Source organism: Hemiscyllium ocellatum, chromosome 7, assembly GCF_020745735.1.
Source record: "Hemiscyllium ocellatum isolate sHemOce1 chromosome 7, sHemOce1.pat.X.cur, whole genome shotgun sequence".
NCBI lineage: Eukaryota > Metazoa > Chordata > Chondrichthyes > Orectolobiformes > Hemiscylliidae > Hemiscyllium > Hemiscyllium ocellatum.
The window spans coordinates 104,593,071-104,881,428 of NC_083407.1; the positions used below are offsets into that span (position 1 = coordinate 104,593,071).

At 44.8% G+C, this 288,358-nt stretch overlaps 2 protein-coding genes across 3 annotated transcripts; both read left to right on the forward strand.

Moving 5' to 3' along the window:
* Positions 1–29,705: 29,705 nt before the first annotated feature.
* On the forward strand, positions 29,706–213,370 carry plekhm3 (pleckstrin homology domain containing, family M, member 3). 2 transcript variants are annotated; one of them, XM_060827616.1, is made up of 8 exons: positions 29,706–29,746; positions 116,697–118,101; positions 129,029–129,934; positions 164,947–165,092; positions 170,366–170,559; positions 184,356–184,419; positions 198,006–198,163; positions 210,843–213,370. In XM_060827616.1, the coding sequence occupies exons 2-8, from the start codon at positions 117,531–117,533 to the stop codon at positions 211,015–211,017; spliced, it is 2,214 nt and encodes a 737-aa protein (XP_060683599.1). In that variant the 5' UTR covers positions 29,706–29,746; positions 116,697–117,530; the 3' UTR covers positions 211,018–213,370. The 2 variants fall into 2 exon arrangements, with proteins under 2 accessions (XP_060683599.1, XP_060683598.1); XM_060827615.1 differs by lacking the exon at positions 29,706–29,746 and adding an exon at positions 100,291–100,379.
* Positions 213,371–266,577: 53,207 nt separating this feature from the next.
* On the forward strand, positions 266,578–269,580 carry fzd5 (frizzled class receptor 5). Its single transcript, XM_060828094.1, has one exon. The coding sequence runs from the start codon at positions 267,489–267,491 to the stop codon at positions 269,181–269,183; it is 1,695 nt and encodes a 564-aa protein (XP_060684077.1). The 5' UTR covers positions 266,578–267,488; the 3' UTR covers positions 269,184–269,580.
* The last annotated feature ends 18,778 nt before the right edge of the window (positions 269,581–288,358 follow it).

A 288,358-nucleotide genomic window follows, 5' to 3' on the forward strand; every position in this document is an offset into this window, starting at 1 on the left:
TTAATTATGCTACATTCTTTTGGAGGGTTACGTACTTCTGGATGCAGTAGAAAAGCAAGGACGTGTATTTGTACAGCGCGTTGCTGGCAATTGTGTGGTTTGGAAGTGCAGTTAAAGTAGATTTTTCAGTCAATTCCTAAATATTCTGCAGTGCCCCTTGACAGTCATAAATATTCCCAGCTCTCCACCCCGATAGCAGAATGGTACCCATTTCGCCCTGGAGTAACACTGGTTTGAACATGCTCTCTCATCAGATAGGCACCACCAGGAGTTTCAGCATTTATTAACCATTGCTTGATGGCCCTTTGAGGAGAGGTTGGTGGGCTGTCTTGAATGGCTGTCTTCTCTATGAAGGAGCTTCGACAGAGCAGCGACTAGGGACATTCATGACCCATTAACTGTGAAGGTGTGTCTGGTATGTTTCCAAGTCAGGGTGGTTTGTGACTCAGAACAAATGATGATCCCATACACCTCCTGCCCTCGATCTTGGTCGTGGCTGGTTTGGCTGACAGTGTAAGGGAAAGCTTGAAGAGCATCCTGTAGACAGCACGCCAAATCATTGAATCCCTACAGTGTGGAAACAGGCCATTTGGTCCATTGAGTCCACACTAACCCCTCAAGAGTATCCCAACCAGATCCACACCCCCTGCCAATCTCTGCAACCCTGCATTTCCCATGACGAATCCACCTAACCTGCACATCCCTAGACACTCACGGGCAATTTAGCATGGCCAAACCACTTAACCTGAACATCTTTGGACTGTGAGGGGAAACTGGAGCTCAGCCACATATATTTGGGAGAATGTGCAAACTCCACACAGACAATCGCCCAAGGGTGGAATCAAATCTGGGTCCCTGGTGCTTTGAGACAGCAGTCCTAACCATTGTATCACCCCAACTGTACAGGAACCAATTATAATCAAGGAAGCTGCTTTGTTCTACATGATCTTAATGCAACTGTATTTACCTAGTCAAGTGTACTCAATTACATGTGATTTGTATTTGGTAAAGACTTTGGTAAGGCAGGGGGTAAGCTACCCACATGGTATATCTAGCCTCTGACCTATTCTCACAGGCAAAACATCCATGCAGCAGGTCCAGTTCAGTTTCTGACCACGATATAGATCAGCGATGATGGTGTCATTTAATGCCGCAGGGAGCTAGCTATGCTCTCTCTCTCACTCTCACTCTCTCTCTGCTGTTGGAAATGCTCATTGCTTGATGTTTGCAAATGTTACTTAATACATCGGGTCAAGTTTTCTCAATTGATTGCAATAGAGATAGTTCGGTACTGTATTTATTTGGTCAAATGCCACGCTGTATTGACTAAAGGTGGCAACAACAACAACGTGCTTTTATGTATCCACCTTTATTGTGCTAAAATCTCCGAAGTCACTTCAGAGGAACGTCATAAAACAAAATTGACTTGCAGACATATAAGGCAAGAGGAGGGCGGATGGTCAAAAAAATGATTAAGGAATAAGATTTTAAGGGAAAATTGAGAGGTGCAGAGATTTTGAGGTGGCATTCCAAAGATAGGGGCATGCCATTAGAATCATTCATGGTAGAGAATCTAAAATCGAGGATACTCCAGAACTCAGAATTAGAGGTACACGCCGATGTTGGAGGGTGGTAGGGCTTGAGGAGGGGGATGGTGAGGAGAGAAGATTGTAAAGGAGCAGGGCCACGGAGGGATTTCAAAAAAGGATGAGAATTTTAACAAGGCATTGTCTGGTCATGTCCGCAGGCAGACGGATGGTGGGTGAGTGACACATCAAGTGTAGAAGGAAAGAGACAGCAGAGTTTTGGATGACTTGCTGTTTATGGAGGATAGAATGTGGCAGACCAGCCAGAGGGCAATTAAGGGAACACGGGCCCCAGTTCTCAGCTTTCCATCATTTTCATTTTTCAACCTATCCGTTAACAACAATTGATCAACTGAAATGTCCTCGGTATTCAGCTCAGTTTGAATCATAGAGTCCCTACAATGTGGAAACAGACCCTTCAGCCCAATAAGTTCTTACCGACCCTCTAAAGAGTAACTCACCCAGATCTGTATTTATTCCTGACTAACCCACTTAGCCAATGCATCCTTGGACACTATGAGCAATGTAGCATGGCCAGCTCACCTGACCTGCACATATTTGGACTCTGGGAGGAAACCAGAACACTCGCAGACAACACACACAGACACAGAGAGAATGTGCAAACTCCACACAGACAGTCGCCTGAGTCTGGAATCAAACCCATGTCCCTGGCGCTGTGAGGTAGTAGTGCTAACCACTGAGCCACCGTGCCACCCCTAAATGCTATGGTTTTACTTGTACTGCATGTTACCTACCATTGTTTTACCACTTGTGTGTCCTTCTGTGATTCCTCAGCAACTTCATAAGTTCAATGTCTTCAATACTCCCTTCGCCCAACTGTGTGTCAGGTTCAAATTTCAGCAATGTGCATCGCTTTTCTGAAGGCTTATTCGCGGGATTAGAATTGAAGTTGGGACCCCAGCACCAATCAATGAGTACGCAGTCCAGCCCAATACGCAAGCCAACTCTCATCCATTGGCTCCATCTATACTTCCCGCTGCCATGGAGAGACAGTCACCATCATCAAAGACTTCTACCACCCCAGATTATAATCTCTTCCAACCTCTTCTGTCAGGCAGAAGATACAAAAGCTTAAACACACGTACCAACAGATGCAAGAATAGCTCCTTTCCTGCTGTTATTAGACCTCTGAATGGACCTCTCAAATCTCAAATATAATGTTGATCTTGTCTTTTATGCACCTACGTTGCAGCTGTAAAATTGTTCATCGCTCTGTTCTCTCACCCTATGATCTTTGTACGGTATGATCTGTATGTACTGCATGTAAAACAAACTCCTCACAGTACCTCGGTGCATGTGACAAAAATAAATCAAATCAAATCACTTCTAAATGTAAAGTCACTCCCTAATATTCATTGCTTCTTTGCTGTCATACAATTCTTTACTCCATCTCCACAGTGTGGCGTGTACTCTCACCTTGAGGCTAAAAGGTCTTGGGTTCAGATCAGACTCCACAGACTAGAACACATCGTCTAGGCTGACACACCTCCTGCAGTGCTGACAGAGTGCTGCACAGCTGAAGGTGCCACCCTTCAGTTGCGACGTTGACTGGACTGCGTACTCATTGATTGGTGCTGGGGGTCGAACTTCAATTCTCTACCCATGAATAAGCTTTCAGAAAAGCAATGCATGTTGCTGATTTTAAAATAGAGTTGAGGGGGCAGCGGAGAAAGGTTTGTTTTGTTCTCCTCACCAGCTGCAGTCAGTTGATCCTCAGCTCCACCAGCACAACTTCAAAGCCATTGTTGCCAGTTTTTGTGCTGAGTTATCATTGAATGAATCAAGCTAATTTGCTTATCTATAATTGATTGTTCAAAATAATATCAGGCAGTGTGAATTATTAAGATTGCACAGTCTATTGGAGGGTTGTTTAATCTTATAGGAATTAAGAACAAGGTCATGTTTTTATCTCACACCTTTTGTGACCTAAGGGCAATCTAAAGTGCTTCAAACCATCAGATCACTTCTGAATTAGTGTCAAAAGTGGAGTCAAAGGTCACAGGATAAGCCATTGAGCTCATCAAGCCTAATCTGTCCTTCATGGAGTTTATGGCTGATCATTCACTTCAATGCCCCTTTCCTACCAACTCTACATCCCTAGATGTGGCTCATCGCCAGAAATTTATCGCTTCCTGTTTGGAACATGCTCAATGATTGAACATCCACAGCCCTCTGGAGCAGAGAATTCCACAGAGTCGCTGGGAAAAAAGAAGTAGTTAGAAAGGAGACAATATCCTCAGTGGCAATTGGAGTAAGAGGTCCACCTCAGCCAGTACACACCTCATAAAAATAAAACAAAGGCGGTTTTGATGTTGTCTGACAAAATGCAATGCCATGGGGCAAGAGTGTTGCTGAGTATTCATAGCATGCGTAAGAGTTCAAAAAACATCAGGAAAGTTGACCCACTTCCAAGTTCTGAGAACGTCTTCCAAACCTGAAAACCCCAGCCTTGGGAAGCTCAGTGTTTGCTTCCTGCCCAATTAATTTCCCATTTCCTGTTCATCTGAAAGCCCTACATGGCTGAAGAAGATTCAGCCCACTGTTTCTGATTTATATAACACCAGGGTGTGCTGAAGCCTACCGTGCAGAATCCCTGAAACAGATATTCAAGACTTCAATCTCTGGACTTGGGAGTCATTGGAATTTGATGTCCATCCCTGGTTACCTTTAAGGAGATGGTAGTGTCCTTTGAGCACTGCAATTTACGTTTCTTTTTATTTGTTCATGGGCATCGCTGGCTGGCCCAGCATCTGTTGCCCGTCCCTAGTTGCCCTTGAGAAGGTGGTGGTGAGCTGCTTTCTTAAATCGCTGCAGTCCACCTGCTGTGGGTTGACTACAATGCCACCAGGAAGAGAGTTCCAGGATTTTAACCCAGCAACAGTAAAGGAACGGCAATATATTTCCAAGTCAGGATGATGACGGATTTAAAGTGGAACTTGCAGGTGATGCTGTTCCCATATGTTTGCTGTCCTTGTCCTTCTAGATGGAAGTGCTCATGGGTTTGGGAGTTGCTATCTAAGGAGCTTTGGTGAATATTGGCAATTGTAGGTGGTACACATTGATGCTGCTAAACGCCAGGGGTGGAGTGACTGAATATTTGAGGATCCAGTGCCTATTAAGCAGGCTACTTAGTACTGGATAGTGTCAAACTGTGTGAGTGTTGTTGGAGCTGCACCCATCCTGGCAAGTGGGGAGTGGGCTATCACCCTCCAGATTTGTGCCTTGAAGAACGGGGTTAGGCCTTTCGGAGAAAGTGAGGACTGCAGATATTGGAGCTCAGAGTCGAGGGTGTGGTGTTGGAAAAGTACAGCAGGTCAGGCTGCATCTGAGAAGCAGGACAATCGACGTTTCGGGCATAAGCCCTTCATCAGGAATTCCTGATGTCAATTGCCCTTAGGCTTTATAGAGACAGGAGGTGAGTCAGTCGTCATCTAATCCCATTTTCCAGCACTTGGCCTTGTATGCTCCAGTGGTTTCATGTGGTCAATCCAGTTCAGTTTCTGATCAATGATAACCCAAAGGATGTTGATAGGGGGGTATAGCCATCAGGGCAATGTTCAGATTCTCTCTAGATGTAGATGATCATTGCCTAGCACTTGTGTGGCACAAATGGTGTTTGCCCAAACCTGCAAGTTGTTCAGGTCTTGTTACACGTGGGCACAGACTGCTTCATTATCTCAGGAATCACAAATAGCGTTGAACATTGTGCAATCATCAGTGATCGTCCCCACTTCTTACAGTGGAAGGACAGTGCACCCTCAGTGCTGTTAGGTTGGCAGTTCCCAGGTTTTGACCTTGTGACACCGCCTGAATTGTAACATATTTCCCAGGTCAGGGGGTGTGTGTGTGTGTGTGTGTGTGTGTGTGTGTGTGTGTGTGTGTGTGTGTGTGTGTGTGTGTGTGTGTGTGTGTGTGTGTGTGATCCTGCTCACAGATTGCTGCAACCCTTGCCATTTCCAGTAGTGATGGCAATGGTAGAAGGTGTTGTCCAAGACACCTCAGTAAGTTATTACAGTTCACCTTGTAGATATTGTGCAGTTCAGTGCCGATGGTGGAGGCAGTGAATGTCTAAGTCAGAGAAGAAGAGATGTCAATCAAGCATTCAGATAAGAAAGAATAGAGAGGTCACTTGTTACTTGACAATGGGGAAGAGGAACAAAGGATTCTCCAAGTACAGACGTGCCTACCAATAAAAGTGACACCACAATTTAGCAAGGCCTTAAAAATAACAAACTACTTTTATTTCTGGAGGGATAGGTTGCAAAAGTTGAGAAGTTATGTTAAACCTGTATCAAACCTTGGTTAGTCCACACTTACATACTGCGGGCAGATCTGGTGGCCATTTTAGAATGAAAAAGCAGTAGAGAGTGAGCAGAGCAGATTCACAAGGATTACGGCAGAGATTCATCTAAGAAAGGATAAGCAGGCTGGGTCGCTTCACAGTTATAAACACGCTGAGAGACCTAGTAGAGATCTTTAAAATTCTAGAAGGTTTTGATGGAGTGGATACTAAAAGGATGTTCCTTCTTGTGGCCAGTAGAATACCCACAGATTAGTATAAGATAGTCATCAGAAAATCCAACAGGAATTCAGAAAACCTTTCTTCACCCAAACAGTGGGGATAGTGTGAAAGTTATGATGCAAATAGTATCGAGGTGGTTGGAAACAAGATTGAGGGAGAAAAACATACAGGGTTTAAATAAGAAAAGTTGGCAAGAGACTCAATTGGAACATAAATACTGCCCCAATTGTTGGGCTGAATGGTCTGTTCCTCTGTGTATATCCTATGCAAACTTGTGTTTGGATGGTGTTGTTATGGATAATGAAGCTACGTCCATTCAGTCCAAGTGGAGGGCATCCTTTCATACTCCTGTCTTACCTTATGTAGGTGGTTAGAGAGGCTTTGGAGAAAAGGGTGATGAGTTATTCACTGCAGTATCCACAGCCTCCGAGCTGCTGCGAGGTGTGTTGTGTGGCTGGGCCAGTCAAGTCAGTCAGAATACTGTTAGTGGGGGACTTGGGGCTCAAATCTTGTAGAGGTGATAGAAGTATCAAATATCAGTTGGAGAGCCAGCAAGTGCCATGCACAGCCTTTTTCCCAGCTCCTATGGCACTCGGTCACTCAAGAAACCAAGGGCTGCCCTTCCCTCCCAGCATCAAGGACAGTGACAGCAGAAGTTCTGCCCATCCAGAGATACTGGCCACAGGCTGCTGCATTGATTAGCAGCACCACCAGTGGGCAATGCCTGAAAGACACCTCGCTCCCATTCCTTCCAAGGCCCAGGACTGTTGCTGAATGCTAGGCCAGAGGAGAGTGAAAGTGGGACATGGGATAATTGCAAGAAGAGCAAGGGAGGGGAATCAGGGGCAAGCATATGGACATGACTCTCAATAGGCCCTACTCAAAAAGGGGGAACTGAGTGTCTTTGAAGGAGGAACCCTTCCAGAACCCACAAGCAACACCACACAGGTAATCATATTGTTCACCTAATTAAATGTCCCTTGTCATCAAACGTGCCATATAGGAACTCACAAGGTTCCATCCTCAGTGTTGGTAATGCTATTTAACCTCAATAGGATTTGGTCATAATATCTCTTGTTAGACATGGTCATTGCCCGAATCATTGCCTTGCCTCCGTATGTTAGCTGCTGCTGTCCTGATCTGGTAAGCTGAGTAACCTGTTCTGTAATGACTATTTACAGCAACATCTGTGTAGGTTATCATACCCACTTTACTGTTTATTGTTTAACAAGTTCAAAACCAATTCATTAAATAAGAATGTTCTCATAATTTATCCTGACATGAAACACTTTAGCTTCATCTCTACTGAATTTTGCCTGATATCAATCTGTAATTCCTTGGCAATTTCAGAAACTCAATTGTACTTTCTCTCTTGTCCCAGTTTAGTCTCATCTATTGCTTTTCTGAATGTGATTTATTTGTACAGATCTGAATTAGACTACAAATTACTTAGTACATCTCGCAACCTGACATTGTGCCTTTAACTAATGCCTATTTCCTCCACTTCGGACAATTCCTTCCAGATTTGAGAGGCTCCACCTGCCCTCTCAGATGGCTTTATGGGGATTATTTAAGTATTTGGGTTGGCACTCTCCACTGGTCTAACCAGGCTCTACAAATGCAACACATAAGCCTTGTTCCTCAATTTTACTGCTGAATTGTCACTGAATAAATCAAGCTAATTTGCTTATTTATAATTGATGGTTCAAAATAATATGTATCCACGTAAATTATTAAGGTTTAAATTATGCTATAACCCTGTGAAGGGTCGTATACTCTTGGTAGACAATAAAAAACAAGGTCATGCTTTTAGACAGCACCATTCATGACTTAAGGTCTTTACGAAGTGCTTTATTAAGTGCTGTCTACAGAAAGGTTTCAGTCTATTCAAAGAATCTGGAGCAAAGGCTGGGTCTGTCGAATTATTTCCAGTCTATTCCGTAACACCAGAATGTTCCCCCAGTGAAGTAACACTGCTTCAGGTATCTTTAATCTCATTCCCAGGGCAGAAGCATCGCTGGCAGTGCTTTCATTTATTACCCAGCCCCGGTTTCTCTTGAGAATGTGGCACTGTGTCGTTGAATGGCTGGTGAAAGTGCTCCACAGCGCTGTTTCGGAGGGGGCTCTTTGACCCAGTGACAATGGAGCAGCAACAATACATTTCAAATTCAGGACTTTGTGTGAGGGGACCAAGGAGGTGGTGGGATTCCCCTGTACGTGCTGCTCTTACCCTTCACAGGAGATTGCCTGGGTTTGGGACACTCCATTTCTTTACCATGGACGCAGACACTGTGGGATTCTCTAGTGCATCTTTAGATTATGACAGCTCACTCTGTAGCTCTGCCAAGCTGAGAGTGGAAGTAACAGATGTTTAAGGCAGTACATGGATGCCAATCCAGCAGAACACATTGCCACGGGTAACGTTAATATGGCTGCTTTCACAGTCAAGTAAAGAGATTTCCATCACACTTCTGACTTGTGCTTTGTAAATGATGGACAGATTCTGGGTAGCCAGAAGGTGAGTGGTACTCATTGCAGTATGTCCAGCCATTTTTTTTATTCAATCAACAAGTGTGTCACTGGCTAAGACAGTATTTATTGCTCATCCCTAATTGGCCAGAGAGTAGTTAAGAGTCAGCCAGTGTAGGCCACATCAGGTGAGGATGGCAGATTTCCCAAAATCAAATGGGCAATTGATTCACAGTCATCAGTAGGTTCCTAATTCTACCATGGTGGGATTCGAACCCCAGCTCCCAGACCATCAGCTAAGTTTCTAGATTAATAGGCTTGTGATAATACCACTAGGCCGGCACCTCTGACCCGCTTTCTTTCGTGTTGCTTTAAGTGGCTGGCCCAAAAACAGGAATTACTGGAGAAACTCGGCAGGCCTGGCAACATCTGTGGGAAGAAAGCAGAATTCATCAGAACTGTTATTAGCTCGGGAAAACTGGGATTTATGCTGAAGCCGTGATGGGAGTGGGGAGGTGGGTGAAGTGAGTAGATAGGAAGGGAAGGAGCCAAGAGAGAGACAGACATGAAAGGGTTAGATAAACAAGGAGATTAGATTTTTTTTAAAGATTAGATTCCCTACAGTATGGAAACAGGCCCTTCAGCCCAACATGCCCACACCACCCTCCAAAGAGTAACCCACCCAGGCCCACTCTCCTACCCTATATTTGCCCCTGACTAATGCACCTAACTCTATGGGCAATTTAGCACGGCCAATCCACCGAACCTGCACATCTTTGGATTGTGGGGGGAAACTGAAGCACCCAGAAAAAAACCCATGCAGACACAGGGAGAATATGCAAATCCCACACAGCCGCCTGAGGCTAGAATTGAACCCAGGTCCCTGGTTCTGAGAGGCAGCAGTGCTAACCACTGAGCCACTGTGTCACCCCACTGGAGCCAACCTGAGTAAAATATTAAGAGCTAAAACTAAGAAAATGGGTTAGTTGAATGCAACCATATAAAATGACAATGAACCTCGAAATGCATGAGATTGGGTAACTGTGTTAAAATGTCATAACAGGACCGGGCATGGGGAGGGTAAAAGCACGGAAGAATGGAATCAGGGTTTAAAGTTTTTGAACTCGATATTGAGTCCTAGAGGTTGCAGGGTGTCCATGTGGAAAATGAGGTACTGTTCCTTGAGCTTCCGCTGTCTGGTCCAGCCCAGTTTCTGAACACCCTCCTCAGGATGTTAACGGTGTGAAGATGATGATCCCATTTAACTCCCAGGACATTTGGTTGTTCCCAAACTTATTGGAAATGATTACTGCTCTGATGTTGTGAAAATCAATTAATGCACAGTGTCGGCTTTTGTTGATTGAATGAACAATACAGCTCAGTATTCTGTTTATTTTAATTGCAGCTTTGTCATGACTGGTTACAGCAAATTGTGAATCACTCCCACTTCCCAGAGCTCATGTGACACAGTGGTAGTGTCCATTCCTCTGAGCCAGGAGACTCAGGTTTAGGTCTCACCTACTCCAGAGATGGGTAATAACAGCTTGATGAGGAAAACCTTTTTTTAACTTCAAACATACTTTATTCATAACATATCTTTATATAGATACATAGTCACTGAAGCAGTTCGGTTGTGTACAGTAGCACATGAAGAAAATAAACAATAATTAGAGATTGACTCTATCCAGCAAACAAATCAAAGGTATCTCTTACTTGTGGAAGATTATTTTTACAAATAATTGAGATATCGGGAGTGTCTGATAACTGAACAGATCCCCATTTAACTTCAGCAGAAAGTACTTTAGGGTGTCCCTCAGCACGTAGTCCTGGTCCCTGGAATGTGCCAGTCTGCACCACTCGGTTAAGGTCAATTCCTTCCTCTGGAAGACCAGCAAGGTTCGGGCAGACCAAGGAGTGTCTTTCACCGTGTTGGTGGTCCTCCAGTCACAGTTGATGTCTGTTTTGGTGTTCATCACGGGGAAACAGACGGTAGAGCACAGAGTCCCCTGCATCTCCCTCCAGACTGCCTTTGCAAAGGAACATTCCAGAAGGCGTGTCTTCAAAAGCAGCTGATCGATTGGGCATGCAAGAAAAATATACCCTCTCTCTCCCCAGCTTAACCTTAACAAGTTCAAGACCAACAGACTAAGTAAGGACAGGTTTATCCCAAAATGGAGCCCTATATTGACTGAACCTCACCTGCAGTCTTCCACCTTCAAATCCTTCTAGACTTCCACAGCTGCTGAGTAAAAGCACCTCCTCCTCCTCTCCATGTCTTATACACTTCAGGCATGTGCATTGCTCTCAGACTGCATCGACTTCACATAAGTTCAATCAACAAGGGCCACAGTGCCAATCACTCACCGCATTTCCAATCCTGACACTTCCCCCTAATGCATTCCGATTGCTTTTCCTCTTCTAGACAATTCCACACCACCTCCCCTGCCCCCAACTTCATATTTTACATGTGGGGTGCTGCCTGGGTAACACACTCATCTCATAGTCAAAAGATTGCAGGCATGCAATCCTCAGCTAGGCTGACACTCACAGTACAGGGCCAAGGGAAAGCTACATTGTCAGTGGTACCACCAGTTTTGATGGTACAGCCAACCTCTCAGGTGAACATAAAAGACCCAACAGCATAATGCCAGCTCAATCAGCCAATACTGGACTCCACCAACATAACATATAATCCATGCCAATCATTTTTATGCTGAATCGTCACTGAGTGAATTAAGCTGATTCACTTATTTATAATTTATTGCTGAAAATGATATCAGCCGTCTGCAATACTGGGACTTAAATTATGTTACCTTCCTTTAGACAGTTACATATTTAGTGCATGCAATAAAAAGCAAAGATGTACGTTTATGCAACTCTTTTATGATCTAAGAACAGTTTGAGGAGCTTTCCAGCCAATGAGGTATTTTTAAGATGCATTCAGAAATTAGGTTTTCGGACAGTGTAGAGTTTGGAACGCACAGCATCAGGGTCCCATTATTTCACGCTAGTAAAAGGTTGTTTGTTCACTGTGCCTTTGGGATGATGATAAATGGCCACCTTCTTACACATTGCGGTCCATGTGCTCACGGGATGTTGGGTAAGAAGCCCCAGGATCTTTGCCCCTAGTGTGTCCACATCAAAACGTGTGAGACTAGGAGCACACTTGGAGGTGAAAATGCTCCCATACACCTACTGCCCCTAGCTGTCTGGGCGGTAGCTGTACATGGTAACCGTACATGGCAACATGGTTCAACATGGTAACTGTAACCTGCGTCCACCACTTCCTCTGGAAGTTCATTCCACACATAAACCACTCTCTGTGTACAAAAATTGCCCCTTGTGTCTTTTTAAAATCTTTCTCCTCTCACCTTAAAAATATGCCCCCCCCCACTCCTCCCCCCCCCCCCCCCCCCCCCCCCCCCCCCCCCCCCCCCCCACACACACACACACACACACACACAGCCTTGAAATTTAGATTGTTTGACCACAGAAGCCTGGATATATTCCTGCTGTGCACCTTGTAGATAGCACAGCCTGCAAACATGATGGACCAATTGTTCAGTTAGTGAATGTTTAGACTCAGTGTGGGGATTATGTGAGATAGTTTGGACTGTTGGGGGAGCTGTAAAGTGTTGGTGGCTCCAGTACATCTGTGGCTTGTGCTTTGCAAATCTCAGCAGGTTTCGCAGAGTCAGAAGTGAGGTAATCTACGCAGTAAATCCAAACTCTGGCCTGTTCTGGCAGCCTTGGTCCAGTACAGTGTCTGATCAGACCCTCAGGATATTGATGGAAATCAGTGTTGCCAAGCAGTGTAGGGCATCCTCTCTAAAACTGTCGTCAGAGATGGCCATTACACTGCTGGTTGCTCAACTGTCAAGTTTTTCTTCCACTTAACTAGCAATTTAGCTCAGCAGTCTACTTGTTTGGTCAATTATCGTTCTGTAATGATCATGTCTGCTAAATTGTGAGTTTTCTATCTCTGTCTATTTTCAGCTTCAACTTTAAAAATATTTAACCCTAATTCATTCAGCAAGAATGTGCCCATTATGTTGAAGCCCATATGAAACAATTTGGGCTTTTTCAGACTGAATTTCAGCATGATTCTGCCATTCACACGCTCTTCATAACTTCAGCGTCTCCTTTTCCCACTCCCGAAACACCTCAGCAAACGTGCACTGGTTTTCTGAATGCAATTTGTTGGGGTTAGTGAGAACCTTGGGGCAGTACGGTGGCCCAGTGGTTAGCACTCCTGCCTCACAGGACCAGGGAACCGATTTCAGCCTCGGCTGGCTGTCTGTGTGTGGAGTTTGCATATTCTCCCTACATCTATGTAGGTTTCCTTGGGTTTCCTCCCACAGTCCAAGGATGTGCTGCTTAGGTGAATTGGCCGTGCTAAATTGTTGCATGGTGTGCATGGCTAGGTAGATTAGCCATGGGATATACAGGGAGAGGGTGAGGCGGTGGGTCTGGTTGGGATGCTTTTTGGAGGGTCACTGTGGACCCAATGCGTTGAATGGCCTGCTTCTACACAGTAGGGATTTAACAAACCAATCACTTAGTAAGTCTCCATACCTGACGTCACTCGCCTTTCTAGTACATAAGCTGCTTCTTTTCTTCCATGTAATCCCTGACCCAACTCGACATTCTATGCGTGGGTTAGCCTGTGGAAACCACTCTTGCTTCAGGGTTGGAAGGTCGTTGGCCTGGGTCCCAGACCAGAGCCCTGTGTACAAAATCATTGCTGACACTCCCATTGCAGGACAGAGGGAAAACCACTCAGCCAAACCTGTCTGGTAGGATCTTGTCAGGGTCTAAGCTGTATGGCAGTGTATTGCAACTGTATGCCAAGCTGTATGCCAAGTGTCCATGATTATTACTGTGTTAATGGGCTAGGGCAGCATGGTGGCTCGGTAGTTAGCACTATTACCTCACAGCGCCAGAGATCTGGGTTCAATTCCCAAATCAGGCGACTGTGTGGAGTTTGCACATTCTCCCCGTGTCTGCGTGGGTTTCCTCTGGGTGATCCGGTTTCCTCCCACAGTCCAAAGAGGTGCAGGTCAGGTGAATTGGCCATGCTAAATTGTCCATAGTGTTAGGTGCATTAGTCGGAGGGAAATGGATCTGAGTGGGTTACTCTTTGGAGGTTTGGTGTGGACTTGTTGGGCTGAAGGGCCTGATTCCACACTGTAGGGAATCTAATCTAATGCCTTATTAATGCCACAGCTTGCTTCATTAATATTCTGCACTGAACAAGCTAGACTTCGAGAATCCTCGATGGGGAAGTCAGAGAGGGTGCCTGGTGACTTCACCTTGCAATTGTCACTCACCGGGTTCAGTGTTGGGCACTGGGCACCAACATCTCAGGGCACTCTTCAGGGGCACCAGCCACAGACATTGACATCTGGCATGTGCCAGCCTCTGACACATAAGATTCAGTCTGTCATCTCTTCGATGAAGGTCTAAACCGATACCTGCCTGCCCTTTCAGGACAAGCATCTCTGAGCACAATGTGAAGTCGATAAGGTGGAGTTTCTCTCTTCACGCCAGCCCAGCCACTTTCAGTCCTGATCCCCCACCAGTGAAACTCCTGTGTCATGATGAATTGTCACTGGATAAATCAAATTTGTTCAATTATTTGGAATTAACTGTAGAAAGTATTACTGAGCAGTGTGCATTCCTGAGAGGCAAATTATGCTTTGAAGGGTTACATATTCATGACAGACAGAAAAAAAACAAGGACACGCATGAGATGACGACTTTCACAAACTAAGGACATTTCCGAGTGCTTTATAGTCAATTAAATTCATGAAAGTGGAGTTTTGAATCAATTCAAAGAGTCTGGAGCATGAGCTGCGTCAGCCATTTATTTCTGATTTAAACCCTGATTGCAGAAGGTTACCGTTTTCAACATAGACTGACACTGATATTTTTTGTTCTTTCTCTTATTTGGCAACGTCAATATTTATTGCCCAACCCTACTTACAGACCAGGTGGTAGATGAACCTTCAGTTTTGAATCTCTGAATTCCATGTGGTTTAGGTCCATTCACAGTGCTCGGAGCAAAGGAAATAGAAGCAGGACTAGGCCATTCGGCCCCTCGACCTTGCACTGCCATCCACCTAGATTATAGCTGAGCTGCTACCTCAACCCTATCTTCCTGCATTATCCCCACATCCTTTGATATCTTTAAATCTAGAAACTGTTGGGGTGTTGGGGTAATTCATTACTGGGGTGCCTTAGGTTGGGGTTAAACAATGTCTGCTGTAGTACTAATAGCACATTGTTTAACCCCAACCTAAGGCACCCCAGTAATGAATTACCCCAACACCCCAACAAAACGTAGAGAGCTCTGATCAATGACTGAGCCTCCATCTTCAAGGGCACAGAATTCCAAGATTCACCACCCTCTGAGTTAAGAAATGCCTCTTCAACTCAACCCTAAACTCAACCACATCTTATTTCTAGACATCCCCCACCTAGCAGAAACATCCTTGCTGCATCTACCCTGACAAACCCTGGAAACATTTCGTATGTCTCAGTTGGATCACCTTTCTTTCTTCCAGACTCTAGAGAATACAGAACCAGGAGACAGTGAGGACTGCAGATGCTGGAGATCAGAGTCGATAGTGTGGTGCTGGAAAAGCGCAGCAGGTCAGGCAGGAAAATCGACATTTCAGGCCAGAGCCCTTCACCAGGAAATCAGAACCAGTCTCCTCAATCTCTTCTTATGGGACAGCTTTCCATCCTGCTCTGGTGAATCTTCATTGCATTCACTCTATGGCAAATATGTCTTTCCCGAGGTAAGGGGACTAAAACTCTGCTCTATTCACCAGTTGCAATCTCACCAAGGCTCTTTAGCAATCTCACCAGCAAGGAATCTTTACTCCTAAACTCAAATCCCTCAGCAGTAAAGACCAACATATCAATTGCCTTTCTAGTTATCTGCTGTATCTGGTTGTTAGCTTTCAATGATTCATGACAAGGACATCCTGGTCACTTTGATATCAATATTTTTCAATTACTCATCTAGATTATAGCTGCCTCAACAGAGTATCCGGAGGTTGGTGGGGTGGAAGGTGAGGACCTGGGGGAGTTCAGTCCTTGTTGCTTTGGGAGGGGTGGGGTTCAAGGGCAGAGTTGTAGGAAGTGGAGGAGATGTGCTGGATGGCATCGTTGACCATCCAGTACATCTACCTCAAAGCCATTTTCCCATATTACTCTCATATCCCTTGATATCTTTACCTCTAGAAATGTAGAGAGGCTCTGTCAGTTACTCTGAATTGCCATTTCTCCTGCCAAAGTGGGTAACTTCACATTTTTGGACATTATATTCTATCAGCCACAGTGCAGTCTTGCCCAGTCACTGAGTCTCTCTAATTCCCAATAAAGGTTCTTTGCCACACCACGCAATACGATAGATTCGTGTCATCAGCAAATTTTTGTATCGGTCCCCACATCCAAACTATTGACATAGATTGTGAAAAGCTCAAGTACAAGCATTGATCCTTGTGGTACCCCACTCATCACAGACTACCATAATTTATTCCTACACTCTGCTTTCTGTCCATTAACCAATTCTCAATCCATGCCAGGATATCATTTCCATCTGATAAACTTCCCTAATTGCCCAGATGGCAGTTAAGAGTCAACCCTGTTGCTGTGGGTGTGGAGTCACATGTACACCAATGCAGGTAAGAATAGTAGAGTTACTCCCTAAAGGACATGAGTGATCCAGGTGGGCTTTATCTGACAATCGACAACAGCTTCACTAGACTCTTATTTCAAGATTTTTTATTCAATTCAAATACCACCATCTGCCACAATGGCATTCAAATTCAGGCCTCCAGGATAATACCTGGACCTCTGAATTAATGCTCTCATAATAATAGCCCGAGGCTATCCCCTCCCTTTGTCATGCTATTCATTATGCACGCAGTACGGGGCAGTCTTAACTGAAATAGCCCATAAAATAAAATAAGTCGCTAAATATAAAAGAAACACAATTCAGTTAGGTACGTCAGAATCTTTCTCAGGAGGAAACAACTTATAAATGTTACTAATTTGGAACGGTGTCGTTTCCTAAATGCCTGCATTCATAAGTAAAATAACTCATAAGACAGGATAGATTTAAAAAACAGATGCAATACAATATAAATGTAAAGTGCAGTAAATAAATGCTAAGATTATACTCACTTGATAAAGTATTAATTGGCCAAACTCCATCTCTTGACATAAGTGTTTTGGTGTGATTGCCGCTGAAGTCCAGAATTATCTACAATAACCATTGACTGCCATTAGGTGGAGCTATTGGGGGGGGAGCAGGGAGGCAATAGTCTAGTGGCATTATTGCTGGACTGTTAATCCAGAGACCCAAGAATGTTCTGGAAGCTAGGGTTTAAATCCTGCCACGGCAGATGGTAGAATTCTAAATTCAATTTTTAAAAATCTGTAATTAAGAATCTAATGATGGCCATGAATGCACTGTTGACTGTCAGGAGATAAAGCCCCTGACAAACTTGCATATACTTACCTTAATACATGGGTTTCCTTGACCATTTCTGAGCCTTTTCCTTGACTCTGGAACTGCTTAGACACCATTAGTCATGCAACCACTCCTTCAACGACTGCCATGGCGAATTATGACATCACTTCCGTCCCCTGCCACCACATGGACTACGGCCACTGCCAACCACACCACCTCCGCGATCACCGTCCAGGTAACCGCCTCCGCGATTGCCAGGAAGACGGCCATCTCCCCAACCACCGCAGGATCCCCCGCCACCACTAGAGTCACCGCCTCCGACACAGACGCAATACCTACGTCCCTTCTGTCCCCGCAGTTGCCGTTGCTGCAGCCAGTTCCACCCCTAAAGATGTCACTCACCTGGACGTGGATGACCCCTTCACCTACGTCACTTCCACCACCAGTGGCGTCACTCACCGGAAACCAGTCCACAATTTGGATCATCTTGGACACCTCCCTCCCCTTCCTGGACCCCTCCATTACCATCTCTGGCAACCAACTAACCACAGACATATACTACAAGTCCACAGACTCCCACAGCTACCTGGACTATACCTCCCCCCACCCTACCACCTGAAAAAACATTATCCTTTATTCCCAATTCCTCTGCCTCCACTGTATCTGTTCCCAGGATTACCAATTCCACCTTAGAAAATCCCAGATAGCCTCCTTTTACCAAGATCGCAATTTCCCTTTCCACATGGTCAACGATGCCCTCCAGCATATCTCCTCCATTTGCCGCAACTCAGCTGTTGAACCCCATCCCCCAAACACAACAAGGACAGAACCCCACCCCCCCCCCCAACCCCGGTCCTCACCTTTCACCCCACCAACCTCCGCATACATCGCATCATCCTCCACCACTTCCGCCACCGAAAAACAGATCCCACCACCACATTTATCCCTACCCACCCCACCAGTGTTCCGGAGGGACCATTCCCTCCGCGACTCCCTCATCAGATCCACGCCCCCACCCCATCACCAGCCCACACCCCCACCCCTGGCACCTTCCCCTGCCACCGCAGGTAATGCAAAGGCTGTGGCCACACTTCCCCCCCTCACCTCTGTCCAATGTCCCAAAGGATCCTTCCACATCTGACAGAGATTTCCCTGTACTTTCACACACGTCATCTACTGTATCCGTTGCACCCAATGTGGTCTCTTCTACATTGGGAAGGCAGGACACCAACTTGTGGATTGTTTCGGAGAACATCTCTGGGATACCCGCACCAACCAACCCACTGACCCGTGGCTGAACACTTCAACTCCCCCTCCCACTCCACCATGGACATGCAGGTCCTGGGCCTCCTCCACCATCAAACCGTTACCACCGGCCACCTGGAGAAAGAACACCTCATATTCCACCTTGGGACCCTGCAACCACACAAGATCACCAGTTTCCTCATTGCCCCTCCCCCCACATTATCCCAGTCCCAAGCCTGCAACTCGGCACTGCCCTCTTAACCTGTCCATCACCTTTCCCATCGATCTGCTCCACCCTCCCCTCTGACCAATCACCTTCTCCCCCACCTTCATCTACCTATCGCATTCTCAGCTAACTTTCCCCTCCAACCCCACCCCCCTCTCTCAGCCCCACGCTGGCCCACAGGCCTATTCCTGATGAAGGCCTTATCCCCGATACGTTGATTCTCCTGTTCCTCGGATGATGCCTGACCTGCTGTGCTTTTCCAGCACCACACTCTCAACTCTGATCTCCAGCCTCTGCAGTCCTCACTTTCTCCCAGGGGAGAAAACCCACCTTGTTCACGAATACCCTTTGGAGAAGGAAATTGCCGCACTTATCTGGTCTTGCTTAACTGTGATGCCAGGCCCACAGCAGTGTGGTCGACTCCTAGCTGCCATCGGGCACTAAATGCAGGTGAGGTCCTTACCCTGTGAATGGATTGTTTGAAAAGTTCAGAATGGGGCCTGGTGATTAGAAACTTTAAAGTTAAAGGCAAAGAGCAGGAAATGGATCTGGGGGAAGGTGGGAATGTGGGTCTGAAGGCTGGGCAAGAACAGGAGGAAAGCCATTAGAATATAGGGATTGAGTGCAGAATCAAAAGCATGGGGAAAAGGTCTAGTGAGCAGGCAGGTCACAGAACAGGACAAAAACTGCGAAAATCAAACTCACAATATTAAACAGATGAATGTTACCAGCTGATTAACGGCTTTAAAGTGAAGCAATATTAACGGAGTCAACTTTAATGCAATGTGGTAAATTCTTTCCTAACACTTTTCAGTCTGCTCTCTGACAAGTTTCACACTGATTGAGTAAGATTGTTTTCAGGATGTTATCCCAATACGGTACCCACTGGGCTTATCTTTACGGAAACTCACCCACGGTAACTCTGCCTCTGGCAAATCCATCTGTGGTTGCGGTATTAACTTAGACCATAAGACCATAAGACATAGGAGTGGAAGTAAGGCCATTCGGCCCATCGAGTCCACTCCGCCATTCAATCATGGCTGATGGGCATTTCAACTCCACTTACCCGCGTTCTCCCCGTAGCCCTTAATTCCTCAAGACATCAAGAATCTATCAATCTCTGCCTTGAAGATATTTAACGTCCCGGCCTCCACTGCACTCTGTGGCAATGAATTCCACAGGCCCACCACTCTCTGGCTGAAGAAATGTCTCCGCATTTCTGTTCTGAATTGACCCCCACTAATTTTAAGGCTGTGTCCACAGGTCCTAGTCTCCTCGCCTAACGGAAAAAATTTCCTAGCGTCCACCCTTAATTGCTCTCCTATCCTCCCCACTCTTTAGTCTTGCCTGAAGATTTCAGCAATGTGCTCTGTGTTCCTCAATGCACCTTATTCATGTAGATCAGAATCAGAAGGGCACCAATACCAGTTGTTTTGTGAATCTTCATACGAACTAACCACACATTTTCTCTTTCGGCCAATTAATTCTATATTTCAGATGAGATGTTTAACCAACACCCCTTATCCCCTCCTATAAATGAGCCCTTGTACAACTTGAAATGGAGGAAGAGGTTTCCCCTTGCATTAACAACTCAATGGTTCAATCCTGCACTTTGCCAATCTAACACAAAAACCATGCTTGTCATTTTTATGCTGAATTGTCACTGACTGGATTAAGCTCAATCGCTTATTTGTAATTGCTTGCAGAATATATCATTGGCGGTATGTTTTACTGAAAGTTAGATTATACTAAGTTCCTTGGAAGGCCTGCATAGTCAAAGCAGGCAATGCAACTCAGGGGACTGCAGTTATGTAGTGCTTTTCATAACCTAAGTCCATCCCCAAGTACTTCCGAAGAACAGTCAAATGCTGAACATTTTTAATCAATTCAATTGGACCGTGGACTGTGTGGATCATTTATTCCCAGTCTGTATGCTAACAACAGAATAGTTCCTTCTTCATTGTGAAGGAACCCAACCTCAGAGTCAAGAATGTGGTAAAAATCAATTGTAAAACATATCCATAGATATATTCACTAAAAGAACATTAAACAGCTCAAATATAGTGATTGGTGCGAGGGCTGGTTGGATCGCATTGACTATGAGATCCTTGATTGGGGTTGTTAACCTGGGCAAATCAGGGAGCCCTGGCTGACTGATATAAACAGGAGATTCAGAGTCTCCTCAATCTAGGGACTGACTTTTAGCTGGCTGCTCACAATCCATTTACTGTGCACGTGTGAATGAAAGGTGACTTAGTGGTGGGATACCTGCCACTATGCAGTTATTTCACCAACAAAGTTGCCTGCTATAGTCACGTGACTAGTCTTGGCAATAACCTTCCAGGAGCTTCTCAGAAGGTATTGCCAGCCAGGCAAATTCCACCCATTGTGTAGGATGGATTCATGACTTTCCATTGGAACGTATCATAGACAGTTGGTTGTCAGGAATGTCTCATAGAGTCATAGAGATGTACAGCATGGAAACAGACCCTTTGGTTCACTGCTTTGTGTGAGGCTGAGTCATATGATTCCCACAATACTAGTTTCAACCTCTTTTTAAAAGTTTGAGATAGCAGAATCTGCGCTATTCCATCAAACACCTACACAGGTAAAGCCTCTAGCCTACCAAGGGCAGCAAAGAACCTGTATTTATGCTCTTTACCAGGACAACTCACTTCTGTCAAAACAGAGAAGTCGGAGTCACATTTCAGGAAAGCCTCTTCAGAAGGCTTTCCAAAGGAACTTTAAAGAGGAGAAACTGTTTGAAACTCCTCAACCACTGGCTAGCCAATCAAAGAGCCCCACAAAGGGCGGCACAGTGGCTCAGTGGTTAGCAACGCTGCCTCGCAGCGTCAGGGACCCGGGTTCGATTCTACCCTCAGGTGACTGTCTGTGTGGAATTTGCACGTTCTGCGTGGGTTTGTGATTTTGGAGCAGATCTGTGGACCAGGTTGTACGTTTGCTCGCTGAGCTGGTAGATTGGTTCTCAGAAGTTTTGTCACCCTGCTAGGTAAGATCATCAGTGAGTCTCTGATGAAGCGCTGGTGTTCTGTCCTGCTTGCTGTTTAGTGTCTTGGTCTGTTGTGGTGGGTGATATCACTTCCAGTTCTGTGTCTAAGAGGACCTCATTTACCAACCTCTCAGAAAAAGAACAAGAAGTGATATCACCCACCACAACAGACCAAGACACTAAACAGCAAGCAGGACAGAACACCAGCGCTTCATCAGCGGCTCACTGATGAGCTTCCCTAGCACGGTGTGCTGGTTTCTTCTGGGTGCTCCGGTTTCCTCCCACAGTCCCAAAGATGTGCGGGTTAGATAGATTGACCATGCTAAATTGCCCATACTGTCCAGTGATGTGCCAGTTAGGAAATGCCCAGTTCTAGGGGAGTGGGGTAGGTCTGGGTGGGATGCTCTGTGGAGGGTCAGTGTGAACTCACTGGACTGAATCGCCTGCTCCCACACTATAGGGATTCAGTAATTCTACAAAGTTTGCAAATTCCATGATTGGATTCCACCTTAAAAGCAAGGCGCATCTCAGTTGTGATTTTTGCTTCAGTCATTACTAATTGAATAATCTCCACATCCTTGCTGGCTCTATACTTCTGTGTGTGTCTGTCAGCATGCACCCGGGTTGCAATGGATTCCTCAGGGTCTAAGAAGTGTGTGAAATAAACCCGACCTTTGGCTTAAATTTAACATAGTTTTGTTGCAGTCTTTACAAAGTCAGAGTCCACCAACAGATTGAGAGGGAGAAATGAGAGGAAATAAAAAAAGAGGAAAATTAAATCACAATCTGCTTTCAGAACATTGGAGAAACTGTGGAGATAAATTTGCCTCTAAATTCACAATCTGTAACACCCAGACCTATTTCTAATTAATTCTTAGGATAAGGACATCATTGGAGAGCTTTATTGTCCATTCCTAATTGCCCTTGAGAAGGCGATTTTAAGTCTGGTTCTTGGATTTCTTGGAGTAAAACATGAGGTCTGCAGATGCTGGAGATCAGAGCTGAAAATGTGTTGCTGGTTAAAGCACAGCAGGTCAGGCAGCATCCAAGGAACAGGAGAATCAACGTTTCAGGCCAGAGCATTCCTGATGAAGGGCTCTGGCCTGAAACGTCGAATTTCCTGTTCCTTGGATGCTCCCTGACCTGCTGTGCTTTAACCAGCAACACATTTTCAGCTCTTGGATTTCTTGCCCATGTTGTGTAGGTCTAATCACAAGGCTCCTGGGAAGGTGTTTCAGGATCTGGAAGAAACAATGACCTAATGGCAATACATTTCTGAATCAGGCTAGAGTGGGTCCTCAGCGTGATGGCACTCTCACAAGGCTGGCATTGTCCTTCCAGTTAATGGGATGACGGTGTAAGATGCCAACAAATGAAAGTGGCTCTGTGGGACTGCAGAGCGATACAGGTAGTGCAGGAATTCATCCAAATCTGTGGCACTCGCTAATTAATTCTCCATTTTGATTCCCAGAGAGGGAGACTGCTCTTCACACGAATGCAATAAGAATCAAACCACCAGCACCATGACTGTGCACAGGCGAATAAAGGGAGAGTTGCAATGCAATAACCATGGAGATTCGATAGTTAGGGACATTGTTCAGCCCACCCTGGCAATGTTTCTCTACAACCCCTACCATCGGGGGGAAGGTACAGAAGCCTGGACACATGCACCAGCTGGTTTTGTAACAGTTTCTACCCTCCTGTTGTTAGAATACTGAATGGACTCACAAGCTCTTAACATTCGCCTGTACCTGTGTTTTTGCTTTTTGCCACTGTTTACCTATTATTTGCTTATCTATGCTACTCATTCTGTAATCTGCCTGTATTGCTCGCAAGACAAAGCTTTTCACTATGCCTTGGTAGACGTGACAATAAATTCAATTCAATTCAATTCAATTCAATGGTAAACCTGGTTCCTGAATTGTACTTTGTTCCTGATGTCAGAGTAAAGGACACTTTGTTCAGAGATTGAGGTCAGACAGAAATTACAGAATGTTGAACAATAAAGCATAGGAACAGATGCCTTCAGTCCACCATGTCCGTACCAACCATGACGCGATTCTAACCTCATTGTCTGCACATAGTCTATTTCCCTCTCTTCTCTGCCTGGGCATGGGTCTGTTCAAATGCCTCTTAAACATTGTTGTTGTATCTGCTGCTACCACCTCCTCTGTCAGTGTGCTCCAGTCACCTACCAACCCCGGCTAAAAAAAACTTGCCTTGCACATCTCCTTTAAACTTTCCACATCTCAGTCTCTCGGAAGACTTCGCGACGACTGGTGGGTAAGTTTGGTCGCTTATTTAATAGTTGTAAATTTAAAGTTTTCCTTTTTAAAAAAAGCGGTAGCAGACCCGGAAGGCGCGCTAGGTTACCTGGGTAAGGTTTTTTTTTCTCCCCTTATTTAAAGGCGTAGGCGAGTCACCCGAGGCACTCCACGAGTAGTGCCTCCCACCCTTCCACCTCCTCTAACCTAATAATAAGACCAATTGTAACTAGCGGGTAAGTGCTGCATTTTCCTTGTTTGTTTCTTTAGATTTAGTTGGTTTTTGTTGTTTTTTTTAAGGAAAGCTTACTTTTAGAGGGATGGCAGTGCAGAGAGGGCAATGTTCCTCTTGCAACATGTATGAGGTGAGGGAAGCCATTAGCGTCCCTGCTGAGTACACTTGCAAGAAGTGCACCCATCTCCAGCTCCTCCAAACCCGTGTTAGGGAACTGGAGCTGGAGTTGGATGAACTGCGGATCATTCGGGAGGCAGAGGAGGTCATAGATCGGAGCTTTAGGCAAGTAGTTACTCCGAAAGTTCAAGATAGATGGGTGACAGTGAGGGGGAGTGGGAGGAGGAAGCCAGTGCAGGGACCCCCTGCGGTCATTCCCCTCAAGAACAAGTATACCGTTTTGGATACTTGTGGGGGGGATGACTTACCAGGGGCAAGCAACGAGGTTCAGGCCTCTGGCACGGAGCCTGGCCCCGTTGCTCAGAAGGGTAGGGTGGAGAAAGGTAGAGCAATAGTTCTTGGGGACTCGATAGTGAGGGGTACAGACAGACGGTTTTGTGGGGGCGACAGGGACTCACGTTTGGTATGTTGCCTCCCAGGTGCAAGGGTACGTGATGTCGCTGATCGTGTTTTCCGGGTCCTTAAGGGGGAGGGGGAGCAGCCCCAGATCGTGGTCCACGTTGGCACCAACGATATAGGTAGGAAGAAGGGTGAGGATGTCAGACAGGCTTACAGGGAGCTAGGTTGGAAGCTCAGAGTTAGAACAAACAGAGTTGTAGTCTCTGGTTTGTTACCCGTGCCACGTGATAGAGAGTCGAGGAATAGGGAGAGAGAGCAGTTAAATGTGTGGCTACAGGGATGGTGCAGGAGGGAGGGATTCCGGTTTCTGGACAACTGGGGTCCTTTCTGGGGAAGGTGGGACCTCTATAAAAAGGATGGTCTACACCTGAACCTGAGGGGCACCAGTGTCCTTGGGGGGAGGTTTGCTAGTGCTCTTTGGGAGGGTTTAAACTAACTCCGCGGGGGCATGGGAACCAGGACTGTAGCTTTAGGGTACAGGACCTTGAGTGTAGGGAGGTTAGGAATAATGCAGCGATCTCTGAGGAGGGTGCCTGTAACCAGAAAGGAGGATTGAAGTGTGTATACTTCAATGCCAGAAGTATAAGGAATAAGGTAGGTGAACTTGCAGCGTGGGTTGGTACCTGGGACTTCGATGTTGTGGCCATTACAGAGACGTGGGTAGAACAGGGACAAGAATGGCTGTTGCACGTTCCAGGGTTCAAATGTTTTAGTAAGATCAGACATGGGGGTAAAAAAGGGGGAGGCGTGGCATTACTTGTCAAAGACAGTATCACAGCAGTGGAATGGACGATGGAAGAGGACTTGCCATCTGAGGTAGTTTGGGCTGAGGTTAGAAATAGGAAAGGTGAGGTCACCCTGTTAGGTGTTTTCTACAGGCCTCCTAATAGTCCTAGAGAAGTAGAGGATAATATTGCGAGGATGATTCAGGAAAAGAGTGAAGGTAGCAGGGTGGTTGTTATGGGGGACTTTAACTTCCCAGATATTGACTGGGAGAGCTATAGCTCGAGTTCATTAGATGGGTCGGTGTTTGTACAATGTGTGCAGGAGGGTTTCCTGACACAATATGTCGACAGGCCAACAAGAGGGGAGGCTATATTGGATTTGGTTCTAGGTAATGAACCAGGCCAGGTGTTAGACTTGGAGGTAGGTGAGCACTTCGGGGACAGTGACCACAACTCGGTGACTTTTACTTTAGTGATGGAGAGGGATAATCGTGCGCCGCAGGGCAAGAGCTATAGCTGGGGGCAGGGAAATTATGATGCAGTGAGGCATGACTTAGGTTGTGTGGATTGGAAAAACAGGCTTCAAGAGAAGAACACTAATGAGATGTGGGGATTGTTCAAGGAGCAGCTACTGCGTGTCCTCGATAGGTATGTACCAGTCAGGCATGGTGTAAAGGGCCTTGTGAGGCAGCCGTGGTTTAGTAAGGAATTGGAGTCCCTTGTGAAAGGGAAGAAGGCGGCATATGTAAAGATGAGGCGTGAAGGTTCAGTAGGGGCGATTGAGAGTTATAAGGTAGCCAGGAAGGAGCTAAAGAGGGAGCTAAGAAAAGCGAGAAGGGGACATGAAAAGTCTTTAGCTGGTAGGATTAGGGAAAACCCAAAGGCTTTCTATAGGTATGTCAAGAATAAAAGGATGACTAGGGTAGGTATCGGTCCAGTCAAGGATAGTAGTGGGAAGTTGTGTGTGGAGGCGGAGGAGATTGGAGAGACATTAAATCAGTACTTTTCATCAGTATTCACTCAGGAACAGGACACTGTTGCTGATGTGAATATGGAATCACAAATAATTAGAATGGATGCCCTGGAAATATGCAGGGAAGAGGTTTTGGGAATATTGGAAAGGATGAATATAGATAAGTCTCCTGGGCCTGATGGCATTTACCCCAGGATCCTATGGGAAGCTAGGGAGGAGATAGCAGAGCCATTGGCCTGGATTTTTATGTCGTCATTGTCAACGGGAATAGTACCAGAGGACTGGAGGATAGCGAATGTGGTCCCATTGTTCAAGAAAGGGAGTAGGGATAGCCCTAGTAACTATAGGCCAGTGAGTCTGACTTCAGTGGTGGGCAAAGTCTTAGAGAGAATGGTAAGGGATAAGATTTATGAACATCTGGGTAGGAATAACGTGATCAGGGATAGCCAGCATGGTTTTGTGAAGGGCAGGTCGTGCCTCACAAACCTTATTGAGTTCTTTGAGAAGGTGACTAAGGAAGTGGATGAGGGTAAAGCAGTAGATGTTGTGTATATGGATTTTAGTAAGGCGTTCGATAAGGTTCCCCATGGTAGGCTAATGCTAAAACTTCAGAGGTATGGCATTGAGGATACATTAGACGTTTGGATTAGGAATTGGCTGGCTGGAAGGAGACAGAGGGTAGTAGTTGATGGATTATGTTCATCTTGGAGCGCAGTTACTAGCGGTGTACCACAAGGATCTGTTTTGGGACCATTGCTTTTTGTTATCTTTATAAATGATCTAGAGGAAGGACTTGAAAGCTGGGTAAGCAAGTTTGCGGATGACACGAAAGTCGGTGGAGTTGTGGATAGTGAGGAAGGAAGTGGTAGGTTACAGCGGGATATAGATAAGTTGCAGAGCTGGGCGGAAATGTGGCAAATGGAATTCAATGTAGCTAAGTGCGAAGTCGTTCACTTTGGTAGGAATAACAAGATGATGGATTACTGGGCTAATGGTAGGCTACTTGGTAGTGTAGATGAGCAGAGGGATCTTGGTGTCTATGTACACAGATCTCTGAAAGTTGCCACCCAGGTAAATAGTGCTGTGAGGAAGGCATATGGTGTACTGGGCTTTATTGGCAGAGGAATTGAGTTCCGGAGTCCTGAGGTCATGTTGCAGTTGTATAAGACTCTGGTGAGGCCTCATCTGGAGTATTGTGTGCAGTTTTGGTCGCCATACTATAGGAAGGATGTGGAAGCTTTAGAACGAGTGCAGAGGAGGTTTACCAGGATGTTGCCTGGAATGGTAGGAAGATCGTATGAGGAAAGGCTGAGGCACTTGGGGCTGTTCTCATTGGAGAAGAGAAGGTTTAGGGGAGATCTGATAGAAGTGTATAAGATGATTAGGGGTTTAGATAGGGTAGATACTAAGAACCTTTTACCGCTAATGGAGTCAGGTGTTACTAGGGGACATAGCTTTAAATTAAGGGGTGGTAGGTATAGGACAGATGTTAGGGGTAGATTCTTCACACAGCGGGTTGTGAGTTCATGGAATGCCCTGCCCGTATCAGTGGTGAACTCTCCTTCTTTATGTTCATTTAAGCGGGCATTGGATAGGCATTTGGAAGTTATTGGGCTAGTATAGGTTAGGTAGGACTCGGTCGGCGCAACATCGAGGGCCGAAGGGCCTGTACTGCGCTGTATCCTTCTATGTTCTATATGTTCTATCTCATCTTCAACCTCGTCCCCCCTCAGCCTTGAACACTAGTGAAAATAATCCAAATTTGTCCAACGTCTCCTTATGTTCCAATCCAGGCAACATCCTGGTAAACCTCTTTTGCACTCTCTCCAAAGCCCTCCAGATTCTTTCTATCATTTGGAAACCAGAGCTGCACACCACGCTCCAAATGTGGCTGAACTAAAGTTACATACAGCTGCAATGTGACTGGCCAATGTTTATACTCAAATATCCTGACCGATGTATGGAAGCATGCCATATTCTTTCTTTACCACCTTATCCACTTATGTGGCCGCTCTCACGGAGTTAATCGTGGTGCATGTTGGATCCCATGGCATAGGTAAGGAAAGGGTGGAGGTCCTACATACAGCGTTTCAGGAGCTATGGGAAAGATTACAAACAGGAACTCAAAGTCAGTGATCTCAATCCAATGCCCAAGGCCACATACTGATGAGTGCAAAAGTAAGAAAATCGTCCATCAAAAGTCTGGCTGGAGAATTGGTGCAGGAAAGAGAGAGTCCTGACTCCTAGGACATTGGGAGAACACTGCTGGGGGTAGGGTGGGGAGCAGGCACAATGGGCTGAATGGTCTCCTTCTGCACCGTAAGAGTGATGCGATCCTGTGGCCTCTCGGGATGGAGCACTTGTAGAAGATGGGCAGGTTGGTTTAGGCGTTCCTTGCTGAGACCCTGTCCCAGGAACAGTGCTGAGCCCAACAGTCTCACTGGGACTTTAACTCATATCATTGGCCAGAGCTGAAGCCAAGATGTTAGAGGGAGGAAACTAGAAAATGACAGAGAACAGCAGCTGTGAGGTCAGAGGAAAGAGATCCAGAAACAGCTGTGATGTTAGAAGTATCCCAAAAATAGCAAGAAGCGGATTGAGGAGATGATGGAGGTATTAAATTGTACACTCTCCAATGCTTGTGGCATAATGATGAGCGGCAGGCACAAGTTATCACATGGAATTATGTCAGACATGACTCAAACAGGGCCCAGAATAGAACAGAGATATAGTGTTGGAGAAATGGACGGCTGCTGATTTTGTTACGGAACCTCTACTCCCAAAAAGGAGAGGATAAACCAGCAAACTACAGATAGACAGTCCAACATCAATAATGGGGAGGTCACAGGAAACTATTGCCAAGGACAAAATAAACTGATCTTTGGAAAGTTTTCATCAAGGAGACAGGAATTTGTTAGAGGCGAATCCAGTCTGATTAATTTGATGTAACTACAGAGCAGATCAAGTCATCATTGTAATTTTTTTAAATTTTTGGTTAATTGGATATGAGCATTGCTTACAAACCAGCATTTATTGTCCAGCCTTAAATGCTCTGGAGAAGGTTGTCTTCCTGAAACACTGCAGAGGTGGGGTTTGAGGGCCCACCCACAATGCTGTTAGAGAGGGACTTCCTGGATTCTGTCCAGAGACAGTAAAGTGACAGCAATATATTTCCAAATCAGGATGGTGAATGGCTTGGAGGGGAACCTACAGATGCTGGTGTACACATCTATCTGCTGCCCTTAACCTTCTAGATGGTTGTGATCATGGATTTAGAAGATGATGTCAAAGGAGCCTTGGTGAGCAACCACAGTGCATCTTGCAGTCGATATTCACAGTGCTTCTGCTGCGTGGTGATGGAGGAAGGAGGTGAATGTTGAATGCAGTGGTTGGAATGCCAGTCAAACAGGTCAGTTTGTTGTGGATGATGTCAAGCTTCTTGAGTGTTGTAGGAGCTGCATTCACCCAGGCAAGTGAGGTGTACGCTCCTCACTTGTGCCTGTAGGTGGTGGACAGGAAATGAGTTGCTCTTGACAACCTGCTGTGGCAGCCATATTGTTTCTGCCGCTTGTCCAGTTTAGTTTCAGGTCAATGGAAACACGCACCCACCCCCCCCCCCCCTCCCCTCCCCCAGTAGGTTGATAGTGGACAATTCTGCAAGCTGATGCCATTGAATATCAAGGGAAGATTATGTCTCACTTGAACTGCTCATTACTTGGCATTTGTGTGGCAGAAATGTCACTTATCATTTGTTAGCCCAAGCTTGGATGTGTCCAAATATTGCTGCACATGAACATGGATTGCTGTAGCATTTGAAGGATTGTGATTGGTGTTGAACATTGTGTGATCATCAATGAACAATCCCAGTTCTGAATTAATCATGGAGGGAAGGTCATTGCTGAAGCAACTGAAGATGGTTGGACCTCGGACACTACTTTGAGGGGCTGCTGCCAAGATACCAAGTAGGAATAAGACGATTGGTCTTCGTCAACCGCCACCATCTTCCTCCCTGCTGGATTATGTAGATCTCCAGCAGGCATTTGACAAAATAGAACACAGGAATTTTAATAAGAAGATGGAAACCCATGGGGTTAAGGTGAAAGTGATCATGTGGATTCTGTGAAAGGAAACAAAGCATGGTGGATGGTGTTCGGCCTGGGAGGTTGGATTATTGTGATGTTCGCCAAGGATCATCTTGGAATCCCTTAGTCTTCCATCTTTCTGAACAATGTGGATTTGGGGAGTAGCAATTTAACATCTGCAAAATAAGTAAAAATTGAATTAAGATCATGATGAGGATCGTTTGGAGCTATGAGATGATGAAGTGGGCAAACACATGGCAGTCAGTATGCAGAAATGTGAAGTGAACCTGTTGAATCGGCAGAGAGGGTGGTCACAAGGTGTAGCTCCATGGCACTCATAGTTCCAGCACCACTTCAGTCCCAAAATGTGCCTAACTCTGGCATGACTGCTGCCTGATGTCAATCTATGGAAGTCAGGGGTGCGGGTGTTAAGACAGTGTATTGCAACTACACAGATCATAACAGATCATGTAAAGGATAGGAATGTGTGAATAAGGAAGCGTTTGCTCCAATTTTACTGAGCATTGCTTAGCCCAGACCTGGAGTACCACGTACAGATTTGGTCTCCATATTTGTTGGGAGTTGCAGCTAATCCTGCTCCTATTCCTTTTGTTATTAAGTTCGAATGGCAGGGAGAGACTGAAGGAGAAAGAGGTCTAGAAATAGGGAGACATCCGCACTCCCACCTTCAGCCTTGCTGTTCAAGCCAATACTTAAATCTGTAAATCTGTAAAAATTAAAATGCTTCCATCAGCAGTTTTACTGAGAAAGAACATCAATTAGGCTGAGCTTAGAAGCTGATTCATTTATACTGTCTCTGTCTGAAATTTCAAAAAGTCTTTGTGGTTTTCAGAACAGTTTAAAGTTAGCCAAGTCCAGAGAGAGTAGAGCTATATGTTACAGAAGTCGTGGTTCTGACTTCAAATGTTCCGGCCAGACCATTTGCTCTCACTCATGGTTGTAGAGGGCTCTAACCCCGTGTATGCTACAGGAGGGCAACACGCAGAGGCAGCACAGAGAGGGACGATGCTGCTCACTGGTTGAAGAAGGGGGAGGTGGACTGGCAGTCTCAACAGGAGGGCTTAATAACACAGAGTAATAAAACATGAGCATCTCTATGTCCTCAAACTAAGGCAGGAGCAATGTGTGCACTGGTGCTGCTCATTCAGAAGGTGCTGAGAGAAATTGGCCGTAAGAGCATAAGAAATAGGAACATGTGTAGGCCGTTCAGCCCTCGAGCCAGTAGGATCAGTGCTGTTCCGACATTCCTCGCTTCCACTTTACTTCCCTTTCCCTGTAAACCTTGATTCCTCTATTGATCAAGAATCTAAACATAAAGAAGGACCCTGCCCCCACCGCTCTCTGTGGCAAGTAGGCCCAAAGACTCACAACCCTCTAAGAGAAGAAATTCCTCTTCATCTTCTTTGCCTCCCCTTATCCTGAGACAATGCCGTCTGGTCAGGGGGAAACATTCTCTGAGCCCTTACCCTGTCAATCTCCTTAAGAATCCGAAACGTGTCATTGAAGTCACCTCGCATTCTTTTGAGCTCTATCTTCTGTATGCCTCAGAGCAGGGCAAGGACAGCATTGCCGGTGATAGAAAAGGTGACCATCTGCATGGACCTCTTTTGCATCCGGGTCCTTCCGAACTAGGGCAGCTGAAATCTGCTGCTTCTCTCAGGGCGCCATCGACCGCTGCACAGAGGAGGCGACTGGCACCCTTTCTGACAGAAGGGGGCAGTGCAATGCCCTTTTCCTGAACCAAAAGGGGCCAGTCACATGGCTTGGCCGGGAGAGTCACATTCCCCATGACGCTGGGTATCCTTAACTAGAGCCACACGGCTTCCCAATGCTAAGACACAGTCTCATGGTTACCATTCACTCAATAATGAGCACCTAGCGTGCGCCCATTCCTCTGCAGATCGAGGTGAACTCCCAGTAAACTGATACTGGTCCTGATGCCGGTATTCTGCACCAGTCCACTGTTCCCTCAGTGTTTGATTCAATATTCCGACCCCGGCCTTCTTAACTCGCAATGGACAATTGATGTTGGCCCAGCCAGCTAAGCCAGTATGGCATTGTATGTATTTGAATAAAGATTTCAGACACCCTGTCAAATCAGAACACAATTGCTACGTAAGAAAACTCATTGGCTGAGCTTCAAGTCCATCACATCAGTACATAACCCAATTACTATTGGCCGGAGTATCTGTGTGAGAGACAGTTTATGACAGGGGTGGATGGAAGAGGGAGTGTACCTTCCGGTGGTTCAGTAACTACAGGCCATGGAATCCAAAACCTGAGCGAAATATCGAAAGGTTTTACAAGGAGAGCGTTTTTTCACTCGGAGATTTGTCAGGGTCTGAGGTGGTGGTGGATGCTTCAAAATATATAATTTTAATAGTAAGCTAGGCAGATACTTGAGGATGAGGGGCAGAGAGAACTACAGCCAAATGCCAAAGGTGTGGGAATAAGCACACACCTACTCTTTCGAAGGGTCAAAGGGCTGAAAGACCTTTCTCTCTGATATCGGATTCTACAATGCCATAATTCCATGAGGAGAAAGCGGAGACTGCAGATGCTGGAGCTCAATGTTGAGAGTGTGGTGCTGGAAAAGCACAGCAGGTCAGGCGGCATCCGGGGAGAATCAACGTTTTGGGCATAAGCCTTTCATCAGGACTGAGGCTTGTGGGTCAGGACTGAGAGATAAATGGAAGGGGGTGGCAATGGAGGGAAGGTAGCTGAGAAAGCGAGAGGTGGATGGAGGTGAGGGAGAAGGTGATAGGTCAGAGGGGGGAAGTGATGGACAGGTCCGGAGACCGGATTGGATGCTTGGGACTAGGATCATGTGAGGGAAGGGGAAATGAGGAAGCTGTTGAAATCCACATTTATCCCGTGTGGTTGCAGGGTCCCAAGGCGGAATATGAGGTGTTCTTCCTCCAGGTGTCGGGTGGAAATGGTTTGGCGTTGGAGGAGGCCTAGGACCTGCACGCCCTTGGGCAGAGTGGGAGGGGCATTCCATGAGGCAGGGTCTCACTGTCCTGACGAGGTGTGGTGCAGGTTGTGGAATGGACAAATAATGGGGCAGACTGGCATCAGGTAGATACATACCCATACCCACCACCTCAGCAATGAAATTCTGGGTGGATGATTCTTTGGCGATCCTTTTGACTTGCTACCCATTAAAAGCTTGACAATTCATGGGCCTCAACCCAGAGAGGCAAGAAAGATGGCTGCTTTCCTGACAAGGATGGGACAGAGCCTCCATGTGCCCCATTCGGAGGGGGGGGATATAGGGAACATGGATTGGAGGCTGGAGGATGACTCCTGAAAGCCACATCGCTGTCCTTGACTCAGACCATGACCCCAATCCACATGATTACCCATCACCCCAAAATAATACACCTTCCTGATGGTTGTGATCTTCATGGCTGTGTAGCCTCAGCCTACCACAGCAGCTCCCAGTGAGCGCTGACATCTGATTGGCCAGAAGCTCCAGGCAGTTCAGGATCTCTTTGACCAAACTTCTGACCTTTTCTTTAAAATCTCTACCATGTGGGATCAGGCCCTACAGCCCAAAGTCCACACTGACCCTCTAAAGAGGATCCCACCCAGACCCATTCCCCTACACCTTACCCTGACTCATACAACTAACGTACACATCCCTGAACATGATGGACAATTTAGCATAGCCAACTCACCTGACCTGCACATGTTTGGACTGTGTGAGGAAACCCATGCAGACACAGGGAGAAAATGCAAACTCCAAACACCCAAGACAAGGATCGAACCCAGGTTCCTGGTGCTGTAAGATAGCATTCTAGCTGCTGAGCCACCGTGCCACACCTTATTGCCATTGATTTCAAAAACCTACTTTATCCATGAAACTTATCCCCAACTGCATACGGCAGCCTTTGCAGAGAAAAAGGAAGAAACATAACATTGGAATTTTGACATTTCTCAGATCTCTCTACGCTTGCAAAAGAAGGTATTTTTTTGCTTGTGCAGGGAACTGTTTCTGTTCATTTTGAGGCACTGGGAGGGTCTGAGAACTGAACAGATCCTCATTGTACATTGGCACAAAGACCTTAGACCGCCAACACATCTTGACGGCAGCTGCCCCAAGCCTTCGTGTGTCCCTCCGCACATAGTCCTGGACCTTGGAACGTGCCAGTCTGCAACACTCAGTCGAGGTCAGTTCCTTGGTCTGGAAGACCAACAAGTTTCAGGCAGACCAAAGAGCATCTTTCACTGAGTTGAAGGTCCTCCAGGCGCAGTGGATGTTGGATTTGGTGTGTTGGGGAACAAACTGTAGAGCACAGAGTCCTGTGTCATGGAGCTGCTCAAGATGAACCTCGACAAGGACCATTGCATCTCTCTCCAGACCTTCTTTCCAAAGGCACGTTCCAGAAGGAGGTGTGTGACAGTCTCTACTCCTCTGCAGTCACTTCAAGGGCAACGTGCAGTGGTGCGGAGAGACCAGGCATACATGAGGGATCTGACAGGCAGTGCCCTTCTCACCACCAGCCAATAGATGTCTTGGTGCTTGTTGGAAAGTTCCAGTGATGAGGCATTCTGCCAGATGACTTTGACAGTCTGCTCAGGGAACAACATGACAGGATCCCCCTTTCCGTTTACCACAGGGTCTCAAGGACGTTACATGCTGATGGCCTTCCATGAGGGACAGGTGATACGATACACTCCGACTGCTTCCAATCTTCATATTGTATCCATCAATGTCACATTCCACAAGCGAATTGGGTAAAACGTAATTCTATCCACCTTAATCCACTACTTTGCAATAAACATACGGGTGGTATTCTTCACTTACTGAATGCTGCCATCAAGCCAAAAGAAAGCTCTACTAACCAAATAAGTGAATTGTGTGTTAGATGTGTTTCGGTGCCTGTGTGATGCTGAGTAAAGGGACTGTATGTCCCAGTGATTAGTAGCCCACATAAAAACAACACATCCCTTTCACTCAGCATGCTAAGCATGCTTCCAAACCTCAGAACACCATATCCAACTTTAGATGTGATAGCATTATTGACACGGAAAACCTTTTAACAAGTTTATTCAGCATTTATTGCCCAACGCTAATTGTCCAAAGGGTAGTTAAGAATTAACCATATTGCAGTTGTGAAGTCACATGTAGTCCAGGCCAGGTAAGAATGATAGATTGCCTTCCTAAAAGGACAGTAATAAACCAGATTGTTTGTTTCCCCTGACAATTGATTCATGGTCATCATTAGACTCTTAATTCCAGACTTGTTACTGAATTCACAATGCCTCATCCACCATAGCAGGACTATGAACTTGGGTCCTCAGGACATTGCCTGGGTCTCTGGATTAACAGATCAGCAACAATACCTCTAGACCATCACCTCCTCCTGTGCCAAGGATTAGACTAGAAAACAATTTAAGATTACCAAGTAGGCTTGCAGTGAGATTCATAACAATGTCAAAAATCACAAGATACTGGGTTATAGTCCACCATTAAATTTCAAATAAATCTGTTGGACTATAACCCAGTGTCATGTGCTTTTTGACGGTGTCCACCCCAGTGCAACACCAGCAGCTCCACATCATTCATATCAATGTGATAGAAAGTACATCTATTCACACAAAGGGCCCTTTCCTTTGTGGGTAGATTGAGCATGTCCATTTGTTGGACCTTTTCAATGAGGAGATGGCAATGGAGACATCCAGTTCCTGCTACATCCCCATGGCAATGCTCTGACCATTCAGAGTCAAGTTTGAATTTACCTAGTTGCATCTCCACACCAATCACAGTCCAATCTGCATCCTCTTCTCATGCTGAATAAATTATTATGTCCTTTTTAATAACTGTTTTCTTGTGTTTGAGTCCTGATGAGGAGCAGGAGAAAAAAACTCTGACACCCTGTCACTTTTTAGCAAAGTTATTGAGTGACTTGTAATTGTCAACAAATTAAAGTATTCCTCCACTTTTATGTTTATCCTCCACCTGTACCTTTGACAATGCTAGCTCATTGCAGTGCCCCATAATCCTTGTTTTCGACATTTCTAACATTGCTTTCCATCAGACGTTGACACCATCTTTCACAGATTCAAGGATACAAGGCTGGGAAGCAGGACTAATTGGATAGCTCCTTGACAGAACCAGCATGGACATATTGGGGATAAATGGCCTCCTCCTAGTTTATATCATTACATAATTGCAGTCATAATAGGGATCCCAGGAATTGAGTCAATACAATGTCCCACAAGTATATTAATATTTGTACAAGTTTCCTGGAAATATACTAATGTATACATGGAGTACACAAGAGTGCATTAGTATTTGCATAGGATTCCAGGTAGATGTTAATATTTCCTCATGGACAAGCATGTGCATTAATGTTTGCAGGAAATTCTTTAGTGCTTGTTAATAGTTGCAAGAAATCACCACAAGTGTGTGAAGATTTAGAATATAGAACATGGAACATTACAGTACAGGCCCTTTGGCCCTTGATGTTGTGCCGACCTGTGAAACCAATCTGAAGCCTATCTCACCTACACTATTCCATTTTCATCCAGATGTTTATCCAATGATCATTTAAATCCCTTTCAGTTGGCAAGTCTACTGCAGGCAGGGCATCTCTACTGCTCTCTGAGTAAAGAAACTACCCCTGATATCTGTCCTATATCTATCACCCCTCCACTTAAAGGTATGTCCCCTTGTACTAGCCATCACCATCTGAGGAAAAAGGTTCTCACTGTCCACCCTATCTAACCTTCTGATCATCTTATATGTCTCAATTAAGTCACCTCTCAAACTTCTTCTCTCTAATGAAAAAGCCTCAAGTCCCTCTGCATTTCCTCAGAAGACCTTCCCTCCGTACCAGGTAACATCTTAGTAATTCTCCCCTGAACCATTTCCAATGCTTCCACATCCTTCCTATCATGCAGTGATCAGAACTGTACACAATACTCTAAATGCGGCTACACCAGAGTTTTGTACAGCTGCAACATGACCTCATGGCTCGAAACTCAATGAAAGCTAATACATCATATGTCTTCTTAACAACCTTATCAAACTGGATGACAACTTTCAGGGAACTATGTATATGGACAACTGAGATCTGTCTGCTCATCTACACTATCAACAATTTTACCATTAGCCCCGTACTCTGTATTCCTGTTGCTCCTTCCAAAGTGAATCATCTCACACTTTTCCACATTAAATTGTATTCGCCACCTCTCCGCCCAGCTCTGCAGCTTATCTGTTACCTCTGTAACCTGCAACATCCTTCAGTACTATCCAGAACGCTATTGACCTTAGTGTCACCCGTAAATTTACTAACCCATCCTTCAATGCCCTCATCCAGATCAATTATAAAAATGACAAACAGCAGTGGCCCTAAAACAGATCCTTGAAGTACACCACTAGTAACTGAAGTCTATGATGAACATTTCCCATCAAACACCATCCTCTGTCTTCTTTCAGCTAGCCAATTTCTGATCCGTACTGCTAAATCACTCTCAATCCCATGCCTGCGTACTTTCTGCAATAGCCTATCGTGGGGAACCTTTCTCAAAGGCCTTACTGAAATCCACATACACCACATCAACTGCTTTACCTTCATCCACCTGTTCGGTCATCATCTCAAAAAACTCAAAAAGATTTGTGAGGCATGACCTACCCTTCACAAAACTGTGTTGATTACCCTAAACAGCTTATTCCTTTTTAGATGATTCTAAATCCTATCTCTTATAACCTTTTCCAACACTTTACCCACAACTGAAGTAAGGCTCACTGGTCTATAATTACTAGGGTTGTCACCACTCCCCTTGTTGAAAAAGGGGATAACATTTACTGTCCTTTAGTCCTCTGGCATTATTCCTGTAGACAATGATGACATAAAGACCAAAGCCAAAGGCTCTGCAATCTCCTTTCTGCCTTCCTAGACAATTCAATGTTAAATCCCATCTGGCCCAGGGGACTTATCTATTTTCACACTTTCTAGAAATGCCAACACCTCCTCCTTATGAACCCCAATCCCATTTAGTCTGGTAGCCTGCATCTCAGTATTCTCCTCCACAACATTGTCTTTTCTAGTGTGAATACTGACAAAAATAATATTCATTTAGGGCTTCCCCTATCTCTTCGGACTCCACGCACAAAATTTGAATGGGTTCTGTGGGTGTTAATATGTACTGACTGAACTAGGTGCATGTTAATGCTTGCATTAAGGTTCTAAGTGTTTCAGTATTTGTATCGGGTCTCTGGGAGTCTATTAATATTTGCAGACAGCCTCCGGGTATATGCCAGCATTGGCACGGGATTCCCAGGATGGGGTTTATAGTTGCAGGGTGCCCTTAGATTGAATTACTATTTGCATTGGGCTCCTGTTTGTTTGAATATTTGTGAAGTTTCCCCAGGAACGTGCCTGAGTCATTATTGAGTATGAATGGAGTAACCGGAGATCAGGTTAATATTTGCAGAGGGGCATTGTAATGAGTTCAGCCATCTGGAGCTCATAGAATATGAGTTCCCAGATTGGGGCTGTTAATCTGGTCCAATCAGAGAGCCCTGGTTGACAAAAGGGTGACTGAGACTCTAGTGCCTTACTTAGTAAGAGGCAATGGTACGGTCAAAGGCTATACATTTGTAAATAAAGGGTGATCGGTGATGGGACACCGGCCTCTGAAGAGGTATTTCTTTCACCAGACAGTAACACTTGAGACAATATGTTGCGAATAAGTTGTGGGCAGTCTTCTTACCATCTCCACCATTGGCTTGTGTACATTTTAGAGTCACAAGCAAGTTTGCAGGTGAAGCTTGACAGCAAGCCTGAGAAAGGGATGTTAGACAGGTCATAGAATCTAGAATCCCTGTGGAAGTAGGTCAGTCAGCCCATACTGACCCTCCGAAGAGCATCTCACCCAGATCCAGCCCTATCCTACCCCTACCCTATCCCTGGAACCCTGCAATTTCCCATGGCTAATCTATTTAGCCTGTGCAACATAAGGAAATTTAGCATGGCCAATCCACCTAATCCGGACCATGGAACAAACCCACGCAGACTGGGGGAGAATGTGCAAACTCCATACAGACAGTCACCCGAGGTTGGAATCAAACCCAGATCCCTGGCGCTGTGAGGGAGCAGTGCTGACCGCTGAGCCACTGGGCCACCCTGATGCCCAATAACTTGGTCAAGGAGTTGAGATGCAGAACATAGACCCAAGTTTGTGACATCTAGTTGCATTTCAAGAAACTCCTTCCAAGTTGTGTTCAGTGCTGCAATGACCGAAACCCTTTGCACATTGAACGTGGGTCTCTCCGGCAACTGGCCTGATCAAATTCACTCTGTAGGCCTCATTGGCTGCTGCTGGTGCCTTGAACTCCCACTTGAAACCATATCGATGCAGCCAGGGCTAAATTTAGAAACCTATTCCATTCGTTCAGCACAATTTGAACAAATCAAATAAATCATGATCAGCTGACTAGTACTGTTGTGAGACCTTGGGCGACTGTCAAATCAGCATTAAGCCTTGCAAACGCACAAACCAACAGAGCGCAGCACCACTGAAGGACCGAAAATCCACCGTTTCCTCTTTATTTTGACATCTTTAATACCAGTATGAAGGTGCCCACCCCCGCTAAAACGTGGCTGTTTAAAGTCTTTCACCTCCCTTTCTGCTTTTGTTCTGAATTCCACTGAGCTGTCCACTGCCAACCAATAATTTACTTCTGTAGCACAGCCAGTGGGTTTTCCTGAGTCCTGTCTTTTTAAAAAATGTCACTATCTTTCAGAAGTCTCTGAAAAGGGCTGACTCATGCCCTATCAGCACTCCTCCAACACTCCATCTGTTTCTGCCTGGTTTTGGTGTGGGAGGATGGATTGTCATTGCTAGTGGTCTCTTTGGTCCAGGAAGGGGCCATTCTCCCCATTGTGGCTCTGCTGGCTCCTTGGTAATTGATCCTATTCTCTGCCTGCCGCCCTGTGGATTTACCTTTCCTCCTCAGGTATGTACTCAACCTCCTTTTGAACTACTTGCTCAGGCAGTGCATGCCAGATCAGAACGAGTTAAACAGGTGCCTCCCCATTTTGCCTCTGCCTCTTTTGTCAGTGCCTCCCACAGAACTTCATCACCACCAAAGGAGTTCCCTAATAAAATGAGTCGAAGGAAAGGATTGGCTGAATGTTGCTCGCTCGCTCCCTCCCCCCCCATAGGTGATACTGGCCATCGAAAGACCCTTTTATTCCTCTTCACAAATTCTCACATCATCAGGACCAGAGAAGTACTTTCAAAGTGTTGTTTCTTTTCAAATGTAGGAAACGTGGCTGACAAACTGCATGCAAAAATCTCCCTCAATGAGATCTCTGACCTGGCGTCCTGTCTCCTGTTCAGGATGACAATGACGGACTTTGAGAGGATCCAGATAGACTGGTGGAATGGACAGTCATGTGGCGCTGAAGTGATTCATTTTGGTTGGAATGGTGAGGTGACCCATTAGAAGGTACAGGGTACAATTCTAGCTGGGCACAGGAACAGGTCGGCCGAGGAGAGTACAACCCCACAGGGAAGTGGTTAAGAGCAAGGTTGAAAAGGTAAATGGGGGCTTTACAGAGCGAGGCATAGAATACAAAAGGAATGGAGCTATGATGAATCTTTAAACACATGGGTAGGATGAATAGCCAAGGCCTTCCCCCCAGGGTAGGGGAATCCAGAACTAGAGGGCACAGGTTTAAGCTGAGAGAGGAAAGATATAAAAGGGACCTTCGGGGCAACCTTTTCACACAGAGGGTGGTGCGTGTATGGAATGAGCTGCCAGAGGAAGTGGTGGTGGTTGGTACAATTACAGCATTTAAAAGGCATCTGGGTGGGGACATGAATAGGAAGGGTTTAGAGGGATATGGGCCAAGTGCTGGCAAATGGGACTAGATTAGATATCTGGATATCTGATTGGCATGGACGCGTTGGACAGAATGGCATATTTCTGCTCTGTACATCTCTATGTCTCTATAACTCTATTTATATCTGGAATGAGTGGGTTTCCTATGAGGAAAGATTGGGAAGACAAGGCTGCTTTTCCCTGGGGTTTGGAAGGGGAAAGGGTGATTTGATTGAAGATTATAAGATGCTAAATGATTTTGGTAAGATGGGCATGGAAGGGATGCTTACCCTTGCGGGTGAATTTAGAAGTAGTGGACATTGTTTTAAGATTAAGAGTCACCTTCTTAGGGACAGGAATGAGGATTTTCCCTGAAATGGCCTACCGTTACTTCTGATTTGTAAGTGGTCCCCCTGTGTGCTTTCACAGTTACGCAATTTCGTTATGTCAGACAGAACAACGTAGTGTAAATTCAAATGATTAAATCCCAAGTGTGTTGACCCGATGGTGATGAAGATTTGCTGACAGAGAGGGAAACGGTCAGGCAAGGAGCAGTGGGAATAATACAATCTTCCTCCAGTGCCCTTGTGCTGACCCCACAATGAGACAGCGATGGGCCTGAAACTGACTCCATTGAGGGAGCTGGAGAGGGATCTCATCACTAACACTGATGAAAATCCACTTAGTTTCTGTACAATGCCCTCCATCATTTTATTTGAGGATTGCATCAACCTGAAATGGACAGGTAATATCCTGGTTGTTTACAAAGCAAGTTGATTTTTATTCACTCATGGGAGTAGTAGCTATTGTCCTGAACTGATGCAATCCATGTGCTTTAGGTAGATCCACAATGCCACTGAATCATAGAACCCCAACAGTGTGGAAGCAAGCCATTTGGCCCAGTGAGTCCACACAGACTCTCCGAAGAACATCCTACCCAGAAACAAACCCCTAATTTCTAACCCTGCATTTTCCACGGCTTATTCACCTAGCTTGCACATCTTTAGACTGAGAGAAGAAACTGGAGCACCCAGAGTAAACCACACAAACACAGGGAGAATGCGCAAACTCCACACAGACATTACCTGAGGGTGGAATCGAACCCAGGTCCCTGACACTATGAGGCAGCAATGTTAACCACTGAGCCACTATGCGTCTGGGATGTTGGGGGAGGGGGGAGGACGGGGGCAGTGTGCTGGTTGGTGGTGGGCTGTGTTCCAGGAATTTGACCCAGTGACAATGAAGGTACGGCAATATATTTCCAAATGACGATGGTGAATGACTTGGAGGGGGATTTGCAGGTGATGGTATTCCCACGAATCTACTGGCTTTGTCTTTCTAGGTTTGGAAGGTGTCATCTAAGGGGCCTTAGCAATTTCTGCAGTGCATCCTGTAGACCATACGCATTGCTGCTGTTGAGTGTTGACAATGAAGGCATTGAATGTTTATGGTTTAAAAATGTGTTGCTGGAAAAACGCAGCAGGTCAGGCAGTGTGGGTCTAGCATTAATCAAGCGGGCTGCTTTGTCCTGAATGGTGTCAAGCATCTTGAGTATTGTTGGGACTGTACTCATCAGGAAAGTGGGAAATATTCCATCACACTCGATGGTGGACTGCCTTTTGGGAGTCAGAAGTTGAATTTCTCATAGAATCTCCACATGCAGAAAGAGACTATTCAGCCCAATAAATCTACATTGATGCTTCAAAGGGCATCCCACCCTATCCCTGTTTCCTCTGAATTTATCACAGCTAACCCACCTAGCCTGGACACGATGGGCAATTTAGCAGGGCCTATTCACCAAACCTGCATATCTTTGGACTGTGGGGTTTAACTGGAGCACCCGGAGAAAATCCACGTAGACAGAGGGAGAATGTGCAAACTCCACGAAGGTAGTCATGTTAGACTGGAATCAAACCCGGGTCCCTGGCACTGTGAGGCAGCAGTGCTAACCACTGAGCCACCATGCAACCACTACTCACCATAGTATTCCTAGCCTCTGACCTGCCCCTATAGCCACAGTTTGTATGTAGTTTGGTTTGCGGTCAAAGGTAAGCCCACAAGATATCAATAGAGCAGGATTCAGCCGTGGTAATGCGACTAAATGTCAAGGAACAATGGTTAGATTCTGTCTTATTGGACATAGTCACTTGTGTAGTGTAATGTTACTTGCTCCTTGTCAGCTGAAACCTGAATATTGTCCAGATTGTGCTGCATTTGGACACAAATTGCTTCAGTACCTAAGGATTGGTAAATGGCATTGAACACTGTGCAATCATTGGCAAGCATCCCTACTTCTAACCTTATGATGGAAGGAAGGTCATTCATGAAACAGCCGAAGATGGTTGGGCCGAGGACACTGCCCTGAGGAAATCCTGCAGAGATGTGCTAGAGCTGAGATGACTGACCTCCAACAACCATGACCATCTTCCTATGTGCCAGGTATGAGTCCAACCACTGGAGAATTTGCCTCCTGAAACGCTTTGATTCCAGTTTTGCTAAGGCTCCTTGATGTCACACTTGGTCTGTCACACTCACCTCCCCTCTGGAATTCAGCTCTTCCCTCCATGTTTTGAACCAAGGCTGTAATGAGGTCAGGAGCTCCGTGGTCCTGGTGGAATCCAAGCTGGGTGTCACTGAGCAGGTTATTGCTGAGCAGGTGCTGCTTGATAGCACTGTTGATGACCCCTCCCCTCACTTTACTGATGATCGAGAGTAGACGGATGGGTTGTAATTGGCTGCATTGGATTTGTCCTATTTTTCATATAGAGGATGTACCTGTGCAATTTTCCACAATGTGGGTAGATGCCAGTGTTGGAGCTGTACTGGAGCAGCTTGGCTAGTGACACGACAAGTTATGGAGCAGAAGCATTACCACTGTCAGAATGTTATCAAGGCCCATACAGGCTTTGCAGTATCCAGTGACTCCAACCTTCTTGATCTCACATGGAGCGAATTGAATTGGCTGAAGACTGGCTCCTTTGATGATGGGAACGTCTCGAGGGTCAGAGCTGCATCATCCACTCGGAATTACTGTCTGAAGACTGTTACAGATGCTTTAACTTTATCTTCTGCCCTGATGCGCTGTACTCTCCCATTGAGGATGGGGATATTTGTAGAGTCTCCTCCTCCAGTGAGTTGTTGAATTATCTACCACCGTCCGCGACTGGATTCGGCAGCACAGCAGAGCTCAGGTTGGTTGTGGGATCACTTAGCTGTGTCTATCACTTGCTGCTTTATGTAGTTTGGTGTACAAGTAATGCTGCCTTGTAGCTTCATTGGAAGACTGTGTGCAGTTTTTGTCTGTTTATCTTAGGAAAGATATTTTTACCACAAAGGGAGTGTAATGCAGATTCACCAGACTTGTCCCTGGAGAGTGGGACCGTCCTATGGCAAACCCGGCCAGTTTTCTCTTAAGTTCACGAGGACTGACTTTGCTGGTGTCCTTTCCACTGCTCAGATAGAGAGGTGATTTCATTGAAACATACTGAATACTGAAAGGAATAGAGAGAGTGGATACAGGTAAAACATTCCCGTCTCGTTGGGGAATCTCGAGCCTGTCTGAAAATAAAGGGGATTGTCACTTGAGTGTGCGATGAGGATTTTTCTTTTCCGTAGAGGATTGTGAACCTGTGGAATTGTTTATCACAGAGGGCTGGATGTGGCAGCACAATGGAGCTCAGAAAAATCTGTTGGTTGTGGGATCACTTAATTCTGTCTGTCACTTGCTGTAGAGGGCTGTGGTAGCTCAGTCTTTCAGTATGTTTAAAGTAGAGATTGATACGTTTCTGATAATCATGATTTGAAAGGTCTTTTTTAACTATGAAAGAGTGATATAGGGTTGTGGGATGAATGAAAAACTTTGAAGGGTTTGATCAGCCATGATGGTATTGAAAGATAGGACAAGCTAGACACGCTGAATGGCCTACTCATGTTCTTATGCTTCTAAGTCCCCCTGCATCCTTGTCACCCTCAATGCCTCCTCATCCAAGTGGTGTTCACATAGTGGAGCACTGAACTATTAGCTGAGGTGGGGATGGTACGCATGAGGTGTCCGTGACCATGTTTGATCTCATGGGCTCTTGGCTCAATGCTGAGAACTTCCAGAGCGACTCCCTCAGGAGTGTATATCACTGTGCCTCCATCTCTGCTGGGTCTGTCTTGCCGATAGGACAGGAGACACACCCAGAGATGGTGATGGTGGTATCTGGGACACTGTTCGCAAGATATGATTCCGCAAGTATAAATCAGGCTGTCCCAAGTTTGGCAGCATCCTCCAAGTATTAGTAAGGAAGACTTTGCAGGGTCAAGAGAGCTGAGTCTGCTGTTGTCTTTTCCACTTTAATGTTGTGCAGAAGATATGAAATGAGGAAGGACCAATGACCTTCCAGTTATTCAGCAATAGCCCAACATCTTAGACATCAATTAAATGGGAATTCTGTTAGTATGATTCCTTCATCTTTAGGATTAAAACATGCCTAAGTACTTGCCTTTCGAGTCCTGAGATGAACTCAGTACAGATTCATACCACTCACTGATCATATCGGCAGCAATGTTTTCTATTCAGTTCACTAAAGACATGATTGAAAGACAGTGCAGTCAACAAAATGTCTTCAAAATATTATCATGTAGGAAACCCAATAGTCAATTTAGGCACAGCCGGTTCCTACAGACAGCGAGGAGATAATGATGTTGATTGAGGGACAAAGAGTGACCAGGGCACTGGAGAGAATTCCCCTGCATTAGTAAACAACATTACCATGAGGTCTTTTGTATTCATCTGAGAGGGGGCAATGAAAAGAAAGTAGAACAGGGCAAGATGGTGACTCACAGCGCCAGGGACCCGGGCTTGATTCCCGCCTCAGGCGACTGTCTGTGTGGAGTTTGCACATTCGCCCTGTGTCTGCGTGGGTTTCCTCCGGGTGCTCCAGTTTCCTCTCACAGTCCAAAGAAGTGCAGGTCAGGTAGGTTGGCCATGCTAAATCGCCCATGGTGTTCAGGAATGTGTAGGTTAGGTGCCATAGTCAGAAGTAAATATAGGGTAGGGGAATGGGTCTGGGTGGGTTACTCTTAAAGGGTCGGTGTGGACTTGTTGAGCCAAAGGGCCTGTTTCCATACTGTAGGGAATCTAATTCTAATTTGAATTCTAACAGTGCTGGTCTGAGGCAGCAGAAGAGCTCTTACTGTGGACTGATCCATATTCAAGAACTTGGCAGCCAACCTACCCTTACAGACTGTGTGGGCAAGCGTAGAGAACTGCGTGCCAAAGAAGTTAATCGAATCTTCCCCAACTGTAGACCATGGATGAAACGGGAGATACACTCCCTACTGAAGTCCAGTTGTGTGGTGTTCAAATCAGATGACCCTGACCTTTGTAGCAAATCCCGGTATGACCTCCGTCAGGCCACTAGAGATGCCAAGAGGCAATACCCAAACTAACCAGATTGACACCCGTCATTTGTGGCAAGACTTACATGACATAATGGGCTACAAAGTGGAACTGAATAGCGGACAAATATACATCCCTCCCTGATGCGCTCAATGCATTTTACACTCGTTCGAACAGAAGGTTAGTGAAACAATGTTATCTGCCCCAACAGTTTCGGATGCGCCTGTTCCCTCAGTCACCGCCGCAGATGTCAGATCGGCCTTTCTGAGAGTTAACCCACGGAAAGCGACTAGCCCAGATGGAGTTCCTGGCCGTGCACTCAGACCTTGTGCATATCAGCTGGAGGAAGTATTTGCTGAGATCTTCAACCTTTCCGTACTACAATCTGAAGTCTTCAGGAAGACCACCATCATCCTGGTGCCAAGGAAAACTCATGCAGTGTGCCTCGATGACTATAACCTGATGGCTCTGACCTCCACAGTTATGAAGTGCTTCGAGAGATTAGTCATGGCTCACATCAACTCTAGCCTCACCACCTGCCTTGATCCCTCACTATTCGTCTACCATCACGACAGGCCCACGACCATCTCCCTGGCCCTACATTGGCTTGGGCCAACAGGTGGCAAGTAACATTTCCAATGCCAGACAATGACCATCACCACTGAAAGACACTCTAACCACCGCCCCTTGACATTCATCGGTATTACCATCGCTGATCCCCCACTGTCAACATCCTTGGGCTTTACCGTTGACCAGAAACTCAACTGGACTCACCACATAAACACAGTAGCTATAAGAGCAGGTCTGACACTCGGGATACTGCGGCGAGTAACTCACCTCAAGACACCCCAGAGTCTATCCACCATCTACAAGGCACAAGTTCGGAGTGTGATGGAGTACTCCCCACTTCCCTGGATGGGTGCAGTTCCAACAATACTCAAGAAGTTTGACACCGTGCAAGACAAAGCAACCCACTTGATTGGCACCACATCCACAAACATTCAATCCATTCACCACCAGCAGTCAGTAGCAGCAGTGTATACTATCTAGAAGATGTACTGCAGAAATTCACCAAAGATTCTGAGACAGCACCTGCCAAATCCACAACCACTTCCATCTAGAAGGACAAGGGCAGCAGATACATGGAACACTACCACCTGCAAGTTTCCCTCCAACCCACTCACCACCCTGACTTGGAAATATACCACCATTCCTTCACAGTCATTGGGTCAAAATCCTGGAATTTCCTCCCCACCGGCATTGTGGGTCAACCCACAGCGGATGGATTGCAGCGATTAAAGAAGGCAGCTCATCACCATCTTCTCAAGAGCAACTAGGGGTGGGCTATCAATGCTAGTCCAGCTAGCAAAGCCCACGTCCCACAAATGAATGAAAACCTCTCATCCCTGGAACATCTGGATAACTACGTCAGATTCCTACTTATTGCCTACATCTCTTTCTTCAAAACCATGAGTCCAACCAAATCAATCTACAAACTCTGAGGCCTGTCTCTGCTCTGCCCTCTGCAACTGAATCTTTGACTTCTTTACTGACAGACTACAATCAATGAGAATAGGCAGTGACACATCCTCCATGATAATCCTCAACACCGGTGCCCCATAAGGTTGCATACTCAGCCTCTTACTATGCTTCCTATAAACTCATGGCAGTGTGGTCAAATTTCATCCTAACTCCACCTTCAAGTTCACTGACGACACCACCGCTGTAGATCAGATGTCAAACAACAATGAGACAGAATACAGGAAAGAAATAGAGTGCTTGGTGGCATGATGTAAAGATAACAACCTGTCGCTCAACTTCAGTAAAATGAAAGAGTTGGTCATTGACTTCATAAAGCAAGGTGGATGACATGCCCCGTTTACATTAATAGTGCCGAGGTGGAGATGGTCAAGAGTGTCAAGTTCCTATGAGTGATAATCACCAACAATGTGTCCAAATCCGCCCACGTTGATGCAACAGTCAAGAAAGCACAATACCTCTACCTCCTCAACAGGTTAAGGAAATTCGGCATGACTGTAAAGACTCTATTGATTTTTATAGATGCTCCACAGCTCGGTATGCCAATTACTCTGCCCAGGATTGTAACGAACGAGAGAGTTGTGAACACAGCCCAGTCCAACACGCAAGCTAACCTTGTCAACGATTGATCCCATCTACACTTCTTGCTGCCACGGGCAGGCAGCTAACAACATCCCACCCAGATTATGATCTCCTACAGAGTCTTCCATCAGGCAGAAGATACAAGAGCTTAAATGCATGTACCAACAGATTCAAGAACAGCTTCTTCCCTGCTGTTTCACAGAATGCCTCTGGAGTCGAAGCAAGCCATTCACCTCATCGGGTTCATATTGACCCTTCAAAGAGCATCCTGCCCAGACCCACTGCATCCCTATAACCCACACTTCCCATAGCCAATTCACCTAAGCTACACATCTTTGGACTGTGGGAGGTAACCCATGCAGATGCGGGGAGAATGTGCAAACTCCACATAGACAGTTGCCCAAGAATGGAATTGAACCTGGTCCCCGGCGCTATGAGGTAGCAGAGCACACCACTGAGCCACAGTGCCGCTGTCATCAGACTTCTGAATGGCCCTCTCAAATTTCAAGTTTAATGCTGATCTCGTTCTTTGTGCAGCTTCTTTGAAGCTGTAACATCGTATTCCTTGCTCTGTTCTTTTACTCTGATCTGCCTGCACTGCACGCAAAACAAAACCTTTTCCTGTACCTAAGTGTACGTGACAATAACAAATCAAATCTCGAACAGAGCTGCACATGCTCAGCAAGCGTCAGCCTGGAGTTGTTACATCCCTCAGACATAAAAACATGACCCAGTGAAATAGAATTAACATCTCACAGTAATCCTCCAGGAATGGCCTGGAACCCATTGGGAAGCTATCACAGTGTCTCGCATTCCCCAAGAGCCAACCAGCGAAGCATGACAACTTTTTGTTTTTGTGCAAGTGTGTGTGTGTGTGTGTGTGTGTGTCACTGTGTGTGTTGTGTGTGTCTGTGTCACTGTGTGTGTGTGTGTGTGTGTCACTGTGTGTGTCACTGTGTGTTGTGTGTGTCTGTGTGTTGTGTGTGCATATGCGTGTGTGTATGTGTTGGCATGCATGTGTATGAGTGTGCGTGTGTGTGAGAAAGAGATGTGTGTGTGTGTGAGAGAGAGAGCGTGTGTGGATACGTGCACGCGCATCTGTGTGTTTGCATGTATGTGTGTGTGTGTGTGTGTGTGTATATCTGGAGCAGAAAAACTTTGCATAATTATAGCCAGCAAGATAAATTTTGATATGACTGGTGTTTCAAACACAAGGTTGTTTGTAAATGCTAACACTTCATTAAGGGCTTGTGCAAGATTAATGTCGAGGGATGTAACCCTCAGAGAGGTGTGACAGTGATGTAATTGGTCTGGGCTGTGTGCACCTTTTCCAGTCATAAAGTGATGTAAAAATTGTTACTCAACCAAATGCATTGCATTCTATCTCTTAATTCATGGTTGAACTGTTGGGCTGTTACTTCATGAGCAATGGGATTAATTCACAGCACCCAACCCAGCCTGAGTCAGCTGGGGCTCACTTGGCAGCACTCTCAGGGTTGAGTCTGAGGCTTATGGGTTCACATCCTCCTCCAGAGGTTTGAGTTCCAGGCAGGCAGTAACTGCAGGAGTGCCACATTGTTGGTCGGGTACTGTCCTCAGGTGGATATAAAGAAACAGAGAAGATCCATAATGCCAAAATGGACACGCACAGACAAGGCCTATCAGACCATTGTGCCCCTGACATTATACCCCTTCTTCACCCTGTAGCTCAATCCCCCAAAACTGTTGGCCTTCTTTAGCCCACCACTGTGTCCAGGAAGTGGTTGCCTCTACTGGAGCCACATGTGCTCAGTGTGCCACCTAGAGGTGGTGTTTGCAACCTCTTTTACAGAAAACACTAAAGCACTGCTTTAAAGACAAGCTGGAGATTTCCCCCAATGTCCCGTTCAACATTGATCAAATCACTGATCCATATATCATCCTGATATTATCACAATGCATACTGCAAGTGGGATCAGCTATGTGTCAACTGACGACAGTGTTTCCTTATGTGGGAAATCATGTCTCACAAACTTGATTGCGTTTTTTTGAAAAATTAACAAAGAAGATTGATGAGGGCAGAGCAGTAGATGTGATCTATATGGACTTCAGTAAGGCGTTCAACAAGGTTCCCCATGGGAGACTGGTTAGCAAGGTTAGATCTCATGGAATACAGGGAGAACTAGCCATTTGGATACAGAACTGGCTCAAAGGTAGAAGATAGAGGATGGGATGGAGGGTTGCTTTTCAGACTGGAAGCCTGTGACCAGTGGAGTGCCACAAGGATTGGTGCTGGGTCCTCTACTTTTCGTCATTTATATTAAGGATTTGGATTTGAGCTTAAGAGGTATAATTAGTAAGGTTGCAGATGACACCAAAATTGAAGGTGTACTGGACAGCGAAGGTTACCTCAGATTACAACAGGATCTGGACCAGATGGACCAATGGACTGAGAAGTGGCAGATGGAGTTTAATTCAGATAAATGCAAGGTGCTGTATTTTGGGAAAGCAAATCTTAGCAGGATTTCTACACTTAATGATAAGTGTATAAGTCCTGAGTGTTGCTGAACAAAGAGGCCTTGGAGTGCAGGTTCGTAGCTCCTTGAAAGTGGAGTCGCAGATAGATAGGATAGTGAAGGAGGCATTTGGTATGCTTTCCTTTATTGGTCAGAGTATTGAGTACAGGAGTTGGGAGGTTGCATCTATAGAGGACATTGGTTAGGCCACTTTTGGACTATTACGTGCAATTCTGGTCTCCTTCCTATCAGAAGGATTTTGTGAAACTTGAAAGGGTTCAGAAAAGATTTACAAAGATGTTCCCAGGGTTGGAAAATTTGACCCAAAGGGAGAGGGTGAATAGGCTGAGGCTGTTTTCCCTAGAGCGTCGGAGGCTGAGGGGTGACCTTATAGAGGTTTATAAAATCATGAGGGGCATGGATAGGGTAAATAGACAAGGTATTTTCCCTGGGGTTGGGGAGTCCAGAACTAGGGGGCATAGGTTTAGGGTGAGAGGGGAAAGATATAAAAGGGACCTAAGGGGCAACTTTTTCACGCAGAGGGTGGTACGTGTATGGAATGAGCTGCCAGAGGAAGTGGTGGAGGCTGGTACAATTGCAACATTTAAGAGGCATTTGGATGGGTATATGAATAGGAAGGGGTTGGAGGGATGTGGGCCGGGTGCTGGCAGGTGGGACCAGATTGGGTTGAGATATCTGGTCGGATGGACAAATTAAGTCTGTTTCCGTGCTGTACATCTCTATGACTCTATGATACTAACAACACTGACTACATTTTGAAAGTTGGCTGAAAAACACTTTGGGACATCTTGGTGTTGGCAAGGTGCTAAATAAATGCAAACCTTTGTTCTAATGGTCACCAGACCCAAATAGAGATGTTCTAATGGATCCCACCAGCACACTCTGGAACATCCCATCCATACCTTAGTCAAGAAAGAAAACAAGGAATGAATTTATATTTAGATGGAGTCCTTTATATTCAATGTGATTATTAAGTGCTTTTTAAATATAGTTGTTGATAACCTGAATAGGTGCTCCCATTCAAGGCTAGAACTAATTCTAATAAATAACAATGATTTGCATGTATAGACACTTTTCAGTGTAGTAAAATGTCCCAGGGCGCTTTGGAAGACCAATAGCAGATAAAATGTAATGCCGTTTTATACAAGGAGATATTAGGGCATGTAACCAAACGTTTAATCTAAACGGTAGTGTTTTAAGGAGTGTCTTAAGGCAGGGCAGCTGGGTAGAGAAGGGAAATGGTTCAGTAAGGGAAATCCAGGCAAAGCCATCTGAAAACAATGTGCTGTCACCTTCCAATGTCCAGGACTACGTGCTGAGTTATGCGTTAAAGCCTGGAGCAGCTGCTGCCAACGCACAGTGGGGAAACACCACTGTCTGAGGTCTTTCTCCCAGAGTACAATGGGGGTCTATTGAGTTATCTGAACCTCCTGATGCCTCGATTATTTGTAAATGTAACCCTGCACAAGTAAGAGATGCCATTGGTTTTATTTTGTTGGTCAGAGTCAAACTCCAATGTTTCCTTGTTCCTTCATATACTTACAGAATCAAACTGCAATGTATCTATATATATACATATATTATGAATAAAATATATTTTTGAAATAAAAAATTAGTTGTTAAATGGAGGTCTGTTCAGTTATTGGACCCCCCCCCCCACCCCACCCCGAGCCTCAAACGCATGTAAATTTAACCTTGTCCAAGAGATGTCTTTGGTTTGTTTGTCGGATAAAGTCAAATTCCAATGTTTGTTTGTTTCCTTGATATGTTGCTGTGCAGAACCGAAATTTGTGACTATGGGATATGTAAATAAAGTATATTTTTGAAATTTAAGAAAAACTGTGATAGAATCTGGAATAACAATTCATGAGAGGAGGGAAGGGATCTCTGAGTGTTGCAAAACTGGTGTAAACAGCAGATATAGGAGAGGGCCCAGCAGTGGAGTGGTTTGGACATATAAAGCTGTGACTTGAGGAAACCATGAGTTAGTACCTAACGCAGGGTGAATGGATGAATGGGACTTGGTGCAAGTTATGATCTGGGCAGCGAAAATAGCTTAGGAAAATACTTTACTCTGTATTGCCTTAGTTTCCTATGCGTCACATGTTGTCATTGGTCAGCCATTCCTGCTGAGTGTCGGTTCACAAGATGAGAATAGCATGCATTATAAAACAGCTGCTGCTCCAGCGATCCAGTGTATGTTCTGTACCTAGTTCAGCACCATCTCAACTATTGATGCCTTACTCTCATCCACACTGCAGAATGCAGACTGAGTTCAGAGGACTCCTTACACCTGATTTTCTTGGAAGAAAATCTGAGGCTGATTCAGCACAACTCGCTTCACAAAATAGAGGATCTTCACTGATACACAGCATCAGCTTCAGCTTCTGCTTTTTTGTTCAATTTTCATGTCCTTTGTCCTGAAGCTGCTGGCACTAATGCCATGATACAGACCGATGATAATTGATACTTTTGAGGGTTTAATGGGCATTAGCACATTCTGTGTTACAGTCACGTGGGTGTTGACAGATTCTATGTTACAGTCACGTGGGTGTTGACACATTTTTGGATACTGTCCTGTGGATGTTAGCATGATTTGGAATACAGTCCTCTGGGTATTGCTATATTTTGGGATACAGTCCTGATTGTTTGATTGATGGATTTATTGTTGTCACAAGTGAGGTACAGTGAGAAGTGCTGTTTTGAGTGATGTGCAGGCAGGTCATGCCATATAAAGTGCATCAGGGAGGCAGAACAGAGTGCAGAACATAGTGTTATCACCTCAGAGAAGGTGCAGGGAGAGAGAGAGAGAGATCAGAATTAACATTTGAGAGGTCTGTTCAAACATCTGATAACAGCAGGGAAGAAGCTGTTCTTGATTCTTTTCATACATGGATACAAATTTTTTAATCTTCTGCCAGAAGAAAGAGGGTGGAAAAGAGTATAGCTGGCTTGGAAGGGGTCTTTGGTTATGTTGGTTGTTTTTCTGAGGCAATGGGAAGTATAGATGGAGTTGATGGATGGAAGGTTGGTTTGTGTGCTGGACTGGGCTGGGTTCACAACTCTCTACAGTTTCTTATGGTCCTGGGCAGAGCAGTTGCCGTACCACACTGTCATGCACCCCAATAGGATACTTTCTATGCTGCATCTATAAAAAAAGGTAAGAGTCCTTCTGGACATTGTTTTGCTTTCCTGACTGTGATGTCAGCTGGGTGGACCAGGACAGATTGTTAGTGGTATCTTGGTAGCTCGTTCTTCAGGTTGGCCTGGTTGAAGTCACCGGCTACAATGAACAATGCCTCAGGGTATTCCGTCTCAAGACTGTTTGTAGTGCTGTATACTTCATCGAGTGCACCTTCCACTTCCACATGGGCTGGGACATAGACTGCTGTCAGGATAGCAGAAGGAACCTCACACTGCAGGTAGTATGGATGGCATTTCACTGTCAAAAGTTCTGGATCCGGGGAGCAGTGACTTGCCAGGATTACCATATCTGAGCACCAGGGGTGGAGTACAGGAAGCCGACCCCACTGCCCCTTGCCTTGCCCGAACGGTCTATTCAGTGGATTGAGAACCACCCCATCTCTTGATTGTCATTGAGACATTCAGAGAATCTGAGGCAGATATTTGGCACAATCAATTTTTCCCTCACCAATTGTTTCTTCTGAAGAAAGCCTACGTTTAGGAAGTGTCGGAGGATGCTTTTGTGTTAAAGTTACTGTAAATGTTAATTGGATCCTTCTGGTAGCTATTCTCAATGCACAAACTCCAGACTGTCGTTCTACTGCAGTGCTGAAGGAGTGCTGCACTATCTGAGGTGCAGACGAAATGTTAAATCAAGGTCCTCTCAATGGTGCACATAAGGTTCCGAGTACGACTTGAGATGGGTTTATTTCGAGACCAAACATTTATTCATCAACCAAAATCTGAAATAATCCAGATTTCCTGGCCTTTACAGTATGATTATTTGGGTGAGCTCCCTGCGCACAATTTGCTTGCCACAATCCTACACTGCAACAGCAAGTCAACCTCGGCAAGTATTTAATTACCTGTAAAACAAATTGAGACGGCCTGAGGTAGTGAAAGATGTTATGTAACTGCGGGTTTGTTCTTTCGGTAAATATATTATTTGTGTGTGCTTGTTTTTGCCAAATGGTGGTGCTATCTACAAAGGCATAGAATAGAGCAGGAATTAGAGTAGAAATTTATTGTCATGTGTACTTGTACATGAAAAATACAGTGCGAGGTTTTGTAAGTTGCCCTACCATGGTGCCGATGTTAATGACAGAAGTCATACATAATAAGTTTTGAAAAGTTAAATTAAGACAAAGTTCATCACAATTTGGTTAAGGGCTCCTGGGCTCTGGGAAATCCGATTAAGGAATGATGGAATACCGGGAAGATGCAGCCTGGATGAGACTGTCATTCCGGGTTGAGACCACCACACCACATTGACTCCTTGGTCAAGTACAGTCCTTTTAGCACCTCATGGAAGCTTCTGTTATCCCTTAACACAAGCTACAACATGTTGCTAGGTCTGAGCTGCAGGTCGAATGGTATAATGAACCGGTTAATCAGAATATTAGACATGACTCAGCCTACAGTGCGGCCGTGTGGCAGAAACAGCAAAGCCCCGTCCAATATTGCACTACAAAGGAGTCGGGTTTTTAAGAAGTTCCTTAAACAGAGGCCGAGCGGTCCCGGGATGGAGCTACAGAGCTTAGGGCTCCAGCAGTCTGAGAGCTCACCTCCTGCTCTCAGATCAGCTGACTTAGGGAATCTGGTGGAAGTGTCCACAGCACAGAAACCATCCCTGCAGAATGAGATCGGATCCTGGGCCAGCCCCAGACAGGTGAAAGTTGCAGTCAGAACTTAGATAGCGTAGTGAAGAAGGCATTTGGTATGCTTTCCTTTATTGGTCAGAGCATTGAGTACAGGAGTTGGGAGGTCATATTGTGGCTGAACAGGACATTGGTTAGGCCACTGTTGGAATATTGTGTGCAATTCTGGTCTCCTTCCTATTGGAAAGATGTTGTGAAACTTGAAAGGGTTCAGAAAAGATTTACAAGGATGTTGCCAGGGTTGGAGGATTTGAGCTATAGGGAGAGGCTGAACAGGCTGGGGCTGTTTTCCCTGGAGCGTCAGAGGCTGAGGGGTGACCTTATAGAGATTTGCAAAGTTATGAGGGGCATGGATAGGGTAAATAGGCAAAAGTATTTTCCCTGGGGTCAGGGAGTCCAGAACTAGAGGGCGTAGTTTTAGGGTAAGAAGGGAAAGATATAAAAGAGACCTGCGGGGCAATGTTTTCACGCAGAGGGTGGTACAGGTATGGAATGAGCTGCCAGAGGATGTGGTGAAGGCTGGTACAATTGCAACATTTAAGGGGCATTTGGATGGGTATATGAGTAGGAAGGGTTTGGAGCGATATGGGCCGGGTGTTGGCAGATGGGACTAGATTGGGTTGGGATATCTGGTCGGCATGGACGGGTTGGACTGAAGGGTCTATTTCCGTGCTGCATATCTCTATGACTCTGACTCAAAGAGTCTTTTACGGATCAGTCCTGGGCTTTACCCTGACCTCACTCCTTTGTCATTAACTGGGGGGCAAACAAAGGCGAGATGAGATTGGGGTGGGGGGACACAGAATTATTCCTGAGAATGAAAGAAAAAGATGTTGTGAAACTTGAAAGGGTTCGGAAAAGATTTACAGGCATATTGCCAGGGTTGGAGAGTTTGAGCTACAGGGAGAGGCTGAATAGGCTGGGGCTGTTTTCCCTGGACCGTCGGAGGGTGAGGGCTGACCTTATAGAGGTTTATAAAATTATGAGGGACATGGACAGGATAAATAGTCAAGGATTTTTTTCCCCAGGGTAAGGGAGTCCAAAACTAAAGGGTATAGATTTAAGGTGAGAGAGGAAAGATTTAAAAGGGACCCAAGCAGCAACGTTTTCACACAGAGGGTGGTACGCCAATGGAATGAGCTGCCAGAGGAAGAGGTGGAGGCTGATACAATTACAGCATTTAATCGACATCTGGATGGGTGTATGAATAGGAAGGGTTTAGAGGGATATGGGCCGGGTGCTGGCAAATGGGACTAGATTAATTTCAGATATCTGGTCGGCATGGACGGATTGGACTGAAGGGTCTGTTTCCCTTTTCTATGACTTCAGGACTCTAAAATTCCTTCTTTGTGCACTATTCAAATTTGCAAAGTTACTTGTTGCTGGTGATTATCTGACTTGTCTGCTGTAAGGGGCCAGGGCCTGAGTTTTAAACCTTGCAGGTTACCTGCGTCCCATTGCTGGCAGCTGTGGAGATATAACGCCTGAAGGTATTGAGCTGTGGCTCAGGCTGAGGCAGTCCTTCCCAGTCTCTGGGTCTGATGGCTGTGGGTTTGAGTCCTGCTTCTGAAATAAGGGTTAGACTGACACTCCTTTGCCAGTACGGAGGGAGTGCTGCACTGTCAGGGGTAACTTCTTTCAGGGGAAAGTAAAGAGTTGCATTTATATAGATCCTGACAAGACCTTAGACCTCCCCAGTGCCAATGAAGATACATGGTCAATCTTGACATTTTGAGAACGAGACATGAAGCTGAGTTCTCTCAGGTGCCTGTAAAGGATCACCTTTTGTTGAAGAGTTGGAGAGATCTTCATGTTGCCTTTCACGCATTTCGAACAGTGACTACATTTTGAAAGTATTTCATTACTTCTCACTTGCTTCAACACATCTCAAGGCCACCATCCATACACAAGTTCTTTTCCCTTTCGGGTTGGCGTACAGGTCCGGCAGTTTCCATTCTCCAGTTGTTCGGTGAGTAAATGCCTCACTTGTTGGTAATGGCCAAAGGCTGAGTGAGAGAAGAACCAAGAGTGTGGTGCTGGAAAAGCACAGCCAGTCAGGCAGCATCCGAGGAGCAGCAAAATCGACATTTAGGCCTAAAGCCCTTCATCGATTCCTGATTCCAAAACGTCAATTCTCCTGCTCCTCGGATGCTGCCTGACCGGCTGTGCAATACCACACTCTTGGTTCTAACCTCCAGCATCTGCAGTCCGCACTTTCGCCTCGCTGAGTGAGAGAAGGCTGACCATGTACCAAGTGATTCTCCTACACTGACTGGGCCTGAATCCTCCTCTGTTTTCACCAGCTGGACTGCAGCGAATCAGTGCTCACCCTGTACATTTTGTACATATTGTACATTGCAATTTAAATACCACTTCCATCCGGTCGAAGGGAACATCCAGCTTGGATAATGCTTTCACCACAAATCAGGAGGTGATTTCAAAAAATAAAAAACCTCATTGGATTTCCCATCTTTCCAGTTCAGCAGGTGAGGAAGACCCGAGGGTAAACTATGCAAAAGATGGAATGACTTGTATTGATTATTCTGACTTCTCAGACAGCACCCTTACAGTCTGGAAGTAGGCCAGTTGACCCATTGAGTCTGCACTGACTGTCCAAAGAATATCCCACCCAGACCCATTCCCCCACCTGATCCCTTCATATTCCATGGCTAATCCACCTAGACTGCATATCCCTGAACACTATGGACAATTCAGCATGGCCAATCCACCTAACCTGCACATCTTGGGACTGTGAGAGGAAATCAGAGCACCCAGAGGAAACCAACGCAGACACGGGGAGAACGTGCAGACTCTACACAGACAGTCGCCTGAAGCTGGAATCGAACCTGGGCACCTGGCCCAGTGAGGCAGCAGTGCTAACCACTGAGTCACTATGCCACCCCATCCTCCAGGTCTTCCCAAAGTGTCTTACAGTCAGTGAGGAACTTTCTGATGTGTGGTCACCGTTATAACGTAGGAGAAGCGGCAGCCAACTTGTGGCAGAACCAGCAACAGCAAGCGGCATGATTTGCTTTAGTGATGTTGTTGGAGGAATGCTCGCTGTCTGAGAGACCTCCCCTGCTTTTCAGTGACAAATCATACCACCCAAACTTCTACAGCCACGTCACAGGGCTAACAGCCACTCGGATATTTATGTCTCCGGTAAGACGGAGTAGAGATAGACTGGATTTTTGAGTCATCCCTCTTATTTCCCTGGACAGTAAGGAGACAGTGGAATGTGATGCTGGCTGGTGTGACGAATGTTGACTCTTTGCCTTGTCTTCAAGAGGGAGCGAGGCTGGCTCCTGACTGAGGTAGAGATCATGTCACTTCAAGGTAACATTGGGGTGATCAGCTAGACCTAGTCTTGTCTGTCTGAGGGGGTCTGAATGTATTATTTCCCCTAAGCCTTAAGCATTATTCCACTCCTGATTCACATACCTACAAGAATGGGGAGGATTGGGAAGAATTAAGACCCCATCATACTACTTCCACAAGCACAATGAACCCAAATTGCCACTCTCCCCCAACTTGCTTTTACGGTATTCCTGCAGTTTCCGGATGGCAGTGAATTAGAACTGTCCAGCCAAAGCTGATCAGTTTCTTTTCTTTGCTCTTTATTCTCAGCGATGTCCTGAACTCCCGGCCTCCGCGCAGGCCTGGTGTAGCTGTCTCTTGGCCTGTACATGGCGTCATCTCATCCTGGCAGGGAGATCTCCCTTCCCAACATGGCATCCACTTGGCATGGCATGGCTGTCCATTGGTCCAGCATGCGGTCTCTCAGCCCGGTGTGTGGTCTCTCAGCCCGGTGTGTGGACTCTCAGCTCGGTGTGGTGGTCTCTCAGCCCGGTGTGGTGGTCTCTCAGCCCGGTATGGTGGTCTCTCAGCTTGGTGTGGTGGTCTCTCAGCCCGGTGTGGTGGTCTCTCAGCCCGGTATGGTGGACTCTCAGCTCGGTGTGGTGGTCTCTCAGCCCGGTGTGGTGGTCTCTCAGCCCGGTGTGGTGGTCTCTCAGCCCAGTGTGGTGGTCTCTCAGCTCGGTTTGGTGGTCTCTCAGCTCGGTGTGGTGCTCTCTCAGCCCAGTGTGGTGGTCTCTCAGCTCGGTTTGGTGGTCTCTCAGCCCGGTGTGGTGGTGTCTCAGCCCAGTGTGGTGGTCTCTCAGCTCGGTGTGGTGGTCTCTCAGCCCAGTGTGGTGGTCTCTCAGCCCAGTGTGGTGGTCTCTCAGCTCGGTGTGGTGGTCTCTCAGCCCGGTGTGGTGGTGTCTCAGCCCAGTGTGGTGGTCTCTCAGCTCGGTGTGGTGGTCTCTCAGCTTGGTGTGGTGGTCTCTCAGCCCGGTGTGGTGGTCTCTCAGCTCGGTGTGGTGGTCTCTCAGCTTGGTGTGGTGGTCTCTCAGCCCGGTGTGGTGGTGTCTCAGCCCAGTGTGGTGGTGTCTCAGCCCGGTGTGGTGGTCTCTCAGCCCGGTATGGTGGTCTCTCAGCCCAGTGTGGTGGTCTCTCAGCCCGGTATGGTGGTCTCTCAGCCCAGTGTGGTGGTCTCTCAGCCCGGTGTGATGGTGTCTCAGCCTGGTGTGGCGGTGTCTCAGCCCGGTGTGGTGGTCTCTCAGCCCGGTGTGGTGGTCTCTCAGCCCGGTGTGGTGGTCTCTCAGCCTGGTGTGGTGGTGTCTCGGTCCAGCATGGCAGTATCTTGGCAGTCCAATGTGACAGTCTCTCAGCCTAGCACGGCCTCAGTGTGGACTTCCAGCCTTGAGGTGAAGCCCAGCCCAGTGTGGCGGTTTCTCAGCCATGGTGGACTGGGCTGGATGGACTGGTACTCTGAACCTTGATTTCTTCATTTTTCAAATTGATTCCTGTGACCTGTAGTACTGGACTTTTATTTCTTTACTTTTCAAATTTTTACCCAAAGAATTTGTACTTAAGGATCTGTTCCTTGGTACCTTTGTAACTAAGATGGTGTCATAAGTGGTGACCCGTAAACTTATCACTGTACTCATTGGGTGACAATAAAGTTAATTCAAATTCCTTGTGGTAACACCATCCAAGAGGCTACATCGTGCCTTTAATGGAGAAGAAATGTCTGACATTCAAAGAGATCTGAGGAGTTGCCGAATGAGGAGACCCTCCCACTTTATATTAGTCCAGACCAGGTTCAGGCATGGTCCAAGGAACAACCCACTGGCAGAAAGCTCTGGATGGAAAAAGCCCAAAGTTCACCAAAGTTACTCTTAAATATGCTTCAGGATCTGAAAACATTAAAGAGTGCACTTTGAGGCTAAAGGAAGGAGATATTAGCTGGAATGTAAACATGCTCAGCTGTGTTTTGAGGAAGAGAGAGAGTTGGAGAGGTAGAAGAATTTTTGCAGAAAAGGCATCAGACACTGAAGACCCAGCCGCACCAACAGGCAGAAGGGAGGCAGAGACTGGATGGACAAAAGGTCAGAGGGCAGGGAATGATGAGTGGACAGGGTCGAAGGTAGTTGGGGGGCTTTGAGAAAAATGAGAGATCGATTAAAAGTGGGTGTCGTTCCTTAAGGTTGAGAGGGTGAAATTGGCTAAAAGCAATAGAACAAGCAACCACTAGTGACCCTGCTTTCTATCCCACCTGATATTTTATTCCATCGAGGTTAACAGAAGCGAAAATTAAGAGGGGACAGAGCATCAGTTTTGCTTATGCATCAAGTGCTAACTTCTCATTCCCAAACACATTGAATGCAGAAGCTTTTAACACAATAAACAGAGTTCACAAAGTACTTGAGAAAGACTACTAATCCTTCCCTCTCCGGACTGATGTTAAAATCGATAAGGGGAAACAGAGGAGCAAGAGTAGATCATTCTGTCCATTGAGCCTGATCTGTCATTCAATATGACCATAGTGAATCACGCATATCAATATCTTCCTACCCCCTACACACATACTGCTTTACAGCATTAGCATTTAGAAAGCTGTCAATCTCTACTTCAAACCACCCAAGGACTGAGCTTCCACAACCCACTGGGGTAGGGAATTCCAAAAAATGCACAACCCTCCTGGCATAAAGGCAAATTCCAAATTTCAGTCTTGATTGGCTTCTCCCTTATTTTGAAGAGTGTCCCTTGTTTCTAGATTCCCTGACCTCGAGAACATACACAGAACATAGAACAATATAGCGCGGAACAGGCCCTTCAACCCTCAATGTTGTGCTGGACTGTGAACTAATCTAAGCCCATTCCCCTACACTATCCCATCATCATCCATGTGTTTATCCACGGATTGCTTAAATCTTCCTAATATGGCCGAAATAACTAAGTTGGCAAGCAGAGCATTCCACACCCTTACCACTCTCTGAGTAAAGAACCTATCTCTGATATCTGTCTTAAATCGATCACCCCTCAATTTGTAGCTATGCCCCCTTGTACAAGCTGACATCATCATCCTCGGAAAAAGACTCTCACTGCCTACCCTATCTAATTCTCTTATCATCTTGTATGTCTCTATCAAATCCCCTCTTAGCCTTCTTCTTTTCAATGAGAACAAACCCAAGTCTCTCAGCCTTTCCTCATAAGACCTTCCCTCCAGACAAGACAACATCCTGGTAAATCTCCTCTGCACCTTTTCCAATGCTTCCATATCCTTCCTGTAATGGGGCATCCAGAACTGTACACAATATTCCAAGTGCAGCCGCACCAGCATTTTGTATAGTTGCAGCATGACATTATGGCTCTAGAACTCAATCCCTCTACCAATAAAACCTAAAATACTGTATGCCTTCATAACAGCACTATCAGTCTGAGAGGCAAGTTTCATGGATCTATGTACATGGACTCCAAGCTCCCTCTGCTTATCCACGCTACCAAGAATCTTTCCATTGACCCAGTACTCTGCCTTCCTGTTATTCTTCCCAAAGTGAATCTCCTCACATTTATCTGCATTGATCTCCATTTGCCACCTCTTAGCCCAATTCTGCAGTTTATCCAAGTCCCCCTGCAAGCTGTAACATTCTTCCACACTGTCCACTACTCCACCGACTTTCGTGTCATCTGCAAACTTACTAACCCATCCACCTATGCCTGCGACCAAGCTATTTATAAAAATGACAAACAGCAGTGGTCCCACTGTGGCACACCACTAGTAACCAGACTCCAGGCTGAAACATCTCACCTGCAGCAACACCGTTCATCCCTCGAGGTATTTTTTAGGTTTCAAGTCTCATTCAATATCACCTCTCACTCTTCAAAGCTCGAGGGGATACCAGCCTAGTTTCTCCAATTTCTCTTTAGTTACACCATCCCTAGAACAAGAGTCAAAGAGGGTGGTGCTGAAAAGCACAGCCGGTCAGGCAGCATCCGAGGAGCAGGAGAATCAATGTTTCCTGTATCAGCTCTGATGAAGGGCTTACACCTGAAATGTCGACTCTCCTGCTCCTCGGATGCTGCCTGATGTGCTGTGCTTTTCCAGCACCACACTCTCGACTCTGATCTCCAACATCTGCAGTCCTCACTTTCTCCCATTCCTAGAACAAGAACCTTTGGTGCGCTCCCTCAATGGAAACCATACCTTTCCTGAGATAAGGAACAATATCCTTCCTGTGATAAGGGGATCAAAACTGCACACAGTACTGCAAGTGTGGTCTAATCAATCCCCAATATAATTGAAGCAAGAACAGGAGTGGAGAATCCAACCAGCACTGGCAAGGTATAAATTCAGGAACATTTCTGCACTCGAGTCAGAAGTAAGTGGTGTTATCAGCATGGAAGGCTATGGCTGTGAAATAAATCGAGAGGTTTAGATGGAATGGAGATGGTTACTTAACACATAAAGACATCTAAGCAAGTTGGGAAAATGAAGTTAGAGTTGGCAAGATAAACTGAAGGCAATATCACTAATAAAATGGCAGAATGGGATCAGTGGGTTCAATGCTTTTCTTCTTTCTCTATTCACTAATGGCAGTTCACACAAAGAAGATGATTAAATATTCCTGGTTGCTATCCCACTTTGAATTCAAGATGGCGGCAGAGTAACAGCGTGAGGGCTCCTGCCCGGAGCTCAAACCCTCCTTCTGCTTCTATTTTATTTTTTTCTTCCTTTGCTGCTCTTTTTGTTAATCGACATCCCTTCTGTGGAGAGCGGGTTTGTACAGTGTGGGGATTGAGTCAGTGCAGCGGTGAGAGAGGTCCTCAGGAATCTGTGGCGGTGGCGAGAGCAGGCAGCACGAGGTCTCCCGGCAACTGGGGTGACACCGAGTGGGGGATAGGCGGAGATTGAGCCAGGGCAGGGAGAGAGAGCCTATTACAGTGGAGGAGCCCAGGTGGGGAGCGCAGGCCCTTATGGGGAGGCTAGCATGGCTCAGCACTTAAGAAGGACTGCAATGTTAAACTTGTATAACTTTATTTCTCTTTTTTTTTCTACTTTGTACTGAAGATTTTGTACCCAGGTACCTTTGTACCTAAGATGACGCCAGGAATGGCAACATCGTACACTACTGTACTCCTGTACTTGAGTACTTGGGACAGCAAAACCTCATTCTAATTCTAATACTATACCCAAGCCCTTGTTCTGAGTGGTATCAAGTGGGGACAGACTCATGCTCAAATGGAGTAAAAAAAAACAGAAAATGCTGGAAACGTTCAGCCATCTCTGTGGAGAAAGGAATGAAGTTAATGTTTCAGGTCGATGACCTTCGATTGGAATGAGAAGAAGCTTGAGATGTAACAGTTTTTAAGAAAGTGCAGAGGCAGACAAAAGGGGTGGAGGAGGGGGGAAAGTCTGAGACGCACTGGAAGACAGGAGCGATTCAACAACAGATGCAATGAGGGGAGAAGACAAAATGGCTGTTAATGGAACAGTAAAGGAATAAACAAGACAAGGGCAAAGGCGAATGTATGAACTGAAGAAAGAAATGAAAAAGGGAATAAAGAGAAATGGCCTTGAGTTCTAAACCGCAAAAAATAACTTATAATAGGCTTCACATTTCACATCGAAAGAGGGGGAGAAAGAGGAACTGGAATGGAACAAATAAGAAAAGAAATTAGAACTCAATCGAGAGAAACACTTCAATTTCATAAACAGGAGATGACCAGAAACTTGCTGACTCAGATGCGGGTGAGGGAGAGGTGCTGAGGGTGTCCCATGTGAGCGAGTGAGCAGCACAGAGGGCCTGCAGGACTAATGGTCCTGGAGGGGTGGGAGGTGAGAACAATAGAGGGGAGATACCAAGTGCATTGATGAAAATAATAGATCCAAAGCCTTGGTGGGGTCTGTGTGCAGTGACAGAGTTAGTGTGAGTGTGAGGCAGCAAAGGGAAAATGGTGGCATTACTCTCGCAGACTGTAGGGTCTGGTAGCACAGCCTCTTCTGGCTGTTCTGTGGAAAGGCAACATTCCTCCTCTGCAACCCTCCATCCACCAGGACCTGCAGATCCACGTTGGCAAAACGGAGTGCCTCTGTCTGCCACCTCTAGGACAATTCTTCCAACAGCGCAACTAGAAAGGGCAGCTCCTGGCACAGTGGTGCTCAGCTGTGGCTTAAATATGGCTCTGGCACTGGGAATCCCGGAAGGTCCTGACAGTGACGGAATCATGATAGCGTGGAAGCGTTGCCATAGAAATGTGGTGCATACAAAATGAGATGAGCAGCATAAGATTGCGCAAGAAAACTTGCTGTGGCCAGTAGAGAGGTACGAGCCACCGACTCAGAACCTGGCCTTTAGCCAATTTTTGGTACAATTCAGCCTCTCTTGTGCTTGACAATGTTAGCCAGAACAAACCAACCATATATTTTTCAAACCAAGGACATCGTGAAGTTGTAAAAACTACACATAACAAGAAAGGCGATTTGCTGCAACAGCTAAGTGAAAATGAAGCCATGATTTGCAAAGCGATTTCTCATTTGTAAGTGAGTTGGAACTGTAAGCACATTTCTGATGAGGGGCTTATACCCGAAATGTTGACTCTTCTGCTCCTCGGATGCTGCCTGACCTGCTGTGCTTTTCCCAGCACCACGCTTTTCAACTCTGACTCTCCAGCGGCTCTAGTCCTCACTTTCTCCCGGAACTCTAAGAACTAATGCAAACTAAACTTTAAATCCAAACTGTCACACACAGTTAGATGATATGTATTTATCCTTGCCATGTTTGATGATGGGATATGACAGGAAAGAAAGAATATTATATGGTACCATCGTATTGTAACATAGTGTATTTGTGATACTGCGGATTGACAATGCTGTAGAAAGCTTATTATTGTGGCTATTTTTTTTCAGGAGGATGTTTTATGACCAAGAGGGCAATACTTTAACTGATTCATTTAATACAAAATAAAATGGAGAGGGATATGTGATCTCCTCATTGGCATGGTGGAAACCCAGTGGGATCCTGGTTATCATCTGGGGATAGGGCGCAGGGCAAACCGTATTGGAACCCAAGTGCCAACTTTCACAGTAGGAGAGAAAAGCTGGCTTTGTTGTGGGCAGACTTGCAGACGCACTAAGTCAGAGACCCTGGACAGAGATTCAGGGAAACAGCAGTGAATGGTGGAGGAAAGGTCTACACTCACTTCACCTTCTGGCAGAATCCCTGGGAAACATGTTCTCTGGTCAAAGAGGCAGGGTTTATGGAGATTTAAGGAAAGCTGATAGATTTGCCACGGAGTGACTGTTGCTATTGCTGCTAGATTTGGAGAGGTTTGAGGAAAACAATCCTTGATGGACATAAAAACAGAAGTTGCTGGAAAAGCTCAGCAGGTCTGGCAGCATCTGTGAAGTGAAATCAGAGTTAACATTTCAGTTCCAGTGACCCTTCCTCAGAGAAAGCGATCTGAGGAAGGGTCACCAGACCCGAAACGTTAACTCTGAATTCTCTGCACAGACCTGCTGAGCTTTTCCAGCAACTTCTGCTTTTGTTTCTGATTTACAGCATCCGCAGTTCTTTTGGGTTTTATTTGACGGACATTGACTGTTATGACTCAGCACACTGGGAAGAAGTGAGCTTACTGGAAGCTGGGAGTAACTTTTTTAACTCATTCCTGTAAAGACGGTAATTGTGTAGAGATTACGGTGTAAAAAATACATTTTAACTGGAGTCTTTGGTCTTGGGAGGAAGTCAAGCTGAATATCTTTTCTGCAGTTCAGTGTATCATGTTACCTACTAATGTTTGGCTAATGTGATTTTAATTTGCGTGTTACAGTAAGCATCTTAAAAAGTTAAGGCTAAGATGTGGAGAAAAGGCAGGAAAGTGGAGTTGAGGATGATCAGATTAGTCATGATCCCATTGAATGATGGAGTAGATTTAATAGGCCAAATAGCCTACATCTACTCCAAGTCTTATAGCCTTATGGTGTGGGCAATCGTTTGAGTAGGTCACTAGGAAATTCATATCTCCTTTCAAACATAACTGGTCTCGACGGAGATGATAGTAGATGAATTCCTGTTTCCAGCATTTGAGGCATTTACATCTTAGTTATATAACTAAGTTCATGCCTTAAACAATAATTTCTGGATCTAACACTTGTGTTTATACAGCACCTTATCACAATGCTCAAGCATTTCGTTTTGTTTTGTGTTTCGTGTACAATGATTGAATCTGATATTTAGTCGCCTCTATCATGTGGACAGCCATTTTGCGCACATTACCCCAAGTCCAAGTTATCCCAAGGACAGAAACTTCAACAAAACAACTGACCCAGCCCTACATCAAAGACTATGTGTGGGGTTTTTTTAACCCCACCCCCACCTACTTCAAAACTGAATAGCCTAGCAGCCAAGCCAAGTCCACAACACAATAGTTTACCACTTCAAGCATAGAGTTTGTGACAAGGAAAGACATGAGAGAAAAAGAGTGTGATCTCTCTGAAGCTCTTCTTACGTGATGTGTTTACCTATAGGCCATCAAACAATTAAATACATTTCATCATTGTCAAATATAGCTTTCTGTTTATATCTCGTTAGGTGGGTTGATTTTGTGTGTTATTGTTTCAAACAATAGTAAGGCTCTTTCAATTGGATGATTACCATGGCAACTGTTGTTGCTGAAGGCAGCTGCCAGGTAACAGGCATATGACCAAACCAGAGGCCTCATCGAATAATGAACGATAGGTCAGCTCTCTGTAATATCAGGCCTGTGTTCACAAAAACATATTCATAAATTCACAATGGAATAAACCAATAAAGGAAAGAAAAAAATAATCAAAGAGTTACTTGTCATGCACCTAAAAGCCTTCTGACTTCAAATAGGAAATGTATTTTTGTTTCAAATGGACTTGCAAATAACGAGGCCCTGTTCCTATCAGCCAGACAAATAAAGCTCAAGGCAATACTGAGATTTAAAAGCTTGCTAACAAAGCATCAGCGAGGTAAGATCGAACAAAATCAAATTCCAAGTGTCGCATTCTAAAGCAAAATGTTATGTTCCAGAAATTTACGGTTGCCAATTCTGGTTGGTTGCATCACTTGGTTGCTCGTATTTCTCAGCCAGTAAATCAAAGCTTTTTTTTAACCCCCATCAATATTTCACAAAGTGAGTAAGTCAAATTGTTCAAATAAATAAAAGTAAATTCACCATTTTTTTTGTGTTCCTAAAATATCTTTCCCCAGGTTTGCTCACAGCAGGGTCTTCAGGGTTAATCTTTCATCCCTGGTGACAATCCGTGTTTTCTCCAACAGGTAAAATAACAGAATTTGGGGGTCTTTTTTGACTGACAGTAAGGTCGCCATCATGTAAGAGGAAGAGCTTTTGGGGAATGGCTTGGGGAAACCTTTGCATAGTTGCATATGACATTTGTTTTATTTATTTGTTCCAAGGCAGGAGGCACTGCTGGCAAGGCCAGAGTTTGTTGCCTATCTGTCCCTAATTGCCCTAGAGAAGGTGATGTGAGTTGCCTCCTTGAACCATTGTAACACTGGGACTGTCGGAACATCCGGAGTACTGTAACGGAGGGAGTTACAGCACTTGGATGAGGGGAGGCAACAGTGTATAACCTAATCAGGTTGGCTGTGTGGCTTCAAGGAAATTTTCAGCTGGTGGTATTCTCTGGCACTGCTGCAGTCCTCATCTTCCCAAGTTGTAGATGCTGTCCGCAAGACCAGAAGAGAAAGGAACAGGAGTAGGCCATTCGGCCTCTCGAGCCTGCTCCACCATTCAATCGGATCATAGCATTCCTCACGTCCACTTTACTGCCCTCTCCCCATAATCCTTGATTCTCCTATAGCTCAAGAATTTATCTGTCTCAGCCTTAAATATACTCTGCCCGCACAGCTCTCTGCAGCAATTCCAAAAACTCTCAACCTCTGAGAGAAGAAATGCTCTTAAACTTGATCCCCCTGTTAATGACCCTATCCACTTGGGTAAAAATCTTCTAGGAGAAAGTGAGGACTGCAGATGCTGGAGATCAGAGCTGAAAATGTGTTGTTGGAAAAGCGCAGCAGATCAGGCAGCATCCAAGGAGCAGGAGAATCGATGTTTCGGGCATGAGCCCTTCTTCAGGAATCAATTCCCTGCTCCTATGATGCTGCCTGATCTGCTGCGCTTTTCCAGCAACACATTTCCAGCTCTATCCACTTGGATGGCAACTTTGAGGAATCTATGCACTTGAACACCGAGATCCCTCTGTTCCTCCACATTGCCAAGAATCCTGTCTTTAATCCTATATTCAGCATTCATGTTCGACCTTCCAAAACGCATCACCTCACATTTATCCAGTTTGAACTCCATCTACCATTTCTCAGCCCAGCTCTGCATCCTGTCAATGTCACGCTGCAGCCTGCAACAGCCCTTGATACCGTCAGCAGCACCTCCAACCTTTGTGTCATGGCAAATTTACTGACCCACCTCTCAACCTCCTCATCCAAGTCATTTATAAAAAACCACAAAGAGCAGAGGGCCAAGAACAGAGCCCCGCGGGACATCACTCACCACTGACCTCCAGGCAGAATACTTTCTAACTACAACCACTCTCTGCTTTCTGTCAGCCGATCAATTCTAAATCCTGATAGCCAAATCTTCCTGTATCCCATACCTCCTGACTTTATGAATGAGCCTACCATAGGGAACCTTATCAAATGCCTTGCTGAAGTCCATGTCCACCACATCCACTGCCCGACCTTTGTCAACCTGTCTCGTCACCTCCACAAAGTACTCAATAAGATTTATGAGACATGACCTGCCCCTCACAAAGCCATGCTGACTTCTTTTAATTACGCTATGTTTTTCCAAATAGTCATAAATCCTATCCAGCAGAACTCTTTCCGAAACTATGCTGACCACAGATGTAAGACTGACTGGTCTGTAATTGCCAGGGATTTCCCTATCCCCTTCTTGAAAACAGGAACATTTGCCTCCCTCCAATCCTCTAGTATGACTGCCATGGAGAATGAGGAAGCAAATATGTTCACTAACGGCTCAGTAACCTTCTTTCTCACTTCCCGGAGCAGCCTAGGATAAATCTGGTCTTGCCCTGGAGACTTATCAATCTTAATGTTTGCCAAAATTTCTAGCACATCAACTTCCTCAATCTTGATCTGTTCAAGCCGGTTTCCCAGCTCCTCAAGGTTCTCATTCACAACAAGGTTCCTTTCCTTAGTGAAAACCGAAGCAAAAAATTCATTTGGAGCTTCCCCTATCTGCTCAGATTCCATGCACAAATTTCCTACATTATTCCTGACTGGCCCTACCTTCTCCCTGATCATTCTCTTGTTCCTCACACATGAGTAAAATGCCTTTGGATTCTCCCTAACCCTTGTGGCACGGTGGCACATTGGTTAGCACTGCTGCCTCACTGCTGCCAGAGACCCGGGTTCCATTCACACCTCAGGCAACTGTCTGTGTTGAGGTTGCACGTTCTCCCCATGTCTGTGTGGGTTTCCTCCCACAGTCCAAAAATGTACAGGTTAGGTGAATGGGCCCTGCTAAATTGACCATAAATGGAGGGGAATGGGTCTGGGTGGGTTTCTCTTCGGAGTGTTGGGTTGAAGGGCCTGTTTCCACACTGTAAGTAATCTAATCTAAGCCTTGTTCATGCCCTCTCTTTTGAGCTCCTTTCTAGTAAGACTGTAATCCTCTAAAGCTGTGCTAGATCCTTGCTTCCTCCATCTTACATAAACAGCCTTCTTCCTTTTTTGAGAAGCTCCTCTGTTCTCGTCATCCAAGATTCCTTAATCTTACCCCTTCTTACCTGTCTCAAAGGAACAAATTTATGCATCACTTGCAACAACTGCTCCTTAAACAGTTTCCACATGTCTGTTGTGCCCTTTCTGTGGAATAATTGTTCCCAATCTGTACTTCCCAACTCCTGTCTGACAGCGTCATAATTTCCTTTTCCCCAATTAAATATCTTCCCGTGGTAACTGTTCCTTTCTCTCTCCATGACTATGGTAAATGTAAGGCACTTGTGATCACTGTCACCAAAGTGTTCTCCCACCGTGAGATCTGACACTTGTCCAGGCTCATTGCCGAGCACCAAATCCAAAATGGCCTCTCCCCTCATCGGTCTGTCTACATACTGAGTAAGGAAACCCTCCTGAGCACACCTGACAAAAACAGCTCCATCCCAACCATCTGCACTAAGGAGGTTCCAGTCGATATTGGGAAAGTTGAAGTCACCCATAACAACAACTCTGCTACATCTGCATTTTCCAACATCTGCCAGCCTATGAGTTCTTCAATCTCTCCACTGCTATTAGAGTGTCCTTTGAAACCCCCCCCCCCCCCACCCCACCCAGTGTGATGGCTGCTCCCTTGTTGTTCCTAACTTCCACCCATACTGACTCAGTAGACAAAGCTTGTTCCTCACCCCACTGTTCCTCATGGCACAGGTAGCAAACCTGAAATCACTACTCTACTCGCCCTGCTCTTCAGCTTCCAACCTAGCTCTCTGTAGTCAATTTTCAGATCCTCAATCCCTTTCCTGGCTACATCATTGGTGCCAATATGTACCATGATTTCTGGCTGCTCACCCTCCCCCTTCAGAATGCTGTAAACCCGATCGGCGACATCCCAGACCCCGGCACTGGGGAGGCAACATGCCTTCCAGGAGTCCCGTTCCTGACCACAAAATCTCCCGTCAATCCATCTAACTAGTGAGTCCCCTACCACTAGCAGTTTTCTACTCTCCCTCCTTCCCTTCTGAGCCTCACTGCCAGAGGCCTGACAACTAAGGCTTTCCCTGGTAGGCTGTCCCCACCTGCAGTATCCAAAGTGGTATACTTACTGCTGAGGGGAACGGCCACAGGGGGCCCTGCTCTGACCGTCGGTTCCCCTTCGGTTAACCCAGCTGTCCTTACCCTGTGCCTGGGGAGCGATCACCTCCCTGTACATCCTCTCAATCTCCCCCTCGGACTCCCGGATGACCTGCCAGTTCATCTGGCTCCAGCTCCAGTTCCCTAACTCGGTTTTCGGGGAGCTGGAGTTGAGTGCACTTCCCGCAGATGTGGTGGGCAAAGACATGTGTCGTGTCTCCAACCTGTCACATTCTGCAGGAGGAACGTGCGACTGCCCTCTCAGCCGTATCCCGCTAATCGGAAAGCCCACGCAGGACTAAATAAGGAAGAGAAGAAAAGAGTAAACCTGATTACTCTTTACAGACTCATATTAAGGTTAGAGGAGTGGCTGGGAGGGGGACCCTATGGTGGTAGGTCTCGGGTTTAGATCTCACCCACTTAAAAAACAATCACTTCTCCTTGCCGCAGCCCTCGCTTCTCTCCACCCTCTCTCCTTTCCGCTCTGTAAAAAAAATGGAGGCCCGACCCCTGAGGCAAGTCCCTTTTTAAATGAGAAAACGTACCCTCCCCGGCAGCCCTCACTTTTCTCTATCCTCTCTCCTCACCACTGCGTAAAAATCTGTCCATGATGTTGTCATGGCTCCTTGATGTCTTACTCAGTAAAATGGTCCCTGATGCCAAGCTTATGTCTTTGCACTGATCATCCAGAACCCTAGGCCGATGTCCTGGCATTATGGATGTGAAACACATCATGGCAGAGGGTGAAATTTTAATTCAATAACTATCTGGAATTACGAAGACTAATTTATTGGTGACCATGTGACCACACTCAGTTGCCACAAAAAAACTATCTGGCTCACTAAGATCCTTCAGGGAAAGAAATCTGTCACCCTTACCCGGTCTAGCCCACATGTGACTCCAAACCCACAGCAATGTGATTGACTTGAACTGCCCTCTGAAATAGCCTGGCAGGCTACACAGAGAAAGGGGAACTTTAAGGGAAAGGACAATAATTGCTGGCCAGCCATCGGCAACCACATCCAGTGAACAAATTAATGGGGTGGCACGGTGGCTCGGTGGTTAACACTGCTGCCTTACAGTGCCAGGGATCCAGCTTCGATTCTAGCTCGAGCGACTGTCTGTATGGAGTTTGCACATTCTCGCTAAGTCTGTGTGGGTTTCCTACCACAGTCTGAAGATGTGCAGGTTGGGTGAATTGACTGTGCTGAATTGCTCATAATGTTCAGGGATGTGTAGGTTAGATGCATTAGTCAGGGGTAAATGTAGAATAATAGGGTAGGGAAACAGGTCTGGGTGGGGTACACTTTCAAGGGTCATTGTGGGTTTGTTGAAGCAGATGGCCTGTTTCCACACTGTGGGGATTCTATGAAAGAAAGGGCAGTCACTCACACCTCACTTCTTAACATAATTTCTTATTTCTATGTTTGGACCAATGTCCTAATGAGTTCAAGGAGCAGGGTTGTCCTGTGAGCATCTGTGAGCATACTGTCTCTATGCAAGTACCACTTGATTGCACTGTCCATGACTCCTTCCATCACTTTGTTTTTGTTTGAGAGGAGAGGGGGTGGCATTTGAATTGTGTACAGACCATACCTAGGCAATTACCCAAATTGTTGGGTAGATAGGGTCATAGGGTCACAGCACAGAAATAACCCCTTTGGCCCAACTCATACATGCAGAATAAATATCCTAAATTAATCTAGTCCCATTTGCCAGCACGTGGCCCATATCCCTCTAAGCCCTTCCTATTCATACACCCATTTGGATGCCTTTGAAAGATTGTTATTGTACCAGCCTCCACTACTTCCTCTGGCAGCTCATTCCATACATGTACCACCCTTTGAGTGAAAACATTGCCCCTTAGGTCTCTTTTATATCTTTCCATTCTCACTCTAAACCTATGCCTTCTAGTTCTGGACTCACCCAACCCAGGGGAAAGACCTGATCTATTTACCCTATCCATGCTCTCATGAGTTTATAAATGTCTATAAGGTCATCACTCAGCCTCCGAAGCTCCAGGGAAAACAACCCCAGCCTATTCAGCCTCTCCCTATAGCTCAAACCTTCCAACCCTGGCAACATCCTTGTAAGTCTTTCCTGAACCCTTTCAAGTACCACAACATCTTTCTGATAGGATGGAGACCAGAATTGCACGCAATATTCCAACAGTGGCCTAACCCAATGTCCTGTACAGCCGCAACATGACCTCCCAACTCCTGTACTCAATACTCTGACCAACAAAGGAAAGCATACCAAATGCCTTCTTCACTATCCTATCTACCTGCGACTCCACTTTCAAGGAAGTATGAAGCTGCATTCCAAGGTCTCTTTGTTCAGCAACACTCCCTAGGACCTTACCATTAAGTGTATAAGTCCTGCTCTGATCTGCCTTTCCAAAATGCCGCACCTCACGTTTATCTAAATTAAACTCCATCTGCCACTCCTCAGCCAATTGGCCTATTTGATCAACATCTCACTGTAATCTGAGGTAACCTTCTTTGCTGTCCACTACACCACCAACTGTGGTGTCGTCTTCCAGCTTACTAACTATACCTGTTATGTTCACATCGGAATAAGTTATATAAATGACAAAAAACAGTGCCCGGTGGCTCAGTGCTCTATTCCTGAGATGCTGCCTGGCCTGCTGTGCTTTGACCAGCAACACATTTGCAGCACCACAAGGACCCTAGATTGTAAAGTATACTTGCTATTAAACTTTAACACTGCAGCACCCTTGCTGGTTTGCATCTTGTCTCTGGTTGGTTAGTTCCTCCCCTTGCTCTTCAAGAAGAGAACAATGGGACTTTCCCAATGCATTGACAAAAGAGGAGCAGAAGTGGAGAGAGGTCAAAAGTTTGGGGATTGTGGCACACAGCTATGAGTAACTCGACTCCCCATCTGCAGCCTCACACACAGATATCTCCAGTTTTACAGAACTACTTTCCTGAACTGAGGTCATACCACACAGCATTGTTTTTTACATTACAAAAATATATTTTATTCATTAAAGGAATCTCTATTTATATACACAAGTACAAAAGCAGTTCTGTACGGTCTTGTGAATTAGAACAAACAAACATTGGAATTTGACATTCCCTGTAGTTTAAAAAAAACCCAAAAGCATCTCCTATCATTGCAGGACACTGTTTATAGAGACTGAGGTTAAGAGAAGGTCTGACAGCTGGAAGGACCCTCATTGTATGTTGGCAGAAAGATTTCAATGGCGGATTTTCCCCACTTGGTGGCAGCTGCCCCAAGCTTTAGTGCGTCCCTCAGCACGTCGCCCTGGATGTTTGAATGTGCCAGTCTGTAACACTCCAAGAGTCATGGAGAAGTACAGCACAGAAACAGAAATTTCAGTCCAACTCGTCCATGCCGACCAGATATCCTAAACTCATCTAGTCCCATTTGCCAGCACGTGGCCCATATCCCTCCAAACCCTTCCTATTCACATACCCATCCAGATGCCTTTTAAATTTTGCAATTGTACCAGCCTCCACCACGTCCTCTGGCAGCTCATTCCATGCACATACCACCCTCTAAGTGAAAAAGTTGCCCCTTAGGTCTCTTTTATATCTTTCCCCTCTCACCCTAAACCTATGCCCTCTAGTTCTGGACTCACCCATTCTAGGGAAAATGCCTTGTCTATTTACCCTATCCATGCTGCTCATGATTTTATAAACCTCTATTAGGTCAGCCCTCAGCCTCTGATGCTCTGTCTTTTACCTTTGAGCCAGTTCTGTTTCCATATGGCTAGTTCTTGTTGTATTCCATGTGATCGAACCTTGCTAACCAGTCTACCACTATTCAAATACCTTATTGAAGTCCATATAGATCACATCTACCGCTCTGCTCTCATCAATCCTCTTTGTTGCTTTTTCAAAAAACTCAATCAAGTTTGTGAGACATGACTTCCCACACACAAAGCCATGTTGACTATCCCGAATCAGTCCTTGCCTTTCCAAATACACGTACATCCTGTCCCTCAGGATTCCCTCCAACAACTTGCCCACCACCGACGTCAGACTCACCAGTTTATAATTTTCTGGCTTGTCCTTACCACTTTTCTTAAATAGTGGCACCACATTATCCAACTTCCAGCCTTCAAGCACCTCACCTGTGACTATCAATGATACAAATATCTCAGCAAGAGGCCCAGCAATCACTTCTCTAGCTTCCCACAGAGGTTTAGGGTACACCTGATCAGGTCTTGGGGATTTATCCACCTTTATGCATTTTACGACATCTAGCAACACCTCCTCTGTAATAGGGACATTTTTCAAGATGCCATCATCTATTTCCCCACATTCTATATCTTTCGTGTCCTTCACGATAGTAAACACTGATGCAAAGTATTCATTTAGTATCTCCCCATCTCTTGCAGCTCCACACATAGGCCGCCTTGCAGACCTTTGAGGGCCCTACTCTCTCCCTAGTTATCCTTTTGTCCTGATGTATCTATAAAATCTCTTTGGATTCTCTTTAACCCTATTTGCCAAAGTAATCTTATGTCCTCTTTTTGCCTTCCTGATTTCCCTCTTAAGTATACTCCTACTTCCTTTATACTCTTCTAAGGATTCACTCGATCTATCCAGTCCAAAGATGTGCGGGTAAGGTGAATTGGCCACTCTAAAAATTGCCCGTAGTGTTAGGGGCAGGGGTAAATGTAGGGGTAGGGGTATGGGTGGGTTGCGCTTCGGCGGGTCGGTGTGGACTTGTTGGGCCGAAGGGCCTGTTTCCACACTGTAAGTAATCTAATCTATCCAGTGTATACCTGACATTTGCTTCCTTCATTTTCTTAACAAAACCCTCAATTTCTTTAGGTATCTAGCATTCTCTAAACCTACCAGTCTTCCCTTTCACCCTGACAGGAATATACTTTCCCTGGACTCTCGATATCTCATTTCTGAAGACTTGCCATTTTCCTGTTGTCCCTTTACCTGCGAATTTGCCCCCAATCAGCTTTTGAAAGTTCTTCCTTAATACGGTTAAAATTAGCCTTCTTCCAATTTAAAATTTTAACTTTTAGATCTGGTCTATCCACTATTTTAACACTAATAGAATTATGGTCGCTGGCCCCAAAGTGCTCCCCCACTGACACCCCAGTCACCTGCCCTGCCTTATTTCCCAAGAGTAGGTCAAGTTTTGCACCTTTTCTCGTAGGTACATCCACATACTGAATCAGAAAATTGTCTTGTACACACTTAACAAATTCCTCTCCAGCTAAACCCTTAATACTATGGTAGTCCCAGTCTATGTTTGGAAAGTTAAAATCCCCTACCATAACCACCCTATTATTCTTACAGATAACTGAGATCTCCTTATAAATTTGTTTCTCAATTTCCCTCTGACTATTGGGGGGTCTATAATACAATCTCAATAAGGTGATCACCCCTTTCTTATTTCTCAGTTCCACCCAAATAACTTCCCTGAATGTATTCCCAGGAATATCCTCCCTAAGTACAGCTGAAATACTATCCCATTTCAAAAATGCCACTCCCCCTCCTTCCTTGCCTCACTTTCTATTCTTCCTGTAGCATTTGTATCCTGGAACATTAAGCTGCCAGTCCTGCCCATCCCTGAGCCATGTTTCTGTAATTGCTATGATATCCCAGTCCCATGTTCCTAACCATGCCCTGAGTTCAAATGCCTTCCCTGTTAGGTCCCTTGCATTGGAATAAATGCAGCTTAATTTATCAGTCTCACTTTGTTCTCTGCTTTGTTCCTGCCTGCCCTGACTGTTTGACTCACTCCCTCTTTCAACTGTACCAGTTTCAGTCTGATCTCTCCCCTCAGTATTTCCATAGCCCAGCCCCCATCCCCACCCCACCTTACTAGTTTAAATCCTCCTGAGCAGCTCGAGCAGATCTCCCTGCCAGGATGTTAGTCCACTTCCAATTCAGGTGCAACCCGTCATTCTTGTACAGGATATGTCTCTCTCAGAAAAAATTCCAGTGATCCAAAAACGTGAATCCTTCTCCCCTGCACCAGCTCCTCAGCCACACATTCATCTACTGTATACTCCCATTCCTACCCTCACTAGCTTGTAGCACGGGGAGTAATCCAGATATTACTACTCTCAAGGATCTCCTTTTTAAATTCCTGCCTAACCCTCTATACTGTCCTTTCAGAATCTCATCCTTTTCCCTTCCTATGTCGTTAGTTCCAAGGTGTACAATGACCTCCTGCTGATCCCTCCCCGCTTTGAGAATATTCTGCACTCTCTCTGAGACATCCTTGATCCTGGCACCAGGGAGACAATGCACCATTCTGATTTCTTGCTGTGGGTCACAGGAATGTCTGTCCGTGACTCTGACTGAAGAGTGTCCAATCACAATTGATCACATGGAACCTGATGTACCCCTCGTTACCAGGAATCTGGCTGTTCATGCTACATTCTCTTATTTTCTAAAACAGCATACTTGTTTAAGATGGAGACTCATGTACGACCTGCCTCCCTCTTCTACCTTTCCTGGAGGTAACCCATCTACCTGACTATATCTCTGGTTTTTCTCCCTTCCTGTAACTGCCATCCATCACACCCCCAGCTCCTGTAAATTCCTCATTGCCTCTGACTGATGCTCAACCTGATCCATGTGACCTGTTAGGATTCGCAACTAAAGACACTTCCTGCTGACATAATCATCAGTAACATGGAAATTCTCCCTAATCCCCCACATCCAAACAGGCAGAGTACATCATTCTCATAAAGGCCATCTTTTCTCCTGAACAATCTACAGATCCAGAAAATAGCACTGTCTTACTGCTCTAAAAAGCACTGCTGTAGCCTCACTTAGAATCTATGATTTATATTTTAAACATTTATTCAAGAGGCAGATCTCAATAAGACGTACAATCAAAAAAGAACCCACGCTACTCACTATTATGGATTTACAGCAAGGTTACACTTAAAAACCACACACATAGCTTCTCCCATGTTCTGAGCTCTCCCACACAGGTTCCTTCAAGGTCAAAGTCAAAAAGTCATAACACTGGAAAAGCACAGCAGGTCAGGCAGCATCTGAGGAGCAGGAGAGTCAATGCTTCAGGCATGAATCCTTCATCATGACTGAATCCTCCAAGGTCAGCTGTGAATGTCGCTGTTAATTAATTTTTCTTAGCTGCACTCCGATGTCCAGCGATACGTGAACGGAAACACCAAAGGCATTAGCTATGCAGATTCACTGCTGTGTCAGACAGCAGTGTCGTTACTTTCTCTGACTACAGTTCTATATGTTCACTGCCTTTGTCTCTTTTTCTCCTTTTTAAAATGCCGTTGCTTTGATCTTTTATCCCCAAAAATTCCAAAACAATGCAACAGCTTATAAAACAGCTCCTGGAATCCGAGGAAATCACCTCCAACATCCAAAATACCTCAAAAAAGAAGCAGCTCTTACATCCACAATCTTTTCCTGTCCTCCATCTTGGATTACCCAATTCTTCACACTGGAAGACCAACAAATTCCGGAGAGATCAAAGAGCATCTTTCATCCCAAACAGCATTACAACAACAAACAACTTTGCGCACAGCAAGATCTCACAAATAATCAGTTGGTTAAACAAGCAAACGTGCTGCTTTAGTGAAGTTAGTTGTGGGATAACTGTTGGCTGGGAAACTGGGGAGAGCGTCCCTGCTTTACTAAAAATATAGAATCCCTACAGCATGGAAGCCGATCACTCAGTCCAGCAAGTCTACACAGACCCTCTGAGGAACATCCCACCCAGACCCAATCCATCCCCATAACCCTGCACTTACCATGGCTAATCCACCTAGCCTGCACATTCCTGGACACTATGGGCAATTTCCTATGGCCAATCCATCCAACCTGCACATCTTTTGACTGTGGGAGGAAACCAGAGCACCAGGAGGAAACCCACACAGACATAGGGAGAATGTGCAAACTCCACACAGACAGTTGCCCGAGACAGGAATTGAACCAGGTCCCTGGTGCTATGAGGCAGCAATGCTAACCACTGTGCCACACAGATATGAAGGTAGAAGAAATAGATTACACATCCTCTATAGCACTCTCCCTATTTTCATTCAGATCGGAGGAGTCATACCTCCAGATAAAAAAAAGGTAATGAATAGATGAAAACCAATCCCATTATATCACTGCCCATCTTTATATTTATGAAGTTTCATATTTACAAGGGTATTTTGGGAACCATCAGTACCCTGACCACATTTTACAGCAAGTTTTGAAATAAATTGTTCATTTGGTAAGGTGAAGTGAGAACATCTATTCCTAGATTTCTTTGCAACCCAATTTCACAACAAAAACACACTACTGAGTGACAAGACAAGAAAAGTCTTCAGTGTCATCAGACCAACTAAAATATGGGCTACAGAAACTGGTAGCTCAGTACACATTAGATTAGATTACTTAGAGTGTGGAAACAGGCCCTTCGGCCCAACAAGTCCACACTGACCCGTCACCAACTCAGACCCATTCCCCTAAATTTCACCCCTTCACCTAACACTACAGGAAATTTAGCTTGGCCGATTCACCTAACCTGCACAACTTTGGACTGTGGGAGGAAACCCACGCAGTCAGTCGCCTGAGGTGGGAATTGAACCCAGGTCTCTGGCACTGTGAGGCAACAGTGCTAACCACTGTGCCACCATGCCGCCCATTTATCACTCACTTGGCAGTGTATATACAAGTTGGGAATGAACAGGCTGATTACCATGCTGGTTCCTCAATTCTGTTCCCTGTACAAATAACTAACATCGATGCTGATGCAACTGGAATGTCAAATGAAACTTTTTCCCTCTCTCCCTCCGCATGCATGCCTCACTCAGATCAGAACAATTTTATTAAGCAACCCATGAATGCTGTCAAACCTGCCCAAAACATCAATTTTCCTGAGCCTTGGATGCTGCCTGACCTGCTGTGCTCTAGATTTGAAACAAAAATTGATACTGACCCAAAAATGATGACCACAGGATCGAGCTCAAAAGCTTTTAAAGAGCATCTTAATGAAGCGAAAAGAGATAGTGAGGATCATAGAGTTATACAATAATCATATCACAGAAGGAGGCCACACAGCACATTGTGCCTCTCCAGGCTCTCTGCAAGAACAACTCGGCTAATCCCACTCTCCCACCATTTCTCCATAACTTTGCTAATCCTCTTCCTCAGGAGGCTAAGGAAACTAGGTTTGTACATAAAGACTTTACCAATTTTTATAGATGCATCACGGAAAGCATCCCATCACTGCTCTGCCCAGGACCATAAGAAATTCCAGAGAGTTGTGAGCACAGCCCAGTCCATCACACAAGCCAACCTTCCATCCGTTGGCTCCATCTACACTTCCAGCCGCCTCGGGAAGGCTGTCTCCACGTCAGTTATAATCTCTTCCAACCTCCAATGTAGATCAGAAGTTATAAAAGCTTAAACACACGTATCAACAGATTCGAGAACATCTTATTCTCTGCTGTTATTAGGCTTTTGAATGGACTTCTCAAATGGTTAAAATTAAATGTTGGTTTCACCATATATGCACTTCATAGAACATAGAACATAGACAAATACAGCACAGAACAGTCCCTTTGGCCCATGATGTTGTGCCGAGATTTAATTCTAATGTAAAATATAGTAAATTAACCTACGCACCCCTCAACTCACTGCTCTCCATGTGCATGTCCAGCAGTCGCTTAAATGTTCCCAATGACTCTGCTTCCACCACCTCAGCTGGCAATGCATTCCATGCATTCACAACTCTCTGTGTAAAGAACCTACCTCTGACGTCTCCTTTATACCTTCCTCCTAATATCTTCCAACTATGACTTCTCGTCCCCGTCAATCCTGAACTGGAGAAAAGTCTCTGGCTATTATCTGCAGCCATAACATTGTATTTCTTGCTCTGTTCTATTACTGGTATGATCTGCCATTAATGCATGCAAAACAAACTTTTCACTGTACTTAGGTATATGGGACAATAATTCAAATCAAATAAAATTATTTTTTGTTTTAAAAAAAAATTTCCTTTTGAAATCCACGGTTGGCTCAGTCACCATCACACTGTCAGGCAGTAGAGTTCAGAAGTGAAATGGTAAAGCTCAGGGTCTGCCTAGTGCAACAGGTGGGACACTTAACATGGGAGGGGTTCACCAGGCTGATTTACAGGAGCAAAGTTATGGGTAGGTACTCAGCTTAGTGGAAGTTACAAAGATATGGAGGAGTGAAGCATGGGAGGTATTCAAAAATATGGATGAGAATTTTAAAGCTGTCTTATTGTGTGACTGCGAGCCAATATAAGCCAGGTGGTGGGCAAGCAGGATCTCCTTTAAGTTAGGAGATGGACAGCAGCTTGACTTAAGCCCTGAGATAGGTTTATAGAGGAGGAAGTTGAGAGGCTACTCAGGTGAGAATTGGAATAATGAAGTCTCGGTATAGTGAGGAAGCAGATGAGGGTTTCAGCAGCTGATAAGCTGAGGTGAGCAGACAGACAGGAGACTGGAAGAACACAGCAAACCAGGGCAGCTTCAGGGGGTAGAGAAGTCGACGTTTCGGGTGTAACCCTTCTTTAGGACAGCTGAAGTCAGGCAGAGTTGGGCGATGTTAAGAAGTTGGAAATAGGCTTCCATTCATATGGTGCTGTTCCCATTCAAAGCATCTTGTGCAGTACCATTGTACTGTAGAAGCCAAATTTGCACAGCGGCTCAATAATTAGCTTTTAACGTTTTTGGTTAAATGGGTAAACATTACCCGAGGGAAGCATTTGTGCACTTCTTGGAAATGGTGCCACCGGATCTTTTAACCCCTGGTTTCAAGGTAGATGAGGCTTTGGTTTAACATTTTGGCTGAAAAATGACACCATTGAGAGTACAGCACTCCCTCTGTACTGTGCTGGGAATATCAGTCTCTGTTTTAAATTCAAATATGTGAGTTGAACCCACATAGTTCTGGTGGGGCTGATGTATGAGGAGAGGTTGACTAGGTTAGGACTGTTTTCACAGGCGTTCAGACAAATTGGGGGGGGGGGCGGGGGGAGTCTCAAAGAGACTTATAAAAGTCTAACAGGACTAGACAAGGTGGATGTAGGGAGGATGTTCCCAATGGTGGGTGTTTCCAGAACCAGGGGTCACAGTCCGAGGATTCGGGATAGACCATTTAGAACGGAGATGAGGAGACATTTCTTCACCCGAAGAGTGGTGAGCCTGTGGAATTCATTACCACAGGAAGCAGTTGATGCCAAAACATTGAATGCATTCAAGAGGCAGCTAAATATAGCACTTATGCTAAATGTGATCAAAGTTTACAGGGAGAAAGCAGGAATAGGCTATCGAGTTAAATGATCAGCCATGATTATGCTGAATGGTGGAGCAGGTGTGAAGGGCCAAATGGCCTCCTCCTGCTCCTATCTTCTTCTTCTTCAATCTTTCTTCTCAGGTTCTGACCCGAGGTGAGAGTTCTGCATATCACTGGTCCAAGTGTAGCACGGCTTAGACAGAGTTGATTGGGTGTGAGGGTTGCACTGGCAGGTAGGCCTCAGAACGAAAGGCTGGTTGCCAGCAATAGCTATACAGTGCTTCAAACTTAACCTGGACTGAAGTGTTAACAAACCAGAGAACTGCGGGTACTGGAAATCTGAAATGAAAACAGAAATTGCTGAAGAAACTCAGCAGGTCTGCCAGCATCTGTGGAGAGAAAAGGCAGGGCTAAAAATTTTGAGTCCAGTGATCCTCCCTCAGAACTTGAAAGGTTAACTTCTTCTGCACAGAAGATGCCAGACCTTCTGAGTTTCTCTAGCCATTTCTGTTTTTGTTTCTAAAGTGTTAATGCACTGTTACGCCATTCACATAATACAGCTAATAAATAGTAAATACGTCCACCTCTGCTTTTAATAAGTCCTGGCCACCTCGAGAGATTGACACATCTGCGGCCACCATTTTGCTCTTGTCTGTCTTTGGAGGCTCCCCTCTGGCAGGATACATGCATTTCAAGGACAATGGTACGTGAGTGCCTAAATTTGCAGGGCAAGGGGAGCACTTAGACAAGCACACAGGTCTGCCATCAAAAGGAGCCTGAAGAGGTTTGGCTCCCTTTTGTGATGAAGCAAACAAGAACAGATGAAAGGACTGAGCACATCGCAGCGCTGGCCCACTTAGCAATCAGTGAGATAGGTGTACAATCACAGCCACAACAAAGAACCAACAAGGACGGTGAGCCCAGCTGTTTCTTCAGGACAACAGAATGCCAAGAGCCTCCCAGGCAATCTTGCCTCATTTTCATTTTTCCAAGCATGCTGTCCGTGTTTTCCTTCTATTACAGTAAATGAACACTGCAGCTCTCATTGTGCTCCCCGCTCTTTGTTTGCACATGCAATTCATCGGAAAATTGCCTGCTTTATCACAAGCAACAGCTGATTAAAAGCAGAGCGTATGAAAGGGAAGGGTCGACATCCACAGGCCTCGGTGAACCAGTGACATCTGAGCCCCCAGTAGGAAGTATTCTTGGTATCAGTAGGGATTTAGTGACTAGCATTCTTATCTCCAAACCAGAAACCCATGTCTTAAACCCTATTCAAGGTGGACTTTGACATAGAGTCATAGAGATGTACAGCGCTGAAACAGACCCTTTAGTCCAACCCGTCCATGCTGACCAGCTATCCCAACCCAATCTACTCCCACTGCCAGCACCTGGTCCATACCCCTCCAAACCTTCCTATTCATATACCTATCCAAAGCCCTCTAAATGTTGCAATAGTACCAGCCTCCACCACTTTCTCTGGCAGCTCCTTCCATACACGTACCACCCTCTGTATTAAAACGTTGCCACATAGGTTCCTTTTATATCTTTCCCCTCTCACCCTAAACCTATGCCCTCTAGTTCTGGACTCCCCTGCCCCAGGGAAAAGACTTTGTCTAATTACCCTATCCATGCCCCTCATGATTTTATAATCCTCTATAAGGTCACCCCTCAGCCTCCGACGCTCCAGGGAAAACAGCCCCAGCCTGTTCAACCTCTCCCTGTAGCTCAAACCCTCCAACTCAGACTACATCCTTGTAAATCTTTTCTGAACCCTTTCAAGTTTCACAACATCCTCCCAATAGGAAGGAGACCAGAATTGCACACAATATTCCAAAAGTGGCCTGACCAATGTCCTGTACAGCCGCAACACGACCTCCTAACTCCGAGACTCAGTGCTTTGAGTGATAACGGAAAGCATACTAAACACCTTGTTCACTATCTTATCTACCCGCAGCTTCACTTTCAAGCAACTATAAATCTGTATTCCAAGGTCTATTTGCTCAGCAACACTCTCCAGGACCTTATCGTTAAATGTATAAGTTCCTGCCCTGACCTGCCTTTCCAAAATGCAGCACCTCACTTTTATCTAAATTAAACTCCATCTGCCACTCCTCGGCCCTATCTGATCAAGATCCCGTTGTACTCTGAGGTAACCTTCACTGTCTACGACCCCTCCAATTTTGATGTCATCTGCAAAATTATAACCATACCTCCTACATTCACATACAAATCATTTATATAAATGACAAAACAGAGGACCCACCACCGATCCTTGTGGCACACCACTGGGCACAAGCCTCCAGTCTGAAAGGCAATTCTCCATCTCCATCCTCTGTCTTCTACATTCGAGCCCAGATATTTAATTCAGTCTGGCTTCTTGGCAGGCAATGATGAGCAGGGGAGCTCACCACTGGGTCCTCGACACTATATACCCCGCAAGCAAATTGTTGAAATATCTTACCTTGGTCGCCATCACATTGCTGATTGTGGGATCTTGCTGTGCGGCAATTAGCTGCAGCAAGTTCCACTGCATTACACCTCAGAGAATGCTCCACTGGCTGTGAAGCACTTCCAAACACCCTGAGGGCATGAGGGAAGAGAGCCCAATATCCTCAAGATATTTTAAATTGAGGCAATGCTTCAGAGTAATCCGGACTTCTCAATGATTGACGCTCAGCGAGATTTCCTGGGAAGACAAACTGCTTCATTAAAAATTAGGATGCTTGTCTCCATATTGGAGATGCCTCAGCTTGAAGTTTGCAGCATTTTATATGCATTTTGAATATCGAGTTCAAGGCTCCCATTTCAATAAAAATATTTTAGTTTCAATGTTAACATTGATCATTATAAAATGGGATAAATGCCATTGAAACACCTGGAGGTCTAATCCATTTAAAGGGTTCGGGTCCTGTTTCTTTTAAGAGTTCAGCAGCTAGGAAGGTGAGGTAATTAAAATTCTCGTCCTTTCCTGATGGCTGCATAATCTAAAGCAAAAGGCTGTTTGGAGGGTTGCTCATGATGATTTAAAAGGATTGGAATAGAAGAGATATAGCTAAAAAGCTTCACGTGGGCTTGCTACCAAGATACTGGTAGTTGTTCCAAGGCTAGATCTTTGAAAGTGAGCAATTGGAAATTGTTGCAAAGGTGCCAGTTATGATAATATTTGATGATCCACCGTGCCACGGATATCTCGGGGAGGGCTGCCTTGAATATGCTGGCCAGTTAAGCTGAACTCTGTGGGATATTCTACCACAGTTTGACTGGAAAGTCATATTTACCTCATGTTAATTCTGAATATGAGAGTATGACTTGTTTTACTTTTCCAATATTGTTCAAGAAAGGGAATACTGATAACCCTGGGAATAACAGACCAGTCAGTCTTAGGTCAGTGGTGGGCAAATTATTGGAGAGGATTCTGAGAGACAGGATTTATGATTATTTGGGAATGCATAGCTTGATGAGAGATAGTCAGCATAGCTTTGTGACAGGTATAGGACAGAGGAAATTTGACTTTCTGGATACAGAATTGGCTGGCCCATAGACCACATAGGGTGGTAGGAGATGGAAAGCATTCAGCCTGGAGCTCAGTGATCAGTGATGTTCCACAGGGATCTGTTCTGGGGCCTCTGCTCTTTGTGATTTTCATAAAAGACTTGGATGACGACATGGAAAGATGGGTTAGTAAGTTTGCCGATGGTTGGTGAAGTTGTGGATAGTGTGGAGGGCTGTTGTAGGTTACAACAGGACATTGACAGGATGCAGAACTGGGCTGAGAAGTGGTAGATGAAGGGTACATAGCTTAGTTTGATCTTAGAGGGCCCATACTTTACTGTGCTGTACTGTTCTAAGGTCTATGTTAATCTTCTGTAGTAAAGTTTTTAGCTTATTTGTTCAAAACCATGGAATCTTGTGAGCGTATTCTCTTAGTAAGTACCTGAGATTTGAACTTTGTCTACTTTAAGTTAAAAAGAAAGGTACTGGACTCCAATCAGATTGTAACATAATTTGCAGTTTAATTTGGGTTAGTAACGTATGCACAGCTAGATAACACTGTTCACTTCCACCTTTTTAACATCACCCTTTTCTACCTGGCTTCATTTCATCTGCTGCTGAAACTTTTCATTGGTATCTCTGGGCCTAACTATTTCAACAGTGTCCTAGCTGACTGACCATCTTCACCTTTCACACTTGAGCTCATCCAAATCTCTGCCGCCATGCATCCTAACTGACAACATTAGCTCCCGGCCAACACGTACCTCAAATTTAAAACTCTCATTCTGGTGTTCAATACCTCAACTTTCACTCTTTCTCTGTGAGCTATTTTCCCTAGAACGTTGGAGGCTGACGGGTGACTCAGTAGAAGTTTATAAAATCATTTGGGGCATAAATATTTTTTCCCTGAGAGTAGCGGAATCCAAAACTGGAGGGCATAGGTTTAAGGTGAGAAGGGAAAGAATTAAAATGGGCAAATTAAAGGGACCTAAGGGACAACTTTTTCAGGCAGAGGATGGTACGTGTATGGAATGAGCTGCCAGAGGAAGTGGTGGAGGCTGGTACAATTACAACATTTAAGATGGGTATATCTGGATGGGTATTTGAATAGGAAGGGTTTAGAGTGATATGGGCCAAGGCCAACTGGACTAGATTAATTTAGGATAACTGGTTGGCATGGACGAGTTGGATGGAAGGGTTTGTTTCTATGGTCTACAGTTCCATGACCTCCTCCTATAGCTCTATTGAGAGAATCTGCTTCCAGCCTCATGAATAGCCTACAATTTCCTTCACCTTGCCAATGATGACTGAACTTTCAGTCACCTAAACTCTGGAATATCCTCCCTAAATGCCCTAATCCTAACCCAAACCCCAACCCTCTTCAAAGTTTGTGAGAAGATTTGTAGCTCGGGTGCTCGTTGTTGTGGTTCTGTTCGCTGAGTTGGGAATTTGTGTTGCAGGCGTTTTGTCCCCTGTCTAGGTGACACCAACTAGTCACGAAACGACACGACCAGCTATCCTTAGTAGCCACACACGCAGATGATAAGCAACATGAGTTCGACTGGGACAACACTACTATTATAGAACAAGCTAAACAGAGAACAACCAGGGAATTCCTAGAGGCATGGCACTCATCCACAGACTCAATCAATAAGCACATTGACCTGGACCCAATATACCAACCACTGCAACGGACAGCTGGAACTGACAACCAGAAGCGGCAGAGACAAACCACTACAAATGCCGGAGGAAACATCACAGAAGCGCTTCACAGGAGGCTCCCAAGCACTGAGGATGTCACCTGGACAGGGGACGAAACATCTGCAACACAAATTCCCAGCTCAGTGAACAGAACCCAACCCTCTATTCGTCCCGTTAATATTCCCCCCCTTTGACCAAGGTCATTTGTCTCAATGTCTTCCTATGTGATTTAATGTCAAATTATGTCAGTAACATTCCTGTGAAGTACATTGCAACATTTCACCACATAGAGGTACTACATAGAATGTGAGTTGCTTTTATACTAGGGTTGTTATTTCACCTGAGCTTACATAATTGGGTAATTACTCACAGTAGCTCATACCAGGGCCCAGGTAACGGAGGGAATGGGTTTGCACATACAACAATCATAGTAAAGCTGCAGCAAGGACATTGTGTGCTCAGAGACATGCACAAAGCTCATGGATTGGCGCAGGCTTCGTTTCTGAGTTGTTCACTTGCTCACTTAGTGCTCACTCACAATGAACCTTCCTGGATGCTCACAGTGCCCCTGACAGCAATACCAGGCTCACCGTGGTGTAATATTGCCATACCGTTAGGTGCAGATGCAGGCTGGGAAGCTTGTCATGGTTGTCAAGTCAGAGGAGCAAGCCATTGGTCAGGGGGTCCCAGCACGAAAAGTCAAGGGCAGTCTCTAATATCCCAGTCCAGGGACTCGGATGTGGTCAGTCAGCCACTTGACATGGACAGGGTCAGAATTTATTCCTCATGAGAGATGAAAAGCTGAGGATCAAAAGGCCCACCTTGACTCTTTCTGCCCAGTGGTGGGAAGGGGACTATTTTCATCCTAGAGTGAGAGTAAGGCAGATAATTAAGTGGGAGATTAAATGGAAACAGTGGTAGAGATAGCGTAAATGTGAGGAATCTGGGAGAAGTTGGTGGTACTTACGCTGGCAGAGCGGAGAAGGGCTTTGACCTTGTTCCTACAGTGATGGGTGTGTCTCCAGGCTGTTAGAGCATATCAACACAGAGGGCAACCTCAGGCCAGGCTGGCATGGTCTGATGGCATGACGTCTGTTGCCAGTCCTGGAGGAAGGAGACAGTCCCACCTTTTCACCACGTTGTCCAACAGGACTTTCAGATCTCTACTCACAAAGCAGGGTACCAACATTCCCTTCCCTGTCACATCCAGAGGAAATGTCAGGAACTGTGCAGACCAACTCCCGTCTGACAGTGTTGCCAGTGCCGGAGATGCCAGTCCAATCCTGTATTTCCCAGGTATTGGCGAGTTGGTCCAGGTGCAGTGAGCGATAGAATGGGGCTAGAATTGGGCAAGCGGTGCACAGTAGGGGTGGGATAATGGGATGGATTTGGTAAGATATGACGGGAGATCTAGCCAGACCACCCAATGAGAAACAATCCCTGCCCATGAAACTCAACAAAACTGTCACTTAACTTAAAAACAATAAGATTCAACACAAGGGTTTGAAAGATGGAGGCTGCTTCCGAATTGCAGTAACACTTTGAACAGCCACCAGTGGATCTTACATCCTGTAAAAGCTAAAGAGCAACAGAACCACAAGACCTACATATGTACATGAGCCTGCATGGCCTTTCATTTTGTTCAAGCTAAGGCAACTTTTTTTAACCTATAAACTCTTTATTTTAAAAAAATACCTAATATAAAAACAGCAAGGATCTGCAAGGATCGGTGTTGGCTCCATAGTTTTTTTGTCATTTATATAAATGATTTGGATGTGAACATTGGGCAGCATGGTGGCTCATTGGTTAGCACTGCAGCCTCACAGTGCCAGGGACCTGGGTGGAATTCCAGTCTCGGATGACTGTCTGTGTGGAGTTTGCACATTCTACATGCTTTTCCTCCAGGTCTCTGGTTTCCTCCCACTATCCAAAGATGTGCAGGTCAGGTGGATTGGCCATCCTGATCTTGCCCACAGTGTTCAGGGATGTGCAAGTTAGGATAGTCAGGGGAAATGTAGAGTAACAGGGTAAGGAAATGAGTCTTGGGTGGGTTATTCTTCAAAGGGTTGGTGCGGATTTGTTGGACCAAAGGCCTGCTTCCACACTGTAGGGATTCTACAGGAAATATGGTTATTATGTTTGCAGATAATACCAGAATTGGAGGTGTAGTGGACAGTGAAAAAGGTTATCTCAAAGTACAACAGGATCTTGATCAGATGGGCCAATAGGCCAAGGAGTGACAGATGGAATTTAATTTAGATAAATGTGAGGTGCATTTTGGAAAGGCAAATCAGGATAGGATTTATACAGTTAGTGGTAAGGTCGTGGGGAGAGAGTTGCTGAACAAAGAGACCTTGCCGTGCAGGTTCATAGTTTCTTGAAGGTGGAGTCACAGGTATACAAGGTCGTGTATATTAAGTATATTAAGCATAGGAGTTGGGATGGCATGTTGCGGCTGTACAGGACATTGGTTAGGCCACTTTTAGAATATTGCGTTCAATTCTAGTCTCACTGCTATAGGAGGAATATTGTGAAACTTGAAAGGGTTCAGAAAGGATTTGCAAGGATGTTGTCAGGACTGAAGGGTTTGAGCTATAGGGAGAGACTGAACAGACCGGGACTGTTTTCTCTGGAGCATCGGAGGCTGACGGGTGACCTTATAGAGGTTTATTAAATCACGAGGGGCTTTGATAGGGTGAATAGCAAAGGTCTTTTTCCAAAGGTTGTGGTGTGCAAAACTAGAGGGCATAGGTTTAAGAGGAAAGAAGAAAGATTTAAAAGAGAGCTAAGGGGCAACGTTTTCATGCAAAGGGTGATGCTTGTATGGAATGAGCTGCCAGAGGGAGTGGTGGAGGCTAGTACAATTACAACATTTAGAAGGGATCTGGATGGGTATATGATTAGGAAGAGTTTAGAGGGATATGAGCCAAGTGCTGGCAAATGGGACTAGATTAATTTAGGCTATCAGGTTGGCATGGACAAGTTGGACTGAACAGTCTGTTTCCATGCTCTGTGAATTGGAAATCACAAGGTGAACCTTCAACATTTCAAACCCAATCTGTGCCAGTATGACAAGTACAGAATGGGTAATTGGCACATAAAAAGAACAAAAGAGATGTACTGACTTTACAAATCCACTGGAAACAAATAAAAATTAAATTAGGCTCAACCCTGAACTATCACATTTTTTCATTTGGACTTTTTTGACTGTCATTTTGTCACCTTTAAAGCAAATGTGAAAGCAAAATAAGATGGTTTGAATTGATACTGTTTTTGCTTACTGATTCCCACGTTAGCAAACCGCTTCTTATAGCACATTCACAGCAATTTCTCATCTTGGTTATATTAGAAACAATAGTGTTCGCACCCACAAAATTTGTTTCTCGAACCAAAGGCATTATTTATAACCATGGAGTAGATACACGACACAGGCATGCTTATTCTCAGCATGTTGATCTATTTTGTTAAAATAATTATTTGAATCCACAATGTGCAGCCTTTTATCCCCTGATTTAAAAAAAAACACAGCTTTTACTTTCCATGCATTAATTTTTATTAGGCTTTTTTCATGTTAATGTGATCTAACCGGAAAAGCTTGGAAGCTGTAAATGAGATATAAAGAGCTGCATGCAGCTATGGAGCCGCAGTTCGCACGCCCCTGATTTAGACCATGGTCGGTCTGTGTCTCATCTTCATTTACCAGCTTTGGTTTCTTAACCCTTGCCTAACAATAATCCATCAATTTCAGTTTTGAAATGTTCCATTAGACTCCTAACAGCGTGCAAGTCCCAGATTTCTAATCACGTTTGTGTGGAGAGTGCATCGCTCTTTAATGGTTTACCTCCAATCTTGAGGATTGTCCCCTTATACTTTGGACTTCCCCCACCAGAAGTACCAGTTCCTCTCATAAATCCTTTAATCTTCTTTATATTCAAGGCAGAGGTGGATGCATTTTTCAATGATAAAAGATTTGGGGATAATGGGGTGAAAATTGTCATAGAGTCATAGAGATGTACAGCACAGAAACATCCCCTTCAGTCAACTTGTCCATGCTATCCTGATATCCCACCCAATCTTTTGTGTTGAGGAAGAAGGTCAGCTGTGATCCAGGTGGATGATGGAGTGGACTCAAAAGGCCGAAGGGGCCTATTCCTGTTCCAATTTCCTATGCTTGAACTCTGTGATTAGGTTATCCCTCAGACTTCGAGGCTAAGACATAGGAGTAGAAGTAAGCTGAAAATGTGCTGCTGGAAAAGCGCAGCAGGTCAGGCAGCATCCAGGGAGCAGGAGATTCGACGTTTCGGGCATGAACGTCGAATCTCCTGCTCCTTGGATGCTGCCTGACCTGCTACGCTTTTCCAGCAACACATTTTCAGCTCTGATCTCCAGCATCTGCAGTCCTTACTTTCTCATAGGAGCAGAAGTAGGCCATTCAGCCCATCGAATCTGCTCCACCATTCAATAAGGTCATGGCTGATCTGATAATCTGATCGGAAATGCTTCAGGGAATCCAAACTGCATCTATGCATGTAAGCAGCCTGTTCTCGTAACTTTAGCTCGAGTATCGAGGTCAATCTCTTCTGTGTCAAACGTAAGGCCAATATATTATTCCTGAGATGCAATGTCCTGAATGAAGTACAGGAGTCTAAAAGGGATCTAGTCAGAGACCCCTACAGACAAACACACAGAGAGAAACAAGATTCAAGCATATGTTGCTAAGAAAGTGTCAAAGCTTCAATACTAGGTTTCAGCCGCAGCCTTAAATCAAGCAAGCAGTTCTGAAAGCTTCCTACTTACACCACGAAAGGCCCCAAGTTCCAACTGTGGAAACCGAATAGCTTATTTAGACCCATTAGTTAAGCCCCCATTAGTAGTCTCATTGAAACAAATGCAGACAATGGAGAGAGATGTACTTGTCAACAGGGCTGTGATAATTGCTCTCCCTCCTCTGTGAGGTATGAATAATGTTTGAATAATGTTTCTCTTTCTGTGGGACTCAGACAATGCTCTGCGGAGCCAGCATCGGCGGTGCCAATCCCATTAGGAGAGAATGCCTGTGCTTTGGCTTCAGTGGGAATTTGGGCCCGAGCATCACCCAAACCTGCATTCACTGTGTGTTTGGGTAAACGTCCACTTCAATCACAATCGCTCCATTGAAGTGACTCAGGACCGAGTGGCTTGAGAGCATTTGCAGAATCGGTGGAGCATGTCGTAATGGGCTCTTAGTCTATTTAACATTCACCGTAAGAGAAACAAGTAAACAAGCAGTGTAGAGATGGGAGTGGAAGTGGGTGCAGGGCCCGGTGAGTGGTGTGAGAGGGAGAAATTATGTGCAAGCATTAACCCTTTGCAAGGCTCCTCAGCTCCATGCTTTCAAGTCACCACTTTGTTTCTCACTGTTTTAGAGCTCACTTTCACCTCACAGCTAAGGGATGACACTCTCATCTCTGGATAGGTTGATTCAGATCCCGCTGCTAAAGTATTACACAGTACTGAGGAAGCATGTCATTGTTGGTGGTGCTATCTTTAAAATAAATCATTAAATCAAGGCTCCACCCCCTCATATAGACCTGGAGCATGACTGTGACAAAGTGCAGAGGAATTCTGTACTGGCTCAACCAGAATCACATGATCACTACTTGCAGGAGCTTATTAATTGGCTGCCATATATTAGAACAATAACTACACTTGGAAAGTTCTTTTCTGGCTACAAAGCAACTTTTTCCATTCATGGCAGGAACCATTTATTGCCTTTCCCTACGATGGCTGCAAAGGTTAGGCCTGGCCTCACTGCAGTGGAACCCTCCAAGTAGATGCACTGTTCCATATCAACTATCCCTCATGGCAAACTTTGTAAAAGAAAACATTCTGCAAGTCCACTGGGAATTGATCAGCACGTGGCGTTCTGGAGACCTTGCGGGAAAAAGAGAGGGTGAATCATAGAGTCATAGACTCATAGAGATATACAGCATGGAAACAGACCCTGCAGTCCAACCCTGGAAAAGCGCAGCAGGTCAGGCAGCATCCGAGGAGCAGGAAAATCGACATTTCAGGCAGAAGCCCTTCATCAGGAATAGAGGCAGGGTGCCTGCAGAGTGGTGAAATAAATGAGAGGGAGGTGGGGGTGGGGAGAAAGTAGCATAGAGTACAATAGGTGAATAGGGGTGGGGATAGAGGTGGTAGATCAGGGAGGAGGGTAGGGGAAGGTAGCAAAGAGTACAATGGGTGAATGGGGGTGAGGATGAAGGTGATAGGTCAGAGAGGAGGGTGGAGTGGATAGGTGGAAAGGAAGATAGGCAGGTAGGACAAGTCATGAGGGCCGTGCTGGGCTCGAAGGCTGGAGCTGGAGTGAGGTGGGGGAAGGGGAAATGAGGAAACTGTTGAAGTCCACATTGATGCCCTGGGGTTGAAGTGCTCTGAGGCGGAAGATAAGGTGTTCTTCCTCCAGGTGTCAGGTGGTGAGGGAGCGGTGGTGAAGGAGGCCCAGGACTTGAATGTCCTCGGCAGAGTGGGAGGGGGGAGTTGAAATGTTGGGCCACGGGGCGGTGTGGTTGATTGGTGCGGGTGTCCCGGAGATGTTCCCTAAAGTGCTCTGTTAGGAGGCATCCAGTCTCCCCAATGTAGAGACCGCATCGGGAGCAACGGATACAATAAATCATATTGTTGGATGTGCAGGTAAAACTTTGATGGATATGGAAGGCTCTTTTGGAGCATTGGATGGAGGTGAGGGAGGAGGTGTGGGCACACGTTTTTGTGTGGGCAATTCCTGTGGTGGCAGGAGAAGGTGCCAGGATGGGAGGGGGGTTGATGGGGGCCGTGAACCTGACCAGGTAGTCACAGAGGGAACGGGCTTTGCGGAAGGCGGAAATAGGTGGGGAGGGAAATATATCCCTGATGGTGGGGTCTGTTTGGAGGTGGGGGAAATGTCATCGGACGATGTGGTTAATGCGAAGGTTGGTAGGGTGGAAGGTGAGCACCAAGGGCGTTCTGTCCTTGTTATGATTGGAGGGGTGGGGACTGAGGGCGGAGGTGCAGGATATGGACGAGATGCATTGGAGGGCATCTTTAACCACATGGGAAGAGAAATTGTGGTCTCTAAAGAAGGAGGCCATCTGGTGTGCTCTGTGTTGGAACTGGTCCTCCTGGGAGCAGATACGGCGGAGGCGGAGGAATTGGGAAAATGGGATGGCATTTTTGCAGGAGGGAGGGTGGGAAGAGGTGTAATCCAGGTAGCTGTGGGAGTTGGTGGGTTTATAAAAAAATGTCAGTGTCAGTGTTTTTACCTGCAGTCCAACCCGTCCATGCCGACCAGATATCCCAACCCAATCTAGTCCCACCTGCCAGCACCCAGCCCACATCCCTCCAAACCCTTCCTATTCATATACCCATCCAAATGCCTCTTAAATGTTGCAATTGTACCAGTCTCCATCACTTCCTCTGGCAGCTCATTCCATACACGTAACACTTTCTGTGTGAAAACGTTGCCACATAGGTCTCTTTTATATCTTTCCCTTCTCACCCTAAACCTATGCCCTCTAGTTCTGGACTCCCCGACCCCAGGGAAAAGACTTTGCGTATTTACCCGATTCATGCCCCTCATAATTTTGTAAACTTCTATAAGGTCACCCCTCAGCCTCCAACACTCCAGGGAAAACAGCCCCAGCCTGTTCAGCCTCTTCCTATAGCTCAAATCCTCCAACTCTGGCAACATCCTTGTAAATCTTTTCTGAACCTTTCAAGTTTCACAACATCTTTCCAATAGGAAGGAGACCAAAATTGCACTCAATATTCCTATTCTCAACAGTGGCCTAACCAATGTCCTGTACAGCCGCAACATGACCTCCCAACTCCTGTACTCAATACTCTGACCAATAAATGAAAGCATACCAAACACCTTCTTCACTATCCTATCTACCTGCGACTCCACTTTTAAGGAGCTATGAACCTGCACTCCAAGATCTCTTTGTTCAGCAACACTCCCTAGGACCTTACCATTAAGTGAATAAGTCCTGCTAAGATTTGCTTTCTCAAAATGCAACACCTCGCATTAACTTGAATTAAACTCCATCTGCCACTTCTCAGCCCATTGGCCCATCTGGTCCAGATCCTGTTGTAATCTGAGGTAACCCTCTTTGCTGTCCACTACACCTCCAAGTTTGGTGTCATCTGCAAACTTACTAACTGTACCTCTTATGCTCGCATCCAAATCATTTATGTAAATGACAAAAAGTAGAGGACCCAGCACCGATCCTTGTGGCATTCCATTGGTCACAGGCCTCCAGTCTGAAAAACAACCCTCCTCCACCACCCCCTGTCTTCTACGTTTGAGCCAGTTCTGAATCCAAAAGGCTAGTTCTCCCTGTATTCTGTGAGATCTGACCTTGCTGATCAGTCTCCCATGGTGAACTTTGTCGAACACCTTACTGAAGTCCATATAGATCACATCTACTGCTCTGCCCTCATCAATCTTCTTTGTTACTTCTTCATGTTTGTGCGACATGATTTCCCACACACAAAGCCATGTTGACTATCCCTAATCAGTCCTTGCCTTTCCAAATACATGTACATCCTGTTCCTCAGGATTCCCTCCAACAACTTGCCCACCGTTGAGGTCAGGCTCACTGGTCTATAGTTCCCTGGCTTGTCTTTACCACGCTTCTTAAACAGTGGCACCACGTTTGCCAACCACCAGTCTTCCGGCACCTCACCTGTGCCTATCAATGATATAAATATCTCAGCAAGAGTCATTCCAATTCAGAACTCTAAGGGAGTGCTATACTACTTCGAGCAGCCAATGTAGCTGCACATGTATTCATTGCTCATGGGTGACCATCACAGACTGGAAAGCCTTTCAAATGGTTGAAAATGTTCACCTTCATTCAGCAAAAGAAAAGGAAAAAAACCAAGCTAACAAATAAGACAACAGGCTGCTCATTTACATTGTGACTGCTCTAAAAGACAAGGCAAGACAGAACTACTGTGGGCTTTTTGAGCTCTGGCTGAGCAAGAAAGTACAAAAAGGAAAGACTCGTCAAGACAGAGGTATTGTGAGCACCTGAGTAGGCGCAAAGTAAGGGAGTGCTAAGAGATAATAGGAGGAGCTCTGAAATGTGGCCTGTTTCAATCCAAGAGATGGTGCTTGTCCCTGCATACAAAGTGTCCTGGAATCAGCACTACAATGAAAGGTGATGTTGTGGTACAATGCAGCATTGCCATAGAGGACTGTTAGAGATGTGCCCTGATGATGCAGTGAGACCAGTACGTGTCTGATGCCAAACTCCATAGACAATGGCTCGTTCCCATGAAGCAGGCCCTGGGGTGACTGCTGTCCAAGGTGGAGGCCAGGAGGAGTGAGTGGCGATCTGGAACTGCCAAGTAACTGCTCTTTCACATTGGGAATTGTTTCTGTATAGTTTCTCTCTGATGCATGAGAGAATAGGAAAATGCATATCATTGACATAAGATTAGATACTAATGACATGCAGATGCATACAAACATGTTTCTTGCCACTCACTAGCAAGGTTCTCATCTCATTTCCTCTTGTCTTGCAAGAGGAAAGACATTCTGGCTATTGAGGGAGTTCACGAGGTCAATTCCTGGAATGACGAGACTACCTTATGCTGAAAGACTGGAGCGACTGGGCTTGTATACCCTTGAGTTTAGAAGACTGAGAGGGAATCTGATTGAGACAGATAAGATTATGAAAGGATTGGACACTCTGAAGGCAGGAAATATGTTTCCGCTGATGGGTGAGTGCCGAACCAGAGGACACAGCTTAAAAAGACCATTTAGGACAGAGATGAGGAGAAACTTCTTCACCCAGAGAGTGGTGGCTGTGTGGAATGCTCTGCCCCAGAGGGCAGTGGAGGCCCAGTCTCTGGATTCATTTAAGAAAGAATTGGATAGAGCTCTCAAGGAGAGTGGAATCAACGGTTATGGAGATAAGGCAGGAACAGGATACTGATTAAGGATGATCAGCCATGATCATATTGAATGGCGGTGCAGGATCGAAGGGCAGAATGGCCTACTCCTGCACCTATTGTCTATTGTCTAAACGCATTTGCAGAATCTGACAGATTTGTTTACATGGGAATTTCATTTCTGCCAACCTTGCCACATTTTCCTAATTGTCTCACCAATACTAATATGGTTCAGGGGCTGGGGAGATTGCACCCAAGGTCTTATTCCACAAGCTGGGTTTTAAGGCATGTGTTACATGAGATGGGATAGGTGGATATATGGAGTGGGAATTCTAGGGTTTAGGACCCACACAACTCAGTGCATAGCTGCCAGAGGTGGGGCAAAGAAAATTGTGAACGCACAAGGGGCTACAATTGAAGGAGCACAGGGTTTTAGGGACAAGGCATGTTACAGCAGTAGGAAGGGTGAGGGTGCGGAGGTCTTTCAAAACAACAATGAATCTGCTCAAATTGGGATATTATTGAATTCGGAATATATTCAGGTCAATGAGCACAGGTCGGGTGAGTGATTGGGCCCCAGTGAGAGTAGAGAGCAGCTAGGGTTTTGGTTTCTAATCATTTCTCTCTCATTTAGAGATCGAGTTTCCCATCTATGTTTATCACCTCATCCACTCAGCGTGATCATGGGTTCCACAGTAAGTCATGCAGTACACTGTATATATAATGATGTAATTCACAAACAGCTCAAACCAGTTTGCAAAGAAGTTGTTTTAAAAATTGCATCACTGCAATTATGTAGGTCATTATGCAGTGGGCATAATTGCAATCTATAAAATGTCCAAAAGGATAGCCATTTTGGGTGAGATATCAGAACGCTTACGTACCAATCCTTGGAGAAGTAGAAAAGCAAGAGGAATTTGGTGAAAATGGGTGTTGTGGTGGCTCAGTGGTTAGCACTGCTGTCTCACAGCGTCAGGAACCTGAATTCAATTCCACCCTTGGATAACTGACTGCATGGAGGTTGCAATTTTCTCCCTGTGTCTGCGTGGGTTTCCTCCTGGCCACAGATCCAACATGTGCAGGTTAAGTGAACTGGCCATTGGAAATTGCCCACAGTGTACAGGGATGTGCAGGCTTGGTGGGTTAGCCATGGGACATGCAGGGTTACACGAATAGGGTGGGTCTAGGAGGGATGCTCTTAGAGGGGTGGGTGTGGATTTGCTGGGCTGAATTCCCACTGTAGGGGATTCTATGAAAATAAGTTTGGTCCACCATCAATATTCATTCATTCATGCATGTCAATTAGTTGGAAGCACTTAATTCTGGATTTATGTTATGCTTTTATCTTCCATGTAAGTCCTCCAGCCTGGAAAGAGGAAAAGGAGGTGAATTGTCCAAATTCAACAGAAATGTTTAAGTTCTCCAAGGGAACCATCCTCCCTCCCACAGTGAGCATGCTCCCTGATTGTGACGCTGGCGTCCTCTTAGGGCGGGCCTTTCGTCCGAGGCTCTGTTTATCCAGCAGCGGTGGGGACGGTTTACCGTGCCGCACCTTCTCCATGGGGAGTGTGTAACGTTGATTCGGGCACCGCCGACCCGGGTCCGAGACTGGCGGCGGCGGAGGATTGGGGAGGGGTGCTGCCCTGAGAGGAGTTTGTGTAAGTGACTTGGAGACGGTGTGTTTTACTGGGGCTGGGGCTGGGGCTGGGGCTGGGGCTGGGGCTGGGGCTGGGGGAGGCGAAGCTGTGAGGCGGTTTGTTTACAGTTGGGTCACACCCCTCCCTCCCCCCCCCCTCCCCCCCCTCCCCCCCCCTCCCCTCCCCCCCCTCCCCCCCCCCTCCCCCCCCCTCCCCTCCCCCCCTCCCCCTCCCCCCCCCCCCTCCCCCCCTCCCCCCCCCTCCCCTCCCCCCCCCCCCCCCCTCCCCCCCCTCCCCCCCCCCTCCCCCCCCCCCCCTCCCCTCCCCCCCTCCCCCTCCCCCCCCCCCCCCCCCCCCCCCCCCCCCCCCCTCCCCCTCCCCCCCCTCCCCCCTCCTCCCCCTCCCCCCCCTCCCCTCCCCCCCCCCCCCCTCCCCCCCCTCCCCCCCTCCCCTCCCCCCCCTCCCCCCCCTCCCCCCCCTCCCCTCCCCCCCCTCTCCCCCCTCCTCCCCCCTCCTCCCCCCTCCCCCCCCCTCCTCCCCCCCTCCCCCCCCCTCCAGCAACAGACCAACCCCCCCCGGGGGGAGGGGGGCAGAGCTTATCCCCATCTCCGTTCATTGCCCCCAGACCCGGCATCTCTCCTCTTCCCCCTCTGTATCCCCCACATCCCCAACCCTCTCCTGCTCCCCATCTCCCATTTTACCTCTCTCTCCCCCCTCTCTCCCCCCATCCCTCCCCCCCTCCCTCCCCCCCTCCCTCCCCTCCCCCCTCCCTCCTCCCTCCCCCCCTCCCTCCTCCCTCCCCTCCTCCCTCCCCCCCTCCCTCCTCCCTCCCCCCCCTCCTCTCTCCCCCCCCCCTCCTCTCTCCCCCCCCCCCCCCCCTCTCTCCCCCCCCCCCCTCTCTCCCCCCCCTCCTCTCTCCCCCCCCCTCCTCTCTCCCCCCCCTCCTCTCTCCCCCCCCTCCTCTCTCCCCCCCCTCCTCTCTCCCCCCCTCCTCCTCCCCCCCCCTCCTCTCTCCCCCCCCTCTCTCCCCCCCTCTCTCCCCCCCTCTCTCCCCCCTCTCTCCCCCTCTCTCCCCCCTTCCAACCCACCCCCCTTCTTCAGCTCCCCCCCTCTTTTTTCTCCCCCCCTCTTTTTTCTCCCCCCCTCTTTTTTCTCCCCCCCTCTTTTTTCTCCCCCCCTCTTTTTTCTCCCCCCCCTTTTTTCTCCCCCCCTTTTTTCTCCCCCCCTTTTTTCTCCCCCTGTCTTTTTTCTCCTCCCCCTCTTTTCCCCCCTCTTTTTTCTCTCTTCTCCCCCTCTTTTTTTCTCTCACCCCCCCTTTTTCTCCCCCCCTCTTTTTCTCATCCCCCCCCCAATACATGATGCCTACCATGTGTGAACAGCATATTGAACCTCCCCTTCACATGAGGGAAGGGACTATTTGTGCCTAGTGGGCCAATTTGCCATTCGAGATGAAAACTTTAGAGCATTTACTTTAAATTGTAAAGTCTTGTAGTTTTGTTTGCACATATAATCTGAATTATTCTATTTTCTGTGTAGGCTATGATAACTTCCTAATATGTTTACAATATGACATTTCTCATAAAACAAATTTCTGCAAGACAGTTTGAAACCAGTTACTCATTGCTACCATTCTCTTGCATTGGGGTAAAAACCAGAAATGTTGGAAATATTTTAAATTTCCACTCTTAGTTTTGTATTCTGTTGCACTGCTCTTAAACATGCTGTCTCAAATCCTTGTTTTTTTTTAGCAAAATGCAGAAATTTAACACCATTCTGTGTCTGATTGAATTGTTTTTTATAGTTAGATGCACAAATGCTTGAGAATCCCTTCTACCCCTAAAATGCAAGAAGGATTTACATTTAGGTAGGGCTTTGATGACTTCAGCAATTTCCAAGCATTTGACAGACAAAGAACATAGGGGCAGGAGTATACCCCTCAGACCACTGGACCTGCTCTGTCTCACAGCACCAGAGACCCGGGTTCAATTCCCAACTCAGGCGACTGACTGTGTGGAGTTTGCACGTTCTCCCCGTGTCTGCGTGGGTTTCCTCCGGGTGCTCCGGTTTCCTCCCACAGTCCAAAGGTGTGCGGGTCAGGTGAATTGGCCATGCTAAATTGCCCGTAGTGTTAGGTAAGGGTAAATGTAGGGGTATGGGTGGGTTGCGCTTCGGCGGGTCGGTGTGGACTTGTTGGGCTGAAGGGCCTGTTTCCACACTGTAAGTAATCTAATCTAATCTGAATTCCTACTTCAACATCAGTTTCCCTTGATATCTTTAATATTTTAGAACTCTTATCAATCTCTGTCTTGAGCTAAATGAGTGATTGAGCTTCCACAGCTCTTTAGGGTAGAGATTCTAATGATTTGCCATCCTGTAATTGAGGAAATTCCTCCTAATCTCACTCCTGTGTGGCCTAATTCTTATGTTGAGACTGTAACCTTGGGTTCCTGACCCCCTCCCCCCACCTTGTCAGGAACAAACCTTCCTGCAAACATCGTCTTGAGTCCTATCCTTTAGTGTAGCAAAGTGTCTTTGGAGTGTAGTCATTGCCAGATGGGGAATGCAGCAGATAATTTGTGCACAGCAAACTGCTTATAAATGTAAACTGTACCTTGTTAATCAGTATCTTGCGATTCTTTTTTTAATCCAATCATAGGATGTGGGAGTTTCAGGCTGGGCTGGAGTTTATTGCCCAGAGGGCAGTTAGGAGTCAACCACATTGCTGTGGCTCGGGAGCAGTATGTAGGCCAGACCACGTAAGCTTGACAGATGTCCTTCCCTAAAAGACATTATTGTGCCTGATGGTCTTTTGCAACAAATTAATGGTTGTAATTATTTATTACGTTTTAAATTTTACCACCTGCTATGTTGGGATTTGTACCCATGTCTCCAAAGCATTTGCAAGGGTTCTTGATTAACAGAACAGTGAGATTGCAACTGCCGCCTCTATGTTGATTTGATGAAAAATAATTGAAGAGCAGGATTTGTACAAAATAGTGCCATGGTTCCTTGCATTCATATTTGAGAGACACTCAATTAAATGACAGCAGCTCTGACAAAGCAGCACTCCCTCTGTACTATAGTGAGCGTGTAAGATATGTGATGTCCCCTAGACTCTGCAGCTTATGATGTGGAGGAGCCAGTGTTGGAGTAGGGTGGACAAAGTTGAAACTCTCACAACGCCTATAGTCGTAACAGGTTTATTTGGAAATACAAGCTTTCAGAGCGCTGCTCCTTCATCAGGCTCCAAAAGCCTTGTACTTCCAAATAAACTTGTTGGATTATAACCTGGTGTTGTGTGATTTTTAACTCTGGAGCTTATCACCGTCTTATGGTGTAGAAGGAGGCCATTTGGTCCATTGTTCCTTAAGTGGCTCTTCAAATGAGCGCTGTTACCTCATGCCAGACTCTTGCTTTTTACCCTAACCTTAACCTTCACACATTTTTATCTATGTAATCATCCAATGCCCTCTTGAATATCTCAATCGAACCTGCCTCCACCATACTTCCAAGCAGAGCATCCCATCCTCTAACTAACCATCGAGTGAAAAGGGTTTTTCTTGTATTAGAGTAAAAAATGAGGTCTGCAGATGCTGGAGATCACAGCTGCAAATGTGTTGCTGGTCAAAGCACAGCAGGCCAGGCAGCATCTCAGGAATAGAGAATTCGACGTTTCGAGCATAAGCCCTTCATCAGGAATAAGAGAGAGAGAGAGCCAAGCAGGCTAAGATAAAGGGTAGGGAGGAGGGACTAGGGGGAGGGGCGATGGAGGTGGGATAGGTGGAAGGAGGTCAAGGTGAGGGTGATAGGCCGGAGTGGGGTGGGGGCGGAGAGGTCAGGAAGAGGATTGCAGGTTAGGAGGGCGGTGCTGAGTTGAGGGAACCGACTGAGACAAGGTGGGGGGAGGGGAAATGAGGAAACTGGAGAAATCTGAATTCATACCTTGTGGTTGGAGGGTTCCCAGGCGGAAGATGAGGCGCTCCTCCTCCAGCCGTCGTGTTGTTGTGTTCTGCCGGTGGAGGAGTCCAAGGACCTGCATGTCCTCGGTGGAGTGGGAGGGAGAGTTAAAGTGTTGAGCCACGGGGTCTGCTGAGGAAGGAGATGTGGCTGTGGTACCCCAGTTTCTTTGTAAATCACTTTAAACCCATTTACAAACAGGAGCAGTTTCTCCCAAAGTAGCCAGTCTAGCCGGTTGTTATTTTGTCAGGTGTATTTTATAATGAATCTGTTAAGAGTTTTGGAGAGATGATGAATTTGTGAATACTGTACTAGGAGCGATCCAGTCAGGTTTTACCCAGAATCTGAGTCTCTCTAGATAGTTCTACAGTCTCCCTTCTCTGACCTCCAGTTTTCTCAGCTTTGCTGAGCGTGCCCTATAGTCAGACGGTTAGTTGAGCAGTGGACAGCTTGATGCAACAACAAGAAGCTTGTTAGGACCTAATGGCCTTTTCTCAATTTGTGGATGAGGTGTTGCTGCATGATAATCGGGGTGAGGAGGAATGTGAGAGACGGAGCCGGTCATTCTCACAGTTACTGAGGGAGGTGATGGCCTCGTGGTGTTATTGCTAGATTATTAAACCAGAAGCCCAAAAAATGTTCTGGTCACCCGTGTTCAAATACCACCATGGTAAATAGTGAAATTTGAATTCAATAAGAATCTAGGATTGAGTCTAATGATGATTCTAAAACCAGTGTTGATTGTTCTAAATGTCCTTTCGGAAGGAACTATTGTCGTTACCTGATCTGGTCTGCATGTGACTCCAGACCCTTATTTGCCTCTTACCTGCTCTCTGGACAGTTAGAGATGGGCAATAAATACTGATCTAGCCAGTGATGCCCTCATCCTGTGAATGAATTTTTAAAAACTATTAATCTCCATTCTCACCGAAGGTGAGGTAGTTAACTGTTTTATTGTGGATGTTGTGAACTGAATTGCTTTCCATCTCTGTACAGGATACCATTCGTTCAATGAATTCTCATGGTCTGTAATTAATGGGAAAGTTGAAGAGCTGGTGTTGCTGTTTTAAAAGTTTGTGGTCTGATTTGATTGATTTCCTTGAATTATGACTGCTGGTGATAAATTAATGCGGGAGAGCTGGTTAATCTGCCCTTAAAATGCTGTTAAATGCTGGAGTGATGACCTGGGATTTCTGTAGTAGAGATGGGATGGGGGATGTGGAGATGCTGGAGTCAGAGAAATAGAATGTACCAGCAAGGAACTTGCAGGGCTGAAGGAAGTTGGAGAGCTAATGAGGAAGTTAGAGAGTTATTGAGGAAGTTAGAGAGTTATTGAGGAAGTGAGGCAGATTGGTGGAGCTCAGGGCAAAAGGAGGAAGTGACATTAGGCAACATTTGAGGTTGAGAGGATATGGTGGACAGCATATCAATTCGCTTCATGTGAGCGATCATGGTTCAGGCTGTGGTTTAAATCAGCAGCGAGGGAGTGGATATGTCATCGACAAAGATGCTACTCTCCATGAGGAGGTAGGGCAGATGCGTCTGTGAGGAGAAACTGCCTGGGACTGCAGAGATCTTGCAGAATTCAACAGCAGAACCTCATCATTTATTTCTTCTATTTCTCTCACAACAAGTTAGCCTAAGTTGAAATGTTTGCCAGGAAATCAGGTTGTTAATGCCCCACACGAACTGGGAAGAGGGTTGTCAGTTGGGGTGGAGGGCTATTGAAGGTCCTCTTCCATGTTAGTGCCATGTGGAGGACATTGGTATTTGGGTAGGGGGAAGAACTCGACTGGATGGATGCCAAAGACTCCCTTGATTGGCTATTGTGGGATCTGAGAAACTGCTCCTTTATCCTTTTGATCCCTAAACAGTGCAATGAAAGGACACCAGAACAAAAGCAGAAATTGCTGGAGAAACTGCTGGCAGAATCTGTGGAGAGAAAGCAGAGAATGTTTCAAGTCCAGTGACCCTTCCTCAGAGCTGATGGTAGCTAGGAAAGTGGGTTATTTATGCTAAAGCTGTAGGCATTTTGGTGGTGGGGGCGGGTGCGGTGACGAGTGAGAGGAGGTGGAGTCCTCTTCAGTTAGGGAGACCAAGGGACGAGTAATAGTATACTCATAGAATCATAGTAATGTATAGCACGGAAACGGACCCTACAATCCAACTCGTCCATGCCAACCAGATATCCCAACCCAATCTAGTCCTACCTGCCAGCACCTGGCCCGTATCCCTCCAAATATTTCCTATTCATATACCTATCAGGCTATTAATACCCATCCAGATGCCTTTTAAATGTTGCAATTGTACCAGATCTCTTTTATATCTTTCCCCTCTCACCCTAAACCTATGCCCTCTAGTTCTGGACTCCCCCTCCCCAGGGAAAAGACTTTGTCTATTTCCCCTATCCATGCCCCTCATGATTTTATAAACCTCAATAAGGTCACCCCTCAGTCTCCGACACTCCAGGGAAAATAGCTGCAGCCTATTCAACCTCTCCCTTCGGATCAAATCCTCCAAACCTGGCAACATCCTTGTAAATATTTTCTGAACCCTTCCAAGTTTCACAATATCTTTCTGATAGGAAAGAGACTAGAATTGCACATAGTATTCCAACAGTGGCCTAACCAATGTCCTGTACAGCTCCCAACTCCTGTACTCTGAGAAAGAAAAGCTAATAATGAGCACCATAAGTAGGTGAAAATGGGCATCATGCCCCCACTGTACGCTCTGGACACGCTGACTTCTCGGCAAACACTGCCGGGTTAATGGTGCCTTGGGAATCCTCCCCCCACCACTAAAAAGCCACCTTTAACCAAGATACAGCTGGGTATCCTCAGCTTTGCAAGTAATAGCTAAGCATGTCCTGCAGATGCTATTGCCAAGGGGCAACATGTGAATCGCCAGAGGAGAGTACTGAAGATAGATTGTTGAATTGAGCAGGGGTGGGAAGACTTTCCAAGAGGTTCTTTGGCTACCAATGGACAGGAAATGGGAACCAATGGGTAGCGATGGAGAAGGATGGTGCCAATTGTCCTTGTCACATTGCTTGAAAATATTGTGGGCTTATAGACAGGTGATGTGGCTAAGGTGCATAAAGAGCAGGATCTTGTATTTCCCCTGGACCTGTAAATGCCAAAAGCTCTGAATCCATGTTTGCACCTTTTAGCAGACAGTCAGTAAAAAGGTCTGCACTGCAGTTTATCCTGAGGAAATGTATTAGAGATGAAGTAGGAGCCCTTCTGAAAATGGGCCTTACTGTTGTTCCTGCTCTTTATGCAGAGTTGCAGCACTTGATTGGCTTTTCATTACGTAATGCTCCATTAAATATTGATGCTCCAGGGTTATGAGTGCCAGCCTTTTTCACTGCAACTTGCTTCTGAATCTGCATGTGAGAGCTCGTTCTCTGCTGCACTCTTAAATCAATGAGGTCACCTCTTCAGGGCCCAGAGGATGCATTGCTTTTGTTTCTCCCTCAGCAGTGCTGATGACTGTGTGTCCTGCGCGACAGCTGAGCAGGACTGGGCTGGGACGTGGGAAGAGAACCCGTAGTGCTTGAAGTGCCACTGCCTGTCACAACTGAAAGGTAACTCTGAGTGGAGAAGCTTAGTGGATGCTTTGACGACAATGTGGGAGTTGCAAGAATAAGGGAGTGAATTAAAATATTGGTGATGCAATGTACAAAATTAACAATGAATAGAGCACAATAGGCAAAGTAGTAATTAAAGCTGGAACAGGGGACACTGCAAGCAGACTGGCAGACAATCAGAAATTGTTTCAACTACACCAACTGAGATTGCTTTTAGAGTCTGAGTTTTTATACTGTTGACAATTACGATATTATTGTAACAGCGACAGTGCAGTGGGCCACACTTTCACCTCTTGGGCCAGAAAGTTGTGGGTTAAAGTCGTACTCCAGAAATTACGGCACACCATCCTGGGTGTCATTCCAGGACAGTGCTGCCCTGTTGGAGCTGCCATCTTTTGGATTTGACTGGGCCTCAAAGAGGACGCAACAAATCTACAAAGGGATATAGATAGGTTAGATGAGTGGCCAAAGATGTAGGCAGTGGACTACAACATAGGGAAAATATGTGAAGTCATGCTCTTTTGGCAGGCAGAACATAGGAGCTGAATATTTATTTTAAATAGAGAAAGAGTGCAGAAAGCATTGGCGCAAAAACAGATCAGGGGGTCCATGTGCATGAGCCATAAAAAGCTAGCTTGCATGTCATAGGGAAGGCAAAAGGAATATTGGCCTTTATTTGAAAGGAAATAAAGTTTTTTTAAAAAGATGTGAAACTATACAAGGCACTAGTCTCACCACCCCTAGAATATTGTGAATAGTTTTCTGTGAAAGATTTACTGGCTTTGGAGGCAGTCCAGAGCAGGTTCATGAGATTGATCCCAGGTACGGAGGATATTTCTCATGAGGAGAGATCGAGTAGGTTGGGCTTGTACTCACTGGAATTGAGAAGAATGAGGAAGTGGCCTTACTGAAACATAGGAGATTCTTAGTGGGCTTGGCAGGATGGATGTGGAGAGTTTTTTTTTGCCTTTGTGGGAGAGTGTATGACAAGAGGGTGTAATCTCTGGGTAGGGCCGAGGGAAAGGTGAGGAAGAATCTCTTCTGTCATCGGGTAACGAATCTGTGGAATTCTTCACAGCAGAGAGCTGCGGAGGCTACCTTGTTCAGTATGCTCAAGGCTGAGATGGACAGATTTTTAATCAGTAAGGCATTCAAGAAGTATGGGGAAAAGGCTAGGAATTCTTCACTCGCTCAACTGCTTATAAACTCCATGGCATTAGAAGAAAAAGAGCAGAGGGTATCCCTCGTGACTTGTCCAGTATTCAATCCTTAACCAATAGCTGAGCTGCCCCATCATTTGTCCGTCAGAACAGCTCACAAATTTTCTCATAATTGAGGGGTCCAATATTGTAGCCATTTAGTTGGAATTAAGGAACACTAGAAGAGCTATTGCTTATATTTAGTTGGCCACCAAATAATGAGTTGGAGTAAGTTTGCAGATTATGGAAATTTTCAAATGCCACACAAAAGTGATAGTCATCCTAATGTGGACTCGGATAGTAACAACAATGTGAAGGGCAGAGAGGGGAAGGAATTTCTGAAATGTGTACAAGAGAACTTTTCAGTGTGTTTTGAGGAAGGAAGCCATGCTGAAAGTAGTTCTGGAGAATGAAATAAAGCGTATTTTAGTGTGAAATCATTTGAGGAGGAGCGATCATAATATCAGGTATGGAGCAGTTATCAGAAAGACAAAGGAACAATCAACCATGAAAGAACCTAACTAAAGGAGGCTCACTTCATTGAGTTGTAAAAGAATTTAGATCCAAATCCAAACTTGACTGGCAAAACAGTAATTGGACAAAGGGTGTTCCTTCAGAGCGGAAATGTTTCAGAATACACTAATTCCTCGGAGAAGGGCGTTCAAAGCTACAGTCTCTGGTGTACTGAAGATGTAGAGGTTAGAATGAGACACAAAATTGATGCATCTAACAAAGATAGTGTTTCACGCTACCAAGCTGAATACAGGAGGGACAGAGGAGATTTATCAATGGTCATCCAAAAGTCAGAAAGAGAGTATAAGAATAGATTAACTGTGTCTAAATAAAAGAAACCCAAAATTCCTTTTATAAACACACATTGTTCAAAGGAAAAAGGAGGCGAGGGCCTTTAAAATAAGAGAATCGTGTGAGGTACTAAATAAGTATCTTGTCTCTGTTTTTCTTTTGCTGTCACATCAAAGGAGACATTACCAGTGTTGAATAGGTAAGAAGGTACACCAAAAGTTAGCAGTACTCATGTTTGAAAATTCAGAATATCAGGAATGCATGTTGTCGGTTTGCTTGCTGAGCTGCTAGGTTTGTTCTCAGGCATTTTGTCACCATGCTAGGTAAGGTCATCAGTGAGCCTCTGTTGTAGGAATGGTGTACTGTCCCGCTTTCTATTTATATGTCTTGGTCTGTTAAGATGGGTGATATTAAATAATACACTGCTAACGTTTTTCTCAGATTGGACAACTTCACACTTATCTATGTTATATTTCATCTGCCATTCATTTACGCACTCTCAACTTATCTAAGTCACCCTGAAGCCTCTTTACCACCTCTTCACCACTCACAATCCTACATAGTTTTGTATCAACAGCAAATTTGGAAATATTCATTTGATTCCCTTGTCCACCATCTTCCACTGTACAACAGCTCATTTATTCCTATTTATGTTTTTTGTCTGCTAACCAATTCTCAATTCATGCCAGTACATTACCACCAATTTCTTATATTTTGGTTTTGCAGACTAATCTCTTATGAGACTTTATCAAAAGCTTTCTGAAAATCCAATTGCACCACAACCATGATTCATGCATTCTGCTGGTCATGTCCTCAAAGAAAAACTGCAGTACATTTGTCAAACACAATATCCCTTTAATAAGTTTAAAGTGACTCTGTATAATCCCATTTGCATTTTCTAAATGTTTCCCAATGACTAATGTTAGGCCAACCAGTCTATATTTCCTGATTTTTTTTTTCCCTTCCCTCCTATATTAAATGGGGTAATATTTGTCACCCTCTAACCTACCAGGACTATTCCAGAATTTTGGCAGATGACAACCAATGCATCCACTTTTTCCATGAATGTACACTGGGATATAGTTTATCAAGTCTGGGAATTTCTCAGCTTTCGATCCAATTAATTTTTCCAGCACTATTTTTGATAACTAATACTCATCTTTAATTTTTGCTTCCCTAGTATTTCTTAGATGTTCTTTGTGAATTCTTACGTGAAGACCGAACTAAAGTAGTTGTTTAATTGCTCTGCCATTTCCTTGTTCTCCATGATCAATTTTCCTGCCTCAGACTGCAAAGGCCCTTTATTTGTCTGTAGTTTTTTTCTTTTTATATTCTTACAGAAGCTCTTACAGCCTGCTTTTATGTTCCTTGCAAATTTAGAGTCCTACTCTATTTTTCCCCTGTTATGTAACCTCCTGGTCTTCCTTTGCTGAATTATAAACTGATCCTGATCATCAGGCTTGCTATTTTCTCTAGCAACTTTATATGATGCCTCTTTGAATTTAATACTATTCTTAAGTTCTTTTGTTGGCCGTGGTTGGGCCACTTTTGCTGTTCTTCCACCTGAAAGGAATGAATAACTGTTGCAATACATGCATTCATTCCTTGAGTATTACTCATTTCTGTATCACTGTTATGCCTTTTAATGATGCTATGCGGTCTGCAGCAGCCAACTCATCCCTCATACTTTTGTAGTTTCTTTTGTTTAGATTTAGGACACTCCTTTCAGATTTTCATACTATACTTTCAATCGCAATGAGGAATTCTATCATGTTATAGCCACTTTTTCGTAAAGGATCTAGGATGGCCTCTTCCCTAGTTGGTTCCTCTCTTGCTAGTCTAAAAAAAATCTCCCATCCACCGCTTCCAACCTCATAGTCCCACAACCCCGCACCGCCCGTTTCTACCTCCTGCCCAAAATCCACAAACCTGACTGTCCCGGCCGACCCATTGTCTCAGCCTGCTCCTGCCCCACCGAACTCATCTCCGCGTACCTCGAACGGTTCTGTCCCCTTTAGTCCAAGAACTCCCCACCTACGTTCGGGACACCACCCACGCCCTCCATCTCCTCCATGATTTTTGCTTCCCCGGTCCCCAACGCCTTATCTTCACGATGGACATCCAGTCCCTGTACACCTCCATCCCCCATCACGAAGGACTCAAAGCCCTCCGCTTCTTCCTTTCCCGCCGCACCAACCAGTACCCTTCCACTGACACCCTCCTTCGACTGACTGAACTGGTCCTCACCCTGAATAACCTCTTTCCAATCCTCCCACTTCCTCCAAACTAAAGGAGTTGCCATGGGCACCCGCATGGGCCCCAGCTATGCCTGTCTCTTTGTAGGATATGTGGAACAGTCCATCTTCTGCAACTACACTGGCACCACCCCCCACCTTTTCCTCCGCTACATCGATGACTGTTTCAGCGCTGCCTCGTGCTCCCACGAGGAGGTTGAACAGTTCATCAACTTTACCAACACCTTCCATCCCGACCTCAAATTCACCTGGACTGTCTCAGACTCCTCCCTCCCCTTCCTAGACCTTTCCATTTCTATCTCGGGCGACCGACTCAACACAGACATCTACTATAAACCGACTGACTCCCACAGCTACCTGGACTACACCTCCTCCCACCCTGCCCCCTGTAAAAACTTCATCCCGTATTCCCAATTCCTTCGTCTCCGCCGCATCTGCTCCCAGGAGGCCTCCTTCTTCAAGGACCGCAGATTCCCCCCAGACGTGATCGACGATGCCCTCCACCGCATCTCCTCCACTTCCCGCTCCCCCGCCCTTGAGCCCCGCCCCTCCAACCGCCACCAAGATAGAACCCCACTGGTTCTCACCTACCACCCCACCAACCTCCGTATACAGCGCATCATTCGCCGTCATTTCCGCCAACTCCAAACGGTCCTCACCACCAGGGATATATTTCCCTCCCCTCCCCTATCAGCGTTCCGCAAAGACCACTCCCTTCGTGACTCCCTCGTCCGGTCCACACCCCCCGCCAACCAAACCTCCACTCCCGCCACCTTCCCCTGCAACCGCAGGAAATGCAAAACTTGCGCCCACACCTCCTCCCTTACTTCTCTCCAAGGCCCCAAGGGATCCTTCCATATCCGCCACAAATTCACCTGCACCTCCACACACATCATCTACTGCATCCGCTGCACCCGATGTGGCCTCCTCTATATTGGGGAGACAGGCCGCCTACTTGCAGAATGCTTCAGGGAACACCTCTGGGACGCCTGAACCAACCAACCCAACCACCCCGTGGCTCAACACTTTAACTCTCCCTCCCACTCCACCGAAGACATGCAGGTCCTTGGACTCCTCCATCGGCAGAACATAACAACACGACGGTTGGAGGAAGAGCGCCTCATCTTCCGCCTGGGAACCCTCCAGCCACAAGGGATGAACTCGGATTTCTCCAGTTTCCTCATTTCACCTCCCCCCACCTTGTCTCAGTCGATTCCCTTGAACTCAGCACTGTCCCCCTAACCTGCAATCTTCTTCCTGACCTCTCCGCCCCCACCCCACTCCAGCCTATCACCCTCACCTTGACCTCCTTCCACCTATCACATCTCCATCGCCCCTCCCCCAAGTCCCTCCTCCCTACCTTTTATCTTAGCCTGCCTGGCACCCTCTCCTCATTCCTGATGAAGGGCTCTGGCCCGAAACGTCGAATTTCCTGTCCCTTGGATGCTGCCTGACCTGCTGTGCTTTAACCAGCAACACATTTTCAGCTCTGATCTCCAGCATCTGCAGACCTCACTTTTTACACTGAAAAAAATACATGACAGGTTGTTCTGCTATAACGTGTGTTTCATTAACGTGAATTCGCTGAAATGTGAATGACGGATTGGGGACACTGTTTCTACAATGTGAACTTTTAAAGCGTGTGTTGGCTGCAATGCGATTACATCGCCAACACTTTACGCGCTGTTTCTAAAGTGGGATTTTTCTATAATGCGGGATTTCATGAGAATGCAACTATCGCATTATAGAAGAACTACCTACAGTTGTAAACACCAGGAATTCATCTGCCATAGCAAATCATGTTACCAATAATGTGCAGTCTATACGCAAATTAACATCACTACAGGCAATGTATGGAAGTTTGCATGGATTAATTAAAAGTGAAACTGTTTTGTCTAAGTTGATTAAACAATGGAGCGTGTTGATGAGGGTAGTACATTACTGAATTTCTTTTGAAACTCCAAATAATGTACCATGACATGGAATTGTTAGCAAAATGAAAGCTCACTCCTGAATTGTTGTGCAGCTCAAATCCCCTTCTAAACCAATGACAACTGATGAACCCCTCACTCCCCATGGTCCTTCTGGTCCTGACATTCCTTATCACTCAGCAGACGTGATGCCTCTCCCCTGACCTGACAGTGTCTCCTTTGATATCTCACTCTAGGATTTATGTGACTCTATCCCCTTACCTGCCTGGCACCCTATCTTCTCAGATCACTTTGTTTTACATACTGACCTCCTTCCAGTAGTCGTCAACGTGGCTTAAGGGCTTTACATCTATGTAATACAGCAATGGTAGGGGATCCAATCTGCTGTCCTTGTGGATTGCTGGATTGGACTGCATGACTTCGGCTTGGAAGTTGTCGGAAAGATCCTCTTAAGGTAAATGGGCAACATTTAGTCTGACTTGGTTAGCAAGTGAAGACATGAGGAAAGATGTGGTGCTGGAAAAACACAGCAGGCCAGACAGCATCCGAGGAGCAGGAGAATCGACATTTCGACATTTCTTGAAGAAGGCCTAATGCCCGAAACATCGATTCTCCTGCTTCTCGGATGCTGCCCGGCCTGCTGTGTTTTTCCAGCACCTCCTTTGTCAACTCTGGTACTCCAGCATCTGCAGTCCTCACTTTCTCCTAGTTGAAACATGAGAAAACTCTGGTTGAGTGTAAGTAATTAGACAGCTTGATTGAAAAATCAACATAGGTAATGCTTCATCTGCATCATTCAATGAATTACAATTCCCTTCTTTCCTTTTCCCTTAAATATTTTTATTTCTCATTCCTCTATCTCTGTCTCAAATTCCTATTATCTCTGCATCATGGATCAAAAAGCAGCATGTTGCATGTTATCTGTCTTGTCTTTAATTTTAACAAATGATCCAAACTCCACAATCAATCTGAGAAAGATGTGTAAATGTTGTATGGTTCAGGAGTTGCACTCCTATGTACAGTTCCACCAAACTCCAAAAATCCTCATTGACTTTGACTTAGTTTCTTAGGGTGAGAAGAGTATTATCAAGACCAGCAGTGTATTTAGCTGGCATCTTTAACCCGATACAGTATCCCTAAAACTTTGCAGGAGTGTAAACTTAATTTGGATGCAAGCCATATATGGAAATACCTGGCAGGCAATCAGCAGCTGCACCAAATAGACTGGAAGATGGAGCAGTGATTAAGTGATGAAAGTTTGTCGTGTACAAGTGGAGAATTAGAGATCTTGGATGGGGTTGGGGGCACTGGGAATGGTACTGGAGGACATTACGAAAATAAAGAGGATCAAGGATGAGCATTTTAAAAAATTGAAACATTACTTAATCAGGAGCCATTTTCGATCAGCAAGCAAGTTGAGTTTGGTGAGCAATCTAATAAGAATTAGGATGCAGGCAGCTTTGGGTGGTCTGATGTTTACAGAGAGGTAGGCAGTGAGGGGCCAGCTAGGCATGCACTGGAATAATCAGGGTTAAAGGTTAGTAAGGCCCAGATCAAGCTTTCAGCAGCAGATGAACTAAGGCAGGGCAGTATAGGGTGATATTACTGAAGTAGAAATGGACCTGATGATGTGGATACATGGTTGGAAGCTCATCTTGGTGTTAGATATCATACCAAGTTTGTGAATAGTCTGGGTGAAGGACAGTGGAAGCACCTTTACAGTCATTGAAGTCAACGTTGCAAAGTCGGGAAAAATGCCGGCTGAGTTATGTAGATATTTTCTAATCAAACGGTTTAGAGATGTTACTATGCAGCATGGAAGCATGTGAGAATGAAAACACAGGCCTGGCCCTGTTATGGAGAAAGAGGTCCTGCAAACAGTTCCGTGATAATGTCTAGCTAATAAATGTGTCCTCATAATGTCTGGGACATGGGAACCGGAGTAAGGGAGTCCTGCCAATGTAAAATGGATGTTTTTACATCCTTGGTAGATGCATGGCAGATGAAGTATAATGGGAATAAATCTGAGGTTATCCACATCGGTAGAAAAAACAGGAAGGCAGATTATTATCTGAATGGGAATATTTGAGGAAGGGGGAGGTGCAACAACTCCTGGGTATCTTTGTACACCAGTTGCTGATAGTAAGCGTGCAGGTCCAGCAGGCAGTGAAGAAGGCAAATAATATATGGCCATTGTAGTGAGAGGATTTGAGTACAGGAGCAGGTATGTTTTGCTGCAAATGTGTAAGGCCTTTGATGAGACCTCACCTATGGTATTGTGTGCAGTTTTGGTCCCCATATCCTGTTCCCCTTTTCCATCTGCCCTGCCCTGGTTCTGCAGTCCAAACTAGCCATCCATGTAATTCATATATGTAAATCACCTAAACCACCTTGATTTGATTCCAGCCTACCTCTTCTAGTTATCTAATCTATGTCTAAATGACTTGAATTCTTTATTTCTCACATGTCTAATACACAAATAAAAAATGTTTTTAATGTTGATGTTGACCCTCTACCCTGCATGCTTTGAAATTAATGTCTGCTGTATCTTTTGCAATGGCAAAGACCGAATGCAAGTCATCTGTTTTTCCTTCTCCCCTCAGGGGTTGACCTGTAATGCCTGTAACCAACTCACGGCGTGGGCAACAATTGAACAATGGGTATGGCATGCCTTTGAGAAAAACGTCCGTGCTAAACGTATTGAGAAACATCCCACACGCTGCAGCCCAGAAACGTTCTAATTGATTGTAAACTGACAGTCTGCACTGGCTTTCCCGGGATAGGTGTTTGCTCTACGATGCAGGCACGTTACTTTGTCGAGATGGATTTGTGATCTAAAAGCACCTCTATGTACTTCAATCACTCCACACTATTGTAGCACAATGATAAATGGCAAGATTGGTGCATTGAAAGGGTAGAAGAATTCAACATTGACTCTCTGACCATACTGGCCCATCAACGTGCCTTTGCTTTGATAGCACCTAAGAAGCCTCCAGCTGAGGAGCAGCATGAGATCTTTTATTTGCTGATGACAATATTTTCGTTTTAGTGCTGTAATTTCAGATATTTTGCTCAGCACCTTTCTGTATTCCCTTGCATTTTGTCCGTTTATAGCTCTTCCAGACTGAATAAAGGAGCTACTCCTAATCTAATCTACCTTCAAGTGGGTTTAGCTGCCAAAGTGACATACCCTGCTTGTTCTACAGTATGCTGTCAGATGCACAGCTTAAGTGCGTAATCCGTAAGTAATGAAACTGTCCTCTTGTAACAGTTTGGTGATGAGTTGGAAGACTATGACTTATTGACATTCAAGGAACCTTTTGAAGAGAATAGGGTTGCTGAACTCTTGAGTTGGATTTGCTTCCTTTTTGATCAAAATATTTTGGACTGATCGCCTAATTGTTTGTGGCTCAGTCCAGAGCTGAAGACTGCAGCTGATGGAGGCACTGGAAGCAGATGATATCAGCCCTGCTTTGGAGGCTACTGAAGAGTTCTTCCTCTTCAGTGGCATTGATGACCAGATAGGACATAATGATCTCCCAAAACAGGAGGTGTTTGGGATCCAGGAGGTCCCGGTGATAATTGGGCATGACGTCCTCAAGTTGAAGGGCGAGAGGTCACACAAAACGGATGACACCAGAATTGCATCGCAGAAAATGAGCAAATCAGCGTACGCAGAGCAAATAGAAGTCAGAAGAAGTGCCCCCACCAGCAAACCAGTTGGAGTGGCTAATGGGCCAACACAGCAGTGGTCAGATGGTGCAGACACAAACAGCTCCATCTCGAACAGTTATGGAGCACTTCACTCCAGAATTGGCAATCCAGCAGAGGAATGGTCACTGGCCTCCCAATCGCAATCTGACCTTGTTCTATCTCACTGCAGGTCACAGTCTGGGCCCATGCAGGCCCACTGCCCATTGGATTCGGACATTCCTCCCTCCCGCATCTCTTTCCAATCCACACTTGGCAAAGGCGGGAACTTTGCTGTGGCCAGTCAAAGCCAAGACAGTAAGTACCAGCCATCACGCTGCAACTCTCCCCTTCCTGTTACATCCATAAATGATGGTCATATTGCAACTATGATATCTACTGGATTGTTGACTTTTATTTCAAGTGGATTAGAATTCAAAGGGTTGGAGATTTATGTTAAATTTATTTAAATGCTCTGATCAGACTGCTTCTGGAGTACTGGGTTCTGTTTTGAGCTTTGCAAGTTAGTAAGATTGTATTATCATTGGAAGGGTACAGTGCAGATTCATCAGAATGATACCAGGGTCAAAAAGATTAAATTATGAAGAACAGTTGCGAATACCAGATTTCTATTCTGTTTAGCATTGAAAATTAAGGAGAGAGCTCATTGGGATGATCAATTCCTTAATAGGGTCGAGAGAAAGTGTTTACTCTGGTACAAGAGTCCAGAATAATGGTTAAAATTAGAGCTGGACTATTCCAGGTAATGTCAGGAGCACTTCTTTCCCTAAAGATTAGTGGAAATCTGTGACTTCCCTAAAAATCTGTGGTGGCATTACAGGTATTATTGAATATCTCAGAACTGACGTTTGTAGATTTTTGTTGGTTCAGCAACCCCTAACATCCAATCCAGTGTGGGGAAATGGAGTTATGATACAGATAAGCCAAGTACTAGTTGAATGGTGGAAGTGGCCTAATGAATTGAATGACTTCCTGTATAGGCTCACTTTAAATCAGAGTTTAATGGCAGGGGTCCCACCTGCTGTTCTCCTTTGTCCGCCAAGTAAAGAAAATTTACGTTACCAACAGAACTTTGACACTGACACTGATCTAAAAGTACACAGGCTCACCCTTTGATAACAGCTTTGCAGATTTTTATTATTGTTTGTTCGTTAACTCTGTGCCTTTTTTTTTTACATCTTCAGTCTGCTTTCTGTTGGTGCCTTACATCTAAGGTATGGTTCCAAATTTCGGTTGTGACCCTGAATAGCAAATGACATCAAAGGCTAATCTTCGTAATACTGGGAAAGGGAGAGGGGAATCATCTTAGGATCCTGCCTTTGATAGCTTGGTGATCATTGTTATGACTTGTATCATGAATACATTAGGCAAACTATCAAGCTACCTGGTATCTGTGGGTCCAACTTGGACTGGTACCTTCAGGAGAAAAGGGAATGAACGATTTTATCATAGTATAGAATAATAATAGAAGGAATTGTTTAGAACTAGCGAAAACGTTCCAAAGGAAGGTAGTATTGGATATCATGGGAGTTTGAAATTGAATTCCAGAAGGACAAGTGGATCATTGATTTTAGATAAAAGTGAAATATTAAAATGATGTGAGGTTTGGGAAATTAGAAATATAACAGGTGAACCCCTTTGCTGTCTGCAGAACCAAGTCAAATACTGTTTCCCTTAGGTATCAGCTGTGGCTCAGCAATAGGACTCCCATCCCAGAATCAGGAGATTATAGCTTCAGGTCTCCTAAGGCTTTGACAGTCTGACACTCTAGAGCAATACTGGAGAGTACTGCATTTTTAAGCTATTGGCTTTTTGTTGCGATACAGTATCGAGGCCGCATCTGGCTCTGCAGTTGTCAAAGAATTTGTGCCACTGTTTCGAAGAAGTGTAAAAGGATCCTCTCCACTGCCCTTGAAGGGTATTTATCCTTCAGTCAAAATCGGATAATCTGGCCATTTCTGTTTATGAGACCTCATTCAGTTCGCATTGGTTGCTGTGCTTCCGACATTATCTCAAAAGTACTTAATTGGCTTTGGAACAATTTGGAACATCCTGAGATAATGAAAGGCACTGTATAAATGCAATCTTTTTCCCCTTTTCTCAAAATCAATCTTGATTTTAAAAACTTCAATTGCGTTGATGCCAGAATTTGGCTCTGCTTTTGCTTCTGCTGATCTTGAAAGATTCTGACATTGCAACATCGCGAAAGACAAAGCTGTGTATAGTCTTGTGGTAGAATGAAATGGGGTCCAGAAATTTTCAACAGAAATTTGAAGCATCCACCTCTACTGATGCTCTCGAAGGCCTTGATGAAGTCTGTGAAAGCAGTGTAGAATGTTTGATGCTCATGGTAATTCTCATATAACTTGCAAAATGAAAAACTAATGGCAGTTGTTTCGTCTGTTAGTTCTGAAGTCACAAAGATTTCGGGGTTTATTTTCAAGACTAAAGTACTACTCCAGATTTATTTGCAGGTAAAACTGTGTGCAAAAGTGAAAATAGGTCAGCACAAACCAAAAAAAGAGAGATTCTGGATTGACTGCTTAAAATCAAAGACTCCAATAAGCCCTTTAGGTGAATCTCTGATGAAATGATTTCTCCAGGGTTCCCATTTTCTTCCTTGTACAGTAAAAGCCAGTTGAAGTAATTGTAGGTCAACTGTTCTCTTGAATCACAAAGACACTGTCTAGTTTGGTCCAGCAGACACAGATATATGAGGATCATCTGTTGTGAATTAGCTAAAACATAAACAGAAGGGTTTTACCATTTGACAGTAAAAGAAATCGTGAAAGAACAGCCCAATTATTACACTCCCCTCCGTAATTTATTTAACAACTTGCCAGTTGTGACTCATGACGTTAAGCAGTGATGACTTGATTCCAAGATACATTGTCATCTTTAGATGTGAGGGTAACCAGGAAACCTACACTTAATATAGCGCAGAATTCCAAGTCTCCTCAAATGTTTTAATGCCCTTAGGGAAGGTGTAGTGTATCGTTAAGCTGCCTCAACCATGCTGTGCAGTCACATGGTCAAAGTTGGAGATCAGACCCAGTTCACCAATTCATTCTCTGTAAAAAGGCTTCTTTTGATTTAAAAGAGAAAGGAGATTTAAGGTCATTTAAAATTTCTCAAATTGAAATCAATGATCTATGTACAAATGAGAGGTTGTAGATGGAGAAATACTACATTGAAACAATTGTGTGCAAAACATACAAAATAATAAAAATACAGTTCTGTAGCACGTAATACATTTCTTCAAGGCTGCCTTGTACTGGACAGAAAGATGCAGTAAATGCACAACTTCACATATGAGTAGTGTTTTTTAAAAAAATAAATAAGGTGTGTGTTGCCAATGGTTAGACCCAACATAAAAAGAAAACTTCCCTATGGTTCTTAATAAGGAGATGCCTTGGCAATTACTGCAATCAATATGATCCCCTTTGTGTCTGAGCAAGGCAGCTTTATTTGCATCATGCACACCTTGGGGCTTTAAATTTCCTTGCAACAGAGTCGAGTTTGTAGAGATGCTGCAGTAATGTTGGTTTCTACTTTTGATAACTTCACGTGGATACCCTCTCTCCCTAGCATGTAGGGAAATGGTAATGTTTGAGTTCTAATGCAGTGGGTTCATTGTCCAGCTGCCCTCAGGCTAGGAAAGTCTGAAACAGCACTAAGAATGTTCTCAATTGCATAGCGTTTGAGGTGTTACTCCAACCTCCTTTCCAACTGCTTGCTAGGTTCGGTAGTGATCGAGGATCTCTGCCTTTAAGGAGTTGAAATTTTGGTTGAAACTCTGTGTCAGCAAGCAGTCTTGGCCAATGTTGAACCTTTGACTGAGACTCGTCAGCTCAGAGCATCAAGAATCCTTTTTCGCTAACAACTTGCTTGTAGTTCATGAGGCCTCTCTTTCTAGCAAATGAGCCTCAGCCCAATCAGCATCCACCTGATTTATTGTCCTTGCACAGTGAGGGTAGAGTTATGTCTCGTGTTGTGCAGATGTTCCTACTCTTGATGTTACTCAGGCCCGAAGAAGGGTTTATGCCCGAAACGTCGATTCTCCTGTTCCTTTGATGCTGCCTGACCTGCTGCGCTTTTCCAGCAACACATTTTTAAGCTTAGATGGTGGTGTCCAATCGAGGGAGTTGAGGAACTCCTGGTTCCTTTCTGGATGCAGCAGGCATTGATCTGAGGATGGTCTTTCTTGCAGTGTTGTTGTTTACTTGACTGAACCCTAATAGTGTCATAGAGATGTACAGCACGGAAACAGACCCTTTGGTCCAACCCGTCCATGCCGACCAGATATCCCAACCCAATCTAGTCCCACCTGCCAGTATCCGGCCCATATCCCTCCAAACCTTTCCTATTCATATACACATCCAAATGCCTCTTAAATGTTGCAATTGTACCAGCCTCCACCACTTTCTCTGGCAGCTCGTTCCATACACGTACCACCCTCTGTGTGAAAAAGTTGCCCCTTAGGTCTCATTTATATCTTTCCCCTCTCACCCTAAACCTCTGCCTTCTCGTTCTGGACTCCCCAATCCCAGGGAAAAGACTTTGTCTATTTATCCTATCCATGCTCCTCATAATTTTGTAAACCTCTATAAGGTCACCCCTCAGCCTCTGACGCTCCAGGGAAAGCAGTCCCAGCCTGTTCAGCTTCTCCCTGTAGCTCAAATCCTCCAACCCTGGCAACATCCTTGTAAATCTTTTCTGAACCCTTTCAAATTTCGCAACATCTTTCCGATAGGAAGGAGACCAGAATTGCATGCAATATTCCAACAGTGGCCTAACCAACGTCCTGTACAGCCGCAACATGACCTCCCAACTCCTGTCCTCAATACTCTGACCAATAAAGGAAAGCATACCAAATGCCTTCTTTATTATCCTATCTACCTGCGACTTCACTTTCAAGGAGCTATGAACTTGCACTCCAAGGTCTCTTTGTTCAGCAACAATCCCTAGGACCTTACCATTAAGTGTATAAGTCTGGCTCTGATTTGCTTTCCCAAAATACAGTATCTCGCATTTATCTGAATTAAACTCCATCTGCCACTTCTCAGCCCATTGGCCCATCAGGTCCAGATCCTGTTGTAATTTGAGGTAACCCTCTTTGCTGTCCATTACACCTCCAATTTTGGTGTCATCTGTAAACTTACTAACTGTACCTCTTATGCTCGCATCCAAATCATTTATGTAAATGACAAAAAGTAGAGGGCCCAGCACTGATCGTTGTGGTACTCCACTGGTCACAGGTCTCCAGTCTGAAAAACAGCCCTCCACCACCACCCTCTGTCTTCTACCTTTTGAAGACAGGTTCTGTATCCATATGGCTAGTTCTCCCTGTATTCTGTGAGATCTAACCTTGCTAATCAGTCTCCCATGGGGAACCTTGTCGAACGCCTTACTGAAGTCCATATAGATCACATCTACTGCTCTGCCCTCATCAATCTTCTTTGTTACTTCTTCAAACAAACTCTTGCTCCGTGCTGGGAGTGTTCAGTGACATAGTCAGTGCTATGAATGTTACGAGTCATGAGGACACTACTAAAGGTAGTAAGTTTGATAATGATGGGATCTAACTAATGGTGTACTCTTGGCTGTCTCAAGGACGCCTTGTGGCATGGCTTGGCTTGGAAGTAACTGTTTGTCATATGTGTGCTATGGCGCAGCAGAGTTCTAACAAGCTCTGTTTATGTATATTCATCTTGCAAATTCCTTGGTTCACGATATTTAGATGAAGATGTAAAGTTAGTACCTCAAGTTAGTACATGACCTCCCAACTCCTGTACTCAATACTCTGACCAATAAAGGAAAGCATACCAAATGCCGCCTTCACTATCCTATCTACCTGCAACTCCACTAATACTGATCTCTTGTGCATTTCCGGTTTTGTGTGGGGTGATGTGGCAGTGGTAATGTTATTAGACTTGTAATTCAGAACTCTAGGCTAATGGCCTGGTTACAGGATTTCAGATTTTGAATTCAATAAAAGTTTTGTGAATAAAAGACCAACCTAATTATGATCCTATTTGTGCTTTTCTAATTCTGAACTCTATCATAAAAAGTCATCTGGTTACTGTTGCCCTTCTATATTATCCGTAACGTGTATATCTAACTTGTCTCATTTAAGACACTTGTTAAATCACAAGTCTTACCAAATTTTTGGTCACCTGATTTGAAAATCTCATCATGTGGCATGATGTCATACTCTGTTTTGTAATGTTCCTGGAAAATGCCTTGAAATGTTTCAATATGCTAGAGGAGCTTTATAAATTGTTGCTGAAGTTTGACGGGACGTCATCCTGTTCCCTGTGATCATTAAATATTTTTCCAACTCCTTTTGACATCTGATATTGATCTATTGGCAAAGGTACACACTTTGCATCCAAATACATATATGGGATCAGCATCTTAACTCTATCTACCCATTTTTCTGCTATATCCCTTCATTTCCTTATCCAACCAGAGAATATAAACCAAAGATTTCAATGTGGAATTGTCAAGCTATGATCTAATGCTGTTATCGAATGGGGCCCATTCATTGATTACTGTACAGTGGTACACATGATCTCTTGGACTGATTTCAGTTGTCTTGACTGGATTGTAAAGGAATTTTCTAGAGTATATTTGATCGGCCCTGGGTTGCTTTTTCTCTCTCATTTTCTCCCCAGGAAAATACCTGGCTGTGCAGTTCTGGGAGAGGTGGAGCTGTAGGAGGGAAATGTGGGCTTGATGCTTCTGCCATCATGAATCATTTATAGTAGTCGTTATGATAGGACCGGTCTTTTTCTGCTGCAGTTTTGTCTCTTGTATCTTGTTCGCTGGCTTTCCATGTCTTTTTCAAATTTGTTTTGTTCTTTTAATGTCATGTAGTTGGGGGGAAAAGTGATGGAAGGAGATGGGGTCTTGAGGTTGGGGCGGCACGGTGGCTTAGTGGTTAGCACTGCTGCCTCATAGCACCAGGACTTGGGTTCAATTCCCAATTCCCACCTTGGGTGGCTATCTGTGTGGAGTTTGCACATTTCCCCCTGTGTCTGCGTGGGTTTCCTCCAGGTGCTCTGGTTTCCTCCTACAATCTAAAGATGTGCATGCTAAATTGCCCACAATGTTAGGTGCATTAGTCAGAGTAAATTATAGAGTAGGGGAATGGGTCTGGTGGGTTACTCTTTGGAGGGTCAGTGTGGACTTGCTGGGCCACAGGGCCTGTTTCCACACTGTAGGGAATCTAATCTAGTCTGTCTCGTTGGCGATGAACCAGCACGACTGAATGCAACCTCCTAATCCTAATGCGGTCTGTACCACTTTAATTGAGAAGCGCTCTTTTTCTAGCTTTTGTTCCCCATAAGTGACAGGAGTGGAGAGAAAATAAAAATAGCATTTTATGGAAGTAGAAAAATCCCAGGCCTGAATGAGGCTTTTTCTTGCACAATAGAAGGTGGTGCAGATCTCCCTCAGGCAAAGAGTATGTTTTTGGTTTTGGTTTTGCTAATTGCAGAGCCTTAGTGTCTTCATTTTTTAAAAAAAAATTAAATCGTTGCAAAAATGGGAAGTTAGCTTCTGAGGCAAAAGTAGCTTGTCATTCTATAGATTCTTTTAACACCGTAAACGTTTCGAGGCCTCTTCATCTGAGTGTTTTTTTAAAATATACTGAGCCATGTGAAGATATGTTGGGGATCAGTGACTGAAATTGATGAACAATGCAGACTTTAAGCAGCCAATGTAGGTCAGCTGCTAAAGACATGGGTGCACACGCGTGCGCGCACACACAGGGACCCCCCTCCCCACCCCAAACCACGTATAAAATAGCAGCAGAACTTAGGTGCTGGAACTATAAAACAAAAACAGAAGCTATAGGAAAAGCTGTGCAGGTTAGGCAGCATCTGAATAGAGTTTCAGATGTGTAACCTTCAATCAGAGCTATGATTTCCAAATGGCTCTCTTCCCAGATACCGTTTAACCTGTTAAGCTTTTTCTGACTTCTCTGTTTCTACTTTACGTTAGCAGCATTGGGTTTGCAGGCATGCTTCACTGCTTGTTTCGCTTTCAGGTTTCAATGCTAACACGTTGAAGGATTTGTGAAAGAATTGTAGCATGAAGAATTCCAACATCAAACCAATTGTACATGTCATTTTTCACTCCAAAACCAGTTCTTCTTGCAGAATTCTAATGGGTATTTACTTTTTTTTTCAAAGCTGTATTCTGACTCCGCAAATACATCCAGGTGACACTATATCTCATATCTTTTGAAAACTGACGTGTTACCAAACTTGAGAGCTGCCTTGAATATGGAGGCACTACCCAGTATGGTGCTGAAACTAGGATATAGAAGTTCCTCTGCTCAGTGTCCAATTTAGCCTAATCTCAGCCCAAGCTCTGAAAGGGATAGTACCACTGAATTCTGAAGGAATAGCTCCTGCTGGACTTCTCCAATCCTGGTGGCTGTTCCTTGCCCCATGGCTGGATATTGAGCAATGTTTGATTGCAACTTTTTTTTTTAAGGTCATTACTGGGGTTTGAGTGTTGCTGTCAAGGCTGGCATTTATTGTTCATCCCGAGTTACTGTTGAGAAGATGGTAGTGAGCTGTCAATTTGAACTGCTCCGCTTTAATCAAACACTTGGGTAATGTCTTGCCATCACGCTGGCTGGTATCACCCATCCCAACCGCACAGACTGTTTTCTTGGTAAGAAGGGAATTACTGTGGGTTGTGGTTTGTCAGTGCCTTGCCTATCACTGTCAACCCTTCACCCATTTCCTTTTTCTGGTTTGCTAATCTGTTAAACAATCACTACTCATTAACCTACTGCTGGTTGGACAACCTTGTTGTAAGCATCCTGTCGCGAACTGAACAATACAGATGAGAAAAGAATCACGCAGCATGTTCACAGAACTCGAGGCTTCTGGTGCTCTTGTCTGTAAATTCAGAAACACCCTACTGGCAAAGCCAGCACTCTCTGTCTTGACTGTGAAGAATGATTACTAGGCAAAGTACTAAAGGCAGACTGATCCAAGTCAGCACTCAAAAAAAATTTGCATTTATACAGTGACTTTCACAATCTCTCCATTGCATATGTACATAAAAAGAACAAAATTAAAAATCTCACAACACCAGGTTATAGTCCAACAGGTTTAATTGGAAGCACGCTAGCTTTCGGAGCGCTGCTCCTTCTTCAGGTGGTTGTAGAGGATGAAGGAGTGATGCTCCAAAAGCTAGTCTGTTTCCAATTAAATCTGTTGGACTATAACTTGGTGTTGTGATTTTTAACTTTGTCCACCCCAGTCCAACACTGGCATCTCCACATCATAGGAACAGGTTAAGTCTTTGCTAGCACTTGTATGCAACATGAGTGATTCACATCTAGATCTTCTAACCTTAACTATATGCCCTGTGTCCCTCATTGTTCTCTAGCTTCCTCATTGTTCACTTCAACTACTCCATGTAGTTGCAAGTTCCTTTTGATGGAAAACAATTATTAGAACTACCTCTTACTTACAAAACTGCACGTTTGTATCGGTTCTGCCAAAGGTGGAAACATCTTCCAGTCTACCGATCAAACCTCTTTTTTTTTAAAAGAAATCCCAAAAACCTTTTCAAGTGTGGTCACTGTTTAGCTGCTGAAATGCAATTTGCCAGTCCAAGAATAGCAATGAGAAAACGGACCAGGCAGTCTGATACTAAATGCTGTATGCTGCAAAATGAATGTTACAAGACGCAGGGAATCTCCCTTGCTCTTCAGAATTTTATGGAGTGTCTTGTGTCCTCCTGAAAGGAAAATTAGGGACTTACTTTCAGATTTCTTCTGAAAGATGACACTTCTGACAAGTGTTAGCTCATTTTCTGTTCCAATGTCTGGATTAAGAATTGAATCCACAGCCTTTTGGCTCTGAGGGAGTTACTGAGTCTCACCATTGTCAGGAGAGGAGCAAACAAAATAGGTAGATTAGATTACTTAGAGTGGAAACAGGCCCTTCGGCCCAACAAGTCCACACCGACCCACCGAAGCGCGACCCACCGAAGCGCAACCCACCCATACCCCTACATTTACCCCTTGCCTAACACTACGGGCAATTTAGCATGGCCAATTCACCTGACCCGCACATCTTTGGACTGTAGGAGGAAACTGGAGCACCCAGAGAAAACCATATATCTTTCAGGTGTTGGAGCAGGTGAGAGAGGGGGTGGGGGGGAAGAGAGCAGTGTGAAAATTAAATTGGTGAGTTTTGATCTTTGGCTCAGACAAGAGCTTGAATTATGCTCAAATTTGGGGAAAGTTGTCTTTTCTCACTTGATTGTCATTTTTATCTTCAAGTAAATAAATTTAGAACAATTTTGACTTAGTTGCCTGGGATCAGTAACTTGCTATATAAAACTGCCCTTTAGTTTGATGGTTGATGAACATTTCTTGAAGGACCATAGTTACAGAAGGAATGAAAATGTTACAACAAAGTCCAGAAAGTGCATGTTTTGGAATTGAGTGCTAAACGTAGAATAATGCAGTGACAAACAAGCTGCTGTTGTGAACTGCATGAAGGTTTTCCTCCAATTTCATGGATATAAGATATGCTTCTGAAAAAAACACTATTGCTGTCCAATAACTCAGTAGTCGGTGCAATTTGTGAAAACTACATCAAATTTGTATGTTTTTTAGTGTCCAGAATATACAAAGAACCTTTAAGATATATTAAAAAGTCCTTGAGGTACTTTGCCATACTTTGATCTGCAGTTGCAGAAAAAGACATAAGGTAATCTAATGTTGGCCAAAGGTAGGTTTTAGGGAGTGATTTATTTTAAAAAGAAGAGTTTAGGGAGGGATTTCCAGAATGTGTGGCTCATGCAGCCTAACAATATGATAATGAGTTAAGAGCTGATGTTTACTGGGAATACATAGGATGTCAGAAACTCAACGAGTGCACAGATTGCTGAGAGTTGTGGGTCTGTTTACAGGAGTGAAGCTACAAGGGGATTTTAAAAACAGGAGTGGAAATATTGAATTCAAGACGGGACTAGACTGGGAGCCAGTATAGATCAATGAGGATGGGTGATAGGTGAATGGAACTTTGTGCAAGTTAGAATCTGAACAGTAAATGTTTTGGGTAAGTGCCAGGTTTGCATGGGTGGAAGATGGGAAGACTGACTTGTGCATTAAAATAGTTTGAATCAGGAATTGACAAAGACCTGGATGAGCAAGGTACAAATCTTTCTCTGTCCCATCCTGCAGATCCTCAGCTGTTGGGCCGAGATGTCATAAAGAAGGGAAGCCTGGCCAGAAGGCAGGATCATGCCAGCCCGTGGAAGGAGTGTTATGTTGAGCTTTGTCCCCGTGAGCTGTGTCTGTACAGCGTGGGGACTGAAGATGACTGCCACCTCTGTAACGTGTACTACCTGAGCCACTGCCAAAGTATTACCGTGTCGAACAACCATGGTGACCATGTCCTGGAGGTTCTCTTCTCCAACGGCGCTCAGCTGCAATTGCAAGCACGTTCCCAGCAGGAGGCTGAAGACTGGAGGCAGGACCTCCTGGCACAAACACTCGCCCTCGGCCTGCAGCAACCCTTGAGTCTGCCAAGCAGGACCCCACCACCAACAGACTGGCATCCTGGGACTTATCAAGTAAAAACCATCCAGCCTACTGCTGTCCAATTGCGGACAAAAGGTACCCTACGGATTGGGGTGCTTCACATGCTGATGCCTCAGAACAAGTGGAACTCTTACACTTTTGTCCTTAGCCAAAGTCAACTCAAGTACTTTCGAACTAATAACCTACAAGAGGAACCCTTGGAATCTTACAGGATTAACGGAAGTGTTGACGTTCAGTTTGAGGCAACGGTGGCGTCTGCACTTCGCTTCAAGGTGTCTTTTCCTGAAGAGGTTCTCGTTCTCATGGCCGACAGCCAACAAGAGACTCAGGAGTGGTTGGGGGCGATCAAAGCTGTGGTCAACTCCAAGCAGGTGGCTGACACCTCCGAGTGCTTCTCAGCCAGTGGTCAGAAGACCAAAGGCACGGACTCCAGCGGTGTGGGCACAAAGAGGAATAAGCGCTACTCTGTGACCAGCAGCTTTCTCAGCCTCCTGACGGTGATTGCAGTGGAGAAGGGGCTCACAGCTCAGAGCTTCAGGTGTGCAGGTGAATGTTTACATCCTTTTACTAACTTAAAACAAAAAGTGATAGGAGCTCAATCCCAGGGAAAGCTTTCTTCCTTCTTCCTCCTCCTCCTCGCCCCCCACCCCATAGAACCTCACTGAGGAGGGTGGGATGCAGGTAGCAAATGATCTGATGGAGGCACCTGACAGTGCGACTGTTAAGAAAGTAAGAAAGACTGGGGAATGACATCCATATCTCATGAAAGAAACCCCCCAACCTCTTGAAAGTGCAATTTCTCAATTTCCCCACAACCTTGGGTGGAAAAGAAATGCTCAGTAATATCGCCACTAAACAAATGGTTTCTATTTTCAAGGTTATGCCTTGCAGTTCTGAATTCCCCCCATTAAAGGAAACTGTTTCTGTTGTTATGGCCCGTCAAATCCTTTTAATCATCCTTAACATTCAATTCGAACACCCTTTGATCATCTGTATTTGCCTTTGCAACCTCTTCTGATAATTTAACTCCCTTAGCCCCAGTATCGTTCTGGTGATCTGGACTGAACCCAATTCAAGTTCGGTATATCCTTCCTGAGCTTGAGTGCCACGACTGACTGACTGTAATTCTAAACAAGGTCTGACCAGAGGATTATAATAATAGTAAAACAATTTCACATCTGTGGCCCTAGGTTTTACCAATAAGGCCTTAGAGCCTAAAAGCAAAGATATGATGAAACTTTATTAACATCACTCCAAGCTCAGCCAGAATATTGTGGAATTTTCTCAGCACCATTGTTTAGGAAGGGCATGAAAGCACTGCAGAGTGTACTGAAAAAGAGTTGCTTGGTGCAGATTGCTGGATACAGCCATGTACATGGGCAAGATTACATTTGCATATGGATGTGATCACATGCCCCACAGGTGCTAGCAGGTGTATTGATATACCAACAGCCTGACCACAGATTGACTTGCTTGCATTAAATTTTCTAATGTGACCAGACTGAATAATTAGAAATATTAACATGAAATATCTGAAAAATTACTCGTCTGAATTAAGAGATTGCAGGAATTTACATGTCATTTATTCTATCATGTCCACATTTGTCCCTAATTCCAATTTGCAATTCCTAATCTGTGACCTTGCCAAACAGGGAGTTTCCAGTGCATATCCCAGGGACTTTCTGAATCCTATGAAGGTTCCTGACTTTACCACTCTTGAAGACAATGAGTTTCTGATTCCGTCTCTCTGAGTGAAGGGATTTTCCCTTGAATCCCCTCTAAACCCCTGTTTGCCTTTTCTATATCTGTGCACCAGTTATGGCTCCCTCAACTAAAGGAAATATGACCTTCCTATCCATTGTATGCAGATCTTTTGGAGTTTTTCTCTCACTTCTATTAAGTCTTCCCTGCCACAACTCTTCTTTTTTATTATTAAGAAAACAGCCCTGACCTATCCAATTTTTCCTCCTAGCTAAAGTTTTCCAGTCTGCAAATCATCCTCCCTAAATCTGGGTGAAAGTGAGGATTGCAGATGCTGGAGATCAGTGTCAAGGTTGGAGTGGTGCTGGAAAAGCACAGCACGTCAGGCAGCATCCGAGGAGCAGGAAAATCAAAACTCCTCATCCTCCTAAATCTGCTCGGTAATGATAAACTTTATCCAGATAGGGAAAATCAAGAGCAGTCCAAGCGTGCAAATTGGTTATCTGACTTGGGTAGAGGAACAGAAGACCAGTCAAATCATTTCTCCTTGAAGTTTCCCTTGGGGTAACTGGTACTCAACCTCATTCAGTTTTAATCTGGAAGGATCAATAATTAACAGTTGTGGAACTGAGACACACTCAATCTATTCTCAAACATTAAATGAGAAGGAAGCCTGACCTGCTGGCTTGGAATTGGACATGGAATGCGATTGACTAGTTGGTCACTTTTTGGTTTTAAATAAAATTGACAGGTGCTGAATGCTAGGAGAAGGTCCCTGATGCCAACGCTCATCAAACCCCACATGAGTCCGGGGTTGAAGGCACTAATTATTTTTCCCAAATTCATCAAACTATTTTATTTGTTTTCCATTATGTATATTGGAGAAGACCTACTTGGAAACTTCAGTGTTAATTGCACAAAGAAGGAATAAAAAGGGCATGGTGGTGGGGGGGGGGGAGCTGTTCATCAAATTTAAAAACTCTTGAGTTGCAAAGTAGGATCCAAAATTGGCTCAGTGACAACAGGCTGAGGAGTATGGTATTTTTGTGACTGGAAGTGTTTCCCATTAGGTTCTGCAGGGCTTAGTATTCAGTCCCTTGCTATGCATGGTTTGTACTGACAGTTTGGACTTAAGTGGTTGGAGAGTTGGTAATTAATAGGTTTACAATTTATATGAAGATTAACCGTACGGTGAATATAAACAAGTGGACTTGGGTGGGAGGAGGGAATGGAGGGATGTAGTGATAGTAATGAGGTTTGCCAGTTGGACTCAGAACATGAGTTCTATGATTGGGTCTGTTAATCTGGTCCAGTCAGGGAGCCCTGGCTGATAGAAGTAAACAAGAGTGTCGGTGGCTCTGAGGGAGCCAGACTAGTGTCAAGTACTATGCACATGTAAATAAATGATGACTTGGCAATGGGATACTGGCCTCTGTGGAGTTATTTCAGATTTGTTAAGGCTGATTTCCCTTTTGCTAATCCATGTTGACTCAGTCCAATCCTGTCACTGTTTCCCAAATGCTCTGGTATTAATTTTTTATAATGTACTCTAGCATTTATCGATGACCGATATCAAGCTAAATGCCTACGATTCCCTGTTTTCTGTCTATTTTTTTTACGTTGTGGGGTTATGTGCGTCCTCCTTTGTGAACATAGAATATGCTTTTAATTGGTCTGTCTTCTCATTTAAACTTGCCCTGTTTCTGACTGTAAGGGATTTTAAATTTGTTGAATTTTATTTTTTTCTCTTTTTGTACGTAGCAAAGCTTTACAACCAGTTTGCATATTCCCTGCAATCTTGCTCTTGTATTTCTTACTAAAGCCCTTAGTCCCTTTTGCTGATTGCTGAACAGCTCCCAACCCACAGGCCTGTTGCTTTTCCTTGCCAAGTTGCAGGCCCCTTCTTTGAAAATTAGGGATAGTGCAAGATCCAATGTTAGCCATAATCAGACCACCTTATTTTTGTGCTGGAGAGGAGTGAACAGTTGTTTTTGACTACGGCCTGATGGATCAAGGGTGTTTTTCTTTGCAAGTGTTTCTATGAGGCATCGGTGATAGAGAACAGTCCAACTACTTGGAGTGTTCAGCGGCAATGAGGGCAGACACCCTCACGAAACCGGGGACAAGGAGAGCCTCCGTACACAGTGACATTTAGTATTTGTGTACTGAGGCTCTCTGCATAGGCTGATGTAGCCATACACAAAAGTGGCCATCAGGATGAGATCAGTGTTAAATTCCACCCCCCCCCCCCCCCCCCCCCGTCACCCTCATCTCCCCACCAAAATCTGGGGGTTTGTACATGGTGTCTTGCGGAAACAGCCCATCTTTGACCTCCACATTAAAAAGAAAATGGCTTCGGTTGCTGTTGTGCTGCAGACTGTGAGAATGGGCCAGACCTGTACCACATACAGCAGCACCAACAGTACTTCACACCTTACCCGCAACAGAGAGGGAGCAATGGTGTCTCCAACTGTCTGCTTTCTGCCTCACCTTGGGAATACACTTCTCCCACGTTTTGACGCATGCTACGGTCCCAGCACCTTCAGGTAATCTGTCCTGACAGTGAAGAATTTGGGATAGTCTAGATGTCTGTTTCAGTTGAAACATGGCAATGATGGACTTGAGAGGCTATCTCCTGTGTCCTGTTTGTTTTTGGCCTTCGTAAGAAAAGGTTACTAAGAACCAAAATACCCTAGTAACTTCACACATCACACTCATCAACAGTTGCAACAAATTCCAATGTTAATGATCCAGTGAAGTTGCTTTAAGTTAATCTTACATAATAACTTTCTCAAAATTTGTATTCATTTCATTTCCTGGCCAAATATTTCACATGCCTCCTGGGGTTGTGTCACTGGGGTATGTTTTAATGTTAGAGTAAACTTCAGTTTGTTTATCCCTTTCAGTCAAGGATCTTCTGGAGAAGTGAGTGAAGTTGAAGCAGTGTGATCTCAAATATCCACATCGAATTTAATCTTGGTATTATTATTTAATTAAATGATATGATTTTGGCTATTTTTAGGCTATAATTTATTGAATTGTGTTAATTTGTTCTGGGTGGTCAGAGCCCTATTGTGAACTCTCATTGCAGCCCTGATCCCATTGTAGGCTCACCCTGGGGGTCCTGATTCCTGTTATAGGCATGCCCTGAGGGTCCTAACTCCACATAGGTCCATCCTGAGTGGGGCTGTCAACCTCTGTTCTGGAGTGGAGGGATGGTGTGATGGGGCAGTCTGACTCTTATTGTGGGCTCCTCCCTAATATTTGTGAAGTTGTAATACCAAAGATGATTAAAATCAGTTTAGTTGGTGAGGTGAAAATTAGTGCATCTCAATTGAATACTGGTGTTTCATATTTGGGACAATTATGCAAGCCTAGCACAGATTGCAAGTCAATATTGTGAGGGTCCAATGTGAACTAAGGTTGTGCAGTTCCAAGTGATTACAGAGCTACTGCTTAAGATACCCACAAGTCCAGTTTATGATTCATATCAACCCAGAGGATGAATGGTGTCTGTTAGCAATACCAGTCTGATACAGCAGGGGCTGCTCTAGGGAGGCAGAGCTTAAAGTTCCATATTGGTACAGACCAGAGGGAATCCTGCACATGTTATTCCGAAATTGAATATCCTTGTCAACAGGACAATGAATGGGGCATCTTCAGACTGAGGAATCTTTTGCATTTTGAATAGCTTTATAAGTGCTACTTCCTATTCTGCCTTGCCTCCTGTTATTTTTTCAAAAAGAGCACGTTTTTGCACTGACATCACATCGTATCGTTTATAATCTGCGGGGACTAATAATGCATCTTGCAACCAATGAAGTACATTTCAAATGTGCACACTGTGTAGTGCAGGTAATGCCAAATTGTGCACAGCATTCTCCACAAACAGGAATATAACCAATCCAATCCATTTAGCTTTCGGCGAATGAATATTGACCAGGGCATCAGGGTGTATTCCTTTAATTTTCTTTGCAGTAATGCTGTGGGAACTTTTTAAAATCCAGCTGAAGTGGCCTTAACAATTCGAGAAAAGTGGCACCACCGAATGTGCAGAGGGGGATAGCCTTCTGACTAAAAACAAGAGTTCCAACAATTGCTCGTATCCCACAGTGAGTCTGGGCACCTCAGTGCAAGGAGTATGTAAGTAGAAGGAAACAAAAGTGCTTCTCCTACTCAGCATTAACCTTAATACTATGAAGCATAAAACACAACCAAAAAAAAAACTAATCAGCAGAATAGACCTTGGAATGAAATCTCCCCTTGCTGATTGTGAAATTGGAATTATGTTATTTATGAACTTTGACTGTTGCTTTGATACTAACTAATGCAGGGCCTGTCAGCTGCACCAAGTTTCAGTGCAGTTAGTTGTACCTCATACCAAAGAACTTATTATGATTTATAACCAACCAGTCGATCAATCACCGAAGCTTTAAGCTCATGAGAGCGGAGACTTTTTGCCTGCTACTTAATTTTCCTTTTGCGTCGGTTACATATTCTGTGCTTTCGTACACACCTGACTGGACGTGGTCAGGTAACCGTAGCTCTGGTGACCCAAGGTCATCACCTGAATACACCCAGCACACCCCGTGCCTATTTGTCACTTGAACTCTCAGCAGTTGACAAGAGCAGCCCTGTTGCTTTTGTCAATGGATTAAGTGAGGAGGCAGCCACAGTTACATTGTGTGGGACTGTTTTTTAGGTTTGGGGAGAAAAGGGGGAGGGGGGGAAAAAAAACAAGTTTTCTTTTAACAGCAAATTCCTCAGCCCCTCGGCACAGATTCCCGTAATTACTCCCATTGTCCTTGTCTGAATAGCGAATAATGCGCCAAAAGCCATGTCTAATTGAGACCTTACTGACCAAACAAATCCTGCATTGTTCAGCTTGACAAATTGAGGCCAGAAAGTGGCAGCGACAGTGTGGAAATTAAAAGAAAGTGCCAGAAAGACCATTAAAGCTACAGTAATAACCCTGTCTTGCTCTGCAAGGTCCGACCAGGCCAATGGATGGCAAAGCTTTTGTTTTTCTAAATACATATAATCCCAGCCACTGCACCTCAGGGCCTGTGTTATTTATTTAGTAAAAGCGATTTAAATTGTAATACAAGATGTGTGGGCCCTGTCCCTGGCAGCTAATTGATTGACGCTTAAATGCTATTACAAATGTAGAGTGGCAGGATGTGGGCCGGTGTGTTTTGTTGCTTTTATTTTGTGTATGTAGCTGTTGAATTGGGCTGTCAGAACCTGAGGAGGAGAATCGAGGGGTTGCAAGCTGCATACACATTAAGGTAACATCTGTGTTTACTGAACTGGGCAGGCTGGTCTGATTAAAGCTGCTGAGCTACTTTTAACTAACTTTTATGCTGTGTGTTTAAAGTAACTCATAGAAATGGGTGGCCATTTGTTCTTTGGACCTGTTCCATCATTTAATAAGACAATCACTGATCCGCTGCCTAACTCCATTGGTTCTGTAGCCCTTGAATTCCCTGTATATACTTCGCTACATATTAAAGATACAATGGAATATGGCACTGGTGCAGGAAGATACTGTTGATATCGGCATTCTGCCATGATCAAGTTAAATGCCATAGCAATCTTCAGGGGCTGAATAGCCTACTTTTTATTTCCTATGTAAAAAAGAATAGATCAACCTCAGTTCAGTTATCAGAGGTAGCAATGTTAAAAATCTCACAACACCAGGTTATAGTCCAACAGGCTTAATTGGAAGCACACTAGCTTTCGGAGCGACGCTCCTTCATCAGGTGGTTGTGGAGGACACACAATTGTAATACACAGAATTCATAGCAAAAGTCTGCACTGTGATGTAACTGAAATTATACTGTAATAGTTAACTGAGAATGTAACATTTTAAAAAAAAGTTTTGTGACATACACATGAAAGAAGTGAAACAATCATGGTATTCGAACAGATGAAAGACTCCACAAACAATCAAGGTATTTTTCAATGTATAATTTCAGTTGCATCACATTGTAGGCTTTTTTGCTATGAATTCAGTGTCTTACAATTGTGGCCTCCACCACCACCACCTGATGAAGGAGCTCCGAAAGCTAATGCTTCCAAATAAACCTGTTGGACTATAACCTGGTGTTGTGTGGCTTTTAACTTTGTCTACCAGTCCAACACCGGCACCTCCAAATCAGAGGTGGCAGTGCAGTGTTGGGCAGGAGTTGCCTTGGGAGCCTTTGAAATTGTCTCCAGAAGATGTTTCATGGTGTTAGGTAAAACCTAAGTAAGCAAACTTGCTGATTACTATCTAGAGTCAGTCATTGAGATGTACAGCAGCAGGGAAACAGACCCAACTAATCTAGTCCAATTTGCCAGCATTTGGCATGTATCCCTGTAAACCCTTCCTATTCATATACCCATCCAGAGGCCTTTTAAATGTTGTAATTGTACCAGCCTCCACCACTTCATCTGGCAGCTCATTCCATACATGCACCATCCTCTGCGTGAAAAGGTTGCCCCTCAGGGCTCTTTTAGATCTTGCTCCTCTCACCTTAAGCTTATCCCCTGTTGTTTTGGACTCCCCCCACCGTGGGGAAAAGACCTTGCCTATTCACCTTACCCATGCCTGTCATGATGTTATAAACTTCGATAAGGTCATCCCTCAGCCTCTGATGCTCCAGGGAAAATAGCCTCAGCCTATTCCTACGCTCAAATCCTCCAACCCTGGCAACATCCTTGTAAAAGTTTTCTGAGCCCTTTCAAGTTTCGCAACATCCTGCCAAAAGCAGGGAGACCATAACTGAATGGTTAGGCCACTTTTGGAATACTGCAATGTCCTGTACTGGTCCTTCAGCTGATGCATCAGTACTCCTTCATGTTGAGCATCTCTTGGAAGCATGGAGAAGGTCAAAGGCACAGAATGTACTGAGTAAGGAAATTCAATGTTAATCACTGATTAACTCATAGCGCACCACTGACCAAATCCTAAAGAGCGGAGTCGTTGTATTGGGCCTGCAGAAGGCAGTGAGGGAACTGACAAAAAGTAAAAACGTACTTGATCTCATTCTCACTTATCTACCTGCTACAGACTGATTTTTTTGATGACATTATTGACAGTTGTAACCACAGCACAGTGCTTGTGGAGATTTGGTTCTGAATTCACACTGAGGCAATCCTACGTCATTTTGTGTCACATTAGCAAGTTACTAATTTCTGATTAGATTCTGAACGGCTCCAGCGCGTCAAAGTAGGGCACCTGTTAGGTGCTGAGGGCCATCAGTATCATCAGCAGAATTGTATTCAGCCACAGTCATAATCTCATGTTCTGGCCCACTCTACTATCACCAATCTTGGGACCAAACAAAACTGCAAATGTTGGAAATCAGAAACGAAAATAGAAAATACTGGAAAAGTCGAGCAGGTTTGGCAGTATCTGTGGAGAGAAATCAGAGTTAACCTTTCAGGTCCTGCGACACTTTTTCGGAATGGTTGGCTCGAACCCTTGGTTCAGTGAAGAGTGCAGAAGGGCATGCAGGATTTGTACTAGGTGTGCCTAAAAAATGAGGTGTCAACATGGTGAAGTTACAGAACAGAATTACCTACATGCAAAACAGCAGAAGCCGCATACAGAGTTCAGAGCAAAGTGGTCCCACAATCAAAGGATCAGATCTAAGTTTTACATCCAGTTGTGAAAGAAGGTGAGCAATTAAACAACTAACCGGAGGAGGACGGCTACATAAATATTCTTACCCTCAAATGATAGGGTAGCCTAGTACATCATTGCAAAAGGTTAGGCTGGAGCATTTGCCATATTGATGATCCTTCTAAGCTTCTTCCCAAGATACCCAGCATTACAGATGACATTCTTCAACTCCCAGTTGTTCACTTCAAGATTATGGGTGCTGACAATGTAAGACAATAAGTTATGAAGACTTGTGTACCAAAAAAACTAGTTGCATCCCTAATCCGTCTGCTCTTGTGTGGCAACAACACTGGTATCCACACAACGTGGTGGAAAATTGTCCAAGGTTATCCTGTCTATGAAAAACAGGACAAATCCAACACAGCCAATTACTGTCCTGTCAACTCTTATTCATCAGAAAATAAAGTCATGGAAGGGGTCATTTACAGTACTATCAAATGATACCTCAGCAATTAAAACCTTGCTAATGCCAAGTTTGTTTTCAGCAATGGCTACTTCTTACAGCCTTGGTCCAACAATGGACAAAAGCGCTTAGTTCCACAGATGAAGGGAGAGTGACTGCCTTGACATCAATGCAACAATTGACTAAGTCATAGAGTCAGCATGGAAACAGACCTTTCGGCCCACCCCCTCCATGACGACCAGTTATCCCAATCCAATCTAGTCCCACTTGCCAGCATCCGGCCCATATCCCTCCAAACCCTTCCTATTCATATACCCATCCAGGTGCCTTTTAAATGTTGTAATTGTACCAGCCTCCACCACATTCTCTGGCAGCTCCTTCCATACACGTACCACCCTCTGTGTGAAAAAGTTGCCTCTTAGGTCTGTTTTATATCTTTCCCCTCTCACCCTAAACCTATGCCTTCTAGTTCTGGACTCCCCCAATCCAGGGAAAAAACCTTGTATATTAACGCTGTCCATGCCCCTCATAATTTTGTAAACCTCTATAAGGTCACCCCTCAGACTCTGACGCTCCAGGTGGCATCAAGAAATCTTAGCAAAACTGAAGTTAGTAGGAATCAGGCGGCGGGGTGTGCTCTCTGCTAATTTGTCATATGTAGCACATTTAAAGAGGATTATGGCTGGTTGAGGCCAATCATCTCAGTCTCAGGCTATTGCGGCATGAATTGCAGCCACTTGACTCGGGGGTAGGGACTCGACCACTGCCCTGCTGGAGCCCTAATTCAGTTTGGGTAATATCCCCAGGCCCAACAATCTTTACCCGCTTCATCGTTGACCTTCCCTCCAAATAAAGTCAGAAGTGAGGATATTTGCAGATGATTCCACAATATTAAGTACCATTCACAACATCATAGATGTTGAAACTCTCCTTGTACATTTGCAACATGACCTGCACAAGTATCAGCCAATGTGCATCTTCACCAAAAGAGAACTGTTCCTCTGACATCTAAAAGGTATATTGATGTTGGGATTGCCATCACTAAATTCCCCCACTGCTGACATTCAGGAGTTACCATTGACCTGTGGCTATAAAAGCAAGTCAGAGGTTTGGGATACTGTGGTGGAATAATTCGCCTTTCTCACTATTGCCATCTACCAGGAACAAGTCAGGAGTGTGATGGAATAGTCTCCACCTGCCTGGATGGGAGCAGCTCAATGCCATCCAGGACAAAGGAGCCCACTCGATCGGTACCCCATCCACCACCTTCAATAGTCACTGCCCTGATGCACAGGGTAACACAATGTACCAGCTGCAAGATACACTGCAGCAACTCACCAAGGCTGCTCCTACAGCACCTTTCAAAGATGTGACTCCTCCCATCTGGAAGGGCAAGGGTAGCAAACCCATTGAGGGGCACCACGTTCCAGCTCCCCTCCAAGTCACATACCATGCTGACTTGGAACTGTATCTCTGTAGCTTGAACTCCTGGAACTGTCTCCCGAATGGCACTGTAGAAGTACGTGAGTCTGAAGAACTGCATGGTTCAAGAACTCCGCTCATCATCCCCTTCTCGAGGATAACTAGGGATGGGCAATAAATGCGAATTGAGCTGGCAATGCCCATAGCAGAATAAAAACAAAAAATCAATTTTCAGTTGATGCAAGACCCAGTATTTTAGAGGATTGCGTTCCAGATTTCCCCTACTTTTGTATTAAGAACTGCTTCCTCCCATCACTGCTTTGAATTGCATTGCCCTAATGTTAAGGTTTTGCCTCCTTGTGTTGCACTGCCTTGTAGAGAAAAAACATTGTGCTTTCTACTCCATCAATTTCTTTTATAAATCTTAACACTGATCTAAAAGCAGCAGGTCTGCTTAGGTCACCCCTCAATCTTCCACAGTCAAGGGGATATAAACTTGTGCAACCTGTCCTCATAATGTTGGCCTTTCAGTCCCAGTGACATTCTACTGAATTTGTGCTGTATTCCTGCCCCACTCAAAGCAGTTGTAGAGTCTTTCATTTTGTTTTAGGCTGAAGGACCATCTCTCTCTGGTGAGTTTGCTCAATCTGTTGGAAGTGTAATGCAATTCTCCCCAATTATTCTCTGCAATTAATTTTTGCCTTCCTCTCCTGAAGTCAGTGATTTTGCTGGGATGCAGGCTTTTAGAAGCCAGCTATTCTCTCAGCCATTCTTCACAAGTTGACCTTGAGCTTAAGTGGTCGTGAACTAGTCTACCCTGGAGGACATCACCACTAAATTTCCTGCTTTTAACCATTGCCTTCTGGTTGGAGTTGCAAGGCTGAGGGAACAGTTAGACTGTAACACTTGGACAGTTTGGCAAACACCTAATTCTCGCAATTGAATATGCCCAGATGAATCAAAATACTAGAAGGTTTCAGCAACCATTAAACTATACCTCTAAGAGAACTGGCACACTCAACAGAAGAATAATTTTAAAAGCGGTGTCCTGCTGTGCATATGCGTCCAGCATAAAATTGGGGGCAATACAGAAGATGTCAGGTAGCATCCGAGGAACAGGAGAATCGACGTTTTGGGCACAATCCATTCATCAGCCCTTCCAGCACCACACACTCGTCTCTAATCTCCAGCATCTGCAGTCCTCACTTTCAGCGCTTTACAGAAGATGCTTACTGGCAGTAGATTGGGGAATGTTCCATTGCATTGGTTTAGTGTGAAGTCATACCCCCAACTCTAAAGCTTAATTGGCTGTGCTCTAAATTACAAACAGAAAGTGTTAAAGAAACTCAGCAGGTCTGTCAGCATCTGTGCGTTGGAGTGGGGAGGGTACGGTGGAGAGAGTGAGTGTTAAATGTTTTGAGACAAATAATTGAAATTGGTTTCAATGAATTTGAAACATGAAATATTTTTTTCTCCGGAAATGCTGAATGACTTGCTGAGGTTCTCCAGCACTTCTTAAAATTTTAGATGTCCAATATCTGCAGCACTGAGTGCTCTAAACTGTAATGTTGCTCAGTTCCCAGAATAATTTGTAAGAGGCTGTTGCCGAGTATCTTTCAAACATCAATACCTGAGGGCTTTTGCTGCCTTGGCTAAACAACGTATTTAGCTGTTTGTTCTGGTTTGATAGTTCCGTATTGTGAAGTGAATGAGACATTCCATGTTCCTAATGCTTTTCTGTATTGCTCCAATCAAATGCCTTTGGGTCCTTTTAGGAGCATTGAAGTGCGACTCCAAGATTAACAGTTAAATAGAAGTCCCTTATCCAATTATTGCAATGAAAATCATGTATTTTTGCTTACATTTTATTAACAGTTCTCTCATGCTACATTTTAAAGGCAGGTCTTTTTTTTAAAGAAGATACCACCTTCAGAATACCACCTTGCAACTATAGTATGCTTCTTATTCTTGACTCTATTTTCTACCTTGCATCTGTAATTCCCACATGCCCTGTCATTAGACTCATGGCGGTATGCAGCACAGAAAAAAATTCTTTTGGTCCGGTGAGTCTATGCCGGTCAAAAACAGCCACCTAACTATGTAATCCAATGTTCGTGTATTTGGGCGTATATCCTTGTATACTTGTCATGCCAAGGTGTATCTAAATAGTCCTTAAATGTTAGTGGATTTCTGCCTCTCCAAACCTTACAGGCAATGAGTTTCAGATTCCCACCACTATCTAGGTGAAATTCCTTTTCCTCGCATCCCCTCTAAATCTGTGCCCTCGATAACTGACTCTTACGCCAAGGGGAAAAAGATTTTCATAGCATTGGACCAGGTTGATGTGTTGTAGGTGAATTTTCAGAAGGGTTTTAACAACATGCCACATGGCAGACTTGTGTGGAAAGTCATAGGTCATGGTATAAGGTCAGCAACCACATGGATGCAAAATTGGCGAAGTGATTGTAAACAGAGTGCAATAGGCAATAGATGTTTTTTGGCCTGGAGGAAAGTTTGCCAGGGCTTCCCCAGCCGTTGATATTGGAACGTTTACTACTCCTGATATATATTCATGTTTCAATCTTGGCCTGTAGGGAACAATAGGAGAAAGTGAGGACTTCGGATGCTGGAGATCAGAGTTGAGAACGTAGTGCTGGCAAAGCACAGCAGGCCAGGCAGCGTCTGAGGAGCAGGAGAATTGATGTTTCAGGCATAAGCCCCTCATGAGGTTTTCATGCAGGGAAGTGGAGTGATGCGCTTTAGTCAGAAGAACATTGAAAGGCAATATAAAGTAATGGATACGGATTAGATTAGATTCTCTACAGTGTGGAAACAGGCCCTTCGGCCCAACAAGTCCACACCGCCCCTCCGACGAGAAACCCACCCAAACTCCTACCCTACATTTACCCCTGACTAACACACCGAACACCACGGGCAATTTAGCATGGCCAATTCACCTGACCTGCACATCTTTGGACTGTGGGAGGAAACCGGAGCACCCGGAGGAAACCCACGCAGACACGGGGAGAATGTGCAAACTCCACACAGACAGGCTCTCGGTGGGGTACAGGACCTAGGTGTAAGTGTGCACAGATCATTGAAGGTGTCAGGAGAGGTGGAGTGAGCAGTTAATAAAGCATATGGTACTCTCCGTTTTGTGAGCTCTGTACCAATGGTTCTGTACCAATGTTTCCTGAAGGAGGGCTTACGCCCAAAACGTCCTGTTCCTTCGATGCTGCCTGACCTGCTGCACTTTTCCAGCAACACATTTTCAGCTCTAATCTCCAGCATCTGCAGTCCTCACTTTCTCCACCAATGGTTCTGTTCCAACCTCTCAACCAGAAGCCCTTGGTTCAAGCCCATCAGCTCCGGAGGTTTGTAATAACATCTCTGAACAGGTTGATTAGAAAATATCTAGTGTTCTTGGCTTCATGAATAGGGACTTAAAGTACAAGAGCAAGGAGGTGATGTGGAACTTGTTTAAGATATTGTTAAACCTCCCCTTGAGTGCTGTGTACAGTTGTGGTCACCCTATTATAGTAAAGATGTGAATGCTTTGGAAAGCACACAGAAGTGATTCACAAGAATGGTTACCAGAATAGGAAACATTAGTCATGAGGGTAGATTGAAGAAGCTGGAATTGTTGTTCTTGGAGACGAGAAGGCTCTGAGGAGATTTGATAGAGATTTTCAGCTCCTAGGTGAGCTGGACTATATGAATAAGGAGAAACTGCTCCCACTCATGAAAGAAAAGAGAACCAGAGGGCATAGATTTAAAGTGATGTACAAAAGAAGTAAGGGTGCTATGATGAAATCTATTTCACCCAGCCAGGATATCGAATGCACTACCAGGAAATGTGGTGATGGCAGGGTCAATTGACAGATTCAAGAGGGCATTCAGTGATTATTTGGATAGCAATAGTACACAGAGATCTCTGGAAAAGGCAGGAGATTGGCATTAGGTAATAGAACCCAGTGCAAGCACAATGGACCCAATAAACTGCGCCATACCAGTTCCATGATTCCACAGTCTCATTTGCCTCTGTCCAACTTTGAAGAGTTCCTAGTTCCTGACTTTAAGACCTCAACTCTTTGCCTTCCAATGATAATTCCCATATGGACCATGACATCTGACTGCTTTCATCACCACCTACCACCTCAAAATGGTCTGCATTCTCTCACTGACGTCCTTTGCCCTGGTCCCAGAGACAATGCCACTGTGGGATTGGTGTGATAATTGCAAAATCTTGCATTTCTATATCTTCACAATGTGGTGAATGCGCTCCATACTGTGCTCCCCAATGTGCTTTCACCCTCACTGTTATTCCGTGCTGAAGTCAATTTGAGAATGCCATATTTCCAGAGGATTCTTGTACTGTCTGCGCTGAAGTGACTGCTCCCACACTTCAACCTCTAAAGCAATGGTATAGAGGGCCATTTGGCCCATTAAATCCACGCAGACTCTCTGTAGGGTGTTCCAGTCAGTCCCAATCCTCTGCTGCGTCCCTGCAGATGTGCAAGCTTATTTTTCAGAAGTGCGGAACCACTTTCCACAAGTGGCTACCCAAGGTGCATGAAGCACCCTGGGGTTCCTGCAGGCACAGTTGTTATGGGAATTGGGGTGTTAAATAAGGATGTCAACCAAACCTGCAGGCCTTCCTGTCTCAGTGTTTGGAATTATGTGATGTATGATCGCTGTACTTGGAAAGTGCCAGTGACCAGTAAAACTGTGCAATGTGTAAGAGGCAGACCTTTAATCCAGTGCAAATGCCACAATACTTGCTGAAGCAATAAGTATCTAGTACAATTCAACAGATTGGAATGTGAAATGTTGCAGTTCATTGCAACTACAAAGTACATGTGGATGAAGCTGATATATCTCCATAATTTTTCTTTCTCACTTAATAGAGGAACTTTTAATATGTGGGCATCATAATATTTTCGGTCCCTTCTTGTTACTCCCTCATCTGATTTTGCAAACCCCCTGCAAAAAAACTAATGTGGTTGCTTAAGACTGCTTTGACAGTGAGTCCTTAAGAAATGCTGTAAAAGGATATGGATGGGAGAAAGGCAACTCTCCCTCCCATGATGTTACCGTGAAGGATATAAGGTTAAAACATGTTTCTTTTGAAGCCAATGTGTTTCAAAATGAAGCTTTGAATGAACAAAGCTTTGTCCCAATTTCTTATCCATCCCCCCCTCCCCCACCCCATCCATCCACACTAACACCAACGCCAACCTACCACGTTCACCCTCCCTTGTTTTTTAGTCTGATTGAATGTTCTATTCTTTAGCATTAGTCAAACCCTGACCCTGGGAAGTATGACAAAGGGCTGTATGGTCTGGACAGGGAGTGCACACTCTGCAGCCTCTTCACTGTAGGTAGACTGTCTTCCTGTTGGTGAGGTACTGAGACTTCCCATTCATGTAACAAACAGGACTAATTAGTGCCTGAGAGTGAATACATTTCTCATTGCGCGTCGCTTTTGAATACAACATCAAAGGAACGACTTCCTTTTGTGGTTTTTTGTTCTCTTTTTTTTTTCCAAGATCTATGTAAATAAGTAATTGTATAACTCAATTCAGACATGGTAGTACCAAAAAAAACTTATCCGCATTATTGAAATACTGTGATGCATGGCGTAGAATGCTGAATAGAGTAAGCGCTACTGAGACCCAGGGCATACATTTCTTCGATCGCTTGAGATAAAATAACTCTACCTTTATCAAAAGGAATCCTGCAACATCTGTGTTAGTCGAGTTAGAACAATCCCAGAGCTGATGGGAGGTGAAGTGGTGACCGGATTTGGTTGGGGGCAGGGTGGAATGGGAAGGTAGAGAGAGGAGAGGAAGGAGATCCCTGAGGCATTGTGGGATGGTCCTCTTCCACCCACTCAATAACAATGTCACTCCAGAACAGCTCACGAGCAGGCATCTGGAATGGGCTGTTGGCTCTGCTGATAGCGTGATCCGTATTGAATAAGGATCATAATAGTCATAAACACATTCCAGCTGAACAATTCCAAGGTTAATTTCACTTGCATCAGTGCCTCAGATGGTATTCCAGTTGCATCTGTGCATTTGCCCAAGACAAATGCTTCTTTAGCAATATTTGGAACTTTTAAAAACTTTTTAGCAATAATTCAAACTGTTGAAGACAGTTGTATCTCAGTAACACTGAGTGCGCTAGATAAACACTGGGGCCCGTGTACCTAGTAACACCACGTGCAACCCTGTGGGATACAGGCAAATGTATTAGATTTAGTAACTTGGAGTGTTCATTTCTGATCTGATGGACTGAAATTTTACAAAGCTATTGTGGCTATGCAATCCTCAGTTTCAAGTACAGTCTGTGAAAATGTGGTAGAGCTGTATGTCTCCTGTCAGTTACAGGCACCCCAGTGTAGAAATAGTGCATATGTTTGCCACTGTCATTTCTGCAAAATCAAGAGAAGGATCCTTTTCAAGCTCTGCATTACCATCCATGCTCAGGAGAAGCTGCAGATCATGCTTCTGTAATAACCCAGCGGACAAGAACAAAATGACAGCAGACAGATGTATGATCCCCTTGAAGTAAAATCTTCACAGCACATCACAGATGGGGTACTCTTTCTGCATCCACATTCTATTACTGACAACAGTAGGTGAAGAGAGATGGAAGAAAGGATTGAAATCTAAAGATAGTGTGGACTAGTTGGGCCAAATGGCTTCCATGTAAGCTATAATTTACTTTTTTGAAATCTTTGTCTTTCCTCTATAGGCTGTTTTCAAAGTGCATGTTCACATTCCCCACCCAAAGAAAAACAAAAAATTCCTGGCAGAAGGAGAGGCTCCGTGGCACAAGTGCATTGAATGCCCTTTCTCCTTGACACTCACTATGTGGTTCATTTCTTCCATTGATGTAACAGTGGTATTTTCTGTTTTAAGCACTTTCTCTGTGGAACCTAAAAGATGTCCTCCTTGCTCAGGGGATTAAAGTCAAATAATGCAAGCCTGCCGGTCAGCTCTTTGTCTCCCAGTCACCGGTGTCTCCCAGTCCACTGTTCTCACAGAGAATGCCTAGACTGAGACATCAAGGTTTTAACTGAGAAGTTCCATGAAAATGGATTCTTCCACATTGGAAAGGAGGACGTGTTTATACAGCACCTTTCACAACCTCACGGTTCCCCTAAAATGCTTTACAGCTAATACAGTACTTTTGAATTGTATTAACTATTGGACTGCAGGAGCAGCCAGCAAAATTGCACACAAGATTCAACAAACTGCTGATGCTCAGATAATCTGTGTCAATCATTTGTTTTGATTGTAGGATGGATTTTAGTCAGGACAGAGCAGTGCAAAACAACGGGTGTGTCAGCTTAAATTTTGTGCATAAGTACAAATCTATTGTGGATTTGAGACCATTGGTGAAAGAACCAGAGGAGAAATGAGGCAAGCTGTGGGACAAAAATATTTTCCACAGCATTGCTGTGATCTGTAATGAATTACTTGAAAGGTTGGTGGAAACAGATTCAGTAGAAGCTTTGGATAACATCTCTAAAAAGGAAATATAGTTGCAGTGCAATGTGATACAAGCAGGTGGAGGGGGACTAATTGGACAGTCTTTCAAAAAAAGCTGGCAAGGGGACAATTGGCCATTCGGTCTATGTGCTGTATGCTTCATACTGTGAAAATTGTGCCACTTTTCCATCCTTTCTAACCCAGCAGCCTCTAAGTACCCTATTCCATCACTTTCCTTATCTTGATAATATTGGTCTTCTCTCCATGCAAGTCAGTTCGGTCATGACTCCATCCACTTACCAATGAGAAGGCACTGGGTAGTGGAATAAAGCAGGAGGTGTTGCTCTTTGGTTTTCGTTTTGTTGCCCTCCCTAGCCCGGGCTGGTAATCGGGTGGGTTGCTGAGGCAGCTCTGTAATGACTCGCTAGTCACTCACACAGTGGAATCAGTTAAGTCACACAAATGGGGAAAAGGAGTCTGCCACTTGGCTGTTTGAGGAGAAAGTGAGGTTTGCAGATGCTGGAGATTAGATTCGAGAGTGTGTTGCTGGAAAAGCACATCCGAGGAGCAGGAGAATTGACGTTTCGGGCCAGAGCCCTTAATTGGGAGTGAGGCAGATACTGCCTGACCTGCTGCGCTTTTTTAGCAACACACACTCGACTAGGCTGCCTGAGCCTGCTCTGCCATTCAATAAAATCATGGCTGTTCTGATTTGAGTCTCAATTCTACAGCTCCCCATGTTCCCAATCATCTTTGACCTCCTGGTAATCAAGAATCCACATAATTCCTCCTTAAAAATATTTAAAGATTCTACAACCTACAGCCTTTCTGAGGAAGGCAATACCAGCATCAACCTGAAGCTGACATCTTTTGGGTTGAGACAAAAACATCAAATCTTTGTTAGACAGTGTCTTGAGTGACCACTTTCAACAGAGCTTTTTCACTCCCCTTTCTTGAGACCTAGTTTTTATCTCTCATTGCGCAGTTGCTGTGGCAACGGACAGCCATCGTGATTTTACTTGTTTTTATTTCCAGCTGGCAAAACTGAGTCACCTGAGGTGGAGTAGTATGTCCTTTGGACATGCAGTCATCCTTTACAACTCTGGCTGATGATGCTGTGTACACATCATATAGTATTCCACCCAGGTGTGTTCCACCAGCCTAAAGGACATAGCACTAAGGAGCGTGGAAGGGTGGGTTAGACACTGTGACAAAGAGAAATTGGCCTTGGGGTCATTGATCAGTTTAAAAGCTGGTGGATAAATTCTCACTTCTTTGTGTTTTGTTTCATTTTGTTTTTTGCATTTTTCCAGCTGAACCCCATGTTTGGGAATAACTCCCTAATACTCCCCAACTAACCTCCAGTATCTCTTCAAAAAGGGCAGCCATTTGTGATCTTAAAGGTTTATAAAATCATGAGGGGCATGGATAGGGTGAATAGACAAGGTCTTTTCCCCAGGATAGGGGAGTCTAAAACTAGAGGACGTAGGTTTAAAGTGAGAGGGGAAATATTTAAAAAGGATCTAATGGACAACTTTTTCATGCAGAGGGTGGTGTGTGTATGAAACAAGCTGCCAGAGGAAGTGGTGAAGGCTGGTACAGTTACAACATTTAAAAGGCATCTGGATGTGTACGTGTATAGGAAGGGTTTTGAAGGTAATCAGCCAACTGCTGGCAAATGGGGCTAGATCAGTGTAGAATATCTGGTCAGCATGGACAAATTGAACTGAGGGGTCTGTTTCCCTGCTGTATGTTTCTGTGACTCTATTTCTGAGCCTTGATGGCAAATGTTACCATGATGTTCTGTACAGAAAGCAACAGAGCAATTTTTCTGAATCATTCCTGGGAGATGAGCATTGCTGGCAAGGCCATCATTTATTTTTGATTATTCCTAATTACTCTTAAGATGGTGACCATTTGACCACCGCAGTCTACACGGTGTAGGTTTGCATCAGTGCTGTTATGAAGGGAGTTCCTGGATTCTGACCCCATGACAGTGACGAGTCAAAGTGTGGCACTGGGAAAAAAACACTTTTTTTTTGTTTGACTCTTACTGTCCAGCATCTGCAGTCCTCACTTTCTCCCGTGACAGTGAAAGAATGGCTATATGGCTCTAAGTCAGGATGGTCTGTGGCTTGGAGTGAACTTGTATATAGTGGATCTTCCATACATCTGCTGCCCTTGTTCTTCTGGCTATTAGAGATTGCCATTTTGGAAGGCAGTATTGAACGAGTCTTGGTAAGTTTGCTGCAGTGCATTTAGTGGATGTTACATTTCGCCGCCACTGTATAGTGAGGTAGTGAATGATTTTTTAAATTATTCATTGATGGGATGATGGTGTCACCAGCTAGGCCAGTATTTATTGTCCAGACCAAATTAACGAGAGGGCAGTTAAGAGTCAGCCAGAGTGCCGCAGAGCTGGAATCCTATGTGGCTTGACTAGTTAATGACAGCAGGTTTGTTTACCTAAAGGACATCAGTGAACTAGATGGATTTTTATGACAATGGACAGTGGTTTCAGGTTGCCATTTTTATTGCGAATTTTTCTTAAATTCCGATTTCACCATCTGCTGAGGTGAATTTCAAACACTAGACTCGAGAGCATTTTGGATCTAGTCCACTGATATTACAGTGAATGTTGAAGCTGGTAGATGTTGTGCTGATCAAGTGAGCTGCTTTGTCATGGATGATGTTAAGGATATGCTCTTATAGTGGAACCTTGTCTACATTATGGTGTCAGGGATCACTAGCTAGCAGGGTAACAAGAATCCATGCCACCATGTTCTGAGAAAGGGTCACTTGACTCGAAATGTTAACTGTGATTTCTCTTCCCAGATGCTGCCAGACTTAGAGCTTTGCCAGCAACTTCTGTTTTTATTTCTGATGTGTAGCATCCGCAGTTCTTTCTGGTTTTTATTAAGAAATCATACCATGCTACTCTCCAAAGCTGAAATTAAAATTGACGAAATAATGGAAGGTATAGCATGTCAAGCAGAAACATAGTTGGTCCTTTCGGCAATACAGTATTGTGGTCAGTGTGCAGCTTGACATTCAAGCTGACACAGGCTATGGAACACTTTTATTACCATCAATAGATGACAGAAGTGAAACATAAACCATGGAACAGTACAGCACAGCCCTTCAGCCCTCAAAGTTGTGCCGACCTTTTATCCTACTCCACGATCAAACTAAGCTACATAACCTTCATTTTACCTATCCAAGACTCGATTAAATGTCCCTAATGTATCTGACTCTACTACCACTGCTGGCACCCACCACAGACAGTGTAAAGAACCGATCTCTGACCTCTCCCCTAAACCTTCCTCTAATCACCTTAAAATTATGCCCCCTTGTGATAGCCATTCCTGCCGTGGGAAAAACTCTCTGACTATTTACTCTATCTATGCCTCTCACCATCTTGTAAGCCTCTATCAAGTCACCCCTCATCCTTCTTTGCTGCAATGAATAAAGCCCTGGCTACCTCAGCCTTTCTCCATAAGACATGCCCTCCAGTCTAGGCAGCATCATGGTATATCTCTGCACCCTCTCCAAGGCTTCCACATCCTTCCTATAATGAGGCGACCAGAACGGAATACAATATTCCAAATGTGGTCTAACCAGGGCTGTGTAGAGCTGTAGCATAACCTCATGGTTTTAAACTCAAACTCCTGCTAATGAAAAGCAACACACCAGACGTCGTATTAACAACCCTATCAACTTAGGTGGTAATTTTGAGGGATCTATGGACAAGGATCCCAAGATCCTTCTGTTCCTCCACACAGCTAGGAATCCTGCCTTTAACTCTGTATTCAAATTACACCTTTCAAAATGAGTCACTTCACACTTTCCCGGGTTCAATTCCATCTGCCACTTCTCAGCCCAGTTCTTCATCTTGTGAATGTCCCATTGCAACCTACAAATGCCCTCCATACTCTCCATCATTCCACCAACCTTCATGTCATCAGCGAACATACTAACCCACCCTTCCACTTCCTCATCCAAGTCATTTATAAAAATCACAAAGAAGCAGAGGCCCAGAACAGATCCCTGTGGAACATCACTGATCACTGAACTCCAGGCTGAATACTTTCCATCTTCTGTCTTCTATGGGCCAGCCAATTCTGTATCCAGACAGCCAGATTTTCCTGTATCCATGCCTCCTTACTTTCTGAATGAGCCCACCATGGAGAATCTTATCAAACACCTTGCTCAAATCCATATATACCACATCCACTGCTCTACCGTCATCAATGTATGTTGTCACATCCTCAAAGAATTCAGTGAGGCTTGTGAGGCATGACCTGCCACTACAAAGCCATGCAGACTATCTCTAATCAAACTATGGTTTTCTAAATAATTGTAAATTCTGTCTCTCAGAATTCTCTCCAATAATTTGCCCACCACTGATGTAAGACTGACAGGTCTGTAATTCCGAGGTTTATCCCTATTCCCTTCCTTGAACAAGGGAATAACATTTGTCCCCCACCAGTCATCTGCTCCTACTCTAGTGGACAGTGCGATGACAAAGATCATTGCCAAAGGTGCAGCAATCTCTCCCCTCACTTCCTATAGAAACCTTGTGTGTATCCTGTCTGGCCCAGGGGATGTATCTGTCCTTATAGTTTTCAAATTTTCAGCACATCCTCCTTAACATCAACTTTTTCGAGCATAACAGCCTGTTTCATGCTGTCCTCACAGACAACAAGATCCCTTTCAGTAGTGAATACTGAAGCAAAGTATTCATTAAAGACCTCTCCTACTTCCGACTCCAAGCATAAGTTCCCTCCACTATCCCTGATCAGCTCTACCCTCACTCTGGCCATCTTCTTGTTCCTCACATGAGTATAGAATGCCTTGGGGCTTTCCTTAATCCTACTCGTTAAAGCTTTCTCTTTAGGTCTCCTTAAGCCCGTTCTTCAGTTCCTTCCAGTCTACCTTGTAACCCTCTAGAGCGCTGTCTGATCCTTAAGGTCTGCCTCAACCTTAAGTAAGCTTCCTTTTACCTCTTGAGAAGATGTTCCGTGTCACTTGTCACCCAAGGTTCCTTCACCCTGCCATCCCTTCCTTGCCTCTGTGGGACGAATCTGTCCAGCACTATCTGCAAGTGCTCTCTGAACAATCTCCACATTTCTGTTGTGTATTTCCCTGAGAACATGTATTCCAAATTTAAGTGCCCTAGTTCTTACCGCATAGCATTGTAATTTCCTCTTCCCCTCCTCCAATGAAATACTTTCCCTACCACCTGCTCCTATCCCTCTCTATGACTATAGTAAAGGTTAGGGAGTTGTGAACCCTATCAACGAGAGATCTGACACCTGGCCTGGTTCATTGCCAAGCACCAAACCCTCTCGTCTGCCTATCTACATATTGAACTAAGGAGGTTCCAATCAATATTAGGGAAGTTAAAGTCACCCATGACAACAACCCTGTTACATTTGCACCTTTCCAAAATATGCCTCCCAATCTGCTCCTCCAGGTCTCTGTTGCTATTGGCAGGGAGGGTTTGTAGAAAATTCCCAACTGCTCCTTTCCTGTTTCTGACTTTCACCCATACTGACTCTGTAGACAAACCCTCCTCGACAATCTCCCTTTCTGCAGCTATGATACTATCCCTGATTAGCAATGCCACACCTCCATCTCTTACCCCCCTCCTCTCTTCTTCACCCCCCCCCCCTCCACCCCACCCCGAAATATTCTTTTTGAAACACCTAAATCCTGGAACATCCAAACAGCCACTCTTTCCCGCTGTGATTTCCAAGTTTCTGTCATGCCACAACATCACGTTTCCAAGTGTTGATCCATGCTCTGAGTTCATCATCCTTAGTCCTGATACTTACTGCGTTAAAATAGACACACTTCAACCCATCACACTGACTGCACCTTTGCCCTATCAACTGTCTAGCCCTCCTCACAGACTCTCTGCATGCTGTTTCTGGCTGTTCACTAACTACTCCATCCTCTGATCCATTGCTGTGGTCCCCACTCTTCTGCCAAACTATTTAAAACCCTCCCAGAGGCTCTAGCAATCCAACGCCCCCACCCCCCACCCCCCCACCGCCATCCTTCCAGTTCAGCTGCAAACCATCCTCCTTGAACAGGTCCCACCTTCCCCAAAAGATATCCCAATGATCCACATATCTGAATCCCTCCTTCCTACACCAGCCCTGCAGCCACATGTTCACCTACACTTGCTCTCTGTTCCTAAGCCTCACTAGCCCGTGGCACCGGTAGCAATCCTGAGATCACTAGTCTGCTCATCCTGTCTTTTAGCTTCCAACCTAACTCCCTATATTCCCTTTTCAGGTCCTCATCCCTTTTCATTGGTACCAATGTGTAGCACAACTTCTGGTTGCTCTCCGTCCCCTTTTGAGAATCCTGTAGATTCATTCCGAGATATCCCTGACCCTGGCTCCCCAGAGGCAACGTATCGTCCAAGAGTCTCGTTTATAACCACAGAATCTGCTGTCTGTTCCTCTCACCATTGAATCACCTATCACTATCACTCCTACTCTCCCCCTCTTACCTTCTGAGCCACAGAGCCAGGCTCAGTGCCAGAGACCTGGCCGCAAAGGCTTTCCCCTGGTAGGTCCCCTCCCAACAGTATCCAAAACGGTATACTTATTGTTGAGGAGGACAGCCACAGGGGGTCCCTGCGCTATCTGCCTATTCCTTTTCCCTCTCCTAACTGTCACTAAGCTACCTTTATCCTATAACTTAGGTATGACTACCTCCCTATAATTCCTCTCTATCACCCCCTCAGCCTCTCGAATGATCTGAAGTTCATCCAGCTCGAGCTCCCTCACATGGTCTGTGAGGAGCTGAAGTTATTAACAAGCTTGTCTTCAATTAAGTCAATCTCACCTCTTTGCTTGGATATGCAATATGTCCCATGTTTTCAAGTTTATTATACTTTAAATCAATCATTTGAGTCTCAGGTTTTTGTCCTGATGTCTTTATCTCTGGGCTGGTCAGAACAAGGCGGTGAAAAACCCTGGTTCCAGCTGCCAACTTCTGAACACTGTAATGTGCAAGATGTGGAGATGTTCCATGAAAACTGAATTGGGTTAAGATGTGAGGCCACCTAAGGCTTTTTAAAATTCATTCATAGGTAGTAGGTATTGCTGGCTGGGCAGCATTTATTAGCTTTGCTAGTTCCTATTGAGAAAGTGGCAGGAAGCTGCCTCCTTGAACTGCTGCAGTCAATTTGGTGACTGTGTACACAATACTGTCAGGGAGGGAGGTTCACCATTCTCATTCCAGCATAAAGGAAGCGATGTATTTCAATGTGAGGATGGTGAGTGGCTTGGAGGGAAACTTACAGGTGGAGTTCCCATGTATCTGCTGCCCTTCTACTTTATAGATGGTGGTTGTTATATGTTTGGAAGGTGATAATTTCTGCAGTGTACCTTGTAGATAGTACGTGCTGCTGATGGTGGCGATGGAGGGTGTGGGTGCTTGTGGATGTGATGCCAGTCAGGTGGATTATTTTTGTTGGATGGTGTCAAGCTTCTTGAATGTTGTTGGACCTGAACTCATCCAGGCAAGTGGGGAGTATTCCACAGTACGCGACAATTGTGCCTTGTAGATTTTGCTGCAAGATTCTTAGCTTCAGACCTTTACTCTTGTAGTCACAGTATGTACATGACTAGTCGAGTTCAGTTTCTGGTCAATGCTAAATCCCCCAGGGTGGTGATAATGGGAGATCTAGTGATGGTAATACCATTGAATACCAAAAGGCAATAGTTACATTCTCTCTTGTTGGAAATGATCATTGCCTGGCAATTAGATTAGATTAGAGTCCACACCGACCCGCCGAAGCGCAACCCACCCATACCCCTACATTTACCCCTTACCTAACACTATGGGCAATTTAGCATGGCCAATTCACCTGACCTGCACATCTTTAGACTGTGGGAGGAAACCGGAGCACCCGGAGGAAACCCACGCAGACACGGGGGAGAACATGCAAACTCCACACAGTCAGTCGCCTGAGCCGGGAAATGAACCTGGGTCTCAGGCACTGTGAGGCAGCAGTGCTAACCACTGTGCCACCGTGCCACCCACATGTGATGTGAATGTTACTTGCCACTGGTCAGCTCAAAGATGAATATTGTCCAGGTCTTGCTGCATTTGGGTATGGTCAACTTCAGTATCTGAGTGCTGCTGAACCTTGTGTAATCATCCCCACTTCTGACACAATCACGGAAGGTAAATCATTATAAGGCAGCTGAAGATGATTGGGCTAAGGGAACTACCCTAAACAACCCCTGTAAAGATGTCCTGAAGCTGACTTTCAACAATCAGAGCCGTCTTCATTGGTGTTAGGTATGATTTCAATTAGCAGTGAGTTTCCCCAGTGAATTTGCCCATTGACTCTAATCTTGCTCGGGCTCTGTGATGCCACACATGGTCAAATGTTGAGGGGGGTCCCTCTCACCTTTCCTCTGTCTATGTTTAAACCAAGATGTAATGAGGTCAGGAGCTAACCAGGCCTGGCAGGATCACATACTCAGTCTGCCAACTTTTTGCCCACTTGATTAACGTGCCTACATTGCTTTGCAGACTGTGTCATCCTCACCACTTGCCTTTCCTCCTATTTTTGTGTTATCTGCAAACTTGACTACAGTATATTCACTTTCCTCATCCAAATCATTATTGGGGCCACAATTATTTACAATATATTTTAATGATCTCTGGCACTTCAGTAGTTGCAGACTATCATCCCGAAAATGTACGTTCTTCTCCCAGTTATCTCTCCTGTTAGTTAGCCCAATCCCCTATCCATGCAAATATACCACCCCTTCAACACCACGTGCTCTTATCTTCCAATGTAGTCTTGTGTGATTCGTTATCAAATGACTTCTGAAAATCCAAATATATTATAGCTTTTGCTCGCCTTAATCTTTACCTACCTCGACACTGTCCTATCCCCGCTAGTCCAGGAACTCCCCACATACGTTCGAGACACCACCTACGCCCTCCACCGCCTCCAAGACTTCCGTTTTCCCGGCCCCCAACACCTCATCTTCACCATGGATATCCAATCCCTCTACACCTCCATCCACCATGACCAGGGCCTCCAAGCCCTCCGTTTCTTCCTCTCCCGATGTCCCCAACAATACCCTTCCACGGACACTCTCATTCGTTAGGCCAAACTGGTCCTCACCCTTAACCATTTCTCCTTCGAATTCTCCCACTTCCTCCAGACCAAAGGGGTAGCCATGGGCACACGTATGGGCCTCAGCTATGCCTGTCTCTTTGTTGGCTACGTAGAACAGTCCATCTTCTGTAATTACACCGGCACCACTCCCCACCTCTTCCTCCGCTACATTGATGACTGCATTGCCGCCACCTCGTGCTCCCGCGAGGAGGTTGAGCAATTCATCAACTTCACCAACACATTCCACCCTGACCTTAAATTTACCTGGACCATCTCAGACACCTCCCTCCCCTTCCTGGACCTCTCCATCTCCATTAATGACAACCGACTTGACACTGACATTTTTTACAAACCCCTGACTCCCACAGCTACCTGCATTACACCTCTTCCCACCCTACGGCTTGCAAAAATGCCATCCCATATTCCCAATTCCTCCGCCTCCGCCATATCTGCTCCCAGGAGGACCAATTTCACCACAGAACACACCAGATGGCCTCCTTCATTAGAGACCGCAATTTCCCTTCCCAAGTGGTTAAAGATGTCCTCTAACGCATCTCGTCCACATCCCGCACCTCCGCCCTCAGACCCCACCCCTCCACTGTAACAAGGACAGAACACCCCTGGTGCTCACCTTCCACCCTACCAACCTTCTCATAAATCAAATCATCCGCCGACATTTCTGCCACCTCCAAAAAGACCCCACCACCTGGGATATATTTCCCTCCCTACCCCTTTCCACCTTCCGCAAAGACTGTTCCCTCCGTGACTACCTGGTCAGGTCCACGCCCCCCTACAACCCACCCTCCCATCCTGGGACTTTCCCCTGTCACCACAGGAACTGTAAAACCTGTGCCCACACCACCTCCCTCACCTCCATCCAAGGCCCTAAAGGAGCCTTCCACATCCATCAAAGTTTTACCTGCACATCCACTAATATCATTTATTGTATCCGTTGCTCCCGATGCGGTCTCCTCTGCATTGGGGAGATTGGGCGCCTCCCAACAGAGCACTTTAGGGAACATCTCCGGGACACCTGCACCAATCAACCACACCGCCCTGTGGCCCAACATTTCAACTCCCCCTCCCACTCTGCCGAGGACATGGAGGTCCTGGGCCTCCTTCACCGCTGCTCCCTCACCACCAGACGCCTGGAGGAAGAACGCCTCATCTTCCGCCTTGGAACACTTCAACCCCAGGGCATCAATGTGGACTTCAACAGTTTCCTCATTTCCCCTTCCCCCACCTCACCCTAGTTCCAAACTTCCAGCTCAGCACTGTCCCCATGACTTGTCCTTCCTACCTGCCTATCTTCTTTTCCACCTATCCACTCCACCCTCCCTCTGCCCCCAATCTATCACCTTCATCTCCTCCCCCACTCACCTATTGTATTCTATGCTACTCTCTCCCCACCCCCACCCTCCTCTAGCTTATCTCTCCACGCTTCAGGCTCTCTGCCTTTATTCCTGATGAAGGGCTTTTGCCCTCGGTTGCTGCCAGAACTGTTGTGCTCTTCCAGCACCATTAATCTAGAATTTAATCCATATAAGACCATAAGAATCAGCAACAGAATTAGGCCATTTGGCCCCTCGAGCTTAATAGGATTGAATAGGACTATGGCTAATCTGACATTCCTCATGTCCACTTTCCTGTCCATTTTCCAGAACCTTTGATTCCCCCACTGATTAATAATTTATCTATTTCAGCTATAAATATGCACAAGGACCGTGCCCCCCCCCCCCCCCACCAGCAAGGAGTTCTAAAGACACACAACCCTTTGAGAGAAGAGATTCTTTCTCTCAGTCTTAAATTTGCACTGCTTTATTTTGAGACTGTCCTCTGGTCCTCGACCCTCCCACAAGGGGAAACATCCTCTGTGCATTTACCCTTTCAAGCCGATTGAGAATCATATATGTTTCAATGAGATCACCTTTCATTCTTCTAAACTCCAGTGAACAGATCAGAACTTCTTAGGCCTTTTGCTAATAAGACCATCCCTCCACACTGTGGCTCATACCTATGAACCTTATCTGAATTGCATAATATCTATCCTATTTGTTACCCTCGCATAGAACTCTAGTAAATTTGTCAGATATAATCTCTCCTTCATCAAGCCATACTGATATAGCTTGATCATATTCTGTTGCCTTGTCATCACATCTCTAATCATAGACTCTAACATTTTTCCAGTAATCGATGGCAAGTGAACTGGTCAATAGCTACTTGTTTTGGATATAGGTTTGCCCGCTGAGCTGGAAGGTTCATTTTCAGATGTTTTGTCACCATATCCGGTAACATCTTCAGTGAGCCTCCAGAGGAAGCACTGGTGGTGGAGCCTGCTTTCTATTTGTGTTTGGGTTTCCTTGGGTTGGTGATGTCATTTCCTGTGGGGACATCATTTACTTTGGTGATGTCCTTTCCGTTCTTTTTCTGGGGGGTGGTAAATCGGATCCAAGTCAATGTATTTGTCGATAGAGTTCTGGTTGGAATGCCATGCTTCTCTGAATTCTCGTGCATGTCTCTGTTTGGCTTATCCTAGGATGGATCTATTGTCCCAGTCTCAGTGGTGTCTTTCCTACTTGTTTAATTTTTGTCTCCTTCCTTTTTGAAATCCAAGAGTTTTACAATGGCAATTTCCCAAACTGCTTGAACTTTTCCAGAATCTAAGTATTCTTGGAAGATTACTACCAGTGCATCCACTATCTCTTTAGCTGCCTCCTATAAATATCCTGCATCCCAGCGGGTGCAGGGTACTTCGAGGTCTCTCGCCCCGTTAATTTCTCAAGCACTTTTTCTCTTGTGATCGTAATTATATTTATTTCCTCCTCTTTTTGCCCCTCGATTATTTGATAATTTTGGAATGTTATTAATGTCTTCTACTATTTACTCCACTCCCCTGCCATTTTATTACCCATTACAATTGCCATAGCCTCATTCTCTAAGGGGTCTCTTTTATGCCTTCTCTGCTCCTTTTCATATGTTTAAAGACACTGTTGCTGTCAGTCTTTTTGTTACTTGCAAGTATGCCCTCAAAACCTATTTTTTCTCTTTTTATTTGGTCACCTTTTGGATTTTAAAACTTTCCCAATCCTCTGCTTACCACTAATCTTTGCCACGTATGTTTTTCTTTTCAATTTGATGCTGTCCTTAACTTCACTGATTAGTGATGGCTGGCACTTGTCCCCACTAAAATATATGTTTGCTGTGAATCTTGAACTATTTTCTTAAACATTGATGGCAATTTCTCAGTCGTCTTTGGTGCTAAACTTTCCTGCTCCACTCCAGCCAGCTCTGCCCCACATTCTTTGTGATTGCATTTATTTAAGTTTAGGACAGTTGTTTCAGACCCAAGTTTGTCCCTGTCAAACCAAATACTAAATTCTACCATTTTATGGTCACTGCTTCCTGGGGCAATCTTTTACTCTTATATCATTGCTAATGCTCAAGAGAAGACTGATGGGGTATTGTTTGAATGTTGTGTATAGGACGTACTGGGCAATATTTCACATTCCGCACAGGATGGCATGGTGGCTATTTAGTTAGTACTGTTACTTGAGAGCGCCAGGGACCCGGGTTCAATTCCATCCTCAGGCAGCTGTCTGTGTGGAATTTGCACATTCTCCTTCTGTCTGTGTGATTTTCTTCCAGATTTTCTGGTTTCCTCCCGCAGTCCAAAGAAATGTATGTTAGATGGATTGGCCATGCTAAATTGCCCATCGTGTCCAGAGATGTGCAGGCTAGGTAGGTTAGCTACCGGAAATGCAGGGTTACAGGGATAGGATAGTGGGGGTTGAGTCCGAGTGGGATGCTGATTGGAGAGTCAGTCCATACTGTAGGGGTTCTATGATTCATTGTTAATTAAATGCTAGTGACATAGTTGAACTGAAGTGGTTGGCTAGGGGTGTGGCAAATTTGGAGCACACCTCATCACTACCATTGCCAGAATGTTAACAGGACCAAGAGTCTTTGAAGTATCCAGTGTCTCCAACCATTTCTTGGTATCATGTGAAGGGTATCAGTTTGGGTATATATAGACTGGCTTTTTAGCAGTCGATAATGGCTTGCTAGGCTATTTCAGATGGCAGTTAAGAGTCAGCCACATTGTGGTGGATCTCGAATGACATGTAAAGGTGAAGTTGCTGTGAGATATTGTGTTATAGATAATCTTTATTAGCTCACATACCAGCTTGCTATTTTCACTGTATTTCCACACCTTATCAGTCCTTGTTTACCAGCAGTGTTTACCTCTGAATAAGTGTAGCATGGAGAACAATACCATCCCTATCAGCTGTCCACAAAACATTATAATATTAATCAGCCTTTACCAACCATCTCCTGGACCTGAATAGATTTCCCAATTAGTAAGTACCTGTTAAGTACCTTTTAACTGGGCCATTATCCCTGGAAGAAACTAACAAAACAGCACTTCCATGAAATTGCATGAATGCTTGAAACACCTATCAGCAAATATTAAATAAATCTCTCAACCCAGCTCCAGTAACTAGTTTAATATTCTTTATTCTTATTAAGTATAGGTATAGTTTCTAATTTACTTAGAGCATATAGGCTTAGTATTTTTACTAATATTTGCTAACTTAAAAGACAAAAAGGACTAACACGTCTTAATTATGCAAGCAGACCGGATAGACACTCTTAATCCCATCAGAAGTAGCAGGCAGCATTTAGCACATTTTAACCCATCTCTGTCTCCCAGGGCAGAAGCCCTTCAAACCTTTGTGTACTATAGATAAAAAATGTAACACCATAGTAGTGGAATTTTAATATATGTAAGAACAGTGTATAAAGGGGCTCAAACTTGTGCTGGGATTGCTGAATAAAGAGGCTATTTTCGCCACTCACCGATTTTTGGTCATTATTTGAACGTGATCCTGAAGTTCCCCCATGTCCCCACCCAGTTAGTCATAGAATCATAGAGATGTACAGCATGGAAACAGACCCTTCGGTCCAACCTGTCCATGCCGACCAGATATCCCAACCCAATATGGTCCCACCTGCAAGCACCCAGCCCATATCCTTCGAAACCCTTCCTACTTCTTAATATCACGTGAAGTGAATCAGTTTGGCTATAGACTTGGCATTTTAGCAATTGTAGCAACTCAGTGGCTTGGTAGGCTATTTCAGATGGCAATAAAGAATCAACCATGTTATGGTGGATCTAGAATGACATGTAAAAGTGAAGTTTCCGTAGACCCATCAGTCCGTGGAGCTGCTGGCTGTCTCATTGCTGTGTGTCAGCAATCACCATGTAGGCCAGACCAGGTCAGGGTGGGCAGTTTTCCTTCCCTACAGGGCAATAATGAAGCAGGTGAACTTTAATGGCAATCAGCAATGTTTTGATGGCCACCATTAAAGTTTTAATTTCAGATTTTATTGAATTCAAGTTTTATCATCTGCTGTGGTGGGATTTAAACCCACATCCCAGAACATTACCTTGGTCTGTGAATTGCTAGTCCAGCGATAATAATCCTCTCCTGACCATTGCTGCACAATCTGTTACAAAGACAAATGCTCACTTGTGGACAGAGTTTGTGGTACAAGATCCTGATATTACTTCATGTTGTCACTGCACTGGAGAGAAGAGTGAGCAAGCGAGGTTTGGCCTGTTGTTGCTGCTATTTCGACTGATGGTTCAAAGCTTTGTGTTTTTGGGACAGGGGCACTGAAGAGTGGTGCATGCACTTGACTGGTTTTTTTTTTGGAATATCTCTTTGCAAATGCAGCCTTCCACAAAGCTGTCTTCAAAATGCCTCTGTGGAGCTCTGCTCTTGTTCAATTAATTGCACATCCATCCCGTATGAATCCAGCTCGGAGCCTTTGGTGGCACAGTGACTGAAATGGGATTGATGCAGTTATTAGCGTGACCTTGTTGAGGGAGGTGAGCTGTTAGTTGGTGCAGTGTTACATATTATAGCAGTCATGGAGATATTTGGTGACACATTAGCCTTTCACCTCCGGGACCTGTGTTGAAATCTATTGTGGACTTGTGTATTAACTTCATAGGGGCAGTATAAATCCTGTTTCCAATAGGTATAAAGGCCATTCCCAATTTGGAGCTAGTTGGCAAAGTTGTACAAAGCTATCGCTGGTGCAGGAACCTGAAAAAGCAGGGTTCTGATTTTGACAACACCAGGGTGCATGACTGGATCACTGTACAGTGAACTGTGAATAAAACCAAACTGACATATTTTCCTGTGGATGCATAATAATTGCTCCTTTTTTGTAAAGGAAAATTGCATATGGTAGTAAATTAGAAAACCTGTAGATTCTACATCCAATTCACCACTTTCTCCGAACAGTTAGCAGCTTCAACATTTGATACATGTAGTTCTTCCACAGCATGATAGTTGTGTTATTGTGAAACCCTGCATTAGAGAAAAATCACACTTTAGGAACAATGCTTAAAGTGTTGGCGATGTAATTGTATTACAGCCAATACTGTTCTAAGAGTTCATTCTTTAGAAACAGTGTCCCCAGTTCGTCAATCACATTATGGCAAATTCGCTTCAATGAAATGTGTGTTATAGCAGAAATGTCTTGACACTCGTAGCTCAACAGAGTGACATTCTCACAGCTGAGTCTGAAGGTTGTGGATTCGAGGCTCACCTCCAGAGATTTAAGTTTAAAGTCTATGCTAACTCCCCTTTGCAATGCTGAGATGGTCACACTGCCATACATGCCAGGTTTTAGATGAGACATGAAACTTGGGTCCTGTTAACCACCTTGGGTAGATGTAAAGTGTTCCATTTTAAATAAAGGCTGTTGTCCATAGTATCTTGGTTGATCAGCAACCAATATCACTGGAAAATATAATCTGGTCATTATGCTGTTGCTGTTTGCGAGATTTGTCAGTGCATGTTGTCTTTCTGTGTTTCATAGAGTTATAGAGATGTACAGCATGGAAACAGACTCTTCTGTCCAACCCATCCATGCCGACCAGATATCCCAACCCAATCTAGTCCCACCTGCCAGCACCCAGCCCATATCCCTCCAAACCCTTCCTATTCAAATACCCATCCAAATACCTCTTAAATGTTGCAATTATACTAGGCTCCATCACTTCCTCTGGCAGCTCATTCCATACATGTCCCACCCTCTACGTGAAAAAGTTGCCCCTTAGGTCCCTTTTATATCTTTCTCCCCTCACCCTAAACTTACGCCCTCTAGTTCTGGAATCCCTGACCCCAGGGAAAAGACTTTTTGTCTATTTATCCTATCCATGCCCCTCATGATTTTATAAACCTCTATAAGGTCACCCCTCAGCCTCTGACGCTGCAGGGAAAACAGCCCCAGCCTGTTCAGCCTCTCCCTGTAGCTCAAATCCTCCAACCCTGGCAACATCCTTGTAAATCTTTTCTGAACCCCTTCAAGTTCCACAACATCTGTCTGATAGGAAGGAGACCAGAATTACATGCAATATTCCAACAGTGGCCTAACCAATGTCCTGTACATCCGCAACATGATGTCCCAACTTCTGTACTCAATACTCTGACCGATAAAGGAAAGCATACCCAAAGCCACCTTCACTATCCTATCTACCTGCGAGTCCACTTTCAAGGAGCTATAACCCTGCACTCCAAGGTTTCTTTGTTCAGCAACACTCCCTAGGACCTTACCATTAAGTGTATAAATCCCTTCCTTTCATTATGGCAACTTGCATTGCAAGAATTCTCTTTTTGTTTTCAATAGGCTGTCAGAGACCGGTGGGCCTGTCCTATGGGAACGCAAAGGTATGTGCCTACAGTGGTTGGTACTATTGCCAAGCCTGTCATGTCGATGATGTGTTCCTGATCCCTGCTCGACTGGTTCACAACTGGGACACCGCAAAGCACAAGGTGCGTTGCTCCTTCTTGAGCTGCAACAACAACTCACATTTATATAGCACCTTTTTAATGTAAAGACTCTGCAAGATATTTCCTCTGGGCTACTTCGGGAGATATGGCAAGTGAGCAAAAGCTTGGAAGTGTGTGGAGGAGAATCTGAAAGGTGGAGAGGCAGAAAGAGAGATTTAAGTAGGCATTTCCACAACGTAGTACCAAGGCATACAAAGCACAATCAGCAATGATGGAGTGGTAGGCAATGCTAGGATATACGAGAGACCCATAGTGGAGAAGCATAGGCAGTTCAATGGTTTTTTTCTGTATGGTTTGTTACAGTCCTAAGGATGGCCACGTTTATAGAGGGACTTGCAAACAAGGCTGAAAATTTTAAAAATCAAATCTGTGCTGATTTGGGCCCTAGTGCAGGTCACTGAGAATATTAGCAATGGCTGCATGGACTCAGGACAGGCAGTATCAAATTTCATAGCAGCTTTATTAATTCTCGAGGTGCTTTTTTTTTTGCTATTCATTTCCTAATTCCCTCATCAGCTTTTCGTGATTTAGCTTTCATCTCTTTTGTGGAATCTGCGTATATAGGAAAGGTCAGCATTTGTGGCCCAACCCTAATTGCCCTTGAACTGCATGTTCACAGAAACATAGAATATCGGAGCAGATGGTGGCCATTCAGTATGGTCACGGCTGACCATCTAACTCAGTGCCTGTTCCTGCTTTCCCCCATACCCTTTGATCTCTTTAGTCCTAAGAGCTATATCTACTTCTTTCTTGAAAGTCTAAGCTGTTTTGGACTCAACAGTTTCTTGTGGCAAAGAATTCCACAGGCTCCCCACTCCATTGGCGAAGAAATTCCTCCTTGACTCATCACTGGTTATTGAACCTGGAACATCTCTGGTCTAGTCTGTCTGATTTATCTCCAACTCTTCTGAAACATGCCAAGCTATCAGGAGAGTTGTACAAAATAAAAGCAAATTACTGCAGATGCTGGAAAATCTCAGCAGGTCCAGCAGCATCTGTAAGGAGAGAAAAGGGCTGACGTTTCGAGTCTAACTGACCCTTTGTCAAAACCGAGTTGTACAGTTTCTTTTGAGAGAACATTGTATGAGCCATTGTACTAGGGTGATAATCAAGTCTTGACATCAGCATTTTGAATTCATTTGGTATTGTAGTTCTGTGCTGTATCCTCTGAGAATATGAATTGGAATATTTAGTCCCATCAGGGCCAATTTTGACGGTATTAGGCAAGAACTTTCGAAAGCTGATTGGAGGCAGATGCTCGCAGGTAAAGAGACGGCTGGAAAGTGGGAAGCCTTCAGAAATGAGATAACAAGAATCCAGAGAAAGTATATTCCTGTCAGGGTGAAAGGGAAGTTTGGTAGGTATAGGGAATGCTGAATGACTAAAGAAATTGAGGGTTTGGTTAAGAAAAAGAAGGTAGCATATGTCAGGTATAGACAGGATAGATCAGTGAATCCTTAGAAGAATATAAAGGAAGTAGGAGTATACTTAATAGGGAAATCAGGAGGGCAAAACGGGGACATGAGATAGCTTTGGCAAATAGAATTAAGGAGAATCCAAAGGGTTTTTACAAATATATTAAGGACAAAAGGGTAACTTGGGAGAGAATAGGACCCCTCGAGGATCAGCAAGACGGCCTTTGTGTGGAGCCACAGAAAATGGGGGAGATACTATATGGATATTTTGCATCAGTATTTACTGTGGAAAAGGTTATGGAAGATATACACTGTAGGGAAATAGATGGTGACATCTTGCAAAATGTCCAGATTACAGAGGCGGAAGTGTTGGATGCCTTGAAATGGTTAAAGGTGGATAAATCCCAGGACCTGATCAGGTGTACCCGAGAACTCTGTGGGAAGCTAGGGAAGTGATTGCTGGGCCTCTTGCTGAGATATTTGTACCATTGATAGTCATAGGTGACGTGACGGAAGACTGGAGGTTGGCAAATGTGGTGCCACTGTTTAAGAAAGGCGGTAAAGACAAGCCAGAGAACTATAGACCGGTGGGCAAGTTGTTAGAGGGAATCCTGAGGGACAGGATGTACATGTATTTGGAAAGGCAAGGACTGATTCGGGATAGTCAACATGGCTTTGTGCAGGGGAAATCATGTCTCACAAACTTGATTGAGTTTTTTGAAGGCGTAACAAAGAAGATTGATGAGGGCTGAGAAGTTGATGTGATCTATATGGACTTCAGTAAGGCGTTCGACAAGGTTCCCCATGGAAGACTGATTAACAAGGTTAGATCTCATGGAATACAGGGAGAACTAGCCATTTGGATACAGAACTAGTTCAAAGGTAGAAGACAGTGGGGTGCTGGTGGAGGGTTGTTTTTCAGACTGGAGGCCTGTGACCAGTGGAGTGCCACAAGGATCGGTGCTGGGTCCTCTACTTTTTGTCGTTTACATAAATGATTTGGATGCAAGCATAAGGGGTACAGTTAGTAAGTTTGCAGATGACACCAAAATTGGAGGTGTAGTGGACAGCGAAAAGGGTTACCTCAGATTACAACAGGATCTGGACCAGATGGGCCAATGGGCTCAGAAGTGGCAGATGGAGTTTAATTCAGATAAATGCGAGATACTGTATTTTGGGAAAGCAAATCTTAGCAGGACTTACACACTTCTAGGTAAGGTCCTAGGGAAGTCGTGATGCGGTTGTACAGGACATTGGTTAGGCCACTGTTGGAATATTGCATGCAGTTCTGGTCTCCTTCCTATCGGAAAGATGTGAAACTTGAAAGGGTTCAGAAAAGATTTACAAGGATGTTGCCAGGGTTGGAGGATCTGAGCTGATCCTCAGGGAGAGGCTGAACAGGCTGAGGCTGTTTTCCCTGGAGCGTCGGAGGCCGAGGGGTGACCTTATAGAGGTTTCCAAAATTATGAGGGGCATGGATAGAATAAATAGACAAAAAGTCTTTTCTCTGGCATCGGGGATTCCAGAACTAGAGGGCATAGGTTTAGGGTGAGGGGGAAAAAATATAAAAGAGACCTGCGGGCAACTTTTTCATGCAGAGGGTGGGACATGTATGGAATTAGCTGCCAGAGAACGTGGTGGAGGCTGGTACAATTGCAACATTTAGGAGGTATTTGGATGGGTATATGAATAGGAAGAGTTTGGAGGGATATGGGCCGGGTGCTGGCAGGTGTGACTAGATTGGGTTGGGATACCTGGTCAGCATGGATGGGTTGGACATGTATTTCCAAATACATGTACATCCTGTCCTTCCATTCCTTTTAATTGTAATTAAAAATTTGTTTCTTCATGGCCATTGGGTGTTGCTGATATTTATGGCCAAAGTTTGTTGCCCATCCTTAAACACCGTTGATGTGAGTGGCATGCTGGACCACTTGAGAGGATAATTAAGAGTCAACCACATGGTTGTAAGTCTGGAGTCATATGTAAATCATACCAGATAGGGTTGGCAGATTTCCTTCCCTGAAGGATGGTAGTGAACCAATTGGGTTTGCACAACAATCGATCTTCATTGTCAAAGTTACCATTACTGAAGGAGAAAGTGAGGACTGCAGATGCTGGAGATCAGAGTTGAGAGAGTGGTGCTGGAAAAACACAGCGGATCTGCCAGCATCCGAGGAGCAGGAGAATTGACGTTTCTGGCATAAGCCTTTCCCGATGAAGGGCTTGTGCCCAAAACGCCGATTCTTCTGCTCCTTGGATGCTGCCTTACCATTAATGAAACTAGTTTTCAGTTCCATATTTTCGTGACTGAATTTAAATGTTGCCACGTGCTATGGTAGGATTAGAACCCATGTCCCCAGAGTGTTAGTTTGTGCCTCTGGATTACTAGATTTTTCTTCTTATTCATTCACAGGTTGTGGGTGTTGCCTGCTAAGCCAGCATTTGCTGCCCATTCCTAATTGCTACCACCTTGAACCATTGTATTTGCAACTGAGTGATTTGCTAGGTAATTTCAGAGGACATTTAAGAGTCAGTTCATTTGCTGAGAGTCTAGACTAGACCAGGTGAGGAAAGCAGTGAAACAGATGGGTTTTACAGCAATCGACAGTGGTTTCATGACCACCAATATTAATCTAGTTTTGTAATTCAACATTTATGAATTGAATTCAAATTTCACTTTCTACTATTAGCCTGGGTGTCTGTATGACTAGTCCAGTGACCGTGCCTCTACCCCACTGGCTTTGCAGATATTTCATTGATGTGAAACAATGAGAATGCAAAGTTAAGACTCCGGACTTCTGTGCTGTGCAGCTATCCAGGAGAATTGGGTTTCAAAATAAGATCAGCTTGTAAGAAAGAGAAAAGGCGCTTTTAGATAGCAGCAGCTTTTACAACCTCAACACCCCAAACTGCTTTCCAGCCATTTGGGTACTTTCTGAAGTCTGGCCGCTTTTGGAACCTCAGAAGATCCCACAGCAGCAGTGACCAATTTTCTTGAACGTTTCTGATTGAGGGATTAGCATGACCAGGGCATCAGGCAATTTGTTTCTGCCTCCTCACAGGTTTCACATACTGCATTGTAATAATGACCAAATATTCTTTTTCATTAATCATTTTGGTTCAGGGTGACATTTTAGCCAGGACATCATGCAGAGTTCCCCTCATCCTCTTCAAGAGAATGCTTTGGAATCTTTCAAATCAACCCAGGAGAGACAAGTGGCTGAAGTTTAAGGCCACGTCTGAAAAGTGACAATTCATCAGAGTCATACTCCCTCAGCACTGCACTGTCCACCTAAAATATGTTCCTACCTTCCAAGTGGGACTTCAAGCCAAGACCTCCTATTTAGAGGCCATAGTGCTACGTACAGAGTCTGTTGATTACAATAGAAGTTGTTTTATTTTGACTGAAACCTTCTACAATTACTGTCTCTCAATTTTAAGAAAAGAAATCATTGTCAAAATGTGGGTGTTGGTGGTTGGACAGGTCGGTATTTATTACCTATTCCTAGTCGCTTTGAGAATTTGAAGCACTTTGATGTAACTGTATGTGGTTTGCGTAGGTGCTGGAAAAGAGAATTTAAAAAGTCAACTATGTTAGTGTGACCTGGAGTCTCTCAAAGGCCTGGGTGGTTTAAGGACAGCAGGTTTCATACCCCACTGGACATGCATCAAGCAGTAGACTTATACAACAATCCGATTTTAGGAACCGAATTCCAGTTCCTCAACTATGATTCAAACTTCCGTTAGTTGGATTAATAGTAAAGTAACCTAAACCCTACCCGACCATATTCTTTCTGCCACAAAGCATCTGTTTTCAAACTTCCTCTTTCTCTGTAGGTTTCAAAACAAGCGAAAGAATTCCTGGAGTACATATCCGAAGAGCCACTCATTGATATCCGGCAGGATAATCCACATCTGTACGAGCACGTGGAAGCATTGGCCAATGTTCTCCGCTTACGCCAGCAGCTCAAATCGCTGAGAGCATACCTGTTCAGCTGCAGGGCCTCTGTGGCAGAGGATTTGCGCAGAAGGTATGCTCCTCAAACCTATTCCCAGTTTTGACGTGAAACTGCTATATAATAACTTCCTATTTCACTCAGTGGATGTGAGCATCATTGGTAAGGCCAACATGTATTGGCCAGTTTCCCTGAGAAGGTTATGGTGTGCCACATTCTTGACCTGTTCCAGTCCATGTGGTGAAGGTACTCCTATCAGCATTTTAACTCCGCAATGAACAAGCAGTGGCATGTTTCCAAATTGGGGTTGAAGTAACTCCACAGTTACCAAGTCCCCCTTTATTTACGTGGGGAGAGTCCGTGACACTGATCCAGCTCCCTCAGAGCCAGCTCTGAGTGAATAGAACCTCTGACACTCCTGTTTATATCTGTCAGCTAGGGCTCCCTGATTGGGGCTATTAATCGGATTCAGCTGGGCAGGGACCATCTTAGGAACAGGAGAGTCCACGTTCAAGCATAAGCCCTTCATCAGTAGTGAGGTTTGTAGCCCAAGGGGGCTGAGAGATAAATGGGAGGGTGGGGTGGGGCTGTGGGGAAGGTAGCTGGGAATGCAATAGGTAGGTGAAGGTGGGGGTAAAGGTGATAGGTCGGGGTGGAGCGGATAAGTGGATGGAAGGTGGACAAGTAGGACAGTTCAACATGGTGGTGCTGAGTTGGAGGGTTGGATCTGGGAATAAGATGGGGGAAGGGGAAATGAGGAAACTGGTGAAATCCACATTGATCCTGTCTGGTTGGAGAGTCCCAAGGAGTAAGATGAGGCATTTTCCTCTTGGCGTCAGGTGACTAGAATCTGGTGGTGGAGGAGGCCCAGGGCCTGCATGTTGTTGGTGGAGTGGGAGGGCAGCTAGTGTTCAACCACAGGGCGGTGATGTTATTTAGTGCATGTGTCCCAGAGATGTTCTCTGAAACGTTCCACAAGTTGGCGTCCTGTCTCCCCACTGTAGAAGAGATCACATCGGGAGCAGTGGACACAATAGATGACGTGTGGAAGTACAGGTAAATCTCTGTCGGATGTGGAAGGATCCCTTTGGGGCCTTGGATGGAGGTGAGGGGAGGGCCGGGGAGGTGTGGGTGCAGGTTTTACACCTCTTGTAGTGGCAGAGGAAGGTGCCTGGAGTGGAGGGTGGGTTGGTGGGGGGAGAGGGAGCTGTTCTGTCCTTGTTGCAATTGGAGGGATAGGGTTCAAGGGAGGAGATGCAGGAAGTGGAGGGGATAAGCTTCAAGGGCATTGTCGACCATGTGGGAGGGGAAATTGCTGTCTTTGAAGAAGGAGGCCATCTGGGATGTTCTGTGGTGGAATTTTCTTGGTAATCCAAGATGGAGGATGGGAAAAATTTCTGGCTGTAACAGGCTGCTTCTTTCTTTTTTGAGGTATTTTAGGTTTTGGAGGTGATTTCCTTAAATTCCAGGAGCAGCAATTACTGTTTTATATGCTGTTGCATTGCTTTGGAACTTTTGGAGAAAGAAAAAGTCAAAATAATGGCTTTTTTTTGCTGTTGAATTCATGTAACACTGGACATTGGAGTGTGTCTAGGAAAATTAAGTGAAATTCACAACTGATCTTGGAGGAGCCTGTTTGGGAGAGGTCACAGCACAGAAACAGATAAGTGAATAGTTTTAAGTGTGGCCTTGCTGTAAATCTACAATAATGAGTCGAGTGGAGTCTTTCCTGATTATGTTTTATTGAGATATGTCTCTTGATTAAACATAAAGCCAGAAGTATTAAGTTAGCCTGAAGCAGTGTTTTGTAGAGCACTAAGAAGGTGCTACTTTCCGGGTCTGCAGGTTGGAAGAAGCGAAAATGGTCCTTGGAGTGATATGCTCTTGTTGGATGTGGGAGTTTAGGGAGAGTTTACATGTTACTGAGGATTATATCTGCAATAAATGCCATTGGTTGCGAATCCTATCAGATCGAATGGTTCGGTTGGAGAGACAGTTTGAGGCAATGAGGAATTTACAAGAGCAAGGGGATGGATGGATGGCAGTTATTGGAAGGGAGAAAAGTCGCAGATGCAGTCACATAGATGGGTTAACTCCAGGTAAGGTAAGAGAGGTAGGCAGGTAGTGTAGGAATCTTCTGTGGCTATCCTATTTAAAACAAGTATGCAGTTTTGGAAAATGAAGGGGATGATGGATTCTCAGAGGAATCTAGCACAAACAGCCAAGTTTCTGGTATCGAGACTGACTAATGCAACGAGGGGTACTTTGGGATCCAAGAGATTGATTGATTATGTTAGGGGACTCTCTAGTCCGAGCCACAGGCAGACGTTTCTGTGGCCAGCAGCAAAAAATTCAGAATGGCGTGTTGCTTCCCTGGTGCCAGGATCAAAGATGTCTGAGAGGGTACAGAATGCTCTCACGGGGGAGAGGGGCCAGCAGGAGGTCATTGTCCACATTGGAACCAACGATATAGGAAGGGAAAAGGATGAGATTCTGAAAGGAGAATGTAGAGAGTTAGGCAGGAATTTAAAAAGGAAGTCCTCGAAAGTAGTAATATCCAGATTACTCCCACTGCTACGAGCTAGTGAGGGCAGGAGTAGGAGGATAGAGCAGATGAATGCATGGCTGAGGAGCTGGTGTATGGGAGAAGGATTCACATTTTTGGATCACTGGAATCTCTTCTGGGGTAGAAGTGATCTGTACGAGAAGGACAGATTGCACCTAAATTGGAAGGGGACGAATATACTGGCAGGAAGATTTGCTCAGGAGGACTCAAATGAGTAAGGTGGAGGGGGTGGAACCCAGGGAGATAGTGAGGAAAGAGATCAATTTGAGACAGGTACAGTTGAGAACAGAAGTGAGTCAAACAGGCAGGGACAAAGCAGAGAACAAGATAGGACTAATAAATTAAACTGCATTTATGTCAATGTAAGAGGCCTAACGGGGAAGGCAGATGAACTCAGGGCATGGTTAGGAACATGGGACTGGAATGTCAGCAATTAGAGCACCATGGCTCAGGGATGGGCAGGATTGGCAGCTCAATATTCCAGGATACAAATGCTATAGGAAGGACAGAAAGGGAGGCAAGAGCAGAGGGGGATTGGTGTTTTTGGTAAGGGATTGCATTACAGCTGTACTTAAGGAGGATATTCTTGGAACTACATCCAGGGAAGTTATTTGGGTTGAACTGAGAAATAAGAAATGTATGATCACCATATTGGATTGTATTATAGATCCCCCCCTAATAGTCAGAGGGAAATTGAGAAACAAATTTGTAAGGAGATCTCAGCTATCTGTAAGAATAATAGGGTGGTTATGGTAAGGGATTTTAACTTTCCAAACATAGACTGGGAATCAAGATTAGAGTGGTGCTGGCAACGCGCAGCAGGCCAGGCAGCATCCGAGACCAGGAAAATTTCCTGATGTACATTTCCAGCATCTGCAGTACCCACTTCCGCACAGACTGGGACTCCCATAGTGTTCAGTGTATGAAAGAACATTTTCTGATTCAGTTTGTGAACGTACCTACTAGAGAAGGTGCAAAACTTGGCCTAGTCTTGGGAAATAAGGCAGGGCAGGTGACTGAGGTGTCAGTAGGGGAGCACTTTGGGGCCGGCGACCATAATTCTATTAGATTTAAAATGGTGATGGAAAAAGATAGACCAGATCTAAAAGTTGAAGTTCTAAATTAGAGAAGAACTTTCAAAAGCTGATTGGAGGCAGATGTTCACCGATAAAGAGAAGATTGGAAAATGGGAAGCCTTCAGAAATGAGATAACGAGGGTCCAGAGAAAGTATATTCCTGTCAGGGTGAAAGAAAAGGCTGGTAAGTGTAGGGAATGCTGAACGACTAAAGAAATTGAGGGTTTGGTTAAGAAAAATAAGGAAGTATAGACAGAATAGATCAAATGAATTCTTAGAGTATAAAGGCAGTAGGAGTATAATTAAGAGGGAAATCAGGAGGGCAAAAATGGGACATGAGATAACTTTGGCAAATAGAATTAAGGAGAATCCAAAGGGATTTTACAAATACATTAAAGACAAAAGGATAACTAGGGAGAGAATAGGGTCCCTCAAAGATCAGCAAGGCAGCCTTTGTGTGGAGCCGCAGATAATGAGGCAGATACAAAATGAATATTTTGCATCAGTATTTACTGTGGAAAAGGACATGGAAGATATAGCCTGTAGGGAAATAGATGATGACGTCTTGAAAAATGTCCATCTAACAGAGGAGAAGTGCTGGATGTCTTGACACACACAAAAGTGGATAAATCCCCAAGACCTGATCAGGTGTACCCGAGAACACTCTGGGAAGCTAGAGAAGTGATTGCTGGGCCTCTTGCTAAGATGTTTGTATCATTGATAGTCACAGGTGAGGTGCCGGAAGACTGGAGGTTGGCAAACATGGTGCCACTGTTTAAGAAGGGCGGTAAAGACAAGCCAGGGAACTATAGACCAGTGAGCCTGACCTCGGTGATAGGCAAGTTGTTGGAGGGAATCCTGAGGGACAGGATGTACATGTATTTGGAAAGGCAAGGACTGATTCGGGATAGTCAACATGACTTTGTGTGTGGGAAATCATGTCTCACAAACTTGATTGAATTTTTTGAAGGCGTAACAAAGAGGATTGATGAGGGCTGAGAAGTTGATGTGAAACAGGTGTATTGGTATTGACCTCCATTAGAACCAGGTGACCATTTAACCAGATGTTTATTGTGATCAGTTCTGATTGGATGTTGCTAAGCAATTTAATTGTTCCAAACCAGATGGAGGTGGGCTTTCTAGGGTGTGCATTCTCCTGAATACCTGTGTATGAGCTATTTTACTCCATGGTCTAATGGGACTCTTGTTACACTCTTAAGTGCGCATACTGGCAGAAACTGCAATGGCCTACTGGCCTGGATCCTGAAGAATATTTAACTGTTTGACTGAGGTTTGGCTTTGTTTTTGGGTTTAGCTGTGGGCTGAGTCCCTCTGTTCAGGATATATCCTAAGTGAGGCTCTGCGATTACCTTCACTCAAGTTATGTTCCCTTAGTTCCGTCGGACTGGCGAGGGTATTCATTTCCATCAGAATACCCTGTAACTCATATACTCCACTTGCTGCATTTTCTAATGATAAAGCCAGTTATGGTGCCTGTTTGAAATCCAGTTGGGCCTCGGCTAATTGGCACTTTTGTATGGTTACCTGATTAATCCCACAGACCAAACAGTCTCTCAGCGTCTCACTTGGGGTTAAACCAAAGTCGTATGCCTCTGCCAGTGATCTGAACCTTGTCAAAAATCCCAATATGATTCACCCGGTTCACAAACTGTCAAGTAAAACAGATAGCATCTTAGAGTTAGAGCAGGCTCGGAGCTTTAATGTTCCTCAGCTAAATCCGTCAAAGGTTTTAGTGTGTGGTGCCTCTAGGAAAGTTAGGCTTCTAATAACCAAAAAAGCTGCAGGTCCACACGCTGTCAGGAGAATTACTCATTACCTTTTGTCTGACCCAATGTCATTTGCCTGGAAAAAAGTAACACGTTCTTCCCACATACTGGGCCCAGATTTGATGACTGGATAGAATGATTATCCAAACGAGATGGGCGGGCATTATTTCGTTCAGATCATCGATTATTCGGTTAATCAATTAAATGCCTTTCCTCTGGGGCTCGGGGTTTTAAAGTCTGCTTCCCGTTTAGGAAATGCAGAAACGCACAGTGCACGAGCCCCCACCCCGGCCAACTCCACCTCCTGCACCCCCTCCCCCTGCCCCGTCCAACACCGCCCTCCGCTCCCCCAAAACTGCCCCCGTCCAACACCGCCCACCCCCCACCTGCCCCCAACCCCATCTAAAAACGCCCACACCCACCCCCACCCCTGTCCCTGTCCAGCACTGCCCTCCTCACCCTGTCCAACACTGCCTCCGCCCCCTCTCTGAGGCAGCCAGACTGGACACCACGAGGTGGCACACTGGTTAGCACTGCTGCCTTACAGCACCAGGGTCCCAGGTTCAATTCCCGCCTGACTGTGTGGAGTTTGCACATTTTCCCTGTGTCTGCGTGGGTTTCCTCCGGGTGCTCCGGTTTCCTCCCACAGTCCAAAAATGTGCAGGTTAGGTGAATTGGCCATGCTAAATTGCCCGTAGTGCTAGGTGAAGGGGTAAATGTAGTGGAATGGGTCTGGGTGAGTTGCCCTTCGGAGGGTCGGTGTGGACTTGTTGGGCCGAAGGGACTGTTTCCACACTGTAAGTAATCTAAACAATACTGCTGCTGTTGGTGGTGCCTTTGTGGGGTATGTGTCCAAATAGAGCATGTACAAATAGATGTTGTGAAACTTGAAAGGGTTCAGAAAAGATTTACAAGGATGTTGCCAGGGTTGGAGGGTTTGAGCTATAGAGAGAGGCTGAACAGGCTGGGGCTGTTTTCCCTGGAGTTTCGGAGGCTGAGGGGGGGGAATCTGCTAGAGGTTTACAAAATTATGAGGGGCATGGATAGGGTACATAAACAAGATATTTTTGCTGCGGTGAGGGAAGTCCAGAACTAGAGGGCATAGGTTCAGGATGAGAGGGGAAAGATTGAAAAGGGACCTAAGGAGCTGCCACAGGAAGTGGTGAAGGCTGGTACATTTACAACATTTAAAAGGCATCTGGATGGGTATATGAATGAGAGAGGTAACATTAGACCGTTAGATAGGCTGGAGCTGTTTCTCAAGAGATGTCAGAGTATTTTCAGATCTACAAATTGGGATATGGGCCATGTGGTGGCAAATGGGACTAGATTAATTTCGGATATCTGGTCAGCCTGAACGAATTGGACCGATGGGTCTGTTTCCATGCTAAACATCTCTCTGACTCCAACTCAAGCTATTTGAAACTGTTGTATCACAAATAAAGTTTCAGCCCTTTTTCTCTGTCAATATTCTTATATATATTCACCTCAGTGAATGTTCCTGTTTCCACTTCAAAGATCCCAATTGATTTGGCATGGCTGTACTTGTTTTTTTTCCAGCAAGCATTGCACATTTACTTAATGCTGTCTTCTATAGTTAATGGTACTTCAAGTGACCCTTAAGCTGCTAACACATCTCACTACGTAACAGGTGTTCCCTAAACAGCCTTGTCGGAAGTTTTTTGCTGACACCTTAAAGCCTTATTTTTCTGGAGCTTTTTTTTCTTACTAACGTATAAAACACTAGGCTTTCCTTTCTTCTGCTCTGACTGTTGTGGAAACTGCTCAACAGCACAGTTGATGGTACAGATCTTTTTCCCTCTGAATGACCTGGGACAGTGGTTAGCACTGCTGTCATACAACTTCAGGGGCCTGCATTTGATTCCACCCTTGGGTGACTATCCATGTGAAATTTGCACATTCTCTCAGTGGGTTTCCTCCGGGTGCTCTGGTTTCCTCCCGCAGTCCAAAGATGTGCATGTTAGCTGGATTAGCTGTGCTACACTGGCATAGTATCTAGGCATGTGTACGCTAGGTGGATTAACCAGGGGAAATGCAGGGTTACAGAAATAGTGTGGGGGAATTGATCTGGTGGATGCTGTTTGGAGACTGTGTGGACTTGGGTTGAATAGCCAGTCTTTATGATTAGGGATTCTATGATCTGCTTGCTCACACTGAGATTCCTGGATAGCTCTCTCTCTTTCTGAAACTTGTTTCTGTTTTTGTCTCTCTGTGCTGTAAGACACCATGTTTCTAGGCAATAGCGCAATACTGTTTCCTCTCTTCAATCCTTGTTCAGTGCTTTAGAAAGCTATTCACCTCGAGTGTTTCTTAAAGCTGTATTTAAATGTGTGCAAACAGATTTCCAGGCAACCCAATACCATTCACAGCAACGAACATTAAACTACGCTACTCCTTCTAAACATAGACGATGAAGAAATTCAAATCAAACCTCCTGGTTCTGTCTATTTTAAAGCCCAAATATAAGGAAACTATATCATGAACCTTCATCATAATGCAGTGTCAGTTATACAGCTTATGATATCCAGCTCATATTTCCTTACACTTAAATCTTAAGATCCCATCATAGAAAGAAAGGCTCGCTTTATGTAGCTAGGGATGTGTCACTTATGACCCTGTGTTATCTGACAGTAGGATCAAGTTCTGAAAGTATCACTTGGCCAATTTGTAGGTCTGAAAATAATCTGACATCTCTTGAGAAACGGCCGCAGCCTATCTAAAGGTCTAATGTTATCTGGCAGACTAGCCTGAAGAATTGGGACCTCACAATCAATTGTTACAGTAACGTGTTTTGGGACTGCATGCACTTAACAGCAGTTGTCATGTTAATTCATTTCCAAACATACCTGCCAGTCAATCATCTACTTAATTGCAGGGAGGGTGACTAATTGTGGTGATAATGGAAGACTTTGTACTGCACTGTTGCTCAACCATACTTGTTAGGTGCAGCCAGTCCTACTGTGTATGTGATTTGTGTTGATTGACAGAAGTGGATAAGGAGATAAATCATGACAGTTGCAAGCTTGTGTCAAATGTTTCAAGGGCTTGAGGAATGTCTGCAATTGACTCTGAATATTTAAATCCCCCAACTGTGTCCAACCTACTGTCTTCTTTATGTGTCCTGAAGGCGTGAATTCCTGATGTGGTGCGGTTCCACCCTTGTCAGCACCATCTTGGCACCTTGCCCAGGTGACACATTTCTGTTTAACAGCCTGGGTAGCCAAGAATCCATTCAATCCCACGGGGTCAGTAGTAGTAGTAGTAATGGGGCTGGTGTTGTAGCCAGATCTGACAATGTTCTCTGTTTAAGTCTATCTCTGTTTCATGGCAGGAGCCACAAAATAGTGATCAGAAATGTGACCCAATTGGCTTTTTATTTTCAACCAGTCCCTGCCTCACTGAGAATGCTGAATTTACTGGAGATTATCTAAGTCTGCACAGTCTGGGAGATTCTGGTCTATAAATTTAAGTTACCCTCATGCATATAAACTTAATAAGGTCAAGAAGCTAGAAGAGTCTGCATGTATTGTGAGCATTTTGTGTCCCCATGACATTCCAAAGAGGTTTGGTATTTAAAAAGCTTCTAAAACACAGAGAAATTCAACAAGTGTTACGTCCTCAGTAGCTGAACAAGAGTAAGAAAACATCTCAAGTGCTGGAGTAATGAAATCAAAGATAGGAAGATTAGATTTATATGAAAATAGTCACAATGTGCTTTACAAGCAACAAAGTGCCTTTTGTAATGTAGTCACTACTGCCTTGCAGGAAACACATAATAGACAGACAGGAGGCTGGAGAAACACAGCAAGCAGGAGGTGCAGAAGTAGATGTTTCGGGTGTAACTCTTCAAGGCTGATGGTGGGTGTAAGGGGGAGCTAGGGGCAGGGTGGTGAAGTGGGTGTAAGTAAAGATAGGTAGAGGGTACGACCTGGTCAGTCAATGGGAGGAATGAATCTGGTAGGTGACAGGTAAGAGTGGAAGGGAGGGGGAGAGGTTGGGAAGGGAGGTTAGTTGAAATTGGAGAACTCCACGTTGAGTCCTCAGGGCTATAGACTGCCCAGGCGAAAGATGAGGTGTTTTTGCTCCAATTTGTGTGGCATCCCCCTGACTCCCTGCCCTGTCCCTCCCTGCCCCCATCCTGTCCCGCCCCCTAACAATGGACCACAGCAGGATGTGGTGAAATGGCCAAGCAAAACTTGTACTTTGTTATGCACAAGGCCGGAGAAGGCAAGAGATGAACAATAGTAATGGGCACCAGGTTTGGAGTAGTGAATCTTATATGTACTTGCTAAACTCTGGGTGTCTATTCTAGGCACCACACTTGCAAGCATATAATAAACATACTGATTGCTTCCGATCTTGTTTCGGATTAAAATTATTGAAGCGCTTCTTTCTCACACGTCTCATACAAAAGTTGACACCTCCACCATTGTAGTGCTCCCTTAGTATTGCTTCGGAAATTTTTGTGATCAAGCCTTGGAGAGGGTGTCTTCAACCCAGAACCTTGTCACTCTGAGTGAAAGTGTTACTAGTTGCTGTCATCTCATGCCCAAGAGGCCAGATTAAAGGAATAGGTGGAAGTGGGTACTACTGTTGCTGGAAATTAAAGTCAAGATTAGAGTGGTGCTGGAAAAGCATAGCAGGTCAGGCAGCATCCGAGGAGCAGGAAAATCGATGTTTCGGGCAAAAGCCCTTCATCAGGAATGCAGGGTTCTCCCATGGTTCTGAGCCTGGAGGAGGTTAAGAGTTATGGTGAGGTGAGGCCACTACGGGGATGGGATAAGGCTAAGCATTTAATGTTTGACATATTAATGGATTGACAGCTAAGGTAAGCCAGGGAAGGCACAGGGTATGACTTGGTCTGAGTGAGGCTACTGGAGGTGATGTTTTAGATTTTTAAAAAAAGAGTAGGAGAGAAGTCGAGCACAAAGTTTCAGAGCCTCTGCTGCAGCAGCAGCTGAATTAGTTTTAGGAATGCCAGCTTGGACCACAAATTAGTGCCTGCAGTCTGAGGCAGCTGGATTACTAGCATTCAATAACGTGCCTCTTATTGGAAAGCAACATAGCGTATTGCTTGCTAATAATTTGATTACAAGTTATCACAGTCATGCCATGAACCTGATTACCTGCTAAATGGTAATTGAGAGCAGAAGTCTGCAATCAAAGTATTCTGTTCTAAAGGAAAGAGAGGCAAACTTACATTTCTCTCATGACTTTTGACACTCCTGTATCTCCTCAAGTAGATTATAGCCAATTAAGTACTTTTGAAGTTACTATTGCAATGTAGGGAATGCGAATGCTGATTTGTGTCCGGTCAGATCTCTCAAACATCATGGAAATGACCAAACAATCTATTTTTACCTCTTGACTGAGAGATAAATATTGTCCAAGGAGAACTCCCCAGTTCTTTATCAAAGCATATTTACATCTGTCACAGGGGGAAAGACATGGTCTCAGTTTTGCTTCTCGTTTGAAAGATGGTATCTCCAGGGGCGGCACAGTGGCTCAGTGGTTAGCACTGCTGCCTCACAGCACCAGGTTCGATTCCAGTCTCGGGCGACTGTCTGTGTGGAGTTTGCAAGTTCTCCCCGTGTCTGCGTGGGTTTTCTCCAGGTGCTCCGGTTTCCTCCCACAGTCCAAAGATGTGCGGGTCAGGTGAATTGCCCATAGTTTTAGGTGCATTAGTCAGAAATGGGTCTGGGTGGGTTACTCTTCGGAGGTCCAGTGTGGACTGGTTAGGCCGAAGGGCCTGTTTCCACACTGTAGGGAATCTAATCTAATCTAAAAGCACATCGCAACACATTCAATGCTGGAGCCTCTGTTTTGTGCTTGTGTTGTTTTTTGGGAGGGGAGATCTTCTGACACTGAGGTAATGTGCTTTCAATGAGCAATGATTTGCACCTACTATTTACTTTCCTGGCTCATACAAGTTAACATAGCACAGACCACCAGGATGGATTGTGATGCTCATGTTTTTGATTTTCCTCTCTGTTATAGACACTGTGATTATCAGCAGCCATGGACTGAGATCCTTGCAGGGGATAAGCAGCTGTCTGTATCTGTGGCAGGTGTTTAAACACTGAAACAATATTTAAATAGTAAATCCTCCAGGAAATCAGTTGTATTTTAGAATACAATTTTTGTGCAGCAAAGTGAGCTGATCTGAGTGCATCGTGGAAGAGAGCTAGGTTCTGGGGATGCTAGGGAAATTTAGGTAGTTGTAATAGTTCTCAATTAGTCCCACATTTTGAGGGCAGCTTTTAGTTGTTTAAGCCGTCCATGAGGATGAATGGATAGAAGGTGCTTGTGAATCTTAGGGGCAAATTTACACTCCCTGGAGAGTGGTACTCAGACTGACACCAGTCTCTTCTGTTTCCTGTGATTGGTGCCACCTTTCATGATTGAACTCTTTTTTTTGGAAAGCTCGGAGATCTGTACTTCTGTTGACAAAAAATTGAAAATGGGGTTTACCTCCAAATGAATAAGTGCAATAGCAGCCCATTTGGTTCAATGCCTACATTTATGTGAACCAATCAGGAATTGACAGGCTCAGAGACTGCTGTCCGCATCAGGAGTGCCGAATGTCTCCACTTCCTCAAAGGGGCATGTTAAACACAAATGAAGCACTGAGTCCCAAATGAATGACTTGAAAGATGAATCCCAACTGGTTGGCTTCCCTAGTTGCAACAACTAGCACAGTGCAGTATCCTGCACCATACGAAAGTCACAGAGTGCAGTGAGGGGTGCTGTTATTAACTTGTGTATCTTCAAGGTGAAGCTCCCATGACTGATTCCTGTCCAAAAAATCCTGCTAGTAGACTTATTGCAATGGTCAATAGCTTCAGCACTCACTTTTCAGCTTTGGCTCCCTGGGTAGTCCTTTTACTACTCTGACAAAAGATTGTCGATTCAAGTCCCACTCCAGAAACCAGAGTACAAACTCCAGGCTGACGCTGCGGTGCAGCTCTGCTGGAGCACTGTCATCCAGCACCCCCTCCCCCCCTCAGGTAGATATTGGCGATTCCCCTGCACTGTTTCAAAGTCCATTTGGGCCATGTGACCTATTTCAGTGCTGTCCAGTTAGTGTTAAAGAGCAGGGTCTTTACCTAAATGACATGGTCAACATTTCTAGCTTAGCCAACAACTGAAATGAATTTTCTGGATATTGCTAACAGCTGATTGTTATTTGTGGGAGTTTATTGTGCCATTTGCAAACTTGCAGCCTGAAGTTGTGAAAGATGCTATGCAAATGTTAATTCGATCCTTCAGCTTTGCACTCCCATACATGTAATCACTTATTGCAATGCCCTGATGCATCTGAAACTATTGTTCTGGGTTTTGTTTCCTCAACCAAATAAATACCCTTTCTATAAGGCACTTCTTATCATGAGGATCCATTTTAAAAATCCATGTGGTTAGTGCATAGGTGCAGTAGATGATTTTCGCTCTCTGATCCAAGCGGAGTTAACAGATTTTGCCACTATAATGTATCTCAGTTGGAAGCGCTCTCACTTCACAAGCCTGGTTGGCATACCCAGTGTAGTGCTGAGGAGTGCTGCACTGTTAGAAGATGCAGTCACCAGACTGGTCCTTGATTCGGCGTAAAAGATCTGGTACGCTAATTGAAAAGGAATGGCTGACTTTCCTTCTGTGTCCCAACCAACACTCAAGTTGGAATTGTTTTGTCGTCATTGCATTGTGGCTAGTGGGATCTTGCTGTGTGCATACTAGTGCAGATGTTGCTGCACTTCAACAATGACCACATTGTCAAAAGTATGCCTTTGGGACATCCTGAGATTGTGATTGGCGCTTCATAACATGGAGTGAACCGACTTGGTTGGTGACTGGTATCTATGAAGCTGGGGACCTCGGAAGGGGTTCAAGATCCATCTCACTTCGTTCCTAATTTCCTTCCTATTGGTTGATACAACTGAATGGCTTTGATTGGCCAGTTAAGACTCAATCTTACTGCTGTGAGTCTGGAGTCACACATCGGCCAGACAGGTAAGGACGGCAGTTTCCTTCTCTAAAGTGTACAGTACAAAATGGTAACAATCATCAGTACGCATTTCCTTCCGGATTTTTATTGAAATCATGTTCTACTAGCTGCCACAGTGGGACTTGAAGCCAGGTCCTCAGAATGCTAGCTTGGTCTCTCCATTACTAGTCCGGTAACAATACCACTAAGCCATCATCTCCCTGTGCTGTCAATTCCAACAAGTTTTGCCGCTTTCAGGAATGTGAGAGCACGATGCAGAAACAGCTGCTAGGTCGAATCAGAAGTGGGATATAGAATTTCATGACACTGCTTTGTAGTGCCGCAATGGCAAAGCTTGCTATTTTACAAGCTTCAAGTTTAGCTTTGCAATTCAATGATAGCAAAATAAGGTTCTAACATTTCGCTTGTCTTTTTCTCGGTAGGATTTTTCCCAGGGAATACATTCTGCAGCACGTGCATTTGTATTCATTAGCTGATCTTCAGCAGGTATGTAATACAGTGACCACTCGTTCGAATTTCCTCATCACGGTGCCTGTTAAAAATAATCCAATCTGTTCCAAATTATGCTCTGTTGCTTGTCTGCTGTGTTAGCCATGCTTAGCTGGGGCACAAGGAGAGTGGCGTGTACAACGTTCCTCAGCTGTTTTACTGTCTGCTTCAGTAGGAGAATATCAGGTGCCCATTTCCGATGAGCACACCCTAACCCCGCACCCCGCTCCACCCCAAAATCTGATATCCATCTCCCAACTAATGGTGTCTGCGCCTTCGTCTTTTTCTAAGATGTGCCCTAAAATATACAGCTCTAACCGAGCATTTGTTGACTTGCCTTAACGTTGTCAAATTTTGTTTGGTAAAGCTCCTGTAATTATGGGATGCTTTATTACTTGACAGACGCAATGTAAATGTGCATTACGTGTGTGTGCATGCGTATACATGTTGTGTTCACTGGATAGTTGGAAGTAAATTCATGTCCATTGCAACTGGCACGCATGGAGCCACAAGATACAAGTAGAGTATTATGCAACACCAGCAACTTGAATTTATGTAGCACATTTAATAAAATAAGCCATCTCAGGATGGTCCAAAGGAGTGCATTTGGACAAAATGTGAAACTGAACCGCATAAAGTAATATTAGCCCACGTAACCAAATTTTTGGTTCAAAGGTGTGGGTTTTAAGATGGACCTGACAGGAGGAGCGAGGGTGTTTTCAGACCAGCACTCCTGATGAAGGTCTTTTGCCCGAAACATGGATTTTCCTGCTCCTCGGATGCTGCCTGGCCTGCCGTGCTTTTCCAGCATCACTCTAAATCTAGTCTATGATCTCCAGCATCTGCAATCCTCACTCTCGCATCAGAGGAGAGATGGGTAGAGACAGAGAGGGTTCGGGAATACATTCCAAAGCTCTCAGCCTGGGCAGTTGCCAATCATGGGACAAGGTGAATACACAGCAGTAAAGGGTTGTCGTGTCCGCTCTGCAGCACAGTGCTTGTCTCTAGTACTTTGGCGTGTGATTGATGTGAAAACCAGTAAATGATAACAGAAAGCCTGTGGATTGGGATTGCAGTTCAATAAGTGGCTCTAATCAGGTGGAAATGTTATTTAGTAGATGCAGAATTCTTTCAACAGCTTTTGAAAACCCTCTGGGCTGTCCTGTCCTCTCATGTGTTCAGATTGTCAAATTGCTTATTTGGGAAACAAGCTCAAGCCTGTTCCTCAGCAGTCCCAGTAGATTGTGTGGTTTAGCATGACCTGAGTCGAGGCAATCGATCAGATCAGCTTGTGGACGTAGGATGTGGCACATGCAGTCCCCAGAGCAGAGAGTTCCATTGAAGGTAGCTGTTCACCGTAACTAAAATAAACTAGCTTTTCTTGTGATTTAATGTCCAGATCCTGTCTGAACAATCAGTGCAATTAAAAAGAAAGTCAGAGTAATCCTTCATTTTTAAAATAAAGCTGTTCCACTCTCTTGACGGTTATTTATTTTTCCTGCCAATTTTCTTGCCTCCTGCAGGTGTTGTTTTTTTTTTGATGGCAACCAATGCCATTGTCCATTATCAGTGTGTACGCGAGTTTTGCCTGTGACTGTTGGCAGCTTATTCAACCACGAGAGGTCACACAGGCAGAACCTGGTCAGTTTTTCACCCAAAGCTGTCCTTCTCCAACTGGTCTGGCTGGACACGGCGCAGAGCAGCAACTCCGGCTTATTTTTACTCCTTCCTAATCAAGGGCCACCAAAGCCAATTGTTGCAATCTTGGCTGTGTTCCCTGCATTAACAATAGTGAGTATCCTTCCAGAAGTGCCTTACAGGCAGGAAAGTGGTTTTTGAGGTACTTTATTGAGACCTTAAAAAAAACTGAGATGTAAATAGAGTTTCTCTCTTTCCTCACCTTTCTAAAAGAAGGCCGGACTTTAACAGGGATATTTTTAATATAGGTGAGGGGTTGAATGGCGTTTCTGTGCTATAAATGTCTGTCTGTCTGAGTCTTGAGTCTGATTCACAAGGTTTGGGTTTAAACTTGAGTCTTGCAAACTTCAGTTCTGTACTGAGGGAGCTGTTCTGTCTGAGATACCAGCTTTTAGATGAATCATTAAACTGAATCATCTGCCCAGTCTTGTGCATGTTAAAGATAAGTTGGCACAACTTTGATGCAGAGCTGGGGCATTATCCCCAGTGTCTTGTCCAATAATTTATCCCTCAGTGACGCCACAAAAAAACTTATCTTGTAATTATCACATTGTGAGTGTTTGCTGTGGGCATTCTGTCTGCTGCCTTTCCTTCATTACAACAATGACTATGCTTCAAAAGTACTTAATTGAATGTAAAGCAATTTGAGATATCCAGTGACTGTGAAAAATGCTGTATAAGTAGAAGTCTTTTTATTTAATGTGGAAACAGTAACATTAACATCCAGTTTTGTTTCAAATAAAGTGCTGCAAGTGTCACGCATTAATGCTATCAATTGTATTATGTACCAACTAATTCCCAGTAACAGGAGTAAGAAAAATACCTAGTGTGCAGTTTTTACTTTGTTCACTTCCCCTCTCTGGTCCCTTCTCCTTCCCATTCTAACACTGCCGTCCCTCTCCCACACACTGTCTTTCTCTCTCTTCCTTTTTGTCCCTTGATGGTTTCCCTTTTATTTGCCCCTCCCCCTCTTGTGCTGCTTCTGCCATCCTCTCGCCAATCCTTCAGCTTGTCATTAGGTGGCACAGAATCATCGACAGCAGATTAATGGTAGACCTCCAGTTTCCTGCATTTGTATTGACTGACTTGATTCCTCCCTTAGCAGCAGTCTCAAAAAAAACACTTGAGACCTGAGCACATTATCTAGGCCGACACTAAAGTAGCACTGCAATTTGAAATAGTCCATCTATATATTGAAACATTATACTTAAGGTCTTAATCAATGATCCTATGACATTATGAAGAAAAGGAGGAGAATTAAAGTATCCTGGGACCTCTCTCCATGCTTGCAGATGACAGACACTAAAATGTCAACATCGATGAAGATTGGAGCAAATTACAGGAGGTTAATAAATGGTCAAAGACATGGAAATGAAGTTCAACACCGATAACTGAGATGTAGTGTATCTTGGTTGGAATCATACTTGCCACTTGGCAGGCTCAAGTCCAGAGGAGCACAGGGATCTCAGCATGTAAAGACATCAGTTACTGAAAATTGTGTCAAATAGCAAGACCATGAGAAATAGAGGCCAGGTATCAGGTTTTATTCCGAGAGGGACAGAACCGAAAAGTAGGAAAGTTGTGTAAAATCTGTATTGAACACTGGTTAGAATGCATTTAAAGTACTGTGTGTATTTCTAGTTGTTCTCATCCAAAAATTATATAGAGGCACTCGAGAGAGTGCAAATAAGATTCACAAGGACAGTACCATAATGGGTGAGTATATGTTTCAGGAGAGGATTAACAGGTTGAGTGCAGTAATGGGAAGACCAACATTTAAGGGAGAAGGGAATAACTGGTTATGCTGGATCTGCAGATTTTGATGAGAAGAAACACGAATGGGGCATTAACACTGGCATGGAGCAGCTGGTCTGTTTCTGTTCCATATATTCTACATATGGAAGTAGGTTTTAAGGCAAATCTTCAAGGCTTGTGGATGGAATTCCACTGAAGCTACCCCACCCCACCCATCCAGGTTTGATAATCAGGACTGGGCAGGAAAAGTAAGGAAAACTGAGGGATCCATTGAGTTTACAGGCCTGTTTTTCTTTTGACCACTTATCTCAGTGTGGGCATATCCAATTGATAGCATTCAAGGAGCAGGAAGAGCTTGTGCTCGAAACGTCAATTCTCCTGCTTCTCAGATGCTGCCTGCCTGACTGGCTGTGATTTTCCACCACCACACTTTTCGATTCTGATCTCCAGCATCTGCAATCCTCACTTCCTCTAATATCCAATTGATGCCCAGATTATGAAGCTATTCTTCACTATCTTGGTATGGTCACTTAAAGGTAATTTCTGTATGGGCCTTGCTTTAAATCATATTCCTATATCTACATGGCAGAGTATTTGCAGGAGTCTGGCTGGTTCCCTTTCCCAGTGACATAAGATCTCTTGTCACAAAAGGAGCTGAATAGTTTAAGTGCCAGCTTTAATCCTTTGAATTAAACCAAAAAAAAAGCTTCATAATAATCCTGAGCTGTCCTAGTGTGTCTGCAGTTTAATCAGGGCAGACTCTGACCTTATGGAAGCTACTCTGGAGCTGTAAGACCACAGGACCAAGGTATAAAAGCAGGGCTTGGCAACATTTATTATGATATCTTTAGGTCAGTCTGTGTATAAACTGAATGGTCTTCTGCAATAAAGTACCCTGTTCTGAATATACATCAACAGAATCCACTACAAGTCAAAGGGTGGGTCTCCACTGGTGCTCATTCAGGACATGTTTACGTGGTCATTTTCACTCCAAATGTACCTTCAGCCTGTAATTGCTGTTATAGAGGATAAGACTTTCTGAGGAGCAGTGTATTTGTTGGTGCCTCAAACCTTGTGCCAAGCTCTTGGTCAGCCGAGCTGTAGTGTTAACTGCCCTTCTCTCTGCATTAGAGACATGGGCAATTTACTGCAAATGTCCCCAGTCCCTGGAGAAAGTTTCAGTGATGCCTATGCAAAATCCTGCAAATCTGATGGCATGGTAGGCAGTCCAATGTCAGTGTCCTCTTTTAGGCCAGCATCCAGGCACTAGTTACTGTCAGTCGGCTATGTTGGGTAAGCCACATCATCTACGTGCCTGACTCAATTTCCGAAACAAACTCCCCACTCTTGGTTTCTTCACGGTAGGTAGTTACAAGGAAGACGGTGTGTGTCAAGAGCGTCCTTAAAGCCTCCATAATAAAATATGGTGTGTCCACCAACTTGTAGGATCCTCTTCCCCCAAAGCCACCAAATACAGAGAAGAAGCATCTATGATGGTGCCGACCATTTTGAGCATCTTCAACAGGGCCAAAGTGCAAACAGCAGAAGGAATGTGTGGGAAGTCCAGCATCTCTCACCCCCTTTAGCGAAGTCACCTGCTCCACCTTTGGCAGGATGTGTGGATCCAGCATCAGACTGTTTGGTCACCTCAGGACCCACAACAGCAGACTGGAAGAAAGTCATCCTACGTCCCGAGGGATTGCCTAAGAGGAGGAGCAACAGGACTTTCACTTGAAACATTCCTGCTTGATCCTCCTCCATAATATATCAAGGTTCTGTGCGACTTTTGGCCCTTTTGTCAGATGCAGCAAAGCTCTCCCACACCCATCACGTACTTCTGTTGAATACATTGAGAGCAGCAGTATTCCTGGGATTGTCTTTTGACATTACTCTCGCTCTCTCTCTCTCCCTCTCTCCCTCCCTCTCTCCCTGTCTGTGTCTGTCTTTCTCCATGCCCCCTCCCCCTCCCCACCCACCCACCCACCCTCCCTTTCCTTCACTGTAACTTCATTATCAACAACTCAAAACCTGCTTTGCAAGGCAAGATAACTAATTACAGCAATTCAAACTCAACAGGCAGAAAAGCAATGCTTGACAGGCCCCTAGAACAATTGTTGTTATTCACTTTACCCATTGCTGGCTCCCCAAGGCGTTCTGCAGACCTAGTCAGCTTTGAGCTGAAAGGATGTCTGTATCGCACGCAGGAGAAGCTGCATTAGGGTATGAGCAGGGAACGAGGTTGTATTGAAATATTATATTGGTTGGAGGGGTGGGATTTTATTGCTGTTGCAACTCTTCTGCTGTATCAGTATGGTACAAACTTTTACAAGAATTATACCAGAGCAGAATGGTTACAGCTGCTGGAACCAGCTAAATAAATTGGGGCTTTTTTTCCCCCCCCTCCCTGGAAAAGAGGTGATTTAATAGAGGTATTCAGGACTATGAAACATGTCGGCTAGGGTAGACACCGAAGTACTGTTTTGCAGCACCACAGGCCAAGATTACAAGCTACTGATTAAATTTAAAGGACCTCCGGGGAAACTTCTTCACCCCCAAGGAGAAGTGAGAAGATGGAACTAGTTTAACGAGCAAGTAGGTAAAGTGAATGGCATAGCTGCCTTTAAGAGGAGCCTTGGTAAGGACATGAGGGTACAAAGGGATGAAAGGTTGTGTTAACAGGGTTAGGTAAGAGGAAAAGGACAAGGTTTATGTGTGGCCTACACCATTTAGGCCAAATGGCCTGTTTCTTTTCTGTGCTTTCTTTGTTATCCTGAGTGTGGATATCAGGGTTTTTTTAAAACCAAAGGTATTTCTGTATATCCCAGAAACATTGTAAAATATCTCTACAAAAGGTCCCTTTTTAATTTTATTTGTAAATGACTTATCCTAGTACTCCATCTCTCAACTCTAACATCCTGTGTTCCTTCCTTTTTTCGTCTGATAGGTCTATCCTGACTAAAGTTATGTTTGTTTTAAATTTGATTGCTGTTGTTTTAAATCATAATTGACTTTTTATCCAGCAAGAGGTTCCAAGTCTGAGAAGTAAAAAAAAGTCATTCTCCCCTAGAAGTTTAACTTAAGATGTACAGGAACTGAAGATCACCTACTTTATCACAACAGTTTGTTCCAGTAACACTGTCTTTACTTCACAGAACCACAGTGCATGAGAGTCCACATCACAATTATTCTACCAGACATAACAACAAGTTAGTGTTTAGAGTTGACTGAAGATTCTCATTATGTGCATTCAGTGAACAAAATTTAAAGGGACTTCTAACAGCAGTAGCCTGCAGTTATCGTAGCCTCTAAAGGCCTAAAGCGACCCCGTTGGTTTCACAAGAACATCATCCTACAAAATTTGTCATTTAAAGCTACAAAGGTTATTTGGATAGGTGAACAAAAACTTTTTGTTAAGGAGGTTTTTAGAAGAGAGAGGCAGTGTTGTAAGGAGGGAATTGCAAAATGTAGGGGTCGAGCAAACTGATGGCATGCTGCCATGGCGGGCTGAGGAAAAACTGGGATCAAAAGTGGCCAAATTCTTTAAAGCTGCTTTCATATTGAGCTGTACGTGTGGTGTCGGTTGCTGACAGTAGATCTCATGCAGCTGCCGACAACTGGAAAATAAACCTGCCTGGATTTGCTAAGGCCTGGTTTTTCTTTTTTTATTTAAAAAAAAGGCTGAATAAAAACAAACTGGAGTGAATATGAATGTGATTACTCAGGGTTTGCTGTGTGATTCATCAATGGAGGGTGCAACTGTCGAGCAATGAGTTCCGTGCTGAATAACAACTGCTTTATACTTGAATTTGAGTCTTTTTGTTCCCTTTTCAAAAGATTAGTCTCCTTGCACCTGTAAGGAACCTCCCTTGGTACCGTCACGCATTCCTCTCCATGTTAATTTGGGGACACAATGCTAGCATTAACACATTGGATACCTAGCTGAAAAGATCATTAGTTCTCAAGTTTGCAGTAAGTATCTAAATAAAATTTGCTCTCCATTCCAGTGTTTCCCCTGAATCCCTTGGCTATCTGTTGGAGTTCGGTGTTACAAACAGTTAACAGGTCCCTCACCACCACCACCACCTCAACCCCCACCCCAATCCCATGAATGACGGTTGAAATTCAGTGTCAATAAGCCATTCACCAAAAACAGCTTAAATTTTTATTGTGTCTTTTTCACTGGAAAATGTCCCGGGGTACTTTTTTAAAAATGGTTACGGGGCAGAGAAGAAACTAAAATGATGTTTGACAGGATGGTTGGTGTGAGGTGCCGTAGCTGATCCTGATCCACTTGTGTAGTCGTGTAAGGGTGTCCCTGTTAGAGCAGTTTGGAACAAGACTCCCGACTGGTTTTCTTTCCAGCTGAAAATAAACTATTGTGTCCTTGGCATGTCCCCAGTAAAGCCGAAGACTGAGCCTGAGACTATCCTGCTCCCTCTAATTATTTATTCAAATAGACTTTGTTACAAAATTTTACAAATTGCCTGTTTTTATTTTACATTATACAGTTTATAGGATCCTTGTTCAAGCGTAACATTTCTTGGCTCGCCAATTACACTTTCATCAGGATTCAACTATGCTGCTAACCAATTAATAAAACCTGGCGAGAGGCAGGAGTCTACTTTTTCCTCATTAATTTACTGAATTTGCTATTAATCATTTGAGAGGACAAGCAGACTGTTTAGTTTTTCAATAATTAATTGGAGTGGGAGTCTGGCCAATGTGTCGCCTTTTATAAGCAAAACCTCACCTACAGGATGCCACTCAAAGTCTCGCAGTTGACTGGCATATAACTTTACCCTTCACTTTGAATCTCCTGCTTTCTTTTTCCTTGTGTTCTTGTATGAAGATGGAAAGGTGCAATGTCCTATTGTTGGCCAGTTGCTCAGAAACCAGCACTGTTGCCCCAAGTCAGAAAGTTATGGATTCAAGCAGCGCTCCAGTCATTTGAATGTAAAACCCAGGCTTAAACTGCAGTGTGGTACTGAGAGAGTGCTGCACTGTTGCAGCTGTTGTAATACAAGTGGAACTTTAAACTGAGGCTCCATTTGTTTGCTCAAGTGAATGTAAATGATTACGTCCCACCATTTGAAGAAAAGGGGAGTTCTCCCTAGTATTCTGGCCAATGTTTATCTCTCAATAAACATCACTAAAACTGGTAATCTAGTTTTAACCACATTGATGTTTTGCTAATCTTGCTGTGTGCCAATGTATGTTGCAATTTATATTTGGAGAGCAGTAACTGCTCCTCAGAAATGCTTCGTTATTTGTAAACTGGTGTATATATTGGAATCATTTCTTCACATATTGACCAGAACTAATGTTTAAGTATAGTAAAGCTGTAGATAATATGCTCAATAATGCAAATATTCCTGGAAGGTCAGGATAAGATCAACTCTCTTCTGTTTAAGCACCTTTTTGCAGCTATGTTTTCTACTGTACTGGGTTCATCAAATACTGGCCTTAGTGGTTTACCCCGTATCTATGTTCTGCTATAATGGTTGCATAAACTTTACCTGTCCTATCAGAATATGAACTTGCAACATGATCTGCTCTTCTGTCAGCGCAGGATGTGGATTCTCTTAACAACAGGGCTGAAATTTTATCCATCAGAGGAAAAGGGGAAAGCCAGCCTCCAAGCATTCCAAATATTTGACCGCTAATTAAGTATTTTTGAAGTGTAGTCCCTGTTGTAACACAGGAAACACAGCAGGCAGTTTGCACATGGCATGCTCTCACACACTGCATAATAGTGATTCAACCACCGTTGCTAAAAAAAAGTTGCTTATGGGATACATTTTACCAGGGAGGATGCCCACGTTCATCTCTGAAATAGTGCCAAGGAATGTTTTCTGTCCACCTAAGATGGCCGTTGGGTCCTCTGTGTAATGTCACATGAGAGATACAAGACCTGTAACAGTGCTGCCTTCCCTCAGTACTCTACTGCAGTTTCCATGGGGATTGTGTGCTCAGGTCTCTGGAGTGGGACTGTAAGCTGGGACCTCTGATGCTAGCAAGGCTGCTAATAACTGCGCCTTTAGATTGGGTGAATGGCATTTAACATTTGAGCTTTTGTATAGGTCAGACAAGAGGCCCATGCACATACTAAAGCCAAGTCATGGTGCAAGTTGAACTCCCTTGTCCCACATCACATTTGAGATCTATGGGCAACTGTGCTGTAGCCAAGCTTGCTTAATTTACGGGGTGGCATGGTGGCTCAGTGGTTAACACTGCTGCCTCACAGCACCAGGGACCCGGGTTCTATTCCCACCTTGGGCGACTGTCTGTGTGGAGTTTGCACATTCTCCCCGTGTCTGCGTGGGTTTCCTCCGTGTGCTCCGGGTTCCTCCCACTGTCCAAAGATGTGCAGGTCAGGTGAATTGGTCATGCTAAATTGTCCGTAGTATAGGTGCATTAGTTGGGTGATTGAGGAGGGTGGGTCTGGGTGGGTTAGTCTTCGGAGGGCCAGTGTGGACTTGGTCTGAAGGGCCTGTTTTCGTGCTGTAGAGAATCTAAAAATAAGTAAGTTGGGGTCAGCTGAGCTAAGCAATGGACCTCTGTCCATTGTATCCCTACATAAATCTGTCACAACATTCAGGATTTTGATTGTTCAAAAGGTGGCACACCGACTCAGTGGTTAGCACTGCTGCCTCTCAGTCCAGGGACCCAGGTTCGATTCCACCCTTGGGTGACTGACTGTATGGAGTTTGCACATTCTCCCTGTGTCTACTGGGCTTCCTCTGGGTGTTCCGGTTTCCCCACCACAGTCCAAAGATGTGTAGGTTAGGTAGATTGGCCATACTAAATTGCACATGGTGTTCAGGGATGTGCAAGTTAGCTGGATTCACCATAGGAAAAACAGGTGTATAGGCGTAGGGTAGAGTGGGGAGATCCTCTTTGGAGGGTCAGTGCAGACATGATGGGCCAAATGGCTTGTTTTGTACAATAGGGACTCTGTGAAAGGCATTGTTGGGTAAGGAATCTTTTTGAAAACTCAGAATCTGTGGAATTACTAGTTTTGGAGTATTTTTTAGGTGCACGTTTATTGGATAAAGTACTGTATAGTAGACTTGTAAAACCAAGTCCAGGTAATTCCACAGTAGGTAATACCATGAACATAAATTTGTCTTAAAGGTAGAAAGCAGAGATTAGTGGTGGGTGGTTATTTTTCAGATTCGAGGGTTGTATGCAATGATGTCCACCAGGATGATTAGATCAGTGTCCTCTACTTGGACATGCAGGGCATTTGTTTCAGAGCTTTCAGATGACTCAAGGTTTGCAAGTGTAATAAACACTGAAGAGATTAGGAGCAAATGTCAGGAGGACATGAGCAAATCGATAAATTGCACAGTGACAGATGTTCTTTAATTCAGAACAATTTCTTTGAGAGGGAGACTGGAGAGGCAAGGCACACTAAATTCTAAAATTTTAAAATGGGGAGCAGGAGGAGAAAGAGCTGGAGTTTGCATTCAGATCTGTGAAGGTGGCAGGGTTAGCTGGGGTGGCTGCTTCAAAAAAGACGGCATGCGGGCTTGGCTTTATTAATGATGGAATAGCCGATAAAATTGAGCAAGTTACCCTTGCCTTTAAGTTACTAATTCAGGCTCTGCTGGAGTATGGTACCCAATTTTGGAAACTGCATGTTAGAAAGGATGACCAGACCTTGGAGAGTGTGCAGAACATTTACTGGAGTTAATAACATTGTGTGAAGAAATTGGAGAAGCTGTTCCTCAAGTAGTGAGGGTGCAGTGGACATTTAACAGAGGACTTAAAAAGTAAAGGAGTCAATTGAAGTGAAAGACTGGCTATTTCCACCAGCAAGAATGTTGGTAACCAGAGAACATGAGAGTTGTGGTTGTTAGTTTTACCCAAGTATATTTTAGAGGAGCTGCAAATGTGTTGCTGGTCAAAGCACAGCAGGTTAGGCAGCATCTCAGGAATAGAGAATTCGACGTTTCGAGCATAAGCCCTTCATCAGGACCATGATGAAGGGCTTATGCTCGAAACGTCGAATTCTCTATTCCTGAGATGCTGCCTAACCTGCTGTGCTTTGACCAGCAACACATTTGCAGCTGTGATCTCCAGCATCTGCAGACCTCATTTTTTTACTCGTATATTTTAGAGGAGCCAGGGGAACATGGGTTGGGCCTGTGCTTTCTTTGATGGAGTGGACTAGGATTATATTCATTGGCTCCTAGCATACTTAATTATTCATGGTATATGTAAGGATTTATGTTAAAAAGGAGTCTTGGACAGATCAGGAAAATCACCAATCTGCTATAAACATGTTGAAATTGTTGTGGGAAAGTCTGAATCATGAAAATAGTGCTGAAGGAGGTTGCAGTGACAGAAGAAATACTGACTTGAATTCTGTAGCACATTTCATGACCTGAGGGTATCTAAGCACATTGTAGCCAATTGAGTATTTTTGACATTAGATTAGATTAGATTAGATTAGATTAAATTCTCTACAGTATGGAAACAGGCCCTTCGGCCCAACCAGTCCACACCAACCCATTTCCCTCTGACTAATGCACCTAACACTATGGGCAATTTAGCACGACCAATCTACCTGACCTGCACATATGGTCACTGTTGCAAACGTTGGAAATGTAACAGCCGATTGCACACAGCCAGCTTCCCCAAACAACCATGTGTAGATGACAAGATAATTTACTTTGTTACTGGTATCAGTAGAGGGATAACACTGGAGAAAATACCCTTACTGTTGTTCGACAAAATGTCATCATTTGTATCCACCTGAGAAAAAAGCCAGGATCTAAATTTAATACCTTGCTCCAAGAGTAAGAGCTCCTCCGTAGCAGCACTCCCTCGCTGTTGGACTGGAGTGTCAATCTGGGATTTTGTGCTGTGGTCTTTAGAATGGAACTTGAACCTGTAATCTTGTGACTCAGAGACACGCAATGTTAGCACGAGCCAAGGTTGGTCTCTGCCAAGCTGAGGAAATAGTTTACCATGGTTTTCTAATTTCACAAGAGGCCATTCAGGAGAGGCAGTGCAAACGTTTCTGTTGCCAAGCTCAAAAGGTTGGATAAAAATCTTTGAGACCCTGTTCTCAGTTCAGTTTCAGTTTCAGGAGATCATGGCTTCATGTTGGCTTCGCCACCCCAGGGTTAAGAAAGTGGAACCTAATGCAAGTTCCTGACTAAAGATGGGATCCAGCTTTGCAGTTGAGTGACCTGTCAGCTCTCATTGTCTGGTCTTGCATACAACCTATGATCACTTGGAAGGATGATTGTGGGATACTGTCAAGGCCAATCGATCATTATTCCAATGAGGTAATGTCTTCAGGAGAGTAGAGAAGGAGAGAAGAAATGGTTGTCATTGTGCAGCAATAAGTTGCATTTACTTATCACTGTTAACATTAAAAACCCCCTGAAATGTTTCACTTGAAATGCTGTTAGACTGAGCCTTGTTAGAAGCGATTCTTCAGGTGGCTAAGGCTTGGCCAAAAGATAAGTTGTAGGGACCATCGTAACAGGCAGAGAGATTTAAGGAAGGAGTTGTAGAAATTGGGCCCCAGGCAACTGAAGACACAGCCGATATTAATGGGGCAATTAAGTATGCAAGGCACAAGAAACCAAGACTGGATAAACGCCAAGATCCCTTAGGGGTCGTAGATCTGAGGAAGCTTTGCAGAGATAGGAAGGGATGAGGCCAGTGAGGAATTTAAATATATGGAATAGAATTTGCAACACTGTAGGACTGATAGCCAGTGTCGGTCAGCAAACTTGGGTGATTAATGAATGGTACTTTGTGGGAGGAAGAATATCAGAAGCAGTTTTACTGGATGAATTGATGTTACAGAAGTCGAAGGAAGGAGGTTGGGTCAGGAGACTGTTAGAATAAGTGAAAGTGAGGACTGCAGTTGCTGGAGATCAGAGTCTAGGTTAGAGTGATGCTGGAGAAGCACAGCAGGTCGGGCAGCATCCGAGGAGCAGGAAATCAACATTTCGGGCAAAAGCCTTCATCAGGAATGAATAATTGAGTCTGAAGATAGTAAAGGCATGGAAAGAGCTTTTAGCAACAGATTCATTCCCCTTTTTGAAGTATTTCTTACGCCTCTGATTTTCTTTTTTTCTCCCCCCCCCCCCCCATTTCTTCCCAAGGTCTTTGAAGGGAAACTTGCTCCGTTCCTCATGAAGATCAATAAGTTTGCCAGTGCTCATGTGTATAACTGCAGTCTGTGCAGCCAGAAAGGTTTCATCTGTGAGATCTGCAGCAATGGGCAAATCATTTATCCTTTCGAAGGAACTGCCACCAAAAGGTGAGTTTGCCAGTATCTAAATAGTTCAGTGGACTGATTGTTCGAGTTAGAATTAGAGATGACATTGCAAACCTGTGACCACTTTCAAATTGGGCTAGACCCAGTGAGAATGGAATTGAGAGTTACTGAGCATTCCAACATCCTTGTTTAACTTTAAGCTCACTTAAAAATTTTCTGCTTGTGTCCAAACTTGTTAACATGTTGTATCACTTTCGCTATTGTGCTCATTGACCTACATTAGCTCCTAGTATGGCAGCACATGGACTTTACAGTTCTCATTCTTGTTTTCAAATTCTCCGTTTCCTTGCCAACTCCTACCTCTGCAATTTCCTCCAGCCCTAAAACTCTCTGAAATGTTGGCAGTCCCAAATTTAATCACTCCACCATTTATAGCTGTGTCTTCAACTGTATGGGCTATAAGGTCTGGGGTTCCTCCCCTAAATCTCTCTGCCTCTCTGAATATCCTTCTTTAAGACACTCACTCATTTGGCCAAACTGCTGTTCACTTGACTTAATATGGTTATTTCCATGGTTCAATGTAAACTTTTGTCTGATAGCTCCCAGTGAATCACATTGGGGTTTTCACTGCATTCAAGTCACTAAACAAATGCTGTTTATTATTGTTCGTGGGAGCTCCTCCATTATCCCAGGGTACAACCCATCCCTGTTGTATTCCTCATTTGTAGAATGTTCCCTAATCTTCACCATACTAACTTTCTTGTGGCAAAAGTGTAGCAGCTGAGTTTTGAACCCAGACCTTCTGATCTAGATGTAGGGACACTACTGTTGCACCATGAGAGCCCTAGAAAGTTGAGATGTTGAACATTACTTGATTAAACATGTTCGTTGCACCCATACTCTGACAGAAACTTTGGCTTTAAACAAGGTCTCACATGGTGAAACTGAACAAGATGGTTAGGGCCCAGGGCAGCTTGGCAAATTGGATCAAAAATTGGCAGAGGCAGAGGGTGATGATCAAAGATTGTGACAGGAAGCCTGTGTCCAATGATGTACTTTAGATTACAGGACAATATATACGGGCAGGTTAGATGGGCAAATGGGATTTTATCCTGAAAAGTCAGAACATGGAGTATAGGAGTTGGAAGATGATGTTGTGGCTATACAGGACATTGGTGAGGCCACTTTTAAATACTGCATCCAGTTCTGGTCTCCCATCTATAGGAAGGGTGTTGTTAAACTAGATAGGGTGCAGAAAAGATTTACAAGAATGTTGTTAGGATTAGAGGGTTTGAGCTATAGGGGGAGGCTGAATAGATTGGGGGCTTTTTTTCCCCCTGGAGCGTTGGAGGCTGAGGAGATTTATAAAATCAAGAGGGGCATGGATAGGGTAAATAGACAAGGTTCTTTTCCCAAGGTGGATGAGTCCAAAACTACAGGCATAGGTTTAAGGTGAGAGGGGCAAGATTTAAAAAGGACCTGAGGGGTAACTTTTTCACACGGAGGGAGGGTGAGTAGAACGAGTTACCAGAGGAAGCGATAGAAGGCTAGTGCAATTACATAATTTAAAAGGTGTCTGGATGGGTGTGTGAATAGAAAGGGCTTTGAGGGATATGGGCCAAATGCTCGCAAATTGAACTGGGTCAGATTGGGATATCTGGTCAACATAGACAGGTTTCGCTGTATAACTCTAGAAGTTCAATCCCAATTGCCAATGTAAGCTTGCCTTCTCTTAAAGTACAAGTGAATTTTGGCCATGAATTAATTTTATCTTATTTTCAAGCTGGAGGACTTCTTAACAATATGAATCTGCTGTTGTAGGCATATGTAGCCTTCAGTTAATTAGGCATATCTTCCATCTTTAATTGTGCTTAATGTGAAAAGGAGTGACTCTACAACAGGGGCTTATATTGCCAAGCTAAAAATGGGAATTGAGGAATTGTTTATTGTGGCATCGTTGACTTATGTTGAATAGGGCGCCTCATGAGTTCAGAAATGAACTAATTAGAGATTGATGAGTCTGTGTTTACTTCTAATATATAATGAATTCTGATTTTCTCTCTTTTCCATCTTTTCAATCCTTCCACCACATTAAATAGTTAGAATAATGCCTGTTCAAGTTGCTGTAACTTAATTAGACAATGACCAGTGCATTTAATGAAAGGAATGTACAGTATATGCTTAATGGGTTCTTGCCCCGGTGACTTTCCTGATGAAGGACCTATGCCCACAATGTTAACTCTCCTCCTCGGATGCTGCCTGACCTGCTATGCTTCATCCAGCACTACACTTTTCGACTCTGACTCTCCAGCAGTCCTCACGGTTTTCCTGGTAAAGTATGATCTAAGAGTTATGTTTGAACATTTTTTTCCCCTGTAGAACCGAGTTCCTTTCAGCTGCACTTTGAGAAGTCTCTTGAGTTTCATGTCAGGGCAAGCTGATGTTTCAAGCCCTTTCTGTTTCTGATCCTCATCCACATGACTCATTTTGCAAGCATGCTTCTTTACTGTCCTTCCATTTCACAGTTCTGTGGTCATTGTGAGTTAATTCCATCACAAACAAGGGAACTGTTTCAACACAGAAACAGTAAAAAAAATTCTTGTCACGATTTCTGCTGTTGACTCTTGGTCAGTGCACTCAATGCTGATGTTAAATATTATTATAGCAAATAACAACTTGCATTTATATAGCACCTTTTAATAGGGTGATACATTCCAAGCACTTCGCAGGAGCATTGACGCCAAGGAATTAGATGTTGTGCGACAGAAGGAGCTGTTGGTCAAAATAATCGCTTTTTATGTAACACCATAAAAGTGGGAAGAGGTTTAAGGAAGGTATTCCAGAGATTGGAGTCCAGACAACTGAAGGCCGAGCTGCTACTGAAGTAAATGATGGTGCACACGGTGAGGTGCGAATTGGAGGAATACAGAAAGATAAGGTTTTTTTAAAATTTATTCACACAATGCAGTCAGCATCTATTGCCCATCCCTAATTGCCCAGAGGGCAGTTAAGAGTCAACCACATTGCTGTGGGTCTGGAGTCACATGTAGGCCAGACCAGGTAAGGATGGCAGATTTCCTTCTCTAAAAGACATAAGTGAACCAGGTGGGTTTTTCCAATAGTTTCGTGGCCATCCTTAATTCCAGATGCTTTCATGAATTCAAATTCTGCCATCTCCTGGAATTTGAGCCCAGGACCCCTGGACCTCAGCTGAGTTTCTGGATTAACAATCTTGCGACAATACCACCAGGTCATCAAGAGCTGGAGGAGGATACAGTCAGGATGTAACAATTGGAGATCAGGGAGATCACATGGAAAAGCTACTGCTGATCAGTACTGAGGACTATATATTAAATCGCGTATATTAACCGCACATCGCCTGAGAGATGCATGCAGCTGACTGTCCATAGCTGATTTTTGGAGAAGACCTTTGGACCTCTACTTGTTGCTTTGTGCAAAATGGTGTCTTTCAGCTAAAACATTAATCTGAAGCCTGTATGGTGGGTGTAAAAGATCTAGTGATGCTATTTTGAAGATCGGTGGAGTTCTCATGGGTACTATAGCCAAAATTCTGTTGTCTTAATCATAATTGCCTTTACTCCGTGATTAATCTTCACTAACTGAGATTAAATAGTTAAAAGTCACACAACACCAGGTTATAGTCTAACAGGTTTAATTGGAAGCACACTAGTTTTCGGAGCGCCCCTCCTTCATCAGGTAGTTGTGGAGGCCACAATTGTAAGGCACAGAATTTATAACAAAAATTTGCTATAAATTCTGTGTCTTACATCTGTGGCCTCCACAACCACCTGATGAAGGAGGGGCGCTCCGAAAACTAGTGTGCTTCCAATTAAACCTGTTGGAGTATAACCTGGTGTGTGTGATTTTTAACTTTGTACACCCCAGTCCAACATCGGCACCTCTAAATCATGAGATTAAATAATTACTTAGTAGTTGTTATTCAATCTTTGTATTCAAAAATTGGCCACTACCTTAGGCTGTGTAACAAATGACCCTATTTCCATTCTCTGTGAAACTCAGACAATTACCTTTATAACCATGCTACATAACAAATCGACACTCAGCAAGGAGCAAGTTGAATCTGAGTCATTATTTGCAATTATGAAATTAAAGCACTATATGCCTAAAGTGGTCATTCAGCCCAGTATGTCTGTGCTGGGTTTCTGGGTGATCATTCCTACTCCTTTTGTTCTGTTCTCATTAGCCTTGTAAATGATTCCTTTTAAACTACTTTTCTGATTTCCTGTGAGCTTTACTATTGAACCTGCTTACATCATGGATGCAATATGATCACCATCATTCAGTACATTTGAAAACATTCTCATTCCCTGCTCAAATCTCTTTTGCCAGTTCCCTTAAATTTTTGTCCTCTAGTTTCTCCTATTCCTGTCTGTGGCAACAGCTTCTCCTTATGTAATCTACCAAAGTCTCTAGAGGAAATTTAAATTTCCCTTTAGCTTCCATCGCCCTAAAAAGAACCCTGCAGCCTTTTTGCTTAACTGAAGAACCTAATCCCTGGTACCACTCCAGTAAACATTCTCTGCAGCCTCTCCAGCACCGTAACACTTTCCTATAAGTGCGGTGCTCAGAATTAAGGACAATTAATCTAACTGAGGACATAACTAACTCAATCCAGGTCACAGGTGAAAAGTGGGACTTTGCTGTTTTTGGTTTATTTAGTTCCAATGCTGAACAGATTGCAGACCCTGAGGGGGCTTTGCCAACACTGTAACTTGTGGCATGGTCTTTTCCTCCTATCTTCTCGCATCTATTGCTGGTGAATTTAATGCATCTGACTGGGACCAACGGCTCTGCGATGTGACTGACTGAACAGTGCTGCGAAATTTTAGAATAGTGTAAGTAACTTTGGGGCAAAGGAATGAGAAAAGAGAAGAATAAAACTTGCATTTCAAAATATTAAACGTTCACACAGTAGCTTTTCAAACCTAGGACACCCACAACACTTCACAGCTAACTAATGTTTCTTCTGGAGTGTAGTCTCTATTGTAATGAAAGCACGGCAACTAATTCGTGCACAGAAAGCGTCCACAAAAAGCATGGTGACAGTGACTAGATATTGTGCTTTAGTGATGTTAATTGAGGGAGGCCAGACTGTAAAGGGAATCACCCCTGCTCTTCATACTTCACATTCACCACAGAGAGATAACAGGGCCTTGGGTCATCCTGCCTCATACTCGTGCTCATGCACCAGTAATTCGGGGAAAACCACGGTACCCTGTCAGCATTCATCAAAATTAAAATTCAGTCTTCATGAATGCATTGTTATGGGGATAGGGTGGGATGCTACTTTGGAGGGTCAGTGCAGACTTGATAGGCCAAATGGCCTCTTTCTGCACTGTAGAGATTTTTTTTATGGTGACCCCACTTTGTTTTTTGCAAAATAGTCAAGAGCCCCACACGAGAGTGGGGGTTGGGTGGTGACCCAACCTGAGAGGGGATGGGGGGGGGTTCGGTTAGCGGAAGGAGGGTGAAATGTTTGAGTGATTGGGCATGGGTTATGGACGGAGGTGGGGAGGAGGGGTTGATTGACGTTACCTGTGAGAATTCGGTGCGGGTGGGAGTCTTGAAGAGGGGAGTGTTAATTTGTGGGGGGCGGGGCCGGGGATGCTGGATGCTGGAGAGTTGTTTTATCCGATTGCTTTTTAGTTTAAAATCTCCAATTAAAGTTACTTGTGACAGGGTTCAGGCCTCCAACATCAGGCTGTTTCACTATACAAAATGTAAAGGGGCCATTGGCACTAGTTGGAGTTACACAGCAGTCATTGTGGATTGAAGCTGACGACAGCCAAAAGGTGTTTGCTGAGCCCAACAGGAGTCTTCCCCAACCCCTCTAAGGAGAAAGTGAGGACTGCAGATGCTGGAGATCAGAGCTGAAAATGTGTTGCTAGAAAAGCGCAGCAGGTCAGGCAGCATCCAAGGAGCAGGAGAATCGACGTTTCGGGCATGAGCCCTTCTTCAGGATTCCTGAAGAAGGACTCATGCCTGAAATGTCAATTGTCCTGCTCCTCCCCCACCCAAAAAAAGAAAAATTAGTTTGGGAAGCCCTGATTTAATGTCTCATTTGAATGATACCTTTGACAGTGCAGCTGTCCATTAGAATAGCAGTCTAGTGTCAGCCTAGGTTAGGTACTCAGGTCTGTGAAGTGGGACTTTAACCAGCACCTTCTGACTGAGGAAAGACAGAGCCACAACTTGCACGTACTGTGTTTTCACACACAGGAGAACATCCCGTGTCACTTCACAGAAGCACAAAAGGGAAGGGATCAGAGAATTTATTGTTGGATTAGAGCTGGAGCGAAATAAAGAGATCAAGGAGGTTTGATGGGGATTAGCAGTAGTAAGACAGGAAAAATAAGTTATTATTACCCTTAGTGACATAGCTGCTTCTGAAATAACACAAAAGGCATGATAAAAGCAGTTGATTTTGGTTATTTTGTAAAGCCTGTTCATGTCTGTTATGAATTGGTAGTATTAGCACAGGGCAAACTTCTTACACCTCATCAACTAGACTGTTACTTAATGTTTGTTTAAACAGTCTGAACCAGGCTTTTTTTCTCTCTCTCGTGTTTCTATGTTGCGCTTCTCTTCAAAGCAAGTGTGATTCACCAAGCACAGGCCAACAATTACTCTTCTGAAAGTCACGAAAACTACAAACAAGTCCGAAACAGCTGAGTGCAGGTGGCTGGCTGGATCAGTGGTCCATCAGCAACACCCCATTTTCTTTTGAAACGAAGCCCAGCTGGCTGGGTGAACCACATCCTTTGCGTTGGTTAAAGGTGTGTCGCGCCAGTGCAGCTGCCTTCTCCATTTTGTAACCAAATGGAAGGCATTTCAGCTTAGAAACTGTCACAGAGGGGCACTGTACCGGGGATGGTGCAGAAAAGTGATCTGGTTATATATGAAATCAGAAAGGAAAAAGAGACTTGAATTCAACTTGTATTTATATCGCACCTTTCATGATTCCAGAATGTTCTTTGCCACAGGTGTACTTTTGAAGTGTGGTCAGGGAATAATGCAAGCAATTTGCCCATACCAAATAACCCCAAAATAGTAATTAAGTAAACCCACTTTGGATATTGATAAACAGGGTTTATGTAACATGGTTACATTACTATAAACCGACTGACTCCCACAGCTACCTGGACTACACCTCCTCCCACCCTGCCCCCTGTAAAAACTCCATCCCATATTCCCAATTCCTTCGTCTCCGCCGCCTCTGCTCCCAGGAGGACCAGTTCCAATACCGTACTGCCCAGATGGCCGCCTCCTTCAAGGACCGCAGATTCCCCCCAGACGTGATCAACGATGCCCTCCACCGCACCTCCTCCACTTCCCGCTCCTCCGCCCTTGAGCCCCGCCCCTCCAACCACCACCAAGACAGGACCCCACTGGTTCTCACCTACCACCCCACCAACCTCTGATTACAGCGTATCATCCGCCGTCATTTCCGCCAACTCCAAACGGACCCCACCACCAGGGATATATTTCCCTCCCCTCCCCTATCAGCGTTCCGCAAAGACCACTCCCTTCGTGACTCCCTTGTCAGGTCCACACCTCCCACCAACCCAACTTCCACTCACGGCACCTTCCCCTGCAACCGTAGGAAATGCAAAACTTGCGCCCACACCTCCTCCCTCACTTCCCTCCAAGGCCCCAAGGGATCCTTCCATATCCGCCACAAATTCACCTGCACCTCCACACACATCATCTATTGCATCTGCTGCACCTGATGTGGCCTCCTCTATATTGGGGAGACGGGCCGCCTACTTGCAGAACGCTTCAGGGAACACCTCTGGGACGCCCGAACCAACCAACCCAACCACCCCGTGGCTCAACACTTTAACTCTCCCTCCCACTCCACCGAAGACATGCAGGTCCTTGGACTCCTCCATCGGCAGAACCTAACAACACGACGGTTGGAGGAAGAGCGCCTCATCTTCCGCCTGGGAACCCTCCAGCCACAAGGGATGAACTCTGATTTCTCCAGTTTCCTCATTTCCCCTCCCCCCACCTTGTCTCAGTCGATTCCCTTGAACTAGCACCGCCCTCCTAACCTGCAATCCTCTTCCTGACCTCTCCGCCCCCACCCCACTCCAGCCTATCACCCTCACCTTGACCTCCTTCCACCTATCACATCTCCATCACCCCTCCCCCAAGTCCCTCCTCCCTACCTTTTATCTTAGCCTGCCTGGCACCCTCTCCTCATTCCTGATGAAGGGCTCTGGCCCGAAACGTCGAATTTCCTGTTCCTTGGATGCTGCCTGACCTGCTGTGCTTTAACCAGCAACACATTTTCAGCTTACATTAGGTGTTGTCTGGTATGGAAGGTGCTAACTATGAGGAGAGGTTGAGTAGGTTGGGATTGTTTATCATGAGAAAAAAAGGAGATTGTGGGGAACGTGATTGAGGTCTACAAAATCATGAAGGGTATAAACAGGGTGGATAGAGAAGCTTTTTCCCAGGGTGAAGGATTCAATAATGAGAGGTCACACGTTCAAGGTTAGAGGTGAAAAGTTTAAGGGGGATATACGCAGAAAGCACTTTACATAGAGGGTGGTAGGTGTCTGGAAGGCGTTGCCAGTAGGGGTAGGCATGGTAGATTCGGATAAGATGTGTCTGGACAGATGTTTGAGTAGGTGGGGAGCAGAGGGATATAGATACTTAAGAATTGGGCGACAGGTTTAAATAGTACGGTTGGATCGGTTCAGGCTTGGAGGGCCAAAGGACCTGTTCCTGGGCGGTAAATTTTCTTTGTTCTCTCTTTGTATATAAATATTCAAAAGAAAGTCTTAAACATTGTTAAGTGACAAATAGTCTAAAAATGACTAAAAGCTGAAAATGCTAGAAACATTTTATAAAAGGTTTAATAACAGAAAGCTGTGGCAGGATTGGACACAGTCAACCTGGATTTACAAAAGGGAAATCACACTTGAATAATCTATTGGAATATTGCAAGGACATTACTAGTGGCGTTAATGAGGGAAAATCAGTAGATGTGGTTTACTTGGACTTTCAGAAGCCATTTGATAGGGTCCCATATAATGAGAAGATTAGCATGTAAAATCAAAGCTTATGGGATTGGGCTAGTGTATGGACATGGATGGAGAACTGGATAGGAAATAAATAAACAGATCATTTTCTGATTGTCAGCCAATAATTACCGGGGTACCACAGGAGAATCGCACTGATCCCAAATTATTAATCATTTAGGAGAGGGAACTAAATATAATATCTCCAGGTCTGCCGACCACACAGAGCTAGGTGGAAGGGTGAACTGTGAGGAGGATGCAGAGATGCTTCAGTGTGATTTGGACGGATTGGGTGTTTGGCAAATGCCTGGCAGATGAAGTATAATGTGGATAAACCATGAGGTTATGCACCTTGTTAGAAAAAAACAGGAAGTAGATCCTTCCTGGCGATAGATTGGGGGTGGGGAGGTCCAGTGAGACCTGGGCATCCTCACACATCATTTGGTGAAAGTAATCATGCAGGTGCATAGGTGGTGTAGAGGGCAAGAGGCATGTTGGTCACCTTAGCAAGAGGATTTGAGTCGAGGAGCGGGAATGTCTTGCTGCAGTTGTACAGGTGAGACCATGCTTCGAGAACAGTGTACAGTTTTGATTTACTAAGGAAGGATCTTTTGGCCAAGGAGGGAGTGCAGTTAAGGTTTACCTGCTGATTTCTGGGAAGACAGGACTGAGGTATCCAGGAGAGCCTTGGATCTGTTAGAAGAGTGAGGAGCGTTCTCATAGAAACAGACAAAATTCTAACAGGGCTGAACTGAGTAAACGTAGGGAAGATGTCCCTGATGACCGGGGAGACCAGAACAAGGAAATCACAGTTTAACAACTGTCAGCCATTAGGACTGAGATGCATAATCTCTTCATCCAAAGGGTGGTGAGCCTGTAGGAATGTCTGTAACAAAGTGACTGAGGCTAAGAGATTGAATGTTTTCAAGAAGGCATTAGATATACAGGGGAACCTCGACTATCCGAATACCAATTATTCAAAAATTTGATTATTCAAAGGAGATCTCTAGGTCCCGATAGAAACATTACATCAAAGACGTGTTTCCAACAGTGATTTAAACAGGCACGGTCTCCAAATGACTGACCTCCCCCCACCTCCGGCTTCCCAGGAATAATCTCTCCAACATTGACCTGTGCAGGGCAAAGGTGGAACCTGTCAAAAATTAGTAGTAAAAGGTTGTGTGTGTGACTGTGTCTGTGTGCTATTTGGAGACTTACCCCACAAAGGAAGCTGCAGCAGCAGCAGTTTTTGCTGGGGGCAGGGTTGGATGGGGTTGGGGTCAGGGTGTGGGGTTGGACCGAGTTGGGGGCAGGGTTGGACCGAGTTAGGTGTGGACTAAGTTGTGGGTGGGGATGGACCGGGTTTGGGGGGGGGGGGGGGGCAGTGCTGGGCAGGGGGCGCAGTGATGGATGGGGGGGTTGGGGGCGGGGCTGCTGCTAGTCTCCTGAATGGAGAGCAGACTTTAAAACTCCCAGCCTCAGAGGAAAGGCATTTAATCGATTTTCCGAATAATTGATTATCCAAACAAAATAGTGCCCGCCCACCTCGTTCAGATAATCAAGTTTCCACTGTAGTTCTTAGGGCTAAAGGGCATGGGCGAAAGGAGGAACTGGTTACTGAGTTAGATGATCAACCATGATTCTATTGAATCGGAAAGCAGGATCAAAGGGCCTAATGTTGCTCCTTTTTTTTGTTATAGAAACATAAGATGTTGTGTTGAGAATATTGAAAGGTTCACCCAGTGTTGAAATGGGCATCTACTAGGTAGAAGAGGCCAAGATAAGGTTTTAAACAAATAACTTTACTTTGGGAGCTTGGAGGAGGGAGGAGTGCTTCCCTGACAGAATTAGCAAGGAGTTTGAGAGCACCTCTGCCCTGGCCTCACACTCTGCTCACTTCTTTGTGCCTTTAATATCTGGTGTCACACTCTAAGCGTACTGAGCATTTCAAATTGATAGGTTATGTTATAAGAAATAGTCGGGGAGTTAATCACTGAGTCTTCAGTCACTGGTATACAGGATTGTGAAGGCAGCAATTGTTTTGCTGTTTATCAGTAATGATTAACCCAAAGAGTTGATGCCTTTAAATACACCACGCCAAAGGTAGTTGGTGGATTTTGATCCTTCGCCTTGCTCGGTTTTCATGAATGGGTCATGAGTGTTGAACGACTTTTATTGAACAGTTTGTTATTCATACATCAATGATCACTAACAGGAGTGAAGAAACAAAAATGAATCCCAGTCATGGGAGGTTCTTGCTGCTGCTACTGCTTCAGATAATTTGCACTTTCCTGTACAGGGGTCCAATTCCACAAACTCCAGTAACTCTTCTAAAGGCCCAATCTTCACGTGTGGTACTGGAAAGTAAGTTGGCATTAGCTGTCTGATTTGTGGGGGTGTCAACTGCATCACTGTGTGGTGACATGATATCTGGGCACCTGACTAAATTTGGGTGTAAAACGTATTGGATCAGCAAGCAAGTATACATCTCTCCCACGTTACATTTCCAATGAAGCATGTGCACGTTTTGGTGTTAGTTTTGAGCTTACTTTTGTTTCTGCTTGTTCATTCTGATATCAATCAAGAGTCTTGATGAGAAGGCTGAACTACCCATCATTAACGAGAGTATCCAATCAAAAACTAATGCAATGAACTGTGAAAACTAGTCGTAGATTAAGGGGGCATACGTTTCAATCTGGAACGTGAAGGAGTTTCTTCCCCCAGAGGGTAGTAAATGTTTGGAATCCTTTGCCCCAGAAAGCTGTGGGGACTGAATCACACAAAGTATTCCAAGAGGCAGTAAATATGTTCCTGAACATTCAGGGAGTTGAGGGCTATGAGGAGCTTGTTCCGGAGTGAAGTTGAAGCCAATGTTCCCATAAGCTGCATGATCATCGGAAGGTCCGTGCACCCCAGTCAACGTGCAGATACATCGACTTCTGGTTCATGAAACCAAGCTCTGCACAAATATGAGATAGAGTGTAGGTTGTGGCCTGGGGTAGATCAGCTAATATCTTACAGAATGGTGGGCCAGGCTAGAGGGGCCAAATGCCCTCCTTATTTCTTATGTTCTTAGTACTGTTCATCTTAATTAACTGCCATAAAGGTCATACAACTTGGCATTGCCTCTGTTTGTATGTTATAAAATTGTGACTTCAGAATGTAATTGTGAAACAATTACTGAAGACACTAATTGTTGTGTATATCGTTTTAGAATGTTGTTCACATCTCAGTGCTTTTGGTTATGATTGACATGCAGTTTGTGGAAATGTGGCAGATACAAATTCAATTGCAACTTTCAAAAGAGAATTGCCTGCATATTTCAAACGGAATAATTTGCAGGCAATGGGGAAAGCATTGGACTAACTGGATGGCACTTTCATTGGAATAGGGAACTGAGTGGCTGTTTTGTTGTATTGGGTTAAATTTTGCCTTTATTTAAATTAGATACTTATTAAAATCCTTTAGTTCATTCGATTAAAACTGTGATTACCATTCACTAAGTACTTAATTGGTTTGCATAGCTGTTTGGACCATCCTGAGCTGGTGGGATGGGCCCTATTGAAATCAGATTTAATTTCTGCTTTGATTATAAACTGAGAAGGTGTCCCAATTTGGTTGTGAACACAGGCTTTATTATTTCTCTGTAGGTGTGAGATTTGCGGAGCTGTGTTCCACGCTGAGTGCAAGTCGAGGAGTGTTCCCTGCCCACGGTGTGTGCACAGGGAGCTGCAGAAGAAGCCGCGTTCTTTCTGGCGCACGTTGGACTTGGATGGTGACTTTGAGTTTTGCGATGCTTTCGAGTTCTCCTGCCCAAACAGCTGATGTCTAGGTCAGACTTCACTCAAACATAGAATTCTCAATCTAATCTTTCGTGGACGAAGAAATAGGGCTGGGTGCATTCGGATCCTTGTGCTCAGGAACACAGAGAATTGAAGGGGGATCTTTTGGTGATTTTAAACTAAGCTGGATGAGGTGGGAGAAGGCATGGTATCGAAAGATAAATTGAGTGCAGGAGACTGCCCCTTCTACATTATAATGCACAGTGTAGGTTGCTGTTAAAATATATCCGTTGTGAATTTGTTGTCATGTATCCACCATCTCGGCCCTCCAGACAGTCAAAAGCACTTGAGTGACACGACTGGTTTCCAGTGGTGTACAGAATTCCAGTTAACTTGGTGCCAAATTCCCAGCCTCATTCCAGTCTGTGTGCAAAATGGGTGGGGTGACATTGATGTCATTGTGTTTTTACGTTGGGTTTAAAATACACCCCCTTGTCAGAGCAGACCAGGTTTGTACGTTGCACCTCATTTTTACTGTGTCCAACCTTGGAAGTATTTGTGGGAACTATGTGCCAAAGAGGTAAACCATTCCATTTCCCTTTGGCAATAAGCCTCTCCTTCGAACTAAATCAACTGTATATCCCAGAGGAACAGGATGTATACACCACCAAACCCCTGACCCTCCAGGATTCCCTTCAGGTTAGTTTCCTTTCTGTATTCTCAATTCTTCTGGAAAATATGAAATCACCATTCAAGATCCATAAATAGTTATCATTACTTACAGGTCAACCAGTGCATGGGAAAAATAATTTTAACAGCGATTTTCTTGCAGCATCTGATCTATTCTAAAAGCTTAATTGGTTGGACAGCAGATTTGTTGATTTGTTTTATTTCACCTTTTCCCTGCCACTGTTGGCCACGCCACCAAATTTGGAACCTGCTCTCACAACTTTGAACCTTGCAACATTCCAAGGATTAATCATCAAAAAGAAAAGGGGAGATGGTGCTGGAGTTGACTAAAACAGGTCGAAGTGAGCAACAGGGTGAAAATCAAAGGGTTTAAGCTCAAAAAGTCTGATCAGGAATCAGTGTAAAATTTTGTTTTAATTTATTTTAATAAGTTAGTAAGACTCTTGGAGGGTTAACAAAATGATATGAGTCAGTGCACACCTAGGAACATTGATCAGCATTGCAAACCTAGAACCCACAGGCGGAGTTTAGATCTCCACAATCACTCTTACATGAGAGAGAACCAACAGTGATTAGCAGTGAGCTCTAGACTATGCACACCGAGCAAGAACTGGGATAACAGTGGGCACACACTCAAAGACTTTTAGGGAACAATGGAAATTTAGGGATACCAAAATGCAAAGGGATCATAGCAGAGATTTTGTTTCACTCGGTGTCTAAGAATTGCACTTTTCCACTAGGCTCAATTGATCAACTCAATTTGAGAAGTGAATTTTTAGCCATGTTCAAAATATGTTTGTATCTGGTACATAGTGAGTTTAAAAGCTGTTTTTTTTTAAAGCCTGATTAAAACAAAACACTTACTATAGATCAGGGGATCAGAGTCTGGCTACTGCTGGTAACAAATGGCACACGTGGCACCTGTACGTGGCACCTTTGGGTGTATCCAACCAACTGGTCGATATAGAATTTCAGCGTGGGTTATGTAGCCACTTTGGATGAGGGTGTAACTCAGGTGCAGTACCAATGAAATATGGTTCCCAAGTAAGTTGCTTGGGAGATGTGTAGGTTCTGGTGGTTCACTGGGGAAAGGGGATGCGGAGATCACATTGAAACTCAACACCAGCCACTGTCTTAACCCTTCCAACAGATTATATCTGTATCTGAATTTGGCTTTGAATCCAAAAGTCCTTGGTCTCACTAATATGCACATTTATTGTGGAAGGTGCTGTTGAGCACATTAAGCAAGTGGCATTGCTGCTTAAACAGTGAAAAGCAGAAATGATTGCAAGAGAAAGCTTGATGGAAGAACTGGAAGTGGGACTGTTGTAGCATTTTGGCGCACCACGTTAGGCTGCAGACTGTGTCCATGTAAGCGTGGGAAATTGGGGGATGCTGTTGCCTGCTTCAGATGTGGGACATTGTCTCCTCCACTCAGATTTTAAAAAAAAACTTATGATCACTCACAGTCTTGTCTTGTCCTTTCAAAGATAGAATTACATCACACGAACCAAGGAGTCTGCTGTAGATGTGGAGGGGCTATAAGAGACAGGTGCGAACTCCTATCTGTCATCTATTACTCGCTGTGGTGGTAAAGCTCTAAATTTGAAGTCTGCTGCTTTTATAATATAATAATATATTTATGTACATACATCTTAACAGGAGGAATTATCCTGAGATACATTTTTGTAAGGTTGGAGCCACTAAAGCTGATCTGAAAATAAAGCTGTTTAATTCTATCACACCAGTATTTTGCATTTTATGAATTGTGTTGTACCGAGCCAAGCAAGAGCTGTCATTCAGCAGAAGCTGCAAAGCAGGAAATTCCCAAATTTGATCCCTGATCAGTGCTACCTTCGTTGATCTCTACCTCCTTCAGAAATGGACTCTAAAGAATCATAGCGGACTCAAAACGTTATCTCTATTTTTCTCTCCGCAGATGCTGCCAGACTGGCTGAGTTTCTCCAGCATTCAATCTTTGCATCAGCTGGTTGTTAGATTAGATCAGATTAGATTCCCGAAGAGTTTGGAAACAGGCCCTTCGGCCCAACCAGTCCACACCGACCCTCTGAAGAGTAACCCACCCAGACCCACTTTCCTCTGACTAATGCACCTAACACTATGGGCAATTTAGCGTGGCCAATTCACCTGACCTGCATATCTTTGGACTGAGAGGGGAAACCGGAGCACCCGGGAGAAACCCACGCAGACGCGGGGAGAATGTGCAAACTCCACACAGACAGTTGCCTGAGGCTGGAATCGAACTGGGACCCTGGCGCTGAGAGGCAGCAGTGCCAACCAGTGTTCCACCATGCCATCCCTGGTCTGCAGAATAATGCCATGGGATCTTTTACAACTGGATATGAGCACAGTTATAGTGTTTAAAAGACATTTTGATAAAGTTTGGAGGGATATGGGCCAGGAGCAGGCAGTTGGGACTAGTTTAGTTTGGGATTATGTTTGGCATGGGCTGGTTGGACCGAAGGGTCTGTTTCTGTGCTGTATGACTCCGACTTGACAGGATAGTCATGGCACTGGTTTGATATTTTATCAAGAAGACAGTTGTTCCAACAATACTGCACTCCCTCAAAACCAAGATGAAAAGGAGGGGGGGTGCGCAGAAGGGAGATTTTTTTGTTCAGCTGGCCTTTCGCTAACTTTTGAATGGTGCAGCAGGTTCAAGGGATTGAATGGTCTCCTCTCGATCACGCATTCCCTCAGAAAATGCACAGTGTCTCCAGAATGAAACAATGTATGCTCAAACTCAAAAGCCTGGTTTCCGTTGCTTGCTTTTCACACATTTATTTTTTGATTGATTCACACGATCAGGATTTTCCACTTTGATGGAAGCTTATCTTCACAGGTGGCTAACATTTCAGCACATTTGTTGTACCCGTGTTCGTTCCCCATGCATTGGAGTTGTCAGCCCCTTTTGATGTTTCGGGGATGGAGTGGGGGTGGGTAGGTAGGTGGAAATTTTGAGGTGGGGATGGTGATTGACTACGCTTCGTTTCCTCTGTTTAACTTGGTGTGAACTCAACTGTTTTTTTTGTCATCGTCAAGCTGTTTTTGCTGGGGTGATTTTTTTTATTTTTCGAAAAACCTGAGGATCTCGCAAATTAAACTTGAGCGGTCTCAGTGCCTCGTTGTCGCTTCCAATTAGTGCATTGTCAAGCCACACAATAGCATCACTGTAGCAAGCGCCTTGGGGGCTTTCTGTGCTTCCCTTGTGTACTGCAGGCAGCCTAGATTCATTTGGGTGGGTGGGGGGAGGTGTGGGGATGAGGTGGGTGGGGGGGGGGCAGGTGGAATGCGTGGTAAATATGGGAGGGGGGGGGGGTGGGAGGCAGAAGAGAGATTCCACAACCCAGACAGAAAATGCCATCAGGAAATCGAAGCAGCTGCAATGCAGTGTAAGGCCCCGGCCCTGTGAAAGGTTCGAGTGGGAACCTCCCATTCATGGCCTACCTCACTGCACAAAGAGACTGGGTGAGGGGAGGGGAGGGAGGGGGGTGTAGTTGGGTGTAATTAGACGATTCAGCAGAGGAAAGAACGCTGTTTGCTTCATTCCAATGGAACCTCGCTTTCAATAGACAAGCACTAGCTGTTATTTTAAAGTTTTTGAAAGGGGTTGGATTCCTCCCCTCCTTCAACATCCCAGCACCGTTTCATTTTGCCAGAGCAAGGGTGGATTTTATTTTTTAAAATGAGGCAATCTCAGAAAACGCACGCGAAAAAAAAGCCTAAAACATTCTCTCTCTTTTGATTTCAAATAACTTCATTCTGTGAAGGAAAGATTGCAGAAAAGGAGCAAAGGCATGGGAATCCCTCTTCCAGAGAGTCAGCACCATGTTATTGTTATGTGGCATGATAGATAACTGGACAAGACCCTGTCATATATATGTATGTGTATATCTATATGAAACCTCTCAACATTGGGCAGTTATGTATTGCAACGCGATTTACATCAAATTCTACTTTACTGCTGGGAAATACCATGGCTGAAAATGTGTCAGGAATTAAGATGAAGGGCTTATGCCCGAAACGTCGAATCTCCTGTTCCTTGGATGCTGCCTGACCTGCTGCGCTTTTCCAGCAACACATTTTCAGCTCTGATCTCCAGCATCTGCAGACCTCCCTTTTTACTCGAAGAAATACAATGGCTGCTCAGGGATTGTTTCCCCATTCCTTGACCGGAAGGGAAAAATGCTATATTGTCCAGAATATACGAAGATGTAGGTGTTCTCAATAATCAGCATCGTTGGGTAAAATTCTAAGTTTATGACGTGAGGATTCTGTGAATTTTTCTGGCAATTTCCGATTTCATTCCTACCACACTACTGTTGAAAGCTGCAAAACAATGGTCTCACTTTGGCCGTGAAGGATTTCCATACAAGCAAGTGCTTCAGTTCCCTGTGACCTGTACAGTATTGTGATTTCGTGAAACAATCCTTCTGCTCAGTACAGGTTTGGTGTTGAACATCAAATTTAAAATCATACATACCCATGTTCAAAGCGCTCCTTGACTGCCCTTATCCTTTCACTGTAATATCTTCAAGATGTACAGCCTTCTGACTAATCTGCATTCTTATAATCTGGCCTTTTGTACATCACTGATTTCTGGGTTTTTATTTCAAAAATATACTTTATTCATAAATATTTTGATGATCTGTACAATTGGTTATGCCATACATACATACATAAACGTTCCATTTCTTTGTATACAGAGATAGAGTAATCATTCATATATACAGGTCTGTACGTTTACTATCCATGTGTTTAGCTGAGGCGTCAGCAGAGCCCAAATGACTGCGTGGGCCCCCTGTTCTTCTTTAGGCAGGCAGATGTTACACGGTGGTCTTTCCCCACCGCGCCTTGGCGGCAGCTGCCCCAAGCTTCAGCGCGTCCCTCAACATTTAGTCCTGGACCTTGGAATGTGCCAGTCTGCAACACTCAGTCGGGGTCAACTCCTTCTGTTGGAAGATCAACAGGTTTCGGACCACCCAGAGAGCGTCCTTCACCGAGTTGATGATCCTCCAGGCACAGTTGATGTTCGTCTCGTGTGCGTCCTGTGGAATAGACCATAGAGCATGGAGTCCCGCGTCACGGAGCTGCTCGGGACAAACCTCGACAAACACCACTGCATTCCTCTCTAGACTTCTGCATAGGCACATTCCAGAAGGAGGTGTGTGACTGTCTCGTCCCCCACGCAGCTGCTTCGAGGGCAGCGTGCGGTGCGGCTGAGAGTCTGGGCCTGCATAGAGGATCTCACAGGCAGAGCCATTCTCACCACCAGCCAAGCCATGTCTTGGTACTTGTTGGAAAGTTCTGGCGATCAGACATTCTGCCAAATGGCTCTGACAGTCTGCTCAGGGAACCACTTGACAGGATCCGCCCTCTCCTTTTCCCGAAGGGTCTCAAGGACACTACGTGCTGACCACTTCCTGATGGACTTGTGGTCAAAGGTGTTTTTCTTCATAAACTTCTCCACGAAGGACAGGTGATACAGAACGGTCCAACTACTCGGAGCGTTCCGCGGCAGCGAGGCCAGGCCCATCCTTCGCAACACCGGGGACAGGTAGAACCTCAGTACGTAGTGACACTTGGTGTTTACGTACTGGGGATCCACGCACAGCTTGATGCAGCCACACACAAAGGTGGCCATCAGGGTGAGGGTGGCATTGGGTGTATTTTTTCTCCCGTTACCCAGACCTTTGTACAGCGAGTCCCTTCGGACCTGGTCCATCTTTGACCTCCATATAAAATGGAAGATGGCCTGGGTGACTGCAGCGGCACAGGTTCTGGGAATAGGCCAGACCTGTGCCACGTATAACAGCAATGACAGTGCCTCATACCTGATAACCAGGTTTTTTTCCCACGATGGAGAGCGACCGTAGCTTCCATCTGCCCAGTTTCTGTCTCACTTTGCTGATACGCTCCTCCCAAGACTTGGCGCAGGCCCCAGCCCCCCAGAATCAAATCCCCAGCACCTTCAGGTGGTCGGTCCTGACAGTGAAGTGGATCGAGGATTGGTCGGCCCAGTTCCCGAAGAGCATAGCCTCGCTCTTGCCTCGGTTTACCTTGGCCCCCGAAGCTCGTTTGAACTGGTCACATATGCACGAGTCTGCGCACGGACAGCAGATCCGAGCAGAAAACGGCAACGTCATCCATGTACAGGGAGGCCTTGGGGCCTGCAAGCCCCCGCTGCCAGGAATAGTCACCCCTCTCAGACTCGCATCCTTCCTTATGGAGCCATTTGCCGAGTCCATGAAGCATATAAACAAGGCAAGAGAGAGAGGGCAGCCCTGCCTGACTCCAGATCTGACTGGGAAGCTATCTGATTCCCACCCATTGATTGAGACTGCGCTGACAATGTTGGTGTAGAGCAGTCTGATCCAATTGCAGATTCCCTCCCCAAAGCCCATTTTGGAGAGAACATTTCTCATATACATGTGTGATATCCTGTCAAAGGCTTTCTCCTGGTCCAGACTGATCAGGCAGGCGTCCAATCCTCTGTCCTGCACATAGGCGATCGTATCCCTAAGGAGTGCGAGACTCTCAGCGATCTTCCTGCCCGCTACAGCACAGGTTTGGTCAGGGTGAATCACCGACCCCAGAGCAGACCTGACCCGGTTGGCGATTACCTTTGACAGAATTTTGTAATCCGCATTCAACAGTGAGATTGGTCTCCTCCCTCTCCCCCTTCCGCTTGTAGATGAAGGTGATGATGCCTTTCCTCATGGATTCACTCATGGTACCTGCCCGAAGCATACTGACATACACCTCCAGCAGGTCCCGGCCAATCAAGTGCCACAGAGCAGAATAGAGCTCGACCGGTAAGCCGCCGCTTCCGGGAGTTTTATTTTTTTTCGAAGGACTCGAGGGCCCTGGTCAGCTCGTCCAGAGATAGCGGCTGGTCCAGCCTCTCTCGTGTTCCGTCATCTAGGACCTCCGTGATAGAGGACAGGAACGACTGGGAGGCCCCGCTTAAGGTCGGCTTCGCGTCATACAGGCTGGCATAGAAGGATTTACTGATCCTCATGACGTCAGCCTGAGATGACGTTGTCGAGCCGTCTTCTTCCTTCAGGCTGCTGAGCACAGAGCTCTCTTTGTGCACCTTCTGGAAGAAGAAACGTGAGCACGTCTCGTCCTGTTCCACCGAGCGGACCCTGGAATGGAAGGTTATCTTGGAGACCTCCGAGGCAAACAGCGAGGCTTGCTGGCCCTTCACCTCCTTGAGGTCCTCCGTGACATCGACCCCCAACGTCTGCAGCAGGAGCAGGTTCTGCAGACTTTCCTGGAGTTGAGACAGTTTTCCCCGCCTCTCTCTCGCCTCCTGAACACCTTTTGAGGATGAAGAACCTCTTGATGTTACCTTTTACTGTTTCCCACCAGTCTGCTGGGGACTCAAAGAGGGGCTTCACAGTTCTCCAACCTGCGTAGTCCCTCTTGAGCTCCTCAATGTTTCCCGGGGTCAACAGCTTTGTGTTCAGCTTCCACGTTCCCTTACCAGCCCGCTGCTCGTCCTGTAGGTGACAGTCGGCCAGCAGGAGGCAGTGGTCAGAGAAGAACACTGGCTTAACATCGGTGAATCTGACCGAGAGCATTCGGGACACAAACAGGTAATATATCCTTGAGCGGATGGACCATTGACGGGCAGGATTTCAGCTGTCCAGTCTCTAAGGTCTGGAATTCCCTTTCTAAAGCTGTCTAACTACCTCTTCTCGTTTTAATACATTTGGTAAGATCTATCTCTCCAACCGAGTTTTTGCCCATCTGCTCTGATCTCACCTTGCGTTAATCTGGTGACTGCGTTTGTCTGATGGTGCTTCTGAAAAATGGTTTAGAACTTTTTACTGTTAAAGGCACTATGTAAATGAACAATGTTGTCCAAATTCTTCTGGCGTACTGTGTGCAGTTCTGGTCGCCCTATTACAGGAAGGATATTATTAAACTGGAGAGGGTTCAGAAAAGATTAATCAGGATGTTGCCCAGACTGGATGGTTTGAGATATAAAAATAGATGGGAAAGGCTGTGGCTTTTTTTTTCACTGGAGTGTAAGAGGTTGAGGGGTGACATTACTGAGATTTATAAAATCATGAGGGGAAAACTTAATGAGGATTTTTTTCCTTTGGGTGGGGCAGTTCAAAACTGGAGGGCATATTTTTAAGGTGAGAGGAGAAAGATTTGAAAAGGACATGAGGGGCAACTTTTGAGATGGAGTGTGGCTTATGTGTGGAATGGACTACCAGAGGAAGTGGTGGATGCGGGTACAGTGACAATGTTTAAAAGACATTTGGATAAGTTCAGAATAGGGTGGCATAGTGGCTCAGTGCTTAGCACTGCTGCCTCACAGCATCAGGATCCCAGGTTCGATTCCAGCCTTGGGTGACTGTGTCTGTGTGGAGTTTGCACATTTTCCCCGTGTCTGCGTGGTTTTTCCTGGGTGCTCCGGTTTCCTCCCACAGTCCAAAGATGTGCAGGTCAGGTGAATTGGCCATGCTAAATTGCCCGTAGTGTTAGGTGCATTCGTCAGAGGGAAATGTGTCTGGGTGGGTTACTCAGACTGTGGACTGGTTGGGCCGAAGGGCCTGTTTCCTCACTGTAGGGAATCTAATCTAAAAGAAAAGTTACTGGGATATGGGCCAAATGCAGGCAAGTGAGACTTGTTTAGTTTGGGAATATGGTCAGCATGGGCGGTCGGACTGAGGGGTCTGTTTCCGTGCTTTATGATTCTATAACTATTTTATGCATAGCTTCTTATTTTCTTAGCATTTGTCTGAACTGTAAAGCATTGGTCTGAGACAGTATCGTGCACCCCCCCTCAAAACAGCCTGGTGCTTACCTGCTTTAAAAGACAGCTGTAATGCCAACTGTCTGGGCTAGTCTCCCAACAGCATTGTGGCAATCAAAAGCAGCCGTTATAGATAATGTACAAGTCCTGGAACTGATTATACAATGGGAACATAGCAGTTTATGGCAGCTTGATCCAGCTGTTATAAACCATAATGAAACCTGGGCATTGTTGGGGGGGGCGGTGTGTGGCAAACTTCTACGTATAACTTCTTCCTAATGCCACTTTATATGTTAAGACAAACAGCAGCAAGTATTCTTTCATGCATTACTTATTTGGATTCTGTGCTGTTACAAATGGGCAGTTGATCTCTGTTTTACTTGGTGTAATTCATGACCTATGGACATCTGAACCACTTTAGTGATAAGTAAGTTGCTTTGGTGGGGAGTTGGAGTTTTGTGACTGTGGAATGAGCTGATAGAGGAAGCAGTGGAGGCGAGTACAATTACAACATTTCATGTTGCCATCCAGATGCCTTTTAAAAGGGCAGATTTAGAGAGATATGGATGAAATGCTAGCAAATGGGACTATTCACATTGGGATGGATGGCTAGCACGGACGTGTTGGACTGCAGGGTCTATTTCCGTACTGTGTGACTCTATGACTGCCGTGCTATAGGGAAATATAAAGCCAATTTGCTCACAGTAAGCTCCCACAGACGGCAGTGTGATTTAAAAAGCTATAATTGTGCTGCATGAAGCCAGGACCCTTGACATTAGGGCCTATTAGATCTGCCTGAAAGGACAGACGAAACTTCAATTTAGGTCTCATTTGAAAGACAGCATCTGACATTGCAGTTGTCCTTTAATGCCACACAAGGAATATCAATCCAAATTTAATCCTGAAGTCTGCGGAATGAGACTCTGATCAACAAACTCTTAATTTGGAGGCGAAAGTGTTGGCAACAGGCCCACGCTTATATCTAAGTTACAGTCATACACGGTAGCTTTCTATAGTTAGGGCAGTGGTTACTCAGATTAGAAACACAAAGACAAGTTGCGATTTTTCTTACTTAACCATTGCGTGAAAAGTTATTACTTAACCAGCAGCATGTTGTTCTCTTGTCAACTTTGATTAAATTGCGCAGATGTATCATTCAGACAAGAGGTGCTCTCCTGCAAAATGGCCCCTACAATTATAATTACTTTCCCCAATTTCATCTTTCTTTCTTCCCTCTGAAGTGTTACCACTATCAGCATTTCAGGGCCCTCTCCTCACGATCCCCATTCTTTCATTCAGCTGGGTTCAGGATGGGAAGCTTCCAAAGGAAGTACATTTTAATTTTATCCAATTTTCATACCCTATGATATAGTTTAAGGTCTACTCTCATTGTGAAATGTTGAGGACCTGTGTGGAGTTTGCCTGTGTCTGTGTGGGGTTTTTCCAGGTGCACCGGTTTCCTCCCACAATCCAAAGATTAAGTGGATTGGCCATGCTAAATTGCCCTGTAGTGTCCAGGGATGTATCCAGGCTGGGGGGGGGTGGGAGAGGGGGTTAGCCTTGGGAAATGTGGGGTTACGGAATAGGGTAGCGGGGAAGCTGGATCCCAGAGGGATGCTGTTTGGAGGATCTGTACAGACTTCATGGGCCGAATGACCTCTGTCCACCAATACTGTGGGGATTCTATGATTCTGTTCTGTGACCTCCGAGAATGAGGGAGATGCAAGGGAGGAGCCGTGTTGATGACAAGCGATGGATTGGATGAATGGGAGACATATGATGTTTAGTACAGAGAAGTATTTGTTTGGAAGAACTTTTAAAAGGCAATATAAAATACAGGGTACAGTTCTAAGTAGGGTACATTAGCACCTGGACGTACATGTATATAGAACCTCTTTCTCGCTTTATTATTGGTACATACATGGATCAAAGTAAGTGGATCTTTCTCTGCCCACTCAATGTTGATGGTGTTAGGACAGGTGGAGAGAGCAGTCACATGACAAAATGGCGGCAGTAGGGTAGGAAGCTCCTGGCCCATCTGCTTTCTTATCACCAGGCCTACCACATCCTCCTCCTTTTTTCTCTTCCTTCAAATTTTTTTTCCCCTCCCCACACCAAGTTTATCTGACCTTCTTTTGGCACCTTTGGGTGAGGAAGGGGTTACCGAGAGGCTGCTGCAGCAGAGAATGCAGTGTGGATCAGGCCGTTCCGCACGGCTACATCCTGATGGGTCCTTGAACCGGGCTGATCCGGCAGCTGCTGAAGGCGTGGTGGGTCCCCGCCCGGGATCCCAACGGCCCGGATTTTCTGCGGTGTCTTTGGTTGGTCTGATCCGGCCCAGGAATCCTTTCAGCGGCTGTTTTCGTTGGCATGGGTCTGGGTCTCCTTATGGCACCTTCACTCAGTCTGTGACTCCATGTGGTGTTGTCTTCAGCGTTGTGGTGGGTCCAGACTGGGATTCCAATGGGGGTGTCAAGCCCAGAGCTGTGAATTGGATAAAGTGGACTTTGTCTTAAATTCTCTTTCTCTTAATGTTTTTTTTACTTCTTTATCATATTACTGTGGAAGAATTGTTATTCTGAACTTTTTATTTCTCTATTTTTCTGATTTATTACTATGATTTGGTAGTTTAGAAGATCCGTAACACCAGACGTTTTATTTCTTACAAAAGAAAATTAAGAATTTGTACTCCAGAATCTGTACCTAGGTACTTTTGTTGCTAAGATGACACCGTAAGTGATGACTTGTTAAGTTTTCATTGTACTCACGTGGGTACATGTGCCATTAAAGCTAATTCAATTCAATTAATAAAGCATACAATGTACTGGGCTTTACTAAAAGGGACATAGAGTATAAAAGCAGGGAGATGATGTTAAACTTGTACAAGGGATGTGTTAGACCTCAGAGTCTAGAGTGTGATGCTGGAAAAGCAGAGCAGTTCAGGCAGCATACAAGAAGCAAGAGAATCGACATTTCAGGCATAAGTCCTTCATCATGTCGATTCTCCTGCTCCTCGGATGCTGCCTGACCTGCTGTGCTTTTCCAGACCACACTCTCAACTCTGATCTCCAGCCTCTGCTGTCCTCACTTTCTCCTCTGTGTTAAACCTCGGGTAGAGTACTGTATACAGTTGTGGCCGCCACATCATAGGAAGGCTGTGAATGCGTTGGAGAGCATCCAGAAGAGTGGTTGACAAGAATGGTTCCAGGAATGAGAAACTTCCCTTATGTGGAGTGATCGAAGAAGCTGGAACTGTTCTTGGAGAGAAGAAGGCTGAGAGGAGATTCAGTGGTTTTCAAAAGCATAGGTGGGCTGGACAGTGTAGATAGTGCAAAGCTTTTCCTCACTCTTAAAAAGAGCAAGAAATGGGAGGAAATAGATTCAAAGCAATGTGCAACGGGTGACGTGAGTCAAAAAAACAACTTTTCATTCAGCAAGTAATTTGGTATGGAATGCACTCCCTGGAAATGTCGTGGAGGCAGGTTCAGTTGAAGCATTGGATGATTATTCGGATCAAAATAGTGTGCAAGGGTTTAGGGACAAAACCTGGAGATTGGAATGAAGTAATGTTGCTCATTTGAAGAGCGGGTGGAAGCACAATTGGCCGAATGTCGTCATTTTGCATCATAACAATTCTGTGATGTAGAGTCCAAATCAAACTCCACCAGGTGCACTGAGACACCACAACTTAGTGAATTCTGTGCCAGTGTGTTATTGCTGGTGGTACTGTTGGTGATTTATGCTTTGTGTTTACTAGCCTCTACCACCGAGAGCAAGATAACAACATCACATCCAAGTTGTCTTCCAGGTCTTACCAAACTATTCACTGTTGGACATGTACCTCTGTTCCCTCATTGTTGTTGGACCCAACATTCAGCCATGATAGCAGGACAAGTGTACATCCATCACACAAACTGCAGCTGCTCACCACCATCTTCACTTTGAGTAGGCAATAAATGCTGGCCTTGCAAACACAAAGATAACAAACCTAGAGATGAATTCTGAGGAAAAGTAGGCCAGAATTGGGAAATGAAATACTTTCCAACCCACAACAATTGAGCATCAACAGCGGGCACTCTGACTAGGCAAATCTGGCTTCATTACTGGATGAATGCAGAGTTGCAGGTGGGATGCTCTTCAGAGGGTTGGTGCCAACTCGAGGGGCTGAATGGCCTCTATCTGCACTGTTGGTATTCTATGAACGTCTGCTGTGCTCAGCCAGGGCACTTATCACTGTCTACTCAGACAGCTTCAGGCCGGTATGAGTGTGAGTTAGCGCTGTAAGGTTATAACTGCAGAAGACTGTTACACGTAAGATTGGGTGCCAGGTGTCTCCATCACATGCCTCAGGTCTATCGCTCAATTGCAGCTAATCTATAGCACTACCTGCACACAGTGATACTGTATCTCTCATATTTGCCAGAGTTCACACTTAAACACAACACCCAGCGTTCACCATCAGCTCGCTGATCTTGCTTCACAACTATGTGATTATACACAATGACAGCTTTTCACCAAAATCTTGCTTGACATAACCACAAAAAGTATCTTTGCGACGAACATATCACAGCTAGGTCAGACATGTGTATCATATAATGGTCATTATTTTTCATAAACTGTAGCTCTTTGATGACATTGAGCTGATTTCATTCAGACCCCTTCAACGCATAACTTCCCCATAACTCTAATCTCCATATGAGGGGCGAACACAGACAATCATAGCCCTGGAGGATTGACATCTCTGTCTAGACCTATTAATATAGATATAGTGCCGCCGTACCCATCCTACTGTCTCTTAATACTTGTCGCTTTCAGCAGAAGGGCAGCACAGTGATTAGCACTGCTGTCTCACAGCACCAGGGACACTGGCTCTATTCCACCCTCGGGCTACTGTCTGTGTGGAGTTTGCATGTTCTCCCCGTATGTTTCCTCTGAAGGCTTCACGGTCCAGAGATGTGCAGGTTAGGTGGATTGCCTGTGCTAAATTTGCCTGTCGTGTCCAGGGATGTGCAGATCAGGTGGGTTAGTCACAGGAAATGCAGGGTTATAGAAATAGGGTGGCATGGTCTTCAGAGGGTCAGTATGGACTCAATGGGATGAATGGCCTGCTTCCACACACTATATAGGGATTCTATGAATATGCCTAACAAAAGGCTCCTGACCCACTTTAAGTAACGGGTAACCAAGCTGTCAACAGAGCAAGGGGAATATGCCTGTACTGAAGGGAAGGTTGAATCATCAGACTGAACTATCTGATGGGAAAAGGCCTCTAATCTGCTATTTCTAGCTATGCATCAAGCACCATGAATGAAAACTTGGTAAGGTTGGCAGCTCATGACACAAACAATTTTTTAACGTTTTTCGATGCAGCTGCTAGATCCCAATCCCAAGGCAGGACAGAAGAAGAAGAGACCCAACTCTATCAGACCCTCAAATCATAGCTCTTAGGAGAATCAGTCGTGGGTCTCAGAGGATGTAACACTGAGGCCTTCCCCACTCCAAACTCCATCAGCACAGAGCCCTATACAGAACACATTCTGGTAAATACAAGACTCTAGGCTATTACTAGAGGATGAGGAAATGTCTGATGTCCCTGACATTCAGAGGGCAGCTGGAGTGTGGGAACTGAAGCTAGATGTTTAGCTTGCAGGAGTCAACCAGCATCATTCAGCCTCTGTATATCTTTACAATAGTCAAATATATTGTAAACTGACACATATAGTGCAGTACCCACACAGCGTTGCAAACTCCACCCTGATGTTCTAGGCAGGAAACTGCAAAGGATTTAGTTGGTGAAAAGGAAGCAAAATAACTCACAATGGATGGCCACATTTTTCTGTTAATAACAGGTGAAAGTTTTCAGGGCTGCATTATTGATGGTTGCTCAGGAATACCAATGTATTTTGTTTATTTAAATGTATGCTCAGGGCTACAGAGTAGCTTTCACAGTCAAAGTGTTTCTGCAAGGACAATAAAAAGAGATATCATGCACGATTTATATCAATATATCAGAAAAGCTGGACAACTGAGAAACAATGTTTTGGTGATTCCTTACCTCACGGCATACATACTACTTAAATGCTTAATGAAATGTATGAACCAGGATTCCTGAATTATGTATTACATGGCTCACAAATGGGATTGTAGCTATCAAAAAGCCAGCAATATTTGTATGAAGACACGTAACAAGACTGCACCGACAGATTTAGTCTATCAGCTGTAACAAAGCTGAAAAGACCCACATAACCGAGTGTATAAACATTTTCATGTTACTATAGTTCAGGAAATGATGTAATAAATTGTCCCATCCCTTGTATCAGAGGTCTTGATAAATGATCTCTCGACATGTGGCTGTTTCCCAGTAGTGCATTTTTGAGCTAAGGCATGTTCTTCAGGCCTTCTAAAAACTATTAGTTAGCTTCTCCCAGATTGTAGGTAAGCATGTTTTTATCTATTTTTCCAATTATTGTACAGATACCCAATTAGCAACTGAAGCCATTCACTCAAGACTACACATTTCAAAAACATTAAGCACTGGCAGTGGGTTTGGGAAGGGCAAGTGGGTTTTTTCCTTTTAGGGACAATACAGATTGGCTCAATCCATACCCAGTAATAAAGGTAACATACTTTTACTGTCTTTTGTGATGGCTGTGTTCAAGTTATGGACACAAAACCAAACTGGAGTTTTGAAGATGATTAATGTTAAGTAAAGTCCGAAATATCTCTCTACCCAGCAGTATGTTGGCATTCCTCACTTGTGAAATAAAAAGCACAAATATGCGGTGTTTCTTAATTGTACTTTATAAAAGAAAATTTGTTCACAATCCCTTAAATGCTTAACATGTACTGTCCCTGTTTTTTCCCTTCGTCAAACCTGGCAAAAAAAAAATCTCCACTCAAAGTGGAAACCATCTTCTCTTTTCCCAATGCTGTCAGATTTCTCTATTTTCATCATTTTCTGATTTCAGTTCTGAGCTTCAGGGTTAAGTTTTCAATTCCTTATTTCATCAAATTCCATATCTCCACTGTAAAAATCTCATATATAAAAGTGGCATTTAAACCACAAATGGATTGTGAAGAAATAACATCTCCCAATTTCCTCAGAAACTTTTCAGCCAACCTCCTAGGAATGATAACTCAGGCTAGGTACAAGTCCGATGGCAGCTGACTTCAGTTGGAAGAAGAGGTGAGGTACAAGAGGTAAGCGGGGTAGCTCAGAGCATCACAGAGCTGCTGTTGCCTTAAATATTCTGAGGGGTAGTGCGATAAGAAACTTCACTTCTTCAGAAGACCCCTTTCCAGGGAGGTGATCAAAGAAAGGTTAGTCAGTCTGTAGTTAATGTCTTCTTCAAGCTGGTCACTAAGACCATAAATCATAGATGAAGTAGGCCATTCAGCCCATCAAGTCTGATCGGCCATCCGAAGAGATTATGTTTGATCTGATGACCCTCAACTCAACTTTCCTACCTCTTCCCCATAACCCTTGATTCCTTTACTGGTTAAAAATCTCAGCCTTATATATACTTGATGACCCAACTGCAACAGCACTCTGCAGTAATTTACTGGCCGCTGAGAAAAGAATGTCCTCGCCTTTCTCTTAACGGTGTGGCTCCTTATTCTGAGATTATGCCCTTCTGATCCTAGACTCTCCCAAAAGAGGAACCCACCTTTCTGCATCCACCCTGTCAAGCCCCTTAAGAACCTTATGTTTCAATAGGGTTGCCTCACATTCGCCCATACTTCAGTGAGTATTGGTCCATCCTACTCAAGCTTTCCCTACAGGACAGTGCCTGATATCAACAAGTGAACCATTTCTGAATGGCCTCCAAAGCCGTACCTTAGATAATAGTTCCACAGCTGTTCACAATATTTCAACTGTGGTCAGACTCGTGCATTGTATAGTTTTAGGAAAACCTCACTACTTTTATATTCTATTCCCTATGAAGTAAAGGCCACCATTCCATTTGCCTTTCCTATTACCCACTGAACTTTGCATGCGAGCTTTTTGTGATTCATGCACAAATATTCCTGAATCCAATGAAGAGTCATATAGAGTTGGGATGTTAGCTTGCTCTCTCTCTCCATGGATGCTGCCTGACCTGCTGTGATCTCCAGCATTCCTTGTTTCCAGTACAGATTCCAGTCTCTGCAGTAATTTGCTCCTACTCCTGAATCCCTCCATGCTGTAGCTTTCCGCAGAGTTTTGCCATTTAAATAATATTCAGCTCCTCCTTTCCTCCTGCCGAAGGGAATAACCTCATGTGCACCCACATTACATTCTACTTGCCAAGTTTTTGTCCACTCCCTTAACCATTCTATACTTCTCTGCAGACTCGTTGTGTCATCTTCATCACTTGCCTTCCACCTAATTTTGTGTCATCCACAAACTTGGCTTGAATGCATTCACTTTCCTCATCCAGGTCATTGATATATATTGGAGATAACACTGACCCCAGCACTGGTCCCTGTGTCACACCACTAGTTACAGGCCAAAAAGCCTCCCCTCTCCCCCCTCATCCCAACTCTCTATCTTCTATTAGTTAGCCAATTCATTATCCATGCTAATGTATGAACTCAAACATGGTGGGCCCTTACCTCAGTAGCCTATTGTGTGGTACCTTATCAAATGCAGATGTCCTATGAAAATCCAAAAATATTACACCTGTGGCTGCTTGTTACCTCCTCGAAGAATTCTGGAAAGTTTGTCAGGCATGGTTTCTCGTCCATGAAGCCATGCTAACTCTGCTTAGTCATACTATGTAGAGGCCCAATGCTGGCAAATGGGACTACATTAATTTAGGATATCTGGTTGGCACGTTTCTGTGCTATATATCTTTATAACTGTGTGACTATGTATTTCTACCTGGTCTATTATTACATATTTTATAATGGACTCCAACATTTTCCCAATAAAAGACATCAAGCCAACTTGTCAATAGTTAGCTTCTGTTTTGTTTTTTTTAACCTCCTATTTTAGATAAAAGTATTACATGGCAGTTTTTCAATCTTCTGGGACATTTTAAAATCCAAGGATTCTTGAAAGATTACTATGAGGGCACCTACTATCTCTGAAGTTACTTCCTTTAATATCCAGGGATGCATCCCATTGGGTCCAGGACACTGATCAGGTTGTAGCCCCCATTACCTTCATTTGCATTTTTTCTCCACTGGTTTCCTCTCCTGTTAATTATTTAGTAATTTAGAATGTTTTTAGTGTCTGTGAAGACTGATACAGAGTATTAATTAAACTACTTTGCCATTTCCTGGTTTCCCATACTATTATCACCATATTATTCCCCATATTATCTGCTCCACCCTCCCGTCTGACTTGTCACTATCATCCCCTCCCCATCTACATCTACCTATCGCCTTCCTGCCTACCTTCCCCCAACCCAACCCCCACCCTCCTATTTATCGCTCAGCCCCCTTGACCCCACTCCCCCTACATTCCTGATGAGGGGCTTATGCCCGAAACGTTGATTCCCCCTGCTCCTCGGATACTGCCTGACTTGCTGTGATTTTCCAGCTTTTCACCTCTGATCTCCAACATATGCACTCCTCACTTTTCCCATATTATTTCCCCAATCTCATTCTTCAATATTCACTGATGTTCACTTTGTCTTCTCTCTCATTTGTTTGGATATTTATATATGTTTATCTTCTCTGTATTATCATTTTGTCATCTTTTGCTGATTTTTAAAACTTTACCAATCCTTTTGACTCACCACACTCTATTCTTGCTTCGATGCTGTGCTTAACTGTGATTGGCTTATCGCATTCCTAGAATTCTTCATCCTCAGGGGATATCCTATTTTGCTAGATCAATGTAATATCTTCTCCTATGGCCACCAGCAGCCAAAGGAAATGGTGGAAGGCCCTATAGGCTGTTGCTATAGCATGCATCTCACAGGTTTAGGTTCTGATTCACTGCACTCATGTAATACTTGAGTAATAAACCAGTAACTTTCCTGTGCCCAAAAGGCTATTGTAGTGATTGTAATGAGGTCAGCCAGGTGTACCTCATAGAATATCAGTTCCCTGTTAACAGGGAGCTCTGGCTGACAGATCTAAACAGGAGTGTCAGGGGTTCTGTTCACCGTGAGAGCTGTCCCTGAGGGAACTGGGTCAGTGTCAAAGTCTCTCTGTGTGCAAATAAAGGGCGACTTGGTGACGGAATACTGGCCTCTGTGGAGTTATCTCAGCAGTGACGAGAGTGGGATTAATGATGTAACCATACAAAAGCACCTACGAGCTGAAGCCCAACTGGACTTCAAACAGGCACTACAATTGGCTTTATCATGGGGAAAATGTGAGAAGTGGAGCTTATGAATTGCAGGGTGTGCTGATGGGAGTGGACACCCTCACCAGTCCGACTGAGCGTGGGGAGCACCACTTGGGTAAGGGCAATTGCATAGCCTCGCTCAGGATATATCCTGAGCAAAGGGACTCCAGGTCAGCCCACAGCAAAACCCCAAAACAAAGCCAAACAGTGAAAATCTTTTCAGGATCTGGGACAGCAGGCCATTATAGTTGCTGCTGGACTGCAGACCCTAGACAGCAAAAGAGTCCCATAAGCTCTGCATTAGGTAAGAGAACACATAGGCCAATATCCAGGAGGGTGCACAGCCTGGAAAGCCCACCTCCATCTGGTTTGGAACAGTTACATTGCTTAGCAACATCCAAACAGAACTAATCGCAATAAACATCTAGTTAGATGATTCTCATGGAGGTCGATACAAGTACAGCTGTTTCAGCGATTGCAGAACCTGTCTTTAACAAAATTCACTCTGGACTCTGACCTTTCAAGTTTGCACAAGCCCTCAGCCAGACTGAGAACCTACCCTGGGGAACCCTGAAGGGGACAACTTTGGTTCCAGTCTCATAGGAGAAGCAGCTGGTTCCCACTGATTGCAGCAAAAAGGCTTGGGCCCAGCTTTATGGGGCGAAACCGGTTGAGAAAGATTCACGTAGATTGGTTCAACAGGTTTAGATTAGAAAATGGCTGCCTGACTGAAATCCTAATTCAATCCCGGAGGTTTTTCAGGAAGGTCTCAGGACTATCAGAGGAGCCAAGGCCACCCTTGCATGTTGGCAGGAAGCAATTCCATGATTCTACAAGGCCCGCCCAGTGCCATTTACTTTACGGACAAAACCAGAGGCAGAAATCAGGAGGCAGGGAAGCAGGAGAATGATCAAACCCTGTGTATGGGCAGCACCAGTCGTACAGAATGTGAAGCCTTTGTGGGGATTTGAAACAAACGGTAAACTGCCTTTCAAAGCTGGATAAATACCCAGTCCCTCACATAGAGGATTTGGGGGGCGGGGGTGGGGTCTGTCCTTCACAAAGCTGAACATGACCCATGCATATGGCAATTGCAGATAGATGAGGATTCCCAGAGGTGTGCTACAATTAATACCCATAAGGGTACTGCCATTTGGGGTATCGTCAGCCTGGACAATTTTTCAGTGACCAATGGAGAACATTTTACAAGGTCTATCCCAGGTTGCCATTTACCTGGATGACCTGCTAATAACAGGAAAAACCAATCAGGAGCACATAGAGAACTTGGACATAGTTCATAGACCTTAAGGGTACACCTTAGAAGGGAGAAATGTATGTTCCAGGCACCCCAAGTTGAGCTGCAGCATCAACAACACCGGGTTAACCCCCGTTGGAAGATAAAGTGAGGGTGATCAAAGGTGTCCAACTCCCACGTCTGTACTGGACAGCTTAGGCATTCCTTGGGCTGGTGAATTATTGTGGAAGGTTCATACAAAATTGCCTATTCCTAGTTTCCCTTGAGAAGGTGATGGTGAGCTGTCTTCTTCAAATGTGGCAGTTGATTCGCCTTAGGTACACCCACACTGCCAAGGATGGGCAGGTAAGCATTCAGGACTTAGAACATTTCAAGCAGGAGATGAAGTATTGTTCTGATTACCCAGACGGGTAGATCAGTGGCAAATGGGATGTAACCGTGATAAATGAGAGGGAAAAATAACAAGAGAGTACTCAATGAATGGCAAGACATTAGGAAGCTCAGAGGAACAGGGTGCTTGTCCTCAGATCCCTGAAGATGGCAAGGCAGGTTAATAGGATAGTTAAGAATGCATACAGGGCACTTGCCTTCATCAGTAATAGCATAGATTATAGAGCAGTGAGGTCCTGTTGGAACTGTACAGAACTTTGATCAGGCCACAGTTATGGTACGTGTGCAATTCTAGACACTGTACTATAGGAAGGATATGATTGTACTGAGCACAGTGGAGATTCACATGGATGGAGCAGTCTGGCTCGGAAGAGAGGCTGGATAAGCTCAGTTTGCTTTCTTTGGAGCAGAGAAGGTTTGGTTGGGGGACATGATAAAGGGGTATAAAATTATGAGGGGCATGGACAGGGCGAATAGAAAGCAGCTGTTGCCCTGAGTTGAAGGGTCAGTAACAAGCGTAACGTCAAAGTGAAAGGAAGCAGGTTCAGAAAGGATTTGAGGAAAAGCTTTCTCACTAGAGGGTGGTGAGGGTCTGGAATGCACTGCCTTGGAGAGTAGTTGAGGCAGGTAACCTCACAACCTCTAAAAAGTATTTGGATGAGTTGAAGTGCTATAACATTAAAGGCTATGAGAATATGGGACTAGTGTAGGTAGCAGTGTATGTTTGGCAGTTCCCATCTGATGGGCCAAAGGGCCTCTACTGTGCTATCTGTTTCTATGAAGGATCTTGTGAGACTACTTCAGAAGATAATGTTATCAGTAACTATACACATGATGTACACCATTAGCTGGTCATGATATGGGCATTGGGGAGTCAGTCCTGATAAAATAGTACTCTTATCAATTGAGTCCAGAAAACAAGTTCAGGTTGAATCAGAGATTCAGTACATGCAGACAATCCTTTGACTTCTGTTTTATTCAATCATAGATGACAGTGTTGCTGGGTGAGTCAGTGTTTATTGCCCATGCCTAGCAGTGCTTGAGAAGACAAGGTTAAGTCACTTTCTTGAATCCCTGTAGTCCACTTAGTGTAGGTAGACCCATAATGCCACGTATCTACTCCCCTGTCCCTCTAGATCCTAGTGGCCATGGGTTTTGAAGGTACTGCCAAAGGAGCTTTGGTGAATTTCTGTAGTGTATCTTGTAGACCGTACACAATGCTGCAGCTGAGTGTTGGTGGCGGAGGGAGTGGATGATTGTGGATGTGGTGCCAAACCAAAGGGCTGCTTTGTCCTGGATGGTGTCACGCTTCTTGAGTGTTGTTAGAGCTGCACCCATCCAAACAAGTATTCCATCACTCCTGACTTGTGCCTTGTGGATGATGGACAGGATTTGGGGAGTCAGCAGTGAGTTACTGCAGTATTCCTAGTTTTTGACCTGTTTTGGTAGTCGCAATAATATATGAATAGTGCAGCTCAGTTTCTGATCAATTGTAGTTCCCAGAATGTTGACAGTGGGGGAATTCAATGATATTGATTACATTGAATATCCACAGATAATGGTTAGATTGTCTCTTGTTTCTGAGCAATTCCTGCAGAGATATCCTAGAGCTGATATTCTTGATCTCCAACGACCACAACCATCTTTCTCAGTCCTGAAGAAGGGTTACAGTATCCAAAACATTAACTCTGATTTCTCTCCACAGATGCTGCCAGACCTGCTGAGATTTTCCAGCAATTTTTGTTTTTTGTTAACACGGTAGATGTTGTTTACATGGACTTTAGCAAATCCTTTAGAAGGTTCCGCATGGTGGACTAAGTCGTAAAGTTAGACCACATGGGGTTCCGAGTGAGCTTGGGAAATGGATACAAAATTGGCTTCACAGTAGGAGACGGAGGATGGTGTCAGAGGGTTGTTTCTCAGACTGGAGGCCTGTGACCAGCGGTGTTTCACAAAGATCAGTACTGGGTCCACTTTTGTTTGTCACTTGTGTAAATTATTTGGAGAGGAATATTTGCATGAGGCATGGTTAGTAAATTTGCAGATGACACCAAAATTGATGGACAGTAAAGAAGGTTAACTAAGATGACAAAGAAATCTTGATCAGTTGGGTCAGTGGGCTGAGTGGCAGATGGAGTTTAATTTGGAAAAATGTAAGATACTGAATGTTGGTAAAACAAACAAGGACAGGACTTACACAATTAAAAGTAGGGCCTTGGGTAGAGAGACCTAGAGTTTCAGGTATATCATTCTTTGAAATTTACATCACAGCTAGACAGAGTGGTTAAGGCATCGGTTAGCTCACTTGCCTTCATTCCTCAAACCCTTGAGTATTGGAGTTGGGATATCATGCTGAGGTTGTAAAGAACGTTGATGAGGCCTCTTCTGGAGTACTGTGTCCAGTTCAGATTGCCCTGTTATAGAAAGGATGTTCTTAAGTTGGAAAGGGTTCGGAAAAGATTGGCCAGGATGTTGCTGAGATTGGACGGTTTGAGTTTTTAAAACGATAGGCTGGGATTATCTTCTGTAGGAGGCTGAGGGGTGACTTTATAGAGGTTTTTAAAATCATGAGGGACATAGATAAGGTGAATAGTGGAGGTCTTTTACTTAAGGTAGGGGAGTTCAAAACTAGGGGGCATATTTTTAAGGTGAGAGGGGAAAGAGATTTAACAAGGTCATGAGGGGCAACATTTTACACAGAAAGTGGCTCATGGGGGGATTGAACTTCCAGAGGAAGCGATGGATGCAGGTACAGATACAACATTTAATAGGCATTTGGATAAGTCCATGAATAAGAAAGGTTTGGAGGGATAGGGGCCAAGCGTAGGCAGGAGGGACTCGTTCAGTTTGGGAACATGGTCAGTGTGAACTGGTTGGACCAATGGGTCCGTTTCTGTGCTGTATGGCTCTGTGGTGGAGGTGTCATGTACTGGGGGAGATTGTTAGACTGAGGTCCTGTCTGCCTTTAGTTACAAGACTCCATGGAGCTATTTCAAAGGAGAGTGGGAGAGTTCTCTTCATGGTCGTGATGATTTTTTTAAAATCCTTCAACCAGAATCCCTATAAGACAGGTCCTCATCACATTACTGTTTGTGGAAACCATGCGCACAGGATCAGATTTACCAGAGAGGAAAAACCAACAGCCAACTTCCTGGAGGTGGTAGTAGAAAGAACACAGAATGGTGAATGACCCACAAAAGTGTACAGGACAACCACACACACCGACCAGATCCTGAACTACAACAGCAACCACCCGAACACACACAAGAGAAGCTGCATGAGGACCCTGTTCAAAAGGATCAAGAGTGTGGTGGTGAAAAAGCACAGCAGGTCAGGCAGCATCCGAGGAGCAAGAGAATCGACATTTCAGGCAAGAGCTCTTCATCAGAAGGTTCTTTCCTGATGAAGGGCTCTTGCCTGAAACATCGATTCTCCTGCTCCTCGGATGCTGCCTGACCTGCTGTGCTTTTCCAGCACCACACTTTCGACTCTGATCTCCAGCATCTGCAGTCCTCACTTTCGCCCTGTTCAAAAGGACCCTAATGCAGCACACTGCAGCACTGCCGACCTGTGAAGAGAAGAAGACGAACAGCACTACAGAGTCTTCGCCAAGAACGGATATCCCCGCAACTTCATCCGCAGATGCTGAGCAGACAAACAGCATGACGAGGACATGCCTGGACCTAACTCACTGGCCATGCTACTTTGTCTAAAAGATGTCTCGGAACTGATGGCTAGACTTCTCTAACCACATGGATTCATGACAGCCCATAAGCCGACAGGCATGCTCAGACAACTCACCAGGTCAAAAGACCTGATACCCATCTTGTGTAAGACTAACATAATTTGCAGGATTACATGCAAAGACTGCATAAAACACTATCTAGGATAAACAGGCAGAAGTCTAGCAATCTGTATCCGTGAACACCCACCAGCCACTAAACCCCATGGTCAGCTGTCCCTACTAGCCCCACACGCAGATGACAAGGACCACAAATTCGACTGGGACAACGCAACGATCATAGGACAAGCTCAACAGAGGACAGCAAGAGAATTTCTAGAAGCATGGCACTCAGCCACGGACTCCATCAACAAAGTCATAGACCCGGATCTAATATTCCGGCCACTACCACGAACGACCAGAACCGGCAACTGGAAGCAGCAGGAACGGAACCAAATGAATTCCAGAAAACACAGCAGCGCCTCACAAGGATGTTCCAAAGCACTGAAAATGTCACCTAGACAGGGGACGAAACATCTGCAAATCAACTTCCCAGCTCAGCGAACACACCCACAACCACTGCAAACCTGCTGTGCATAAATTGGCAGCAGCATTTACAACCGTAAAGTATTTTGCAGAGTCCTGAGTCTATGAAAGGTGCTATACAAATTTGGGTTAGTTTGGAGACAACTCTGATATTCTCCTCCCTATCCAAATGCATTAACTTGTTCCTGTACATGAATGAGGTCTGCTTGGTTGATTCTGGAGTTGAGGGGATTGGCTTATGAGGAAAAACTGAGGAGACTGGGATTATATTCATTGGAATTTAGAAAATTGAGGGGGATCTTATAGAAATGTATAAAATGATGAAGGGAATAACTAGGAAGACATGGAGTGGACGTTTCAGCTGGCAGTTGAAACATGAACAGAGGGGGATTAGGAGGATCTAATTCAGAAGGAACTCTCAGAAAGGGAGGTCATCGAGGAGGGTTTGTCTACAGAGTCATTATGGGTGGAAGTCAGAAATGGGAAAGGAGCAGTCTATTGGGAGCTTTCTATAGACACCCCAACAGCAACAGAAACATGGAGGAACAGATTGGGAGGCAGATTTTGGAAAGGTGCAGAAGTAACAGGGCTGTTGTCATGGGTGACTTTAACTTCCCTAATATTGATTGGAACCTCCTCAGTGCAAATAGTTTGGATGGAGTAGACTTTGTCAGCTGTGTCCAGGAAGGAAACCTGACGCAATATGTAGATAGGCCAAGTAGAGGGGAGGCAATATCAGATTTGGTGCTTGGCAATGAACCATGCCAGTTCTAGATTAGAGATTAGATTCCCTACAGTATGGAAACAGGCTCCTTGGCCCAACAGATCAACACCAACCCTCCGAAGAGCAACCCACCTAGACCCATTCCCCTCCATTTACCCCTGACTAATGCACTGAACACTGTGGGCAACTGAACATGGCCAATTCACCCACTGCACATCTTTAGATTGTGGGAGGAAACAGGAACAAACCCACGCAGACACAGGGAGAATGTGCAAACTCTACACAGTCACCCAAGGTGGGAATCGAACTCATGTCCCTGGCGCTGAGAGGCTGCAGTATTAACCATTGAGCCACCGTGTCACCCAACTGGTACTGCTATTCCATTTTGCCACTCAAGACCTTCCCACATTTCAAGATATATCCCAATAACCCTCAATTCCCCTACCCAGTAAGAGTCCATCTATTAATGACCCTATCTCCACCACCTTCTGAGGTAGAGTGTTTCAAGAACCCACTTTGGATAAGAAAATTTCCCAAAGTGTCTTGAAACAATGACCCCCAATTTTAAAACTATGCCCTCTAGTTCCAGGCTGCCCCACAAGAGGAACCATTCTTTCAACATCCACCTTAAGAGCAACCAAGATCTCCTGCACTTCAATCAAGACAGCCCAGTCTTTTAAACCCTTGTGGGGAAGAGCCCAGTCAGTCAGATGATTGGTCAGGATATAAACAATGGAAGAAAATGAGGAAAACCTTAAATCAGAAGAGCAGAGACTTCAGTATGAGAGGAAGAAGCTAGCTTGGAATGTAAAAATGGATAGCAAGAGTTTCTATTGATATGTTTAAAAAAGGAAGAGAGTAAGTAAAGTAAGTTTATTCCTTTTAGAGGGTGTCAGATCTCTCAGTAGGAGAGCATTTTAGTGATAGTGATACAACTCCCTGTTGTTTACTATAGTCATGGAAAGGAATAGGAGCAGACAGTATGGGAAAGTATTTAATTAGAGGAGGGGGAATGACAGTGCTATTAGGCAGGAACTGGGGCACCTAAATTGGAAATAGATATTCTCAGGGAAATGTAGAACAGAAATATTGGAAGCTGATAGTGGTGGACAGGTTTGTCTCACTGAGGCAAATGGTAGGGTGAAGGAACCTTGGATGATAAGGGATGTGGAACATCTAGTCAAGAGAAAGAAGGAAGCATACTTAAGGTTGAGGAGGCAAGGATCAGACAGGGCTCTAGAGGGTTACAAGGTAGCCAGGAAGGAACTGAAGAATGGACTTAGGAGAGCTAGAAGGGGGCATGAAAAAGCTGCAGTGGGTAGGAATAAGAAAACCCCAAGGCGTTCCACACTCATGTGAGGAGCAAGAGGATGGCCAGAGTGAGGGTAGGGATGTTCAGGGGCAGTGCAGGGAACTTATGCTTGAAGTCAGAGGAGGTAGGGGACGCCCTTAATGAATACTTTGCTTCAGTATTTACCACTGAAGGGGATGTTTGTGAGGAGAGTGTGAAACAAGCTTTTATGTTCAAACAGGTTGAGGTTAGCAAGGAGATGTTCTGAAGAGTTTGAAAAACATGAGATTAGATGAGTTCCCTGGGCCAGATGGGATATACCCAAGGTTACTATGGGAAACAAGGGAAGGGATTGCTGTGCCTTTGGCAATGATCTTTGCGTCCTCACTGTCCACTGGAGTAGTACCAGATGATTGAAGGGTGGCAAGTATTATTCCCTTGTTTAAGAAAGAGAAAAGGGATAATCCTGGGAATTACAGACCAGTCAGTCTTACATCTGTGGTGGGAAAATTACTGGAGAGGATTCTGAGAGACAAGATTTATAATTATTTGGAAAAGCATAGTTTGATTAGAGATAGTCAGCATGGCCTTGTGATGGACAGGTCGTGCCTCACAAGTCTTATTGAATTATTTGAGGATGTGATGAAGGCAGAGCAGTGGATGTGGTGTATATGGATTTTAGCAAGGCATTTGATAAGGTTCCCCATGGTGGACTCATTCAGAAAGTAAGGAAGCGTGGAATACAGCGAAATCTGGCTGTCTAGATATAGAATTGGCTGGCCCATAGAAGACAGAGGGTGGTAGATGGAAAGTATTTAGCCTGGAGCTCAATGAGTAGTGGTGTTCTGCAGGGATCTGTTCTGGGACGTCTGCTTTTTATGATTTTTATAAATGACTTAGATGAGGAAGTGGAAGGGTGGGTTAGCAAGTTTGCTGATGACACAATGGTGGATTGGTGGATAGTGTAGAGGGCTGTTGTAGGTTGCAATGGGACATTGACATGATGATCAGTGGCAGATGGAATTCAACTTGGAAAAGTGTGAAGTCATTCACTTTGGAAAGTTGAATTTGGATGCAGAGTACAAGGTTGAAGGCAAGATTCTTGGCAGTGTGGAGGAGCAGAAGGATCTTGGGGTACATGTCCATAGATCCCTCAAAGTTGCCACCGTATGTGAATGATTTATTAATGTACTTACTCACAGAAGGCGTCATCACCACAGTGAAGATAGAAGGCGTCCTGTTAAAATCAACATTGCCTTTGTGTTGTCAAGCAAGTGCTCACTTACCTGTGAGTGGAGCTGGTGAGTAAGTGGAGCTGAGGCCATGAAAAGATCAGCCATGATCTTATTGAATGGTGGAGCGGGCTCAAAGGGCCAGACGGCCTACTCCTGCCCCTAGTTCTGATGTTCTTATGTTTTAAAATTCTTATGTTATGTAGCCTTACCACTGTAGCTACGATGAACTGCCCCTTGCAGTTCACATTTCTTAGTTGCATTTCCTTGGATATTCTTGCTTTTTTAATACTTAATATTTCTTTAGAAATTACAACAGGTAAGTGAGCACTAGCTTGACAACACAAAGGCAATGTCGATTTTAACAGGACGCCTTCTATCTTCACAGTGGTGGTGACGTCTTCTGTGAGTAAGTACATTAATAAATCATTCACATCGAGTTACACATGCCTGAACTATTATCGGGCTGTGGTGTTAAAGGATAAACAGTTTGCAGATACCTCGCTGCTGTCTCACCCTTAATCCACATGGCGAGAGATAACACGTTTAGTGTGAAACTGAGAGAGCCACACAGTAACGACAGGATTGTCATAGAGTCCTCAGGAACTGAAGCTAATCACCAGCGGCCCTGTGAGTGGCCCAGACAGAAGTGAAAAACAATTGATTATTTTTCATTATCTTTGATTCTTTATTGAATCTACCATTCGTTAGTTGTAAAGAAAAACATTGGATTCGCATTAGGAAGGTTGTCTGGCTGGGTGAGGCGGGAGATAATGTAATGGAAAACACCCACAAATGGATCCACCCAGAATTGCTGCTTTTCCAGTGGGTTTGAATTTACTGATCCACGTGTGTGTACGTGGACATACCAAAAAAAACATCAAATTAGCCATGGCTGCTGAGAAATGAAAAAGAATGCATTGTTCCGTTATGATATAGCGATGCTGGTGTTGGACTGGGGGTGGACAAAGTTAAAAATCACACAACACTAGATAATAATCCTGTTGGACTACAGCCTGGTGTTGTGTGATTTTCAACTCTGTTCTGTTATAGGAGTGATAGAGTTTCTCATTAAGGACCCATTGCTTGCTGGTCTTCCCAACTATCCCCAAGTTTGGAAGAGGACAGCAAGATATCAGAGCACATCTCCCACGTTCCAGATTCTTAGTGATGTGACTCCTCTGCACACTTTCACCACCCCCGACTTGTTTCTTATCAGTTTGTGTAATCTGTCCCCACATTTTAAGCTCCAGTGTCAGTCTGTCCAGTCTGTGCCATGCCTTGTCCAAGGTTATTATATTCTTGGAGTGGGCACAATAACAAAGGATATGGACCCATCTTCCACCGATGGTGATTGAGTTATAAACACGACTCTGCTCCTAAATGAGGTGGTGGTTGAGCCTGGGATCTTTCTGTTCTCTGTTCCTTCTTCAGCACTGTATCTCTGTCATGTCTTATAGACCAGTGTCTTCAATCCCTCTAACTCCAATAACAGTTTCTATATCTGTAACTTCCTCCCGTCTCTACAATCCCTCTGTACATTTGAAACCTACTCCCATCCCTACAACACTCCCTGTCTCTGTAACATCCTTCAGACACAGCAACCTTCCTCCTTTCTGAATCCTCCTTGAACCATTAAAAGACTCAGTTTCTATAAAACCTCCTTCAGTCCCCACTCCTCTCCTATCTCAATAACATGCCCTATATCAGTAACACCCACCTCCACTCCCTGTCTGTGTAAACCACTCCCATCCCAACCAACATCCTTATCTCTGTAAACTGTTTCAGCCCTCCAAATCTCCCTATCTCCATGAACTGCTGCAGCCCCCACAGCTCTCCATATCTCTGTTATCTCCACGTGTCTCTACTAAACCTACTCCAGTCGCTACAGACCTCCCTATCTATAGGAAGAAGGAATTATAAAACCTGTAGGATTTCACTGAGGTAGAAAGGGTTGTGAAATCTGTAGGATGTTACAATTTTCTTACTTTGTGGATGGGGAGTTGAATTACGGATCTTCCCAATCAGACCATGGGATTCCAAAGCAAAATGTACATGCAGCTGCGCAAGCTTGGGATCATGCTCGGTTGGTTTTGAAGCTCATTTCTCAAACGACTAAGTACAGCTTCAGGTTCCCAGGCTGGGAGGTGTGAGTTCAGATGTGAATCTGTTTACCCATTCTATCTGTGTGCCTGACACTGACCTGGTGCTGCTCTGGTAAAAAGCACCCTCTGTGCATCTGATGAACTCCAGATCTAGAAGACTGACCAGAGCACGCCTCATCAAATACTTCGTTTGGAGTAAGTTTTTTTCTCCCCCTAGTAGTTTGAGAGAAGCAAGAATTAATTTCCAAGTGGAGGCAATGAACCCTTTGGCACTGACCCTGCCCCATGCGGAGAAGTTTCATGGATTCTGTTGGTTTTTATAAAATGTCAATAATAGGATTGTGTAAGCAGGGCATCTGAGTATGGATTTTTTTTGCTTGGTAGAGTTAGTTATCACGTGAATTTTATATTTTAGACCTCTGCTAGGACACAGTATTCCTGGTCAGTCTGTACCAGTCTCAATACCTATACAACTGGTTGAGAGTTACTGCATTGGGGCCTGAGTAGCAGGAACTGGGAAACCTCATGTTCCTTGTATGTGGGACTTGGCACCAGATCTCAACAAGACCAGCTTACTGAGTAAATGACAGGTAGGAAGCTTGGGATCTTCCTGTTCTGTGTAGCCCTGTGCCATGGAGTTATCTACCTCTCATTAAGTGAGCCTGTTAGGTCCTCCAGTCCTTACAGTACACCCTCACTGTAAGCTCCTCCAGCTGCTGAACATCTTCCTTCTATCTAAGCACCTCCAGCCCGTACAGTGAGAGGGAAGAGGGCGTTGAAGAGGGGTTTATTGTTTGACAAATGCTGAAAAGAAAAGTTCCACAAACCCCTCTTTGAAATCAATCATCCCAATGTGATTGTTCCAGACTATGTGAAGATTGAACTCTCCACAATTATCACAGTGTCTTTGATACAAGTCCCAATGATTTCCTGCCTAATACGCAGTGCTGTTAGGGGCCTAACTGCAGTCCCACTTGAGTTTTCTAACACTTCTTGCTGCTAATTTGCATTCATACTGATCCCACTTCATAATCTATGACCAAATCCTTCCTCGGTAATGTCTTTATTATCCCTAGCTATTACGTTGATCCCTCCTGTTTTCCCACACGGCCTCTACAATATTGTGTGGTCCCATGTTGATGTCCAATATTTTCTTCACCCTGTACCCACCCACATCTCCCTGATGATGATTTTCTCTTAATCATTTACCCATCTGTGTCACAAGTATACCTTTCATATTACAGCTGCTTATTCATTCTAGTAAAGAACGTAATAGTTTAATTTTGACCACGTTTTCCTGTCACAAACTTACTTGTTGATTTGCTGACGTAGAAGTTTAATAAAGCTCTGTGCTTGTCCTCACCCACATCAACATGCTGTTCTAATGATTCAACCTTATGCTTTGGATTTGGAAATCTTGTTTCACCTGAACCCTATCCCCTCCTCCTCTCTGTCAAATAAAACCCCATCCTTCAACCCACTTATGTGATGGCGAGGTCACCTGTCCCAGCTGTGTCCCACAGCACGGTTTCATCCTGAAATCTTCCTGCCTTCTGGATGAAGTGGTAAATTTTGATTTTGATTTAATTTGGTTTGATTTATTATTGTCACATGTACCCAGGTACAGTGAAACACTTTGTTTTGCTTGCAGTTCAGGTAGGTCATACCATACAAAGTGCATCAAGGTATTGGATCAGAGTGAAGATTGCAGTGTTACGGCTGCAGAAAGAGTGAGATCGACATTACATTGAAAATTTGAGCGGTCCATTCAGAAGTCTGTTCTTGAATCTGTTGGTACGTGTGTTTAAGCTTTTGTATCTTCTGCCTAATGGAAGAGATTATAACTGGGGTGGGAGGGATCCTTTGATGATGTCGCTGCCTTCCTGAGGCAGCAAGGAGTGTAGATGGAGCCAATGGATGGAGGCTTTGCTTGTGTGATGGACTGGGCCGTGTTCACAACTCTCTGTAGTTTCTTATGGTCCTGGGCAGAGCAATTGCTGCACCAGGCCATGTTGTATCTGGATAGGTTGCTTTCTATGGTGCATCTATAAAAGTCCTGGTAAGAGTCTTGGTAAGATAGGGGTACAGTTTCAACACTTGAAAGACATTTGGAAAGGTGCATGAATAAGAAAGGTTTAGAGGGAAGTGGCACCAATTTAGTTTGGGAAATTGGTCAGCACGGCCATGTTGGACCAAAGGGTTGTTGACTCAATGACTGTATGACTGCTTTGTAACACCTTTGCTCTGTCCATAGGAATGGCCCTGACCTTCCAGTTACTTGTCATTTCAATAAAACTACCATTTCTGTATGAAACTCAGCACAAGCTGGATGAGTAATGCTTCATTTTCTGTTTCGGGACTTTACAGCATTGAAGACTCTTTTCCCTCCCAATTCTTGACCCCCCCCTCCCACCCCTCCCCTGCCCCATTCTTTGCTGGTGTATCTTGTTGACTCTGCTAGCCGTAGAGTGGATCCACTTTCTCCTTTTCACACCATTTTGCATCTCCATTGCTCCTTTACCATGTTGGCTTTCACTTTTTGCCTTTAGCTTTTGCCCTGGCCACCCTCAGCATCTATTTCACTTGCTCTTCCCACACCCCCTGCCAAAAGCGTGAAACCATCACTTTCTAACCCCTTTCAGTCCTGAAGGAGTCAGGCTGGACTTTGAAACGTAAACTCTATTCCTCGTTCCACAGATGCTTCCAAATCTGTTGAGTTTCTGCAGCATTTTCTGTTTCTATTCCTGCTCCCTAAATGATCCACTTAAATATAAACTTTTTTGTTTCAAATGGATCCCATTCCACCCATTTCTTCCTAACTCTTCATAAAAAGAAGCATTCAAAGACACTAGCTGAGCTTTCTTCTATTATTTGTAGATACGTTTTTGCCACATTCCTTTACTCGACTTTGAAATAATGTCTTGGGATCTTTTACATCCATCAGGGACAGCACAGTGGCTCAGTGGTTATCACTGCTGCCTCACAGCGCCAGGGACCTGGGTTCGATTCCTGTCTCGGGTGACTGACTGTGTGGAGTCTGCACATTCTCCCCGTGTCTGCTTGGGTTTCCTCTGAGTGCTCTGGTTTCCTCCCACAGTCTGAAGATGTGCAGGTTAGGTGGATTGGGTCATGCTTAATTGCCCATAGCGTTCAAGGATGTGCAGGCTAGGTTGGTTAGCCATGGGACAGACAGGATTACAATGGATGGAGTAAGGAGGTGGGTCTGTGGTGATGCACTTCAGAGAGTCAGTATGGGCTGAATGGCCTACTTCCACACTGTAGGGAACCTATGATTTTACGTAAGAGGACAGAGGGGGCCTCCACCTTTCAAATATGGCAGCACTCCCTCGATGTTTCAGTTTTATTGTTTCACCTCTAGAGTGGTGAACATGGAGGTTGATGAGAAGACAAGAAATGTGGAGAGTATAGAGCTTTGATTTATTTCTGACATTTTGAACCAAGTACTGTATCACAAGAGTCCCCTGACTGTAAACCCTGTTTAAGAACAGCTGGAGCTGTTGATCAGAACTGCACAACATTCGTGTGGAATAACAACAGCAACGTTACTGATAGATTTACTGTTGTCGCATGTACCGCGATACAGTGAAAAGTGTTGTTTTGCTGTACAGACAGATTGTACCATGCAAAGTGCGTCAGGCTAGCAGAGCAGAGTGCAGAATACAGTGTTACAGCCCAGAGAAGGCACAGCAAGAGAGAGAAAGAGATCAGAATTAATGCTTGAGAGGTCTGTTCAAAAGTCTGTTAACAGTAGGGAAGAAGCTGTTCTTGAATCTGTTCACACATGTATATAAACGTCTGTACCTTCTGACTGATGCAAGAGGGTGGAAGAGAGTACAACCAGGGTGGGGAAGGTCTTTGATTATGTTGGTTGCTTTCCAGGGCAGTGGGAAGTATAGATAGAGTTAATAAACCTCCCGAGATGCATCACAGGAGCATTATAAAACAAAATTTGGTAAAAAACCTGAAATTGAGACATTAGACACAGGGAACGAAAACACTAGACACAACGGACTGTCTTAAATTGAGAGGTAGAGACAGAAATGTGGAAACGTTTAAGCAGGACAGTCTGCCCATTGGAAAATTTTAGATAATTTGACTGAAACTAATGATTTGGAGATGGGGTGTACACAGTTAAAAATCACACAACACCAGGTTATAGTCCAACAGGTTTAATTGGAAGCATGCTAGCTTTCAGAGCGATCACCTGATGAAGGAGCGTCGCTCCGAAAGCTAGTGTGCTTCCAATTAAACCTGTTGGACTATAACCTGGTGTTGTGTGATTTTTAACTGACTGAAACTAAGGACACTTAAACTAATTAACATACAAAACAATTGCTTACAGGGCTATTTACCCATGAAGACTCCTGTGAGAGGCCACCAATTAGGGTAACTCGACAAGTAAATTTAACAATATCAACATCTCTTGAACAAAGGCCCTAGACAGTCAAAATGAGGTCAAAACAAATAACCATCCAGGAATTTATGTACCATGGGTGTTAAATGAAATTGGAGACTAAATCGACTGAGTGCTGATGGTTATCAGGAACGAGTCAATGCAGACAAGGGAGATCAAATGAATTCTATCTTTTTTTTGAAAAAATGGTGACGAGAGAAACCTAGTTAACTACAGGTCCCAGAATATTGATTATGTTTCTCAAACATTGATGGTTGTTATAAAAGCTGTGGCAGTATAAGTTTTACAAATAGTGGCTTAAAATACAAAGTAACAAGATAGTGATAAAGGTGCAGGCTGTATCTGAGTAGGTAGTGCTCCTGTCTGAGTTCAAACCTCACGGCAGAAACCTGACTGTAAAGTCTGTGCTGACACTCCCAATGCAGTAGCTGATCTTCAGGTGGGATAGGAAACCAAGAGCCAGTCTAACCTCTCATCACCTCCCATGTGTCTGTTTCAAAGAAGGCCACAAGGGTTCTCTTTAGTGTCCTTCATTATGTATCCCACTACCAACATCGGGAAAGGTGTGGAGGTGCCTGTGTTGGACTGGGGCTGACATAGATAAAAATCACAGAACACCAGATTATAGTCCAACAGTACATCCAAATAAACCTGATGGGCTTTATTTAATCTGGGGTGGTGTGATTTTTATCAACATCAGTAAAGGCAGTTAGTTCTGCGATAGCAGTGTTTCTTCAATGCGAATTGGCTTTAACACGATTGATGAATTTAGACCTTTATTTGCAAAACCCAACTTTTCCTTACCTGTAATTGGCTACAATGCCATTCTGGCTCATTAGTCTGGCTGCTGTGTGATATTCTTATAATGTGAGATCGCGCAAGAACGGAACTATCGCATTATATCAGAACTGACTGCATCTGCTCAAGAGTATATTGCTGTTTGCCTGAGCATAAAGCATGGAAACAGACCCTTCAGTCCAACCGGTCCATGCTGACCATGTTCCCAAACTAATCTAGTCCCGCCTGTCTGCGTTTGACCCATATCCTTCCAAACCTTTCCTTTTCATGTACTTACCTAAGTACCTTTTAAATGTAACTGTACTCTTTTAACTGTACCCAAATCCACCACTTCATCTGGCAGTTCATTTCACATGAGAACCATTCTCTGTGTAAAAAGGTTTCCCCCTTCAGGTCCCTTTTAAGTCTTTCTCCTCTCACCTTCAAAATACAGCCCCTAGTTTTGAACTCCCCCACCCTAGGGAAAAGACTCTGCTATTCACCTGTTCTCTGCCCCTCATGATTTAAAAAAGCTCGATAAAGTCATCCGTTGTGAGAAATGAAGCTCACTGTTCAATAATTTCAGTCTGAGTCAAATTCTGAAGCAGTCTTTATTCATACATTCTTGCAAGCCGGGTGACCATAAAGTAGGCACCTTGATCAGGAGGTTACATTACAATTTATACAGTTCAGTTGAGTCTCTCAGTGCTCCCCCTTTTACTTCATATCTGATAGTTGTATTGCTCTGTGCAGCTGCTAATCTAATCAGCTTACCACATCTGTCTGTGGCCTGTTGTTAGCATGCAACACGCCCCCTCCCCCCCCCCCCCGACCCACCCCACCCCACCCCCCCCACCTTGATAGCTGGGTCTTGTTACTTTTGCTGACGCAACACTGGGTCTTATTTGGTTATCTTATTCATACTAACTCCCCATGTGTGTGACAATTGCAACAGTCATATCAATATATCAGTTTCTATCAGTCGACCACCTCCCTTTTTCGGTTCGTTATTTCTTGGTATATACTCTCATGATTCCGCCTTATAATTTTTGCAGAAGCAAGATACAGTTACTTGTAACTGCTTGCAAGTATATCTAGCTTAACATATACCCCCCACCCCATGACTCAGTCTTATGATTTTTGCAGAAACAACAACCATCGTAAGGGCCTCTCACACCCCGTCAACCTCCTACCCTCCAGTGAAAAACACTCCAGCCTATCCAAGTTTTCTTTTATAACTCAAACCCTCCATTCCCAGTAACACACTAGTAAACCTTTTCTGAACCTTCTCTAGTTTAATAATGTCCTCTTAATTACAGCGCGATCAAAACTGTACATAGTACTCCAGAACGGCAGGCACGGTGGCACTGTGCTTAGCCCTGCTGCCTCACAGCACCAGAAACCCAGGTTCGATTCCAGCCTCGGGCAACTGTCTGTGTGGAGTTTGCACATTCTCCCACTGTCTGCATGGGTTTCCTCCAAGTGCTTCGGTTTCCTCCCACAGTCCAAAGGTTAGGTGCAGGTTAGGTGAATTGGTCATGCTTAATTGCCCGTAGAGTTAGGGGGAATGGGTCTGGGTGGGTTACTCTTCAGAGGGTCAGTGTGGGTTAGTTGGGCCAAAGGGCCTGTTTCCACACTGTAGGGAATCTAATCTAATCTAAGAGGCTTCACCAGCATTCTGTACAACCCCAACATGACATTCCAACTCCTACACTCAAAAGGTCTGAGCAAAGAAGGCTAGCGTGCTAAACACCTCTTAACTACCCTGCATACCTGTGACATAAATTTCAAAAAGGTCCGTACCTGAACACCGAGGTCTCGCTCATCAACAACACTATCCAGGGCCCTACTAGTAAGTGTATAAGTCCTGCTCTCGTTTGTTTTCACCAAATGCAATACCTCACATTTATCCACATTAAACTCCTCAGCCCATTGCCAGAACTGATCAAGGTCACTTTGCAATCTTAGATAACCTTCTTCACCATCCACTATGCCACCAATTTTGGTGTCTTCTGCAAACTTACTAACCGCGTCTGCAATATTTGCATCCAAATTGTTTATATACGTGTAAAGGACAAACAAAAGTGGAACAAGTACTGACCCCTGTGGAACACCACTGGTCATAGCCCCCCCAGTCCAAAAAACAGCCCTCCACCTTTTCCTGTGCAGGATAATGCATATCCAAAGTAATTCATGGGCTGTAAATCATTTTTGGACAATATAAAAGGCACTATGTGTATGCTGTTTTTCCCACTGTGTAGGTTTTGAGTAAAAAATGAGTAGAAGTAGCAATTTTACTTCAGAACCTGTCACTCACAACAATTGTGGAAATGAAAGGTCAATATGATGTCATCTCTCCTGCAAACTGGCCACTAATGATGGTAAGTTTTACTGCTAAAGAGTTTTTCTTTTCACGGTCAGTCCAGTCGATGTCTTCAGGATGTTGTTAAACTTGAGAGGGTACAGAAAAATATTTACAAGGATGTTGCCTGGACTGGAGGGTTTGAGTCACAGGAGAGACTGACTCAACTGGGGCTTTTCTCCCTGGAATATTGGAAGCTGAGGATCAATCTTGTAGACATTTATAAAGTCATGAGTGGCATGGGTAGGGTATTTGGACAAGGTCTTTTCCCCAAGCAGGGAAGTCCAAAACCGGAGGATGTAGGTTCAGGGTGAGAGGGCAAAAATTTAAAAGGGACCGGGGGGATTTATTTTCACACAGAGGATGGTGCATGTATGGAATGAGCTGCCAGAGGAAGTGGTGGAGGCTGGTACAATTACAACATTTAAAAGGCACCTGGATGGGTATCTGAATGGGATAAGGGCCAAATGCTCACAAATGGCATTTTTGATAAGGGATAGCATTTCAGCTGTGTTGATGGAAGATATTCCCAGAAATACATCCCAGGAAGTTACTTGGGTGGAACTGAGAAATAAGAAAGGGATGATCACCTTATTGGGATTGTATTATAGACCCCCTAATAGTCAGCGGGAAATTGAGAAACAAATTTGTAAGGCAATCTCAGCTACCTGTAAGAATAAAGGATGGTTATGGGAAAGAGGTTTTTAACTTTCCAAACATAGACTGGGACTGCCAAAGCGTTAAGGGTTTAGGCGGAGAGGAATTTAAGAGCGTACAAGAAAATTTTCTGATTCTGTATGTGGATGTACCTACTAGAGAAGGTGCAAAATTTGACTTACTCTTAGAAATAAGGCAGGGCAGGTGACTGAATTGTCAGTAGGGGAGCACTTTGGGCCCAGCGACTAAAGTTCTATTAGTTTTAAAATAATGATGGAAAAGGATAGACCAGATCAGAAAGTTGAAGTTCTAAATTGGAGAAAGGCCAATTTTGATGGTATTAGGCAAGAACTTTTAAAAGCTGATTGTGGGCAGGCTAGGGATGTTTTCCCTGGAGCGTCGGAGGCTGAGGGGTGACCTTATAGAGGTTTATAAAATCATGAGGGGCATGGATAGGGTAAATAGACAAGGTCTTTTCCCTGGGGTCAGGAAGTCCAGAACTAGAGGGCATAGGTTTAGGGTGAGAGGGGAAAGATATAAAAGGGACCTAAGAGGCAACTTTTTCACACAGAGGGTGGTACGTGTATGGAATGAGCTGCCAGAGGAAGTGGTGGAGTCTGGCACAATTGCAACATTTAAAAGGCACCTGGATGGATATGTGAATAGGAAGGGTTTAGACGGATATGGCAAGGTGGGACTAGATTGGGTTGGGATATCTGGTCAGCATGGACAGGGTTGGACTGAAGGGTCTGTTTCTGTACTGTACATCTCTATGACTCTAAATGCAACGAGGTCAGATTGGGATGCCTGGTTGGTGAGGTCTATTACCATGCTGTACATCTCTGTGACTCTATAACTATTTACAGGTTACATGAATATAACCTACAATAAACTTGTCTGTCCCCAGCCAGAGCTGACTTTACTATGACCAAGACTCCATGGCATCATCCCAATGGTTGGTGCTTTCTTGTTTTTCATTAACTTGTAGAACTTGGGCATCACTGGCTGGGCCAGCACTGATAGCGCATCCCTATTTGCCTTTGAGAAGATGGTGGTGAGCTGCCTTCTTGAATCGCTGCAATCCACTTGCTGTGGGTTGACCCACACTGCTAGTAGGGAGGGAATCCCAGGATTTTGACGCAATGACTGTGAAGAAACAGCTTTATATTTCCAAGTCAGGGTGCTGAATGGGTTGAGGAGGAACTTGCAGGTGGTGGTGCTCTCAAGTACCTATTGCCCTTGTCCTTCGGGGTGGAAGTGGTCGTGGGTTTGAAAGGTGCTGTCTCAGGATCTTTGATGAATTTCTGCAGCAGTGCATCTTGTAGATAGTATACACTGCTGCTACTGACTGCTGGTGGTGGAGGGATTGAATGTTTGTGGATGTGGTGCCAACCAAGTGGGCTGCTTTGTCCTGGATGGTGACAAGCTTCCTGAGTGTGGTTGGAGCTGCACCCATCCAGGCAAGTGGGGAGTAATCCATCGCAGTCCTGACTTGTGCCTTGTAGATGGTGGACAGGCTTGGGGAGTCAGGAGGTGAGTTACACACCACAGTATCCCTCGTGCCTGACCTGCTGTTGTAGTCACTATGGTTATGTGGTGAGTTCAGTTGAGTTTCTGGTCAATGGTAACCCCAAGGATGTTGACAGTGGGGATTCAGTGATGGTAATACAGTTGAATGTCAAGAGGCGGTAGTTAGAGTTTCTCTTAGTGGTGATGGTCATTGTCTGGCATTTGTGTGATACAAATATTACTTGCCACTTGTCGACCCATTTAAACACAGACTGCTTCAGTATCTGAGGAATGGTGCTGAGCACTGTGTATTCATCAGCAAATGTCTCCACTTCTGACTTTATGACAGAGGGAAGGTCAGTGATGAAGCAGCTGAAGATTGTTGGGCCTAGGACACTCCCCTGAGGGACTCCTGCAGAGATGTCCTGGCGCTGAGATGATTGACCCTCCACAACCACAACCATCTTCCTTTGTGCCAGGACTCTAACCAGCAGAATCCATTGATTCCAGGGCTCCTTGGTCAAATGTGGCCTTGGTGGCAAAGGTTATCACTCTTACCTCACCTCTGGAAATCAGCTCTTTTTGTCCATGTTTTGAACCAAGGCTGTAATGAGGTCAGGAGCTGAATGATCCTGGTAGAACCCAAACTGGCCGTCACTGAGCAGGTTATTGCTGAGCAGGTGCTGCTTGATAGCACGGTTGATGACCCCTTCCACCTCTCTCCTGATGATCGAGAGTAGACTGATTGGGCGGTAATTGGTCGGGTTGGATTTGTCCTGCTTTTTGTGTACAGGACTTACCTGGGCAATTTTCCACACTGTGTGGTCGATGCCAGTGTTGTAACTGGACTGGAACAGCTTGGCTAAGGGAGCAGCAAGTTCTGTGGCACACATCTTCAGTACTATTGCCAGAATGTTGCCAGGGCCCATTGCCTTTGCAGTATCCAGTGTCTCCAGCCTTTTCATGATATCACATGAAGTGAATCAAACTGGCCGGAGACTGGTATCTGTGATGCTGGGAACCACTGGAGGAGCCCAAGATGGATCACCCACTCGGCACTGAAGGCTGATGTATTCGCAACAATCTTACCTTTTGCACTGATGTGCTGGGCTCTTCCATCATTGAGAATGGGGATGGTTGTGGAACCTCCACCTCCAGTGAGTTGTTTCATTGTCCACCTCCATTCACGGCTGGATGTGACAGGACTGCAGAGCTTAGATCTGATCCGTTGGTTGTGGGATCGCTTAGCTCTGTCTATTCCTTACTGTTTATGCAATTTGGCATGCAAGTCGTCCTGTTTGGTAGCTTCACCAGGTTGACACCTCATCATTGGGTATGCCTGGTGCTGCTCCTGGCATGCCCTCTGGCACTCTCCATTGAATCAATCTGCACTCAATCAAGTGTTATCCCTTTCAGACATTTTCATGTCCATATGATACATCTCCCCCAGAGTTGTTTACCCTCACACTACTATTATTTTACATTTATTCATATATTTACATTTACAACTGTCTCATCCTTTTCACCCCCTCACTTCAAGTCTTTATAAATACAAAGTCAGAAGTCACGTGACACCAGATTATAGTCCAACTGGTTTATTTGAAATCATGAGCTTTTGGAGCCTTGCCCTTCTGTCAGGTTATGTGATTTACAAATCCAAACAATCTGGATGTTAAACTATTCGCCCCCAAACGTCTTCTTCAGACTTGGAAAATGCCAATTTGTTGGGTAAAAGATATTGATTCTGACTGACTTGCGGACACTGTACAGTCTGTTTTCCTCTGTTGAACTGGACAGTCTATAATCGCTGGTATTTCTTTCATGGAGGACTTCAATGATGCACGTCTGTTCTTTATTGCTGTCGGTGTGCTCCCTGCTATAACAGATGCTTTTCTTTCTTTGCAGTATTTGGATCTTTCTACCCTGTCTCTTCTTCACAACATCTTCCCTGAAGTTGTGTGCACCACCTCCTTAAACTATTTGTTTCTCATTCTGCCTTGATATCTGTGCTAAAGTAGATAGAGTTATTACATCAACCTACTTCATCAACATTGAAAATATTGGGTGTTTCCTTCTCTCTCAGTGTTTGAGTTATTGGTAAAACCAGCTGCTCACTACCTCTACTGGAGTTCCATTCTTACCTTGTTTGATATACTTTACAGTTTCTTCTTTGGAAAGTATGTAAGTCTAAAATGTTAGTTGATTGTGCCTCCTCCTATCCCCTCTCCAACTAATGCCAGTGATGGAAGTAGCCATCAATAGTTCTTCACGGTGCTGTGTTACAGACTGACTGTATTCACTTGCAGACACTTTCATTCTCACAAGCGGATACCGTTCAGTTGCTGCCTCTTCATGTTCACTTGGTTTGAAACTTGTTATTTGAACGCTCTTCTGTGCTGATAATATTTTGGTCAAACCAGTAAAAGGTCGCAGCTTTCCATCTCTTTGATGGTATGAAACAAAATCTTCACTCCAACATAACTAACCTCACCGGATTCCATGGTTTATTTAGTTTCTGACACACGTTTCTCCTTTAATTCTTCATTAATTTTTTTTTTGGCTGAACATCTTCTTGCCCTCAGAATGACATTGAGGTCAATATATCTCCTTTCACTCCAGAGTGAAAAATTTGTGGTTGGGAAGTGCGTATGGGTTTTGTAATATTTGGTGTACCCTGTGTTGGAGCAAACTTTTAGCATATCTTTTACATTCAGTGTAATGACCTCCCCAGACCACGTCGGTTAAATCATTCCTATCAGATGCTGTGAATCGTGAAAGGGTTCAGAAAAGATTTATAAGGATGTTGCCAGTGTTGGAGGACTTGAGCTATAGGGAGAGGCTGAATATGCTGGCGTTATTTTCTCTGGAGCATTGGAGGCTGAGGGGTAACCTTATAGAGGTTTATAAAATCATGAGGGGCATGGATAGGTCTTTTCCCTGGGGTGGGGCAGTCCAGAACTAGAGGGTATAAGCTTAGGGTGGGAGGAGAAAATATAAAAGGGACCTAAGGGGCAACTTTTTCATGCAGAGGGTGGTGTGTATATGGAATGAGCTGCCAGAGGAAGTGGTGGAGGCTGGTACAGTTGCAGTATTTAAAAGGCATTTGGATGGGTATATGAATAGGAAGGGTTTGGAGGGATATGGGCCGGGTGCTGGCAGGTGGGACTAGATTGGGTTGGGATAAGTAGTCGGCATGGATGAGTTGGACCTAAGGGTCTGCTTCTGTGCTGTATATCTCTATGATTATCTCTATGATTTCAGTGTTCTAACCAAATATTTCTGGTCTGGAACTTTCAAACCAAAACTCTTACACTGTTATATCAAATTTCCTAATTTTTATGAGCTTCTCTAGGAGAAAGGGTTTCATGCATCTAATTTCATCAAGGATTACTGCAAGCTGAAACGAAAAGTGTCCAAGCTAAAATTTAGAAACCATTCTACACATCAAAATTCTTTACTCGAAGTTGTAATTTAGCTCATCTCTGGCATTAACACTTCCTGGTAATATTATTTCTGATGTCATTGCTGCCTATTGTGAGAGTTACAATGGCCTGGATCTACCAAAGGCCAAGACACATTATTCAATTGTTGATGGGAGTTTTGCATAGGGATCCTGTGGAATCCCCACTGAAGGACTCTCTGAAGAAATTTCCCAGGAAATTATCCCTTCCACTGGGCAATTCATCTATACCTAAAACCTTACAAACGTCCTCATTTAAATGAGCAATTGAGTAAATAGTTACTCAGGAAAAGTTAGGCTTTTTTTGAGAAGATTTGTGGCAGTTCGATACAAAGTCTGAGTAACTGTTCGATTGATTCCATACTTGTTTCATACACACCGCCAACTACACCTCCCCCAGACACCTTACAGCCCCCAGATCCTGACCCCTGAGGTTCTGACTCCACTCTTGACCTGACCCCCTTCCAACACCAACACCAGACCCAACTCAAAGCCTCTTCCCCTGCCACACCTTCCAGCTTTCCCTGCTGTGTACCTGACCCACTCAAGTTGCTTCACCCACATGACTGAATGCTGAATCTGATAATACCCCCCTTCAGATTTCTCCCACCCCCACTCCAACTTACACTGCATCACTTATCTAGTCCCCTTGTCGCCTTGTACCCTGGCACCCTAATCCCTTCCCACTGGGGAATCTTTTACCCTATTCCTGTCTGCTACTCAATTGGCATCCTATACTGTGGGACCATACTCCCTCCACTGCTGGCACAATAATTACCTGGCACATTGACACTCTACTCACCTGGCATCCAACCCCCCCCCCAGCACGCTAGCCCTACCCACATGACACCTCACTTACGTGGCATCCTATCTCCCTTTACCCATCCGGTACCCTACCTTCACACCAATCTTATTTAACCACGGTTTGCCAGCAGCTGTTAACGTGGATGCTTGGGATTTCGATCTTTCAAATGTCAAAGTAGAGCAGCTGACAGCCGTGGAGAGAAGATGGGTGAGCATCACCTCCCTCTGGCTCTGAATACTGTCAGGATGGAAGTACGGCTCCACATTCCTGAGAGAGCCCTGATCGAAATCTCCTCTCGGAGAGACAGAGCTCCCTTCCATTGGGAAGGAGCAGGCCTGGACTGACAGGCTGCATGAGACTGCCACTCCCTGGAACGTCCAGCCCTTTATCTTCTCTTATCTGCTTTAATTATCATGAACAGCAATTTCCTGGCTCACCACGCCCTGAATAAATGAGCTTTCCCTCATGGTCCTCTTAGTTTTGTTTCTCCAGCCCTGTCTTATGGCAGATGATAGCCAATCAGAGCTGCAGCTTCATCTTTTAAATGATTCCCCTTTCAGCTTGAATTACTGTGTACAGTAAAGGTTTTCCCCAGGTGTACAAGGGACCTTTGAGTTGAAATTAAGCAATCCTTGATGAATGTTTGGCTTTAGGTTCGGCTCTGATCAGAACCTCTCCCACAGTCCATTGCCTCATGATACTGGCTGCACCTCTGTTTTAGAGCTGCAGATACCCTCTGTCAGGCCGGAAGTGCTTTCTGTGTTGTTGTGTGGGGCTCACTGTCATCAGCAATCAGTGGTATCCGTTTGATTTGAAATCTTTTGGGTCAGCAGCATGCTTTCTTCCTGTTTGTTTTTTTGCCTCTGAAGACCCAAAACCTAATTTATTGTAGTTGGCAGCATGTGGAGGATATCGCCAGTGACTGTGGGAGTGGCCATCATTGTCACCGCATCGTGTGTGTCTGTGTGTGTGTGTGTAAATTTCTGTGTGTATGCCTGTTTTTTTTTGCATGTGTTTGTTTCTCTGTGTGTTTGTGCCTCCCTGTGCATTTATGTCTGCCTGTGCATTTGTGTCTGCCTGTGTGTTTGTGTCTGCCTGTGTGTTTGTGTCTACCTGTGTGTTTGTGTCTCCTTGTGTGTTTGTGTCTGCCTGTGTGTTTGTGTCTCTGTGTGTGTGTGTGTGTGTGTGTTCTTTCAAGAGTGGTGTGGGGTGGATGAGAATAGCCACTGCAAAAGTCTTCTTGAGTTAAAAAGATGATATAGTACAACTGCAGCAATTTACAGATGACACAGCATTACAGCAGACATTCCAAGGAGCACACTAGCCAGAGGTCTGTCTCTTCCCAGCTTCCTTTTTGCTCATTACTTTATTTCTTTAGTCCTTACTATAGTTCTTGCTTGACTTTAGTCCTCATTGACATCATCACAGCAGATGGTGTTCACTGCACTTAATCAAATATTACCCTTTGTGGTCCCTTCCGGACCCATCCCCAACAGAGGGTAAGGAAGTCCCTGGTGTTATTGGACTTCCATAAGTTTGCGGTAGCGTTCCACCTGAAAGTTACCTACACAATGTGACAGTGAGGTTGGGGGTAGGAAATTAGTTGAAGGTGAACTGAAACTATCTTTAGGACAGTGATACCTACACGGAAGAGCTTTAGAAAGGAAACCTGCCATTTATATGGCCCCTATCACAAACTCCATACTTTTCTTTGCACTTTACAGACAATCAAATATTTTTGGAAGTGCAGCAAGTCCTCATAAGGGGAATGTGATCGTGGTCAGATATTGTTTTTGCTATGGTTGGTTGAAAACCAGGGAGATCTGCCCTGCCCTTCATTGAAACATCACCATGGGATCCTTCACATCCACCAGAGAGAGCAGATGGGACATTATGATGACACCTCTGACAGTGTAGGCTTTTCTTTAGCACTGGAATATCAGCCGAGATTTATGCACTCTCATGGCTGAGTGGGATTGGAACCCAGGCGATCGTCACTGGCTGGTCAACATTTGTTGCATGTTGTTAGTTTCAGGGAATCAGAACTGGAACTCTCTGTGCCTCTCTGTGGGTGGCACGGTGGCTCAGTGGTTAACACTGCTGCCTCACAGCGCCAGGGACCCAGGTTCGATTCCAGCCAATTGTGTCTGTCTGTGTGGAGTTTGCACATTCTTCCCGCATCTGCGTGGGTTTCCTCTGGGTGCTCTGGTTTCCTCCCACAGTCCAAAAATGTGCAGGCCAGATGAATTGGCCATGCTAAGTTGCCCGTAGTGTCAGGGGAATGGGTCCGGGTGAGTTACTCTTTCGGAGAGACAATGTGGACTTGTTGGGCCGAATAGACCGTTTCCACACTGTAGGGGATCTAATCTAAAATCTAATCTCGATCATGCACTGGGGGATCATACTGTATTCCTAATTTACATCAATAACCTGATTCAAAGCGGCGATGGAAATCAGCTAGGGAGCTAAAAACCCATAGACTGTGACAACATTGTCAGACTGTGTGCAGCTTAATTCAGCTTCAGCATTGAGATTCTTCATGTATACCTGGTTAGTCTACACTACTGTATGCTGCCCCCAAGGTGGCTGTGAGAGGGGTTGAGACTGTCACACATCTCCTTCTGGAATGTGCCTTTGGTAAGGATGTTTGGAGAAAGATGCAGTGGTTTGTGTCTAAGTTCATCCCAAGCAGCGCCCTGACACAGGACTCCATGCTCAATAATCTGTTCCTGGGACACACATCGGGACAAACATCAACGGTGCCTGGAGGATGAAAGATCTCAGTGAAAGATGCCTTTTGTCTGCTTGAAACTTGGTCTTCCAGAACAAGGAGTTGACGTTGACTGATTAGTGCGGACTGGCACATTCCAAGCTCTAGGACCATGTGCATTAAAGCTTGGGACAACTGCTGCTAAGGCAGTGGGAAAAGACCTCTGTCTGAGGTTTTTCTGCTGAAATTTAATGGGGGCCCCCTCAGTTCTCAGACCCTCCTAATGCCTCAAATGCATGCGAATATAGTCTCATATGTGTGAGAGATGTTAGTTTGCTTCGATAAAGTCAAACTTCAATATTGGTTTATTTCCTTGATATGCTACTGTATAGAACTGAACTGCATTTGCGACTATGTACAGATATTTTTAATGAATAGAGTACATTTTTGAAATTAAAAAACACTCTTTCCATGTTTATAGGACAGGCACAAACCTGATCCTTGGGAGAGAGAATTTTAACTTAACTTGCTGAATAAGGATTCCATGGGTCAAGTTGGAACTTTAGTTTCGCATCCGGTCTGATTTTACTCTCCATGAGAAGACTTGCATTTAAATAGCACTTTTCAGGACATCTTAACAGCCAATTAAATACCATTTGAAGTGTAGTCAATTTGTAATATGGCCATCGATTTGTACAATGCAGGTTTCTGCAAAAAGCAATGTGAGAGTTTGTTTTTGAGATGCCTGGTGACTGTTGGTTATGATGGTGGAAGAGCTCCCCTGCTTGTCATCTACGAAGGTGTTTTGTAAAAGCAATGCTGCTCCCATAACTCAACAGTCTTTGGACTGATTGGTTTAATTAAAATTGCCCTGGTTTCAGAGACCTGAACTAAGTTGATGGGTTTGAAAAGAACTCAACTCTTCAGCTTTGAAAAGAGGCAACTGAGAGAAGGACTTACTGAAGTGGGTGTCAGATTATAGATAGATTGGAAATGCGAATTGCATTCACCCCTTTTAAAGTTAGACCTCGATTGCAAGGTGAGGAGCTTCAGGTGGAAGCAGGTAAGTTCAGGACCACTATCGGGAAGTCTCCTTCACAGACAGTGATCAGTACCTGGCAGAGTGAGGAAATCGCATGTCTCTGTGGACATATGGGCTCAATCATCCGGACCCGTTCCTTGTGCTAATCCTATGAAAGGGTTAAGTCAACTCCTTCGCACTGTTCTGAGAGATTTGGCAGTATCCTAAGTGCAGACTGGTAGGGTTAACCCAGCCCACAGTGCCATACCGAGAGATTCCAGGGCACTGCATGCTGCCTGTCTGGTAAAAGAGTTAAATGAGCTGTTACTTTTAGCAGAGACAAACACTGGGCAACTCTAATGTTTTTTTTCTTGCTGCCAGCCTGTGCTGTTATCGACTTATTGTTTCATGTGCCTCTTCCTCTGAAAGCAACTTATTTGAAGGGATGAATCATAATTCCTGAAGCCATAGAAACACTTTGGAGAAACACCCTGACCTCTTCAAGGCTGAGTAAACACACATTTGTTATATTACCAAAGACGTTTATTTGCCGAACATTTCCTACATCAAGAGAGGGTGCAGTGCAGTAAAGATGGCCTTTTGTCTTTCTTTGCGCCACTGTACTGTGTCAGAGTAACTCCCTATCTGATTTTTCAGATGAAAATTTGCATGATTTGTGAGTGTACCTAAACTGGGTGCAAGATGAGATCGATACTGCTGATCCCAAGTTTAACACTTATAAAATAGCTCTCACACCACTTGCTGCTGCTGGTGCACTTCGTACTGAGGGCAGCTTCTTCCAGTTTCTGATCACACCCACAGGCCCAATCCCTGGGCACTCAAAAGGCTAAATCATACTTCCGATGTGAAAAATGACTAACGTGCAACAACTTGTTAGCCAAAGGGAACATGTGGTTCAGTCAGTAACACTCTCTCGCTCTGAGTTGTGGGGCTGAGTACCACTGCAGGGCTTTGACTACAAAATCCACTCCTGCTGCTCCAATGCAGTATAGAAGGAGTGCTGCACTGTCAGAGGGACCGTCTCTCAGATGAGCTGCTCGATCAAGGTCCTGTATTGTTCTTTCTGAGGAAGTGACAAAGAATTCTCACTGGTGTCCAATATACAACACAAATAATCTGCTCAGTGTCACATTGCAGCAGTTAGACCTTGCTGTGCACATGTTGGCTGCCACATTTCCCTACATTGCCACTGTGACTATACTTCAAATGCTTCTTGTTAACTTTAAAGTGTCCTGAGGCACGATAAAAATAGAAGAGGGGGCAAGGAAATCAGCCAGGGTGGCTACTCATGGTAGGCAGCATGTAATAGGCAACAGTTGGTCAGGTAGACCTGCAGGCATTGGGCGTGGTGCCCCACTTTGTTGAATAGCCTGCCAACATTCACAGCTATTCATTCAGAGAATTGGAGGGTTCCCAGATCTCCTGCTTGCCATGTAACTACATAAACTACCATCTTTAGGCAATGAAGGGCCAGAGTAGTGCTGTAATATGGAGGTAGGCGACAGTAGAAACCTGGCTTTGGAAAACAGAAGCATTGGAGGGAGGGCTGGTTCAGTCCACAGAACATTTTGGCTCCCTCCCAAATTTGATGAATGCTTAACCTGACTAACTACCAGTTCTGAAAATGTGCATTGTACCTTCTTGAAAGTAAGTGCCAATAGCACATATATCAACAGGAGAGCAATGTACAGACTCTAGCCCTGATAAGTCAGTTTGTTGCTGGAAACATTTCAGCTACAACAATAATGTGCATATTTGCCTTTCCTATCGAAAAGTGTCCCAACATTTTTTCTTTAGCAATGCATGATCAGATAAACCCGAATCCAAAGGAGATACTGAGGGGAGTGGCTAAGACTTTAGTCAAAATGGTACATTTTAAGAGGACTTTAATAGCAAGAGGTAGGTTGAGGAAGAGAATTCTGGAGCTTAGAGGCTGACCAGCTAAAGGCATAGTGTGACCAAGGAAATGGTTGTGTGTGTGTGTGTGTGTGTGTGTGTGTGTGTTTGTGTGAGTGTGTGTGTTTGTGAGTGTGTGTGTGTGTGTGTGTGTGTGTGTGAGAGAGTGTGTGTGTGTGTGTGAGTTTGTGTGTGTGTATATGTGTGTGTGTGTGTGTGTGTGTGTGTGTGTATGTACAGAGTTGTAAGAATGCAGAAATATTAGAGTGTTGTAAGGCTAGCGAAACACAAGGGTAGTCATTGACCCACACTGGCTCTCGATTCAGCAAAACTCTACATTTAAAATTTTCATCCTATCTCTCCCTGCCTTGGCCACTTCCTGATCTCTGCAGCATCCTCCAATTAAGCAGCCCTCTGAGACCTCTGCGCTCCTCCACTCATGACTTCACGCTCCTCTCTGAATTGTATCACTCCGCCCAGTGTCATTGAGTAATACAGCACAGGAGTAGACCCTTCAGTCCAATTGGCCCGCACCAACCAAATATCCTAAACTGATCTAGTCCCATTTGGCCAGTAGCCCTCTAAACCTTATCCATGACACAAAATTATGAAATCCACAGCACTTTAAAAACTGTTCGGAAGATTAAACATGGGAAACAGTAAAAACAGTTAGCTCCACGTTCTTTGGTTACTTAAAGATGGAAATTAAGTAAAATTTATCCAGATTTATATTTCTTAATGTTTTATTTATCCTTAATTCAATTGACCAATCAAGTTTTGTAAATGTCTCTCTTTCAGATAAATTATTGCATTTCAGTGATGGCTCAGTATTACTTCCAGACAATTAATGCTTTAAAACTATTTCAGACCTATTAGTTCAGCCAATATATTTAAATTCACCCAAGCCTACCGCCCAATTTTAAATTCTTTGCAAACCCTATTAACAACAAATGACTCAAATTCAGCAGCACCCTACCAAAAAAAGCAGTAGCAAATATCCTGAAGATGCCAAAGGATTTCCAATGCCAATAAACTATTGTGGGATCTGTTTTTAGTTGAATATAATGTATTTTGGACAAAACCACACCTCAATGTAAAATACCACACCTTGGGAGCATCATTCACATCAGGGGTACATTTGTTATTTTGTGTTTGTTATCTGCTGTCTTTGCACAGTTATGGCCCGCACAAATTTGCCTTTTTTGTTGATTGATTTATACTTCCATGAATAGGTAACTAAAAGAGCTAAAGAGATTTGTATTTTTGAAATGAATCTTCCAGTTGTGGGACAATTCTTTTACACATCTGTATTATCCAGCCCCTCTTTGAACCCCTCAGCAATGGGGATAAGGCATTAGCCTTTTGAATGTCCACCTACAAAGATGTTTCCAAAACAAATCTCCGATGTGTCAAAGCTGGTTGTCCATAAAAGAGTCACAGAATCACACAGCACAGAAGCAGACCTTTCAGTCCAACCTCTCCATGCTGATCAGATATCCCAACCCAATCTAGTCCCACCCGCCAGCACCCGGCCCATATCCCTCCAAACCCTTCCTATTCATATACCCATCCAAATGCCTCTTAATTGTTGCCATTGTACCAGCCTCCATCACTTCCTCTGGCAGCTCATTCCATACACGTACCACCCTCTGTGTGAAAAAGTTGCCCCTTAGGTCACTTTTATATCTTTCCCCTCTCACCCTAAACCTATGCCCCCTAGTTCTGGATTCCCTGACCGAGGGAAAAGACTTTGCCTATTTACCCTATCCAAACCCCTCATGATTTTATAAGGTCACCCCTCAGCCTCCGACACGCCAGAGAAAATAGCCCCAGCCTATTCAGCCTCTCCCTATACATCAAATCTTCCAAACCTGGCAATATCCTTGTAAATCTTTTCTAAACCCTTTCAAGTTTCACAGCATCTTTCCGATATGAAGGAGACCAGAATTGCACGCAATATTCCAAAAGTGGCCTCACCAATGTCCTGTACAGCTGCAACATGACCTCCCGACTCCTGTACTCAATACTCTGACCAATAAAGGAAAGCATACCAAACACCTTCTTCACTATCCTATCTACCTGCGACTCCACTTTCAAGGAGCTATCACCCACACTCCCAGGTCTCTTTGTTCAGCAACACTCCCTAGGACCTTACCATTAAATGTATATGTCCTGCTAAGATTTGCTTTCCCAAAATGCGAGAGTCATGGAGTCATACAGCATGAAAACAGATCCTTCGGTCCAACCACCATGCCAACCATAATCACAAGCTAAACTAGTCCCATCTGCCTGCACTTGGCCCATATCCCTCCAAACCTTTTATTAATCATGTATTTAACCGAATCTCTTTCAAATGTTGTAACTGTACCTCAACCACCACTTCCACTGCAAATTCATCCCACATAGGAACCACTCTGTATAAATTGTCCCCATGTTATTTTAAAATCTTTCTCCCCTTCAAATTATGCCCCCTAGTCTTGAATTTCCCCCACTCTAGGGAAAACGCACCTACCACCCATCTTATCTACGCCCCTCATGATTTCATAAACCTCTATAAGGTCACCCCCTCGACCTCCTACTCTCCAGTGAGAAATGTTTCACTCTGCCCCGCCTTATAACTCAAACATTTCCCGTCCGTCCCCCTTAACATTCGGCTCCTCGCATTTCAACCAGACTGTAGCTTTTTCCTGTCTGTAGCAGAAATGTCTCACCCCTACAATAGCCACCAACACCACACCTTTCCCCCTCTCTTTCCCTTGGAATATATGTCCCTTGAGGTAAACTCCCCTGCATAATGGAACAGACACGTTACTGCTTTCCCCAAGTCCTACCCCTCTTCAGCCCGAGTGATTGTGAATATAATCCTCGCTAGTTTACGAAAAGACGGAATTACCCGGCGACAGCGGTGTGGGCAGTGTTAACAAACAGTAGACACTGTCAAAGCCGGGCTCTTCCAGGGAAAATGGGACACAGGAGCTTAATCCGGAAGACCATTGGTTTTAGGGGAGTTAGGGATAAGGAGGGACAGTACCATCAGTTCTGGTGTTCAGGTGTCCTTCCCCATTTTCAAACGATTCATTTGATCTGGTTTTCTTCTTCCGGTTTCAAGGTGGGGGGGGGGGGGGGGATAGAAATGTCTCTCTAAAGCCAATACAACTGGCTCTTTGAGGCGATTCGAGTAAAAAAAGCATTGTGCAGCCTTGAATGCAAATGACAGTGTTTCAAGATGTTGCTTACAATTTTTACTCATGTCCTCATTCTGCAACTCGGAGAGTATTTTTTTCTTCGGGGACTTAGGGTAAACGAGGAAAGCTTATTTCCCTTTGCGGGGGTGGGGGGGGGGGGTGTGCAGTCTAGGACCAAAGGACGTAACCTCAGAATAAAGGGGTCGCAGACTAAAGGCTGAAGAGATGAAGGGTTTTGTTTTGTCTCTCAGAGGGTATCTGTGGAATTCTTTATCGCGGTGGGCTGTCGGGCTGTCGTCGTTAAGCACCTTCATAGGTTTCTACTCAGTTCGGGAATGAAGTTACAGGGAAAGGGCAGAAAGTGATGTTGAAAATTATTAGATCAGCCATGATCTCAGTGATTAGGTTAGCAGACTCGTTGGGTTACTTCTGCTCAAAGTAAAAAAAAACACACAACACCAGGTTATAGTCCACCAAGTTTATTTGGAGCACTAGCTTTCAGAGCACCGTCCCTTCATCAGGCAGACAACCACCTAATGAAGGAGCAGCGCTCACAAAGTCAGTGCTCCCAAATAAACCTGTTGGACTATAACCTGGTGTGTGATTTCTAACTTTATCCACCCCAGTCCTACACGGCATCTCCAAATCATGTCTACTTCTGCTCCTACGTTTAATGGACGCACCCGCCAGTAGTGGTGCCATGGGTAAATGTTCGTCTGTTGAGGAAGGCTCTGCATAAATGCAGGTTGTTGTTAGTGCATGGGTTAAAGATACTCGTCCCCCGTGTATCCCAGCGGTGCAGCGCACCTGCCAACCCCGCGAAGGGGCGTTTTACTGTGAGCCAGATAAACGGACCTTACTGGTAGCGAAGTGCGTGAACTTTTCGTCATCGATTTCCAAAGATTTGCTCTGCACGAGATTGGGAGGGAGGGAGGGAGGGAGGGGATGCGAGGGGGGTGGCGGTGGCAAGAAATGGGATTTTCGCTTTGAAGTTGGAATTAGCTGCGGAGATGTGAATCACTCAGTTCATCGGCCGCTGTAAGGAGTGCAAAACAAAATCACAGTTGCCGTCTAAGGTTAGCGAGGGGAAAAGAGGCAGACGTCTATTTAAAAATCCCAGACTACTGATGTCCGGTTTAGAGTTTCAAAGTTTCCAGACAGCGGACTTAAACCCTGTACCAGTGCCAACCCCTGACTGTCACTCCAACTGGATAGAAATGCGTTCTGGAGTTGTTTAGTCTCTTGCAAGCCCGAGTAGCATTCTAAGAGCTCATACTGGAGGGGAGCGAGTCTTATTGCTAATGTATAACTTTAACACTCCCTTCAAGTCTCACACAAGCTCAAAATGTGAGTAATGTCTCTTTAAAATTGCAAAACAAACGATTGCTACCGTCCACAGGTACCTTTCATTGATTGGCCCAAAAAGTAACGAGCGGGTCTTTGGTCAGACCATTTGACTGGACCGAAAGGCAGCGGGCGGGAACAGGGAAGCAGCATCTGTCCAATGATTGGCCTGAACTCGCTTGGAGGCGGGGTCTGACTCCGCCTGGCCAGTCGAGGGTTGCGAATGGGCAGCGCGCCCAGAGCCTGGATGGTGATTGGTGGGGTGAAAGACAATGGGAGGCGGAGCTGCCGTAACGTCGCGGCTCCCGATTGGGCCAAACGGGCGATTGGCAGGCCGGGCGGAGCCAGCCCTTGGCTACATTGTGTTTGAAACAAAAGTAACAATGTGATCGCGGAGCCGCGAGTGGAGCGGAGCGGAGCGCAGGGAATCGGCAGGAAGGGAAGGGGCTGGATCCCGGCTCACCCAGCAGCTGGAACCTAACCAGCGGCATGCACAGATAGGGGAAGGGAAGGGGCAGCAGAGGAAAGAGAAACTGCGAGAGGAAAAGCCACGAAGGGCGTACGCACGGCGTTGTTTCGGGGAGGAGAGCTGCAGAGCTCACCTGGGCTCTGAATCTGCTCCATGCGATTTGGTGGAGGAGGAGGAGGAGGAGAGTCGAGGGTGCCGAGAGGGCAAGCGGTCAAGACCCTCCTCCGGGCCTGGAGACTACTTTCGGAGAAGTTAAAACATCGGAAGAGCTCTGGAAGTTCGTAACCTGGAAGCCTCCCCCCCGCCTGGTTTAGCTTGTGCGGTGCCGGCCGGCGATTCAGCACCTTCGCGAGTGGAGAAGAGGGAGAGCCGGAGAGTATCGGGGCGGAGGAGCCCCTGAGGAGCACTCCGGGCTGCAGCGACAGAGCTGAAAGTTAGAGAGCGTGGAGAAACCGCCCCGGGGGACGACAGAAAGATCGCGGGGAGAGTGTCAGGGAGGTGACTGAGAGAGTGTTTTCATGGCTCGTGTGTCAAGGCTGCACCTCGAGGGCGGCGACTTCGGGCTGCAGTAGAGTGGCCCGTTTCCTTTCAGTTTCCCCGGTGCGGCTGTGGGGCGACCTCTCTCCCAGTTTGCAGCCAGTTATGGTCTGAGGCTGGCATCAGGAGTCTGACTGCGGTGTGCCCTCAGGGATTGCAGAGCTGGAGGAGGAGGAGGAGGGGCTCAAGGATGGTAGCAGGGGGGCTGTGAAGGTCCGGTGCAGGTGGTCTGCAAGTTGATCGGAGGCCATTCACTGTGACTGTTCCCCTGTGCCCACTTGGCCAAGCCAGTGACCATGCTGCGGGCGCACTGCTTCCTCCTGCTGGCACTGGCAGGGGTCGCTGCCTGCGCCTCCAAGGCCATGGTTTGCCAGGTGATCACGGTGCCCATGTGCAGGGGGATCGGCTACAACTTTACCTACATGCCCAACCAGTTCAACCACGACTCGCAGGACGAGGCCGGGCTGGAGGTCCACCAGTTCTGGCCCCTGGTGGAGATCCAGTGCTCGCCCGACCTGCGGTTCTTCCTGTGCAGCGTCTACACCCCCATCTGCCTGGCGGACTACAAGAAGCCCCTACCACCGTGCCGCTCGGTCTGCGAGAGGGCCAAGGCTGGCTGCTCGCCCCTCATGCGGCAGTACGGCTTCGCCTGGCCGGAGCGGATGAGCTGCGCCAAGCTGCCCGTCCTGGGAGACCCTCTCAACCTGTGCATGGACTACAACCGCAGCGAGACCACCACCCCGTCGCCCGCCTTCCGCAAACCCACCCTTGTGCCCAACAAGCCGCCCTCCTGGCCCCGCCCCGGGCACCAGCCGAGCGAATGCCGTGGCAAGTGCCGGTGCAGGGAGCCTCTTGTTCAGATCTCCAAAGAGAGTCACCCGCTCTACAACAAGATCAAGACCGGCCAGGTGCCCAACTGTGCCATCCCGTGCTACGAGCCCTACTTCAGTGAGGATGAGAGGACATTTGCCACCTTCTGGATCGGGCTGTGGTGCATCCTGTGCTTCCTGTCCACCTTCACCACCGTCTGCACCTTCCTGATCGACATGGAGCGCTTCAAGTACCCAGAGAGGCCCATCATCTTCCTGTCAGCCTGCTACCTCTTCGTGTCGGTGGGCTACATCGTGCGGCTGGTTGCCGGCCACGCCAACGTCGCCTGCAACAAGGAGTACCACCACATCCACTACGAGACCACCGGGCCCGCCCTGTGCACCCTGGTATTCCTGCTCATCTACTTCTTCGGCATGGCCAGCTCCATCTGGTGGGTCATCCTGTCCTTCACCTGGTTCCTGGCAGCGGGCATGAAGTGGGGCAATGAAGCCATCGCCGGCTATTCCCAGTACTTCCACATGGGGGCCTGGCTGATTCCCAGCGTCAAGTCCATCGCCGTGCTGGCGCTGAGCTCCGTGGACGGGGACCCAGTGGCGGGCATCTGCTACGTCGGCAATCAGAACCTGGACAACCTGCGCGGCTTTGTGCTGGCGCCGCTGGTGGTGTACCTCTTCACCGGCAGCATGTTCCTCCTGGCCGGCTTTGTCTCGCTCTTCCGGATCCGCAGCGTCATCAAGCAAGGGGGCACCAAGACGGACAAGCTGGAGAAGCTGATGATCCGGATCGGCATCTTCACGGTGCTCTACACCGTGCCCGCTGCCATCGTGGTGGCGTGCTTCGTCTATGAGGAGCACTACCGGGAGCGTTGGGAGAGGGCGCTGAGCTGCTCCTGCCCGGGAGGCCAGCCCCAGCCTCGGCCTGAGTATGCCATCTTCATGCTGAAGTACTTCATGTGCCTGGTGGTGGGTATCACCTCTGGGGTCTGGATCTGGTCCGGGAAGACTCTGGAATCCTGGAAGCGCTTTAGCAGTCGGTGTTGCCGGGCGAGGAAGTTGGCCAATGAAGCTGTGTACAACGAGGCCAGTGCTGCCCTGACAGCAAGAACAGGAGTCACTGGCTCTGCTTCCTATCACAAACACGTGCCGATGTCACATGTTTAACGCTCCCTGCTCAAAGGGTTTGCTTATATTGTAAATAGATATATATATACATATACATATATATATATATATAATGAAAAAGTGCACCGAGGTATTGTTGCCTCTTATCTCATGAGTCTTTTACACTGTCAACTTGGGGATTTGAATCATTGTACAATGCGCTATTTTGTGGTAAGTGCAGGGTCGGTCACGTGTTGCTGTGCCAAGAGTGGCTGGGATCTGGTCCATTCCAAACCACAAACAGGAGGGAACGGGTAAACTCCCTGCCTACATGAAAGAGGTGCACATGTTGCAAGGGTTACATTTTGCTTTTGCGGTGCTCGGTTTTATTGGGAAGGTGTCTCTTTAGTGCGCACAGTTTCCAAAGCCCCGGGAGCTGTGTACCTCAACAGGACGTGAGGGGTGGGGGGGGGGGGGGGGGGAGCGCAGTGAAATAGTAACAAGCAATGCCGGCGCAGTTCATAGCTGCTATACTCTCCCTGTCACCCTGTTTCTCTCTCTCTGTCCTGCGCTCTGTGGTTTGTTTGATAGGCCAGCACCACATTGTCTAGTCCATTTCAAATATTAACCCAGTGTTGTTAAGATTGTAGGTTGGATAGCAGGAATAATTTTCTCCCTGGGCTGTTTGACAGACTCTTGCTACTAGCAACTGGGTGAGGCTCTCGTTCTGCCTGCCCAAGGACATAGTCCTTTCCCCTGTACTTTGTGTCGAAAAGTAATCTGTTCGAGCCACTGTCAAAGTCAATACTGGTGCCATTAATACATCAAGGTACTGAATGATCTTACACAGTTTTAGATCGCTCCCAATATCACTTAAATCACAGTGCAGATGGGAGGGTTGATGGGCTTTTCCACCTCTCCATTCCCTGTTTTGGGGAGAGTGGTTTGTATCAGGATTTAGTGTGTGAACCTAAGCACTCTGTATTTGCATTCTGTTCTTGAAGGCATTCCCCAGTCAGTGTCTGGATTAGGGGTGGGCGATGTGTGAATCCAGGCAGTGAGTGGTCATTGAGTGTGAAGGCATTACTCATTCAGGCTTGATGAATACGTGCACAGATTATAACAGTAAGGTTGACTTCTGCTGTCTGATCGATGAATCTGGAGAGAGAGAGAGAGAGCCTAGGGTGGGAGTCATCCTTAACTGATGGCAAACGTGTGTCTGGCATTGAAAATTGAGTGATTTACAACTGAAACTATAGCAGAGACCAGTGTATCTACCAGTGGTTGCATGTCTCTGCTGGTTTTTTTTAAAGAAAACTCATTAATATGCACAGCCAGGTTTAATGCATTAATTCACTCCCACCTTGAATTATTGGTCTTGGATTAAGAAGAGTGGGCAATGTGGAACTTAGCACTGCAGCCCAGGAAGGACCCAGCTTCCCAGTTGGTGTTGTATCAATTAAGGAAAGGACTGGCCTCTTGACTGTGATACCCCTCCCAGTTGCCGCCTGAAGATACACACCTAGGCAGCTTTCCCTCTGCTTGGAGAACAGGACTGTGAGGTCAAATCCACTGACTTCTGTCATCCATGTGCTTACTGATCTTCAGTGTCCCCAGACTATCAGTGTCTTAGTTTTGAGATTCTTGCCTCTGTGCTCATATCCCTTCAGAGCCCCTCCCACCGTCTTTGTAGCCCCTTCCAGCCCAACAATCCTCTGCCTCTGTGCTGCTTCAAATGTGGTCTCTTGCACATCCCTAATTTTCCATTGTTCACTGTTGGCAAACACACCTTCAATAGACTGGACAACAAGCTGGAGAATTCTGTTGCGCCTCTTTGTGGATATTTCTTGAAACATGATTTATTTTAACCACTTGTTCTAACATCTTTTTTAATGTGGCTCAGTATTGAATATGTGTCTGATTAATTCCTGTGAAATACCTTAAAGTGTCGTATTGTCTGTAAATGCAAATTACTGTATAGCATCAGTGGGTGAGGGAGCAGGGGGTAGCCTAGGTCTCTTTTGCCCAGTTTTAATGATTATTGCTGCTAATTCAGTTCTGCGTTCTGCCTTCCTCACTGAATCTGCCTTAATGAAAAAGTCTAGAATGTTGAGATATGTACAGCAGGGTGTCTTGAACTTTCTGCCCACTAATGTACAATTACATACTAATTTTTTAGAGGAAGGCCAATGATTCCTGAAAAACAGAACAAAAGGTTAGAAACTGGAAACTACACAGCAGTAGTCAACTGCTCAGTGATGCTCTGTTTGGTCTCCACCAGGGCCACTCAGCTCCTGACCTCATTACAGCCTTGGTTCAAACATGACGAAAGAGCTGAATTCCAGAGGTGGGGTGCCCTTGACATCAAAGCCGCATTTAACTGAGTGTGGCATCAAGGAGTCCTAAGAAACCTGGAATCAATAGGTATTAGGTCAAAGTCTCTGCTGGGTGGAGTCATATCTAGCACATAGGAGGATGGCTGTGGTTCCTGGAGGTTAGTCATCTCAGTTCCAGGAATTCTTCAGGATAGCGTCCTCTCAAAACATCTTCAACTGCTTCATCATTGACCTTAACTCCATCATAAGGTCAGAAGTGGGGATGTCCACCGATGATTGCGCAGTGTTCAGTCCCATTCGCGACTCCTCAGGTATTGAAGTAAGTCTGTGTCCATAAGCAACAAGATCTGAGTGACATCCAGGTTTAAGCTGATCAGTGACAAGTAACATTTGTGCCAATTAAGTACCAGACAATGATCTTCACCTGACGAGAGAAGGTAACCATTGTACCTTGGTGTTCAATGGCTTTACTAAGGTCAGAAGTTAGATGACACCAGGTTATAGTCCAACAGGTTTATAAGAAATCACAAGACTTCACCTGACAAAGAGACAACTCTCCAAAAGCTTGTGATTTCAAATAAACCTGTTGGACTATAGCCTGACGTCTGATTCCTGAGCTTGTCCACCCCTGTCCAGCACTGACACCTCCATGCCATTTCTTTACCATCAATGAATATCCTAATATCAACATCATGGGAATTATCATTGACCAGAAACTGTTTGGACCAGCCATAAAGATACAGTGGCTAGAAGAGCAGGTCAAAGGTTAGGAATACAGTAATGAGTAACTTGCCTCATGTCTCCCTGATGCTTGTCCACTATCTACATGCACAGGTCAGGAAGGTGATAGAGAGGTGGAGGGGAGAGTTAGCTTCAACTAAACGCAAGAGGCTTGACGCCATCAAGGACAAAGTAGCCAACTTGACTAGTAACCCCATCCACCACTTTCCGCATTCACCCCCGTCACCACTGATCCACAGTCTGCCAACCACAAAATGCACTGCAGTAATACAGCAACTTCCAAACTTACTATTACCATTTAGGAAGATAAGGGCAGCAGATATATGGGAATGCCACCACCCGTGAGTTCCTCTCCAAGCCCCTCACCATCCTGACTTTGAAATATATCACTGTTGCTGGTTCAAAATCCAGGAACGCCTTCCTAACAGCGCTATAATTGTCCCAACAGCCCAAGGGCTGCAGTGATTCAGGAAGGTGGCTCAACACTATTTTCTCCAGGGCCATTAGTGATGGACAATAAACATTGGCTCAGCCAACAGCACCCACATCCCATGAATGAGAAAAAAAATTAGATAAAATTTGGGGAGAGTGAAATTGACGTTTCAGGTCAATGACCTTGCCAGTCAGAGTTGGAAAATATTGAGATGTGTCAGGTTTTACAGACATACAGAGACTGGGAAGACATAAATGAAATGGATTAGAGTAATTTCTCCACTGAGGTATCAAATTTCAGTCAATTCATTGGGTATTTGTACTTCACAGTGTAACTTCAGGGTTCCTGTGTTGCTATCCCATTGCCCTATGGTCACTGGAATCATACACAACAGTAGGAGGCCATTCAGTCCATTATGACTGTGCTGGCTTTGTGACAGAGCCTGTCCCGATTGCCCCAGTCCACCTGTTCTTTGACTAAAGCCCTGAAAACATTTTTTCCTTCAGCTATAAATCAGAACCAATATCTTATTCCTTAAGCAATATTGCAAAAACAGGGTATCTTTTCATTATCATTCTGCCATTTGTGGGGGGCTTGCTCTGTAGAGATTGCCGGCTGTATTACTGACATTACAATAGTGACTTTACTTCAGAAAGAAATACTCCATTAGTTGCAAAAATCACTGAAGTCATTGAAAGACATTATGTAAATGCACCTTGCAGTTTCTAAAGTTCTAGAGGGCTTTTGATGGAATTTCTAAGGATTTCTTTTTTTTTAAAAGTTTCCTGTGGCAACTGCGTCCGCCATCTTTTCACGGGCTAGGGTGCAGATATGGTTTTGTGAGTGAATGACCCCTGCCAGCCTTCTAGGTATTAGTGCCTGTGATTGGCAGCGTGTTGGGGTTAGTTTTGGGTCTGGATTAATTGCAATGGCTTTGTCAGGTAATCAGGCCTCTCATTGGACTTTGCTACAATCCATCTGGTTTTTAGGGGCTCGATACACACAGATCTGCTTGCAGTTTGTTTGCAGGTGGATACTTTTAATGGTTCTCATTGGCCTCTGTGCTCTTTATTTGCGTAATTTGCACTTTAACCAACCTGCAGATAGTGACACTCCTTGAGAGATAGTTAGTTTGGTGCTTAGTTTATTATCATTACTTTATCTTAGCTGGTGGTGGAGGACACAAAGTGTTAGTGAAACTTGTAGTCCCACACACGCACATGCACGGAGTTCCCACTTTTATACAGGATTCCTTTGCAGCTGTTCCTCTACAGTTCCTTTGACAGAGGAATGAGAAAGGCTGAGAACCGAAACAATTGATGCTATTAAAATTCTGAAGAGGTTTGATAGCATAGACACAGTGAAGGTGTCTCCCAACGTATTAGCGGATCCTAGAGAAGATTTGTAACTCAGGCTGATGATAAATATGTAAGTTAGCTCGCTGAGATTGTTTGAGATGTTTCGTTACCATACTAGGTAACATCTCTGGTGAAGCGCTGGTGCTATGTCCCACCTCTCTGTTTGTAGGTCTTGGTTTCTTAAGGTAGATTACGTCATTTCCGGTTCTTTTTTGCCTTTTCAAGGGACGATAGATAGGATCTGAATCGATGTGTTTATAGATGGCGTTCTGGTTAGAATGCCATACCTCTAACAATTCACAAGCGTGTCTTTGTTTCGCCTGTCCTAGGATGTGTGTGTTTCCCAGTCAAAGTGGTGTCCTTCTTTGCCTGTATGTATGGAAACTAGTAGCACGATGTGGCCATGTCTTTTTGTGGCCAGTTGGTGTTCTGGTGGCAAGTTTCCTGCTAGTTTGACTGATGTAGTGTTTTTTTTATAGTTCTTGCATGGTATCTTGTAAATGCAGCATAGGGAGTCATAGAGCTACATAACACCGAAACAGACCCTTCAGTCCTACAGAAGATGCAGACCAGATAACCTAAGCTGCTCCAGGCCCATTTGCCAGCATTTGGCTTGTATCCCCCTAACCCCTTCCTATTCATGTACCCTACCAAATGCCTTTTAAATGGTGTAATTGTATCAGCCTCCACCACTTCGTCTGGCAGCTCATTCCATACACGCACCACACTCTGCTTGGAAAAGTTATCCCTCCGGTCTGTTTAAAATCTTTCACCTTAAAGCCTCTATGTTTGGATTCTCTATCCTGGGAAAAAGACCTTAAATATTCATCCTATTTTTTTCTCCCAGTGATTTTGTAAACCTCTGAGATCAACCCTCAGCCTCCGACACTCCAGCGAAAACAGCCCCAGCCTGTTCAGCCTCTCCCTGTAGCTCAAACCTTCCAACCCTGGCAACGTCCTTGTAAATCTTTTCCCTTAAACTTTCAAGTTTAACAACACCTTTCCTATATCAGGGAGACTGGAACTGTATGCAGTGTTCCAAAAGTGCCCTGTACAGATGTGTTTTGTACCATGTCTTCAGAAAGCTGGAGCAGCAGTGCTTAGTACAACAGTATGAGTCAGAACCTCGAGGTGAAGAATTAGATCCTAACGTTCGTTAACAAAAAAGGGTGTAGCACAATCTAATCTTCAGAACCTCAAAAATCAGGAAGACGTGCATTTATGTAAAACCTTTCACAACCTGAAGTGATTTACAGCCGTGAGAATTTTCCTGTCATAAACTTACTGCTGTGCTGTAGGAAACACAGGAGTAGATTTCTGCACAGCCAGCTCCCACAAACAGCAAGGTGACAATGACCGGATAGCCTCTTTGATAGAGATGTTGGATGGCGGATAAATATTGACCGTGGCACCAAAAACTCCCATATTCTTCAAAATGTTGGCACAGGATCTTCTACATTTACTCAGGAGGCCAGACAGGATTGTGGTTTAATGACTGCAAAAGATGGCGCACTTGCTTTGCAGTACTCCCTCAGTACTGCACTAGATTCCATTCAGTAGATTCCATTCCATTAATTGAGAACAATCGTAAGATAACCTAGTCATTCAGTACTGCACTAGGTTCCATTCAGGTTTCTTGCATGGGACTTGAACTTAGACCCAAGAGTTATGAGTATTGATCCATAGCTGCAATCTTGTAATATTTATTTGCTTTATAAATCAACGTACAATAAGGAAGACTATAATAAAGATATACGAGAATACACACAAGAAAGAGAAAGGAATAGTAAGAATCCTGGCAGAGTTAGATGTAGAAAGGCTTTTGTACAGATAGATCTGACAGAAATACCAGTGGTAGATTGACTCCAATGGTGTTCTCTTCTGAATTTGCACTTTGGTACCATGATCCAGATGCGGCCATTAATTGAGTATAGTAGTGAGATAACCTGGTCATTCAGAACTAATAACCTATTTGATCATCAGTTGATCCATTTGAGGCATTGAATTCAGTTTAAATTTTGAACTCAAAAGTCAAAAAAACACACACAAACAGCTCAACTGAATGGCACGGTGGCTCAGTGGTTGGCACTGCTGCCTCACAGCGCCAGCAACCCGGGTTTGATTCCAGCCTCAGGCGACTGTCTGTGTGGAGTTTGCGTGTTCTGCCCGTGTCTGTGGGGGTTTCCTACCACTATCCAAAGATGTGCAGATTAGGTGGATTGGCCATGCTAAATTACCATGGTGTTCAGGGACGAGCAGGTTAGATGCATTAGTCAGGGGTAAATGTAGAGTGATAGGGTAGGGGAATGGGTCTGGATGGGTTATTCTTTGGAGGGTCAGTGTGGACTTGTTGGGCCGAAGGGCCTGTTTCCACACTGTAGAGATTCTAGAACGGATCCATGCCTGTTTGGTTTGGGAAAACTACTGGCTGTCTAAGGTGCATGTGACTTCTGCCTCACGCTGGTGGAGTAAAGTGACCAGTGAGCCGCTCAGCAGTGTCATACTGTTCAATCGAAAGGCTCAGCACCAGATTTTCAGAAGTAGCCTTGCCACTGGTACCTACGTCTTGAGAATGAATTTACTGTCATTAATCTTGTGTGCTGTTTGATCAAGGGATCCATGTAACACTTTTTTTTAATCCAAATTTTTTTTTAAGATTAGATTACTTACTTACAGTGTGGAAACAGGCCCTTCGGCCCAACAAGTCTATACCGACCCGCCGAAGTGCAATCCACCCAGACCCATTTACCCCTTCACCTAACACTAGGGGAAATTTAGCATGGTCAATTCAACTAACCTGCACATCTTTGGACTGTGGGAGGAAACCCACGCAGACACAGGGAGAATGTGCAAACTCCACACAGTCAGTCACCTGAGGCAGGAATTGAATCCAGGTCTCCAACGCTGTGAGGCAGCAGTGCTAACCACTGTGCCACCGTGCCGCCCATAAAAACAAATTTAACTGAGAAGCCTTAGGAGACCCCATTCTCTTTCAGCTCTCGCTTCTCAGTAAAAGTGTTGGCAAGTCTCAAGCGTCTAGGCACAAAACTAAACCCAGACTGCAGTGACAGTGTTTTGCACCTAGATGTCGCCAGTGTGTCTTCTGAAATTCGAGTGACGTCTTGCGGCAGAACATTGATAGATGCCTGTAGTCTTTGTAACATTCTCAAGAATCCCAGCTACACCGAATCATAGAGCTGTACAGCATGAACACAGACTCTTTGGTCCAACTCTTCTATGGTGACCAGATATCCTAAATTAATCCAGTCTCATTTGCCAACATTTAGCCCATATCCCTCTTCCTATTCATATACCCATCCAAATGCCTTTTAAATATTGTTCATTGTGTCAGTCTCCACCACTTTCTCTGGCAGCTCATTCCATGCACACACCACCCTCTGTGTGAAAATGCTGCCTCCTTATATAAATCTTTCCCCTCTCACCTGAAACCTATACCTTCTAGTTTTGGACTGCCCAAGTCAGGGAAAAGGCTGTCCACTCTATCCATATGAAATGAGGGTTAAGAGAAGCCTTTTAGTGTCTTCAAGTGTATTTTCCAACTAGTTCCTGGCCGTGCTAACTTCAGGGAAAGGCATCCCTCACCTCCTACAAAAACAGCTGCAGCCATTTTGCATGAAATCAAAGCTCAGAAGTTCTTTGTCAGCTCCCTAAGGCTATGAACTTTATCATTTGCAGTGCAGGGCTGAGGGGAGTGCAGCATTGTCAGAGCTGCCATCTTTTTGGCATGGTATTAAGCTGAGGCCACAGCTGCCCTGACATAACACAGATGAAGAATTCTCCCCAGTGTTTTGGGCCAATATTACCCTTCGTCCAGTATCGTTGAAACAGTTTCTTTGATCATTGTCGGATTGGGAGCTTGCTGTGTTTCGATGATAAGTAAAAGGGAAGTTGTCAGATTTTGGCCTTAAGCTGTTATGGGGTCAGGACTTTGCAAGGAACTACAATTGAAATGGCAACATGGTACAATACAGGGCCCACTTTATCATGAGACAGGGACTAGAGCCAAAAAGGATCCCATTTTGATTATTATTATTATTGGCCTTAGAATATGAATTTACATTTTTTTTTACATGTAGAAAAGTACCCCGGTATTTTAAGTGGAGGTTTGAATTTTTCTCCATGCAATGTGACAACATCTTGCTGAGGTTCAGTCCCACAGATTCTGCCTTTTCCCTACGTGGACATTTGGAGGACCACTCATTAAGCCACTACAAAGCAAGCAGACGGAGGTGGAGCTTGCTGACAAAAACAAAAGCCCAAATTAGTCTTCACCTATTTGGCAAGAAACAGGCCCAAGTGCCTTCTTTGCATATTCCAAGTATTCCCAGACTGATTTCAGGCAGGTATCAAAGCATTGAGCACTGACATAGCAGAGGTTGTGTCGATGAGGAGGGTGGGCATTGAAATTTGTCTGTTATTCCTGATTTAATGTTTGGAGAAACAGGTTGAATACACACACACACACACACACACACTCTAACTCTTACACAAATGGGGAACAAGTACCTCTTGCTGAAAGTGGTCCATGCCAGCATGTTGATTCAGACTCACTGAATAAATTCAGTTGGAGGCCCCAGATGTACAGCTCTTTATTGCAGTTCCATTGCTGTTAAACTTGTTTGAAGAAGAGTGAATTTTAGGTCAGTTCTGAGGAAGGGTCACTGGACCCAAAATGTTAACTCTGATTTCTCTCCACAGATGCTGCCAGACCTGCTGAGCTTTTCCAGCAACTTCTGAATGACAGCATCCGCAGTTCTCGGTTTTTATTTTCAGTCAGCATTGGCCTGTGATCTCCCCTGTAAAGGTCGAGTGTCTGACTGATCCCATCTGCAAATTAATTCTGCAGTCACCTTTACAAATGTTGATTTGAAATTCATTATAATTGGATGACTGCATTGCAGCTTTCAGAAGTTACTTCCATTAAGTAACCAACTGTTGATCTTTGTCCAATTGTTTTATCTCTCCCTTCTCTCTCTGTATGTCTTCCCTCTGCATCACTTGTTCAGAGTCTGCTGGTGTGTGTGTGTGTCCCTCTGGCTGTTTTGTCCAGGTCTTCACTGTATGCATCTTTCTCTCTTTTATGTTGTGCCAGATTTCAAAGGTAGTCAGCGTCCTAGGAGTCTTCCTGTGCCATTAAGTTCCAGCTGTGGCTCGGCAGGTAGCCTCTTGAGTCAGAAGGTTGCAGCATGTAACACCAGGGACCTGAAAGTACAGCTTAGGCTGACAACTTTGAGGGCAGTGCTGGGGCGGGGGGGGGGGGGGGGTGGTGTAGAGTGCTGTTAGAAGTGAGTTTTGGGCAAGACTTTAAATCAAGGTCTGTCCTTTCAGGGGAGGGGGAAGATCCCACGACAGCACGGAGCAGAGATAATCCTCATGGTGTCCAGGCTGATTATTAATCCCTGAAATTTAAATGATCTTGCTGTATGTACTGTGTCCATGAAACAAATCTGAACACTTTCAAGTGTTAATTCATCAGAGGTCAGCTTGTTTTTTGAGAGCCCAGTCAGGAAAACAGACACAATAAGCACATGTCACCTTTGTCAACACTGGCTTCAGTCAGTTTAACCGAGGGTTCTCAGGCTGGAAGGCTGCAGTTTGATGTAATATTTTTTTTCCTCCAAGGTATATCCCGTGCAGTGGTTTAAAATATTGTTTAAAAATAATGCCTGAAGGCAGGTCTATAAAAGTGCTGCGACCTGGCCAAGTGCACTGAATGCAGGTTGGATTAAGGGAGTGGGGGAGGGAGGGAATAGGCGGAAGAGAATCAACTTTTGTTTATGGCAAATGCTCGTTTGCAGTTTAATCCAAACTTGTCCCTCTTGCAGTGTATTGCACGGAAAGTCTTAAGGACTGACAAATATTGTTGTAAATAATTCTGAATAACAAATGTAAATAATTTTAAAGGATTCTTAGCTAAATACGGGTTTGTTGCAAGTCTATTTATACGTGGGTGCTCCCTAATTTTTAAATTCAAACTAGCAGATATGATGTAGCACCTGAAATTTGTCACATCTCCTTGAGGGAAGGATGTCAATTGACTTTGAACCCACCTCCCTCTCTCGCTGTGGTCGTTTGACACAGTTGAACACTTTGTATGTATTATATTTTGGAAAGAAAGTCTTTGAGATTTTATTAAAAAAAAATGAAAAGTAGATATTTATGAAAAGGATTTCTGTTCTTTATTTTTGTTGTTGTTGTCACTGTCATTTGTTGGTTTTAATTTAGGGGAAAAATAAAGTTGGAGTTCATGGACATTTGATCCAGCCTGGGTTTCGTCTCAATTTCTTCTTTGCATTTGATGTAAAATCACTGAAAATGGCAGTAATGTGAGCTTAGATATCCCTGTTGACAATGGAGCCTACAACTCCAGTATATTAACCTGATGTGAGACAATTTTCACAGATATTACCTCAGTTGTCGTAGAGTCTTAGAGAAATACAGCACAAAAAAACAGCCTTTCGGTCTAACTCCTCTTTTCCCACCAGATATCCTAAATTAATCTAGTCCCATTTGCCAACAATGCGGCCTGTATCCCTGAAAACCCTTACTTTTCGTATACCCATCCAGATGCCTTTTAAATGATGTAATTGTACCAACCTCCACCATTTCCTGTGGCAGCTCATTCCATACACACACCACCCTCTGCGTGAACAAGTTGCCAATTAGGCCCTTGTTAAATCTTTCCCCTTTCACCCTAAACCAATGCTCTCCAGTTCAGAACTTCCCCCAGCCCAGGCAAATGACCTTGTCTACTTACCCTATCCATGCCCCTCATAATTTTTGTGCTGTGCTTTTTAAATTAATTATGTGCTAGCTGTAAACCTGACAGCATTCTCACCTCTGACTGTCTGATTGATTTATTGTTGATTGGTTTGTTGTTACGTGTGCGGACATACAGTGAAAAGTGTTGTTTTGTGTACTATACTGGCAGATTGTACCATACAAAGTACATCAGGGAGGCTGAACACAGTACTACAGCCGTAGGGAAGGTGCAGAGAGTGTGAGACATCAGAAATAACATTTGAGGGGTCCGTTCAAAAGTCAAGATAATAGTGGGGAAGAAGCTGTTCTTGAATCTGTTTGTACGTGTATTTGAACATCTTTGTCTTCTGCCTGACAGAAGAGGATGGAAGAGAGTATAACCAGGGTGGGGGGGGGGGGGTGGTCTTTGATTGTTGATTGATTTCCTGAGGCAGCAGCAGGTATAGGTGGAGTCAATGGATGGAAGGCTGGTTTGCATAATGGTTTGGGCTGTGGGCTGAACTGACTCTGAAGGTTGTAGGTTCAAATTCCACTCCAGCACAGAATCCAGGTTGACCATCCCAATGTGGAGTGTTTGACTGTTGGCAATGCCTGAGAATTCAAACCTCTTTAATGAGAGGGGAAAGGAAAGGAAAGTTCACCCTGGCCAACATTAACCCTTCAATGAATACAAAAGAAAACAATATTGTAATTTTCTTGTTTGTGGGAGCTTGCTGCGAGCAAATTGGCTGCAATAATTCCATTACAACTGAGCCTACACTTAGATTAGATTCCCTACAGTGTGGAAACAGGCCCTTCGGCCCAATAAGTTTACACCGACCCTCCAAAGAGTAACCCATCGACCCATTTCCTTCTGACTAACGCATCTAACCCATAGGCAATTTAGCGAGGCCAATTCACCTAACCTGCACATCTTCGGACTGTGGGAGGAAACCGGAGCACCCAGAGGAAACCCACGCAGCCACGGGGAGAACGTGCAAACTCCACACAGACAGTCACCCGAGGCTAGAATTGAACCTGGGACCCTGGTGCTGCGAGGCAGTAGTGCTAACCACTGAGCCACCATGCCACCCTCAAAAAAGGGCTTCCAGTGGCTGCAGATTGTGTTCGGATGACCGAAGTTAGTGAAATGCGAAATAATTGCAAGTCCTTTTATTGCCTCCCCTATTAAAAATCTTCCAGTCTAATTAAGAGCAGCTTAAGGGAAACTCAGGCCAGGAACAGAAGCATGTAATAAAAGCAAGTTAAGGTGTAGCTTTTGAGGCAGTGTAACATTGTGATTGCCATATCTGCAGCCTTTCGGCACTGAACTAATCCAATTCTTCAAGAATGCCAGCGTTAAAAAGCTACATTAGAAATTCTGCCGTTATTAGCCACAATTGAAGGGACAGGATAGGAATATATTGTCTTTGTCAGCCTTTCATGGGACGTGGGCATCAATAGCAAGGCCAGCATTTGTGGTCCACCCCTAAATGCCCTTGAGATGGCAGTAGGAATGTTTGCTTTGATTCTTTTGTCAATTGCTTTAAGTCTGGTGTCCTCTGGCTATCCAGATGTCAACTGCGGGAAACTGCAGCTCTGAGGGGAACAACCACCGGCCATTCGAGCAATAGAACAACACGTCACACAGTTTAAACAATTGGCCCCATCAAAACTGTTCCAGCTCCAGAGCTGCATTCATAGAATCATTGAATTAGAAAGAAGGCCATTTTCCCCTTCGAACCTTTCTTCCCATGACCCTATTGAGAATATTACCTTTTGAAAAGTATTGAATTTTTCCACCACCCTTTCAGATTATAACAATCCATTGCAAAATATTTTTAAAAAACTGCCTTGTAATCCTACTGGCTATTTTTTTTAAAAGCCAGTTACAGTAAAACGTGCATTATCCTGAATCATACCAAAGGCATATTTCCCCAACATTCCCCGCTCCAGGGTGTCACTGTATACACAATACCAATCTGAAGTGACTGCAGAAGAAGCGGCGAGAGGTGAAACTACTTTCCTCTCAGTGGAAAGAGCCAAAGATAAAGAAGCTCTCACCCGGAGTAAATATCAGGGCAAGGAGTTATAGAGTCATAGAGATGTACAGCATGGAAACAGACCCTTCGGTCCAACCCGTCCATGCCGACCAGATATCCCAACCCAATCGAGCCCCACCTGCCAGCATCCGGTCCATATCCCTCCAAACTCTTCCTATTCATATACCCATCCAAATGTCTCTTAAATGTTGCAATTGTACCAGTGTCCACCACTTCCTCTGGCAGCTCATTCTATACATGTACCACATTCTGTGTGAAAAAATTGCCACGTAGGTCTCTTTTATATCTTTCCCCTCTCACCCTAAACCTATGCCCTCTAGTTCTGGACTCCCTGACCCCAGGGAAAAGACTTTGTCTATTTATCCTAACCATGCCCCTCATAATTTTGTAAACTTCTATAAAGGTCACCCCTCAGCCTCTAACGCTCCAGGGAAAACAGCCCTAACCTGTTCAGCCTCTCCCTATAGCGCAAATCCTCCAACCCTGGCAACATCCTTGTAAATCTTTTCTGGACGCTTTCAAGTTTCACAACATCTTTTTGATAGGAAGGAGACCAGAATTGCACGCAATATTCCAACAGTGACCTAACTAATTTCCTGAACATGACCTCCCAACTCCTGTACTCAGTAATCTGACCAATAAAGGAGAGCATACCAAATGCCTTCTTCACTATCCTATCTACCTGTGACTCCACTTTCAAGGAGCTACAAACTGCACTCCAAGGTCTCTTTGTTCAGCAACACTCCCTAGGACCTTACCATTAAGTGCATAAGTCCTGTTAAGATTTGCTTTCCCAAAATGCAGCACCTCGCATTTATCTGAATTAAACTCCATCTACCACTTCTCAGCCCATTGGCCCATCTGGTCCAGATCCTGTTGTAATCTGAGGTAACCCTCTTCGCTGTCCACTACACCTCCAATTTTGGTGTCATCTGCAAACTTACTAACTGTACCTCTTATGCTCGCATCCAAATCATTTCTGTAAATGACAAAAAGTAGAGGGCCCAGCACCGATCCTTATGGCACTCCACTGATCACAGGCCTCCAGTCTGAAAAACAACCCTCCACACCACCCTCCGTCTTCTACCTTTGAGCCAGTTCTTTATCCAAATGACTAGTTCTCCCTTTATTCCATGAGATCTAACCTTGCTAACCAGTCTCCCATGGGGAACCTGGTCGAATGCCTTACTGAAGTCCATATAGATCACATCTACTGCTCTGTCCTCATCAATCTTGTTACTTCTTCAAAAAACTCAAGTTTGTGAGACATGATTCCCCACGCACAAAGCCATGTTGACTATCCCGAATCAGTCCGTGCCTTTCTAAATACATGTACATCCTGTCCCTCAGGATTCCCTCCAACAACTTGCCTATCACTGAAGTCAGGCTCACTGGGCTACAGTTCACTGGCTTTTCTTTATCGCCTTTCTTAAATAGTGGCATCACGTTTGCCAACCTCCAGTCTTCCGGCACCTCACCTGTGACTATCAATGATACAAATATCTCAGCAAGAGGCCCAGCAATCACTTCTCTGTGTGAATATAGAGTTCTCGGGTACACCTGATCAGGTCCTGGGGATTTATCCACCTTTAACCGTTTCAAGACATCCAGCACTTCCTCCTCTGTAATCTGGACATTTTGCAAGATGTCACCATCTATTTCCCTACAGCCTACATCTTCCATATCTTTTTCCACAGTAAATACTGATGCAAAATATTCATTTAGTATCTCCCCCATTTTCTGTGGCTCCACACAAAGGCTGCCTTGCTGATCTTTGAGGGGCCCTATTCTCTCCCTAGTTACCCTTCTGTCCTTAATATATTTGTAAAACCCCCTTGGATTCTCCTTAATTCTATTTGCCAAAGCTATCTCATGTCCCCTTTTTGCCCTCTTGATCTCCCTCTTAAGTATACTCCTACTTTCTTTATACTCTTCTAAGGATTCACTCGATCTATCCTGTCTCTACCCGACATATGCTTCCTTCTTTTTCTTAACCAAACCCTCAATTTCTTTAGTCATTCAGCATTCCCTATAGCTACCAGCCTTCCCATTCACCCTGACAGGAATATACTTTCTCTGCATTCTTGTTATCTCATTTCTGAAGGCTTCCCATTTTCCAGCCGTCCCTTTATTAACTGCAAACATCTGCCTCCAATCAGCTTTCGAAAGTTTTTGCCTAATACCATCAAAATTGGCCTTTCTCCAATTTAGGACTTCAACTATTAGATCTGGTCTATCCTTTTCCATCACTATTTTAGAATTATGGTCGCTGGCCCCAAAGTGCTCCCCCCCATTAACACCTCAGTCACCTGCCCTGCCTTATTTCCCAAGAGTAGGTCAAGTTTTGCACCTTCTCTAGTGGGTACATCCACATACTGAATAGAAAATTGTCTTAAGAAATTCCTCTCCATCTAAACCTTTAATAATATGGCAGTCCCAGATGATGTTTGGTAAGGTAAAATCTCCTACCATAACCACCCTATTATTCTTACAGATAACTGAGATCTTCTTACAAGTTTGTTTCTCAATTTCCCTCTGACTATTGGGGGGTCTATAATACAATCCCAATTTCTTTAGTTCTTTAATGTTAATGTTGATCTCTCTCCGCACCTTCTCGGCAGCTTTAACACTATCCTGTACTCTCTTCTGTTAGCCTGATGCACTTGTATAGTATGGTCTGCCCATGACGCACATAAGACAACACTTTACACTGTACCTCGGTTCATGTGACAGTAATAAATCAAATCAAATCACATTAATTCCTCCTGTTACCACAGACTGGTAACTGCCCTATCCCAATGCATGCTGGATAACATACCTGGATTTTAACTCTGTCTCCTCCTGTTACCAACTTGCCAGCCACAGTTTCTCGCTTGCTCTCATCAAAAACGTTAATCACTTCTGTTGAATCACCCGTTCACCTATCTGCTCTAAAAGGGAGCAACTCATTCCAGTCTCTGCACACAGTCACTTCTTCCTGAAGCATACACCAAAACTTCATGTTTACAACGCTGTGGGGAAAGTGCAGGGGATAGATACTAAGTGCACAGTTCTTTCAAAGAGCTAGGGCTGGTCTGATGGGCTGAATGGCTTCCTTCAGTGCTATATGATTCAATTATCATCAGCCAGGCCCAGAGTATTCTGGGCAGCAAAGTCTGGTGCTAACACTGCACGGTGAGGGTCCTGTCTTTAAATGTTGGGTTCTAATAGCCTCTCGGTTCCATCTAGTTGGGCTAAGCATTTACAGTGACCCTGATTAGAAGCACTGCTGCCTCACAGTGCCAGGGAACCAGGTTCAAATCCAGCCTCAGGTGACTGTCTGTGTGGAGTTTGTAAATTCTCCCCACGTCTGCGTGGGATTCCTCCCACAGTCCAAAGATGTGCAGGGTCAGGTGGGTTGGCCATAGGAAATGCAAGGTTACAGGGATAGGATTGGGGGTGGGGTCTGGCTGGGGTGCTCTTCAGAGGGCCACGACGGACTGAATGGCCTGCTCCTCCACTGTCAGGACTCAATGCAAGAGCTTCCTAAGTGGCTGCTGCCATTATGGTCAGATAAAAGAGCCAACATGAGGGAATGGTGCTTGTTTATTGTGGCTTAAGTCACAGTCCTGTTTGTGCATGAGCACCCCCTCCCATTTGATTAGTACGAGTGTTTACTAGTAAACCTCAAACTTTCTTCAAACTTTACCTTTGCACAAGAGCACACATACTGATTACAGCAAGCACACAGCCACTGTTGCCCTGTTCCAGGCTGAATGTAAAGGTGAGGTGAGGGTTTTTGTAGCAGCTTCCACCACTTCACAACATCCCGAAACATTTTGCTGACTATTAAACGTGTGGTTATTGCTGTTGCTGTACAGGAAAAGCTACAGCCAATTTCCACACAGAAGGCTCCCACAAACATCAATGGGATATTTAGCAGATAACCTGCATTGCTGACGCTGGATGCGGGATGAATATTGGACCCTGGCGTTCTCTTGCTCAGCTTCATTGGGTGCCATGAGATTTATTTCCACGCCCAGCAGAGGGGAGGTGGGGCCTCAGTTTAGCATTTCGATTGCACACGAATAAAATGCCAGTAATTGACAAAGAGACGAACGTGTGAGAATATAAGAGCCCCTCCAGTGTGGAAACAGGCCCTTCAACCCAACATGTCCACACCAACCCTCTGCAGAATATCCCACCCAGACCCATTCCCCCCCCTCTACATTTCCCCAGAATAATGCACCTAACTCACACATCCCTGAGCACTATAGGTAATTTAGCATGGCCAATTCACCTAACCTGCACATCTTCGGATTATGGGAGGAAACCACAGCACCCAGAGGAAACCCACGCAGACACAGGGAGAACATGCAAACTCCGCACAGACAGTCACCCAAGGTGGGAATCAAACCCAGGCACCTGGTGCTGTGAGACTAACCACTGAGTCACCATCCATCCCACAGAACCTGAGAGGACCTGGAAACAATCCTTATCACAAAAGAGGTAGTGATGGGCAAGCTAATGGAGCTAATGGGAGACAAATCTCCTGGGCCTGATGAAATGCATCCCAGGGTACTAAAAGAGATGGCAGGAGAAATAGCAAGTGCACCTGTGGCAATTTTCCAAAATTCACTGGACCCTGAGGCAGTTCCAATAGATTACAGAACAGCAAATGTGATGCCATTATTTAAAAAGGAAGTAGACAAAGGATGGGAATTATAAACCAGTTACCTTAACTTCTGTAGTGGGGAAACTGTTTAAGTCTATTATAAAGGTAGAAATAGCAAGGCATCCAGATAGAAATTATTGCATCAGGCAGACGCAGCAGGGGTTCATGAAGGGATAGGTCATGCTTAACAAATCTACTGGAATTCTATGAAGACATTGTGAGCACAGTGCACAATGAGGACCCAGATGTGGTGTATCTCAATTTTCAAAAAGGCATTCGATAAGGTGCCGCATAAAAGGCGACGGTATAAGATGCAAAGTGTTACAGGCAATGTATTAGCATGGATAGAGGATTGGTTAAATAACAGGAAAGCAAAGAGTGGGAATAAATGAGCGCTTTTCTGGTTGGCAATCAGTGACTCGTGGTGTGCCTCAGAGATCAGTGTTGGGACCACAATTATTCACACTTTACATAGATTTACATGGAGTTGGGGACCACATGTAATGTGGCAAAGTTTGCAGATGACACTAAGATGAGTGGTAGAGCAAAGTGTGCAAAGGACTGTGAAACTTTGCAAAGGGACATAGATAGTTTAGGTGAGTGGGCAGAGGTCTGGCAGATGGAGGACAATGTGAATAAATGTGAAGTCATGTGAAGGGAGGTTATGTTGCAGCTGTATAAGGTTCTGGTTAGGCCACACCTGGAGTACTGTGTGTAGTTTTGGTCTCCTTACTTGAGAGAGGATATACTGGCACTGGAGGGGGTTCACTAGGTTGATTCCAGAGTTGAGGTGGTTGGTTTTTGAGGAGAAACTGAGTAGACTGGGATTATATTAATTGGAATTTAGAAGAATGAGGGGGGGGGGGGGGTCTAATCGAAACATGTAAA

Excerpts from the sequence above, each read along its gene's own strand:
- plekhm3 (XM_060827616.1), top strand. The coding sequence starts at position 117,531 with ATGGAGGCACTGGAAGCAGATGATATCAGCCCTGCTTTGGAGGCTACT. Across the intron at positions 129,935-164,946 it reads TCAGAGCTTCAGGTGTGCAG|GCTGTCAGAGACCGGTGGGC; the intron begins GTGAATGTTTAC and ends TGTTTTCAATAG. Across the intron at positions 170,560-184,355 it reads GCAGAGGATTTGCGCAGAAG|GATTTTTCCCAGGGAATACA; the intron begins GTATGCTCCTCA and ends TTTTCTCGGTAG.
- fzd5 (XM_060828094.1), top strand. The coding sequence starts at position 267,489 with ATGCTGCGGGCGCACTGCTTCCTCCTGCTGGCACTGGCAGGGGTCGCT.